Genomic DNA, 243,793 nt, shown 5'->3' on the forward strand with positions numbered 1-243,793 from the left:
GATTGTTGGGGGCAATAGGCTGACTCTGTAAACCGTTTAGAGAGGGTTATAAAACACTGTGAAGTGATATATAAGTCTAAGTGCTATTGCTGTGTTGAGGACACACATCTGCATCTTTGAAGATGCACAGAGGAACAGGTAAGAGACCAAGGGGGGAGGGAGAATCTATAGAGCAGGATTTGCCTGAGTGAGAAGATCGCTCATGGCCAGGAGAATCCACCAGCTCTGGGAAGCAGGAAAATATTTTAATAGGTGGAATTGGGCCTCGAGGGGAAGAGTGCAGCAAAGAAGGGCCTGATTTTGGAGGGTTTCCTTCATCTGGGGGAGGCCTAAACCTCTACTGAGCACCTGCTTCTCCTTTCCCAGATTTCTCCACAAGGGATGAGATACTCTTCACAAAAAGGAACAAGGTGTGTAGAAAACTGAAGATGGTGAACCCCATCCTCATGAAACCTCTCTCTTGGCAGAAAAGGGCAGGGAGGCAGGGTTTCTTGTTCCTTTTGATCCTCTTGGTGGTGGAATCCCTGGATAGGATGTCTTGCTCCTAAGACTTGGGTCGATGGGCCAAGGGAGGATGGGGAGTGACCCTGCAAGACATTTGCCAACAGGACAATGGAATTCTTTCTGTCTCTTCCAGGACGCTGAAGTCCAGAAATCTCCTCTTAAATTGGGGCCGCCTGAAAATCAGGATTTTGTTAATGAAGGTAACCTTATTTCTGATAAAGTAATAAATGAAGGTAGTTATGACTGATCATCACAAGTTAAATTCAAACTGCCAGAGCACTCTGAAGGCCTATGGTCGCCTCGGCTTCCTATTTGCCACCTCCTTTCCTTCATTTCTCTCATCTTTTTTCCCCACGCAGGCGACCTAACTTTGGAGGAGCTGTGACTTCCTGTTGGATGCATCCTCCGTGATCAAAGCAAAGATTCTAGCTCAACCTTGGGAAGCGCAGAAAATATCTTTTCCCCAGACAACATTTGGATGTTTTTCCTTTGCAAGTGTTGCTTTTACTGAGAATGCAACGCTCTTTTCTATGGCGATGCTCACATATTATTGGATGCTTTAATTCCCGTGATGTAACTGGATGGATGACTATGTCTAAATCCATCAACTTTTGCTTTGAAGTTCTTTGTTGTGTTACTCTAAAAGTTAATGTAAATAATTTTAGCCAAGTTCTCCCTTTTCATAGAGAAATCCCCTCCCCCCCTTTATCAATGTACTCTAATAAAATGGTTTTCAATCATTTGCTGAATTATTTGCTTATTGGAAAAGGTTGTAGAACGGGGCAGAACCTAAAGCCAGATATGGCCAACAGCTTGAGGTGGGGAAAAATGGGGGGGAAAATGATGCACCATCCAACCCTCCACCCTCAGGAGTCTTCCACGTACAACGCTTTGTTTAGTGACCACTTGAACTTATGACAGCACCAAGAAGAGTGGCTTATGACCGCTTTTCAGACTTACGACCATTGCACCATCTCCTTGGTCACGGGATCAAAATGCAGACAACTGGCTCATATTTTTGACAGTTGCACTGTCCCAGAGTTATGTGATCCGCTTTTGCAACCTTCCCAGCTGGCTTCTTAGAAGCAAAATCAGTGGAGGAAGCCAGATTTGCTTAACAACCACACTATTCGCTTAACAACTTCTGACTTATTAAAGAACTACAGCAAATGGGTCGTGAACTGGAGCATATCTCATTTAACCCCTGTCTTGTTTAGCAGCATGGAGCTCTATTGTTGTAAATCGATGAATGTGTTTAAAGCAATTTTTTAATATAGAACAGTGTGTATCTCGGAATCTGGAAGAAGCCAGCTGTGGGTCGTAAGCACAACATGAATTCTTTGTAGAGAGTTCTCAACTTATGACTGGTCACTTAGCGACCATTCAAAGGTACGACAGAGCCCCTACCAGAGAAAATTAGTAAAGAAAAAGTATATTTGATTATACATATAATAACTGCAGCAAGAATAGTATTTGCACAAATATGGAAAGCAGAGAAAATCCCTTTAGAAGGGGAAGTAATTAGAAAAATTTTGGACTGTGCAGAAATGAATAGATTAACTTTAATGATTAAAAAGAAAGACGATACGGAATATTTTAAGATATGGGGGAAATTTTATGATTGGATAGAAAAGAGATATGGATAAAGAATTTGATAAGCAAACAGGAGAAAGTTACATTAAATATATGTATTTTGGGGGAAATATTGAAATAGAGAGATGGGATTTATTAAGGAAGAAATAAGAAGAGGAGGAGTAATAAAAAGCAGAAGTCACCGAAGAAACACCGAGAGGACACAGGGAAGGACTGATGTATTATATGTTTGTTCGTCTTTAAAAAAAAAAAAAAATCTTTTTATTTAAAAAAAAAGGTATGACAGAGCCCAGAGGTACCTATGACCCAGATTCAAAGTTCTGATGGTTCCCCCCTCATGGTCACATGATGCACATTGGGCCCTGCACAACCAGCCCACATTTACAGCCGTTTGCAGCTTCCCATGGTCACATTACAGAGATTAATTTTTTTGCTGGAGGCAAACATTCACTTCCAGTTTCCTGCAAAAGAACACCACATAGCGAAGAAGGGATTTGCTTAAGGACCATGGCATTTGCTTTATGACCGCCACATTCACTTAATGACCACCACAACAAAAGTTGTAAAATTGGTCAAGGTCCATGACGACCCACTTAATGACCATCAGTATATACTTCTGTAATTGCAAGCTCAATAACGGTTGAAAGTGGAGAGCTACCTGCATTGATTCCTTTATTTCTGTCCTATCCTGACTTTCTGTCCAGAATTTCAGGCTGGGGTTTGTGACATTCCCTCCTCTCAGTTTCCCCCAATAGAGCAATTCTGAAAAGTAGATTGGAGTCGACAAATGAATTGGCCCAAAGTCACTTTGGATCATGCCAGACAAATCGCATTCTTTGACCCAGTGACTAACTTAGCCAACCAACCAAATGCTGCAGGCATCATATACTTGGACTTCAGTAAGGCATTTGACAAAGTAGACTACAACCTGCTTCTTGGCAGAACAGACAGTAACCACTGCCAGATGGATTCGCAATTGACTGACCTACCATACCCAGCCTGAAGTCCTCAATGGAACTACTATAGCAGAAAAATGCTATAGCTATATAGCTACTGGGTCTCTTCAGGGCTATACACTAACTATAGTAGCTATCTACATGTGTCTGAAGGGCTGTGATTTTGAAGATGGGGCAAAATTATTCAAAAGTATTCCAGAAGACGGGATGGACAAGAGGGGATTTAAATCACAAGAAGGTGGATTATAATTAAGACATCAAACAGAATTTCTAATGATGAAATATGTTCAACGGAAAAAAGAACATATGACAGTGGTGGTCTCATTCTCACTGGAAGTATTTAATTAGTCTGGAAAGCTGTCCATCAGTTATGCCGGACTAGTAGACTCCTACCTGTGAAACAAGATTGGACTAGATGATCTACAGTGTCTCTAAAGGTAAAGGCTCCCCTCGCACATATGTGCTAGTCGTTCCTAACTCTAGGGGGTGGTGCTCATCTCCATTTTAAAGTCGAAGAGCCAGTACTGTCCGAAAACTTCTCCGTGGTCATGTGGCCGACATAACTCAACGCCAAAGGCACACGGAAAGTTGTTACCTTCCCACCAAAGGCAGCCCCCATTTTTCTACTTGCATTTTTTACATGCTTTCGAACTGCTAGGTTGGCAGAAGCTGGGACAAGTAACGGGAGCTCACTCCATTATGCAGTACTAGGGATTCGAACCGCTGAACTGCCAACCTTTCGATCAACAAGCTCAGCATCTTAGCCACTGAGTCACCACATCCCTTCTCTATCCAATGTCTCTATCAACCGTTATATTCTATAATTCCCTGAAACTTATATTGGTTTTTATTTTATTTTTGTTAATTCTCAAATAATCTTAGGAATTGAAGCTTAGGAATGGTGCTAAAATCTATCTTTGGAGACATGCCAATGAAAATTCTCAGTCACCCAAGCAGAGTTGTCTGGAAGTTGAATCATAGCAACGGGACTTCTTTTCTGTTTGGTTTGAAACATTTTGCCGTCTACTGAAGAAGCTATGAAATGTTTCAAACCAAAAAGAATAGGAGTCCCGTCGCCATGACTCAACTTTCAGACTATCTTTGGAGACATTGCTTCCATATTTTTAGGTCTCATAATTCACTGCTATAAGAGAATAAAATGAATTTAAGTCAGTGGTGAAACCCAATTTTTTTTACTACTGGTTCTGTGGGCATGGTTTGGTGGGCGTGGTGTGGTGTGGTTTGGTGGGCATGGCTTGGTGGGCGTGGCAGGGGAAGGATACTGCAAAATCTCCATTCCCACCCCATTCCTGGGGGAAGGATATTGCAAAATCTCCATTTCCATCCCACTCCTGGGAGAAGGATATTGCAAAATCCCCATTCCCTCCCCACTCCCGGGAAAAGGATATTGCAAAATCTCCATTCCCATCCCACTCCTGAGGCCAGCCAGAGGTGGTATTTGCCAGTTCTCTGAACTACTCAAACTTTCCACTGCCGGTTCTCCGAACTGCTCAAAATTTCCACTACTGGTTCTCCAGAACCTGTCAGAACCTGCTGGATTTCACCCCTGATTTAAGTCCTTGTGGTATATATATCTAGTATTACATAATGTCAACGTGTGGCATGTGAGGGATTCTGCCATTTGCCAGAAATGGTGTAGGATCTCCTGCTTGGGCGGGGGTTGAACTAAACGACCTACAAGGTCCCTTCCAACTCTGTTAATTTTTTTAAAAAAAGAGGGTCAGAGAACAATTCTTACTCCACGTCCCAGATAATCATCCAAGATTTATGATTCCTACTCAATTTAAGCAGTGACGTCCAATAGGTTTCAGACTATAGAGTCTGTGCTTTCCTTTATCGTAAACCGTAGCGGCCTACTCAGAGTTGGGAATTGCAGTTGATTCATATTTTTGCTTACACTGGGGAGTAATATCACACACACACCCGCCTGACTACTTATCAGCATATTAAGGAGAGAAAAAGAATCTCTGGAAAAGTAATCTAACTTTCTCCTGGGTTCTGACTGAGTGGCTGCAAATGGTAGTAAGTTCTCAACCTCAGAAGTTGAGGGACTGTAAATATCCTGCCTCTCCCATAGAGTTGAAGGAAGAATAAATCCAATCATTGTGATGACTCACGAGTCATAAATGTCTAAACTCAATAATTTGTTGCATCCTATTCTCCCATGCAGTTTATTTCAAAGTAGCAGTTCCATCTTGTTACTATAGGAATACTTAAAGGAACATATTTAATAGAGTTGTGAAGGATGGTTTAGAGATCCTGTGTCTTATCAGCTATTTGCAGAAATGTCCCTGAAAGAAAGCAAGACCCAGAAATTCAAAAATCCCAAGAATTTAGAACAGGGGTCTGCAACCTTAAACACTCAAAGAGCCATTTGGATCTGTTTCCCACAGAAAAGAAAACACCGGGAGCCACAAAACCCTTCCCGTGCCTGACTATTTCTTGAGCGGCCACAAAACTAGCATATGTAGTTGAATTAAACATTCTGTTTTCTTCTGAAACTTTTCTTTTCTTGGATTTATCCATGGTTGGCCTACCGGAGGTTGAAAAGCTCAATAATCCGCATGCCGGTGGGTGTCGCACATTGGCGGTTGTGACACATATTTTGAGTGACAGGGAGCCGCAGCAGAGGGGTGAAAGAGCCACATGTGGCTCCAGAGCCACAGGTTGCTGACTTCTGATTTAGAAGAACGCTACTAAAAAGCTGAATGTGCTATGTATATAATCACTACAGTTGCCACCACTAAATCTGATAATTTATCAAACTACATGATTTGTACCATATGCCTGATTGATATCATTATGGCTTAGATCAGATGTTTATAAGGAGCAATATTTTGCATATTTTTGCACTACAAAAATAAATGGGTAACCAGTGCCTCCAAAAACAAATGAGTAGACCGGTACAGCTCTGTAAGCAGTTAAAAGCCTGGTAGACCAGTACCTCTGCTAAATCCTAAAGAACTGTCACATGACCATCAAGCCACGCTCACAAAATAAGCCATGCCCACAGAATCGGTAGTAAAAAAATTTAGAACCCAACCCTGCTTTAAGTGTCTGAGAAATGGCAGAATGTAAATCTAACAACATGTTAGAAGAAGGAAACAGCAGCAGCCAAAAAGAAAACAACACCGACAAAACATTAATAGGATATCAGAATGATTTGGCCCATAGGCAGGACACATTCTAGAAATCAAGAGAGATTTTCATTTACAAGCAAGTCAACCTAAGAAGATTCCGTTCGGATCTAATGTCTCTTTCCTGATTCCTAACTAGCCATTGTTAAGAATGGAGCCAACAATGTCAATCGGGCTTGTAATGCATTTGCTTTAACCCGAACTTTAAATCTTTCTGCTTCAAGATTAGAAAGTAGGAGCAACCCAAACCGAAAGAGCAAACATATAATCAGCATTATGATCACTAACATTATCTTACACAGCTGTTATGCTCCAACATCTTCACGGTGCTGGAAGAAATTCAGGGCACACCCCTTACAAGTGTCAGACTTCGTGATGCTGATTTTACTAATTCACCACATTAACTGGATCTGCTTTGGGACTGAGTTTCTTTTGTTGATATATTTGTTTTGGGTTCTTTTTTTTTTGATAGATTAGAAAAGCAGTGTTTTTCAGCCTTGGCAACTTAAAGATGGGTGGACTTCAACTCCCAGAATTCCCCAGTCAGGAGTCTGGTCTTCTGCCCAGCCCTTCTCATAAGACCAGAGTTTGACAACAGCAGTTGACTCCCTCCTATCCATTTTGGGCCTTGGGTGAAGATATTGCATCTCCGGGATTTCACTATCCATGAACTGTTCTCCTCTTTTACCAGAAGCTAACCGCTGCTCTGCACACTCATGTAACTTCACACTCCAGCTTTTCTCTCCAATTCACACAGGTTTTCTCTCTCTTCTCTCTCTTCTCTTTCTCCCTGCCTCCAAAGCAGCAGGTCCCCCAACAACTAAAAAGTTGGATGTCCCCCCGCCCCCCCCCCCAGGACTCTAGTCCCCAGCATCTATGATCAGTTTGGACCAGTGGGACTGCTGTTGCTACATCTCCCCACAACAGCGAGGGGTGGAATTCAGAAATTTTAGCAACCGGTTCTCTGCCTGGTTGCAGGGTGGGCATGGCCTACTCGGCCTCCTGCAACATGGGGCGGGGTTTGCCCTCCCCAGACTCCAGAGGCTTTCCTCGAGCCTCTGGGAGGGTGAAAACAGCCTCCCCCGGGCTCGGGAGCCTCTCCGGAGGCCGGAAACGGGCCCATTTTTGGACTTCCGGTACTTCCGCTAGGCCTGCTTTTCGCCCTCCCAGAGCCTCCGCGCGGGCCCTGCACTTACATGGCATCCAAAACGGGCTGCATGGAGACTCCTGGGAGGGGCAGGGTGGGTTGGGCGAGGTCAGCCAGTTCTTGCAACAACCGGTTTGGCTGTTGTGACTTAGGCTTACTGAGTCATTGTCGAGCCCGCTTTCAGTTACGTAGACGGGCCGCTCAGAGCTGACTTTATTTCATCTTTGTGAGCTCGGAGTTTGCTGGTGCCGGTTGGTGCGAATAAACCGTTGATTCTCCAAGCCGTGTTTCGTTTTGGTGCTTCAACATCACAACGCCCAGACGTGGACCTGACTGACCCAAGAGTCATTACAAGACACAATTAGTCCCAAACAAACCTATTTTATTGTAACAGCTGAGAATTACGTTCATTCCCAACTGAGTCCCAATTAGTAGCAAAACAAGTCCTTCGAAGAAGTCCTTCCGGATAATCACCAATCTTTGTCTTCTTTGACACCCTGCCAAAGGCTTTACTTGGCAAAGCCCCATGAAGTTCAGAAACAAACAAGAGACGCCAACTAGAAACAGAGTTAGCAATGTTGCTTTCTTGCAAAAAGGCCCAAATGCCTTCGTTTCTTTTTTAAGCCTTATGGAACGGGCCAATCATCTCCTGGCCTTACTCCTGAGTTGCCCCTTTTGCTTTAGCTGCTCTTGCCTACTGGCAGCTCTCACATGCATGCATTAGGAACAAGCTCCTCCTCTTCCTCTGCCTCTCTGCTGTCCAACTCTGGGGGCTCTGGATTCTGCAAATCACTCCTAGATGGCCCTGGCCCCATCTCTGCCTCTGACGCAGAGCTCTCATCCGGGCCTTTCCCAGCCTCCAGGACTGGCCCATGGTCCTCCCCAGCCTCCTCACTGTCTGACTCCGCTGCCAGCTCCACAGGCTGCTGGCAGACCATAACGTCGGCGAACCAGATTAAAATTAACATCCGGTTTATCTGAACCGGTCCTAACTGGCTGAATCCCACCCCTGACAACAGCCCTCTTAGCAGGCAAGTCAACTCATCAGTGCTGGCAACAGCCAGAAGGCCAGAATTGAGATTCTTCCTGTTTTTTTTCCCTCTATTTGCTAACTCATGCCAACAGAACAGCAGTTATGCCAGGCCACTAAAAACCATCCATCCCATACTGCATATGGATGTTTCTCCTGGAAAGTGTTTTTCCCCAACTCTCCAATCTAGCCATATGCCTCTTGCTGATTTCCTATTCAGGTCACAACCAGCATAAACCCTTTTGAGACTAGCCAAGGTCAGTAGGATGCCACCATGTAAGGTTACACCAAGAACCTTTTAGTTTACGCTTGGACAGACCCTGTGAGAGGAATGCTTCCTAAATGAAATCTTTGTCAATAATCTTGTTATGAAATCAGCTGGCTTCTGTAAATCTCTTGCTTCGGTAAATATTTTGACTGTCCCCAGGTTGTAATTTTCTGCTCTTAACGTTCGATTCTAGCTGGGTTATCTATCAGAATTCAGGCTGCATTGATTCGTGAACAAGGCAGATGGTTTATTAACTTCTGGCACACTCATTCTCAGCCGATAATAAAGCTTAGGAAACAAGAACACCATCCAGCATAATTAAACGCTTTTTTGTCATGCATAATGTGTCGACTCCGTCTGAGGGGATATTTTTATTTGGCATACAAGGGAATTGCTCGCCGACATACCTCTGAAGCACACATCCAGAGCCTATATTGTTACTGTATTAAAAGTATATGACAACATCGATACAAACAAGGAAGATCGAAAGTGTAAATTTTACGGATTGTGGCATTGCTAAAAAGCTTCAGTTTGAAACTCCAGAGATTCTAGTTTAATTGACTATTATTTATCTCTTGCCTTTCGTCTGGGAAATCAAAGATGCATGCATAAACATAATCTCTGGTATTTTTTCCACAACCACATAGTGGTGGGATTCAAAAAATTTTACGACCGTTTCTGTGGGCGTGGCGCAGCTTGGTGGGCATGGCTTGGTGGATGTGGCAGGGGGAGGATACTGTAAAATCTCCATTCCCACCCCATTCCAGGGGAAGGTTATGTTGTGGCTCCATTACCTGGAGAATCTTACTCCATTTTCTGGATGTAATCATTCAAGCTGCGTTTTTCTTCTTCCACAGTCTGCTTTACTTGTAGGAGTCCTCGACCACCCTCTGCTCTATGTAAAAATAATCAGTCAACATCACTTTTAGGGTGCAAGGCATGATTCATTGTCATAAGCTTCCTTGTTTTTCTGTCCAAATTGTCTAACTCAATCCGGGTTGTTGTTGTTGTTGTTGTTGTTGTTATCATTATCATTATTATTATTATTATTTACTTTATCCATTAAACATGAAACTCAGTCAACTGAACATTCAAAAATGCATCATAAATACCATTGACTGGTGCTAATGGTTGATACGGGTTACTGCCAGCGTCCTAGGTATCAACCAAGTACCTTCTTAAGATGTACGAAGTTCCAAGTAGTGCAGTTTTTTGCAGTTCCGCCAGTGTTATTGCAGGAAGCTGCAATTTGCTGATATATCTTATAAAATTCTTGGACATGGTACTAAGTGCCCCGATGACAACGGGTATCACGGTTACATGTTTCATCCATAGCCGTGTAGTTTTGATGGCCAAGTTGCGATATTTCATGATTTTTTCCAGTTCTTTTTCTTCGACTCTGGCATCTCCTGATACGGTGATGTCAATAAATTCTACGTTTCGGTTTTTGACAACTGTGATATCTGGCGTGTTGTGTTCCAAATGACGATCCGTCTGTGTTCGAAAGTCCCAGAAGATCTTCACCTTCTCATTTTCGATAATTTTTTCCACTTTATGTTCCCATGACTTCTTGGATACAGGTAAGTCATATTTTTTACATAATGACCAGTGGACTAATTTAGCAACACGGTCGTGTCTAGCTTTGTAATCAGTTTGTGCGATTTTGCTGCATTCACATATTAAATGTGAAACAGTTTCAACTTTGTTGTTGCAAAGTCGGCAGTTTGGATTGTCGGTGGATTTTTGTATCTTTGCTTTCATGGCATTAGTATATTTATTTATATTAGTATATTTATATTAGTATATTATATTTTAATATTTATTATTATTATTATTATTATTATTATTTGAATTATAGTTAATTCAAACTATAGTAAATAGTTTGAATGATTATGTGAACCAAAGTACAGAAAAATTGCTGCAGGCTGTGAAAACAGAGAGCATTATAAAAACAACAGAAACAAAAATAGAATATAAGGAAAAACAGCTGGATGACAGATTAAATAGATGGAAAACCAAAGCTTTGCATGGACAGCACTTGACAACTTGACATGGGCATGGCTTAAGAGGGGAACCATCAAGAAAGAAATGGAAGGTTTAATACTTGTCGCTCAAGAACAAGCACTACAAACTAATGCCATGAAAGTGAAGATACAAAAAACCACTGACAATCTGAATTGCTGACTTTGCAATGACAAAGTTGAAACTGTTTCAGACTTAATATGTGAGTGCAGCAAAATCGCGCAAACTGTTTACAAAGCTAGACATGTTCGAGTTGCTAAATTAATTCACTGGTCATTATGTAAAAAAATACGACTTACCTGTATCCAAAAAGTCATGGGAACATAAAGTGGAAAAAGTTATCGAAAATGAGAAGGTGAAGATCTTCAGGGACTTTCGAATACAGACGGATCGTCATTTGGAACACAACACACCAGATATCACAGTTGTCGAAAACCAAAATGTACAATTTATTGATATCGCTGTACCAAGAGACGCCAGAGTTGAAGAAAAAGAACTGGAAAAATCACAAAATATCGCGACCTGGTCATTGAAACTACGCGATTATGGATGAAACATGTAACAGTGATACCCATTGTCATCGGGACACTTGGTACCATGTCCAAGAATTTTACAAAACACATCAAGAAATTGCAGCTTCCTGCAATAACACCAGCAGAACTGCAAAAAACTGTGCTACTCGGAACATCATATATTTTAACAAGGTACTTGGTTGATACCTAGGATGCTGGCAGCAACCGGTATCAACCATTAGCACCAGTCAATGGTATTTATGATACATTTTTAAATGTTCAGTTGACTAAGTTTCATGTTTAATGAATAAAATAATAATAATAATAATAATGTGTTCTTAATTAGTATTTCACATTCACATTATTATATCAGAAGCCATCGGCGTAAATTCATTTATTGGCACTGGGCAAATTTTTCATTCACACTCACGATACTTTTGAAAAATGGTACCAAGTTATTGCCCTATTTAAAATGCTAGTTAGAAGAACAAATGAGATCTTTTGCAATTACATGCAGTATGTAATAAATATGACCGGAGAGAAACTGTAAAATAACATTTCCTCTTGCATAAACAATTTTACTGCTATTTAACTAATGAAGTGGAGTTCCGAGCCTCACAGTTGTTCTTGCTTGATAAAATTGTGACTAATTATTTGAAGCATAAGGCAATAAATACTTAGTAACTAATTAGTAGTCTGCTGGAATTTATTTTGGAAACTTTCAAGGCTGACTGATACAATGTTTTCACTTTTGATGAAAAACATCTCATTTGGATGCTTTTTTTCCCTTCTCTGATATCTGGCAACAAATCCTTCTGTCAGATTGTTTGATTCTTTGGTGCAAAAGACGCTTTTATAGTTCTGCCATTTATTTATTTTTTATCATCTGCAATATCCCCATGCTGGGAATTTCATGATCAAGAAGCAATAGTTTTCAATATTAATTTATATGGGCATTGCTTATTATGTGTAAGTAGAAACTAAGAATTATTGGTCTGGGGTTGTTGTTTTTTTGGTCTAAATGTTTATAGCACCATTAGTGTTTGCAATCAAAATTAATTATAAGAAGTCAGCCCCAGGAGTGAAATGTAAAATGTGCTATTACCGGTTCTGTGGGCGTGGCTTGTGGGGGGGTGGTAATGTGACTGGGTGGGCATGGCCAACTTTTTTTTTTTAACTTTTCAAAGCATTTTTTCTAATGCTTTGAAAAGCCTCTGGCGATCAGGCAACTCAGCTGGGATCATCAGAAGGCTTTTTAAAAAATGCCTCTCTGCCGATCAGGCAACTCAGCTGGGATCGTCAGAGACTTTTCAAAGCATTTTTTTTACCACCTCTTCAGCCAAGAGGTTGCAGAAAAAAATGCTTTGAAAAGCCTCTGAGGATCCCAGCTGAGCCGCACGATCATCAGAGGCTTTTTTTTACTTTTAAAAGCATTTTTTCGTCGGAAGAGGTTGTAGAAAAAATACTTTTAAAAGTAAAAAAAAAAAAGCCTCTGATGATTGTGAGACTCAGCTGAGCATGATGGGGGTCCACAGGGATTTTTGCTACAGGTTCTCCGAACCCCCCGCCACCATCGCTAGTGGATCGGGCGATCCGGTCCGAACCGGGAGCATTTCACTCCTGGTCAGCCCTGACTGCTAGCAAGAACTGGTCCTTTTACTGAAGTCATATCTGTCAGGGTTCCAAATAATACACCCATAGTGAACAAAACTCTAAGGCAGGAAGATTCCTCAAAGAATCAGGGGTGAAATCCAGCAGGTTCTCACAGGTTCTGGAGAACCGATAGCGGAAATTTTGAGTAGTTCGGAGAACCAGAAAATACCACCTCTGGCTGGCCCCAGAGTGGGGTGGGAATGGAGATTTTGCAGTATCCTTCCCCTGCATGCCCACCAAGCCACACCCACCAAGCCACACCACGCCCACCAAGTAACGCTCACAGAACCGGTATGTAAAAAAAAAAAATAGATTTCACCAGTGCAAAGAATAGCCTGGCTTCTTGAGGCTTCCGCTTGAGGTTGTTTTCCTATAACAGAAAGACTGGGTGTTGTGTATTGATACTTTTAAGCGGGAGTTTCAAACCTGCCTATGTTTCTGATTGGCTGACAGTCCCTCCAGGGTTGTATATAAGGAGGGCTGCAGCCTCTGAGTTTTTGCTGAAGTCTCACTGTAAATTAAAGAGCTGTTGTCACTTGCTTGGTTGTGCCTCTCGTTATTCCCGAACCACTTCACTGGGGCTCCTCTTTTTTTGCCTTTTTCTCCTCTTCTGCTTTAGGGGAAATAATCTATTCTGCCTCTTTTAATATTCTGTAGAATATTTTATTCTAGGGAGGGAGGGAGGGCCCTTCCCACACAACCCACAGATTAGCCCTTGGTAAAGCAGTCAGGAAGATCTTGGATAAAATATTCAAATGGCATTACGGGTTTATATCTATAAAGATCTAAAGAATGCAGGCAGGGTTGCCTGGTTCAGACCGGTTCGGGTGAACTGGTAGCTCCAACGATCAGCTGGGAGCGAACCGGTTCGTTCCAACAATCAGGTCGGCCCGTCCACCCACCCCTGCGCTTTACTCACCTTTATCTTCTCAGCTGATTGGCACGACAGAGCGGATTGTCGCGCCTCAGCTGTGTTACTCCCAAGAGGTAACACAGAAGATTAGTATTTGCAAAATTGTGCATATACGTGAACACGCGATCACCGAACCGGTTGTTAAACTGGCAGCATCCCACCACTGAATGCAGGTCATTGTGACATTCTATGGAAGCAAAAGTTGTACTTTAAGGTAGCAGGAAAGCTACTGGTGCCTTCAAATTTTGGTGTTAGAGAAGACTCCTGAGAATTCTGTGGACAGAATTCCAAGAAAGAGAAACAAATGGCTCACTGAACACATCATCCCAGAGTTCTCACTTAAGACACAAATGTCCAGTTTCAACTTAACTTTCTTCAAAGACATTATGTCCTCTGGAAAAGACGCTAATACTGGGAAAGGTGAAAGGAAAGAGAAGAAGACAGCCAGCAGCAAGGTGGATGGACTCAGTTGCAATGGCAATGGGGACACCTGTTCTGATCTAGGCTCCCTTAAAAAGCAGGAGGCAGAGTCTTGGTCCCGGCAAAACGCTTTTTATTTGCATGACTGTGAATTCTTTTCATTCACAGTCAGCAAGGCCTGTCCAAACAGTCTTTCAGAGGAATATTTATCAACACAGACCTTATCTTGCTTGGAAAGCTGCCAGGTAACTAGTTTCCAAACGTAGTACAAGGCAAAATGTGGCACAGAGTCACAGACAGATCTTCCCATGCTTGAAATGACCAAATGAATGAATTGTTTCCTGCAAAAGCCCACTCCCCGTTCGCTCCTCTTTTGTTTCCTATGGGAGGGGCCAATCATCTCCAAGGTGTGGCTTTACTCCTAAGTCGATCCTGCTTTCTTAGTTGTTCTTGTCTTCTGGCAGCTCTATGCACATTCACACTGGGAACAGGCTCCAGCTGCTCCTCTGCCTCACTGTTGTCTAGCTCCCTCTCTGCCTCTGACTCAAAGCCCTTATCCGAGTTTTCCCCAGCCCCCAGGACTGGCCCATATTCCTCCCCAACCTCCTCACTGTCCGACTCAGCTGCCAACTGTGCTGGCTGCCGGCGGGCCACAACAACACCTTTGGAAATGCTGAAGACCAGATTATGGATAGATCATTACGGGGAAAATCTAGGTGTCACTAAGAGTTGACAACTTGGTGGCAAGTAAGCATACAATTATTGAACAACTTGGAGAGTTAATTAGAAATGTCTATTTTTTCCTGGCTTAGTTCTCTATGGTATTCTCCCAAATGCAATCTGTTGTGACCCAGGCCCACGTAGTTAATATTAAATGCAAAACAGTTCCAAAAAACAAACAGATTTTATTAAAACAGATGAGAATTAACTCATTCTCAGCGTATTCTAAATGAAATGAAAACGAAGTCCTTAAAACACCAGTCTTTAGTTTATCTCTGACCTTGGGATAATTAGGCAAACTGCCAAAGGCTTTTCTTGGCAACAGTTTAGGAACAGAAGAAATAACTACAGCCAAACAAGAAGCAATTCTCTCAATGGTTGTTTTCCGGCAAAGAGGCCAAGAGCTGTTGCTGGTCTTTTAAGCCTTATGGATGGGGCCAATCATCTCTTGGCCTTACTCCTGAGTTGTCCTCTCTGCTTTAGCTGCTCTTGCCTTCTGGCAGCTCTTCTCAGACATGCACTAGGAACAGGCTCCTCCTGTTCCTCTGCCTCTCTACTGTCAGCCTCTGGAGGCTCCGAAGTCCGCACATCACTCCCCGATGGCCCTGGCCCCATCTCTGCCTCTGACACAGAGCCCTCATCCGGGCCTTCCCCAGCCTCCAGGACTGGCCCATGTTCTTCCTCAGCCTCCTCACTGTCCGACTCCTCTGCCAGCTCTGCAGGCTGCTGGAGGACCACAACACTATCTTTATTTACTATAAAACTCTTGACCTAACCTCCTTGCAATGAACCTATTGTTTTTAGCACTTTTGGCCTACTCAGATGAAATGCTGATCTAATTAAATGTAAATTATGCTAAATCTGCTGTTGTTGTTGTTTTTACCATCAATGTTCATTTCTGGTTTTTCTATCGAGCTGCAATAGGTTTCCCAGATTGAAACCTGAAAGAAATTTAACCTTAAGAATAGGAAGTATAAGCAAATCACAGACATTTCGTCTGTAAAATTGGTTTAAGAAGGATAATCAATTCAGATTACATCTAGCAAAGAAACTCCAGATGCTGTGCTGTGGTTTGGGGGTAAAACAGAGGAAATTGGTGTGCATAGCACAACTATCTGCGTTGCATGATTGTTGGTTCCTATTCTTGAGTTTGCGTGTTTTGATTTGCAACTTGGGTTGAGCTACTTTGAATATATTTTTCTGTATAAACATAAGGTACATAAATATAACATGAGCTACATTTTTTTACAGTAAGGTGGTTTCTATGGTATAGTTCTAACTAGGTGAAAAAAACCCTCACCTAAAATATGTTACTTGATGCAGAGTTGTGGGGGTGAGAAGTTTGTTCACTTACTGTACTTTTCGGAGTATAAGATACACCTTCCCCCCCCCTAAAAGGGGGTGAAAATTTAGGTGCGTCTTATATACCGAATGTAGCCTCCGCCCACCCACTGGCCCCCACCCTTTGGCCTCTGCCTCCCAGCAGTTTACCTCCTTGCAGCAAACAGCAAGAAAAAACAGCTCCTTTCAGCTTCAGCACAGCCACAAGTTGATTAGATCAGCCTCCCGACTCTCAGCTGTTTTGCTCTCAGCTGTTTTGCGCAGGCCTCTGCTGCTTGCTTCAAGGAGGTAAATTGCTGGAGCAGATTTTTTTTTTCCTCTTGTGCTAATCAAGCTATGCTGAAAACGAAAATGAAAGTAAAGCAGGCTGTTTGCTGTTTGCTGCAAGGAGGCAAAATTGCTCGGAGGCAGAGGCAGATTTCTTTTTTTTTCTTTTCCTCAACAAAAAAAGTAGGTGCATCTTATAGTCCGGTGTGTCTTATACTCCCAAAACTATGGTAGTTGCTTTTTTTTTCTTTTTTAAGATTGTCCTTTTAATATGTTTGAAAAAGCCAGAGCACCCACTACTGAAATGTCCCAAACCATACTAAGCTGAGCAAAATCAGGCTTTTCTTGTCTCCAAGCCAGGCCTCAGTGCCATAAATTATGCAAACTTCTGAAAAAAATGTGTGTCCAAATTAGACCCAAGTGATTCCTGCCTAAGAAGTAGAATATAATCCGGTTACAGCAGCTGTAAAATAAAAACAAAAAGGCAGTGAACGGGGAATTGATCTATATTTAAAACATTACTCTTGGTTATTTGTTATTTGTTTTAAAAATAAGCCCAACTAACATTCTTCAGACAGTTGCAAACTTGTATTGAATATATTGGCGGTGTTTGCGTATGCTTTTTTTTTTGAGCGATAGGAATAACATCTCCTGAAACATCAAGATAGGACGGTTACACCTCAGATGGGAGGAGGGGAAACTTCAGGGAGTGGTCAAGATCAAAGCCTTGTGTTGCCCATAAAAAAGAAGGGAGGCTTTGACTTCACAGATATTACAGATTAAGAGAGTTGGAAGGGACCTTATAGGTCATCTAGTCCAACCCCCTGCTCAAGCAGGAGACCCTACACCATTTCTGACAGATGTCAGTCCAGTCTCTTCTTGAAAGCTTCCAGTGATGAAGCTCCCACCACTTCTGAAGGCAACTTCTGTTCCATTGGTTGATTGCTCTCACTGTCAGAAAGTTCCTCCTTATTTCCAGGTTGAATCTCTCCTTCTTCAGTTTCCATCCATTTGTCACGCTTACGACCCTGCGGAACTGGGCCGCAGAAGTGGCAGACATATGCATGCACATCTCCACATGCATGAGTGGTGGGTGAGCATGTGTGCAGCTCCGTTTCTGGAAATGGCGGGCGCACGTGGCCACCGCTTGCGCAATTCGATTGCATGCGCGCACACACTCGCCTGTCGTTCATGCAGAAACACCCCCCCTCCACAATCTGCAAAGCCGGAAAGGTTGGGAAATGCTGAATTAGAATAAATAAAACAAGGGTTGCAGGCAGTGGTGAAATCTAAAATTTGTTACGGTTCTGTGGGCGTGGCTTGGGGGGAGTAATGTGACTGGGTGGGCGTGGCCAATATTTTTTTTTTACTTTTAAAACCTTTTTTTTTACAACTCTTCTTTGGCAAAGAGGTTGTAAAAAAATGCTTTCAAAAGGCTCTGACGATCCCAGCTGAGTTGCCTGATCGGCAGAGGCTTTTTTTTCTTTTAAATGCCTCTGACGATCCAAGCTGAGTTGCCTGATCAGCAGAGGCTTTTTTTCTTTTAAATGCCTCTGACGATCCCAGCTGAGTTGCCTGATCGGCAGAGGCTTTTTTTCTTTTAAATGCCTCTGCCGATCAGGCAACTCAGCTGGGCTCATCAGAGGCATTTAAAAGAAAAAAAAAGCCTCTGATGATTATGCAGCTCAGCTGGGCATTGGGGGGAGGCAGGGATTTTTGCTACTGGTTCCCTGAACCACCTGCCTCCATCGCTACCGGATCGGGCGATCCGGTCCGAACCGGGAGCATTTCACCCCTGGTTGCAGGAATTATTGTTTCTACCCTTCTCCACCTCTCTTTCAGGATTTTGTTGGCTCAGTGTTTTTCTTCCATGGCAACTTTTAACATATGTGGATTTCAGCTCTCAGAATTCCCCAGCCAGCTTGTGATAGCCAGAGCCAAACTCTGTGTTAGATCTAAAGGAGCTATGATCAAGCTGCCATTCTTGGCTGCTTTGTACTCCTGTCAATTTTTCTGACAAATCACTCTCGCGCGGAGAGATGCTTGGCATGCAAATGCCATATTTCAGGGACATCTGTTGCCTCTGACTGGATGTGTGACAATTTGCTTTGGGGTAGCCAATTGTCAATGGCTATTATCAAACACAACAGCTCCTTCTCTAGCTTTTCTGCCTCCCATCAGGGAGAGAAAAAGGGAGGGGAAAAGACCTGTAGTACCCTTTTCCTATGGCAGGAAATTATATACTCTCTTGTCTGGAGAAATAAAACCAGTCCAACTATTCAGATCAGAGCTGGATTCAATTCTGCAAAAAGAGTCCCGGTGTATAATTGCAAGAAGGAAGACAGGCAATCTGATCCCAGGAACAGACTCTAGTATCCAATTAAAATTTCCTTCAAGCTGAGCTTGTCTCTCACTGTTCATAATATAGAAGTGGCTCACAGAATATAGAATAATAGAGCTGGAAGGGACTTTGCAGGTCTTCTAATCCAATCCCCTGCTGAAACAGGAGGTCCTATTCAGGGGTTGGGTTCACTTACCTTCCCTAAAGGTAAAGGTTCTCCTCGCACATGTGTGTTAGTCGTTCCTGACTTTAGGGGGCGGTGCTCATCTCCGTTTCAAAGCTGAAGAGCCAACATTGTCCGAAGATGTATCCGTGGTCATGTGGCCGGCATAACTAAGAATTTTTTTCTTTTAAATGCCTCTGACGATCCAAGGTGAGTTGCCTGATCGGTAGAGCCTTTTTTTCTTTTAAATGCCTCTGCCGATCAAGCAACTCAGCTTGGATCATCAGAGGCATTTAAAAGAATAAAATCCTTTTTTTCTTTTAAAAGCCTTTGATGATCCCAGCTGAGCTGCGTAATCATCAGAGGCTTTTTTTTTTTTTTACTTTTAAAAGCATATTTTCGGCCGAAGACGTAGAAAAAATGCTTTTAAAAGTAAAAAAAAAAAGCCTCTGATGATTGTGTGGCTCAGCTGGGCATGGGGGGTGGGCAGAGATTTTTGCTACCAGTTCTCCGAACCACCCGCTTCCATCGCTACCGGATCAGGCGATCCGGTCCGAACTGGGAGCATTTCACCTCTGACGTTGTCCCATTGTAAGCCAATAGTTTTTCTGCTGTGTGAATGAAGAGACAAGGGAGGAAATCAGCAGAGGAGAGGCTCCATCAAACCCTAGAGCAGTGCCACCTCACCCCTTAGCCCAGTAGTGGGCTGCCCCCGGTCCGCACCGGTTCTATAGAACCAGTAATAAAATCGGCAAAGGGCTCCACCCACCGACCCCGACATCACTAACATGCTTCTGCACATGCGCAGAAGAGCACATGCGCGAGCAAAGCAAGCCCCGCTGCATAACGGTAGTAAGGGTAAATAGAACCCACCCCTGCCTTAGCCTGCCTTTAAGATGTGTGGACTTCAATCCCCAGAATTCCCCAAGCAACAGAATCCTGGGAATGGAAATCCACACATCTTAAAAGTTTCCCAAAGTGGGAAACTCTACTCTGAGATTCCTGCAAGAATCATTTATTTGTAGAACTGAAGTTGGCTGGCTGCGTGTTTATATATTGCTGGTGGCTGTTGTGGGGCGGGGGAGTAGGGGAGAGAAAAGGGAAGGGCCCAGGGGTGGGTTTCAAAAATTTTAGCGAGGGGTTCTCTGCCCGGTTGCTGGGTGGACGTAACCATGGTGGGCGTGGCCTAGTCGGCCTCCTGCACCATGGTGGGGAGGGGGGTGTTTCTGTCCTTCCCGGGTTCCAGAGGCTTTTGTCGAGCCTCCGGGAGGGCGAAAATGGCCTCCCCAGGCTCCAGAGGTCCTCTAGAGGCCCTTCCTGGAGTCCCTTCCTGAACTTCCAGTAGGCCCCAATTTTCACCCTCCCCAAGCCTCCGCGCGCAGCCTCCACTTACCTGCATCCAAAAAGGCCGCGTGGGGACTCCTGGGAGGGGTGGGGGGGGTGGGCAGTGCCACCAACAGTGGGATTTGGGGGTTCTCTGAACTGCACAGAATGTTAGCTAGAGATTCTCCCGAATCCATGTGAACCCCCAGCAGCCCACCCATTTATTTTGACAGTTTCCATTTCTTCTGAAATTTACTGGAACTAATTGGAAATATTATTCCACCATAAATTCCTGGCTGAGGCTTTTCTTGAGAACAGAAAAGTCCTTGCCCGAGCAGTTAAATTAGGATTTGTAACAAATTCGAGAGTCAGTCATATGTGGTTTTTTTCCAGTAATATTCTTCTTTTTAAGTTCTCCTTGGCATCAAAGAATAGCTAGTGAGAATGAAAACAGTAATTATTATCATCACAAATATTGATTCTAGTGATAATGTGAACCAGGACTGCTCCCAAGATTTAATGTTTCGGTAAACATATGTAGATGCTTCCTTTTTGTGAGACTAAAACAAAAAGAGGGAGTTGAGCTGAGGGAGGGAGGGGAAGAAAGAAAAGTCCAGAGTGAAGTTGTAGGAAGTTAGCACCCACCCCTCTCCTAGAAGAATGAAATATTCTAGGAAATATTTAAAAGGCAGAATATTATATTTCCCTAGATGAGAAATGGAGAAACATGTTTTTTTTAGGCAGGAAGCAGACTCACTCTTAATAGCCCCCACACTCTCAATAGCCCACAGCAGATGTCAGCACTTAAGAGATAAAGAGATAGCTAGGTGTATTCATAAGCAAATAGCCGCACCCAAGATCCAACAAAGGTAGGATTATCCCTCTACCAGGGGTGAAAAGCTCCCGGTTCGGACCGGATCGCCCAATCCGGTAGCAATGGCAGCGGGTGGTTCGGAGAACCGGTAGCAAAAATCTCTGCGTCCCCCACCCCCCATGCCCAGTTGAGCCGCACAATCATCAGAGGCTTTTTTTTTTACTTTTAAAAGCATTTTTTCTACAACCTCTTCCGACGAAAAAATGCTTTTAAAGTAAAAAAAAACGCCTCTGATGATTGTGCAGCTCAGCTGGGATCATCAGAGGCTTTTCAAAGCATTTTCTTCTGCAACCTCTTGGCCGAAGAGGTGGTAAAAAAAATGCTTTGAAAAGTCTCTGACGATCCCAGCTGAGTTGCCTGATTGGCAGAGGCTTTTCAAAACATTAGAAAAAATGCTTTGAAAAGTTAAAAAAAAAAAAGTTGGCCACGCCTACCCAGTCACATTACCACCACCACCACCAAGCCACGCCCACAGAACCGGTAGTAACAAATTTTACATTTCACCCCTGCCCTCTACCCATCTAGCAACAGAACTCACCACATGGCACCTGGGGAGATCGCATCACCCAGCAAGGCTCAACCAAGCTTGGGACTCAAAAGACAACCTACAAAGTTATCCCTGTATGGCCCCATGGGATTCTGACAACCAATCAGAATACAAGCTCAAATTCAAAGCCCAACAGAGGGTATAAATCTCTCTCTCTCTCTCACCCATGTGTCTTTTTGCCCAGGTTCTCAAACCCATGTGGTCCTGTCCATCATTAAACCATCTTTTCAAGCAGACTCCGTTTCCAGTGACTTTCTCGCCACTTAGAACTGAACCCAGAGGGACATTTCTTCCAATAGCATCATATAATTTAAAACATTTTAGAAAATATAATTTGAGAAGGAAAGAGAAAACATTCATGTCCCATGAGATAGCGTGCTTCAGATGTCTTTTGCAAACTTATGATTAGCTGTGTGTTGCCTTTTGAAAAATCGGATTAGTGATGAACATATTATTGCTAAGGTTGAAAAAACATTACTGAAACTGAATTTGGAAAGGGAATATGTAAAACATTGTATGTTTCAGTGGGCAAGGAACTTTGGATATAATGTGATGCTTGAAAAATGGGAAAATATGTGGATGAAAGGTTTAAAATGCACACTAAACTATAATTTAAAAGAAAATATTTATAAGATGATGCATCGCTGGCATTTAACACCAGAAAAGTTATCTAGAATGTATAAAGGTATTTCAACGGAATGTTGGAAATGTAAATATAAAGTAGGGACTTTTTATCATTTATGGTGGACATGTGATAAAGCAAAGAAATATTGGAGTAGGATTCGTATTTTAATACAGAAAATTCTTAAAGCGAAGATAAAGATGAAACCAGAAATTTTTCTTTTGGGCTTAATGGAAAAAGATTTGAGGGGGAAAAAATTGAAACTTTGATCTTATATATGTTGATGGCAGCAAGACTACTGTATGCACAAAAAGGACATTTCGATTCCCACCATGGATGAATGGCTACAGAAGATGATGGAGAAGTGGTATTCAGCAGGTTCTGACCAGTTCTGGAGAACTGGTAGCAGGAGGCAGAGAATAGATGGGGGTGGGGCCAGTCAGAGGTGGTATTTACCGGTTCTCCGAACTACTCAAAATTTCTGCTACCGGTTCTCCAGAACTGATCAGAACCTGCTGAAACCCACCTCTGTGGCAAGGTGACTTGGCGTCCCGCTCTTATTGCAAACAATGTTTGGGAAATGTAGCAAGGTCAACTGCAGCATCTTGGCCCATAATTGATAAATGCTCAAAGTCCCTCATGAATCACTCCAGTGGCACCATTTCTGAACATAATACGGTGCACTGCCTTTAAACAACCTCTAAAATCCTGCCTAGGGTTTCTTCCACCTTTCTCTACCCAAGACCATATAACTATTATATACCATATAACAAGAGCCTTGATAGTACAGTGGTTTAATGCACCCTGTTATTAACACAGCTGCCTGCAATTTCTGCTGGTTCGAATCTCTCCAAGGCTCAAGGTTGACTCAGCCTTCCATCCTTTCTAAGGTAGTTGAAATGAGGACCCAGTTTGTGGGGGCAATAAGCTGACTTTGTATAAATATACAAAAGGATGAAGGCTATTGCTTAGCGCATTGTAAGCCGCCCTGAGTCTCCGGAGAAGGGCGGCATATAAATCAAATTTTAAAAAAAATAAAAATAAAAAAAAGACCATATAACTAATGATATATGCCTGGTGCCTCTGTGGAGTTCAACAATATTTATTTATTTATATATATATGTGTGTGTGTGTATGTATGTATATGTATATGTATATGTATATGTATATGTATATGTATATGTATATGTATATGTATATGTATATGTATATTCTTACTCTTCATAGGTTTTATGTGTGTTTTTCTTTTAGCCAGATTTTTCCTACGTAACCAAGATTTTTCTACATGACATTCCACTGAGATTCCACTGAGCTAGGGCTGGAGAAAAATCTTGGTCACATAGGAAAAACCTGGCTAAAAGAAAAACACATATACACATACACACACACACACACACACACACACACACACACACACACTGGGCCTCTGCGGTTTTATTGATGATCAGGAATACCGTTCCGAGGATTTTATATATTAAAAAACAGTTTTTTTCTTTCCTAATTTTATTCCCCACAACAACTCTTGGGAGGTAGATGAGCTTGGATAGCCCAAAGTCACCTGCCGAGCTTCACGCTTGGATGGGCAAATGGGTAATGTGTGAAATGGCTCTAATTTTCTGAGATGGTTAATATTTTACCAACATCTGCATTTGCAGAAATCTGGGGTTAGCTCAAATGAAACAGAACATGAAAAAGAAAAGCCAGAGCAGAGGAAGCCAGAGCATCCTTAAATAGGAGTGTCCAGTATGTGTCTCTGTGTGAAAATGTGCAAGATTTAACATCCCAACGCAGATAAAGCCTAGCATTCCTAAACCTTGCTTCAATTCTGAATTTCATAAGGTCTGTATAAGAAGTCAGACCAGACACTATCTATGTGTAAGTTCAGTATACAGTTTGTTCTCTGAAGAGAGCCAATAAAAGTTTAATGACTGTAAAATAAACATGATTGCTTACTTTATAAAAACCTTTCTCCAAAGATATGACGTAGGGAGAACTGGCATTTAAGAAACCAAGCTACGTCTAAAAGTGAGAGTGGAGGTTTGCATGGGCAGGGATTTCTCTGGGATACAGATGATATTTCGACTAAAAGTACATTCCACGACCTGCTTTTTTATGTGCTAAAAAGTAAAAAAAAATCTTACTTTAGGAATTATGGGGGCTCAGTGGTTAGATTGCAGTATTTTAGGCTAACTCTGCCCACAGCCAGATGTTTGATCCTGACCCACTCAAGATTGACTCAGCCTTCCATCCTTCCGAGGTTGGTAAAATTGTTGGGGGCAAGATGTTGACATTTGTAAACTGCTCAGAAAGTGCGATAAAGCACTATGGAGCGATATATACAGGAACTGGGCATGGCTAGTCTAGTGAAGAGAAGGACCAGGGGAGACAGGATAGCAGTCTTCCAATATTTGAGGGGTTGCCACAGAGGGGAAGGGGGTCAAGCTTTTTTCCAAAGCACCTGAAGGCCAGACAAGAAATAATGGATGGAAACTGATCAAGGAGAGATTCAACCTAGAAATGAGGAGGAACTTTCTGACAGAACAACCAACCAATGGAACAGAAGTTGCCTTCGGAAGTTGTGGGGGCTTCATCACTTGAGACTTTCAAGAAGAGATTGGACTGCCATTTGTCAGAAATGGTGTAGGGTCTCCTGCTTGAGCGGGGGGTTGGACTAGATGACCTATAAGGTCCCTTCCAACTCTGTTAATCTGTTAATATAAGTCTAAGTGCAATTGAGCATGCAAGAAGGGATAGGAAAGGAGAAAGGGAAAGAGGAAAGAGGAAAGAAAAAGAAGGGAAGATGGGAAGAGAGCAAGGAAGGAAAAATAAGGAAAGAGGGGAAGGAAGAATAAAGGAGAATGAAGAGGGAAGGAAAAAGAAGAAAAGGAAGGAAGGAAGGAAGGTTGGTTATAATGAGAGGGAGAGGATCTGAGGGAAGTCCTGCCTTAGCACTTGGCCACCCCAGGTGCCCCCAACATGAGTGACATCAAGCAGGCCATGCCCACAATGGCCATGCCCACCGCCCCTCCGACGTCAAACACAACCCTGATGTGGCCCTCGATGAAATTGAGTTTGACACCCCTGGCTTACCCCATTCTCTCTGTTCATACTTCCGTGCATTGCTCAAAGTGTGAAAGGGAGGATTATGTTGATCAAGATTCTGATAACTCTGATAGTTGGTCAGAAGGTTTTTGTATTGAAATGATGGAAATAAAATCCGAGCCTTAAGAGACCTGGATATTTTGATAAGAAACCACTAGCCCGGGTGAAAAACAAGTGGGTGTGAGCACAAGTATTTTGGTAACATCTTTATCATCTCTAGTATGACCATATTCCTATTATGTCACCACCGAATAAACATATTATCTAGATCAGGGGTCTCCAACCTTGGCCACTTTAAGACTTGTGGACTTCAACTCCCAGAATTCCTCAGCCGGCTGAGGAATTCTGGGAGTTGAAGTCCACAAGTCTTAAAGTGGCCAAGGTTGGAGACCCCTGATCTAGAGAGAGAATCTAGACTCTGCCTTTTCACTCGCGCAGAGCCATACCTATTACCTGCTTGACAATGCTGCAGCCTTGCCCAAGGATAAGTTCTGACGTCAGTCTTACTTTTCTTGATCTCCTTTAAAACATTTTGTGGCCATCTTTTCAGTCGCTAAGAACCACAATGGTGAGGAACTGAGTTAAAGATGTGAGTAATGGTTGAATGACTCTTCTGTTGGTCAACTGGAGAGAGGAAAAGAGAAACCTGGCTGGCTGGCTGCTGGCATTCCCTTATAGTATGAAGACAACAGAAGTATAATCACTGTGGAACTTGGCTACCAACTTGCTTTGACGGGTAGCAGTATGGAAACGCTGGAATGGAGAAGTGTCTGTTGTTTTGACTTCATTTCTGTTTACCACACAATTGTGTATGTTTCACATGAGCTTTAGGACACCAACTCAAGTCCAAAGGACCATTTCTCACACTGCTGCATAGGAAAGATGATAGCTGAAGTCCTTAAACTCAAAAAATGAGATGTAATCTCACCACTACATCTGCAGACAGTTAGAAGGAAGATCAAGGAATCTCAGCTTGAACTCACCTGAGATACAGTACTAGAGAAAAATATGCAATTACCAAGACTTTCTGTAGCTACCACACACACACATCCTTTACCTTCCAATCAATCTGTTTAACAAGGCTCTGGGGGACTCTTCCTTCCTTGGGGGTACGTGCCTGCAAGAAGGATTTGGCGTCCATCCAGGTTTTCTGCTGTTTCTGGGAACAAATGTTTGGAAACTGTAGTAAGGTCATCGTGGAGCATCTTGGCTGCTGACTGACACATGCTGGAGATCCTTTATTTTTATCTATTGTGAATCAGCTTCACTGGCAGCAGAAGCATCCACAGAGGAGGTCCAAGAAAGTGGTCATAATTGCATGATTGAATTCCCACCTCAAAACACTTTCTTTCTTTCTTTTTTTACTTATGATCCAAGAAGGAGGCTGGTCCTTCAGAGAAGGGGTGGTAGATTCCTGATGGATATCCAATGGGATAACTGTGAGGACAGTTCTCCTACCTGCCCAATGACAGAGGCTCAACTCAACAATCTGTTGCGTCACAGATGTTGCTATTGGATTTGCTGTTGACTTTCTTTTTGACAAGATTTTGACAGGGGATGCAGTGGCTCAGACACTGAGCTTGTCAATCAGAAAGTTCAGCAGTTCAGCAGTTAGAATCCCTAGTGCCGCATAATGGAGTGAACTCCCGTTACTTGTCCCAGCTTCTGCCAACCTAGCAGTTCGAAAGCATGTAAAAAATGCAAGTAGAAAAATAGGGACCACCTTTGGTGGGAAGGTAATAGCGTTCTGTGCGCCTTTGGCGTTTAGTCATGCCAGCCACATGACCATGGAGACGTCTTCGGACAGCGCTGGCTCTTCGGCTTAGAAACAGAGATGAGCACCGCCCCCTAGAGTCGGGAACAACTAGCACGTATGTGCGAGGGGAACCTTTACCTTTACTTAGAGATCTCCTTTTGGAACTTTTTTTAACAAATTGACACTCTGATTTGAGATGGCATCGTAACAAATAAAATAGCTAGTAATTGGACCCTGGTTGATTTCCTGAAGCTCAGACAAGCAGATGGCATTTTGCTAATAATAATAATAATAAAAAAAAATCTTATGGAATTGGCAGGAATTCACCACGGGCTTCCACTCTCCATAACAAATGACACTGCAGAATGTTACACGTGGATTATGAGAAATGTGGAATCTGATGCCCGGTGAAGAAATGCTGTTGGAAATGCTGTTGTTGTTTTGTTTCTCAAGGCTAGAATGTGTAAGTAATCCTTTCCCCCTTGCTCTAAGTAAGCTTTGTCTGTGGATTCATCTGATCTTTCTGTGCGTGACTAAGTTGTTTCCATGGCAATTCTAATATTGGATTAAGGAAAGTTGCATTATCCTGGTTACCGCTTCCTTTCTGGAGTTGCCTGAAAAAGCTGTGCATGATTTTGTAGATAGAAATTGGGAAACAAAGAATCGGGAGGAAAAACAAGACTGAGCAGAAACGTGAAGCTAACTCACAATCACAAATGTTACCTCAGGATGGAATTGTTTGTTGGGGGTGGTTGTTTTTATCCTGTGTAAAAAATATTAGAAAAGTATTGTATAGAGCAGGGGTCACCAACCTTTCGGACCTGAGGGACCACTAAATTCATAATTTTAAATCCCACGGACCACTAATATGATCTGACTAATAACTGGCTGGATGGGTGTGACTAGATGGTCATGTGACTGGATGGGTGTGGTCAATTCAATGTCACTCACATCGAGGGCAGCCTCGACGGTCTCTACTTGCCCCTCCCCTCCCAGCCACTCCTCCCCTCCCCACCCAGGCTCTGTAGGGCCCCAACAGGAAGCAGTTGTTGGAGCTAAGCAGCCACCATGAGAAAGAGTTGGCAAAACAGCTCAGTTCAGATTGGATCTGACCGAGAAGGAGGCTCAGCTGAAGCACCTCACTGAGGACTACAAGCATAGGCTTTCCAAGCAGAGGGAAGACCTGCAGGAGTGCAAGGCCAGGTACCAGCGCCTGGAGGCTCAGCGGGCTGAGATGGTCAGCCAGTTCCAGGCCATGAAGCAGTCCCACTGGAACAAGGCCCTCCGGCTCTTCGCCACCAGCAGCACTTCCTCCAGCCTTCGCCCAAAGCCCCATACCAGGAGGCTGAAGCAGACCCCAAGTCAGAATTTCTGCCCCCCTCTGAACCACACAAGAAGACCCCGAAGGGGGAGACTCTCTGCAGCAATACCAACATTCATTGCATGTATTCAGCCCAGGGGCCGTAGTTTGAGGACCCCTGATTTAGTGCAATATAAAAAATGCAAATAATTTTTCTGCGGACCACCAAAATTTTCTCACAGACCACCAGTGATCCGCCACAGACCACCACAGTTGGTGACCGCTGGTATAGAGGACTTAAAACCAAGTACAGGTAGTCCTCGACTTACAACAGTTCATTTAGTGACTGTTCAAAGTTACAACAGCACTGAAAAGAGTGACTTATGACCATTTTTCACACTTTCAACCATGGTCACATGATCAAAATTCAGATTTTTGGCTACTGGTTCATATTTATGACGGTTGCTGTGATCCCACCTTTGCGACTTACTGACAAGCAAAGTCAATGGGGAAGCCAGGTTCACTTAATAAGCGTGTTACTCACTTAAGAAATGCAATGATTCACTTAACAACTATGGCAAGGAAAGTCATAAAATGGGGGCAAAGTCACTTAACAAATGTTGCACTTAGCAACACAAATTTTGGGCTCAATTGTGGTCGTAACATGAGGACTACCTGTATGACAATGGTTTGTCTTATGGCATATTTAGGAAATATTTAGGAGTGGTGTGGTGGCCTAGAGGTGGAGTTCTCGCCTCGCAATCAGGAGGCTGTGAGTTCGATCCTAGGCAGAGGTAGATATTTCTCTCTCTGGGCACGTTGGGATTATATCTGCTGAATATTATTCTGCATTGGCAACAGGAAGGGCATCTGGCCAATAAACACTCAGCTCCATTCAATTGCCCAGACTCTACCCCGCAAGGGATTATGGGATGATTAAAAGGAGATTATGCTATTTAGGAAATATTCAGGAAACAAGAAAAGTGCAAACAATGTCATCATTTCTTTTTATTCATCATAGGTTTTCCATGGTCAGATGGTGGCCATCCATGGAGCTTGGGCAGCTGACTTAGAAAAATGATGAGGTTAGGGAAAAGGAACGGTTCTGAGCTAGGGACACATTGCAGGTTTGAGAATATGCAGTGGCCGCACTCACAAAATGGTTGCCATTGGAGATACTCCCAGAACAGCTGCCATGAAGAATATCTCTTATTACCCAACGCCTGAAGATGCACTGAGCCCCCTTTCTGGATGGTCTGTGGTATTATTGCAAATAAGACATGCAAACCGACCTCCGTGCCTTCCGTCGCACTCTGAAGACCGTATTATTCCAGCAAGCTGGACTGACAGGATAAAGGTTTTTTAAATTGGGTTTTGATAGGGGTTTTAAAATGATCTTAGTTGGATGTTTTAAATTTGGCCGAATGGTTGAATTATTTTAATAAGCTTTTAATTTTTGTTGTACATTGTTTTTACCATGGCTGTTCACCACCCTGAGTCCCTCGGGAGAAGGGCGGTATACAAATATAATAAACTAAACTAAACTAAACTAAACAGGCAAGAGCAGTGATTAAAGCTCACACATTTAAAAAAGGAAAAAGGGTCATGTCTGCCATCTTGACATTTTTCACCCCTATTGTAGACAACCCTGTGTTGTAGCCTGTCGGCCACCAGCCCCTCCAGCAGCTGAATCAGAGGAGGAGGAGGAGGAGTGGGAGTCAGGATCAGCATCAGGGCAACCTGAGAGCTCCGAGGGGGTAGGGGGAATGGAGCTGTCAGAGAGAGACACAGAGGCGGAGCCTGGGCCATCCGTCAGCCCTCAGATGAAGAGTCAACAGCCCCCAGGTCTGGAGGTGGCTGATGAGGAAGAGGAGGAACAGCTGGGTCCAGTGCCTGATGCGCGGATGCACAGAAGGCAGAGGAGAGGAGAGCAATGGAAATCTATGGGCTGGTCCTTGGGACGGAAGAGCCACCGCTGCTAGCGAAGCCCCACCCTAGCTCTGGGGATAAAAGGCAGGGGGCAGAGATGAATAGATGTGACAGACAACTATTCATCTTCCGGCTGGACGGACTTGTTAGCCTGCATTGAGAGAGAAACTTTTTGCCGGGGTTGCTGGCGCTCCTAATAAAGGAATCTTTGAGTTAACTTCAGAGGGTTGGTCGTGTTTGGGGAGCAGGCTCAGAACATGCTGTTTCTGGTCTTCAGATGAGCGGGAAATATTTCAGGGGAATATAAATCTCAGTTGCCAGAGGGTGACCTGTATTCAGTGCAAGAGTCAGATATAGACGGGGATGTCCAATTGTACAGTTGAGCCATTTCTTCACTTGAAAATTGTTCACTTAAAAATTTCTTGCACGGATGTTACAACTTTGTTTCAGCCTCCTGCTTGGTTTCTGTGCCACTAATTCATTCTTCATCTTCCAGTAATCTCTCTGCTCTTCACTGTTTTAACTGACAAACTGCAATGTCAGGTTTTATAACAAATGTAACAAAACATTAGATGGATTCTTTTTTCAGTCGACCATGAATATTCAGCAGTGGAACATGCAGAAATGTATTTCGAAAGAATCACAGCAAGCAGATTTAATAACTACAACCTTACGTGCCCTTTGGTGGCATCGGGACTAACTCAGCTTCACATTGCGCTGGGACACAAAGTCAAATCTAAACATCTGCATGGTAGCTATTATTATAAACCCCAGCAATTATTGCCTATAAAAGCAAAACTGTTCATCACTCTGTCTTTTTGTGGGGATTCAGATGACTCTATATGTTTTTAAAATGTCATGATTTTACTAAAGAGAATTTAATTAGAAAACAATGCTTTATTATTTATTTATTTTTTTACAAAGTTTATTTTCATTTTTAAAAATACAATACTTTACATATATACATACAAGGTTATTGCAACTAATGTACACAAATCTGTGCCTATATCACTAATACAATCTATTTCATTTCCCTCTCTTTTCTTTCACCCAATTTATTATTATTTATTTATTTATTTTTAAAATTTTTATACCGCCCCCTCTCCCGAAGGACTCGGGGCGGTGAACAGCCAAAATTAAAAACACACAATACAAATATTAAAATACTTTAAAACAAAATTAAATCTATGGCTTCCCCACTTTAAGACCCCTTAACCATAAAATTCCCCAATTAAAAGATTTTTAACCCAGCCCGGCTTGCAGTCTTCAGGGCCCGGCGGAAGGTACAGAGGTCCGGGATCAGTCGTATCCCTGGGGGTATCTCATTCCAGAGGGCGGGTGCCCCGACAGAGAAGGCTCTTCCCCGGTGGGTCGCAAGCCGACATTGCCTGACCGACGGCACCCTGAGAAGGCCCTCTCTGTGGGAGCGTATTGGCCGGTGGGAGGTTATTGGTGGCAGAAGGTGGTCTCGTAAATAACCGGGCCCTAAGCCATGGAGCGCTTTGAAGATGAGAACCAATACCTTGAAGCGCACCCAGAAGACCACTGGAAGCCAATGCAGCTCGCGCAGGAGAGGTGTCACGTGGGAGAGCCATGTCGCCCCTATAAGCACCCGCGCGGCCGCATTCTGCACCAGTTGGAGCCTCCGAATGCTCCTCAAGGGGAGCCCCATACCATAAATTCCAACATTTGTAATAATCAGAATCTTTTTGGTTTCTAAGTAATTTCGTTAACCGGTCTGCCTCTGCGCATTCTGTAATTTTCCAAATCAATTTATTTTTTGTGGGTATTAATTCATTTTTCCATTCTTGCGCGTATAGTATCCTAGCTGCAGTAGTGATGTGGAGGATCAAGTACCATTTTTCCTTAGTTATTTAGTCTGGTTTCATTCCTAATAAAAAAATCTCTGGTTTCAGCTCTATGTTATATCCTGTAATTTCCACTATCCAGTTCTGGACCTTGGACCAATATTTGCCTGCTTTGGGGCACGTCCACCATTGGTGGTAGTATGTCCCACAACCATTCCCACACTTCCAGAATGCCGGAGAAACTCCCGGGAACATTTTTGCGATTCTTGCCGGGGAGAGATGCCAATGATAGACCATTTTATAAATATTTTCCTTGTAGGAATGCTTTATTATTAAATGAATTTTATTATTGAATGACACTCTGTCCCAACTCTGGGTGGTCTCCAGTGTAAAACAACACAGAGCCAAAACAAATCCAGAGGAAATAACACTATCAGACATCTCACAAAGGGTCTACCCCAGGGATGAAATCCAGCAGGTTCTGACAGGTTCTGGAGAACCGGTAGCAGAAATTTTGAGTAGTTCGGAGAACCGGCAAATATCCCCTCTGGCTGACCCCAGAGTGGGGTGGGAATGGAGATTTTGCAATATCCTTCCCCCAGGAGTGTGGAGGGAATGGGGATTTTGCAGTATCCTTCCCCTGCCACCCCCATCAAGCCACACCACGCCCACCAAGTCACGCCCACAGAACTGGTAGTAAAAAAAAATTGGATTTCACCACTGGTCTACCTGGGAGGACATATAAATCTTTGAGGGCACATTATAATGCTGCGATAAGAGGAGAGCAGCTTCCTGGGTTGCATCAAAGAACATTGTGTAGTGAAAGCTTGCCAAATCTGCCAGATCTTTTGGGATAGACAGAAATTATGGAAAACAGGTGGTCCCACATTTAACAAGAGCCAATACTCTTGTTAATTGATTTGTACCCAGAAACCAACTTGGTAACCAGTGTAACTCAAAAAGAAGTATTTCATGGGCATACAGTGACATGCCCATAACTGCCCATTTTACTACATCCTGGGAAGTACCAAGTGGTCTTAGCAGGGGTGGGCTTCAAAAATTTTAACAAGGTGTTCTCTGCCCTGTTGCTGGGTGGGCGTGGCCATGGCGGGCGTGGCCTAGTCAGCCTCCTGCACCACTGCAGGGAGGATGTTTTTGCCCTTCCTGGGCTGCGGAGGCTTTCCTTGAGCCTCCGGGAAGGCGAAAATGGCCACCCCAGGCTCCGGAGGCCCTCTGCAGGCTGGAAAGGGCCCCGTTTTTGGGTATCCCAAACTTCTGGTAGGCCCAGTTTTTGCCCTCTCCAAGCCTCCGCACTTGCCCTGCACTTACCTGCATTCAAAACAGGCCGCGTGGGGACTCCTGGGAGGGGAATGGCATGGTGAGGTGGGAAGGGCCAGACAGGAGTGGGATTTGGGGGTTCTCCGAATTGCACAGAATCTTAGCTAGAGGTTCTCCCAAAATTCCCAAGCCAGCACAGCTGGAAGTTGATGTTCTGTCACGTAAAATGTCTAACTTACATATGCCCCTATTGCTCCATGGTCTATCAAGAGTTAACACTACTACACAACCCATCACTCCCACAATCCCACCTTACTTTGACTCCTCCCCCTGGGTACAAAAGGACCGTCCACATGGGTACCAGAGCAGTTCCAGCCATATACCTGAGAAGAAAGGACATAGGTCAGTTACTAGCGTATACTTAGGCCTGTAATATATTTATAACTACAAATAAATAAACTGCAGCAATTACTACTTTGTATTGAGAGTTATTGGGCTAGATCCTCCCAATTAACAAGTTCACACCTCTTCAAGTTTCCAAGGTTGAGAAACACTTCTATAGGTCGCCTAAAGATACCATGGAAGATACCAAGGTCAATTAATGAACAATTAATGAGTGGAAGAACAATTAATCAATGGAACAATTTGCCTCCAGAAGTTGTGAATGCTCCAACACTGGAAGTTTTTAAGAAGAGATTGGACAATGATTTGTCTGAAATGGTACAGGGTTTCCTGCCTAAGCAGGGGGTTGGATTAGAAGACCTCCAAGCTCCCTTCCAACTCTCTTCTATCAAATAGATCCAGGATTATTCTGGACATTATCCCAATTTTATCTAAGGCCATTAGGAAATGCAATCAACCCATCATGATTCCACTCCCAGTGAGATCAGGAATGCCATCTTCGAGTTTGTGGGAAAATATTACTAGCCCCTATCCTGAACTATTCTGTTTACTACTTTATCTGTAGAGATTCCTGTACAATAAAACATACTCGGTTAATGCCTCTACTCTTTCTAATCTGAGCAATTTAAGGTGCATGAATAAAGCACACATTTAACTCCTGCCCATGAAGTGACCTACAGAGTTTCATTGACTTCACAGCCTCGCTTACTCTGATATTTGGGGAATTAGCTCAGGTAGCTTTCTACAATGATTGCTTGATCTACATAATGGCTTACTTGAAGAAACAGGTTCTAAATTAGATAGCAAGATTCAGGTAATCATTCTACAAACCAATTGTGTCAGCAAGGCAAGGTCAAAAAAGTCAGGATGGGATCTAAGTTTTGTTTTGTTGGAGAAGTGCAGTTTAGCCCGTGTTGTGTTTTTAAAATGTTGTCAAATGTATAGGATAGGATAGGATAGGATAGGATAGGATAGGATAGGATAGGATAGGATAGGATAGGATAGGATAGGATAGAAATAGGGTAGAGTAGAGTAGAGTAGAGTAGGATAGGATAGGGTAGGGTAGAGTAGAGTAGAGTAGAGTAGAGTAGAGTAGAGTAGAGTAGAGTAGAGTAGAGTAGAGTAGAGTAGAGTAGAGTGTTTGGGGATTGTTATGTGTGTTGGACCTGGTCTTTGGGTGTTAAGTGAATTTCGTTGTATGAGTATACTGTGTATACACGTACAATGACAATAAAGTTGTTGTTGTTGTTGTTATTATTATTATTATTAGAGTAGAGCAGAGTAGAACAGGACTATGTATTCTATAGAATAGAATACACTATGTACATTCTATAATGTATACTAATCAGCATACATTAAAATGAAATTTCATTGCATTCAGCTTTCAAAAGATAACCATTATGCATATACCCACATACACACACATCTATGACACAGAGAAACATCACACTAGTTCAAATGTATACATATATATGGTGAGAAAAAAGAATCCTGAGAGTTCACAAGACAGATGGCATAAGGAACAAAGCTGTTACAGAATCTGGTAGTCCTATTATAGATACTTGGAAACCTCCTCCCAGAGGGGAGCAAAGAGAAACAGACCATAAAGTGGGTGTGTGTTGGGTCTCTGACAATTCTTCGAGCTCTAAGCACATAGCGCTTATAAGCAATATCCTGAATAGCGGGAAGTGAGCTTCCTACAACCTTCTCGGCTGTCCTCACCACTCTCTGTATGGACTTTCTATCTGAGGCACTGCTACCACCAAACCAAACGGTGATGCAGTTTGTTAAAACACTCAATTGTGCCTCTGTAAAAAGTGGCCAGGACAGAAGGAGAAAGATATGCTCTCCTCACCCGAGGCAACAAATGCAGATGTTAGTTTGCATGCTTCACTAACGTATGAAGAGACCAAGTCTGATTGTTAGTTATCTGCAGCCCCAGATACTTAATACTATTAACCACCTCTAAAGCTGCAGCCTTGGAATGCTGCAAACAGTTTAGTTTCCAATAAATGGAGCTTTACTACAATTGTGGCCTTCATTTTGTCTCTTGGTAAGGCCGGCATTTTATAAATGGGCCAACCACTAATTCTCAGACATTCTATCCCAAAGGGCTTCTTCTCCTGAGCATTGTGTGCAACGTGTCAGACCTGGAAGCCTTCTTTTACAGTTGGGCCTTCAGGCGTGTCACATTTTTCTACTGTGGAAAAATGGGAGGGGGGATTGCATGGTGTATGGGTGATATGTAGTCAAAATAACATTCCTTTCTCAGAGAGTCAAGGATGCATTGCCCTGGCACTTGGAGTCGGATGACTGGGAGGTGTCTCCAGTTTAGACGGTGGATGATTGGACCATGTGATGGACATGTGGGTGCTGGGCAGGGACTTGAACTTTCACTTGGGTGGGGAAAACCTGGAAACTTTCAGATTCGGGTTTTCCCAGATGTGCCAATATGACATCTCTAATAAACTGTAACTTTGAGGAAATTCAAACCCTCTGAGTTTTCTTTTGTTGGGGGTGTTACTTGGAACCCTGACACAACGTGTACAAAGGAGAGTGGGTTTCTATAGCTACCATTTTGACTTTTTTGACCACCTGCCCAAATCTAACACACCACCACAGAATGACATTTCCAGTTTTTGGGCTAGGAATGGGCGGTTTCCTTTCTGTACCTCTGCATCCTGTCCCAGCTTTGCATTCGGAGCAACAGTAGGCCTTTCCTTGTAGCTGAGCCAGAGGGACGGATGAGGAAAACCCAAGATTTTCCCATTTTGCTTCTTTGTGAACTGTGCTTTGGTTGCCATAGTGATCAATGAGCAAAAGACACAGTTACCTGGATACAAAACTGTTTCTAGCCAGAGAAAGAGTTTTCCTTTATTTGTTGATTGATTATAGATCAAAGGCAAGGCCTCCCTTGCGCTAGACTTAACACAGCTGCTCCTAATGGAGGGCACAAAAAAGGCAGTTTCTAGGCTTTTGCCAAACAAACAGCAGCCCACCTTTATGGCCACCAATGCCAACAATTTTAGCATGGCCAGAGTTTTTTAGTGTTGTAGAAACCAACATCTGGGGACAGGAGGTGGTAGGGAATTCTGAGAGCTTATAGTCAGCACACGTACAAGATGGCTGCTCTGCCAGGTGCCCGTTGACCCCCATGATTGCACTGGTGTGGCACAAAATTCTCCATTAACAGAAGTTAAGACATCCCCTTGGATTCCTCATTTGCAACAAAGGTGTTCCTACAAGTAAGTCTGACGGTAGAGGTTAGAACAATATGTGTCAGATCTGCCATTTTCCACTTGACACCTTGCTGGCATTCTCCATCAGTTGTAGGGGGGAGGGAGGAGAGGAAATGCAGTGGTGAAATCCAAATTTTTTTACTACCAGTTCTGGGGCGTAGCTTGGTGAGCTTGATGTGGCTTGGTGGGCATGGCTTGGTGGGCATGGCAGGGGAAGGATACTGCAAAATCCCCATCCCCTCTCAACTCCTGGGGAAAGGATATTGCAAAATCTCAATTCCCACCCCACTCTGGGGCCAGCCAGAGGTGGTATTTGTCGGTTCTCTGAACTACTCAAAATTTCCGCTACCGGTTCTCCAGAACCTGCTGGATTTCACCCCTGGGTAATTGGCACCAAAAGGGAGACAGGCTTGATGGAAACCAGAGGTGTGAGAACCAGCTTGTTCTGGTCTTTAAGGACGCGGAGACTGAGAAAAGAATGTGAATTGCACCAAACATCAGAGCTGTTCCCAAAACACTTATGCAATGCGCCATTGGACAAAGATAAGCCGGTCAAGGAGGAAAGGGGAACGTTTATAACCTTTTGTGCGGGAACTTTAGTTCTAGCCTGCTTTTGTCACAACCACTGATTCTTAGTAAAAAGAACCTTTCACTTCAACCATATGGAGTCGAGGGTCACTCTTTCCTAGGAATCTAGCTGGGGCAAGCCTGACATTATGTCTCAAACTTGACAACTTTAAGGCATTCAATTCCCACTTCCGTGCTGGCTGAGGAATTCTGGGAGTTGAAGTCCACATGTCTTAAAGCTGCCAAGTTTGAGAAATGCTGGCTTAGAATCTTAACTGGCCAAACAGCTTTTTGCTAAACTAAGCAAAATCAAATGAAGATATGCTGGAAAACAACAGTCACCATCTGCAGCCAGGAATATAAATGGTGTAGGGGCAGGGAGAGGAGGAGATGGTAGCCACAATGGTGCAGTCAAAGCCATGCCTTCTTTGTCGCACCCTTAAAAAAAAGGCTGGACCCCAAATCTGTGAGCACAGAGGATCTCTTAACTCTGTCAAACCCCCGCTTCCTCCCCACTCCTGCCCTTAAATAGCTTTCGGCTGCAACTATGATGTTGGAGTTTGCTGGGCCCACCTAGGCAAGTATCAGCTACAAGACGAGCAAACCATGAATTTTGTTGTTGTTGTTAGTTGCGAAGTCGTGTCCGACCCCATTGTGTCCCCCATGGACAACGTTCTTCCAGGCCTTCCTGTCCTCAACCATCCTCTGGAGTCCATTTAAGCTCACGCCGACTGCTTCAGTGACTCCATCCAGCCACCTCGTTCTCTGTCGTCCGCTTCTTCTTTTGCCCTCAATCGTTCCCAGCATTAGGCTCTTCTCCAGTGAGTCCATCCTTCTCATTAGGTAGCCAAAGTATTTGAGCTTCATCTTCAGGATCTGGCCTTCTAAAGAGTAGTCAGGGTTGATCTCCTTTAGGACTGACCGGTTTGATCGCCTTGCAGTCCAAGGGACTCGCAGGAGTCTTCTCCAGCACCAGAGTTCAAAGGCCTCAATTCTTTGGCGCTCAGCCTTCCTTATGGTCCAACTTTCACAGCCATACATTGCAACTGGGAACCATGAATAAAATCACTATATTTCAGCTACCTCTCTCCCAAATTTGAGATGTACAAATTTTTACAAATTTGCATTATAATCTTCTGCAGGATTTCCCAAGGAAATCCTAAAGGAAGCTAATCCCCTTTAGCCAAGCTGTTTAACATGAGGTTCCAAAAAATAATTACATGCACTCAGAAGATGCCATGCATCCATTATCTTGAGTAGCAGCTGATCCTGACATAATCCAGATACAGGCTACATGAATGAATTCAGATGCACAATTACAAACAGAGATAAGGCGAGGAAAAAAATCCAGGATTGGAAGAGGAATCCAGCATTGTGAAAACACTGAGCTCCAATTTCCATTCCTGTTTTGTTTTTTTCTTTTAATACTGTGAAGCCACTAAGAGTCATGGGAAATGGATGGGCATAAGAAACTAAAATAAAAATAAATTCAGGCTGTGTCTAAACAGAGGGTCCTACTGTCACCAAGCCACAGGAACTGAGCAACGGATTTATTCAATGCTTCAACGGATTTATTTCTAGCAAAAAGAGAAAGAACGGTCGGAAAAATGCCTCAAATGGAAGATCTGAGATGTTCTTTGTCCAGATTCTGCTGGAATAGGGTCCTTGGATGGTCCCCAGGCCTGCTGGTGTGTCCAAGCAGAGTGGGAGGAAAATCTGACCATGATCCAGAATAAATTCCAGGCTTTTGTTCCTTCTTTGCCTGCAAAGCTGGCTACCAGTTTGTCTAATCAAAGCAAGGAAAATACTCTCAATGTGGTTAAACAGGGTTCCAAATTTGTATATCCAAGCCGGATGCAGATTCTGAACATGTTCTGTTGTCTGCCTGCAGTTTCTCAAACTTCAGCAGACCCATTTTAACCATCAATTTTTAAGACCTAAAGAGGCCCTTTGGTGGAGTGGTGAAGGGCACCTTGAGTTCTAGCCTGCCTTGAACATAAGACGAGGTGGGTGACCACTCAGCCACAAGGAAGCAAGGAGACGCCTCTTCCAAAAACCTGTTCCGTTCCTGATTTATAGGCAAAACAGTGGCTGGACAAAGTTAGGCCATGTTGGAATGAAATTGGCCTTATTAGTCACCCTAAAAGCTCAGACAAGCCATTAAAAATGTCATAACATGTAACCACCAGCACACATCACATGTGGTGGACATGTCCCAAAGCAAGAGACTACTGGTTAAAAATTAAAAAGTGGTTGGAGAAAATTACTGATCTAAAAATTGACATGAAACCAGAGTTATTTCTTTTGGGGATTATAAAAGGAAAGATGAGTAAAGAAATTCAATATCTCATGCTCCATATCATCACCGCTGCCAGAATCTCATTTGCCCAAAATTGGAAACAACAACATGTTCCATCAAACACAATGATTATAAAAAAGGTGCTAGAATGTTCAGAATTAGACAAGTTAACGATGGAATTAAAGGACGGAGAGAAAACAGTATATTATGAGATGTGGAATAGGTGGTATAATTGGCTGGATAAGAAGTCTAAAATTAATGTGTAGTGAATGTTAAGAGAAGATAATATAGCGAAAAAATATATATTTAATGTGTAGTAGATAGATAGATAGTGTATATATTATATAAATAAGTACTTAAGTAATAAGAATGCATATGTACACAATTTGCCAAGGGACAATGTTGAAATTACGAAAAATTCCAATAACAGAAAGCTGTAAAAGTGTAATTATGATTTTAAAGGTGAAAAATGTTGAATAATTTTTTTAAAAAAAATAATAAAAATGTCATATTTAATTGGAAAAAAAGCTGAGATAAAGTAATGCACAAAAATGAGCATTTAGGGAAGTCCAATGAAACTTCCAAAGTCAGCTCTTTTTGAGAGACATCTGACCTTGACTTCTTTGATGTCTTCTAAAAGCTCAGGGAGTGAGATCACTCCTTCACCCTCCCAATCTTCTTCTTGTAGTACCTCTCCTCAACCTAGATTCCCGGTAGCAAAACAATAGGTTACAAAACTTGGCCAAATGCACTCCCAGGAATCCCTGGGACAGTGTCCTTCTTCTTCAGGTGGCAGGCAAAAGATTCTTTCCCAGGGCATCTGCCAGGGGAAGTCAAAAAAAAAAAAAAGTCAAGATGGCAGCCACAACCACAACAAAGCTCCATCATTCTTTGCAAAACACAATTAAAGAGGGGAGTTGGATCATTTATTTATTTATTTATTTATTGGTTGGTTTGATTTATATGCCGCCCTTCTCCAGAGACTCAGGGTGGCTTGCAATGCGTTAAGCAATAGCCTTCATACTTTTGTATATACCTGCTTAGTAGGGCTTTCGGTCCCCGTTAAGCGGTGTTCTTTTTTATACAAAGTCAGCTTATTGCCCCCACAATCCGGGTCCTCATTTTACCTACCTTGAAAGGATGGAAGGCTGAGTCAACCTTGAGCCTGGTGAGATTTGAACTTGCAGTAATTGTAGGGAGCTGGTGTTACTTAACAGCACTTTAGTCTGCTGCATCACCAAGGCTCTATGTAGTCATAACCACCAATAACTGCATGAATTTTACACATGCATCCTTGCAGATCTCCCTGAGTGGTGTAACCAGTGGTGGGATTCAGCCAGTTCTGTCCGATTCGGGCAAACTGGTAGTGGTGACTCCAGTAGGCTCTGCCCACATGCCTGGACATAATGCCGTCCTATTTTGTCGCATTTGGAGGCCGTGCACATGCACAGAAGGCGCACACACGAGCAAAGAGCTATTGTGGTCCGCCAACAGCCCGCGGAGCTAGCAGTGGAGTCGGACAGTGAGGAGGCTGGAGAGGACCATGGGCCAGTCCTGGAGGCTGGGGAAGGCCCAGACGAAGGCTCTGCGTCGGAGGCAGAGATGGGGCCAGGGCCATCTGGGAGTGATGTGCCCCCAGAATCAGACAGCAGAGAGGCAGAGGAACAGGAGGAGCCTGTTTCTAGTGCACGCATGCGCAGAGCTGCCAATAGGCAAGAGCAGTTAAAGCAAAAAGGACGACTCGGGAGTAAGGCCAGGAGATTATTGGCCCCTGCCATAAGGCTTAAAAGAACAGGAAAGGGTCTTGGGCTCTTTGTAGGAAAGCAATGTTGCTAAATCTGTTTTCCAGTTGGCATCTCTTGTTTCTGAACTTCATGGGGCTTTGCCAAGAAAGGCCTTTGGCAGGGTGCCAAAGAAGATAAAGAGTTTGTAATAAGCCGAAGGACTTTTTCTGAAAGACTTGTTTTAGAATTAATTTGGATTAAGATGGGAATGACGAAATCCTCAGCTGTTATGATAAAATAGTTTTGTTTGAGACTAATTGTGTCCTGTAATGACTAAGTGAGCCTAGGTCACAACAAGAGCATATGTGGAGGGCCAAGCATGTGTGGAAGGTGGTGCATACTCACATTTGCGAACCAGTAGGGAAGATAAGTGAATCCTATCTCTGGGTCTAACACTCCAGTTTTGCCAAGAGATTGTTATCCAACAATAAGAGTCATCATCTTATGAGCCATGGTGGCACAGTGGGTAGAATGCAGTACTGCAGGCTACTTCTGCTGACTGCCAGCTGCCTGCAATTTGGCCATTTGAATCTCACCAGGCTCAAGGTAGACTCAGCCTTCCATCCTTCCAAGGTGGGAAAAATGAGGAGCCAGATTGTTGGGGACAATAGGCTGACTCTGTAAACTGCTTAGAGAGGGCTGTAAAAGCACTGTGAAGTGCTATATAAGTCTTAAGTGCTACTGTCTATGGAGATTCTCAGTCATCCACATCATAGTTGTCCCAATGGTGCTTTCTTTTCCTCCAGGAGGCAAGTGGATTAGTTCTTGGTTTTCTTTGAAGACGTTTCTCTTCTCATCCAAGAAACTTCTTCAGAGCTGAAGAAGCTTCTTGGATGAGAAGCGAAAGCTCTTCAAAGAAAAACAAGAACTAATCCACTTGCCTCTTGAAAAATAAGGGGGAGGGAAGCACCTTTGGATCTAAGTCAGTGGTGGGTTTCAAAAATTTTTACTACCAGCTCTGTGGGTGTGGCTTGATGGGCATGGCTTAGTGAGCATGGCAGGGGAAGGATACTGTAAAATCTCCATTCCCACCCAACTCCAGGGGAAGGATACTGTAAAATCTCCATTCCCTCCCCAATCCAAGGGAAGGTTACTGCAAAATCCCTATTTCCTCCTGATCAGCTGGGACTTGGGAGCCAGAGAATAGATGAGGGTGGGGCCAGTCAGAATTTTTACTACCGGTTCTCCGAACTACACAAAATTTCCGCTACCGGTTCTCCAGAACTGGTCAGAACCTGCTGAAACCCACCTCTGGCCTAAGTGCTAGTGCTATCTTTGGCCTGAATTAGAATTTTCAGTGCAAGAGAAGTTGGCACATAAACAGAATCCTGGTTTCTTTGGAGCAATATACATAAATAAGCCAACTCAGAAGAAGCTTGTCAGGTTTGACAAGAGCCATGGCAGAGCTCATGTTCAGTGTGTAATTCTCCAATTACCGTGTTGTCAAAGCGCACCGATGGGCTTCCTGCAGGTATTCCCACCTCATTAGTGTCACTCAGGTCCCTCAAAGCCATGCACCAGCGCATTGCAAGGGCTGCAGGGAGGAAATTACCAGTTTTAAGGCAAAGAGGCTCAGACACAACAGCTGGTCCCAATCTTAACATCCTGGTATCTTGGAAAATTGCATTTTATTTATTTATTTGTTTGTTTTAATTTGTGTACCACCTTTCTCGAGCAGGACTCAGTGCGGTGAACAGCCAGAATAAAACAGAACATACAAAATTTAAAAACAGTTTAAAAATAATTAAATATTTTTGGCCGCAATTTAAAACAATTAAAATCAATTAAATTTAACCAAAACAGTGGGATCAAGCCAGCCCGACTAGGTGAAATAAATAAGTTTTCAGGGCCCGACGAAAAGTCCGGAGGTCTGGTATTGTACGTATCTCTGGGGGGAGGTTGTTCCAGAGGGCGGGCGCCGCCACAGAGAAGGCTCTCCCCCTGGGGGTCGCCAGCCGACACTATCTGGTGGACGGCACCCTGAGGAGGCCCTCTCTGTGTGAGCGTACTGGCCAGTGGGAGGCTATTGGTGGCAGAAGGCGGTCTCGTAAATACCCTGGCCCTAAGCCATGGAGCACTTCAAAGGTGGTCACCAACACCTTGAAGCGCACCCAGAAGACCACCAGGAGCCAGTGCAGCTGGTGCAGGAGAGGTGTCACATGGGAGTGCCCCGTTGCTCCCATAATCCCCCGCGTTCTGGACCAGCTGGAGCCTCCGGGTGCACCCCAGGGGAAAACCCATGTAGAGAGCATTGCAGTACTCCAGGCAGGAGGACTACTATCCTGATAGTAGAGCCTTCCCTATCATTTTTGGTGATAGGGAAGGCTCTCAGTTTCTGAAACAACAGGAGCACAACACACAAATAATATCTGTGAGCTTAGCTTCCAGAAGCAAAAAGGATTCTCGCCAACTCCTGGGAAGTGATAAGACTGAAGAGCACTTCAATTTCTTCTCCCAAAAATGCTTCAGAAGATGTGAAGGTGGACCTCAATAAAGTAGCTGGCCTGGGATACCAGAATAACAGAGTTGGAAGGGATCTTGGAGATCTTCTAGTCCAACCTTCTGCTCAGGCAGGAAACCCTATACCATTGCAGACAAATAGTTGTCCAATGTCTTCTTGAAAACTTCCAGTATTGAAGCATCCACAACTTCTGGAGGCCAGTTGTTCCACTGATTAATTGTTCTAACTGTCAGGAAATTTCTCCTTAGTTCTAAGTTGCTTCTCTCCTTGATTGGTTTCCATCTGTTGCTTCTTCTCCTGCCTTCAGGTGCTTTGAAGAATAGCTTGACTCCCTCTTGTTTGGGGCAGCCCCTGAGATATTGGAACACTGCTATCATGTCTCTCCTAGTCCTTTTTTTCATTAAACTAGACATACCCAATTCCATATCCGTACCCATACCCAAGCGTACCCAATTCCATACCCAACCGTTCTTTATATGTTTTAGCCTCCAGATCAGGGGTGCTATTCAGCAGGTTCTGACAGGTTCTGAAGAACCAGTAGCGGAAATTTTGAGTAGTTTAGAGAACTGGCAAATGCCACCTCTGGCTGGCCCCAGAGTGGGGTGGGAATGGAGATTTTGCAATATTCTTCCCCCAGGAGTGGGGAGGGAATGGAGATTTTGCAGTATCCTTCTCCTGCTATGCCCACCAAGCCACGCCCACCAAGCCACACCATGCCCATAGAACCAGTAGTAAAACATTTGAATTCCACCGCTGCTCCAGATGTGTAACTGTAATCCTGCAAAGTCCATCCTGGAAGCTGAATCTAAGATGAAACCATCCAGTAGTGAAATCCAATTTTTTTTACTACCGGTTCTGTGGGCGTGGCTTGGTGGGCGTAGTGTGGCTTGGTGGCTTGGTGGGCATGGCAGGAGAAGGATACTGCAAAAACTCCATTCCCACCCCACTCTAGGGGAAGGATATTGCAAAATCCCCATTCTCTCCCCACTCTGGGGCCAGCCAGAGGTGGCATTTGCCGGTTCTCCGAACTGCTCAAAATTTCCGCTACCGGTTCTCCAGAACCTGTCAGAACCTGCTGGATTTCATCCATGCAATCAGCCCATGAAAGAAGGAAGGGAATCTAATCACTGGGTTAGAAAGGGGTGTCTCCCAGGACATCGAATGGGTATGGGTAGCTAAAACTACTCCCCTCTTTAGGGTATTGAAGGGAGCATTAAAAAAAAAAAACCAAGATGGCGCCTGTATCCCTGAGAACAAAGCCCCACCCCTTTTTATGTAAATTGACCAGGTTGGGTTTTGATTGGAGGGGAGTCTTCATAACTCCTCCCCTGCTCTGAATCAATTTATTTGCTTCTTATCTGCCTAAGCACATCCTAAGCAAGATCTGTTGAGCTGTGTTCTCTTCAGATGAGGGACTGAAAGAACAAAAACGTTTGTGAAGTGTGGGGTTTAAAGTCAAACTGCTGTGTTTTAAATGACACTTTGATTACCCCACTCTGGACTTAATGGATTTTAGCTAAGCTTCAGCAACTTGCATTAAATCCAATCTCACCTACCTGTTGTTGTTGTTGTTGTTTTTTAGATTAAATGGAACAGTTCCGCAATAGCAATCAGTTATAGGCATTTAATTTCCCCAGCCCGTTCTTGCAAAGAGTTGTTAATCAGAAATAGTAGGAGTAGCTGTTACCAGGAACGTGTACCTTCCCTGTGGTTTAAAGTAAAAATTTCAGATGGAAATTAAAGCTTTTAAATGGCATTTTTATAGAGTACGATCGCGGTTGACAAATATTATTTGTCAAAATGAAAAAAAACGGATTCGTGTGGCAATCAAATGAACACAGTGAAGGAATTAGAATACCAGTAAGTGGTGGAGTTTTCTTCTCTTGCACCTCACTGCAGCATCTTTTAACGACCCTAATTTAGTGCTGCAACTGACGATTTCTTCAGATTGGCAGGTCATGACTGCTCCGTGTTGCAAGATGTTCTTAACCGAATGCTCCAAGCAAGCAAGTAGCATCTCTCCCCTTCACCGCAAGAATTCAGAAAGCATCTGGAGGGAAAGATAACACTAGGAATCTTTGGGACTCATAATTCAACAATTCCCCTTCGCCCACGCTATCTGATTTGAGATAAAAGCACAATTTTAGAAGGGAATTTTGTTTTATTTTAGTTCCAGAAAGAAGAAGATAACTTATATCCATTTCATTGCCAAGAACCTCACAACTGACAACTTGATTAATTCTATGCCTGGTTCTTTCCCTGGTGGAGCTTTTTGCTGCCATGTTGGCCCGGTGCCAGCAGCCCAAAGGTTAGAAGCATGGTTCTCCATCCCAAAACCTTCCAAGAAACAGTACCAGGCCAGAGAACAAGTGCTATTCTGCAAGCCTCCTGTTTGGATTGGGCATTCTCACAAAACACCGTTCCATAGCTATTACCAGAGATGGGATTCAGCCGGTTCGGACTGGTTCGGACGAATTGGATGTTAATTTTAATCTGGTTCGCCAAACTGGTTGTTGCAAGGACTCGCTGACCCTGCTCACCCCACCCTTCCCCTCCCAGGAGTCTCCATGCAGCCCATTTTAGATGCCAGGTAAGGAGGCTCTGGGAAGATGAAAAACAGACCTACCGGAAGTTCCAGAAGTCCGAAAATGGGCCCGTTTCCAGCCTCCAGAGGGCCTCCAGAGCCTGGAGGAGGCCGTTTTCACCCTTCTGGAGGCTTAGGAGCCTGGGGAGGGCAAAAATTGGGCCTACTGAAAGTACCAGAAGCCCGAAAATGGGCACGTTTCTGGCCTCTGGAGGGTCTCCGGAGCCCGGGGGAGGCCGTTTTCACCCTCCGGAAGGGTCTGGAGAGGGTAAAAATACCCCCTCCCCATGGTGCAGGAGGCCGAGTAGGCTTAAGAGGCCTTAAGAGGTTGCAGAAAAAAATGCTTTTAGAAGCCTTTGATGATCAGGCAACTCAGCTGGGATCGCCAGAGGCTTTTAAAGGCATTTTTTTTCTACAACCTCTTCAGCTGATCCTTTTAAAAGCCTCTGATGATCCCAGCTGAGCCACACGATCATCAGAGCTTTTTTTTAACTTTTAAAAGCATTTTTTTCAGCCAAAGAGGTTGAAGAAAAAAATGCTTTTAAAAGTAAAAGAAACAGCCTCTGATGATTGCGCGGCTCAGCTGGGCATGGGGGGTGGGAGACAGAGATTTTTACTACTAGTTCTCCGAATCATCCGCCACCATCACTACCGGATCAGGCGATCCAGTCCGAACTGGGAGCATTTCACCCCTGGTTTCTACCCATTGCTTCTAGTCTTGCTTTCTGGTGCTTTCAAACATAGGTTGACACCCTCTTCTGTGTGGCAGTCCTTCAAAATGATGATGAAATTATCAAATGATGATAGGACTTTCTCTTCCTTCCATACTTAAAGGGAAAATTATTTCAAAAATATGTTGTAACCTTGGGATTCCCCCCCCCCGCTCTCTTTCCATATTAAGACTGTAGCAGTGGTGAAATCTAAAATTTGTTACTACCGGTTCTGTGGGTGTGGCTTGGTTGGGGTGGGTAATGTGACTGGGTGGGCGTGGCCAACTTCTTTTTTACTTTTAAAACCATTTTTTACATGTAAAACCATGTAAAGAAATGCTTTCAAAAGGCTCTGACGATCCCAGCTGAGTTGCCTGATCGTCAGAGGCTTTTTAAAAAACCCTCTGCCAATCAGGCAACTCAGCTAGGATCGTCAGAGCTTGGATTGTCAGAGCCATTTAAAAGAAAAAACTTTTTTTCTTTTAAATGGCTCTGATGATCCAAGCTGAGTTGCCTGATTAGCAGGGAATTCAGCTGGGATCGTCAGAGTTTGGATCATCAGAGCCATTTAAAAGAAAAAACTTTTTTTCTTTTAAATGGCTCTGATGATCCAAGCTGAGTTGCCTGATCAGCAGGCAACTCAGCTGGGATCGTCAGAGCTTGGCTCGTCAGAGGCATTTAAAAGAAAAAAAGCCTCTGATGATTGCGCGACTCAGCTGGGCATGGGGGGTGGGGGCAGGGATTTTTCCTACCTGTTCTCCGAACTGCCCGCCACCATTGCTACCTACTCGCCCGAGCCGGTCCGAACCGGGAGCATTTCACCCCTGGACTGTAGCCTCTAAACTCAATTCTAAAACTCTTTTGGACTAAGAAATGCAATAAATAGCTTTTTCTACTTCCAGGGCAAACATCTTGTTTCTTGTCAAAGCTTTTTTGTTTTCTTTCTCTTTTTTCCCCCCCCATTTCTCCTCTCTCATTCTCCTGTTTCATCTGGTTCATTTGGTCTGTCTGATTAGATTTATCCCTGGAGTGTGTTGTGCTTCCTTGGCATTCCATAGCATTATCTTGATACATTTGAAGTCAAACTTGCATGATGAAGAAAGGGATGAATTTTAGCATCAGAACTCAGGTGGAGGCTCCTGATTACAAAAACGTTTCAAGTGCTAACCAACCTTGACTGAAAGGGTATTTAAAATTATAACAATCTTAACATGAATGGCACCATCGGTGCTTTATTCCTTTATAGTAGAAACACAGAGTGGGCAATTTATTCCTATTCATTTGAGTCTATTAACACTATTAATACACACAACAGACAATTTCATAGGAGTTATAAAGGTTAATGAATAAAATGCAAAACTTAGCTTGTCAACAGTGTGAATTTGCTTTGACTCCTAACCTCCACATCTATGCCAGTTACAAAGAGAAGAGAAAATTTGCTGGATTGTTTATATTAAATAATTCCCTCAACACTGTCAAACTGTTTACTAAGTCTGCACTACTATTAATCTTCTCATCGTCCCCACCATCCATCTCCTTCCACTTATGACTGTATGACTGTAACTTTGTTGCTTGTATCCTTACGATTTATATTGATATTGTTTCCTGATTGCTTATTTGTACCCTATGGCTATCATTAAGTGTTGTACTTTATGATTCTTGACAAATGTATCTTTTCTTTTATGTACACTGAGAGCATATGAACCAAGACAAATTCCTTGTGTGTCCAATCACAATTGGCCAACAAAAAAATTCTATTCTATTCTATTCTATTCTATTCTATTCTATTCTATTCTATTCTATTCTATTCTATTCTATTCTATTCTATTCTATTCTATTCTATTCTTTTTCTACCAAATCCTTAGTACTTTGAAAAACTATATGGCAAGCAGAAATTCAACACATGAAGCTTTTTATAGTACGAAATTAGAAATCCTTGCACCAATGTGCTGGAATCTGGCTGGGAAGGAGGAGGCGGAATTTTATAATAATATGCAAATAATAATACAATACATAATTTTTGTGTTTTGTGAAAATAGGCCACCAGGCATATGATGGAAGCAAACAGAATCAACACTTTGCCTTCATGCAGTGAATTAGATTGCCATTGTGGAATGTAGCTTCTGATTAAGGCAGGTAGAACTGCTTTATACAATTTAGAAAATAAAGAACGTAAGAACAGCCATCCTGAGTTAGGCCATATGATTGACAAGCAGACCAATACAGGTGACAAGGTTAAATAGAAGCAATACCATCCAGCCATAACATTAAGGCCAGTGGTGGGTTCCAAATTTTTTTACGACCGGTTCTGTGGGTGTGGCTGGGTGGGTGTGGCATGGTTTGGTGGGAGTGGTTTGGTGGGAGTGGCAGGGGAAAGATACTGTAAAATCTCCATTCCTTTCCCACTCCAGGGGAAGGTTACTGCGAAATCCCCATTTCCTCCTGATCAGCTGGGATTTGGGAGGCACAAAATAGATGGGGGCGGGGCCAGTCAGAATTTTTACTACAGGTTCTCCAAACTACTCAAAATTTCTGCTACCGGTTCTCCAGAACTGGTCAGAACCCGCTGAAACCCACCTCTGATTAAGGCCCAGCAGCATATACTGTATGTCTGTCAGAAGAAACATTTTCTTTTATTAAGTTTTCATCTAAACATGCTAACATTTAATTTACACATTTAATTTAATTGAAATTTGAGACCAAAGGCTTTAACTAAACTATGTTTATCCAAGATAGAACTTCTGATATTTCATTTTTGCCCTATTTCACAGGGTTGGTATCCTGTGCTACTACCACCCTTCCAAAGGTACCCTTGGCTAGGAAGGAACATCTCATCTGTTCTAACCAGATGCCACTTCTGTATAGCACATTTTGTACATGTCCACAGGACCATATTATCAACCTGGAGCACCCAGAGGCTCCAGCTGGTCCAGAATGTAGCCGCGCGGGTGATTATGGGCGCAGCTCATTGCGCCCATGTAACACCTCTTCTACGCGAGCTGCACTGGCTCCCGGTGGTCTTCCGGGTGCGATTCAAGGTGTTAGTCATCACCTTTAAAGCACTCCATGGCTTAGGACCTGGTTACCTACGAGACCGTCTTTTGCCACCAATAGCCTCCCACCGACCAGTTCGTTCTCACAGGGAGGGACTACTCAGGGTACCGTCAGTCAAATTATGCTGACTGGCGACTCCCAGGGGGAGGGCCTTCTCTGTGAGGGCTCCAACCCTTTGGAATGAACTGCCCCCTGAGATACGAAATATCCCTGATCTCCGTGCTTTCCGCCGTGCCCTCAAAACCCTGATGTTCCAACAAGCGGGGCTAAACATATGAACATGTGAATGATTTTTTAAAATGTTATCTAATTCTGGTTTTTTTTTAATTGGCCAAACTAAGTAATAATTTTAATTAGCAATTTTATGATGTTTGTGTGTCTATATTTTTCTTGGCTGTACACCGCCTTGAGTCCCATGGGAGAAAGGCGGTATAGAAATATAATAAATAAATAAATAAATAAATAAATAAATAAATAAATAAATAAATAAATAAATAAACCGCTCTGTATTCTCAGATGTCCATATAGACATCTATATGTCTTTCAAACTTGGCAACTTTAAGATGGTTGGGTGGGGAAACCTTACATGCAGGCTGGGAAATTCCAGGAATTGAGGTCCACACATCCTAAAGTTGCCAAGTTTGAAAGACATTGATCTATATGGACAACTGAGAACATCACAATACCAATATATATATGCATATTCTTTCTAGCCAGGTTTTACCTACGTAAACTAAGTTGTTCTGCAGCACTGGTTCTGTGAAATCTCATTCACAAGCTTCTGGGCTTTTTTTCTTTTGACAAACTGCAACTCTGTGTTGCTCTCTGGGAGAGAGTTGCAGAGTTGCAACACAGAGTTGCAGTTTGTCAACAGAAAAAAAGCCCAGAAGCTTGTGAATGAGATTTCACAGAACCAGGGCTGCAGAACAACTTAGTTTACGTAGGTAAAACCTGGCTAGAAAGAAGAGACCCTAAAAAGAATACAGAGAACAAGAAATATTATAAGGGGTCTGGAGGCTAAACCATATGATTAAGGGAACTGGCTATGTCTAGTCCAGGGGTCAACAATCTTAAACACTCAAAGAGCCATTTGGGCCCGTTTCCCACAGAAAAGAAAACACCAGGAGCCACAAAATCCTTCCCGCGCCTGACTATTTTCTGAGCGGCCACAGAACTAGCATATGTAATTGAATTAAATGTTCTGTTTTCTTCTGATTTTTTTTTTCTTTCTTGGATTTATCCATGGTTGGTCTACCGGGTGTCAAAAAGCTCAATAAATCATTTGCCGGTAGGTATCACACATTGGCAGTTGTGACGCATCTTTTGAGTGACAGGGAGCTGCAGCAGAGGGATGAAAGAGCCACACGCGGCTCCAGAGCTGCAGGTTGCTGATCCTTGGTCTAGTCTAACAAACAGAAGAACTGAGGGAGATATGATAGCAGCCTTCCAGTTTTTGAGGGACTGTCACAGAGGAAAGAAATTTGACTTGTTCTCCAAAGCAGCTGAGGACAGACAAGAAGTAAAAGGGTGGAAGATCATTGCAGGCATTGGATATGTCTATTCTAGTGAAAAGAAGGACTAGGGATGACTTGATAGCCGTGTTCCAATATTTGAGGGCTGCTACAAGGAAGAGGGTCGACCTATTTTCCAAAGCACCAGAAGAAACCATGGATGGAAACTAATCAAGAAGAGAAGCAACCTAGAACTAAGGAGAAATTTCCTAACACTGAAAACAATTAACCAGTGGAACAGCTTGCTTTCAGAAGCTGTGGGTGCTCCCTCATTGGAGGCTTTTAAGAAGAGACTGAACAGCCACTTTTCTACAATGGTATAGGGTCTCCTGCTTGAATAGGGAGCTGGACTAGAAGACCTCCAAGGTCCCTCCAACTCTGTTATTCAGTTGTCAACTTGCAAAGCTTTCAAGTTGCCATGAGCAGGAGGGAGGGAGAACTGATAGAGCTGATTGATTTCCCTAACTGAAGTGCATTCCATATATTCTTCCTGACCGCAATCAGAAGGAGGGTGTTGGATTTCATAGCCAGCCAAAGTGGTTAATTGGAGAATGTGATTTATGACATGGCCAGAGAGGAGAGGAGAGACAGGGTCATAGGGGAATGTAAATCTACGTGGGATTAGTTCTAACTGCATCCGAATATTGCCGAAATGGTGCTCCTAATAAATGACTGTATTTCTTTTGAAGCTCGGCTCATGGCTCATGAATTAATTAGGGCACCTTTCGGAAACTTCACATCGGTTATCATTAAAGAGAGGTCCCAACTGTAATTAAGGAGAAATTTCTTGATAGCAATCAGTGGAACGGCTTATCTCCAGAAATTGTGAGTTCTCCATCACTAAAAATTTTCAAGAAGAGACTGTACAGCTATTTGTCAGGAATAGTTTGGAGTCTCCTGCTTGAGCAAGGATTGGACTAGAAGACCTCCAGGGTACTTTCCAATCATATTATTCTATTTTTTTGTGAATTATATTGATATGGTATAGATCAGGGGTGTCAAACTCAAGGCCCAGAGGCAGGATCTGGCCCACTGGGTGCTTAAATCTGGCCTGTGAGGCCACCCTGGAAACAATGAAGGACCAGCCCTCAGTGCCTCTGCCAGCGAAAATGGAGCTCATGAGCCCGTTTTTGCTGGCTGAGTGCTCCGGCCATCACAGGTGCCCCAACCTGAGTGATGTCAAGCTGACCACATACCCCTGGCCACGTCCCCCCCAGCCCCCCTCAAGGTCAAACACAAACCTGATGCGACACGCATTGAAATTGAGTTTGACACCTCTACTATAGACCATCTGAAAATATATGTAAATATGTTGACACCTTCAAGTTGACACTTGCAGTCAGGTTTTCAAGCTTAGTTTATAGTACCAGAATTTCCTTGAGATCACTTGTCCAATATATACCGTATTTTTTGGAGTATAAAATGCACCTTTCCCCCTCCCCTAAAAGGGGGTGAAAATTTGGGTGCGTCTTATACACCAAATGTAGCCCCTCCCACCCACTGGCCCTCACCCTTTGACCTCTGCCTCCCAGCAGTTTACCTCCTTGCAGCAAGCAGCAAGAAGAAACAGCCCATTTCAGCTTCAGCACATCCTAATTAGCACAAATTGATTGTCCCTGATTCTCAGCTGTTTCAGGCTGCAGGGATTGCCATTGCCTATTGCTGCGTGGGCCTCTGCTGCTTGCTGCAAGGAGTAAATTGCTGGGAGCAGATTTTTTTTTCTTGTGCTAATCAAGCTATGCTGAAAACGAAAATGAAAGTAAAGCAGGCTGTTTGCTGTTTGCTGCAAGGAGGCAAAACTGCTGGGAGGCAGAGGCAGATTTCTTTTTCTTGTTTTCCTCACCAAAAAAGGTAGGTGCATCTTATAGTCCGGAGCGTCTTATACTCCGAAAAATATGGTATCCCATGTCCAACCCTCATTGACTTTGTAAGATCAGCCATGGTTGGCTAGTTGTTACAACCAACTATATAATGTTTGATACTGATTTTAATTGATATGTTTTAAATTAGGGGCCAAATTTCATTTAATTAGTTTTAATAATTATTTTAACTTTTGTGTACAAATGTTTTTATTTTGGCTGTTCACTGCCCTGAGTCCGAAAGGAGAAGGGCGGTATACAAATTTAATAAATAATAATAATAATAATAACATAAGCAAAAATGAAGTTTTTCTGGGCAGCAATTAAGAAAGGGATTTACCAATGTCTTCTTCCTACTGTATAGCATATAGCAGTGGAATTTTCTTTCCTGGGAGTCAAAACAGCCAAATCAACTCATTTCTGCTACTTATGTTATCATCTCTCCTAACTAAGATGTTTAAAAATAACCTTTTTGGGAAAACAACCTTTTGGTGTCTTGGAGACTCCTAAGACTTTTCAACATTTTCCTTCATGATTCTGGCTCGCAGTTTAGTTCACTGGACACTTGTACTGTTTAAGGATGTCTTCCAGGTCAGTGGCTGAAACAACATTTGATCCTAAAAAAAATAATCACGACAGCATTTAAATAGAAGAACCAGGACGTGCTAACATCAAAAGTCTGCAAAGAAATGCAGAATTTGCACAAGAACAAAATAAATCACAGAGGTTGTAATGCGCTAAGAGCAAATGTTGTTTATTATTTATTTCAAGGAGAATTAAAATAAGTAGGAGGCAGTTTAAAGGCTGGTGAAAGATTGCAAGGCATACAATTCTTTAGCAGGGAAACACTCATGGGACATCCCTAAAGAGTTTACCCTTATCTTACCCTTACCTTGGTTTACCCTTACCTCTATCACGAGAAATGCATGTCTCACACTAAAATGTACTTCGTTTTCGCTGCACTTGTGAGATTAAAAGACAGGTGCTAGAGAGACGTTCCCTGAAGATGGGCTCCCGCACGAGTCTGAAAACTCGGAAGACAAAAGCACTGACAGAGTTTCTTGCAAAAATCAAATCCAGAAGCACACACAGATAAACTGATTCAGCAGGATTCATTAACTTCTTTATATACATAAAACAGATGAAGTAAATTTCACAACACCAATATAGATTCTTCTTACAAGCAAAACACAAGGCAGGAGAGAACAGTTAGTTTCATTTCAGCAGAGCAGACAAGTTCACACTGGTTTCCGTTTCGTTTCTCAGCACAGACTCAGAAGCTGCAGACTAAGACGTGCCCTGGCTCCAGTCTGTCTCAGCTCTCATTAGCTGACTTAATTGCTATGCCTATTCATTGGCTGACCTTGTTACCATATCTCTGTCAGTTCATGAATAATCTGACAACCACTGGGTCCCCGTGACTGACCCAGATTGGATCCTTCAATGTTATCCTGAGACACATATATTTGCCTTCTTTCGTGATTAAAAGACAGCCTGCAACAGTTTTGTATTATTCATCTCTTTTCTTTTTTGACCTTTGAATTTTTTAGCTGTGCAATGAAGCAGCATGGGCCTCCTGAACGGAGGTCAAAAGCCTTTAAGATTCTCCCAAAATCTTATCACTCAGAACTATACAATATGTCAAGCGAGTGTTTATGTGGGATAATACAATAGATGCAAGAAGCATAAGGAAATACATCAAACTAAACAGATGAAAAAGAAAGAAATAGGATATGTTTTCACTTTGTGCCAAATCAGGTCCCAACACAATATAATTTCAAACAAGGAATATCTACACCATACATGCGGTTCCTTTACCGCAAGATGCTATAATGGCATTTGGCATCACAATACCTTAAGCTATCAGAAAAGCTTCTAGTGCTATAAGAAAAAAGGGAAGACTTAAATGATGGACATACTTCAATTTTTATTGAATTGCAAACCACCCAGAGCCACTCTGGATAGCAAGATGGCCGCCATATAAATAAAATGAATAAACAAAATCAAAAAGTATAAAGGAAATGTAGGAAGTTAGCACCCACCCATCTCCTAGAAGAATGAAATATTCTAGGAAATATTAAAAAGGCAGAATATTATATTTCCCTGGATGAGAAATGGAGAAACATGTTTTTTAGGCAGGAAGCAGACTCACTCTCAATAGCCCACAGCAGATGTCAGCACAGCAGATGTCACTTGACTTGGTGGGTCAATGGCTAAGGCACTGAGGTTGTCGATCAGAAAGGTCGGCAGTTCAGCGGTTTGAATCCCTGGTATAGGTCTCCTGCATGAGCAGGGGGTTGGACTAGATGACCTCCACGGTCCCTTCCAACTATGTTACTGTTACTGCACTTAAGAGATAAAAAGATAGCTAGGTCTATTCATAAGCAAATGCCCTCACCCAAGATCCAACAAAGATAGGATTAGCCCTCTACCCATCTAGCAACAGAACTCACCACATAGCACCTGGAGAGATTGCATCACCCAGCAAGGCTCAACCAAGCCTAGGACTCAAAAGACAACTTACAAAGTTACCCATGCATGGCCCCATGGGAGTCTGACAACCAATCAGAATACAAATTCAAAGCCCAACAGAGGACATAAATCTCTCTCTCTTTTCTCTCTCATCTGTGTGCTTTTTTGCCCAGGACCTCAAAACCATGTGGTCCTGTATCCACCATTAAACCATCTTTTCAAGCAGTCTCCATGTTTCCAGTGTCTTTCTCTTCACTTGGAATTGAATCCAGATGGACATTTCTTCCAACAGAAGTTCTGTACTTTACTTTTAATCTCTGTCACATGTCGATTTTTTTTTAAAAAAAATTATACCCTGCAGAGATCGCTGAGGGGAGGGAATATGTCTCGGGTAATGTTTATATGGATGCTCCTATTATAATGCCCCATAGAGTAGATGCATCTTTGGAGGGATTCAAGAAAGTCCAGAGAGAGACCATAACAGTGCAGTCAAAGCAGGGATGAAATGCTCCCGGTTCGGACTGGTTCGGACTGGTTCAGACGAACCGGTAGCGATGGTGGCCGGTGGTTCGGCGAAACGGTAGCGATGGCGGCCGGTGGTTCGGAGAAACGGTAGTGATGGCGGCCAGTGGTTCGAAGAAATGGTAGCAATGGTGGCCGGTGGTTTGGAGAACTGGTAACGATGGCGGTCGGTGGTTTGGAGAACCGGTAACGATGGCGGCCGGTGGTTCGGAGAACCAGTAGCAATGGCGGCGTGAGGCTCCGCCCACCTGCCCGGTCATCGTTACTTCCTGGTTTGAACCAGGAAATAACCTGTTTTTTACCCTCTACGTATGTGCAACACACATGTAAAAAAGGAAAGGGGTTTGATTGCACTGCCATTTACTTTTTTTTATTCTGTCTAGAAAAAAGCAACTGCTAAAGCACTAAAATCTGTCGAATTGGAGAGTTATCAACCACATTGTGATGTACCTTTAAGGTGATACACAAAACTTCTGTAATTTTTTTACAGAAGAAAAAAATCCAGCTGGTTTTTCTGAACACAGAGACCACACACTAATACACAACATTGTCTTAAATTCTCCTCTCTTTCCATTTGAACTGAAACAGCACTGGGCATTTATACTCCTTCTTACTGCGATTAAATATTTTAGTATTGTGTACATTTGTTAACACACAAAAAAGAAGTCAAAGATCATGTACAGGGTTTTGTTTTGTTTTTCCTAAAGAGAGTGGGCAATCTCTTAGTATCTCAAAATAATCAGATTTTGCTGGCCAAACTGTTCGAAGTGTTCAGAAATATCTTCTACCAAGAGTTTGCAGTTGACTTCTTTACTGTTAGGTCTTCTGCTGCCATCTTGTGGTAAATGCTAGCATATTTTGGAAAGCAAGAGACGGAGACAGAGACAGAGACAGAGACAGAGACAGAGAGACAGAGAGAGAAAGAGAGAGAGAGAGAGAGAGAGACAGACAGACAGACAGACAGACAGACAGACAGACAGATTAATTACTCCTTTTCTTGGCCCAGATTGACATTGATTCCTTTCTGTTAATCATCTCAAAAGAGAAGGATCCTTGGTGCTCTCTGAGCTTGTTTGAAGATTTCTAGGTAACATCATCACATTGATTTAAAGTGGTCCACAAGCAGCAAAGAGCCAGAGATATAGGGAAGAAAATTAGTTTTAAAAAAATAGTAAAAAGCTATAGAATCTTTTGTACGGTCAATATTGTTTCATCATTCATCATCATCATTCTCTTAAAACAGAAGATCAGATCTGGGCTGTTAAAATCTAGATGTGGTAAATTAGTTCTGGAAAGACGAAGGTACCTCTTTTCATACAGCCGAAATCTGGTGGTCTGGGATGATGAAAATTCAGTGATAAAGCCAGAGGTGGAATTCACTTACATTCCCTAAAAAGGTAAAGATAAAGGTTCCCCTCACACATATGTGCTAGTCGTTCCCGACTCTAGGGGGCGGTGCTCATATCCATTTCGAAGCCGAAGAGCCAGCACTGTCCGAAGACGTCTCCGTGGTCATGTGGCCGGCATGACTAAATGCCAAAGGCATACGGAACGCTGTTACCTTCTCACCAAAGGTGGACCCTATTTTTCTACTTGCATTTTTTTACGTGCTTTCGAACTGCTAGGTTGGTAGAAGCTGGGACAAGTAACGGGAGCTCACCCCGTTAGGCGGCACTAGGGATTCAAACTGCTGAACTGCCTATCTTTCTTTCTTTTTTTTTTTTTGCTTTAATTTATATGCCACCCTTCTCCGGAGACTCAGGGCGGCATACAATGCGTTAAGCAATAGCCTTCATACTTTTGTATATTTATACAAAGTCAGCTTATTGCCCCCACAATCTGGGTCCTCATTGCACCTACCTTTGAAAGGATGGAAGGCTGAGTCAACCTCGAGCCTGGTGAGATTTGAACTTGCAGTAATTGCAAGCAGCAGATGTTAATAACAGTGCTTTAGTCCACTGTACTACAGGCTCTTTCTGATCGACAAGCTCAGCAAATGTGAGCGCGCACACCTTCCACGCATGCTCAGCCTTCCGTGCATGCTCTTTGCTTGCGCATGTACCTCCCACCCATGTGCACCGCCTCCAAAATATGGTTAAATAGGATGGCATTATGTCCAGGCGGGGAGGCGTGGCCTACCGCAGTCGGCGCTATCAGTTCACCCGAACCGGACAGAACCAGCTGAACCCCACCACTGGATAAAGCTCACCTACAACTTGCAGTGAAGATGCAAAATAAAACACAACAACATACACTGGAATTTTTAACTCTTTGGGGGAAAGGGATGGGATAATAATAATAATAATAATAATTTTATTTCTATACCGCCCTTCTCCCGAAGGACTCAGGGCGGTGTACAGCCTATTTAAAAACACAGACAAAACAACAATATAAAATTTAAAATAATTAAATAAAGTGGCTCAGATTTAAAACCCCAATAAATTTAAATACCCCAATTTAAGACTATTGTGTTGATAGTCCAGCCTGGCGGAACAACAGGGTCTTCAATGCACAGCAAAACACCCGGAGGTCGGAGATCTTACGAATTTCCGGGGGCAGTTCGTTCCACAGGGCTGGGGCTCCCACAGAGAAGGCCCTCCCCCTGGGCGTCGCCAGCCGACATAACTTGGCTGATGGCACCCTGAGGAGACCCTCTCTGTGGGAACGGACTGGATAAATGGCATATAAAAGTCAAGAAGGCCATGGAGGGGTCGAGCTTCAATCACTTGATCACAGTCAACTTGACCTTATGAGACTCCTGTAGATGTCCAGATGGTTGGTCTTCAACAACCATTTGCTATCTCAAAACAGTAGAAAAACAGAAATACGATACCTCCTGTCTTTGGGATTCTTCAGCGCCGATCTGCCTGATCTGGGTAGAGTAAAGAGAGTATTGTACAGTAGGTGCAGGGAGCCTGGGTCACCATCAGTGGTGGGTTGCTCCCGGTTCTGTCCAGTTCTTGCGAACCGGTAGTAAAAGTAGCCACCCGCCCGGACATCATAATGGATGATCTGCGCATGTGCAGAAACTTCTGTGAATGCACAGAAGTGCGCACGCAAGAGAGAGCAAAGTGAGCAAGTACGCATGCTCCCATTGCGAACCAGTAGTAAAGGTAAGTAGAACCCACCCCTGGTCACCATTATTCAAAGAGAACAGAAACATTGGTAGGCTTCAAGTTTTGCAGGATGGGACTTTTTTGCTTTGTCTTGCAAACGGTTGCAGACCTTGCAAATGGTTACATGACCTTCCAAATACAGCAGACATCTAAATACTTCACAGACTTCTTTCCCTGGAGTCCAAGCTCATGAAATATGAAACGTGCTGAAAGGTTAGAGCTACTGGCAGCTGTCAAGTAAATGTCAAGACCGATGAATGAACTACCTTTTCACTGATAAGCAGGGAATGGGAAAGAAAAGGGGAAGGGGAAAATAGAATAGTAACACCCATTAGTAGAGCAATGAATGGTTGTGGTATCAACATACTTGCACTGATTAGTGGGTTAACCTTCATAGTGTATCATCGTAATCAACAACAACAACAACAACTGGGTGAAATCAATCCTTTGGATGAGAATGTGATTAGGAAAATATTAGAATGTGCAGAAATGAATAGGTTAACACTTGCAATCAAAGAGAAGGAACAAACTGAATATTATATTATATGGGAACTATTCTACCGATGGCTAGAGAATAAATATGAAAGTTGGAAATAAAAGTAGATTGGTGAAATATAGAAAACATATCAATAGAATTAAATAAGTTAAGAAGAGGATTGGCACAGTATTAGATATGCTATGTGTATCGGTATTAAGTTAAGAGTAGACAAATAATGAATATGGCGGTAAATTTTAATTGTTATTGCACAAGGCATTTGTACCTAGACGACACACTGTTTAATGAAAGATGGATTGTTTGTATTAAAATAAAATAAAAAATTTAAAAAATAAACAACAACAACAGCATGATCATCATCTTCCCTTGGTCCCTATGGAATTATTAAAACCATTTATTTATTTATTTATTTATTTATTTATTTATTTATTTATTTATTTATTTATTTTTAAAATTTTTATACTGCCCCCTCTCCCGAAGGACTCGGGGCGGTGAACAGCCAAAATTAAAAACACACAATACAAACATTAAAATACTATAAAAACGAAATTAAATTTATCTTTGGCTTCCCCAATTTAAAACCCCTACCCATAAAATTCCCCAATTAAAAGATTTTTAACCCAGCCTGGCTTGCTGAAATAAAAAAGTCTTCAGGGCCCGGCGGAAGGTCCGGAGGTCCGGGATCAGTCGTATTCCTGGGGGTATCTCATTCCAGAGGGCGGGTGCTCTGACAGAGAAGGCTCTTCCCCGGGGGGTCGCCAGCCGACATTGCCTGACCGACGGCACCCTGAGGAGGCCCTCTCTGTGGGAGCGTATTGGCCGGTGGGAGGTTATCGATGGCAGAAAGTGGTCTCGTAAATAACCAGGCCCTAAGCCATGGAGCGCTTTAAAGATGAGAACCAATACCTTGAATACCAAGAGGATATGATCCAGGGTGAAATCCAACAGGTTCTGATGGGTTCTGGAGAACTGGTAGCGGAAATTTTGAGCAGTTCGGAGAACTGGCAAATACCACTTCTGGCTGGCCCTAGAGTGGGGTGGAAATGGAGATTTTGCAATAACCTTCCCCCAGGAGTGGGGAGGGAATGGGGATCTTGCAGTATCCTTCCCTTGCCACGCCCACCAAGCCACACCATGCCCACCAAGCCACGCCCACAGAACCGGTAGTAAAAAAAATTGGATTTCACCACAGATATGATCAGAAGTAAACTTGATTAAAAGTTTTTTAATATGAGGAAAAGAAAAGTGTGGGATGGGGTCCTCAAGTATCTGGTGGAAGCAAAATACAGTTCAAATCTCACCAGGCTCAAGGTTGACTCAGCCTTCCATCCTTTCGAGGTAGGTAAAATGAGGACCTGGATTGTGGGGGCAATAAGCTGACTTTGTATAAGGGGGGGGCGGGCGAAAGCCCTACTAAGCAGGTATATACCAAAGTATGAAAGCTATTGCTTAACGCATTGTAAGCCGCCCTGAGTCTCCAGAGAAGGGCTGCATATAAATCGAACCAATAAATAAATAAATAAATTTGAAATCTCAGATCGGAGGAAATTTGCCCTCATGTTAGCATTCAGTCATGCAGCCAACGATATCACTGATCTTAAAGGCATTCAAAAGGATGGATCAAATGTTACTTGCCTCCAATTCTCTTTTCCCTGATATTGTTTGACTGTTTGTTTGATTCTGTATTAAGTTCTGTCTTTGGTTGAATGTGACAGGGATAGGCACTCGCCTATCCCTGTCAAGATCACAATGACTTCAAGTTATCAATGTGCACTAGCATTTAGGAAAAGTATTCGATTCTCCCACTTGGCGCAGAGTTTGTCTCTCTGTTGATGTCAGGGTAAATAAAGTCCTCAGTTACTACAGTGATGTGTTTCCTGCAAACTCTTGTAACCGATTAGTAATATTCATCTATTTCCTCTCGTTGATTAGGTGCAGCAGTGAAATCCGGCCGGATCTATCCAGCTCGCGCAAACTGGTAGCACCGGTGGCGGGAGGCTCCGCCCACCCACCAGGACATCATTACGTCCCATTTTTTACCCTCTGTGCATGTGCAAAAGAGGCTGCACATAGCACGCACATACTCCCGTATGCTTCCGCATGCTCCCGTTCCCGAATCAGTAGCAAAGGTAAGTGGATTTCACTGCTGGTTGGGTGGTCTGTATTAACTGGAGTTCCCAAATACTTTTCCAGAGTCAAGGAAGCTGAGGTAACCTAGAACTAAGGAGAAATTTCCTGACAGTGAGACCCATTAACCAGTGAACGGCTTCCCTCCAGAAGTTGTGGGTGCTCCATCACTGGAGATTTTTAAGATTAGATTGGACAGCCATTTGTCCAGAACGCTATATGGTTTCCTGCTTGTGTAAGGGGTTGGACTAGAGATCCCTTCCAACTTGGTTATTCTGATGTTATAATTTATAACCGAGTTTTTCCAGCTTTGTAGATTGGCAGCAGGGAGGGAGAGGGGGGGCAGCTCCATTTGCTCATGCAAGTGGGGATACGCATGTGCTCGCCCGCCAATTCCACGGCCCGGTTCCGTACACCTCAAGGTACCCCTGGCTTATAGCAAAATCTCTTCTTTTCCCTCTAATATTTACCCAAATACTTCCAAGAAGGCTTCCATCCAGGGGTGGAATCCAGCAGGTTCTAACAGGTTCTGGAGAACCGGTAGAGGAAATTTTGAGTAGTTCGGAGAACCGGCAAATACCATCTCTGGCTGGCCCCAGAGTGGGGTGGGAATGGAGATTTTGCAATATCCTTCCCCTGGAGTGGGGTGGGAATGGAGATTTTGCAGTATCCTTCCCCTGCTACACCCACCAAGCCACGCCCACAGAATCAGTAGGGAAAAAAATTGGATTTCACCCCTGCTTCCATCCAATCCAAACAAAATAAATTACTACACTAAAAAGTGATCTTGATGAAATCACAAATCCTGTGCAGTTTCGTGTTTTTTTTTAACCTCAGATTCAGCTGACTTTAATAGGTATTGTGGCATGAATGCCTTATAAGGGAAAAAGCCACATGAAAATTGTAGGCGAACAAGACCTTTACAATATCCAGACATTCAATTGCTTACTATGTTATGTGTCTTAGGAAACGTGGTCAGACAACTGGAATACCAAAATAAAGAAACTAAATAATTCTGATTGAAATCACTGCCTTCATATCAACAGGGCAGAATGGACATTGTATATACCAGCGTTGGCAAACCTTTTCGGCACCAACTGCAAAAATGGGAGCGTGCGTGCATGTGGGGGAGCACCAGAAATCGGAAGAGCAGTTCCTGAGCTGAGCTTCTAATTCCCAGCACGCGCATGTGCGCCGGTCACCTGGTCTTCCGGTTTGCAAGCTCAGCTTCCCAGTGCGCACATGTGTGCCAGGGAGCTGCTCTTCCGGTTTCCGGCATTTCCACGTACGCGAAGACCAGATGGCCAGAACCCAGAAGCGCAGCGGGTAATGGCTGGTGTGCCCGGAAATATGGCTCTGTGTGCCACTTCCGGCATGCATGCCATAGGTTCACCATAACGGGTATATACTTTAGAAGACATTTGGGGCAAAAGCAGTGTCGCTGCAATATCCACAAGAAAAAAATTGGTTGCAGAATTATAGATGTCAACTGGTGCCAATTTTTTGGGGCTATGTATAACAATTTTTGGAAAAATACATTTACTCAAATACTTATCGGCTCTCCACTCATGTAAATTAGAGAGTGACCCTAACGGTTTGAGATCATGTATTTTCATAACAGGGATGTTATTATTCACGATTAAAGTCAGTATTATTTTTAATTTATTGTATGTCTATTGCTGGTTGATGACCGTAATAAAGTTTACATTCTGTGGGGCAAAAGCAATTTATTCTGTTTTGGAATAAGTGTTGCATTTCCTCCAGATACCATCATTTACACGGATGACTGAAAGTACTGGGTTTGTTTTCCATCTCTTGTCAATGGCCAAGTGTTTACCGTATAAACCGTAGCATGTGCATTCCAGACACGTTAGCTCCAGTCTTGAACCAACCATTTTTGGGATAATATCTGGCTTTGGGAATGAATGAGGGAAGAAATGAACAAGTCATTAAGGAGAAACTTTTCATTATATGATTCTTTTGTTCAAAGAAAGACAAAATCACGAAAAAAAAAATTCTAAATAATTCCACCTTAATTCTGGGAGTTGAAGCCCACATGTCTTAAAGTTGCTAAGGTCCAGAAGCTTTGCTCTAAATGGATTTTCACTTCACTTTGGCTTTTTGTTAAAAAAATAAATAATAACCTGGTTCAGCCATCATTCTGGTGTGAATGTATTTCTTTTTCTCTTTAAATTGTGCATTGCTTTGATAGACACTTATCACCTGTGGCACACAGAGCTGTTTTTAAAACTACAAGCAATATCCTAGTTATTTTATTCCTTTTTCCAATCAGACCAGTTCCATCATGTCAAAGCCACCCAGGGCAGAGGTGATATTCAGCAGGTTCTGACCAGTTCTGGAGAACCGGTAGCAGAAATTTTGAGTAGTTTGGAGAACCGGTAAATACCACCTCTGACTGGCCCCACCCCCATCTATTCTCTGCCTCCCGAGTCCCAGCTGATCGGGAGGAAATGGGGATTTTGCAGTAACTTTCCCCTGGAGTGGGGAGGGAATGGAGATTTTACAGTATCCTTCCCCTGCCACGCCCACCAAACCACACCCACTAAGTCATGCCACACCCACCAAGCCACGCCCATAGAACTGGTAGTAAAAAATTTTGACTCCCACCACTGACCCAGGCCCTGTAAAATTGAAGTTTACAATTGCCCACTTCTGGGCAAATGGTGTAAACTGACCTAAGCCTCTGTTATGGAGAAGTAAAACCCAAATATTAAACATGAACAGCTGCTCTATTGTTCTCAGATTTGAGGAAACTCTATTAACCTGTTGAACTGCCAGATATTAGCAGGCACCTGTAATAAATCTTTGTTAAAACAGATGGTGGAAACTGAGTCAGTTTTGCTTAGCATTCTGGTATCCAGTGACTAATGCTTTTGTGTCTTAGGCCTAGACACCAGAAAGGAAATGGGTAATGGAGAGGAAAATGAGAGCTTAGGTACACATTTATAAATCCAATTAATTTACATTATGTCTGTACCAAACAGATGCAATCTATCTGACAAGGTCTTCATGTTGTTCCCTTCTCAAGGCATTAAAAAAAAAAATGGGGAATACCTTGCATCCGTCCAATTCCAGCTCTGGAAATTATCCAAAATGCTTTTGAACATAAAGTAAGATGGATGAGTAAGATGTCAGAATGAAATAAACTTTTAAGGGCACTTGTAGGAAGAAAGTCCAGATGGCAAGGCTGTGTGACTAGGGGTGACATGATAGCAGTGTTCCAATTTCTCAGGGGCTGCCACAAAGAAGAGGGTGTCGAGCTATTCTCCAAAGCACCTGAGGGCAGGACAAGAAGTAATAGGTGGAAACTAGCAACGTAGAACTACGGAGAAATTTCTTGACAGTTAGAACAATTAATCAGTGGAACAACTTGCCTCCAGAAGTTGTAAATGTTCCAACACTGGAAGTTTTTAAGAAGAAATTGGATAGCCATTAGGTAGGGTTTCCTACCTAAGCAGGAGGTTGGACTAGAAGACCTCTAAGGTACCTTCCAACTCTATTCTATTCTATTCTATTCTATTCTATTCTACTCTACTCTACTCTACTCTACTCTACTCTACTCTACTCTACTCTACTCTACTCTACTCTACACTAATCCAGGCTCCATCCTTGTTTACATCACATATAAAAAAGAAATGTGGCTTTGATTAAACAATTGTAGTCATCATCTTGACTTTTTTTTTTACATCTCCCCAGTTCCCCTTCAATGGACTCCTTTTCTCAAAGCACGGTTAAAGCAAATCACCCCTAAACTTCTGTAAGTCCAGATTTCTACCAGTCATGATGATAAATCTTCCATACTTCTTCATAATACCAAATTGGAATTCAAAAGACTCTCCCCACCCAATGTTATTTGAAAAAAAAAAGCAAACAAACCATCAGTTGCACGCTGTAACCCAAATTCGACCTAGACGGACCTATCTCAATTAAATTGATTTTTAAGAATGTAAATATAAATATTTGGCCAGGACTTATAGGATAAATTGATTCTATCTCACATCACCAAGATCTGTTTCTTAATAGATCTCAGTCAAACCAGTTTAGAATCCCTGCGGTTGGCTGGGGAATTCTGGGAATTGCAGTCCACACATCTTCAAGTTGCCAAGGTGGAGAAACACCGGGTTAGTCAATCACAAGTCCTTGTGTTCACTGCTGTAAAGTTGAAGACTAACTTGAGAGAACTATCTTAAGATGAGAAGCAGGAATGCAGAGAATGTAAACATGCAACCATCTGCGGCAGATGATATGAGAGGAAAAAAGCCAATCCAGGATTACTTTTTGCAGCTGTGAAGGATATGGAGGAGAACGGGGAGCCATTTTGTATTATCTCTCTTGCCCACCTGTCAGTTATCTGCGTTGTGACCCAGGCCCAAGTAGTTGATATTAAATGCAAAACAGTTCCAGAAAACGAACAGATTTTATTAAAACAGATGAGAATTAACTCATTCTCAGCGTATTCTAAATGAAATGAAAGCAAAGTCCTTAAAACACCAGTCTTTAGTTGATCTCTGACCTTGGGATAATTAGGTAAACTGCCAAAGGCTTTTCTTGACAACAGTTCAGGAACAGAAAAAATAACTACAGCCAAACAAGAAGCAATTCTCTCAATGGTTGTTTTCCGGCAAAGAGGCCAAGAGCTGTTGCTGGTCTTTTAAGCCTTATGGGAGGGGCCAATCATCTTCTGGCCTTACTCCTGAGTCGTCCTCTCTGCTTTAGCTGCTCCTGCCTTCTGGCAGCTCTTCTCATATGTGCACTAGGAACAGGCTCCTCCTGTTCCTCTGCCTCTCTACTCTCAGTCTCTGGAGGCTCCAAAGTCCGCACATCACTCCCCGATGGTCCTGGCCCCATCTCTGCCTCCGACGCAGAGCCCTCATCCGGGCCTTCCCCAGCCTCCAGGACTGTCCCATGTTCTTCCTCAGCCTCATCATTGTCCGACTCCGCTGCCAGCTCCGCAGGCTGCTGGCGGACCACAACAATCTGATATGGCTGCACTTTCTAGAATATGATAAAGAAATGTGTCTTTTTTGAGCAGTCTTACCTTCTGGGAAAGGCTGGCAAATGAGGCTTTGTTTGGAAAACAAAATGTTAGGGAGGAAACTTGATTTAGAATGGACTTCCTGCCCTAATAATGTTTGCACACAAATCAAAATGCAGATGTCTGCAAAACATCTGTACTTTGAACTGCGGCAACGGCAGGCGACCTCAGCTAAAATTTTGCTTGCTGTTCATGTAGCCCTCAATTTACAACGGTAAATCATTTAGTAACCGTTTAAAGTTACAACGGCACTGGAAAAAAAAAGACTTATCACTGTGGTAGCATTCCTGAGGCCATGCGATCAAAATTCAGGCACTTGGCAATTAGTTCACATTGATGAAGGTTGCAGTGTCCTGAAGTCACATGATCCTCCTTTGCGACCTTCTGACAAAGCAAAGTCAATGGGGAAGCCAGATTCATTTAACAACTGTGCCACTACAACGGCAGTGATTCGTTTAACAACTGGGGCGAGAAAAGTCATAAACTGGGGCAAAATTCACTTCACAAATGTCTCACTTAACAACAGAAATGTTCGGCTCAATTGTGATCCTATATCGAGGACTGTCTGTACAACAGGAACTTTAAAAAAAGAGGGTATGGTTTCAATTATGTAATCACAGCAACAAGTAGTCTAGTGCCAAAAAAGTGACAAAATGGGTGCACCCTTCAATTGATGAGTACACACACCTCCTCCAAATTAGTAAAGACGCTGAGAAAGGTCGGCAGTTCAGCGGTTCGAATCCCTATGCCATGTAACGGAGTGAGCTCCCATTACTTGTCCCAGCTTCTGCCAACCTAGCAGTTCGAAAGCACGTAAAAAATGCAAGTAGAAAAATAGGGACCACCTTTGGTGGGAAAGTAACAGCGTTCCATGCGCCTTTGGCATTTAGTCATGCCGGCCACATGACCACGGAGACGTCTCCGGACAGCGCTGGCTCTTCGGCTTTGAAACGGAGATGAGCACCGCCCCCTAGAGTCGGGAACAACTAGCACATATGTGCGAGGGGAACCTTTACCTTTTTATCCTAAATCTGTTTATTTATTTATATATTTATTTGTATTTCACACTTACAAACTGCCCACCTCCTTCCTAAAGCTACGTTCCTAATCTATCCTGTCTTTGGTGCTATTAAAAAAAAAAAAAGGAGGGATTGGGAGTTTAGCAATACAGTACAGGGAATGGCAAAGACATCAAAACACCATCCTTTATTCCAGGGATGAATTTTAACTTTTCAAAGCATTTTTTCAAATGCTTTGAAAAGCCTCTGCCGATCAGGCAACTCAGCTGGGATCGTCAGAGAGGCTTTTTAAAAAATGCCTCTCTGACAATCAGGCAACTCAGCTGGGATCGTCAGAGAGGCTTTTTTAAAAACACTTTGAAAAGCCTCTGATGATCCCAGCTGAGCCGTGCGATCATCAGAGGCTTTTTTTTTTTTACTTTTAAAAGCATTTTTTCGTCGAAAGAGGTTGTAAAAAAAATGCTTTTAAAAGTTTTTTTAAAAAGCCTCTGATGATCGTGTGGCTCAGCTGGGCTTGGGGGGGGTGAGCAGGGATTTTTGCTACCGGTTCCCCGAACCACCCGTCGCCATCGCTACCGGATCAGGCGATCCAATCCGAACCGGGAGCATTTCACCCTGCTTTATTCAATGTAAAACAATGAAGATGTTATTTTGGGTAGCTTCCCTTGTAGGAAGAGGGAAAATTGCACATCAGGTAGGATGAAGTAGGAAAATAGTCCCATCTATAAATTTGTCCTTAAATTCTGGAGTTTCCTTGGAAACTGACTACAGGACAATTGTCGAGTGTATCAGTTCAAATAGACCCCTACTGTAATGGGTCTCATGGGGCTGAATTGATCATTGACTAAGATTTTACTTAGATGAGGAAATAGAAGGGGAGCTCATCAAATCTGCAGATGACACTAAGCAGGCAGGAATAGCCAACACCTCAGAAAACAAGCTCAGGATCCAGTAAGATCATGATAGACTTGAATAATCGGCTCTATCCAGGGGTGGGCTTCAAAAATTTTAGCAAGAGGTTCTTGTTCTGTCCCCGTCCCACACACGCACACAAACAGACAGCCGGGGGTTAAATAAACTGGCAGACAACCAATTCTTCCAATAAGATGCTTGGCAGCAACCCAGTGGCTGCTTGCCAAGAACTTTTACTCAATAAACAAAATACACACAGTCAAGGATTGTCCAGTTCGTAAAATAAATCCAAGGCCGATAATGTTGTTTCCAAAGATGCAATGTGACTCGATAGTAGTTAGTTTTGTCCGTCACAGAGTCTGAATGGCCACCTCACCCCCTTTTATACCCTGTGGGGTGTGGTCCAGTGACTCAGCCTAATCTCTGGCACGCCTCTTCTTCTGTTGCGCGCGCTTATTTCTGCGACGCTGCCGAGGATCCAGCCAAGACTCATTACCCTCCTCACTGTCCACCTGTGGCTGCGTGGACGTGCTTGGCCCCGGCCCTAACTCTTGCCCTTCGGCGGACACCGAAGGCATTGCCAGAGAGGAGGGTCCTGGAGAGGGAGGCCTTGCCAACTCCTCTCCTTCACTCTCAGAGTCCTCTCCTGCCGATGACACAGGCTCAGGTAACGGAGCCACAACAGTTCTCTGTCCAGTTGCTGGGTGGGCGTGGCCATGTTAGGCATGGCCTAGATGGCCTCCTGCACCAGGCGGGGGGGGTCTTTTTGCCATCCCTGGGCTCTGGAGGCTTTCCTCAAGCCTCCACGAGGGCAAAAATGGCCTCCCCAGGCTCCGGAGGCCCTCTGGAGGCCAGAAATGGGCTTCCCAAACTTCTGGTAGACCTGTTTTTCATCTTCCCTGAGCTTCCGCACGTGCCCTGCACTTACCTGCATCCAAAACGGGCCACGTAGGGACTCCAGGGAGGAGAGGAGAGGAGAGGGGTCGGCGGGGCCAGCCAGGAGTGGGATTTGGGGGTTCTCTTCAGAATCTTAGCTAGAGGTTTTCCTGAACCCCTGCGAATCCCCAGCAGCCCACCCCTGGCTCTATCCAACAAAATGAAATTTAATGTGGAGAAATGCAAGGTTTTACACTTAGGCAAAAAAACACAAAGGTACAGATTAGGCAAAACCTGGCTCAAAAACAATAAGATGGTCCTAGGAGTATTGTTGGACAATCAATTAAATATGAGCCAGCAGTATGCAACAGCAACCAAAAAAGCTAATACAATCCTTGGTTGTGTTCTGTCCCCGTCTCACAACGCACACAAACAGACAGCCGGGGGTTAAATAAACTGGCAGACAACCAATTCTTCCGATAAGAAGCTTGGCAGCAACCCAGTAGCTGCTTGCCAAGAACTTTACTCACAAAAAAATACACACAGTCAAGAATTGTCCAGTTCGTAAAATAAATCCAAGGCCGATAATGTTGTTTCCAAAGATGCAATGTGACTCGATAGTAGTTAGTTTTGTCCATCACAGAGTCTGAATGGCCACCTCACCCCCTTTTATACCCTGTGGGGTGTGGTCCAGTGACTCAGCTTAATCTCTGGCACGCCTTTTCTTCTGTTGCGCGCGCTTATCTCTGCGACGCTGCCGAGAATCCAGCCAAGACTCATTTCCCTCATCACTGTCCACCTGTGGCTGTGTGGACGTGCTTGGCCCCGGCCCTATCTCTTGCCCTTCGGTGGACACCGGAGGCATTGCCAGAGAGGAGGGTCCTGGAGAGGGAGGCCTTGCCAACTCCTCTCCTTCACTCTCGGAGTCCTCTCCTGCCGATGACACAGGCTCAGGTAACGGAGCCACAACAGGTTGTATAAACAGAGGCATATAATCAAAATCACATGAAATATTAGTACTGCTTTATAAAGCCTGAGTACCACACCTGGAATACTGTATCGAGATTTGGTGACCAAGTTACAAAAAAAGATGTTGAGATTTTGGAAAGAATGCAGAGAAAAGCAACTAAGATGATTAAGGGCCTGGAGACTAAAACATATGAAGAACAGTTGCAGGATTTGAGTTTAGCTAGTCTAGAGAAAAGAAGGACTAGGGGGGATATGATAACATTATCCCAGTATTTGAGAGGCTGCCACAAAGAGGAGGGGGCCAACCCAGTGGTGGGATTCAGCCAGTTCGCACCTATCCGGTTGTTAACTTTCTAAGCAGTTTGGAGAAACGGTTGTTGAAAGAAATCTCCTTTTGTTTTTTTCCACTTTACAGGGCTAATCCTGTAAGGAAGGCAGGAAGGAAACATTCTGGTGTTGTTTCTAGCCTAATCTTTATTACCCTGCTTACAGAAACTGCCTCTCTGGTTAACCTCTATTACATTGTAACAGCTAAGGCGAAGCGCCCATCGATCTGAGTGATGTTGAGTTGGCCATGCCCACACAGTCACATGACCACCGAGCCACACCTACCCAACTGGTCATTAGGGCAGAGAACCGGTTGTTAAATTATCTGAATCCCAGCACTGGGCCAACCTATTTTCCAAAGCACCAGAGGGCAAGACAAGAAACAACGGATGGAAACTAATCAAGGAGAGAAGCAACCTGGAATTAAGGAGAAACTTCCTAACAATGAGGACAATTAATCAGTGGAACAGGTTGCCATCAGAGGTGATGGGTGCTTCGTCACTGGAGGTTTTTAAGAAGAGGCTGGACAGTCACTTGTCTGAAATGGTGCATGGTCTTTTCCTTGAGCAGGGAGGTTGGACTAGAAGACCTCCAAGGTCCCTTCCAGCTTTATTCTGATTGATTGAGTGATTGATTGATTGAATGAATGAATGAATGAATGAATGAATGAATCTTTCTCATACAGATGTTCAGTTTGCACAGCCATTGGGGAAAAACCTCCCTTATAGGTGATCAGATGGTACAATGGCAAGGGTGCTGTTTCCTTGATGTCCTTCTTGTTGGTCACTTACTTCCAAGAAGCATGGAATGGCCTCCTTTTAGCTTCCATTGATGTTCAGCTGGCTGCCAAAGCTCTCCATTTCCCATAGTTTGAAAATACCATGAATGGTTCCTTCCAACACTTGTTTATCTCTGTATAAGCTCCCTGGACAGCTGTTTTCTAGCAACTGTTGGGTCCGTTCTCCTCCCTTCAGGAGGATGAAGGCCTGGGGGAAGTGGGCGGGGGGGGATGGCTGCCTATAGGTCTGCCAAGCCTAATTTGTTCATCAGTTTAGCGTTCTCAGCCTTTTTCTCTTCGGTTCTTGAAGGTGACTTTGAAAGAAGAAATATTTAGGTTCTTAAGATATCGCCACTGGGGTATTGAATGCTTAAATATTCCCAGACTCAAACAAAAGTATTTCATGGAGATATGAAAGGCTTTGGTAGGGATTGCTATTGGAAAAGAGATGGCAAGGGATTACATCAGAAAGCGGCAATGGTGTAACAACAGATTTCAAAAGGCAGGCATTTAAAAGATAGCTACCTCAGGTACAGCTGTCCATACAAAGCCCTTGCGGTAACATTATCTACACAGAGGAATGTTTTTTTTTCAATCATATCACAGTCTGCTTTTTTTCCTTCATGCCTGAACAGGCCTCAGGTCCTCTGTGAATGCACGGAAATTGCAAACAGAGCCACAAAAATACATTTTATATCCGTGTTGTTGTTGTTGTTTTTTCAAAGGTGGCTACCTTGAGATATGTGGATTTCAACCCCACAGTTCCCCAGCCAGCCTCTTAAAGTTGCCACATCTGAAAAACACAGTTTTATGTAATGCAGAGTTAAACTACGGCATCCTGCTGGGTCCCAATTTAGAAATGAAAATTAAAAATGTGCGCAAAAGCTTTTTTTTAAAAAAAAATCTGGATGCACCAGGGACAAGTCAGCCAGGGTTTCTGAAGTGATCTCCTTAACTCAGTGGTGAAATCTAAAATTTGTTACTACCGGTTCTGTGGGCGTGGCTTGGTGGTGGTGGGGGGTAATGTGACTCGGTAGGCGTGGCCAACTGTTTTTTTTTTTTACTTTTAAAACCATTTTTTCTACAACCTCTTCGGCCGAAGAGGTTGTAAAAAAATGCTTTTAAAAGCCTCTGACAATCCCAGCTGAGTTGCCTGATCAGCAGAGGCTTTTTTTCTTTTAAAAGTCTCTGACAATCCCAGCTGAGCTGCGCGAACATCAGAGGCTTTTTTTTTACTTTTAAAAACATTTTTTCCGCCAAAGAGGTTGTAGAAAAAATGCTTTAAAAAAAAAGGCCTCTGATGATCGCACAGCTCAGCTGGGCATGGGGGGGGGCAGGGATTTTTGCTACCGGTTCTCTGAACCACCCGCCTCCATTGCTACCGGATCAGGTGATCCGGTCCAAACCGGGAGCATTTCACCCCTGCCTTAACCACCGAACATTTGGGATTTTCTGGCGATGCTAATACTGCAGGCCAATTTCAGAGCTGGTTATTCTTTTCACAGAGTGCATTCAAGCTGCTGCATTCTTGGTTTTTGGTCTTTGGTTCTTGGTTCTTGGAGGAATTGGGACAATTACTCTCTCCTCTTGAAAGGACATGCGGTCCTTACTTTTGATAGGCATATCATTCCTACACACCATCCGGAAGAAAAACAAGCCTTGAGTTATCAAACCGCTAAAATAATTTTATGGCTCATATGGCCTGGATGTGTTATCATGGGACTCACACGCTGAGAGACCATAGCATTCTGGGAGTTGAAATCCACACATCTTAACGTTGCTAAGACTGATAAACACCGTCATCAAGCTTCTTTTGCTGTATACCCAAGAGGTGGAATTCAGCCGGTTCAGACTGGTTTGAGCGAACCGGTAGTGCTGACAATCAGTTGGCCCCGCCCACCCACCTCCGCTCTATCCTGTCCTTTATTTCCTGCTTGGTAGCTCATCTCAATCACGCGGCACAGCTGACTTGCCCCCCCTTTCTCGCTGTTCTACTTACCGTTGCTGACTTGGAAGGTAAGCAGCTGAGCTTCTAAATGCTCCATTTTCAGCGCTGCACGCAAGCACATTAGGCACATGCAAGCACAAAACTCGCGCTCACCGAATTCGTTGTTAAACTGGCAGCATCCCACCACTGTGTATAACCAGTGGTGGGTTGCTCCCGGTTTGGTATGGTTCTATAGAACTGGTAGTAAAACTGGAGGGAGATTCCACCCACCCACCCGACGTCATCATGGGTAATCTGCCCATGCGCAGACGCTCCTGCGCATGCACAGAAGCACACACACGCAAGCGCTCCCATTGCGCTCCCATTGCAAACCAGTAGTAAAGATAAGTAGAACCCACCCCTATGTATAACCCCCTGTCAATTCACACACTGCAAAAGTGACATAAGTTTCTGGCCATCCTCAAAAACAAGACTTAATTTTTCCCTCTCATTAGAGTCAGATGGAATCCATGTTTTCATTGGAACCTCTTTGCTACATTCTCTTGAACTGGGACCTTCATCTCCTAACCTCAAAGTTCTTGGTGGTTGTTTGGACACAAAAACAAGTAACAAAATTGCTCACTCCAGTCTCCTGGAGTGATTAAAAAAAAAATCAAATTAATTTAATCACACTAAATGTTCTGTTTTGCTGAACTCTCCCTTCTGATAGCAGTAGCTTTTTCATGGGGTGGGGTCAGGGGTGGGATTCAAAAATCTGCCCGGTTGCTGGGTGGGTGTGGCCATGGTGGATGTGGCCTACTCAGCCTCCTGCACCATGGTGGGAGGGCATTTTCGCCCTCCCCAAGCTCTGGACGCTTTCCTCAAGCCTCCAGGAGGATGAAAACGGCCTCCCCAGGCTCTGGAGGCCCTCCGGAGGCCAGAAACAGGCCCATTTCCAGATTTCCAGAACTTCTGGGAGGACTGCTTTTCGCCCTCCCAGAGCCTCCACGCGGGCGCTGCACTTACCTGGCATCCAAAACGGGCCATGTGGAGACTCCTGGGAGGGGAGGAGTTGGGTGGGCAGGGCCAGTCAATCCTTACAACTACCTATTCAGCAAACCAGATGTAAAATTAGCATCTAGTTCTCCCGAACTGGTCCGAACTGGCTGAATCCCACTCCTGGGTGGGATTCAGTGGGGTGGGGATGAAAAAGATCAAGATGGCATTCAGTCAAAGTCCTGTGATGGCCATCTTGACTGTCTTGACCCCCTCCATAAACACCCCTACTCGTATGGCTTCAATCTTTCAGTCCTAGCTGCCATCATGATCTTTTTCATCACCTTAAATTGGGATTAAGTTCATTACTTATTTCAGTTACTGCTGAATGGTTTCCTACCTAGTGGAGAAGTTCCTTGATTCCTGACCAAGGAGAAGTCATTTCATGGGACAGTTTGATAGCAAGAGCTGTTTGAGCTGTGTTCCTGACAATGGTCCTTTTCTATCCTCTTGCTCACAGACGATGGATGGACGGGTCCAACTCCCACATTAGAAAAAGAAAACATTTGTTCTTCAGCCTGAAATAAATGACAGGAGTGAGAGGTCAGGATGCATTTGTGAATTTGCAATTGGCTTCATGATATGTGGACTACAAGAAGAGATGGAGACCAACAAATACGTTTTGAGATTAAGGGGCATTTCTTGCTTTCCTGCTCTCCATGGTATTCTCAGGAGTCTTCTCCAACACCAAATATCAAAAGCATCCAATCACCCACCAAAAATAAATCCTTGGAACTTCAGCAGTTCACCAACACATTGAAAAGGCTAATTCTCTTGAGTCAAACACAACATCTGGTGCTTCCTTAGACAGACCCATGCTGTTGTCTTAGCAACAATGTGGAAGGAATTTGCCATGGTTTCCTTCTAGGATGTTGCTATACTTCCCAGCCTAGATATCTCTGACTTTCCCAGCAGCTTATGTAGGAAAAACGGAGCTTGCTTTCTTTGTGCATTTATCCCAGACGTTTGATAAATTACTTATTATGATCTGTCATATATGGTTTGATTCTATCAATCCAAAGATAATTATGGGGACCATCTGGAAGTTCTGTTCCATCTGCAGAGGCCATAAGGAGATACAAACCACTCTGTAATCCACATTAAGCTATCGGCATGGAAATACAATTTATAGTTTGGAACTGCCAGTCTTTCAAATCCTATAAACTCTTGCATTTAATCCTTGCTCTCTACTGGACTGTATGTTGATAAATCTGAAGCTGCAAAGATAAGAATTACAGTAAGACCATGGGATGTAAGATGCATGAACACAGGAAAGTTCAACACGGGTAAAGATTAAATGAAATGACTACAAATTGACATTTCAGGCATCCACAATTTGAGATGGACTGTGATCGGATACCCTCAGTCAGAAGATCATAGGACATGAAAATTCAAGAAGAAATGGTGTTGCTTTTATAGTTAGAAAAGGTGTAGCAAGAGCAATACTTAGCTACAATGCAAACAATAAGCATATAATATTTATTAGGTTTTGTGTAATCCCTTTAATATAGCTACTATTCAAGTTTTTCCTCTAACCACCAACACAAAAAAAATTGTTAGTGACTTTTCTAAAAGAAAAGGTTGTAATTGCAGATTGATAGATTAGATTAGAATAGAATAGAATAGAATAGAATAGAATAGAATAGAATAGAATAGAATAGAATAGAATAGAATAGAATAGAACAGAACAGAACTCTTTATTGGCCAAGTGTAATTGGACACACAAGGAATTTGTCTTTGGTGCATATGCTCTCAGTGTACATACAAAGAAAAGATACATTCGTCAAGAATCATAAGGTACAACACTTAATGATAGTCATAGGGTACAAATAAGCAATCAAATCATACTAGGAAACAATATAAATCATAAGGATACAGCAACAAGTTACAGTCATACAGTCATAAGTGGAAGGAGATGGATGATAGGAACGATGAGAAGATTAATAGTAATAGTAATGCAGACTTAGTGAATAGTTTGACAATGTTGAGGGAATTATTTGTTTAGCAGAGTGATGGCGTTCAGGAAAAAACTGTTCTTGTGTCTAGTTGTTCAATGCTCTATAGCTTCGTTTTGAGTGTAGGAGTTGAAACAATTTATGTCCAGGATGCGAGGGGTCTGTAAATATTTTCACAGCCCTCTTTTTGACTCGTGCAGTATACAGGTCCTCAATGGAAGGCAGGTTGGTAGCCATTGTTTTTTCTGCAGTTCTAATTATCCATTGAAGTCTGTGTCTGTCTTGTTGGGTTACAGAACCAAACCAGACAGTTATGGAGGTGCGGATGACAGACTCAATAATTCCTCTGTAGAACTGGATCAGCAGCTCCTTGGGCAGTTTGAGCTTCCTGAGTTGGCGCAAAAAGAACATTCTTTGTTGTGCTTTTGTGATGACATTTTTTTGGAATGCCAAAGTTGGAAACATGAAAGAAAAAAAAATGTAGTTGGATGGTGTGACTTAGGAAACCAAAATGGATCAGGAGACGAGCTTATCAATTTCTTCCACTTCATAACTAATGCTGTCTTCAAACAACCAAAACAATGCCTTTATATGGACATGGTCATCACCAGATAGACTATATAGATATCAGATTGACCATATTATTATTAAAAGGAGGTGGAAGAGCAAAGATGTAGCATCAAAGACAGAAAAAGCTTATGAACTGCTCATGTACGAGCTCAGGGGTGAAACGGTACCAGTTTGCACCGGTTCAGGAGAACTGGTAGTAATAAAAGCTACCGGTTCGGGCAAACAGGTAGTAAAAAAATGCTACTGATTCATCCAAAACAGTATTTTCGACAATCAGCTATGCTGCACAATTTATATTCTGCTACATATCATATTATATTCTGCTATATATCATATATAAATCCTGTTTTCTAGCGAATCTAAATTGCATGGCACAGCTGTTCCCCCACTTGCTGTTCTACGTACCTTCTTAAACATCCTTTTTCCATGCGCAGTGTGTGTTTGGTGCGCACTGCTCATGCACACAGCATGCATTTGGTGCGCACTGTGCTTATTTTTATTTATCTTCTTGATAGATTCAAAATACATTTAATGTTGTCTCTTATATATACATTAGAAAGTTTGCTGTATTCATTTGGTTTAAAAATCATTTTCTTTGCAAATATTGCTGTGAAAAATCTATAATCTACATTCACTAAACAAATAGATCTGTATGACAGGAAAAGTTGGATTTTTTTTCTCCTTCTTTATAAATCAAAGCGATAAAGGCTTCTTCACATGACAAAGCAAGTACTTCATGTTCCTGAGTCTCATTTGTTATTTGAGTTAAATGTTTAACAAGAACTTCTAGGAAGGTCTTACAATATCCTGGAACTTTATTCATTAATGTTATGGAATTTTAGAAGAAGCTCTTTAGTTCCTGACTTGTTCATTTAGTTTCCAGCTTTTTAATCTAGAAGTTCTGCTACAGGACTAGGACATCTCCCTCTGCAGTTTCAAGAAGTACAGGTAATCTTTGATTTACGACCAGTTGCTTAATGACAGTTCGAAGTTATAGCAATAGCAATAGCACTTAGACTTATATACCGCTTTACAGTGCTTTTCCAGCCCTCTCTAAGCGGTTTACAGAGTCAGCATATTGCCCCCAACAATCTAGGTCCTCATTTTACTGACCTCGGAAGGATGGAAGGCTGAGTCAACCTTGAGCCTGGTGGGATTTAAATTGCCAAATTGTAGTCAGCCGGCAGTCAGCAGAAGTAGCCTGCAGTACTGTACTCTAACCACTGCGCCACCAAGCCTCTTATGATAGACTTCCTTCTCTTAACATTATTGATAAGAGTACACAAAGGTTTTATTCTCAGCCAAAAATATCTCCACACAAAACGGAGAGGGCGATTTGTATCTAGCTGTCCTAACAGACAGTTTTCAAAAATGTCACATTTTTCTTCTTCTCGAATATATTTGGAAATGCACCTGATAACATCTCAGTTAGTCTACCTCACAGCTTCAAAAGAGTTTTACTTCCTTTTAGTTCCAGTGTAGTATTGCTTCTTAAAAAACAACAAAAAACAGTGCATATTGCAAATAGATTGTGTCACAATTTTCTCCATCATGCTATCCAAGAATTTCATCAGTAAACTTCCTAAATTTTCCAAGGTTTCATCACTATTCAGGTCGAGGCAGAGGTGGGATTCAGCTGGTTCAGACTGGTTTGAGGGAATTGGTAGTGGCGACGTGCAGGTGTCCACCCCCCCACCCCCCGCCTGGGCGCAATCCCATCCTATATCGCTGTCCTATATCGGATGGCGCACACAAACGAATTGCTGTGTTGATTGGCATCGTGCACATGTGCAGATGGTGTGCATGAGCGAATTGCTGTGTTGTTTGACATCGCACGCATGGGTGGATAGCGCATGTGTGAGCGAAGCAAGCAAGTGCATGCACCCGCTCACATTTGCAGTGGTGGGCAAACCGGTTGTAACAGTATGTAAATCCCACCTCTGGGTCAAGGTAAAACTTAAATAAAATGTCCATTTCTCTTTCTAAGTCCTCTTTACCCAAATCCTACTTCTGAACTCTAGGTAGTTTTTGCAAAAACTAGAATCATTAATTTGTCACATGGCAGCCTTGAGAGAATCCCATTTTGCTTCTAGATCTTGTTGCATTTGCAGATGTGATTTAGAAAGATTAATAAGGAAAGATAACATTCCTTATGTTGGAGCTCCCTCTTGGGGTTCAAGCAAAACCTAAGGGATTTAAAAGACAAGGAAGGTAAAAAGCGGGGAAATGGAACCAGTTCAAACTGGTTGAAACAAATTGCGTAGCATGTATCTGGCTGAAACCAAAAAGTAATGAAAATATTATCCAGAGACAACTATGTCAAATCAAATAAAATGTCCAAATGAGTAAAGGTTCTTGACTGGACAATTGTATTGGGAAAGAGTTTCATATCAAAACAAATTAATATTTTTCTCAGAAAAGGAAAGAAGCATGAAAAAGACCCCTTACTTTATAAACCAAATTCATTGTTTTTGTCAATAGTTGAAATATGCAGTTCTATGTTTTATTAAAATGAAGACAACGAACCAACGAGCCAACAAGAGGACAATAGTCAGTGTAGAAAATTAATGTGTTTAAATAGGAGTAGGAAAAGGAATCTCAACCAGAAAAGTGTTGACAGCGGTTCAGAAACAAACAATTCAAAGGTTGAGAAAGTTGGAGAAATATGATGAAAAGGAGGAGGAGGAGGAGGAGGAGGAGGAGGAGCAAGAGGAGGAGGGGGAGGAGGAGGGGAAGGAGAAGGAGAGGAGGAGGAGGAGAGGAGGAGAAGGAGGAGAAGGAGAAGGAGAGAAGGAGGAGAAGAGCAGGAGGGGGAGGAGAGGAGGAGGAGGAGAGAGAGGTGGAGGAGAGGAAGAGGAAGAGAGGGAGGAGGAGGAGGAGGAGGAGGAGGAGGAGGAGGAGGAGGAGGAGGAGGAGGAGAAGTTGTGGGTGCTCCATCACTAGATGTTTTCAAGAAACAACAGGACATCTATTTGCCTGGGATGGTATAAGGTCTCTTGTCTTGGGCAGGGGGTTAAACTAGAAGACCTCCAAGTTCCCTTCCAGTCCTATGATTCTATGTTTCAAGGAGGAGGAAGAGGAGGAGAGCTCTTTACTGTCATATCGCATTATTGTCAGGGTATGAAGATGTAATAGCTGTAAGCTGATGAGAGGTTGTAAGCGGAGGCAACCAGAAGCTGATGCAATGGGAATGAGGCAGCAGGCTACTGCCACTTTAAGAAGCTGGGCAGAAGCTGCCTATATAAGGGAAGCCATTAGGGGGTGTCTCCCTTCTCCACATGTTCTCTCCTGTCATATATCTCATTGCTCTCCTTGTGTCAGTAGCTGTATGATAAGGTATTTAACCACGTAGAAGTCTGTAAATATTTAGCTATATATAAACCACTGTTATTTATCTAAAGGCTCTGTGTGCTGTGTTTTGCTCCTGGGTTTATCTCATAATACTAGTTACACTGCCTAAACTCTGACAATTATTGTCTGGTTTGGAAGCATTCAGACAGGAAGGTGGCGCAAAGAGTGGTGAGGATGGCAGAAAAGATCATTGGCAGTTCACTTCCTTCTATCCAGGAAGTAGCACATAAATGATGCTTGCTCGCAGTATTGTCTGGGACACTACACATCCTCTTCACAACCTGTTTTCCTTGCTATCTTCTGGAAAGAGTCTTTGTGGTATCTGAAGCAGACATCCAGATTTGGTCACAATTCGCCAAAGGAGCAATTTTGCAGGTTGTAGAGATCACTCCCCTCTGGCCACTGTGGGTACCCCTGGGAGACAGCCTTGAGAGAGATATGCCTGAAATGTGTTTTTGTTTTTGGCTGTCGTGCTGCTTTGCCATTTTCCCATCCCCCTTACCTATGGCAACTCGAGAGCAGGCCAGGGATGCTTTGCGAGTTGATATTTGTTCCATATAACATCAACCTTGTGAACTCTCAATCTTCCTCTTTCCATGTTCAAAATGGACAGTGATTAATATATATATGTATGGTGCAATATATATTTATGTATGTATATAGCATGTGTATATGTGTGTTATGTATGTGTTTGGGTAGACATCCACTTTCTCTTGAGAGCAGGCAACAGAATTTCATTTTTAATGGGGGCCTGTGTGATCAGAGTAAAAAAAAAAAGACATTAAAGTTATCTTATACTGTATATCTTATATTTATTGACCCTCATATATGCTATCTTGAAGATTATTAATTTGCAGGGTTGCACACACACACCCCAGAAGAAAAATTGCTGCCATATTACCAGCCAAAAATATTTCTTTCTGCAATTAGACAGAATGGGAATAGAATAGTTTTTCCAGTACCGTATAGAAAAATTGTCCCTGACGAGTCACCATCTTGTACTCTTAAATAAATACCATTTCATCAGTCCTACTTTATGGTCTTTCTAATGGTTTTTCATTATTTTAGGTACTTCAAGGGGCAAAGGAAATGTTACTACTATTTTAACCTAAGCTGATTGTGAAAGACCAGGCAAGGTTGAATTTGCTTAGTGTTTGGATTACTGATTATTATTATGAAATGCTGAGACTGTTAGGTTGTCAAAAAAATAAAATAAAGCAAAAAACATTCTGGAGGAAAAAGCAAACAACTTCCATTTTTGGACAAAAAACTACATAGACATGTTTTTGGTGCAACAAGAGTCAAGTTCAGCCAAGGGAGAGTTTATCTTTCTTACCCTTTTTGTAAAGTCTTTGTTTTTATTTTAGAAACATTTTCAAAGGTCACATACAATTTTGCTGCCAATTTTGTTGCACTTGGACGAATTGTGTTTTTTATTATCACTGATCGTATTATATGTGTTGGCTTTTTAGAATCTCTACTACATGACTGTTTTAATCATTTTATACTATTTTATTTTATATCAGTTTTACTGATTTATACATTCTAGGTAACAATAAATGTTGAAAAGTCCAGAAATGAAAAAAAGAATTCACCCAGAACTTTTATTTTTAGGGATAAGTACATTATTTGGATTTTTATCATGGATACACAGATTTCTCTCCATCATGGAATAAGATGAGACTGCCTTATCATTATCTTTTAAACATTAACTCAGACAACATAGCTTGTGGTAAAATAAGCCATCAAAAATAAAAATGGGAAGTAAAACTGTGTTTGTCTAATTTATCAAACCCAGCAAGCTGCAAGCAAAACATGAATTTCTGATAAGAATTTGATGGATGCATTAATTACTCTTGTATTACTCTTCTATTAATAGTATTTTTTTTCACTTTCTACCCTCTTTCCTGTCTCCCTTTGGTCCAGCGGCAACAAACTAAACAGTTCAGTAGAGCAGAAACAATAATCACCCAACACTTGATCTCTGGGACAGATTTTTAGAAACAGCCATGAGCCACAGAAAAACCTGCTCCTACATGAAAAATATAATTCTTTTACAATAGAATAAAAGAGTTGGACGGGACCTTGGAGGTCTTCTAGTCCAACCCCCTGCCCAGGTAGGAAACCCTGCACCACTTCAGACAAATGGTTATCCAATATCTTCTTAAAAACTTCCAGTGTTGGAGCATTCACAACTTCTGGTGGCAAGTTGTTCCACTGGTTAATTGTTCTGTCAGGAAATTTTCCTTAGTTCTAAGTTGCTTCTCTCCTTGATTAGTTTCCACCTATTAACCAAGTATACTCCTTTCTCTTCTGTTCCTGAAGATTATGTAGTGTTTTATTATTTTTTTTAAAAAAAATACTGCAATAAACCCCCTCGGTCATCCTGCCCTTGTTCTTCCCTACTGACAAGCCGTCCCAGGCCCGAGGGACCCCGGGCTGCCTCATCCCGCTCCTCCCCGTATTCCTCCAGAGCCAATGAGGCCACCTACTTGACCTCCATTGGCCCCAGCTCCGGCTCATTCTCTGTGGACGGGGCCATGACAGGAGCCCTCTGATTGTCAAATAAATCAAAATGGCCACTGAGATCACGTTATAGGGATTTAATTGAAAATTGTGCCTACCATACCATCTTGACTTTCCCTCATGCCCCCATTCTTATATTTCTAGGCCTGCAGGTATTTTTCCAAGATTTCCAGGCTTGCCTGCCTGCCTGCCTGCCTGCCTGCCTTTCTTTTCTTTTCTTTCTTTCTTATCAGCTTCTTTTCCTTCTCTCTATGACCCTTTTAAAGAAGAGACCTTATATACATGATCGTGTATTAGTACCGCTTTATAAAGCCTTAGTAAAGACCACATTTAGAATACTGCATCCAGTTTTGGTCACTATTTTATTAAAAAAAAGATGTCGAGACTCTGGAAGGAGTTTTACGACTTTTTTTTTAACGACTTTTCTTGCCACATTTGTTAAATGAATCATTTGTTAAACGAATCACTGTAGTTGTTAAATTAGTAACATGGCTGCTAAATGAATCTGGCTTCCCTGTTGTCTTTGCTTGTCAGAAAGTCGCAAAAGGGGATCACGAAACTCTGGGACACTGCAACCGTCATCAATGTGAGTCAGTTGCCAAGCATCCAAATTTAGAAGCTCCAAATGTAAATCACGTGACCACGGGGATCCTGCAATGGTCATTTAAGTGTAAAAAAATGGCCCTAAGTCACTTTTTTCAGTGCCGTTGTAATCAGAGGTGGAATTCAGCCAGTTCGGGAGAACTGGTAGCGCCGACGATCAGTTGGCCACGCCCACCTGCCCCCGCTCTATCCTGTCCTTTATTTCTGCTTTGTAGCTCATCTCAATCACGCGGCACAGCTTATTTCCCACCCCCTCACTGTTCTACTTACCGTTGCTGACTTGGAAGCAAAGTAGCTGAGCTTCTAAATGCTCCATTTTTAGCGCTGCACACAAACACATTAGATGTGAGCATGCGCGCGCAAAGTGCACGATCATCAAACCAGTTGTTAAACCAGCAGCATTCCACCACTGGTTGTAATGTTGAATGGTCACTAAATGAACTGTTGTAAGTCGAGGACACCTGTATATGTTTTACTGAATGCCAGAATGGAAGTATTTAAAACACTTGATTCTCCCTCATTCAAATGTCGGCTGCTGGTGTTTTATTTCCACACAGCAGAATCAATCTATCATTTCTTTCTTTTGGTTTAACAGCCCTCCTGTTTTCCTTTCTGTGGTTGAGGCCGAATAAAGGTGGATTGTTAATCTCACAGGCATTCCTGCTCTGGAAAATGCAATTCCCTACCTATCTTCCACAATACAAGTTTAAAACATGGTTCTGACACCTATGCTTTGCAAACTTTTGAAGAAGTCTTTTTTTTTTTTTTTTTGGTTTGTAACGTTTTTGTTTTATGATGTACTGACTGCTCCGCCTTTCTTTACTCCTTTTCTTCTTTGAATTTGGCACGAAATGATACCAGACAAATGTGTAAATACATGATTCCTCTGTGATGAAAAAAAGTAACATTTCTTAAGTGTTAAGTGATATTTAAAAATTCTAACCAAGAAAAATCAGAAAATAAACATGGATTACCAGATCACATGTGCTTTTTGTTCTTGTCGTTATTTCGCTTGCTCCATTCTTGCTTACAGCTAGTAAATTTAAACATTGCTGAATGGATATAGGTTGACATTCAAAAAGTTTGAACCATTCCAAAGGTGCTTTATCAGGAGGCAACTGAAGTTTCTTGTTTTTTTCTTTCGAAGACGTTTCGTTTCTCGTGCAAGAAGCTTCTTCAGCTCTTCTGACCGGATGGTGGGGAATGGAAGGATTTATATTCGTTGCAGACAGTTGGTAATCCGCATCCTTTTATAAATCCTTCGATTCTTCTTCAGCCTCCTCCCTGTCCGACTCGAGCGCCGGCTGCACAGGCTGCTGGCGCGACCCCACACCAGCCTCTTCATCGTCGGGATCAGCAACAATCCGCGTAGGCCGCTGGTGGGCCCCAACAGGCGTCTCTGTTGACTTTGCTTATCAGAAGGCTGCAAAAGATGATCATAAGACCCAGGAACACAACTGTCATAAATATGAGTCAGTTGCCAAGTGTCTGAATTTTGATCACATGACCATGGGGACCATGCAATGGTCATACGTGAGAAAAATGGTCATAAGTCACAGTGCTGCTGTAACTTTGGTCACTGAACGAACAGTTGTAGTCGAGGACTACCTGTACTTTTATATAAATGAGTCCCATATTTCATTTTATTTATCCATACAAAATTTACGTCTACATGCAACTGCTCATCAGTAGCAATGTAATCAGATTTTCAATCCCCTGAATAAATGGGGCCATGCATTTATCTTTCCAATGTTGAAATATCAGTCTTTCAGCTGTAATGTGGGCGCGGAGAATCCATTTATGTTGTCGAGTCATCAAGTTCCATGTACTAGGTATCTAATTCAAGAGAATATTATCTTCTGAAATTTTTAACTTTTGTTGCCGTCACATTGATACAGTCCACTGCTTTCTACCAAAACAAACTTAGCATAGTACATTGTAAAAACATGTTTTAAGAAAATATTGCCTCTTACTTCTGCAATAAAATGCTGTCTTAGACAATATGTTTTTACACATATTTATTTTATTTATTTATTTATTTAGTCGAGTACATATTAGGTAATATATATAAGTATAATACCTATATTGACAACAAATACCTTTAAAAATTAATTGTAGTTTTTTTCGAATAGAACAGAACAGAACAGAATTCTTTATTGACCAACTGTGATTGGACACACAAGGAATTTGTCTTTGGTGCATATGCTCTCAGTGTACATAAAGAAAAAAATAAAATATATTAATCAAGAATCATAAGATACAACACTTAGTGATAGTCTTTGGATACTAATAAGCAATCAAATCATACTAGGAAATAATAAAACAATATAAATTGTAAAGATACAAGCAACATGGTTATAGCCATAAGTGGGAAGAGATAGGTACTAGGAAGGATGAGAATAATAATAGTAATACAGTCTTAGTAAATTATTTGACAGTGTTGAGGGAATTAGTTGTTAAGCAGAGTGATGGCATTCAGGAAAAAACTGTCCTTGTATTTAGTTGTTCTGGTGTGCAGTGCCTTGTAACGTCATTTTGAGGGTAGGAGTTGAAACAATTTATGTCCAGGATGCGAGGGGTCTGTAAATATTTTCACGCCCTCTTTTTGACTCGTGCAGTATACAGGTCCTCAATGGAAGGCAGGTTGGTAGCCATTGTTTTTTCTGCAGTTCTAATTATCCGTTGAAGTCTGTGTTGTTCCAGTATTTCGGGTATTTCAAAAGCTGAAAATGTTGTTGCTCCAAACAATGCCATTTACAGATGTTGTAGCTGTAAATATTGCCTTTGAGTTACATCTGATAGATATTTGTCTCTTGGCACGGCACATCTTAAAAAGCTAGGTACATTTTTCTTTCTAATCTAAGGTGATATCAAAAAGGGTTTAATCTATTTGTCTCTTGCTTTTAAATGTTAATAGCTACTTCAGAACAGGTGAGCCAATTATTGCAGAAGAAAAGCATCTGTCTATTTATTTTGATTTATGGAAATGAGAGCTCCGCATGTTGAAAGGGAGTTGTACTCAGTGGAAATAAGGTACATTAGAAATTGGGTCCCCCCCGCAAAAAAAACCCCTAGGATGAAGAACACATGGCTAATTTGAATGCAAAAGCGAGTGGCTCCAACGAGAGAGGAAGTTCAGGTGGTTTGTCCATGTAGGAAGAATAAAAGAAGCTCAAACTGCAACATAAAGATATGGAGGAAGAGGAAATGGGCTGAGAGGAAGTGGGGGGGGAAAGGAGAAAGAATGTGGCTGGAAATAGTTAGAGAGCCTCAAAGAGAAAAAAAGAGACTTTTTTTTTAAAAAAAAAGTAGAAACATGAAAAGGCCGTGCCCGAAGCAGGGTAGTGGATGAATGGGAGGAAGCAGGGAAGATTTGTAAACATATACAACATCATGTATATGTTGGGGGGGGGGGGGTAAGTGAGATGTAGTTTCCTTCCCACTTTTCTTCTTCTAATTTCTTTTGCTCACAATCTCTTGCTGTTTTGTCTATGCTTTGCACAACATACCCCAAAAGGAAAAAGCATGAAACTTCTGTTGAGAATAGGTAGCTAGCCACTCGCAGAGGCAAATATAGATAGATAGATAGATAGATAGATAGATAGATAGATAGATAGATAGAGAGGGAGGGAGGGAGAGAGAGAGAGAGAGAGAGAGAGAGAGAGAGAGAGAGAGAGAGAGAGAGAGAGAATGGTATGATTCTTTAATAAATATCAGTATATATAGCCTTTTGTTTTATGTTTCAACTCCTACCCTCAAAATGACGCTATAGAGCACTGCACACCACTGCACACAACTAGACACAAGAACAGTTTTTTCCCGAACACCATCACTCTGCTAAACAAATAATTCCCTCAACACTGTCAAACTATTCACTAAGTCTGTATTACTATTAATCTTCTCATCGTTCCTATCACCCATCTCCTCCCACTTATGACCACATGACTGTAACCTTGTTGCTGGTATCCTTAAGATTTATATTGACTGTTTCCTAATATGATTCGATTGTTTATTTGTACCCTATGACTATCATTAAGTGTTGTACCTTATGATTCTTGACGAATGTATCTTTTCTTTTATGTACGCTGAGAGCGTATGCACTGAAGACAAATTCCTTGTGTGTCCAATCACACTTGGCCAATAAAGAATTCTGTTCTGTTCTGTTCTGTTCCGTTCCGTTCCGTTCTGTTCTATTCTGACTGCTTTTGTGATTTTTCTTCCTCATTTGCCTTTTTATACTCGGCACAATCCTGTACTGGTTTTATTCCTCACCACAGGGAAATTTTGCCCTTCTCAAATCTCATGTTAGAAGTAGACCTTCATATATTCCTACCATTTTAATATGCCTGCAAACATACTTTTTTTCTTTCTGTCCTGTAACTACAGTCCTCTGCCAGCTCTACAGTAGTGTCATAAAGCATCCTGAAAACAGATCACTATTTTGGGATGGGAGGGAAAGAGAAAGGTGCCCCCTAGATGTTGCTGAATTAACAAGCCCAATGTCCCTTCCTACTGGACAGGTCAGAACCAGAAATCTGCAACCAAGGCGATCACAATTTGGTGGTCACCCTTCCAAGCCCTAACCAGATCCAACCCTGCTTATCTTTTTGAGGTTAGCCAAGGTTATGCTAAAAGACAATATAAATCAGGAAAGAGCCAAACAGGTGAGAAATGCAATTTTTACAAGGTAAAAATGGATCTTGACAGCCTTGAACACTGGGCCCTATCTAACAAAACGAAATTCAACAGAGAGAAAAGTAAAGTTTTACACTTAGGCAACAAAAACCAAAAGTACATGTACAGATTAGGTGAAACCTAGCTTAATATCATTAACTGGGATTTTGGAGTCCTACTGGACAATCAATTAAATATAGCTAGTTCTCGACTTACAACAGTTCGCTTAGGGACCATTCAAAGTTACAAAGGCACTGAAAAAAGTAACTTATGACAATTTTTCACAATTATGACCATTGCAGAATTGCAGCATTGCCCTGCTTACAGAAACTGCCTCTCTGGTTAACCCTTATTACATTGTAACAGCTAAGGCGAAGCGCCCATCCATGTGAGTAATGTTGAGTTGGCCACGCCCACACGGTCATATGACCAGCAAGCCACACCTACCCAGCTGGTCATTAGGGCAGAGAACCGGTTGTCAAATTATTTGAATCCCACCACTGGGCCAGGGTCTCCTGCTTGAACAGGGGGTTGGACTAGATGACCTCCATGGTCCCTTCCAACTCTGTAATTTTGTCTGCAGCAAAAGCCCCATTTTTGCAACCAAAAGCCAACCAGCACTTTTTTCAAAGTCTTAACAAATCAACTCTCCGGGGCTCGCAAAGCACGGCCAGAGTTGCAGGAAACCCCCCAACCCACCCATTCTCTTCTCCGGTCAGCCTCTCAGGCCGGGCGAGGCGAGAGACAAACACCCCCGGCCCCTCCCTCGGCCGGCTTTCTTGCACCTGCTCCGTCGTAGAGCGAGGAGTGGCGGAAATCGCCGAGGCCCGCTTGGTGACCTTGAGGGAGCCCGAAGCGGGGTCCGCGCGCGCTAACGGGAGGAGGCGACTGGCGGCGTTCCCCGCCCGCCTCCTCCGGACCGGCACATCTCGGCCGGCAGGAAGGAAGGAAGGAAGAAAGAAGAGAGCGCTGCCCCGCCGCCCTTTGGCGCTCCGCCCTCGGGCAAAGCACCCCCGCGGCCGGAGGGAGGGAGGGAGTGAGGGAGGGGTGCAAAATGGCAGCGGAAGATAGCAGGGGGGCCAACGGCGGAGTCCGCTTGCGCAGCGCCTGAGTCCCGTTTCCATCTCCATCTCTCCCGCTGCGGCTGCCGTCGCCTCGCCGAGGGATTCTCCCCCCCGCCGGGCTGCAAATGCGGCTGCTCGCCTCAGCGCCCGCCGGATTTCCCACGGGCCCCCGGCCGGGAAAGGAGTCTGGGGGTGCCTCGCTTCCCGCGGCGAGGCCGGCCGGTGAGGAGGAGAGCGGCGAGAGAAGGAGCCCCGAGGGTCGCCCGCGCAGTCGCTGCTGCCGCGCGAGGGAACCCGGGGGGGTGGTCGCGGCCGCCCGTCGCCCAAGGTGAGCGGGAGGAGGCTGGAGGTGGGGTGGGGGGGACGGAGGAGCGGAGAGCCGGGTTTCGGGGAGGGGGCGGGTCTCGGCTTCCTTCGGCTGCTTTCTCTGCGGATCTAAGCCGGCCAGTTCCAGCGGTTGCCGGCGATGGAGCGGCGCCGGTTCTCCCCCTCTTCTCCTTCCCGGAGGGCTGCAGTCCGGCTTTAGCTCAACGCGCGGGAGGGGAGGGGAGGGGATGTGCTGGGCTGACTGGGATTTGGAGGGGAGACCCCGAGGAAATCCAGGTACGGAACGCGCGAGTGTCAGAACAGACAGAAGGTCCGGACAAATTCTCTCCACACACACACACACACACACACACACACACACACACACACACACACACACACACACACGGCAAACCCCACCCCCGCCTCCTTGGGGGGGGGGATCCCGCAGAGGGGAGGGTGTGGGGGGGGAGAGGAAGGTATGAGGGGAGCTTTGGCACCAAGCTCTGGCTGCCTTTCCAGAAAGAGCTTGCCTTGGAACAGCTGGCCTTCAGAAGTAACAGTAACAGAGTTGGAAGGGACTTGAGAGGTCATCTAGTCCAACCCCCTGCTCACAAGCGGGGCAGCTGTACTAGGGATTCGAACCACCGGAACAGTAGGTGGTAGGTGCTCCATCCCTGAAGATTTGAAAGAAGAGACTGGATTTATACCATTTGTCTGAAATGGTATAGAACCAGGGTGGATAAAAATCAATGATTTTTTTAAAAAAAATCAAAAAAATCTGATTTTTTGATTTAAATTGGATTTTTTTTATTTAAATCGGATTTTTTTTAATTTAAATCGGATTTTTTTGATTTTTATTGAATTTATTTTAATAAAAAACTTTTGGGATAAAAAGCTATCGTAAGATAGTTTTCTATTTAAGATACATAAATAATTTAATTTATTCAGCATGAAATGGAGCTTAGTTATGTAGCATGAGGCTGTATATTCTGCAACACTGGGACTATCGGTGAGTCAACAGTGGGTCAAAGGAGTAGCAGAGATGACAGCTGCTCTTTAAAAATTATGATTTAAATCGAGTTGATTTAAATCCAGGCTTTTTACTAGTGATTTAAATCATGATTTAAACTGTGATTTAAATCAATTCGATTTAAATCAAATCCACCCTGTATTACAGCAATCACCATTTGGTGGTCCGTGAGAAAATTTTGGTGGTCCGCAGAAAAATGATTTGCATTGTTTATATTGCGCTAAATCAGGGGTCCTCAAATTACGGCCCCTGGGATGGATATGTGCAATGAACATTTGTGTTGTTGCATAGTCTCCCCCTTTGGGGTCTTTTTGTGTGGGTTGGAGGGGGGCAGAAATTCCAACTTTGGGGCAGGGCTTTGGGCAAAGGCTGAGCCTCCAGACGCCGGTACCTGGCCTTGCTCTCCCGCAGGTCTTCCCTCTGCTTGGAAAGCCTATGCTTGTAGTCCTCAGTGAGGTGCTTCTGATGAACCTTCTTCTCAGTCAGATCCAATTTGAACTGAGCCAGCTGTTTTGCTAACTCTTTTTCGTAGTGCCTGCCTAGCTCCAACAACTGCTTCCTGCTGGGGCCCTAAGGAGCCCAGTGGGCAGGCAAGGAGTGGCTGGGAGGGGTGGAGCGAGTAGAGGCCGGCGAGGCGCCTCTCAATGTAAGTGACATCGAGTTGACCACGCCCACCCAGTCACATGACCGCCTAGCCACGCCCACCCACCCAGTCATTAGGCAGATCATATTAGTGGTCTGCGGGATTTCAAATTTTGAATTTAGTGGTCCTTGAGGTCTGAAAGGTTGGTGACCCCTGGTATAGAAAGATAGTCTCCTGCCTGAGCAGGGGGTTGGACTAGGAGACCTCCAAAGGTCCCTTCCAGCTCTATTCCAGGTGCAGAAGTAGGCGACTGATGTGTCTGCAACAGGGCAATCCTAAGGAAAGGATGCGGTTGCTTTGTAAAGTCTGGGTGAAGCCTGGTTGGAGTCTTGGCTGCTTGGAGGCTCCTTTAAGAATTGGAACTAGGGCCCCACAGGGCCAGATTGCTTAGGATTTGGATGGGTTTTGGAGTGGATAAACCTCCTGGAATGAAGCACGTCCAGTTGGGAAGATTATACAGGCCCATTGAGCTGGATGGTAGAGAAGACTTTCTGAACTGACCACTTTCTCTGGTTTACGTTCTACACTGAATCCTGAATTAATGAGCGAAATACAGTGGTATGGAGGGGAAGAATTACTAAACCTGGGTTCAAAGTCTATTGTCAGATCCGTAAATTAGCTGGACGATTTGCAACCAGTTGCAAATCTCTTTCAGCCCAGCCTATCTTACAGAGTTGTTGAGTTGATGACCGAAAGGGAAATCCTCATCTAAGCTTCTTCTTCTTCTGGAGAAAAGAAGTGCCATATAAATTTAATGGACATATTAAATGGATAACCCAGTGCACCGGGTTTGTAGAATATGGTTAGACATAGAAGTTCATGCAGGCAGCTTTCAAGCAGGATATGGAGCCTTCCTTCAGTTGTGTCTCTCCCTGGATCAGGTTGCCAACCAGGGTGGACTTGATTTAAATCGAGTTGATTTAAATCACAATTTAAATCATGATTTAAATCACTAGTGAAAAGGCTTGATTTAAATCAACTCGATTTAAATCATAATTTTTAAAGAGCAACTGTCATCTCTGCTACTCCTTTGACCCATTGTTGACTCACCGATAGTCCCAGTGTTGCAGAATATACAGCCTCATGCTACATAACTAAGCTCCATTTCATGCTGAGTAAACTAAATTATTTATGTATCTTAAATAGAAAACTATATTACGATAGATTTTTACCCCAAAAGTTTTTTTATTAAAATAAATTCGATAAAAATCAAAAAAATCCGATTTAAATCAAAAAAATCCGATTTAAATAAAAAAAATCTGATTTATTTTTATTTTTTTTAAAAAATCATTGATTTTTATCCACCCTGTTGCCAACTCCTGAGCATACTCTCCTACAAGGTATAACAGATGGGGCTAGCTGGGCAACCCAAAGGTGCTTTTTCAAGAGGCAACTGGACTTTCTGGGTTTTTGTTTTTGTTTTTTCAAGAAGTTTCCCTTCTCATCCAAGAAGCTTCTTCAGCTTTGATTCTTTCACTGAGAAGTTGGAGCTGTGCTTTCTCCAGGATGTTTTTTGCTCTGTGTCCCTTCACTGTTGAGCAAAGGCACAGGCTGTTGGGGATGAGCCTGACTTGTCTGCATCTCAAACCGAAGCATAAATGGTTCCTGTGGTCTGCAATTTTTCTGGAAATCCGTTTTCTTTTTTTTTTAAATTTGATTTATATGCCGCCCTTCTCCGGAGACTCAGGGCGGCTTACAGTGCGTTAAGCAATAGCCTTCATACTTTTGTATATTTTATACAAAGTCAGCTTATTGCCCCCACAAACTGGGTCCTCAATTTACCTACCTTAGAAAGGATAGAAGGCTGAGTCAACCGTGAGCCTGGCAAGATTCAAACTTACTAATTGCAGGCAGCTGGAGTTAAATTATAATGCATTAGTCTGCTGAGCTATCCAGGCTCAGTTCATATTCCCTCACCCATTCGAAGGTGTATTGCTAAATGTCTATGGAGATTCTCTGCCATCCAGGTCATGGTTGTCCCAAAGGTGCGATTTTTCAATGCGATTCACTTCTCATCCAAGAAGCTTAGACATCTAGCTGGAAAAGAAACATTTTCATTGTTTCTTGCAGGCAAAGGTAAAAAAGATGAGCCTCAAATGGGTCTCTAGAGTTAGGGATGATCTTTTAGAGGAAACTTTGATTGTCATTGTTTCTGTACATACAGAACTTTTGCAGATCAGGGTGTCTGTTGGCTGATCAAAGAAGTGGCCACAATTGTGGAAGTCCCACCTTCAGCCACACAGTCACACCATCCTGACACCCCACTTGTTTGCTTGACCCTTTCGCTCCCCGCTAATTAAATTGACCTTGATTGGCAACCGCCATATCTGATTAAAAGCCATAATATTTCTTGAGCATGGAATGTATTCTTACTTGCTTAAGGAGCCAGTGATAAGACCTCTAATGAAAACTCTCAGAAGTTCTTTGCAATTCTAGGTCAAGAAAATTCTATTTTGGGGTTGGGGTAATTGAGCAAATGCTGGCCTTGCAGTTCTAGAAGCTGATTATCTGAGTTCGTTCTAATCAGGGTTTCTTCTGGGATATGGTAATTGGGTGACTTGGATGGATGATCTGTGTTAAAACTGGGTGAGGGAAGCGAAGCCCTACAATTTTCTCCAGGATGTCTCATCAGCTTTTGATACCATCAAATATGGTGTATTTCTGTGAAGACACTGAACAGAATAACAGAGATGGAAGGAACCTTGGAGGTCTTCTAGTCCAACTCCCTGCTTGAAAAATTGATAAGATGCCACCAATGACAGAGGAATGTGTGTGTGTGAGTGAGAAGGAGAGGGGGAGGGAGAGAGAGAGAGAGAGAGTGTGTGTCCAGGATAAATAACAAAACAAGAGAGTTGGAAGGGACCTTGGAAGTTTTCTAGTCCGATCCCCTGCTCAGATAGGAAACCCTATACCATTTCAGAAAGATAATGTTGTCTAATCTTTTCTTTAAAATTTCCAGTGTTGGAGCATTCACAACTTCTGCTGGCAAGTTGTTCCACTGATTAATTGTTCTAACTATCAGGAAATTTCTTCTTAGTTCTAAGTTGCTTCTCTCCTTGAATAATTTCCATCCATTGCTTCTTGCCCTGCCTTCAGGTGTTTTGGAGAATAGCTTGATTTCCTCTTCTTTGTGGCAACCCCTGAGATATTGGAACACTGATATCATGTGACTCCTAGTGTTTTTTTTCCATTAAACTGGACAAATGGGCTATAAACATGCATGGGGATGTGATGGGAAATAGGAAAAGGGGAATGACTGCTTGACAAGGAGCAGGGAAGCACAGAACCAGTTTGTGTCCGTACTCAAGGCCACGCACCCTGAGAACGGAATGTGGATTGCCCCATACATCTCAGTGATTCTCAAAACACCTATGCGGCTCTTCATTGGCTGAAGATGAACTGGTCATAGGGAGAGGGCTGGGATGAGGAGAAAAATTTGTAAACTTTCGTGTGGGAAACTTAGTTCTAGCCTGACTTTACTGCAACCAATAACCTTTAGTAAAATAACCTATCATTTCAGTCAAATGAAGTCGATGGTCTTTCTTTCGTAAGGGATCTGACTGAGGCAGGTCTGACAAGGGGTACATTTCCCCTTTCCCTGTTTAGAAAAATGGCAAAAATACATCTACCAATGTTTTAACTGTTCATTGATTTCATGAAATTGATTTTAATCTTCTTTTTAATTTATCTTGATTGATTAACTTTACTGGTAGATTTGAAGCAGAAGGGTAGGGCATATACTCCAATATAAAATAAATAATAAAATAAAAATGAAATCAGATGTCTTCTGAGATGCTCTTTTCTTGTCCCAAATTTGCTTTTGGCCTCCGGATTTCACAATGTCTCTAATCCAACTCTTATTCAGGGTCTACTCTGCTTGATTCTTTTCAAGATCTATAAACATCAACCAGGAAGTCAAGGACTTTAATCAAATTCATGTGCTGTGTACTTTCTCTCACTCTTTGACTTAAGATAAAAAAATTTAATATGCCTTACATTTCTGAATTGCTAGAATGAATATAGGAGAGTGGCACCCCTTGTAACATGGAATTAAGTGCCCCTTGTGCATGGAATCACATAGCATGATTCGAAAGGAGCACGGCTCAGGAGGAACCTGGGCTTTGACATCTGCTCAGAAAGCCCCAGATGTCAAGGACGCCGCTAGCTCCTGAATTTCCGACTAGTGTTCGCATCACGCAGCATTGATTTGCAGTCAACAAGGATCTATGATTAAGCCTTGTGTGGCCTCCTGAGGCTACTTTGTTCCAGTATTTTAGGAAAATACAAAGACCTGAAAAAGTGTTTACTAGAAACATGAGTACACAAAGAGAGAGAGAAAAAAGCAGTCACCCATCGCGGTCTTTTATTATTTGCAAGGCATGAATGGTTCCAAAGAAATTGCAATTCTGTAAGCTACCTGGCTCAGTGGCTTGGGGAAACAGTTTATTTGCCACAGATGGATGAGCAGCAATTCATTTTCAGTGTGCAACTGAAACTACACAGCATTGGCAAATCATGGCTGTGAAGAGAGACTGACCCTTTTGGGTGTTTCCGTGCTCCAGAGAAGCAAAGTAGTCTTTCTTGAGTCAAAATGGACTCCTTGTGTTGGTGTTCATGCAGTGTTCTTAGCAGAATATGGAATAACAGAGTAGGAAGGGACCTTGGAGGTCTTCTAGTCCAACCCCCTGCCTAGGCAGGAAACCCTACACCACTGCAGACAAATGGTTATCCAATATCTTCTTAAAAACTTCCAGTGTTGGAGGATTCACAACTTCTGGAGGCAAGTTATTCCACTGATTAATTGTTCTGTCAGGAAATTTCTCTTTAGTTCTAGGTTGCTTTTCTCCTTGATTAGTTTCCACCCATTGCTTCTTGTCCTGCCCTCAGGTGCTTTGGAGAATAGCTTGACTCCCTCTTCTTCGTGGCAGCCCCTGAGATATTGGAAGACTGCTATCATGTCTCCCCTAGTCCTTCTTTTCATTAAACTAGACATACCCAGTCCCTGCAACCGTTCTTCATATGTTTTAGCCTCCAGTCCCCTAATCATCTTTGTTGCTCTTCTCTGCACTCTTTCTAGAGTCTCCACATCTTTTTTTACATTGTGGTGGCCAAAACTGGATGCAGCATTTCAAGTGTGGCCTTACCAAGGCATTATAAATTAGTATTAACACCTGACGTGATCTTGATTCTAGCCCTCTTATTTATGCAGCCTAGTTAAGGCAGTTCCTCCCTAGCAATTCTCAAAATATATCTTTAATGATGTAAGTACCGGTAATCTGCTTTACTTTGGCAAGATTTCTATCTATAGGTGGGAAACTGTAAAGGAAATTGTTGAAGTAAGCCAGTGTGACTTACTTGGTTGTTGGGGCCTGACATCAACCTATGTGCAAAGCCTTTACAGACCAAATCACTCATCTCTAAAGATGTAGTTGGTACTACCACACTGTGGCTGGTGTTGTATGCCATGTGAACTACAGCTAATCCAAATCCTTCTTACCTTTATGGTAGTAAACAAGCCCTAATGGTAGAGGAACCTGCAAACCAGGATATAATGAAAGATCCTTGGGGGCATGCAAATCAGCTGAGGTTTTGTTTTTATTTGAGACCTGTCTCAATCAGACAGATTGTCCAACTGGCCTTTCCAGATGTTCATTTTGACTTTTCAGCCTACCACCCAACTTCCCATTTAAGTACTGCCTTGTTCAGATGTTTGGTATTAGCCAAGAGTTTGCTTCCTGCTGAGAAGCAGGACTCTAGAGCAAGTGGAATGGATAAAAGTAGCTTTTGGAGAAAAGCTTTGATTCCTTGGCATCTTTTTAACTGCTTGTTTGCTTGTTTTAGCCAGACATTGAAATGCCATGATTATAGCATCCTCCCAGAGGAAGGTAGGACTGGGATGGTCAGGTGGATAGTGGAGAGCAAGGGGGTAGACCTTGCAGAAGAACCCCAGGCGTTCTTCAGCTGCCACTTGACCAGCCACCTTCCTTGATCTTCTATTGGGCCCTCAAGGCCTGAGAAGAGCTGGGGCCAAGCCTTGTGGAGGAAAGAGCCTTGGTAGTATAGTGGTCTAAAGCACCCTGTTATTAAGACCAGCTGCCTGCAATTACTGCAGGTTCGAATCTCGCCAGGCTCAAGGTTGACTCAGCCTTCCATCCTTTCTAAGGTAGGTAAATTGAGGACCCAGTTGTGGGGGCAATAAGCTGACTTTGTATAAATATACAAAAGGATGAAGGCTATTGCTTAGCGCATTGTACTTAGTGCATTACTTGCTTGCTTCTCTTGAGTGGGGGGGAGGCAGGGGTGGGTTGCTGGGGGTTCGCAGGGGTTCGGAAGAACCTCTAGCTAAGATTCTGTGCAGTTTGGAGAACTGGCCCCACCCACCCCACCCCTCCCACTCCTGGCTGGCACCACATGCTTCCAGATGCTGAGGAAGGACAATTTATATATTTTGTCCCTGTGGTGAAATTCAATTTTTTTTACTACCGGTTCTGTGGGCGTGGCTTGGTGGGCATGGTGTGGCTTGGTGGGCGTGGTGTGGCTTGGTGGGCGTGGCAGGGGAAGGATACTGCAAAATCCCCAATCCCTCCCCACTCCTGGGGGAAGGATATTGCAAAATTTCCATTCCCACCCCACTGTGGGGCCAGCCAGAGGTGTCATTTGCAGGTTCTCTGAACTACTCAAAATTTCCGCTACCGGTTCTCCAGAATCTGTCAGAACCTGCTGGATTTCACCCCTGTTTTGTCCCTGCTGCCCTATAGTGGCTAACAAATTACTAGACTTAGATTTATACTCACTCTCTAGGGAGACTGGTTCCTGACTGAGGTAGTGATGAAGCTGGCTACCATCCAGAGTCTGATGTTGCAAGAGGTTTGTAAAAGGCTTCAGTCTTGGGGTTGCAGTTGCCATCTTGATTTGGTTTTATTCCTTCTCCGTCTTTTTAGCTCCCACTCCAGCCTGTTGTCAGCCCCCTTGGAAGTTACCAGGTTAAAGTCTTTCTTTTAAAACCAGTGTCTTCCAACCTCAGCAACTTTGAAGATGGTGGACTTCAAGTCCCAGAATTTCTCAACCTACTTTAAGAAAATAATGGCTTCCAAATAATAAGGCATGAAAAAAGAATAGCATTAAGAAGAGATGGGAAAGTTTAGCACAGGAACCAGGAGAGGTCCTCAGCAAAAACAGACTGTTGGGGTGCTGATATCCAATGCAAAATCAACGAGGAAAGGGTGAAGTTTCTGTTGTGTGGTTACCATCTTGACCTTTTTCCCCCCAAGTTTTTTATTTTATTTTACATATACATATCAATGCATGAACAGTGTGGTGTCATACATTCTAATAAAAATAAAACTAGTATAATTATCATAGTTATTACATTCAACCAACTTATATGTTTCTAATAATAATACACATTTATATTAAGTTATAGTCTATTGTTATTTAATTATTCCATGTTTTAATATATTGCTCTAATGCCAGTCACCATATTATTTGATCATACATAATAATACCACCATTCATTTTCTAAGCTTCCCTCTTGTTATTGCTTTTATTTTATTATGTAAAAAAGCATACACTAATATTCCCCCTTTCTCTTATTTCTATCTCTATTCTGACTTTTAATCATGTCACCCTTTTATTAAAATATGTTTTCTATCCAACATTTCTCTCCCACTTTGGTGCTTTAAATACTGTTCATTTTTAACTTACCTCCCATATTTCACTCTTTGCATCTATTTGTATTAAGATACAATCATTCATTATTTCATTATTCGAGGTTTCAATACACAATTCTAATACCAATCACAATATTATTTACATATACAAAACTAATCTAATATTCTTACAGTCCGATCAAATCTATATAATTCTGATAGTAATACACATGTTTATATTAAAGTATGTTCTTTCATTATTTAATTGCTCAATATTTCAATGTATTATTCCAATGCCAATAACAATATTATTAAAACGTACTTATTTACACCATCATTCAATCTCTGGTTTTCCCATTTTATTATTACTCTTATTCTATTATATAAAGTTATGTATATACAAATGTTTCCCCTTCTCTTATTTCTACCTAGCTTCTAATCATGCCACCATTCTTTAAAAAAGGGAAAGAAAGAGAGAAAGGAAAGCAAATCAAAACAACAACAAAAAAAGAAACCCTTTCCTTTCTATCCATCATCTCTTGCCCGCTTCAGTACTTTAGTTGCTATGCTTTTTTTGACCTGCCTCCCATATTCTCTCTTGGATCTTTATCTCCGTCTAACATCTACTTCTTGACTATTCAATCTAAGTTTTTTAATGTGCAGGCCTGCAGGTACCCTTGTGTGTCAAATGTATTTGGGGTGATTGGGTGATTGAGGCAGAGATTTCTTTTAAGTTTTGCAGATGTTCAGTGGGTGTTTGTGTTAGAAATTGTTTTGGTTCCATTTGAGTCATTGTGTATGTGAAAAATCGTGTGTCATCCAGACTGGAAACGGACACCCACATACTTAAAATGAACACTCTATTTTACTTATCTTGTATATTCAAGCAGAAGTAATTTGGAGACCTTTGTTTCCTGTTTTAATTTGTCAAAAGTGTGTGGTTTGAGGGGGAGGGGGTTTAATTTATCAAATATGATTGTCTGTGAAAGAAATATGAACGGTGCCCCCTAACTGCTAAGTTAATAAAAAGAATTATTTACTCAGTTCTACAAGACTCGAGCTACAATGCAATTGAAGTCAAGTTGTGTATGCTATTGGGAAATCAAATACACAGAAAAGTCTGATTGGCTGGAAAATTTCAGATTGTTCTATAAATTACATCGGTGACCTTCAGAAGTTAATTCTGTCCAGCTGAATAATTTTACTTTTATAAAACATGCACTCTTGTATAAATGCAGTCCATTTCCATTGTTCCCTCTGGGTTGGTTAAGAATGAAGCAATTGTATTCTGCAGGATCATAAACTCTGATCACAACTGCGGAAAACTGCCCATTCTACTTTTCGCTTCGCAAGATTCGATTGGACAGAAAAGCTAGAAATAAAACCTCCCCTTTTGGAAGCTGAATCTGGCTCCTAGTCTTATAATTTTGTGGCAGTGCTATATGAACATACGTCCTTAAACCTGTAGTAGAAATGCACCGAAATAGAACAGTCTGAGCTTTGTGCATTTTCAGACATCTCATTAACTGATATTAGATTGCACTGCATTGTAAACTCTGTTGTGATCTTGATAAGCAATCTAAAAATTAAATACATTGTAGTACCGTCATTCAAGGGATGCGGTGGCTCAGTTGCTAATATGCTGAGCTTGTCGATCGAAAGGTTGGCAGTTCAGTTTGAATCCCTAGTGCCGCGTAACGAGGTGAGCTCCCGTTACTTGTCCCAGCTTCTGCCAACCTAGCAGTTCAAAAGCACGTAAAAAATGCAAGTAGGAAAATAGGGACCACCTTTGGTGGGAAGGTAACAGCGTTCCGTGCGCCTTTGGTGTTTAGTCATGCCGGTCACATGACCACGCAGACGTCTTCGGACAGTGCTGGCTTTTCGGCTTTGAAACGGAGATGAGCACCGCCCCCTAGAGTCAGGAACGACTAGCACAAATGTGCGAGGGGAACCTTTACCGTCGTTCAAATCAACAGTTTAGTGGAAACCTCTACCACGGGCTCCCGGGTTGGTTCAAACTAGTCAAGATAGAACTGCATCCATGTAATAAAAGCTTTAGCCTTGGATCACATGGTCAAATAAGACTTTTTGACTCTTCCTTGCAAATTCCCCTCTGATTCCACCACATATAAAGGAAAATTTAAGCCTAAACTGTATATAATAGCTTTCTAGTGAGAGATATACAAATTAATCCGGAGGTATTCCTAAATCCCTTAAAATTCAGCACAGGAGCCAATTCTTTTAGCATTTAATTTTGGTTTTTCTTTTACCCTAAGAGAAAGAGCCAAGGAACAGTCAAGAAATCTGTGCCTGCTAATTTAGCTACTGCAGCCATTTATCTTGAAATGTTGTGACATTCCAACGCAATGGAATGTCATTACAGCATATATTATTATAATAAAATTTAATGGTGTTTTTCGAGGGTTCCTCTAATTATCTTTAAAACAGTACGGCGTTTAGTTTGGCATGTTTTGTGGGTCTGTGTGTGTGTGTGCACCAGGGTGGATTTGATTTAAATCGAGTTGATTTAAATTACAATTTAAATAATGATTTAAATCACTAGTAAAAAGGCTTGATTTAAATCAACTCGATTTAAATCATAATTTTTAAAGAGCAACAGTCATCTCTGCTACTCCTTTGACCCACTGTTGACTCACCGATAGTCCCAGTGTTGCAGAATATACAGCCTCATGCTACATAACTAAGTTCCATTTCATGCTGAATAAACTAAATTATTTCTGTATCTTAAATAGAAAACTATCTTACGGTAGATATTTACTCCAAAAGTTTTTTATTAAAATAAATTCGATAAAAATCAAAAAAATCCTATTTAAATTTTAAAAAATTGATTTTTTTGATTTTTTTTTTAAAAAAATGATTAATTTTTATCCACCCTGGTGTGCACGCAATTCCAGGTGGACCATTCTGGGTTTCAGTGGAATTAAACATTGGCCATCTCAAGTTCTGAAATGGATGGATGGATGGATGGATGGATGGATGGATGGATGGATGGACGGACGGACAAACTAAACAGAAGTTGTTGCCAATATTAAAACAAACATTATCATGTACTTTTTGTTGATTAATTTTTAATGTATTTATTTATATCCCACCTTTATTATTTTTTATAAATAATTCAAGGCAGTGACCATACCTTCTCTTTCTCCTATTTTCCCCACAACAACAACAACCCTATGAGGTGAATTGGGCTGAGAGAGAGTGACAGGCCCAAAGTCACCTAGTCAGCTTTCATGCCTATAGCAGTACTAGAACTCACCATTTCCTGGTTTCTAGGCCAGCATGTTTACCACTAGACCAAACTATGATATTGAAATGTGTTTGAATATTAGTAGCTCGGGTTGATAGTCAGGCTGTTGGTTTGAGCTCCGAGCTTGGCAGTTTGGTTGCAAACGTTTCGTCACCATTCGAGGAGACATCGTCAGTGCGTTTTGACGAGCACAATTCAAAACACACTGACGATGTCTCCTCGAAAGGTGATGAAACGTTTGCAACCAAACTGCCAAGCTTGGAGCTCAAACTATCAGCCTGACTATGATATGATGTTCATACTTCTGTTGTAAAATGCATAGATCTTATCACACAGGAGCTTGGCCCATGAAAGGTTAAAACTTCTATCTTACAAATCAAGGTACAGACCTCAGTTTCAAAGTCATCATTAAACCTTTGGTTTTTCTTTCCATCCAGTCATTTTTCATTCTGAGAAAGTGCCTAGATAAATCCCTGTAGTTTTCTTGGCAGGGTATTTCAAAAACGGTTGGCCCTTGCCTCCTTCCTAGGGCTGAGAAAAGGTGACTGGCCCAAGATCACCCTGCTGGCTTTCTGCTTACGGTGGGACTAGAATTCATGGTATCCAAGTTTCTAGTGTGATGCTTCAATCACTACACCAAACTCGGTTTCTAAACCATAGTTAATACGGTCTTAATAAAAAGGGAAATTTTCCTCTGTCAGTCATCATGTTTCTGCTTCCTTCTGTTTTTGCTTCTGCGTTATAGGGTGTTTTATTACAAAAGAGTGAAAACTTTCCAATGAGGGTTATTATGCTTGGCCCCAAACCAAAAGAATTTATGTCACTACTGCCAGCAACATGGTTATTTTTTTTCATTATGGAAATGAAGTTTTTCTATTGTGTCTACTGCTTGTTGACATTCAAATTGTTTGTGAATTAAAACATTGTGTTATGCTTATTTTGGGAAAAGGGGGAAAAAACGGGATGATTTGGGGGAATAGAAGAATGGTTTTAGATGTATAAAGCACAGATCAAACATGTGTAATGAAATCAGGACTTATTTTCCCAGGGGCATCTTTGGAATTAACCAGATTACCCCACAGACCGTTGCAAAAATCAAATGCTTAGGTTTAAATCGTTGCTCTTTTGTTTTAGATAGCTAGATGGATAGGATAGGATAGGATAGGATAGGATAGGATAGGATAGGATAGGATAGGATAGGATTCTTTATTGGCCAAGTGTGATTGGACACACAAGGAATTTGTCTTTGTGCATAGGCTCTCAGTGTACATAAAAAGACAAGATACATTCATTAGCAGAGTGATGGCATTTGGGAAAAAACTGTTCTTGTGTCTAGTTGTTCTGGTGTGCAGTGCTCTATAGCACTGATGGCAAACCTTTTAGAGACCGAGTGCCCAAACTGCAGCCCAAAAATCACTTATTTATCACAAAGTGCCAACACGGCAATTTAACCTGGATAATGTTTTACTACCTAAAATAATGATAAGCAATGCAGAGTTCAGAGTTCTAAGAGAAACGTGATCAATGCACTTTTATGCCCCTTCATTTTTTTTCAGCTTTTGGAAATATTACGTTTAACAATGATATATTTTCTCTTTCCTTTCCTCTCTTTCTCTCTCCCCCTCTCTCTTCTCCCTTCTCTTTCTCTCTCTCTCTTTTTCCCTCCATCCTCTCCCTTTCCCCCTCTCTTTCTCTCTCTCTTTCGCTCCACCCTCTCTCTTTCCCCATGTCTTTCTCTCTCTCTCTTTCCTATTCTCTTCCTCTTTCTCTCTCTCTTTCTCTTTCTCTTTCCCTCCCTCCCTCTCTCTCTCTCTCTGCCCGCTGTGGGAGAAACACAATGGAGCTGGGCTGGGGCAACAGTGCACGTGCCCATAGAGAGGGCTCGTGAGTGCCACCTCTGGCACTTGTGCCATAGGTTTGCCATCACTGCTCTATAGCGTTATTTTGACGGTAGGAGTTGAAACAATTTATATCCAGGATGTGAGGGGTCTGTAAATATTTTCACAGCCCTCTTTTTGACTCGTGCAGTATACGGGTCCTCAATAGAAGGCATGTTGGTAGCAATTGTTTTTTCTGCAGTTCTAATTATGCTCTGAAGTCTGTGTCTGTCTTGTTGGGTTGCAGAACTTATAGAGGTGCAGATGACAGACTCAATAATTTGTCTGTAATTTTGTAGTGCTGTGTTTCATTTTCTCCCTAAAACATAACATGGCTGGGGAATTCTGGGAGTTGAAGGTCATATGTCTTAAAGTTGCCAAGGTTGGGAAACCTTGCCCTAGTAGAAGGTCTCTGTTGTTGATCAGTTGGGTGAGCTGGTAAAAAGGGAGGATGTGAGAGTTAGATTAGACCCAAGCAAGGAGTGTCAAGAATTGGAGAGGTAAATTACTGATTGAGTATTTATCTGTTTTTCTGGTAGAGAAAGCTCGTTTGCTAGGATCATCAACATAAATGTGCTCTCATCCAGATAAGATTAAAAAGGTAAAGGTTCCCCTCGCACATATGTGCTACTCGTTCCCGACTCTTAAGGGGCAGTGCTCATCTCCGTTTCAAAGCCGAAGAGCCAGCACTGACCGAAGACATCTCCGTGGTCATGTGGCCAGCATGACTAAATGCCAAAAGCGCACAGAACACTGTTACCTTCCCACCAAAGGTGGTCCCTATTTTTTCTACTTGCATTTTTTACATGCTTTCGAACTGCTAGGTTGGCAGAAGCTGGGACAAGGAACGGGAGTTTACCATTTAATCCATCCGCATTTAAACCGCATCCCCATTTAATTCAGATCAGATTAAGCAATAGCACTTAGATTTATATACTGCTTTACAGTGCTTTACCACCCTCTCTAAGTAGTTTACAGAATCAGCCTACTGCCCCCAACAATCTGTGTCCTCATTTTACCGACCTCAGAAGGTTGGAAGGCTGAATCAACCTTGAGCCGGTCAGGATTGAAAGAATCGAACTCCTGACAGTGAGAGCAGAATTAGCCTGCAATACTGCATTCTAACCATTGCGCCACCACGGCTCTTCCAATTGAAAGTTTCATAAAAGATCACATGAAGTCCAAATTCAGCCAAGCCAACTACATTTTGGCATGTTGTTTGACTTACTCCAACATTGAAACTTATTCAGTAAACCATGTTTAAACCTAGGCTAGGGAAAAGTATGAACCCAGCTACTATCTAAATTGATTGGATCATAAGACCGCTATTATGTAGTTCACTTTGGGATGAGCCTGATGGAAAAGAGCAAATGTTTGAGCAGGCAAGAATAGGATTGATTAAAGTCAATGGCGAGCTCTCATTGTAGCTAACAAAATTTAAAAACCACATGCAAAAAAGTTAAAAATGCGGAGTAAAACTATCTAAAAACCCTATTTTATATGGCTATAAACAGCATCTTAATCAGGATTTGTCCCATTCAGATTAAGGCTTTATGAGTTCTAGAGTATGTAAAATAAAATGTTAAGAAGTTATTTTTGAACAAATAAAATAAATATTTTGAACAAATACAATAAATAATAATAAATTCTTCTCCCAGTTAGGCTTGTTAAAACCACAGGCTCTAGACACAATGACAGTAGGATATTCTTTGATATTTTATTAAATATTGTTACTGCATTGCTGTTAGTTGGATTTATATGGTAAATCTCTGTAGACACGTTTGCAATGAGACTGACAGCTATATAGATGTAAACATATACAATGACTCATAGAGATCATGGGAATTTCCCCATAGTGGACCCCTATTTTCCTCCTGGTTTTTAATGGATGCAAATTCCCTTTTTTGTTGAGGTGTTTTTTTTTCCTGACTGTGGTTTTGATGAGGCAAACAGGGATTCAGTTTTCCAATTCAGCTCTAGAGAAGAAAGATTGAAAAGATGTTTAGATTTCCTAAACCTCAAAAAGGTTACCAACTATTTCAAGTTATCCTAGGAAGACAAAGGACTGTACCAAGATGTCACTAAGCAAATCACACCAGTGATGTAGCATCATGATTTCCACCATAGGCTCTAATGTAGATTTAGAAAATGATCCTCAAGTAACATTTTTCTAAGCCAGTAAAACCAAATACCAGAATGCATAATTCTATTACAGTGGATATAAATATTGCTTCATTTTGTTGTGAAGTTTTTAATATCATTTTATATTTATAACAATTCATATATTTTGGATGAATAGTTTAGGTGGGAAAAGGTTTTAGGCTGGGAGAAAGCACTAGGACAGTGGATCTCATGAAATAGAAACAGACTTCATGGTTATATTTTATCTGAATGCAGTCTTTACATTTGAAGCATTTATACTCGTTCATTCATTCATCACATTTCTACATTGCCCATCTCACCTACGTCACTCTGGATGCTTTCCAATAAAAAATAATATATATAATAATATAACAAGCATACTGGCAGGATCCAAGCTTTGTATTAAGTTATAATGTTGTTTGGTTGGTTTTAGTTTAAAAAAAAATTATGAACTTGGTCCATTAGGGTTTACTCAAACTATTTTTTAGCATGTAGTGCAAAGCAGCCGAGTTGGGTTTTACTTCAAAAAAGATAAAATTAACTCGGAAATATTCACAGGGGGATATGTGTATGTCAGAAAATGCAAGTTAAAAAGGGGCAATCGTGGCTTTTTGACACCACCCCCCCAAACAAGCTATGATCTAGTATAATATATGAAATATATAATAATATGGATAACCATTTGTCTGAAGTGGTGTAGGGTTTCCTGCCTAAGCAGGGGGTTGGACTAGAAGACCTCCAAGGTCCCTTCCAACTCTGTTATTCTATTCTATTCTATTCTATTCTATTCTATTCTATTCTATTCTATTCTATTCTATTCTATTCCATTCCATTCCATTCCATTCCATTCCATTCCATTCTATTCTATTCTATTCTATTCTAAATGATAGCCTCCGTTTTGATATTTAAGGATATTCAAAGAGACAAAGAAAATGAAGGAAAGGATGCCCCATATTTTTATGGAGATCTTACTATATACCAGTAATTTGTTCCCATGCTGGCAAAACAGGAGTTCTGATGCATGGAATCTAGCCAGTCTCAAATTTATTTAGAGGGCCGTCCCACTTTCTTCTGATTATTAATTTCCACTACAGAACAGATTGCCACTTTTGAGCAGATGGTTTACTGTGAAAAATAAGGGAATATGTTGTTTTAAAAGACAGATACCTACCTACTGCAGCTGGAGATTTGTGAGCTGCAAAGGATGGGTTTGTTTTTAAACCATCTGGCCTTTGTTTCTTTTGGGGAATTTTTGGTTTGTAGGTGGAAAGGTGGGTGTAGCTTGGTTTGAAAGGCAGAATTGTGGCTAGAAGGATCTCAGACGGCAACTTATAAACAGGGAATCTAAATTAATCTGCACTTGCATTTTCAGGCCTGCCAAACAGCTAGGACCAGCAATGAATGCTAACTGCATGCTGACAGCTAAATTGAACAGTATATATCGCATGGCAATCCAGACTAGAAGAATTAGATAAATTCCAGTTCCTCGCCTCCTCTGAGATTTTACACGATATAAATATACCTCTGATTAAAAGGGATTTTTCTTCCTGATAATTTATGTTTTAAAATTCCGTGCAGACTGCCTCATTTGGCATACCCTTTTATTTTAAACATTATGCCTTACTTCAGAATACTGTTTCTCCACCTTGGCAACTTGAAGATGCATGTACTTCATTTCCCAGAATTCCCCCTCCAGCATGGAACTTGATGGCCATCTTATTCTGGGGGGTGTCTACCGGTGGGGTGGGGGTGGGGGAAAACAATCAAGAAAACAAAATAGAGTGCATGTAGAAGGGGACGTGGTGGCTCAGTGGCTAAGACGCTGAGCTTGTCAATCGAAAGATTGGCAGTTTAGCGGTTCGAATCCCTAATGCCGTATAACGGGGTGAGCTCCCGTTACTTGTCCCAGCTTCTGCCAACCTAGCAGTTCGAAAGCATGTAAAAAATGCAAGTAGAAAAATAGGGACCACCTTTGGTGGGAAGATAACAGCGTTCCGTGCGCCTTTGGAGTTGAGTCATGCCGGCCACATGACCACGGAGATGTCTTCGGACAGCGCTGGCTCTTTGGCTTTGAAATGGAGATGAGCATCACCCCCTAGAGTCGGGAACGACTAGCACATATGTGCGAGGGGAACCTTTACCTTGTAAAAGGGGGCAGGGGATTACAGTCCAAGTTTAAATTTTATTGACCCTCTGCAGACCTTTCTGCTTTATATTCACTGTAATCCTAATAAAACCAATGTAATTTTGCAACAGATTTAAAGCATGCTGTCCCATTCCCCCCTACCTATGGAAAGAGTTCTACAAGAGTTTATTCAAACTCCCCAAACAGGTCCTCAGAAAGCACCCCTATTTCACAGGTCCGGATTCCAAGCTCAGAATCACTGGGTAACCAAGTCCAATGGGCACACATGAAGTCCAGGAAAGCAGCCCATGATTCAAACAGGCCAGTATACATGGCATGAGCACACAAGGCATGGAATTGGACACGTTGCTCCAGCAACACTCAACTCCTCAGGGCGGGGTTAAGTAGGCAATGTGTCAGCACTTCAAGCTGCATTTACTCTAGTGCTGACATAAGGAGAAGCGGAGGCGTCTGGAAAGGGATGTTTGACTTTTCACCTACTTATTTTCCCTGGAGATAATATCCCCTAGGAGATGGGATGGGAGGGGGGAAATTCCTTTGAGCTGGAGCAGTAGATTAGGGGTAGAGTGGCCATTGGAAGATGGCCAATGAGTGCAGGGGAGTGGGGAACGGAAAGGGAGGGTTTTGGGTCTGGAAGTCAGTGTTGGCTACGATGGAGTCGGATTTAGAATGTCGTGCTTAATAAATGGGAGTTTTCTTCAAAGACTTTGTTTGAAATGCAATTTATTTGAGTTGACCTCGAAACCTGACACAATGCAGTGCAGCCCCTCATGAGGGGGGAGGTTGCCTCCTCATGATTAGTCTAGCTGACCGACGTTATGCCTGTATCCTCTCTGCTCTACGTATCCTCGGATCAGGAGGAGGTGTGGACTCCACCTCCTCCTCATTGCTAACAGGTGGCAGCTGCTCGCGGTCCTGTCTGGAGCCTCCTGGTCAACTTTCTGCAGCTCGCCTCCTTCAGCCTCAATCTGTTGCTGGTCCGATCAACCCAGCTGAGGCTGTTCCAACAGACTAGCATTCTCTGTGCCCCAGTCCTGATCAATATTTGGCTCCATGTTTTCCTCTGCAGACTCAATCTCTTCCTCTCTGAACTCGCATCTGGAGAGGATCCATGATATAAAGGTGGAAGTAATCTAAAATTTCCTGATTACAATACCTTAAACCAGGATTGGGCAAGAAAGGGGTAAACTCACTTGTCAATTACTGTCTTGTTCAGAGGTGGTATTCAGCCGGTTCGGACCTGTTCAGGTGAACCAGTATCTCCGACGATCAATTGCCCCCCCCACTCTATCCTGTCCTTTATTTCCTGCTTTATAGCTCATCTCAATCGCACGGCACAGCTGATTCCCCCCACCCTCACTGTTCTACTTACCGTTGCTGACTCGGAAGCAGTGGTGAGTTGTCCCCAGTTCGGACCGGTTCGCAAGAACTGGTAGTAAAACCGGTGGGAGGCTCCGCCCATTGACCCACATGTCATCAGGAAGCTTCTGCGCATGTGCAGAAGAGCATGCACAAGCGGCCCCATTGCGAACCGGTAGTAAAGGTAAGTAGAACCCACCCCTGCTCAGAAGGTAAGCAGCTGAGCTTCTAAATGCTCCATTTTCAGCACTGTGCACAAGCGCCTTAGGCAGGCGCTCACCGAGCCGGTTGTTAAGTCGGCAGCATTCCACCACTGGTCTTGTTGAACTATACAGTTCAGAGCAAATTGAGTTAGAAGGAGATGAGTTGGAGGAGATCCCCACATTTTTACTGAAAGCAGGAGTTGACCACTACAAGGCATGATGACATCATGGGTCAAACTGTGTGAAATACCCTGTTTTCCCCCAAAATAAGACATCCCCTGTGTTGTGGCCCGTACGCAGCCTGTGCAGCTAGTAGCTGATTCCGACAGCGAGGAGGCTAGTGTGGTGCTTCACCAGCAGCCTGTGCAGCTGGCACTCGAGTCAGACAATGAGGAGGCTGGAGAAGATGTGGTGCCAGAGACGGGGATTCAGCCAGGGCCTTCAGAACCTCCAGAAGCTTCCATGGATGAAGAGGAAGAAGAGGAGTAGCCTCTTCTCGATGCACAGGTGCGCAGAGCTGCCAAAAGGCAGGAGTGGCTCCTCAGGAGGAGGTCTCCTCAAGAGTAAGGCTTGGGGCTAATTGGCCACTCCCTTAGCCTATTTAAGGACGGATGACGACTGAGGCAATTTGCAGGAAACAACTTAGTTCACTCTCCTTTGCGTCTGGATCTTAGTTCTTTTATCAGTGTCCTGCAAATTGCTTCTGGGCTTTCTGCCAATCCTAGTAAGATTACAATTATTTATTCTTTGGATTCTTGTAGGCTGTTAAGAAAGTTAATTAACAGCCTTTGTTTGAAAAAGACTGGTTTAATTTAGTAAACTAAGGTTGGTACAGACTTTGTGTGTGCTGCGTTCTTTGGGTCCGTAGATGGGGCTGAACACCCTGATAATAAACCCAATTGGGCTTTTGAGCGCATGGCAATAAGGTCAAACGTTTATTTCAGGGTTCAAAAAAATATAAGACATGGTCTTGTTTTCGGGGAAACATGGTATGTAATGGCGTCATTCGTATAATGACCTCACGAGCTGTGTGACATCACTCTCCTTGTCCTTAAGAGAAGAAAGTTGCTTTGAGTTTATGGATTCATCACCTTTCCTTCTCGGGATGATGGGAAAAAGATGACACTGCATTTGAGGGTCTCATGGAAACAAGGATAAGTCTGGCTGTTGTTTGGACTTTGATACCAATTCTGGTCTAATGTCTGCAGTTGTTTGGTCTGACATCAATTGATGTAACCAAGAGTTGGTTTTCCATTGCTGGCCATAACCATAACTAATCTGGGAATGTCTCCCCCATGCAAGCACCTGCGCTCAGGTGTTATAAGAGGCACTTTGCACTGATGGTATCTGATTTCACTGAGTCACTGTTTAACTGAGTAGCTTTTCCAAAAGCTATTTAAAAAACCACTTTCTTAAGCAGCCAGCATGCAAAATCATCCTCATTTTGTTCCAGTGACTTTGACCAAAGGCAGTATTGTATTTCAGGAGACGGGTGGGAGAATGAATTCAAATCTGTCTCTTCACAGCCTTTGTAGCTGTACAGCCTTGGTAATTATTGCCTGTCTCCAGCTCAGAATTTCAGTTCTTAGTCACTCAAGCCCTGTAGTTGAGTTGAAGTCCTGAAGTATCTTCATGGATTTGGTGACGATACAGAAGTGATTTGTATTTTCTCGTGGTTTCTTCCAACGTGCATTTTGACGTCCCATTATAACCGTGGCATTTTCTGGTGGGCTTCCATTCTGAAAGCTATCTTGTTCTTCTTTCTCAAGAGCAGCCAAAGGCATCCAGTTTTTGCCGCCTGCTGGGATTTCTCGTGATTGCATATGTGTGTGTGTCTGTGTCTGTGTAAAAGTAATCAGGGCTGGCCTGCTGGGGGTTCGGGAGAACCTCTAGCTAAGATTCTGTGCAGTTCGGAGACCCCCCAAATCCCACTCGTGGCTGGCCTCACCCACCTCACCCCTCCCAGGAGTCCCCACACGGCCCATTTTGGATGCAAGTAAGTGCAGGGTGCGCACGGATGCTCGGGGAGGGTAAAAAACGAGCCTACTGGAAGCTTGGGAAGGCCAAAAACTGGGCCATTTCTGGCCTCCACAGGGCCTCTGGAGTCTGGGGAGGCTGTTTTCACCCTCCCGGAGGCTCAAGAAAAGCCTCTGGAGCCTGGGGAGGACAAAAACGCCCCCCCCCATGGTGCAGGAGGCCGGCTAGGCCACGACCACCATGGCCATGTCCTCCCAGCAACCCATGGCCCATGGCCATGCCCTCCCAGCAGAGAACCCCTTGCTAAAATTTTTGAAGCCCACCCTTGAAAGTAATGTAGGCATAAATATTCATAATTAACAAATCTCAACGCCCTTCTCTTGCTAGTACCCTCAAGAATGAATTACTGTCTTAATAGAAAGAAAGGTTATGGGTTACATTGCCATTGAAATGTTGATAAGATTTACCGAGAACCAGGCATTTCAATGTTGCCCTTTTTATGTGCCAGTTAGCACTCATTCCTTCCATGCTTCTATTTTGCTAACACGCTCCCACTCATCCAAGAATTTATTTTGCTCATAGGAGCTCTGCCTGTCATGTGCAACACATACACACACAAAAAATAGCAGTGGAAGAATTCAACTCAATATCTTTGATTTGGAATTCTGGAAGTTGAAGTTCACACATCTTTAAAGTTGCCAAGGTTGAAAAACACTAGCTTAGAGCAATGTTTGGGAAAAAGTTTCATCAACTTGCTGTGTTTAATTGTAACTTATTATACTAATGGAAGGCAAAATGGCAACGAGCATGATATATTTTGTCCCTGCTGCACCTATAGCAGCTAACAAATTTCAAGATTTAGATATATACCGTATTTTTCGGCATATAAGACGCACCGGAGTGTAAGACACACCTTAGTTTTTGGGGAGGAAAATAAGAAAAAAACTGATTGGTGGGTGGATCGGCCTCCTGAATACCCCCAATCACCTGTTTCCAGAGGGGAATTTTAGCAACAGGTTCCTTGGTTGTGAGCTCTGTGCCTTGCTTTTTTTTTTTTTTTTTCCCCTGCCTCTGGAACTTCTGAAACTCTGTTTCAGAAAAAACTTTTTTTCCTGCTCTGAAAGCCTCCAAAAAAGAGCTTCAGAAAAAAAGCCTCTGCAACTCTGTTTGGGGGCTTCTTTTCTGAAGCTCTGTTTGGAGGCTTTTTTTTCTGAAGCTCTGTTTCTGATGCTTTTTTCAGACTCTGAAACCTGGGTTTGAGAAGCTGGGCAGAGCTACATTCGGAGTATAAGAAGCACCCAGATTTTCACCCTCTTTTTTGGGGGGAAAAAGATGCGTCTTATATTCTGAAAAATACGGTACTCAATTTGGGGACTCTTCCTGTTCCTGGTCTTTGCCCTTCTGCTTTTGCAGACTTTGGAAATCGGCATTTTCCAGACCGAGTGCAGTTCTGCACCAGCTACAGATCCCAAAGAACACAGCACACACAAAGTTTGTACAAAACTTAATTTACTAAAATAACTCAGTCTTCTTCAAAACAAAGGCTGTTAATAAACTTTCTTAACAGCCTACAAGAAACCAAATATAAGGTAATCACAATCTTACTAAGGTTGTCAGAAAGCCCAGAAGCAATTTGCAGAGAATCCAGACATGAAGTAGAGTGAACTAAAGTTGTTCCCTATAACTTGCTTCAATCGGTGTTCCTCCTTAAATAGGCTAAGGGAGTGGCCAATTAGCCCCAAGCCTTACTCTCGAGGAGACCTCCTCCTGAGGAGCCACTCCTGCCTTTTGGCAGCTCTGCGCACCTGTGCATCGAGAAGAGGCTACTCCTCTTCTTCCTCTTCACCCATGGAAGCTTCTGGAGGTTCTGAAGGCCCTGGCTGAATCCCCGCCTCTGGCACCACATTTTCTCCAGCCTCCTCATTGTCTGACTTGAGTGCCAGCTGCACAGGCTGCTGGCGCAGCACTACACCAGCCTCCTCGCTATCAGAATCAGCTACAATCCGCACAGGCCGCTGACGGGCCACAACATGCATGCACGGTCCCACGCATGTGCCCTGCTCATGCACCCATGTCCCTGCATGGCCGTGCAGCCCCCCACATGTGCTCCAACCCCCCCACATGCACAGCAGATCCGAAGACCAGCTGGCCGGCGGGAGGTGTGCGCGCATGCACAGCGGAGCTGAACTGGGGCAACGACTTGCGTGCCCACAGAGAGGGCACTACGTGCCATCTCTAGCACACATGCCATAGGTTCTGTTGTGGCCCATCAACAAAATTACAGTTTGTTTCAGAGGTGGGCTTCACATAATTTAACAACTGGTTTGCCCAGAATCGAAAATGTGAGTGCATGTGTGTGCACGCTTGCTTTGCTCACATGTGCGCCTTGCATCAAAAACATGGTGATTGTATAGGACGGGATAGCTTTGCTCGTGCATGCACCTTGCACATGTGTGCTACGTCAAAAACATGGCAATTGTATAAGACGGGATAGCGCCTGGGCGGGCCCAGCCGCTGGCCATAACTACCGGTTCGCTTGAACCGGCTGAATCCCATTCCTGGTTTGTTCGCAATCAATTTTTTTTTCTCTTGCTTTGAAGCAATGCTTAACACAGAGAGATACTTTTTTCATCATCTTTTTGGGATCATCTTGAAAGCTCTTTATTTTGCAGGCAGCTGCTCTGGTTTATCTTTAGTTTCCACTCTATCTTCCCATTGTTCTCTTTGCTTCCCTCCCTTCTTCAGTTCAGACTCCCTTTGTTGCATGCAGTTGTGTGACTCACGACCAGCCTTCCCACAGAGAGGCCCTCTCCAGCCCTAATGGAATTGCTGTCCAAGATGAGCAGCAAAGTAGCTGAAAGTTTTCATTGTGTGTAGAAGGAGCTCCCTCTTCAGATGCAACAGGAAAATCCACTAATATTGAAAAATGGAAGTGCCCCCCACTCCCCAAAGCCCCAACTAACATTTTGTGTTCTCTAGAAGGAAAGACTCGACATTAAGAAAACTAAAATCATGGCATCCGGCTCTCTCAATTCCTAGCAAATTGATGCAGAAGAAATGGAGGTAGTGACAGATTTTATTTTCCTGGGTTCCAAGATCACCGTAGATGGGGACTACAGCGAGGAAATTAAAAGGTGCTTGCTCCTGGGGAGGAAAGCTGTGGCAAATCTAGACAGCATACTAAAAAGCAGAGACATCACCCTGCCAACAAAAGTGTGTATAGTCAAGGCTGGTTTTCCCAGTTGCAATGTATGGCTGTGAAAGTTGGACCATAAGAAAGGCTGAGCGCCAAAGAACTTTGAACTCTAGTGCTGGAGAAGACTCCTGTGAGTCCCTTGGACTGCAAGGTGATCAAATTGGTCAGTCCTAGAGGAGATCAACCCTGACTGCTCTTTAGGAGGCCAGAACCTGAAGATGAAACTCAAATACTTTGGCCACCTAATGAGAAGGAAAGACTCACTGGAGAAGAGCCTAATGCTGGGAAAGATTGAGGGCAAAAGAAGAAAGGGACGACAGTGGCTGGATGGAGTCACTAAAGCAGTAGGCATGAACTTAAATGGACTCCAGAGGATGGTAGAGAATAGAAAGGCCTGGAGGAATGTTGTCCATGGGGTCGCAATTGGTTGACTTCGATAGACTGCTTAGATAGACTTCGCAACTAACAATAAAAGAAGGAAAGAATGACACCCATTCATTTGTATTTTTAAAATTGCACTTTGAGACATAAGATACTTTATTCCTTGAGGCTGGAAATTCCATCCTCTGGGGAATTCTGTCTGAAGTTTTAGTTTTGGGTGTTCATTCAAATAGCCCCATGATAAGAGATTTTATTTACTTGTAAGTGACACACGCACACACACACACACACACACACACACACACACACACACACACAAACTCAAGTCTTCTCACACTCTAAGGCAAGATACTGAAGGCAATATACAATAAAGGCAATTAACAGGAAATTATTTTCAAGGCAAAATAAAGTGCAAAGCCATCAGACAGCATTGGATTCACAGTTGGTTGATCTTCAATTAAATTTTTTAATTGTAAACCTAAAAAGAACAAAAGGGAAAAATAATAGCAGTGTACATTTCTCACCAAACTACTCTTCCATATATTCATCTGTTGTTCTACAATTACAGAATAGAAAGAGCAACAGAGTTGGAAAGGACTTTTGAGGTCATCTAGTCTAATCCCCTGATCAAGCAGGAGACCCCATAAGATTTTGGACAAATGGCTGTCCAATCTCTTTTTAAAAATTTCCAATGATTGAACATCTTCAACTTCTGAAGGCAAGCCGTCTCACTGGGGTGCCCTCTTGTCCACTGTTCTCACTGACAGGAAACTTCTCCTTAATTCTAGGTTGGATTTCTCTTCGTTAAGCTTCCATCCGTTACTTCTTCTTTTGCCCTCAAGTTCTTTGAGAAGTACCATTTCTTAGTACAGTAGTGGCCAAAATTGTGGAAACCTTTTCGGAAAAGTGTATTTTTGAGGTTTGATGGCTAATAACACCTCTTTTTTTGGAGTTTCAAGATAATCCTATTCCACTGCTGGAATGGCCTGGGAATAGCCCAGAACTTCACCCAATTGAAAATCTATGGAGCCGACTAAAGAAACTTGTTAGTCAGAAGCGACCCAGCAATAAAACCCAGTTAATAGAAACCATCATTCAACCTCGGTTTCACATTATAACAGCTGCAGAACTAAAAGACTTGGTTCACTCCATGGGAAGACATTGTAAGGCCATAATTCATGCTTAAAGGTTACCCAGCTAAGTATTAACTGACATGGTGATAATTTTTGTATATCTCATTAGTTGCCCTGAGTCTCCGGAGAAAGGCGGCATATAAATTGAACTAATAAATTGAACTAATACATTTTTTCTATGGTGATAATTTTTGTATATCTCGTTTTTTCTACGTGTTTCACTTTTCTTCTCTCTACTGTAACTGCTATTCTAATAGCAAATCCTTCATAAAAGGTATTGCATTACATTCTTGATTAAATTATCTTTCCATTGATATATAATTTTATGGTACTACCCACCCACCCCCAAAAAAAGTGGTGTTATTAACTAGTTTTAGAAAATAAAAAAAGTTCCACAATTTTGGCCACTACTGTAGGCATAGATGTCTTAGTAGATGTCTTTGTTCTGATTTGGGTCATACTGAATATGATGTAATATTGGGGACTGTCTTCCCTAAAGGGCCTCCCTGTAATTCAGGATCAAGTACTGTTTTTCTCCTGAATGTTTTTCTGACTTTTCAGTTAGCTGAAGGGAGCCGTGGTGGCTCAGTGGTTAGAATGCAATACTGCAGGGCTGACTCACTGCTTACTCCAGGAGTTCGATTCTGAGCAGCTCAAGGTTGACTCAGCCTTCCGTCCTTCCAAGGTGGGTAAAATGAGGACCCAGATTGTTGGGGTCAATAGGCTGATTCTGTAAACCGCTTAGAGAGGGCTGTAAAGCACTGTGAAGCGGTATGTAAGTCTAAGCATTAGTGCTATTGTTAGTCATCCATAGTGGACCAACCCTTGCTGGTTGGTTTAAAATCTAGCAGCCTGCCACCATGAAAAGGGCTGTGTGTTGAAAACTTCCGTCTGCCCTGTTTGAGCCCAGTTGTCGCTGTTAATGCACAAAGGTCTTAGGAAGAATTTCATTAACTCTTTTGCACCCGTTGAATCCCAAGGATTCTAAAACGTGGAGGGGAGAAAGACGATAGGACCATTTGCTTCCAAATAGAACCAAGCAACTGTTCCGTTAATTATAGACTTGAGAAGAAGCTCTGGAAGATCAAAGTCAATATCTCTTGCTCAGAGAAGGTGCCAGTTAGGAAGGAGAAATGAAACGGTAGAAAATATTTCCATAATGCCATTTCCGTCCTTTGGTGATCTTCAAAGGTTGGGCATCATCAAGCTTGGCAATCAGGCTTATAGAAGCATGTTTTGCATGAGAGAGTGTACAAAAACGTGGATACCAGGACCATTGCAAATGATCTTACGGAGAAAGCTTCAGGATTCGTTGAAGTGTATAAGGTAACTATTTTAGAATTTTGCATCTTCCTTAGCTGGGTGAAACCAGGCTTAATAGCAGTAACTGTGAGAGGGATCTTGGACTCTTAGTGGACAATCAGCTAAATAGGAGCCAGCAGTGTGAGGCGGCAATCCTAAACTTCATTAACAGAGGGATACAATCAAGATCAAGGGAGGTACTAACACCACTCTATAAAGCCTTAGTAAGACCACACCTAGAATAGTGCATCCAGTTTTGGTCACCACACTATAAAAAAGATGTGGAGACTCTAGAAAAAGTGCAGAGAAGAGCAACCAGGATGATGAGGGGACTGGAGGCTAAAACATCCAATGAACGGTTGCAGGAACTGGGCATGGCTACTCTAGTGAAGAGAAGGACCAGGGGAGACATGATAGCAGTCTTCCAATATTTGAGGGGCTGCCACAGAGAGGAGAGGGGTCAAGCTATTTTCCAAGGCACCTGAAGGCCAGACAAGGAACAATGGATGGAAACTGATCAAGGAGAGATAAATAAGGATAATTTTTCTGACAGTGAGAACAATCAACCAATGGAACAGAAGTTGCCTTCGTAAGTTGTGGGAACTTCATCACTGGAGGCTTTCAGGAAAAGATTGGACTGCCATTTGTCGGAAATGGTGTAGGTTCTCCTGCTTGGGCAGGAGGTTGGACTAGATGACCTATGAGGTCCCTTCCAACTCTGTTAATCTAATCCTAACCTTTCCCAAGGAGAGAATAATATGGAGAAAAAAAGTTTTAAGAAGCTTTGGGATAAAATACAGGATAGGATCTTTCCCCACCTCCCTTCCCTTCCCTTCCAGAATTCTTAGAAGCTAAGGCATCCCTCGAGATCATTGAATTCTGTTTCGTTAATTATGCTGTGGTTAATGCTGGGCTCTAAAAAATTGTGTGTCAGTGCAAATACAAACTCTTATTTTGTGTCAGTGGTGAAATGTAAAATTTGTTACTACCGGTTCTGTGGGCGTGGCTTGGTAGGGTGGTAATGTGACTGGGTGGGCGTGGCCAACTTTTTTTAAAAAAACTTTTTGAAAGCACTTTTTTTACAACCTATTCGGGCGAATAGGTTGTAAAAAAAATGCTTTTAAAAGGTAAAAAAAAGGCTCTGATGATCACAGCTGTGGCGTGTGATCGTCAGAGACTTTTTTTTTTATCTTTTAAATGCAGGAAGTGACGACACCTGCGTGGGTGGGCGGAGCCTTGCGCCGCCATCGCTACTGGTTCTCCGAATCACCTGCCACAATCGCTACCGGATCGCCTGATCTGGTCCGAACTGGGAGCATTTCACCCCTGCTTTGTGTGAACTGCACTTAAGTGATTTCTCTAGTCTCAGAAGCTAAGTAGGGTTGGGTTGGGCTAGCATTTGAATCAAGCTCAGCTGAAAGGAGACTTCATAATTTTATGTATTTTTTTTTTTTTTAATCTGCAGAGCTCTTTCTCCAACATCACTTGTGCGGTTTTCATCAACGGCCAGGACCCTCCATTTCTGACCCACAGAAAAGGAAAGAGAGCAGGCACATGAGAGAAAAACCCACATTATTTCGCCCACTTCTACTCCACTTCTACCGCAACCCTCAGCAGGTATGTTCCTTCTCAGTCTTCGGAGGCTGTTTGCTGTATCGTATAATTTTGGTGGATGCTTTTCTTTTCTTTGTGTTTTTTTAAAATTTTTATTGGATTTTTAAAAAAATATACATCAATATGAATATATGAACAGTGTGTCCTCTGGGTATAATTCATTTTGATAGAAACAGCAATAATAGTAATAGTTGTTGCATTAATCAAGCTTATGTAATCCTAGTACTGATATACATGATTGTTTTCTAGAGTAGTTATTCAATATTTCAATGTTCCATTTTAATGCCAATAATATTATTAAGCATACAGTAGTGGCCAAAATTGTGGAAACCTTTTGGGAAAAGTGTATTTTTGAGGTTGATGGCTAATAACACCACTATTTTTTTTATTTTATTTTTTTTTGAGTTTCAAGATAATCCTATTCCACTGCTGGAATGGCCTGGGAATAGCCCAGAACTTCACCCAATTGAAAATCTATGGAGCCGACTAAAGAAACTTGTTAATCAGAAGCAATCCAGCAATAAAACTCAGTTAATAGAAGCAACCATTCAACCTTGGTTTCACATTATAACAGCTGCAGAACTAAAATACTTGGTTCACTCCATGGGAAGACGTTATAATGCCGTAATTTATGCTAAAGGATACCCAACTAAGTATTAACTGACATTAACTGATAATTTTTGCATATCTCGTTTTTTCTATGGTGATCATTTTTGTATATCTTATTTTTTCTACGTGTTTCACTTTTGTTCTTTCTACTGTAACTGCTATTCTAATACCAAATCCTTCATAAAAGTTATTGCATTACATTATCGATTAAATTAACTTTCCACTGATATATAATTTTATGGTATTACTCCAAAAAAAAAGTGGTGTTATTAGCTAGTTTTAGAAAATACACTTTTCCCAAAAGGTTTCCACAATTTTGGCCACTACTGTACATAGTGATACCATTGGTGGATGCTTTTCCAGGGCCCATCCCTGCCCCCACCCTCGAGAAACTAGGACTGTTTGTGCAGCCATTGGAGAAGAAACACAATTCCATGTCTCTTCCGCATCCTTCAGAAAACGAACTTCGACGTGGTACAGATAATCTTCAATTTACGATCACAATTGAGCCCCAAATTTCTGTTGTTCAATGAGGAAATTTGTTACGTGAATTTTGCCCCATTTTACAAATGTTCTTGCCGCATTTGTTAAGTGAACCACTGCAGCTCTTAATTTAGTACCCCGGTTGTTAAGTGAATCTGGCTTCCCCATCGACTTCGCTTGTCAGGGCACTGAAATTGTCATAAATACGAACCAGCTCTCCAGCATCTAAATGTAAATCACGTGACCATGGGGATGCTGCAAAGGTTGTTAAGTGTGGAAAATGGTCATAAGTCACTTTTTTCCAGTACCGCTGTAACTTCAAACAGTCACTAAATGAATTGTTGTAAGTTGAGGACTACCTGTACTAGCTGTAACCCTCCCTTTTTTATTTTTCCAAATCTTCAGTTTGACTGAAAGCAGCTCCTAGTAGAAGGTAATTCTTCAGGATAAGAAATATATTATAATCTCAGAGACAGACTCTGTTTGCTTGAAGCAATTGCATGATTCCTTGTTGATTTGACAAATACAGGAAATTTTTTTTTAAATGTCCTATTTTGGTTTCCATAGTTATATGCCATTGTTGTGGCCAGAATCTGACTTTGATTAGGGTCCCATTCTTTGCGGGAGGCTTGTGTGGGTGAAGAAATTGGCCTCCTTCCCTTCTGCCATGAAATTATGATTATTTGGACAATAATATCTATTTGTATCATCTATGCTCTTTTCCCCGGTAGGAGACAAGGATGTGAGGGGAATAATCCTCTATTTTTCCTTCCATGTTTTTAAGGAAGACATATGAGCATATCCTTACATATCTTTACATATGAGCATATATGTAAAACATAGCTTTGCATATGAGCAGTAAAGCTAAGGCTCGGCTGGAACATCAACTAGGAGGAAATTCACAAGTGTGATTCACACACCATCTGTGTCCTGATGATCAGATGGTCTGCTGACCGTTTCCGAAGATGGAGCCTCCATCTTGACAGTAGTTAAAGCCAGATTCAAATGGTTCAGAAAGTGAGGGAAAGTGCAGTTTCCCATAGGAATCTGCAATATTGATTTGCACGGAGGCGGAGTCTGAAGGAGGTCCCACTGGCCTGCTGTAGGACCACTTCCCATTCATCTGGCCACAAGCTCTGAGCCACCGTGGCCATTTCTGCTGGGGCTGATAGAGAACAGAAGCTCTCAGGCCATCTCAACAAGTACAAGGAAACAAGTATCAGTATAGACATAGACATGGACAGATGAAAAAAAATTGGCACAAATAAAAGGATATAAATAAGCAAACATAGCCATAAACACATAAAATGAGTACATATAAATGGGAACAGTAGGACAGGGACGGTAGGCACGCTGGTGTGCTTATGCACGCCCCCCTTAGGGACCTCTTAAGAAACATGAAAGGTCCACGGTAGACAGTTTAAGGTAAAAGGTATGGGGGGATTAGAGAAACTAACAACAGGTTCAGGTAGAGTGTTCCAGACATTTACTACTCTATTGCAGAAGTCATATTTCCTACAATCAAGATTAGAGCAAATTACATTGAGTTTGAATCCAATGATAGCCCTTGTGTTATTACGGTTGAAGTTAAAGTACTCATTAACAGGTAGGACATTATGGTATAGTAAATAATCTTGTGTACTAAGCTTAGGTCAGAACGTAGAAGGCGTAGTTCAAGGCTATCCAGGCCTAAAATTTCAAGCCTGGTGGTATAGGGAATTTTATTTTGAGCAGAAGATTTGAGTACCCTTCTAGTAAAATATCTCTGGACCCTCCCTGATGTAGTGGGTTGTGAGAATAACCTTGAGGAACAGGAAGAAACTGGCCATAAACTTGGAACCACCGTGGCCATTTCTGCTTGGGCTGATAGAGAACAGAAGCTCTCAGGCCATGTAGTGGGTTGTGAGAATAACCTTGAGGAATGGGAAGAAAAGCAACAACCAAGACAATGGTCCAGTAAAAGAAACCTGAGCCCAGAGCAGAAATGTAGTTTGAGAAAGCATCTCAGTCTTGACACTTCCAAGTTCTCTTGAAGATAAAGGCAGAAGCGGGGAGGAAAAGCTTTCAAGATTTTGTTAGTCTAACCCTACAATAAAAGTAGTTTTACTATTCATAACTTTGGTTTTCTGCTCTGGGCTACCTGGAAGGGCTGACAAGAAATCAAGACTTTTTTTTTGTTCTTTTCTGCCTTCTCTTCCCTTGTAACTTCAGGAGTGGATTCCCAAGAGGTTCTTATCCTACTAGGAATCTCAGCTGCCGTCTCTCACAGAGGTGGTAAATAAAATGTCATGATGGCAGCTGTGATTTCACCATCAAAGTCTCACTTCCTTTTTAGTGTATTGACACAAGAGGAAACGGAACAATTGTGGACACCACTTGGATTATTTTTTTTTCCCACTCCTGCAGTTGTTCCAAGAGATTTGCTAGAGAGGAGACAGGAATTCTTCACCTTCTCTGCTTCTAAACCCTTTGCTGGAGAATAAAGCTATTTAGTTGCTTGCACATACCATGTTTTCCTGAAAATAAGACCCTGTCTTATATTTTTTTGAATGCCAAAATAAGCATTTGGCCTTATTTTCGAGGAGGTATTATTTTGGGATGCGTGGAGCAAGACGGGGCTCCTCTTGCCGTCTTACCTAATTTCCAGCTCTGTCTCCCTAACCAGAGGAAATGGCGGCTACCGGCTGTGCATACATTTAAGTATTTGGGAGGCTTATTTTGGGGGGAGGGGTTATTTTAGTGCAGGGTGGATTTGATTTAAATCGAGTTGATTTAAATCACAATTTAAATCATGATTTAAATCACTAGTAAAAAGGCTTGATTTAAATCAACTCGATTTAAATCATAATTTTTAAAGAGCAACTGTCATCTCTGCTACTCCTTTGACCCACTGTTGACTCACCGATAGTCCCAGTGTTGCAGAATATACAGCCTCATGCTACATAACTAAGCTCCATTTCATGCTGAATAAACTAAATTATTTCTGTATCTTAAATAGAAAACTATCTTACGATAGATTTTACCCCAAAAGTTTTTTATTAAAATAAATTCGATTTAAATAAAAAAAAATCCGATTTAAATCAAAAAAATCCGATTTAAATAAAAAAAATCTGATTTTTTTGATTTTTTTTAAAAAAATCATTGATTTTTATCCACCCTGTTTTAGTGCATGCGCTCAAAAGCCCGATTGGGCTTATTATCTGGGGAGGTCTTATTTTCAGGGAAACACGGTAGTAGTTCCTCAATTTTATCTCTCTACTCCTCTCCCCCAATGTCAAGCTTAATCGTTTGGTGTTTTTCTAGTGATGTTCACCCGTCATGCAGTCAGGTTCTTCTTATCAGTGATAATCCCCAAGTATCCATATTTCCATTATGGATATCATCAACAGCATCATCTATTTTCTTTAGAATCCTAAAATGGTTTATGTGGAGATCTTCCTGCATGTTATCCCTACCATGACCTTGTGGGGCACGTTGGTTTAATAGTGGTGGCCCAAAGTCCCCCTTTGACCTTCTGTGGTTGAGGTTAAATTATTAAATGATCTCTTCATAATTGTTGAGCATTCCATTTTAGAAATGGAGGGACACTCAGTGGCTAAGACGCTGAGCTTGTCGATCAAAAGGTCGGCAGTGCAGCGGTTCGAATCCGTAATGCCGCGTAACGGGGTGAGCTCCCGTTACTTGTCCCAGCTTCTGCCAACGTAGCAATTTGAAAGCACGTAAAAAATCCAAGTAGAAAAATAGGGGCCACCTTTGGTGGGAAGGTAACAGTGTTCCGTGTGCCTTTGGCGTTTAGTCATGCCAGCCACATGACCACTGAGACGTCTTCAGACACCGCTGGCTCTTTGGCTTTGAAACGGAAATGAGCACCGCCCCCTAGAGTCGGGAACGACTAGCACATATGTGCGAGGGGTACCTTTACCTTTATCACTTTAGAAGCTTTGGATACTTAGAGCTCAAATTGTACTTGAAGCTATATTTTTCACGGAGGAATCATCTTCTCCTCGGTCATGAGAATTGATATGACCTCAGAAGATATTTGAGTGCAACTGAAGTTGGGATTTTGCAGGCTTCGTAGCCACAGTAAGGATTAATGGCTTTCATTTGACTTGACTAGGCTTTAAGATTTCAGAAATGAATTTTGTAATTCAGAATTTTTATTTCAATGGCCACAGAAGGTCAAAAAAGGCAAGAAAGTGGGCATGACATTGCCATCAAAATCCTACCTTTTTTGTATTAAGGTCCTACATAACATATTGTTTATCTTATGGTGAAATTTTAACTGCTATTGTGTATCAGCAAAAAAGACCACAACGATAGATAGATAGATAGATAGATAGATAGATAGATAGGTAGATAGGTAGATAGGTAGATAGGTAGATAGGTAGATAGGTAGATAGGTAGATAGATGATAGATAGATGATAGATAGATAGATAGATAGACAGACAATGATAGATATAGATAGACAGACAGACAGACAGATGATAGATATAGATAAATAGATAAATAGATATAGATATATTGCAGTCATATGGTGATAAAGTATTTAGCATGTTAAGAACATGCACTAAATCACTATATTCCCATACTGAAAATATGAGAATTTGGATATGTGTGACATATTTTTAAGATAAACCTTTCTCAGTGGCCTATGATGGCATCTTTGGCTACCAGCCAGTAGAGGGAGCCATTTTCAAGGAGTTAAGATGGATATCTGATTACTATTGGTGTTACTAATAACCTAGGGTATAATACTCAGCGGACTGAGTTTAGATAACAAATTGCATGGGTTTTGGAAGGAAAAGGAATAGGATGATACAGGAAGGGAATGTCCTTTTTAAACTGATTTGCAAGTCCTTGTTTCGCTTTGTATTTCAATGAAGCTGTTGTCAGGCATCAGATCTGAGCCATAAAACCACAGGTGAACACCAGAGGGCAGTAACAATTTACTCATCTCAGGTTGAGATGCCCTTTGCTGCCCTCTAATGGTGATGTAGATTTTGATGGGAGGTCTGACAATCTTCCTGCATTTTAGTTGAGACTAGGGACATAACCAGGCATTGCATTACATTACACAGACCCACGATGGCACAGTGGTTAGTCTGCAGTATTGCAGGCTACTTCTGCTGACTACCTGAAATTTGGCAGTTCAAATCTCACCAGGCTCAACGTTGACTCAGCCTTCCATCCTTCCGAGGTGGGTAAAATGAGGACCCAAATTGTTGATGGCAATAGGCTGATTCTGTAAACCGCATAGAGCGGGCTATAAAGCACTGTGAAGCGGTATATAAGTCTAAGTGCTATTGCTACATTGGAGTAACCTTTGCTTTAGGTTTCCAAGTAGGTATGTGAGGGATTTTCCCTCCATTTAGTTAGTGCTAGTCATCCTTTGCATATCTTGGCTTCATAGCCTGAAGGAAAAAGAAAGATAATCAGGGACAAAAGCTGAATATTTAGATAGGTGTAAATATGACATTGGGCATCGCTATAAGTTTATAACTGAGTTCTGTAGCAAGTAGCCTTGGCTTGTCTGGTAAGCTAAGCAGGATCTTTGGAAAGAAATATTAACAAATATCTACAGCACAGCACCATCACGTGCCATGCCATCCCTCAAGATAAGGTGATCAAAATTTGCGAGGTGGTGGATACATTTTCATGAATTTAGGCCTATTCCTGTGCGTGTTCCTCACGCTCTTTTTCAATTTCCAAGTTCATAGTCTCTGCAGGATTCATGGCTTTGCACCGTAACTCTACCCAATCACTTCTTTCATACATGCACATAAATCCTTGAGTATGTACAATTAATGCAAAACTTACATTGTCTCAGTACTACACTGTCAGTGAATTAAGCTGTCCTTTGATGTCATTTAAACTTATTTTCACTGACTTTGTATAAATATACAAAAGTATGAAGGCTGTTGCTTAACGCATTGTAAGCCGCCCTGAGTCTCCGGAGAAGGGCGGCATATAAATCAAATTTAAAAAAAAAAAAATCAGTATCGGTGACCTGGAATAAATTATGAACGATGTAGAAATACTTGGCTTTTTATTTTTATTTTTTAAAAAAAAAGCAAACTGGAGGAAGTCCAGAGCACCAACTGTGATGGAGAGAAATAAGCCTGCACATATTCCCTTTGGAAGCCATATTGTGGGAGAGAGTCAGCACCAAGAAGAAGTCAGAACCAGAGGAAAGAAAAGAAGTTTAAATGACATCAAAGGACAGCTTAAGATAGGAAGGAGCCCCTCCATGTTCAGGGATTTTGTTCCTCACATGAGGCTGAACTGGAATAAGAAGCCCTGTGTGATTCAGGAAGATGGGATTAGATCTGGGCTGAGGACATTTACTCCAAAGCTACTACACATTCGATCTTCACTTAGCAGCTCTCCAGAGCCTTGGCCTGGAGGATCTGTTATACCATGTTTCTCCCAAAAGAAGGCCGGGTCTTATTTTCTTTTGACCCCCCCAAAAAATGGCTAGGCCTTCTTGTTGGAGGGTTCTAATTGTTGACTCACCTCGCGGCAGTGGCACCGACAGCCCCACCCAGCAGGAGTCCGCTGCTGGCGCACTTTTTCTGTGGCCACTTGCCGCCACTCGAACGCATCATCCCGGCCTCCGTTTCGCTTTCAGATGCCTGCGTGCGAGTGGTGTCAAGTGGCCGCAGAAGAAGGTGAGGCAGGTGTCGGGGTGTGCTAGGCCTGGTAAGTAGGGTAGCTCCACCCCCCATCCCCCCCAGCTTATTTTTTATTTGTGTGCCTCGCCCCACCCCCTGCACCCCGGAGTGGGCGTGGTCTTAATTAGGGCTAATTTTATGGGTGGGGCTTAATTTGATCGCATGAGCTCAAAAGCGTGATAGGGCTTCTTTTCAAGGTGGGTCGTCTTTTTGGAGAAATTCGGTGCTTTACAACATTTAAAAGAGCTCTGAATTAAAATTAAGGGCAACTGTGGAAAAATCCAGAGAACGATGAATTTTACAGAATCTTTAATGACAGAAAGAAGGCAAACTTGGTGTCTTGGCTGAGATAAGGACATGACCATGAGAAATATCTCATTGATTCTGCATCCTCATAGACAGCATTAGATTGTTTAGAAGACTGTATGGCAGTAGGTCAAAATGACCTAAACAAAATCTGCCAGATTGGGAGCCTAAATTTTGTTTACGCAAGATTGGGCAATCTCCATTCAACAGATGAAATGACATTTCATGCCATTCAAGTTCATATCACCAGCCCTTTTCAAGCCAAGATGAAGCATAGCTAACCTAAGCATAGCTCATAAAATTATCTACTACAATGTCCTACCTGTCAATGACTACTTCAGCTTCAACCACAACAATACATGAGCACACAACAGATACAAACTTAAAGTGAACCGCTCCAAACTCAATTGCAGAAAATACGACTTCAGCAACAGAGTGGTCAATGCCTGGAATGCACTACCTGACTCTGTGGTTTCATCCCAAAACCCCCAAAACTTTAACCTTAGACTGTCTACTGTTGACCTCACCCCTTTCCTAAGAGGTCTGTAAGGGGCGTGCATAAGAGCACCAGCCTGCCTACCATCCCTGTCCTAATGTTTTCTCTATTCCAGTGGTGGGTTCCTCCCGGTTTGGTCCGGTTTGGCCGAGCCGGTAGTGGTGACGATATGACATCACCGAACCGGTTCTCCCCCCCCCCCACCCCCCACCCCCCCCACGTTATTCTTACCTTTTATTTGGTCCCACCCCCAATCTATTGCTGCCTCCTGAGTCCCAGCTGATGACTAGAGGGAAAAAAACTGTTTAAACTCTTGCCGCGGGGCTTCAAAGGGCCGTCCTACAGCTGATCAGTGTTAAAAGCAAACAAATGAGTAGGGTCGTAAGTGCGAGGACTGATTGTAAGTGCGAGGACCTTCCAGAAATAACTCTGACCAGCTAACCACGCCCACCTAGTCACATGACTTCCACGCCACACCCACAAAATAAGCCACGCCCACAGAACCAGTAGTAAAAAAAATTTAAAACCCACCCCTGCTCTATTCGTATCTATTTTATGTATTCAATTCATGCTTATACTTATATATATTACCTAATACGTTCTTGACAAAATAAAAAAATAAAATGATCTGAGGATTTATGTCCCACAGCGGATTGGGCTAGATGACCTTCAGAATCCCTTCTGATCTAGGATTCTATGATTTTGGTAGCAAAAATACTCGGTGTAGGTTTTAGGCAGAAATGTGAAGTGATGAGGCACATCCAGGGCATTAATGCCTCTATTTCTTTCTTAAAAGTGAGGAAGAACACTCTTAAAATATCAATCCTGCCTCTTCCCGATGATCTCATTGTAGAAGCTAAAAACAATGGCCATGCCTCTTCCCCAAAATGTTTGCTATCTCCAATTAGATGACTAATTTGTCTTTGTGCTTTCTTGTTCATGCAGATTTGATTTTTAAAAAATAGAGTAAATCTTCTTTCAATCTAATTGTGTTAAATCTATTGTTGCTGCTTTTAATCACTACAGCAGTTATCACTCAGCTTCCTCCCCCTCAACTGAATATTTCTGCTCGCTTTTTCTCAAGAACTTAGTTGTGTCTTTGGTTAAGCACGAGAATCCTGGCTCATAGGCTCTTTAAAATTATATAGACAACAACAAATAGATTCAAATCTTTGGTAAGATAAGAAATTTGAAGAGGGGGATTTAAATGTATTAATTACCAATTAATCCATTTAGCAACAGTTACAGACCATTTTTATGTCATTCTTATTATTTTGTGTTTTCTTTCATTCACATTTTCTTAATAGTAATTTTGTTAGGGCTCAAGGTCCTTATTCTATAAAGGAAGCTGGCTTTATTATCAGGCACCTCTTTATTGTTGCAATTATATGTCACCTTTGGTCTTAAGATACAGAAACTTTTTTGTTATCTGCTTGCCAAGAACCCAGCAAAAGACAGAAAACCAAGAGGAAGAGCATGGCCTCCCTTCTTTCGTCCAAGTTCAACATCGCCACCGCCTTTTTTAAAGATGCAAAAATGAACTTGAGATAAAACGCTGACACATTCCTGGAGGAAAATCTGACTTGCTGGACTTGAAATGAGAAAGTATTTATTGCGAGATAAATGAATGTTGAATCTCAGTACTGAATGTAGAGAAGAACATTTTTTTTTTGAATGAAATTTTCAGTGGCTGGGATCAGAGGTGGGTTTCAGCAGGTTCTGTCCAGTTCTGGAGAACCGGTAGCAGAAATTCTGAGTAGTTCAGAGAACCGGTAGTAAAAATTCTGACTGGCCCCGCCCCCATCTATTCTCTGCCTCCTGAGTCCCAGTTGATTGGGAGGAAATGGGGATTTTGCAGTATCCTTCCCCTGCCACGCCCACCAAGCCATGCCACGTCCACCAAGGCACATCCACAGAACTGGTAGAAAAAAAATTGAAACCCAGCACTGGCTGGGATGTGTCTTCAGCAAACTCTTCGAGCAGACAAGGGACTCGAGCAGACAAGGGATTCGAGCAGACAAGGGAGAATAAAAGGAGAGAGAAACTCCTTGGAAATGCCAAAAAGGAAGTAACCAATGCAAATGTGAAACAATTCCCTTTAATGGTGCTCTAGGATGACCCATACCTGGGTCTCTCTCCATCTGGTTTTCTCCATGTGATGGTTTTGAAAAGCCAAGCAGGAGATAGGAGACCAGGAAACCTCCAGACTGTAGGCTAGGAGAAGTGTTTGTCCACCCAATCACCAAACATCACGCTCAGTTCAGCTTATTGTACTCACCCCTTTGCTTTCTTTCCATTGGGCAAATTACATTATCCAATCATTTCCTGCATCAATGGGTCAAAGTGAAGGATTGCATCAAAGAGGAATTTCCTGGTTTGGGTAGGAGGAGAGTCATGTTACGACTGTTTTAATATAAGGCATTTGAATTGGCCCTTCACTTCAGGAAAGTTTTGATAGTGGAGGAGAAGGAGTTGCCTTAGGACAAGGGTCTGCAACCTTACACTCAAGGAGCCATTTGGACCTGTTTCCCACAGAAAAGAAAACACCGGGAGCCACAAAACCCTTCCCGTGCCTGACTATTTCTTGAGCAGCCACAAAACTAGCATATGTAGTTGAATTAAACATTCTGTTTTCTTCTGAAACTTTTCTTTTCTTGGATTTATCCATGGTTGGCCTACTGGGGGTTTGAAAAGCTCAATAAATCTCGTGTCGGCAAGTGTCGCACATTGGCGATTGTGATGCATATTTTGAGTGACAGGGAGCCGCAGCAGAGGGGTGAAAGACACATGCGGCTCCAGAGCCGCAGGTTGCTGACCCCTGCCTTAGGACATTTTGATTGACCAAGAAGATGGTGTTTCTTTGCCATTTCTCCAAAGCCTCACTTCTCATAAACTCATGGATCATAACAGTTCGAAGGAACCACTGAGATTTATTGTTTCTTTGTTTGTTTGTTATGCCACCTGATTCCCAATGATTCTGGGTGGCTCGCAGCAATTGAAACAAGACAAAATATAACTACATTGCATTACATGTTTATAATAAATATTACAATATTTAACATATTAAATGCAAGTAGCAAATGATGGTAAAAACAACAAACTGGATAGAAACAAAGCAAAGGGGCTTCATTTTCCCTAGCCAAAGGGCTGCCTGAGATCATCTAGTCCTGTGATGGCGAACCTATGGCACGCGTGCCAGAGGTGACCATTTAATACATCAGTCATTCCTTCCATGTGACATCTTGGTGTTGTCTCCAAAAATTCTTCTTTTTGTTGTTTCTTCTATCTTCATTCTAATCCATTACAATTCATCACTAACACAATATTCTAATCATAGCACTTTTTATACATAACTATTAATTTAGTTATTTGTATCTCTTTTCTAACCAGTGGAAAAATTGATTCCATATCTTAAAGTATTCTGAATCTTCTCTTTCTTTAGTCATCAAAGTCAATCTATTCATTTCTGCACAGTCTAAAATTTTTTTTAAATTATTTCTCCTTCCAAAGGTATTTTCTCTGCTTTCCAGTTTTGTGCATAAACAATCCTTGCAGCTGTTATTACATGTATAATCAAATAAATATTTTCTTTTACTATTTTTTTCTGGGAGGATACCCAGTAGGAACAGCTCTGACACACAGAGCCTTCTCTGTGGGTATGTGCGCCATCGCCAGCTTCTCTTCCAAGTTCCGTTGCGCGCATGTGCGCCAGCCAGTTGGTCCTTGCGCAAAGACCAGCTGTCCGACACGCATGAATGCACCAGAACCCGGAAAAGAGCAGCTGAGTGGTGCGCATACGCGTGATGGAACCCAGAAGAGCAGCTGGCCGCCATGTGCATGTGCACCGGCCAGCTGCTCTCTTCCAGATTCTGGTGCTCCCTCCAGTTTCGGCATTTGGTGCTGAAAAGGTTAGTTGTCTAGTCTATGATAGTCTATAACAGGGGTGTCCAACTCGCATTGTCACGGCATTGTCACATGACGTATTGTGACCTTTTCCCCCCTTCGCTAAACCGGGCATGGGTGTGGCCAGTGCGTGGCGTATCCAGGCCGCGAGTTTGACAATCCTGGTTTATAACCACAGCAGTTTTGACAAATGGCCATCTGGCCTCTCCAATATTCTGCTTCCGGAAGGAGCCTCTTCTGTTATCGGACAGCTCTTCCAACCAAAAAGTCACAGCTCAGATTGTGTAAAAAACGAACAGAGGGCAAAGGGCCATTCCCAGCCATTTAACAAAATACCATTAGGCTAGTAATGGTATTTGACTAGAATCAAATAGTGACTAGAGTCCCCAACGACTGGCTGCCCTCTCTTACTAACATGTCGACCCACAAAAGACGTTTGTGTGCTGGTCTTCCCGCTGAACAAAGCAGTAATTTCTGAAGGAATTCAGTCCTTCTGCAGTAAAGTAATGGTAGCGCCTGAAGCTAGAAAAGACATGGAATATCCTTTGGATTTTCTGGAAAGCGGACAGTTTCTGTTATGACCTGCAAAGAACCAGGGCTGCCTTTGAAATTGTGCCAACGTTAAGGCTGCACCTGGAGCTGTGTATATGCATGTTGTGCATGTCGGCTGTTCTTTTTCAGCGTGCACATTTTGTTTGATCCTGAAACTCCGGTTGCTTCCTTGTGGTGCCTTATCAAATGACTAGCTCATATTCGATAATGCTGCTGATTAAGAACTTTAGGTCCATTCTATAGAAACATTATAGAGGAGGCCCTGTATGTTTCTTGCTCCTCCACCTTCCTGTTTACATGAACATGGAAAGTTTCAGGAATTCCTGCTGCATCCTTTATTTCCAGCTTTGCATAACAAAGAAAGTGAATTACCTAGAACAATGATGGCGAACCTTTTCGGCACCAAGTGCCCAAACCAGAATGCGTGTGCATGCACATGCATGTGTGAGCGCCAGAGTGCTGGAAACCCAAAGATCAGCTGGCGGGCACACGTGTGCACCAGCCAAATCGTTTTCCGGTTTTTGGCACACGCATATGCATCAGCCAGCTGGTCTTCTTGCGTGCCAGAGCACCAGAAACCTGAAGACTAGCAGGCCGCTGCATGCATGCCTGTTTTTGGGCTGTTTTTCAGGCCATTTTCAGACTGTTTTTTGGGCCATTTTCTGGGCAAAATGCCCTGAAAACGCCCCCCAAAATGCCCTGAAAAAGCTCCAAAAAACATCCTGAAAACGCCCTGAAAAATGGCCTTTTTTTGGGCCACTTTTCAGGCCATTTTCTGGCACTCCAGCACCCGTGAGGACCAGCTGGCCAGTGCACATGTGCACGCCAATAACCAGAGCAGCTGGCGACAGCGTACGTGCCCACAGAGAGGGCTCTGGGTGCCACCTCTGACACGCATGCAATAGGTTTACCATCACAGACCTAGAAAATACCTGGAGTTCCAAATCAGACGATAATCATGCGCAGAGCACCCTTTGTGATTTAAATGCTCCGGCTTGCAAGTGTGTCTCTTGACATATTTAGATAGGACCCTTACTGTAAATCTGCATCCCATCTTAGGAAGCCTGGAAGAATGTGAGCCCCTGTGCCCGTAGGACAGCTTCTGAATAGCTTTGCAAAAAATGAGGTCTCTGTCTCTTTAAACAGGTGAGTGAAGATGAGGCTTGTTCACCCTTTCAGCTCAGGGATCTAACAGCTGAGTTGTTCTTTGCCCCCCCCCAATGGAAAAGAATGGTGTGTTGTAATGTGGCAAAGTTTCAGCGGTTGTGAAACTTTGCTGTGAAATTTCCATACGTCATATTTTGTGGGTAGCTCCCCCCCCTCCTCCCCAGAGCAGCTCCGTCTCCTGTTACAAAAGGAGAAGGAGGAGGAGGAGCCCATCTGCGCATTCAGTGAAAGAAATGTTTACTATGGCAGGTGGAACATTTGGGCTGAATGAATCTCCATCTGTTGAGGGCCAGGAGAGAGAGAGAGAAACGTGGTGAGAGGTTCCTTGGCTGGGACAAGAAAGGCCTGATAGAAGAAGAGGATGAAGAAAGCAACAGCAACCAATTGCAATGATTAACCGGGCTGTGGAATGTCAGAATTGCTCTGATTAAAGGATTTGCTTTCTTGCTGGCAGAGGACTGTTCCGTAGAGACTGGTTCTCTTTTCTTTGTTTTGTTTTTCTTTCCTGTTGGTTTTCCTTTTTTTTTTTTTTTCTTTTAAGTTTCGCTTTTGAACAGCCGACGGAGAACTTGCCCCCATTGGCTCAGCTGCGTGTGTCTGTGTGTGGTAAAGAGGATGGTGTTTCTTTAGCCGCCGCGCACAATTACCACCATTGACCATGAGGACTCTTCGCAGGTTGAAGTTCATGAGTTCGCCCAGCCTCAGCGATCTGGGCAAGAGAGAGACCGCTGCCTTGGACGAGCGGGGGACTCAGCACCAGCGGGCCTGCTCCAATGCCACCTGGAACAGGTAGGGCTTGGCTTTTCCCCTTGTCTTCACCCTTTCCCCTTCCCCTCCCCAGGAATTTTCCCAGCAGAGCCCTCTCAAGAAACGTATTGCCACCCAAATTGGTGGCTTTTGCTTCTGGTTGATTGATTCCTTTTCTTTCCCCCAAAGCTTCAGCCGAGTTTGCCCATTCTTTTTTTTAAAAAAAAGATGCCTGTCAGGATATTTATTTATTTATTTATTTATTTATTTATTTATTTATTTATTTATTTATTTATTTATTTTGATTTATATGCCGCCCTTCTCCGGAGACTCAGGGCTGCTTACAATGCATTAAGCAATAGCCTTCATACTTTTTGTATATTTTATACAAAGTCAGCTTATTGCCCCCACAAACAGGGTCCTCATTTTACCTACCTTAGAAAGGATGGAAGGCTGAGTCGAACTTGAGCCTGGTGAGATTCGAACTCGCAGTAATTGCAGGCAGCTGGAACCTAAATACTACGTTTAACAGTAGCATTAGTCTGCTGCGCCACTCAGACCCCTATGTACTCCTTTCTGCATTCCATTGATCTTGGTGGACATGAGTAGGAAAATAGCTTGCATTTTGGAATGAGGAACATTGCCGGAGTCTTGGGGATTATATCGGTAATAAATGCTGCCAGGGTGAACAAATTCAACATTTTGTGATCTCTCCCAAGTGTTTTGAAGCGCAGAAGTAGCATCTGCCTGCGAGACTTTTTCCAGAATTGCTTTGTGGTGGTGAGATACCGAGAAGAGGCATGTCGTGTGGCTTTAAGGAATTACAGGCAGGTGCTCTCTTTGCTGACCCTTTGAAGCTTTTTTTGGAGACCGGATCGAAGTGTTGCACCGCACTATTAAGGACACGGGGTAGCTAGAAAGCAAAAGTAGTAGCTGGAAAGAAATTGTATGGAAGGAGTTGTGCTTCCCTTCCCATCCCCCTTTTTCTTTCCTCATGCTGTAATTAAGACTTGCTTATTGCATAGGGACATCTATGGGGTGGGAGGTCAAAACACTGAAGAAAATAGCATGGCTGTGCAGCCAAAGCCTTGGCTCTTTGTATGTGCATTGCACGTGGCACGTGGAAAAGGGGTAGAACCTGACTATTATCTTATTTTGATACACAAACAATAGACACCCTTGGTTATTTCCGAGACATCGATGCCTGCTTTGTCTCTTTCTTATCTTATTATCCTTTCTCGTTTTGTTTACTCAACACTTAGTTTTTGACTTTTTATTTATTTATTGTAACACAATAAAACAATACAAGACATACAACATTTATGTACAAATACTCTCTCTACAGCTCTTTCATAGTGGTCCTTCCTTATTATTTACTATTTGTACAAATTTTATTTTATCTTGTTCCATATTGCTCTCTGTCCCCATCATTTCATTTGCAGTCTAATTCTCCTTTACATTTCATTTGCTATGTCGTATTTTACCAAGTTTTCCCATTATTTTTAACATTTCTTTCTCTCCCCTTTATTCTTCTTCATCATTTTTCCTTTCCTCCAACCACTCATACCATCTATACCAAATTTTATAGTATTCTGTATCCTCTTTGTATCCTGACAAAGTTCTTTTGTCAGTTTATCCATCTCTGCGCATTCTAAAAATTTTTTAATCAACTCCTCCTCTGTTGGTGCGTTTTCTTTTTTCCAGACTATACGGGCAGCTGTTAAAATGTGTAGTATTAAATATTTTATTTCCTTTGTATAGTTTTCCAAGAAGATCCCTAGCAAGAATGTCTCTGGTTCTCCCTTTATTGATTGTTGCGTTTTGACTTTTTATTTTATTATTTCTGAATCGGAGGTAGATTCTGTCTTGCATGTACTATTAGAATGTCCATTGTATACCCAATGGGGATCAAGTTTAATACTTCCAATTTTTAATAACTCTAATGATCATTGATCACTCTTCAGAAGCCAAAGAAGGTTGTAGAATTTTTATCAATAGCTATTAGGAATTGTCTGGTATTTATTTATTGATTGATTGATTGATTGATTGGTTCGATTTATATGCCGCCCTTCTCCGGAGACTCAGGGCGGTTTACAATGCGTTTAGCAATAACCTTCATACTTTTGTATATACCTGCTTAGTAGGGCTTTCGGGGCCCCCTTAGTGGTGTTCTTTTTTATACAAAGTCAGCTTATTGCCCCCACAATCAGGGTCCTCATTTTACCTACCTCGGAAGAATGGAAGGCTGAGTCAACCTTGAGCCTGGTGAGATTTGAACTTGCAGTACTTGCAGGCAGCTGGCAGCTAAGTGCTACTTAACAGCTCTTTAGTCCGCTGCGCCACCAAGGCTTCCCTTCATGCTGTGAATTAGCATGTTAGCTGCTCATGGCTGTAGGATTTTCTCACAAGTTTAAAATTTCTTGGTATATTTAGTGTATTGCATGCTGGCCTTTTACTGGGTTTGGTCTTGTATCATAAATAAATTTTGAAACAGTTGACATTTTAATGTTTTGTTGTTCTTTTCAATATTACCTAATTTATACGTTTCACCAAGCCATGTTTTGATTTGATTAATCTGCGTGTAGCATGTTCTGTGAACCAGAACCTGTGGTTTGAAAATTGGGATTATTACCACAGACTTTACTGCAGTGTTGAAGTATTCTATGAAATGTGGCTAAATGAAATAAGGCTAAAGGTAGTTGCTCTTCGAGGTATTTATTTTTATGTCTATGGGGCACCCTACCATATCCATGTCTTTGGTTGGTCATAAGGGCAAGTGACCACAGGGGCACCGCAACATTGTAATTTTGAAACAGTTGCATATAATTTTGGATCGTCTGTCGTAACTTTGAACCTTCATTAAGGAACCTGTCATATCTTGAGGACTACCTGTAGTGTTTTAAAAGCCTAGACAAGTTTCTTTGCAGCATTAAGCATTACTGAGAGCATCTACAGAGAAGTTACAATTCTCCTATAGCCAGATTGAAATGGACTCTGAAAATCAGGCCAATCCAGGATCTAATCAAAGATCCTAAATTTCCTCCAGAAAATGAAATTTGCAAATTGTTGGCTGCAAGCTAAGCTATAAGGGATCAGGGAATAATTCTGAAGGAGGCTCTCTTAAAGGAAGGTGAATTAGATTTTATGATTCACCAAGATTAAGGGTAAATCATTTTCTTTTCATCCTCTTGACTGAAAGAACTGAAATTCCTTTTAAGGAATCCAGAGAGCTCTTGGCCAATGGCCATGCTGCCTGAGAATTCTGGGAGTTGAAGTCCACATATCTTGAAGCTCTTGAGATTCAGAGACACTGCTTTGGAATGTTACTTTTGAACTAAGTTTTTAAAACTAAGCATTTTGTGGTTCAGGATCACAGTGGGCTTTCAAGAGCTAAGTAAAATCCATTGAAAAGCTCCATTGAATTGTATAGAAATGATGATGGCTGAGGAATTTTATTCAACGCTCAGTTGACTTTCTCACAGTCTGTTGCCAGTGTTCTGCAGGATTTATTTTTTTTTCAGTTGCTTTCCTTCTGAATGCTTCTTCCCACCATTTTATGAAAAAATGGAGAATCAGTTTGGCCTAGTGGTTAAGGCACCAAGCGGGAGAATGTGAATTCAAGTCCCATGTTAGTCTTGAAAGCCAGCTGGTGACTTTGAGCCACTCACTCACTCTCAGCCCAACTCAGTTTTCAGGGTTGTTCTGGTGGTGGTAGTGGTGAAAATAGGAGGAAGAAAATGTGCTGGATATGTTTGCCACCTTGAGTTATTTAGGAAGGAAGGAAGGAAGGAAGGAAGGAAGGAAGGAAGGAAGGAAGGAAGGAAGGAAGGAAGGAAGGAAGGACCAACCATGTCAGCCTAGAAATTCCACTTTCCCAGGATCATCATCAAAAAAAAAAAATTCAAGTTACATCATTTTTTCAATAAACATTACGAATATCTGAATGCAACAAAACTATGTGCATTTAGAACTGTTAGTCCTTTTATGAGGTTGAACCATATAAATCAAGTCTCTCTTTCATTATAAACATTGTGCATTTCTTCCAGCAAACATATGTTTGTTTCAGTCAACCTCTTAACTCAGGACTTACTTGCATGATGCAAGATCTTAATCGGTATCTAAGTGAACATAGATGTTAAGGAAATCTTAACCTTTATCCTGTGCCATTTATCCTTTGTTTTTGACGGCATTCATAAGTAGTGATAATTCCCTCCATGTTATGACAGTTGTTGTGTAATGGCCACACCCAAAGGTGTAGCTTCAAATCTTCCCCATAATTTTGAGAGAGTAAACCACTCAGCCTATGAGTTCATCATACATTGGAGGGCTATAAAAGTAACTATAAACTTTATTGGCTTTTAATGTTAGATTTATAAATGTGAAAGTCCTTCGCCACTCAGTACTTAAAGCATCTTGTCATCACAAAATAGATAGCTTTTTTTTCCCTTCACAATTCTATGAATTGTGGCCAAATTCTTTTTTTGAATATTTGTCCTTCTCTGAAGTTTCATTGGTGCAGTACAGTGATGTTTCATTTCATCATGTCCAGGTTCACCATAGCATAAGTCATAGCATAATAAATCTGTTCATATTCAAGGTGCCACATCACTCAGTGAAGTAATATATCATTGCTAGTTAGCTCTTCCAAACATTGTACTTCTGTAGTAATATTGGTTATTTTGTAATGAGCTTATGATGGCCTCACAAAGGTTGTATGTGATGCTGAATAATAGAAAGCTTATTATTAAATATTAATGTGATTAGGAAACTTATAATCCTCCATAAATTATTATTCTCATTAACATTAAACCAATAAACTTTATAGTTTCTTTTATAGCCCTCCTTAATATGGTGACCTGGTGGCTCGGTGGCTAAGATGTTGAACTTGTCGATTGAAAGGTTGGCAGTTCAGCGGTTCAAATCCCTAGTGCCACATAACAGGGTGAGCTCCCATTACTTGTCCCAGCTCCTGCCAACCTAGCAGTTCGAAAGCATGTAAAAAATGCAAGTAGAAAAATAGGGACCACCTTTGGTGGGAAGGTAACAGCGTTCTGTGCCCCTTTGGCGTTGTGTCATGCTGGCCACATGATCACGGCGACATCTTTGGACAGCGCTGACTCTTTGGCTTTAAAACAGAGATGAGCACCGCCCCCTAGAGTTAGGAACAACTAGCACTTATGTGCAAGAGGAACCTTTACCTTTACCTTAACATGGTGAATTGTTCATTTATGGGAGATGTAGCCCTGCTTCCTATAAAGAGTTAGGCTACAGTATTTGCTGGGAAGATGAGGAAATTATGATTAAGCCAACCACGAATGAGAACTTGCATTTACATAAATTACACAATTTAAGACTTTTTCTTTTTACCTCAGAAGGAGTTTGGTAACACCCTTTCTGGCTATGACTTTTAATAAAATGTGTTAGATCAGGAGTGTTAAACTTAAGGCCCGTGGGCTGGATTTGGCCTACAAGGTGCTTAAATCCGGCCCATGGGGCTGGCCTGAAAATAGCAAAGGACCAGCCCACGGTGCTCCTGGTAGCCAAAATGGGGCACCGGGGGGCGGGTCCATCCCATTTTCCCCCCTCCCCCGGTCCGGTCCGCAGAGAAGTACAATGCTGATTTGGCCCTCGAAGAAATCCAGTTTGACACCTTTGTGTTAGTTGAACAAGGTCCCGACAAACGCCTGATCCTTTGTCACCTCCGGTGACATTTGTTCTTGGTTTCAATGAAGGCAAACAAGGAATCCTTGGCTGATTGAACGTTTAAATTGCATGTGACTGTATTGAGATTTGAGTTCTGTACAAATGCTTTCCTGGCTAATTTTAGTGCTTATGCATGGGTGTGGTGGACATGCCTCTGCCAGTTGTGTGGGAGAGAGTGAGTTAACATGCCTCTGAAGCATTAGAAAGTGAATCGAAAGTCATTCTGGGTGAGGCTGATCACAGAAGGCCTTTTGAAAAACAGGTAGCCAGAATTACACATTTCCACAAACATAAGCCTTGTTCCTGTTGATGGCCTAAAATTGCACCTGGAGCTTGTATCATTTAAGAACCACAAGTCTGGATGTTTGTCTTTACCTCCTTCCACATCTGTCAAAACAGCTCTTCATGGAAGGATTAGACTTCAGCATGGTTTCTTAATATCTCTGTCCATATTCGACTTGGGATTGGACCTGGCTAATGGTTGAATAGGAGACCACCAGAAAATTCCCAAAAGCAGATGGTAGCAAACCATCTCTATCATGTTGCCAAGAAAACATGTCCATGCAGCTGAGCTCAGTTTAAGGGTGTCTTTAGCTTTTTCTAATTCCAGAGACTCATTCCATTTTCTGCCATTTTCAAGAAGAATATACTGTACTAGTTGGACGCCCGTACTTCGCTACAAAACTATGTGATTGGGCATGATAAATTGACACTTAAGGCCTGAAACTTAATGTAGAATGTGTAACTCCGTAGCATCAGAGTGTGTTAATATAAGGCAACTGGCAGTTGGAACAGGGGGGGGGAGTAGAATGTCCCAGCCCGTAAGCCGGATGGGTCATGCACTGGCCATGCCCAAGCCCGATTTAGCAAAGGGGTAGCATCAGAGCATGTTAATATAAGGCAACTGGCAGTTGGGACAGGGTTTTTTTCAGGTGGGGAGGGGGAGTAGAACGTCTAACTCCTTAGCATCAGAGCATGTGAATATAATACTGCATATGAAATACTAATGATCTGATGGTCATTTTGAAAAATCCTTTCTTAGCGAGCACCTAGAAGCCAAGAGGAACATACGTGCCAAATTCCAAGTTTGTAGGCTTTACCGTTCTGGAGATTTCGTGATGAGTGAGTGGTATTTGGCTTTTTTATAGATAGATTCAGTATTCAGTTTCACTTAAAATTTCCTTTACGTTTGTGAGAAAGCAGCACAGGTGAGGCACAATAACTGTATTGTGACCCATAAGATTATCTGTGAACACAAATTAATGTGTAACAAATCTTCTTTAAAGAAATGTGTTCCACCGAATCATGTGAAAGGTACCCAGATGCGGGTTTAACATCCCAGAGAGAAAAAAAAATTTGCGCTCCAAATTAGATTTCTTTGGATTACTTTCACAACCATTGTGCACTGAAAAAGGCATCTGCAGTCTAAATGGTTTGGCCATGGTTTCCGGTTACCAGGAAGACATTAAAACCATTGTTCTCAGGTGGCCTGAAAAAGGATAGTACTTACCTGAATTTTCATTACTTCACCAAATTGCAATCTTTGAGATTGGGAGTAAGAGACCATAGAAGCTATTATATTGAAGCAAGACTAAACCAATATACTGTACATCTATAATATATTATACACTTATGGTTATTCTAAAGCCCTGCCTTTTCCATGGTTGTGAGGGGGTTGTCATAATTGGCTTTTTATTTTGACCTAACTAATCTTTATAAGGGATGTGGTGGCTCAGTGGCTAAGACGCTGAGCTTGTTGATCGAAAGGTTGGCAGTTCAGTGGTTCGAATCCCTAGTGCCACATAACGGGGTGAGTTCCTGTTACTTGTCCCAGCTTCTGCCAACCTAGCAGTTTGAAAGCACGTAAAAAATGCAAGTAGAAAAATAGGGATCATCTTTGGTGGGAAGGTAACAGCGTTCCGTGCGCCTTTGGCGTTGAGTCATGCCATCCACATGACCATGGAGACATCTTCGGACAGCACTGGCTCTTCAGCTTTGAAACGGAGATGAGCACATATGTGTGAGGGGAACCTTTACCTTTACCTTAATCTTTAGTTGTGACAATATGGAACTTGCATCCAACTCTTATCAAGTTCCCCTAAGTCCACTTTTCTCCAGGATAAATATGCACAGATTACCCTCTGCTCATAGGTACATGAATACCTAAAGGATCTTGGTCACTTCTCAAAGTCACCAAGAGACTTGAAGGCTACATAGTTGAAGGGAAAGTTGATGACATCCAAGAAACCAGATGGGGAGATAGCTTGGAGCCCCGAAGAGCTTTTTCAACCCAGACCCCAGCCTGGTGTCTTCCCGATGTGTTGGAACTCCCCAAATTATGGGAAGTTGGACCTGGCATCGGACCTGGGTATTTGCGGGACCGCCTTCTGCCGCCAATAGCCTCCCACCGGCCAGTATGCTCCCACAGAGAGGGACTCCTCAGAGTGCTGTCAGCTAGGCAGTGTCGGCTGGTGACCCCCAGTGGGAGGGCCTTCTCTGTGGCAGCACCTGCTCTCTGGAACGATTTGCCCCCGGAGATACGGAGGATATCAGATCTCTGGGCTTTTCGCCGTGCCCTAAAAACTTTTCTCTTCCATCAAGCAGGGCTGGCGTGAACCCCCCCCCCCCGTTTTTGAGATATTAGGTTTTTAATTGTTTAATGGGTTTTAGTCGTAAGGTTCTTAAATTTTTGGCCAAAGGGTATAATTCTTGTACATTTTTAAATTTTGTATTGGATGTTTTTTACTTGGCTGTGCACCGCCCTGAGTCCACTAGGAGAAGGGCGGTATACAAATTTAAATAAAATAAAAATAAAAAAAATAAAGTGTTGGGGATTGACATGTAAAGGCCCTCGGATCTGTGGTTCCATTTTTATCATTGGAATGTGCTTTTCTCCATCTCTCTGTTTCCCTGCTTCTTTCTTTGCTGCTCAGTTTTGCAAAAGTAATTATATCCAACAGCCGGCAGAATTCCAAACCGAGGTGGGGGATGGGTGCAGGGGTGAAATCCAACAGGTTCTGACAGGTTCTAGAGAACCGATAGCGGTCATTTTGAGTAGTTTGGAGAACCGGCAAATGCCACCTCTGGCTGTCCCCAGAGTAGGGTGGGAATGGAAATTTGGCAATATCCTTCCCCCTGGAGTGGGTTGGGAATGGAGATTTTGCAGTATCCTTCCCTTGCCATGCCCACTAAACCATGCCCACCAAGCCGTGCCACGCCCACCAAGCCAAACCCACAGAACCGGTAGTAAAAAAATTTGAATTTCACCACTGGGTGGGTGGATGGGAATAAAGCCAGAAGTATGTCCCATCCCTGTCTTACTACAAACTCTCATTTCAGTGCTTTGAAACTGAAGCAACCAAGCTCCATTAGCCACCAAAGACAATTTTTTTTTTTAAATTTGATTTATATGCCGCCCTTCTCCGGAGACTCAGGGCGGCTTACAATGCGTTAAGCAATAGCCTTCATTCTTTTGTATATTCTTTTGTATATTTTATACAAAGTCAGCTTATTGCCCCCACAAACTGGGTCCTCATTTCACCTACCTTAGAAAGGATGGAAGGCTGAGTCAACCTTGAGCCTTGGAGAGATTCGAACCAGCAGAAATTGCAGGCAGCTGTGTTAATAACAGGGTGCACTAAACCACTGTACTATCAATGCCAAGGAAGAAAAGGGGTATAATTTATTCTAATGAAACTGGAAGGTTAAAACCTGAGTTTGGCTCAATCGTGCAGTTAGTTTGGTTTTCCTGCATTGGCTGACGTAAATCGTTAAGGGGGAGAAATTTGGTGACAGATTATTTGGTGACAGAAATTTGGTGAGACCTGACAATTTTCTCTTAGTTTTGGAAGATAAGGAGAACCTCCTAGTAAGGGAGAGCAGGAACTGCGTGCTAGGGATTCAACATTTAAATATTAGGAAAGGAACAGAGAATTCATTTCCTCATCAGAGACCCGGAGATTACAAACTTGCTTTGCCTGTTTCCCTCCATTATTAAGCCTTTTGTTGAGTAGCCAAGTTGTTAGGAGGACTTGCAAGTATTGAACCTCTGGGTCTGCTTGCTAATTTGTCACTGTTTTCCAGGCCTTTCACTGCTCACCTAAAAAACAAAACTTATCTTTGCTTCCACTCACTGGCTGGATTACTGGTAAAATTTCAGGCCTGCATACTAAAAAGCAGAGACATCGCCCTGCCAACAAAAGTGCGTATAGTCAAGGCTATGGTTTTCCCAGTTGCAATGTATGGCTGTGAAAGTTGGACCATAAGGAAGGCTGAGCGCCAAAGAATCGAGGCCTTTGAACGATGGTGCTGGAGAAGACTCCTGCGAGTCCCTTGGACTGCAAGGCGATCAGACCGGTCAGTCCTAGAGGAGATCAACCCTGACTGCTCTTTAGAAGGCCAGATCCTGAAGATGAAACTCAAATACTTTGGCCACCTAATGAGAAGGAAGGACTCACTGGAGAAGAGCCTAATGCTGGGAAAGATTGAGGGCAAAAGAAGAAAGGGATGATAGAGAACGAGGTGGCTGGATGGAGTCACTGAAGCAGTTGGCGTGAGTTTAAATGGACTCCAGAGGATGGTAGAGGACAGGAAGGCCTAGAGGAACGTTCTCCATGGACTCACGATGGGTCGGACACAACTTCTCAACTAACAAATTCCCAAGTGCAATCCCAACTTTTCTTACAATAGCAATAGCATTTAGACTTAAATACTGCTTCACAGTGCTTTATAGACATCTCTAAGCGGTTTACAGAGTCAACATATTGCCCCCAACAATCTGGGTCCTCATTTTTACCGACCTCAGAAGGATAGAGTCAACCTTGAGCTGGTGATAATCAAACTGCTGGCAGTCGGCAGAATTCGCCTGCAATACTGCTCCACCACAGCAATCCTAGAAGGATTTCTCCTCTTCCAGCTTTTTTTATCTTCTGGCTCACACAGATAATCCTTGATTTATGTCCCATTCATTTAACAATTGTTTTGAATTTACAATGGGGCTGGAAAAAAATGACTTATGATCTGTCCAACGTACTTAGACCGTTGTGGCATCCGCATGATCACATGATCAGAATCTAGGTGTTTGACAACCAGCGTGTATTCAGAAACCTGGATTTTCTTAACGACTGTGTGATTCACTTAACAACCACAACGAAAAAGGTAGCAAAATCAGAGTGACTCACTTAATGACTGCATCACCTAGTGATGGACATTCCAGTCCCAATTACAGTCGTAAGTCAAGGACTAAGTCTAATAGGAAATGGAGGAATTGCAACTAGAAAATTGTATTGTGAAGGGAAGATGGTCACCAGGACTGTTTCAAGTAAAAACCTTTGCAGGACCATAGGAAAATTGGAAGCTGTTGAAAACACACTAGTTTTAAAGACAGGAAAGGAGATTTTTTTTGATAATTGGGGGCCACAGCTTGTTCAGTTAAGGTATCATACGGGAGATTACAAGAAAGAGAAAACATGGAGCTGGTTGTTTTGCCCTGTTTGGGGAAACAGCTTGGGAACCAAAGTACCTTGGATACAACCGTTCCCATCTGTAATAAACCTAACGCTCCCCAGGCAGCCCTTTTCCCCAATCGCCAAATTTCAGTTTGCCGTGTCGAGCCCTTGGAATAGAAAGCAATAGTTCGCTTCCCAGATGTCTCCTGCTCTCAATTCCTCCTTATTTTGCAGGAAAACAAAATAAAAATGTGCTCCTGAAAAGTAGCCATTTTGTCACTGAGCAACAAGCTAAAAAACTGGAAGACTGCGCTGAACCTACAAGTTGCCCCCCTCCCCCCCTATTTAAGGCCTATGATTATCAAGCTGGCTGGATTAAATCTAAAGGTCTCTATCCTGGTTAGTCTTCAATCTGAATAGAGCTGGAAGGAACCTCGGAGGTCTTCTAGTCCAACCCCCTGCTCAAGCAGGAGACCCTATACCCATGGTGGTGGCACGCGTAGCCATATCGGTGGGCACACGAGCTCAGCTCCGCCGCGCGGGCCTTCTGGGCCTACCTGCAATAGGGAAACAGGCTGTTTCCTACCTCTGGAGGGCTTGGGGGTGGGGAAGGCCTATTTTTTGCTCTCCTCATGCTCCAGAGCCTTTCTGGGAGCCTTTCTAGGAGCCTCTAGAAAGGCTCTGGGGGGGCAAAACGGCCTCCCCCCCCCCGGAGGCCCTCCAAAGGCCGAAAACAGTTCATTTGCCAATTTCCGGTCAATCCCAAATTGGCAAACGGGCCATTTTCGGCCTCTGGAGGGCCTCAGGGGGGGGTGGGGAAGGCTGTTTTCGCCCCCTCGGGCTCCTAGAAAGGCTCTGAAGCCTGGTGAGAGCAAGAAAACAGGCCTACCGGGCCCACCGGGCCAAAAGCTGGGGTAGCGCTGGGGGTGTCACATGGTCATAGAAATATGGGAGTGGCCACGCGCGCGATCCCTCCCTGCACTCCTCCTGCTTTTGGCACGCTTTGGCAAAAAGGTTTGCCATCACTGCCCTATACCATTTCAGACAGATAGCTGTCCAGTATTTTCTTAAAAACCTCCAGTGAAGATGCACCCACAACTTCTGCAGGCAAGCTGTTCCACTGGTTGATTGTCCTCACTGTTAGGAAGTTTCTCCTTGATTCCAGGTTGCTTCTCTCCTTGATTGGTTTCCATCCATTGTTCCTTGTCTTGCCTTTGGGTGCTTTGGAAAATAAGTGGACCCCTTCTTTGTGGCAGCCCCACAAATACTGGAATACTGCTATCATGTCACCCCCTAGTCCCGTGATGGCGAACCTATGGCACGCATGCCACAGGTGGCACATGTAGCCATATCAGTGGGCCCACCAGCTCAGCTCTGGTGCTCATGTGAGTGCCGGCCAGCTGATTTTCGGGCCCTCTGGGCCCACCAGAAGTAGAGAAACAGGATGTTTCCTGCCTCCGGAGGGCCTGGGGGTGGGTGGGGAAGGCCCATTTTTCTTTCTTACCTGGCTCCAGATCCTCTCTATGCATCTGGGGAGGGTGAAAACAGCCTTTGGCCTCCGAAGAGGCGGGGAAGGCTGTTTTCACCCTTCCCAGATGGATAGAGAGGATCTGGAGCCAGGTGAGAGAGAAAAACGGGCCTACTGGGCCATCATGTGCCAGGAGCGGGATGGGGGGGGTCATGCATGCATGCGTGGGGCGGGCCGCATAGAATTATGGGTGTGGGCACGTGCACGAACCTCCCCTGCACCCCCTGGCACACGATGGCAAAAAGGTTAGCCATCACTGCCCTAGTCCTTCTTTTCTCTAGACTAGCCATACTTTATCTCTGAGAGCAGCATATTTCAGTGCAGCAACAGCACTAGAGGCTATTCATTTCTCACACAACAGGACCTTCTGCAAAATTTCTTTTGATGTTCCTGCAGAGCAGGCTGAATAATTTTCAGTAAGGTATATCCTTGAGTGTAATCTGGTACTGTGCCATATATGGTTTCATAGGTACAGTCAGTGGTGGGATTCAGCCGGTTCGGGCAAACCAGTAATTAAATTGCTGACTGGCCGCTCCCGTCCCCACCCCTTCCAGGAGTCCCCATGCGCCTCATTTTGGTTCCCAGATAAGTGCAGGGAGGCCTACTAGGCCCAAAATGGGGCGTGAAAAGAGGTGTGTCCTGCCCCTGCGGCCTGTTTTCACTCCCAGGAGGCTGCAGGGAGGCCTACTAGACCCAAAATGGGGCGTGGGGGGGTGGCGTGTCATGCCCCCGCGGCCCATTTTTGCTCCTAGGGGTGTGCAGGAGGCCGAGTGTTGCCTGTCACATATCCTGGCCACGCCTACCATGGCCACCCCCACCCAGCCAGTCATTAGGGCAGAGAACCAGTTGTTAAATTATTTGAATCCCCCCACTGGGTACAGTATATAGTACATAGGTACTAGCACTTTCAATTGAGCCCGGAACCTGTTGGTAACCAGTTGCAAAATAAATGTTCTCACACAATGGCAGGTTTGCCATGCTAGAGTCTATACCAGTTGAAGCTTCTGCGGTAGATCCTGTTGCAGCCGTCAACAACATTCAAGGTGACAAATGGTATGAGTTTATAATCCCAAAGCTTCATGGACCAAGGAGGTCCATCACTGGTCACAGGCTATAGTGGCCAGAGCTACTACCAGATAATCTGCAAGGACTCTTGGGTCCGTAGGAATCTTTGTAACACAGACCCACTCTAGATAGTGACCATCTAGAGCCAACATTGGTTCCAATGCTTCAGAACTTCCTACGTATTTGGTACCTCCACCTTGTTAGGGTTTAGTTCTCCCTACAAGACCCACACAGCCCCAAATATTATCAACTGTCCCACTCAGTCATCTAGCAAAGAAAGACTCCTGGCTGTTTGTTTTTGCCAAGAGTAAATTTTACTGAAGCTTAGGTGGTTACCAAAGTAGCATAACCTGAATTTGAGGTTTTCCCACGCAAACAATACAAAGTAAATTCTCCTCTTTCCCTCCCCCCCACCTCTTCCAGCCATCCTTCGCTTATTTGTAAATGTCCAATTAGGTGCTTGTATATTGTTTAGGAAACAGGTTCTCCCTACCCAGCTCTGCACATGGATAGTTGATGTTGGCTGGCTGAGGCTCCTCACAAGGCTCAGCTGGGCTTCCATCCCTCCTCCTTCTTCCTTACAGTCCATTCCTTCCCTTCCCTGCCCCGTTGCTAATGTCAGGCTGTCCGCTTATGAAGCTTGGATAGGAGAGATGACAGACGTAAGTACAGGATTTTCACAGCATGTTTGTGTCTCCACTTGGGATGACATTGACCCAAAGTCAAGTATCATTGTGCGTTTGTGAGGTGCTCGTCCCAAACTTCTACATAAAAGTTAAAACCATAGGAGAAAGCATCACTCCCGCTCCTCCCATTCAGGCAGGAGTGGAATCATCACAACGGGTTCTCCCGATCTGTAACTCTTGCAGATGGTCCAGCAAGCTACAATGCTCAATGGTTTCAAAAACTGGAAAAGATTTCTTGGTTATAAACAAAATGTACTCTATGGCCGAGATTGATTTATCAGGAAATAGAAGGTTAGGGATTCCAGGAAAATTACTGTTTTGGCGGTGACATTTCTGGGAAACCACTGAAATGCACAGTGGAAATCATTCCTAACTGGTTAGAAAGCTTTGTCAGGTTTGGAACTATGCACTAACATAAGAATGGCCCAGAGATGCATCTCTTTGCCAAAGCATCGCCTACTCATTGTTTCCTAAGTTACGTTTGCTTCGTGCAAGCCCATCAGATGTTTTTAAATATGCACCGACTTTCCTTGGGCACAACCCTTCAGATGAATTCAGCCTCTATCTCCAGCCTTTCCTGAAGTAGCAGCCAAAAGCTTCTCTTTTTTTGACAGATTTTCAGTAGTCAAGTAAGAAGGGTTTTATTTATTGGAGTTACTTATTGCACATTTTTAACCTTGATACCACCTCTATTCTTCCAAGAATGTCCTGTTATGCAGACATGAAATACGGCAGGGTTTTTTTTCCCCCCCTTGGCTGCACAATCCTTGGCTGACTTGAGATGATGTCTGGCTGAATGATTTAGTTGTCCAGAATAAATTGCAGCAGCACTTGGACTCCGACATACCTCCTCTTTTTTTTTTTTTCTCCTTCAGCCCAGCTGCCGAATAGATCCAGGGATATGCTTTTGTCTTAGTGGTGGTGTTGTAATAGTTGAAGCTGGACAAACAGATGTTAATGTGAAGATGGGTTGTGAAGGCAGCCTTTCCCAAATTTAACAGTAAATCCTTTATAGACCTGGTAGCCACTGGTTCACACTTTGCCGGGCCAGAAGCTGCAAAATATTAGAAACTGCATTGTGGCAATTTGTTTACACAGAATTTATTCAAATCATATTTAACAGATAGCAGATAATGTTCTGTCCCCGTTCCACTCACGCACCCCCACAGACGGCCCGAAGTTAATAAGCCACACGACAAAATTCTTTGAAAATAAAGCTGGCAGCAACCCAGTGGCTAGCTGCCAATTCAGACTTTACTCACACAAAACAAAGATTAGACTGCCAGCATTCCGATAAAACAGGCAGAGTTTTCAACAATACAAGGATTAATCCAAATGCAGTCCGATAAAGCAGGCAAAGTCCTGTAACGCAGAGATCATGGATTATTTCTAGTTTTTGCTCGTCATAAACTGAACGGGCCACCACACCCACATTTATACCCTGTGGGGTGTGGTCCAGTGACTCAGCTAATCTCTGGCACGTCTTCCCCTCTGCTGCACACGCTTCTCCCTGTGCCTCTGGCGAGGGTTCAGACAGCATTTATCTCCTTCATCGCTGTCCACCTGTGGCTGCGGGGACGTGCTTGGCTCTGAGCCTATCTTTTGGCCTTTGGTGTCCTCCGGAGGCATTGCCAGAGAGGAGGGTCCTGGAGAGGGAGGCCTTGCCAACTCCTCTTCCTCACTCTCAGAGTCTGCATCTGTCGATAGCCCAGGCTCAGGCAACAGAGCCACAACAAATAACAGGAGTTACATACTTTAGAGGTCCTCTAATCTAACCCCTGCCCAAGCAGAAGACGGTATACCCATGATGGTGAACCTATGGCCCTCTCTGTGGGCACGCGAGCCATCGCCCCAGTTCAGTAGCTCATGTGGACAATGCCAATCTAACCATTTGGGAGGTGGCACAAGAATGAACCTTCCAGAACAGGAAAGGGTTAATGGTTTTTAACATGTTTTGACTCAAACCAGCCAGTTTTGGGTTTTCCCAGCTTGTGCTATGATTGGAGCGCTCTCAATCTCTTTCTGTCAACAAAAAGCCATTCTGGAATGACCTGATTGAGAAGAAAAATGAAACATTCTGGAATGGAATGGATATACCGTATTTTTCGGAGTATAAGATGCACATTCCCCCCCCAAAAGGGGGTGAAAATTTGGGTGCGTCTTATACACCAAATGTAGCCCCGCCCACCCACTGGCCCCCACCCTTTGGCCTCTTCCTCACAGAAGTTACCTCCTTGCAGCAAACAGCAAGAAAAAACAACTCCTTTCAGCTTCAGCACAGCCTAATTAGCACAAGTTGATTGGATCGGCCTCCCGACTCTCAGCTGTTTTGGTCTCAGCTGTTTTGTGCAGGGCTCTGCTGTTTGCAGCAAGGAGGTAAATTGCTGGAGCAGATTTTTTTTTTTCTCCTTGTGCTAATCAAGCTATGCTGAAAACGAAAATGAAAGTAAAGCAGGCTGCTGTTTGCTGCAACGAGGCAAAATTGCTCACAGGTAAAAGCAGAGGCAGATTTCTTTTTCTTCTTTTCCTCACCAAAAAAAGTAGGTACGTTTTATAGTCTGGTGCGTCTTATACTCCGAAAAATACGCTATGTATATATATACTTGCATACGCAGATCACCTAAATCAGCGTTTCCCAATCTTGGCAATTTTAAGACACATGGAGTTTGTCTCCCGAAATTCCCCAGCCAACCATGTGTCTTCAAGTTGCCAAGATTGGGAAGCCCTAACTAAAGCTAGGCAGAAGCCCACAAACTTCAATGACACATTTTCTGAGTGTCAAAATTCACCGCTGCAGGGTAGCTGTTGCCTGGAAAGAACAGGTACATAAAATTATCTACTCCCTGGGCATTGAATCTGTGCTGGAGTATTCAAAGTCAATTCTAGAAGGCTGGGTCAGTGAGGTTATGGTTGATTGAATCAGTCTTCATCAGAGAAAGAAAGTTGGCCTGGTGATGATGTATAACTCCAGGGTTTATGAAATTATTTAATGCCCTGCTTAATCATGAACAATAAATGGAAGCTGAATGCTGGATGGGGAAGTCTGGGAATTGAAGTCCACACTTCTTAAGAGTGGCTAAAGTTGAGAAATGCTATTTTATTGCTTCATTTGCTACGGTACAGTAATTGCACATCCTCTTTGAAGCAGATGCTTGATTGCTTCAGGGTAACTTGGTTGTTGTTGGTATTCGGTAGCGACTTAAATCAGAGACTTTTAATTTTATTTATTTACTACCTTGTTTTCCCCAAAATAAGACATCCCCTGATAATAAGCCCAATCAGGCTTTTGCGCGCATGGCAATAAGACCAAGCGCTTATTTCAGGGTTCAAAAAAATATAAGATAGGGTCTTATTTTCGGGGAAACACGGTAGCTGATAACCTGGCGTTGCCCGGGTATTTATTCATCTCAATCCTGTATTAGACAGGAAGAGCAACTTAACCCTGAGCCCTGATTTCGGCGAGAAATTAGTTAAAAATGTTTTCCCTGTGGCCCCCAGAAGCGTTAAATAAAATGATACCACCTTGTTGTTTTGCTAGCTAATCCATGATCATTTGGTATGCTTTTTTCTGATCTTGATTTAGAAGTGGCTTCTTGTCCGCGATATATGCACTAAACTGTTCAGTGTTGTAGTTCTTTTCTCATATGTAATCTGCGTGAAGTACGTCATGTCGGTCTCATAGTGGTGCAGGCAGGCAGGCTGAGTTGCAGTAATGTTTTATTGATCATGGCCATACATTTGTCCTCAAGAATAATCAAAGTCTTGTTGAAAATGTCCGGACCAAACGTAATTTCTAATGTTGGATTTTTCCCCTTACCAGAGGGAGTCCCCTTGTGGAGTACTGTGAAGCCATTACCATGGCAACTCCACTGTGCTGTACAGTAGAAGCCATTTTTAGGCAGTCCAGTAGAAGCCATTTTAAGGCACAACAGGCTGTATCTTAACAGAACACAAACACCCCAGGAGGTGTTAGATGTGTCTTACCACCACATTATTTTTTTCCAGAGAGTAAGTCATCTGTTTGGTTGAAATTGCTCAAGGCATTCCAGAGTTATACACAGACACAGACACACAGACACACAAACACACACAGTCATTTATATAGAGAAGATTAAAATAGTAACCCATGCCATATCAAAAACTCATAGGGTTGAATGCAGTCAGCAAAATTAGCATAAACCTGGAATAGATAAAAGTCCATCAGCAAGTAAAGGACAACTTTTTTATGTAATCAAAGCTTAAATAAACAATCAAATCTTAGCTGATACATGTAAAAAAGACACACAATTGTGGTTGCCATATTGACTTTTTTGCCTCCTCCAACATCCTGGTATTTATTACCCAAATAGTTGTCCCGAAGGTGCTTTTTCAAGAGGCACCTGGACTGTCTGGTTTTTCTTTGAAGACATTTTTGCTTCTTATCCAGCTCTTCAGAGCTGAAGAAGCTTTAGATGAGATGCGAAACGTCTTCAAAGAAAAACAAGCCAGCCTGGCTAGGTGACTCAGTGGCTAAGACGCTGACCTTGTCGATCAGAAAAGTCGGCAGTTCGAATCCCTAGTATAGATCTCCTTCGTGAGCAGGGGGTGGGACTAGATGACCTCCAAGGTCCCTTCGAACTCTGTTACTGTTACAGTCCAGTTGCCTCTTGAAAAAAGCATCTTTGGGACAACTATGACCTGAATGACTGAGAATCTCCATAGACATATTACCCAAAAAGTACCTGTGTTGGTTTTTTGTTGTTGTTAGTTGCGAAGTTGTGTCCGACCCATCGCGATCCCATGGACAACGTTCCTCCAGAAATGTTGGGCTCCATCATGGTCATAAATCAAGGACAATCTGTGTTAAGCTTGCTCCTAAAGTACCTTAAGGAAGACTAGAGTTAACACCAGTGGCAAAGTTGTTCCAAACGAGAGGCGGTGTTATGAGTTTGATACTACTTCTTCATGCCCTTTGAAAGTGGGGAGAATGGAGGACCAATGTGATTTCCCCATGCTGTTATTTAACAGAATAACAGAGTTGGAAGGGACTTTGGAGATCTTCTAGTCCAGGCCAACCCCTTGCTCAGGCAAGAAACCCTATAGCATTTCAGACAAATAGTTGCCCAATTTCTTCTTAAAAACTACCAGTGTTGGAGCATTTACAACTTCTGGAGGCAAGTCGTTCCACTGATTAATTGTTCTAACTGTCAGGAAATTTCTCCTTAGTTCTAGATCAGGGGCCTCCAACCTTGGCAACTTTAAGACTTGTGGACTTCAACTTCCAGAGTTCCTCAGCCAGCTTTGACCAAAGTTACCAAGGTTGGAGACCCCTGTTCTAGATTGCTTCTCTCCTTGATTGGTTTCCACCCATTGCTTCCTGTCCTGCCTTCAGGTGCTTTGGAGAATAGCTTGACTCCCTCTTCTTTGTGGCAGCCCCTGAGATATTGGAACACTGCAATCATGTCACCCCATTTGAGTCAGACAACTTAACAGATGACTGAAAGATGGTAGTTAATGTAGTTACCAGGAACTTAAAGGAAACTGAGTTTGGTTTTAGCTTAGTGGGAAATTTGAAGCTGGCCTGAAGATTCTACTCCAGAGTCTTGTATCTTTTCTTTTGACAGTCTAATTTAACATCTGCAGCAGCTGGGGCAGTGGTGGGATTTAAATTTTTTTTACTACTGGTTCTGTGGCTGTGGCTTGGTGGGCGTGGCATGGTTTGGTGGGCATGGCAGAGGAAAGATACTGTAAAATCTCCATTCCCACCCCACTCCAGGAGAAGATTACTGCAAAATCCCCATTTCCTCCCGATCAGCTGGGACTCGGGAGGCAGAGAATAGATGGGGGCAGAGCCTGTCAGAGGTGGTATTTACCGGTTCTCCGAATTACTCAAAATTTCCACTACCGGTTCTCCAGAACTGGTCAGAACCTGCTGAAACCCACCTCTGAGCTGGGGGTTCTTGCCTCCCAAAATAAACCGTGCTTACTGGAGTATTATTATTAGGAATTCAGTCTATATTTCTTCACCTTTCTCTTGCAGTATCCAAAATGGAGTCATAGCTGTGTTTCAGAGAAAGGGCCTTGCGGACCACGATCTTTACAATCTCAATGAAGGAGTCAGGTGAGTAAGTCAACATTTTCTATCCCTGCTGCTAGATAAATTTCTCACTGCTTTCTAAGCATTTTCAACAACTAATTGGACCGAATGGATTAATACTCAGCAGTAGTTTTAAATACCGTATTTTTTGAAGTATAAGACGTTCCGGAGTATAAAACACACCTTAGTTTTGGGGGAGGAAAATAAGAAAAAAATAAATTCTGCCTCTGCCTACCAGCATCCATCAGTATTCATCTGGCTAGCGTCCTGTCAGTGTTTGAGACTGTTTGGAAACAGAAACAGTATTTGCTGTGTGAGCAACAAGAAAGGAGACAGCAAGGAGCCTTGATAGTACAGTGGTCTAAGCACCCTGTTATTAACACAGCTGCCTGCAATTTACTGCTGGTTCGAATCTCTCCAAGGCTCAAGGTCGACTCAGCCTTCCATCCTTTCTAAGATAGGTGAAATGAGGACCCAGTTTGTGGGGGCAATAAGCTGACTTTGTATAAATATACAAAAGTATGAAGTGCTATTGTTAACACATTGTAAGCCGCCCTGAGTCTCCGGAGAAGGGCGGCATATAAATCAAATTTAAAAAAAAAAAAAAAGGAGCCTGGGCGTGGCTTAGGTCAATTGTTCTAAAGCTGCATGCTGTGCTGATCTCTGAAACTGAAACTCCTCTCCTCTGCTCCTCTCCTTTTGCTTGCTGCTGCAAACTCTGACACGTCTTTGCAGCAAATAGTGAACAACCAGGTCAGCTTCAGTACATTATTGCAGCCTGATTCAGCATGAGCAGCTGATTGGCGGGTGGATCGGCCTCCCGGAATACCCTCAATCAGCTGTTCCAGGCTGCAGGGATTGCCATAGACCATCGCCTCCTCTGTGCCTCATCTTATACATTTGGTGTATAAGACGTACCCAAATTTTCACACTCTTTTGGGGGAGGAAGTGTGTCTTATACTCCGAAAAATACGCTAATTTATGCAAGACGATGCACGTGTCACAGTCCAATGTACCTGAAAGTCACTGGGGTGAAAAAGAATAGGTCAGGAAAGAAAAGATCTATATCCAATCATTCAAACAACAAAGGGTTCTGACTGATGCCCTAATTAAATCATTGAGAATGAAGATGAATATAACATGTCCCAGGATAATGCTGCAGGCTCCAATCTGGGTCAGTCACCGGAACCAGAGGTTTTGTCTTCTGAGCTTTCGGACTCGCGCTGAAGCCCATCTTCAGGGAACTTTTCTCTAGCTCTAAAGCTAGAGAAAATACTCTATGTGGTATTTACAGTGCCTGTTGTATGTGGCTTTTTAGATGCTGGTTGGGGTGTGATGATGTCTGGCTTTTAAGTCGTTGGCTGCAGTTTGCTTGTGCTGCCCAGCCTTCACTTCTAAGTATTTGATCGGCTGGTGGTAAATCGGCACAAGTGATTTGCCTTTGATGGGTTGTGTTAGTTAGCAATAGCACTTATATACCGCTTCACAGTGCTTTTCAGCCCTCTCTAAGCGGTTTACAGGGTCAGCATATTGCCCCCAACAATCTGGGTCCTCATTTTACCCACCTCGGAAGGATGGAAGTCTGAGTCAACCTTGAGCCTGGTGAGATTTGAACTGCCAAATTACAGGCAGCCGGCAGGCAGCAGAAGTAGCCTGCAGTACTGCACTCTAACCACTGTGCCACCGTGGCTTATAGATGCAGGCTTGCCATCTGCAGATCGGGTCAAAAAGTCAAGATGGCAGCTTCAGTAACAGGGTGGTGAGCGCCATCTTGGTTTTTGGCCCTCACTTGTAAGGTGTTGTTCCCATAGGGGTCAATAGGAGCCATATGATATGATGTCTATATGGCAACTTTGCACAGGTTACAGAATCCATGCTATTTGTGCAATGAGATGGGGACTAATCCATGCCATTTGTGCAATGCGATGGGGATGCTCTAATATCAGTAAAATCCATGCATGGACCCAGTGATGGGTAGAGTCAGTTATTGCAAATCCTTAAGGCCAAGTAGGGAGGCAGAAATGCATAATGTTCTGTGCTGCACCCAGCCAGGTCTTGCTGCCAGTACAGATTTCATTTCCCACGGAGAGAATCCTCATAGCAAATCGTCAAACATTTGGGCTTTAAATTTGCTTGGAGAACCAATCAGGCCATCATTTCATTTCAGTCATTGACCAACAAAACAAAAGAGTTCACATTGAATTAGTGTAAAACAAGCTCTAAAATCATATAACAAATGCAAGTGAAATTCTAATTGAAAGTTTAAGAATAAAATTAATAGGGTAAAAAAGTATGATGCGGTTTATATAAGGGAACTAAAGGATGATTGAGAATAAGGGTAGTAAAATTACCAATCTATATATATAAAAATGGCTCTGTGTGTGTTCCAGCATAACTCTGGAATGCCACGAGCAATTTCAATCAAACTTGGTACACAGATGCCTTAACTCTCTGGAAACCAGTACTGTGGGGGTAAGAGTTCTGGGAGTTGAAGTCCACAAGTCTTAAAGTTGCCAAGTTGGAGACCCCTGCCCCAGGGGTGAAATGCTCCCGGTTCAGACCGGATCGCCCGATCCACTAGCGATGGCGGTGGGTGGTTCGGAGAACCGGTAGCAAAAATCCCTGCCCTCCCCCCCGCCCAGCTGAGCCATGCGATCATCAGAGGCTTTTTTTTTTTACTTTTAAAAGCATTTTTTCTACCACCTCTTCCGACGAAAAAATGCTTTTAAAAGTAAAAAAAAAAGCCTCTGATGATCGCGCTGCTCAGCTGGGATCATCAGAGGCTTTTCAAAGCATTTTTTTCTGCAACCTTTTGGCCGAAGAGGTGGTAAAAAAGTGCTTTGAAAAGTCTCTGATGATCCCAGCTGAGTTGCCTGATCGGCAGAGAGGTATTTTTTAAAAAGCCTCTCTGACTATCCCAGCTGAGTTGCCTGATCGGCAGAGGCTTTTCAAAGCATTAGAAAAAATGCTTTGAAAAGTTAAAAAAAAAAAAAAAAGTTGGCCAGCCCACCCAGTCACATTACACCAGTGGTGGGTTCCTCCCGGTTCGGTCCAATTCGGCCGAGCCGGTAGCGGTGACGAGATGACGTCACCGAACCGGTTCTCCTCCCCCCGCCCTCCCATGTTATTCTTACCTTTTATTTGGTCCCACCCCCAATCTATTGCTGCCTCCTGAGTCCCAGCTGATGGCTAGAGGGAAAAAAACTGTTTAAACTCTTGCCGTGGGGCTTCAAAGGGCCGTCCTACAGCTGATCAGTGTTAAAAGCAAACAAATGAGTCGGGTCGTAAGTGCGAGGACTGGTCGTAAGTGCGAGGACCTTCCAGAAATGACTCTGACCAGCTAGCCACGCCCACCTAGTCACATGACCTCCAAGCCACACCCACAAAATAAGCCATGCCCACAGAACCGGTAGTAAAAAAAATTAGAACCCACCCCTGCATTACACCCCCCCCCACCAAGCCATGCCCACAGAACCAGTAGTAACAAATTTTACATTTCACCCCTGCCCTGCTCTAACCTAAGAGTGAACTCCATGCCTTCAGGAAAATGAACAGGAAACTGAGCAAGCAACTGCTGTCCCTTCTTAAGCCTGTGCAAATGCTTAGGAAGTCCCACCAACAAGTCTGAACCGGTTTTCGGAGCTTCCCACCCACTTTTTTCTCCTTTGAAATGCAAGCTCCCTTTTGCTTAACAGAACTTAGCTGATCAGAATGGAATTTGGTGGTGGTGGTATTGGGCTTCCAAGAAACTTCAAGATGCTTTTTCACATGGCACTGACTCATAGTGCTCTTCTTTGAAGGAGTCACACAGTATAGTAAAAAGTTAAGGTGAATAGTTGAAAAAGCAGTCTGGGCAGAATTGCTAAGTGCCGGTAGTCCTTGACTTACGACCATAGTTGAGCCCAGAATTTATGCTGCTGAGTGAGGGATTTGTTAAGTGGGTTTTGTCCCATTTTGCGACTTTTCCTGCCACGTTTGTTAAGTGAATCACTGCAGTTGTTAAATCAGTAACACGTTTGTCAAATGAATCTGGCTCCAACATTGACTTCGCTTGTCCGAAGTTCGCAAAAGGTGATCACATGACCCCGGGACAATGCAACCGTCATAAATGTGAATCATTGTCAAGCATCCGAATGTAAATCACGTGACCATGGGGATGCTGCAAAGGTCATAAGGGTGAAAAACGGTCACAAGTCGCTTTTTTCAGTGCCATTGTAACTTCGAACGGTCACTAAACAAACCGTTATAAGTCAAGGACTACTTGTAGTTTCAGGATATAAAGTACTCAATGTTAACCAGCAGTTAAGAGAGACTAGGTTCGAATCCCTAGTGCTGCGTAATGGGGTGAGCTCCCGTTACTTGTTCCAGCTCCTGCCAACCTAGCAGTTCGATAGCATGTAAAAAATGCAAGTAGAAAAATAGGGACCACCTTTGGTGGGAAGGTAACAGCGTTCTGTGCGCCTTTGGCGTTTAGTCATGCCAGCCACATGACCACGGAGACGTCTTTGGACAGCGCTGGCTCTTCAGCTTTGAAACGGAGATGAGCACCGCCCCCTAGAGTCAGGAACGATTAGCACATATTGCAAGGGGAACCTTTACATTTTAAGACTAAGGTCAACAAGAAAGCAGGTTCCCTGATCAGACAAGTTTTGAAGCTAAGAGGTGCTTCCTTGGTCGTTGTCACAAGTATTTGCAGACTATCAAGGAGGAGCACAATTCTTGGAAAGTCCTGGCTTGCACTCAGAGGGTAGTGAGTATTGATCATAACTAGTTAAGACTCTAAGCCAGGTAGTCCTTGACTTAGGACCACAATTGAGCCCCAAAGTTCTGTTGTTAAGTGAGACATTTGTTAAGTGACTTTTCCCCCCGTTTTACGACCTTCTTGCCATAGTTGTTAGACAAATCACTGCAGTTGATGAGTTAGTAACACCGTGGTTAAGGGAATCTGGTTTCCCCATTGATTTTGCTTTACAAGAGGGGAATCACATGACCTTGGGACACAGCGACGTCATAAGTGTGAACCAGTTGCCAAGCATCTGAATTTTGATCGCATGAGGATGAGGATGCTGCAAAAGTTGTAAGTGTGAAAAATGGTCATAGGTCACTTTTTAAAGTGCCATTGTAACTTTGAACTAAATGAACTGTTGTAAGTCGAGGACTACCTGTAGCTTCTTCTTGAGTAGATCACTCCTACCGTGAGAGGTAGGATTCCTGTACCCCTCTGGCTTTGATCTCTGAACCTCAGCAGTTACACTAAGCCAGCGGTGTCAAACTCGATTTCATTGAGGGCCGCATCAGGGTTGTGTTCGACCTTGGGGGAGCCAGGGGGAGCGTGGCCAACTCGACATCACTTGTGTTGGGGTGCCTGTGGTGGCCCAAGAGCTCTGCCAATGAAAACAGCCCCTGAGCTCTGTTTTTGGCTGCGACGGCCTCCTGCAACCTTCTGCCAGCGAAAACGGAAGTCCTTCCGAACTCTGTTTTCGCTGGCAGAGGCACTGCAGGCCGATCCTTCGCTGTTTCCAGGGCTGCCCACGGGTCAAATCTAAGTACCCCGCGGGCCAAATCCGGCCCCCAGACTTGAGTTTGACACCTCTTCACTAAACAGTATCTGATTTGGTGGCCAGATATTTATCAGAATATCGGGAGTAAAATGGAGTTGTCCTGTTTTTTGTTTTGGCCCTGTTCTTCTTCCTCAAATGAAAGTCATTGACCCAGAGAAAAGCTTACGATTAATGTTTTTTGCTTATTTCTAATAAAAAAAATATTTCCTTATATCTTTTTTTTTAAAAAAAACTCATTCGAATTAACAGCTTTCATTTTTGAGCGTCTTCATTGATCTTTGAGTATACCCTTAAAAATACATTGAGCTATGAAGAGAAAATCCTGATTATCCTTAGTTAGAACGCCCATGCTTAACGTATACAAATTTGCAAGAAAGTAGAATCTTCAATTTGGGGAACTGGGTAGAATTTCTGCCCCTAGAAAGATGCATTTCCTGTTCTAAAACCAAGGAAGTCGGTGACACCACCCATTTCCTGAGGCTGATTTGAGACTACATTTGTTAACTACCTCATCCTGGCTCAAATTTTAAAAGGCCAAGAAAATGATAACACCAAGTTCTAAGACCAAAGTCTTAACCGCTGTGTTTCCTGATCCCGATTCTTCTTTCCCATTTGGCTGTAAGAAATAAGGAAATGTATGGCTGCCTGCAGGACAAGTAGCAAAGGAGCACAACTGATGAAATTGCATTAGATCATGATAGATCAGGGATGAGTAACCTTTTCCGGACTGAGTGCCCTTTACTTTTACTTTTACTTTTATTTGATTTATATACCGCCCTACTCCCGAAGGACTCAGGGCGGTGAACAGCCAACAATAAAATGCATACATGCAAAATTTAAAAAGCAGAAATAAAATCGAATTAAATAGTTTGGCCCAGACAAATTAAAACCCCAGTGAATTTAAAACAAATTTAAACTTTGAATATTAAAATATTAAATATTAAAATATTAAAATTGTTTAAAAAGAGGGAGAAAGTTAGGCCAGGCCCGCCTGGTGAAATAAAAAGGTCTTTAGAGCGCGGCGGAAGGTGCGCAGATCCGGAATCCTCCGTATCTCCGGGGGAGCTCATTCCAGATAGTAGGTGCCCCCACAGAGAAGGCTCTCCCCCTGGGGGCTGCCAGTCGCCATTGTTTGGCCGACGGCACCCAGAGGAGCCCCTCTCTATGAGTAGCGTACTGGCCGGTGGGAGGCTATTGGTGGTAGTAGGCGGTCCCGCAAGTACCCAGGTCCTGAGCCATGGAGCGCTTTAAAGGTGGTAACCAAAACCTTGAAGCGCACCCGGAAGACCACCGGGAGCCAGTGCAACTCGCGCAGGAGGGGTGTTACATGGGAACGCCATGTCGCTCCCATTACCACCTGCCCAAAGCGTGTGTGTGCATGAATGTGCGTGCGTGGCCGAACCCCCAAAATGCAATGTGCACACAGCCCCCTACATGCACCCTGCCTCCCTGCGCATGCATGCACACACCCACATGCATGCACGCACAGGGCCCCTCACACACACCCTGCACATGCGCCCCTCCCCACATGTGGCCACCCATGCATGTGCAGCAGAGACCCGAAGACCAGCTGACCAGTGGGAGGCGTGCGTGCATGTACAGCACTGAGCTGGGGCAACGGCTCGTGTGCCCACAGAGAGGGCGCTGTGTGCCACCTCTGCACGCGTGCCATAGGTTCGCCATCACGGTGATAGATTATAACATGGCCATTTTCTCAGGTTAGTGAACCACCAGCCAATGTCAGCCTTAATTCTATTCTCAAACTTGGGAGAAGCTAGTTTGAGAGTCTTACAGCAGGACCACGGAGAGCCAAGTTCAATCCAGGAAACTTTAATATACTTTGGTCCATCACTATTGTGTAATCATTAATTTTGCTATGAAAAGAGTTCTGAGAAATCAACCTTTGCCTATCGCTCACAAGTTATTTTTCTTCTATTCACTCATGTCCGATTCTTGGAGACTGTCTGGATGAGCCCCTGTAGTTTTCTTGGCAAGGTTTCTCAGATGTGGGTTGCCAATGCCCCCTTCGTAGGGCTGACAGAACATGACTGGCCTAAGGTCACCCAGTCCCACCTTTGTGGCTAAGGTGGGACTAGAACTCACAATCTCCCGGTTTCTAGCTTAATGCCTTCACCACTACATCAAACTGGCTGTCAGGGTTTCAAGTAACATACCCATAGCAATCAAAACTACTGAGGCAGGTAGATTCCTCAAAGAATAGATTTATTGGACATGTCATATTGGCACGACCTAGTGAAAACCGACTCGCTGACGTCCAGGGGTCCTCCTCCACTTGAGGATCATGGTCCTCTGCTCCCTTGTCGAGGTGACCGGGTGTTCTCTCATCGGCTTCTGGAGCGCAGACTGGTAGCTGAAGTCCTCCTCCACCTGGTAGAGCTCCTGGGTAGCCAGCCACTTGGCGTTAGCTTTGCACCACACGCCCAAGTGGTGCTCGACATCCATCGCCGTTGCCTGTTGGAGTAAAGGGGGGAACTGTAGGCTTTTGGCAACTTCTCCATAGGCTCCACCAGCACCCGCCGTCTCCTCGTTTTGTTTTTTTATTTTTTTTTTTATTTTTAAACATAACAAAACATAAAAACAACCATCATTCAAATACAATCACAGAAGGTGTGTTGATCGGTTAAAATTCTTTTGTGCTTAATCCCATATCCAAGATTACAAATAATTTAATTTCTCTTATTTGACAATTTTATATATCCCTTTATATTATTATTCTCATTTAACGATTATTTGACAAAGGCTTATCTCCCATAAAAAAAAAAACCACTTCATATATTTTGTCATTACGTTAATTTCATAATTCATACTTCATCTCCATGCTTTATTATCTAGCCATTGATAAAACAAATCCCATATCAAATAGTATTGTTTGTCTTCCTGTTCTCTAATTTCAAATGTCAATTTACTCATTTCAGCACATTCCATAGCTTTCTTAATAACTTCATCATCAGTGGGTATTTTCTCTTTTTTCCCATTTTTAGCAAATACAATTCTAGCCGCTGTTAAAACATTCACAATTAAATATCTCAGTTCTTTATTATACATTTCTGGTAAAATCCCTAATAAAAATATCTCTGGTTTAAAGTTAATGTGTTTCAAGAACAGGATGCATGCATAACTCTATTATCCACCCTCAGAATAAGATCCCATTGGGGCCTTGAGCAGAGGTGTGCTTCAAAAATTTTAGAATAGAATAGAATTTTTTATTGGCCAAGTGTGATTGGACACACAAGAAATTTGTCTTGGTGCATAAGCTCTCAGTGTACATAAAGGAAAAGATACGTTCATCAAGAATCATAAGGTACAACACTTAATGACAGTCATAGGATACAAATAAGAAATTGAATCCTACTCGGAAACAGTCAATATAAATCGTAAGGATACAAGCAACAAAGTTACAGCCATATAGTCATAAGTGGGAGAAGATGGGTGATGGGAACAATGAGAAGATTAATAGTAGTGCAGATTTAGTAAATAGTTTGACAGTGTTGAGAGAATTATTTGTTTAGCAGAGTGATGGTGTTCAGGGAAAAAACTGTTCTTGTGTCTAGTTGTTCTGGTGTGCAGTGCTCTATAGCGTCGTTTTGAGGGTAGGAGTTGAAATAGTTTATGTCCAGGATGCAAGGAGTCTGTAAATATTTTCACAGCCCTCTTTTTGACTCATGCAGTATACAGGTCCTCAATGGAAGGCAGGTTGGTAGCAATTTTAGTAAGGGGTTCTCTGCCTGGTTGCTGGGTGGTTGTGGCCTAGTCGGCCTCCTGCACCACAGCCAGGAGGGTTGCCCTCCCCAGGCTCCGGAGCCATCCCTTGAGCCTCTGGGAGGGCGAAAACAGGCTCCAGAGGCCCTCCGGAGGCCCTTCCTGAACTTCCAGTAGGCTTGTTTTTCTCCCTTGTGAGCCTCCGCGCATGCCCTGCAATTACCCACATCCAAAACGGGCCACATGGGGACTTCTGGGAGGGGAGGGGCCAGCCAGGAGTGGGATTTGGGGGTTCTCCGAACTACACAGAATTTTAGCTAGAGGTTCTCCCAAACCCCTGCAAACCCCCAAGACCTTCACACCCTTTTGGAAGGCCAAAAATGTGGGTGTGGATCTCAATTTGGAGGGCATGATGTGCCAGAGGATGGGAGCCACGGGAGAAAAGGGGCTCCACCAGCTGAATTTCCTTAAAAGATGGGGTCTGCAGCATGCCCCTTCTGCCGGCGTGAGTGGGGTGGGCCAATCCCAATGAGGTGAGGTGATTCTTCAGATAACCAGGACCCATGCCATGCAGGGCATTAAAGGTAAGGACTGATACCTTGAATTGGATCCGGAAGCAAACTGGCAACCAGTGCAGCTCGTGGAACTACCAGCTACCAGTTCTCCAGAACTGTTCAGAACCTGCTGAATACCACCTCTGCTCAGCACCTATTAGTAGAATTAGGTTTGATTGCTATTTAGGTAGGAAACAAAAGTACATACAAAGAATGTGGCTTATTTGTGTAGTTGTCAGGACTCAAATTAGAGAATTCCAGTAAAGCATCGTCTTCTCTCATCATGTTTTCTGACAATCTGTGCATTTGTACTGCAACAACCATGAGTAACATAAAATTCAATAAATGTATACTAAAATACCATGACCTTTTTCATTTATTACGATTTTTTTTTTTCTTTTTGGAACAGGCAGCTTCTGAAAACTGAGTTGGGATCTTTTTTTACTGAATATTTACAGGTTTGTATAATCTTCTGTTTTGGTGTTATTTCTCTTTCAGTGTTTTAGTGAAAGTTTTATTATTAGCTGAAGCAAGTTACCAAATAAATTACTGATAGCTGCTTTTGCCCTTCTAAGAAATTTAAACACCAAAATTTTCTGTTTGGTTATTTGCACTGTGCTTCATCTTAAGATGCTTCAGGTTCAAAGAACCATATCCAGAAAGAGTACTGTAACTTGGACGAAAAACACAATGCTTGCTTCGTGTCTGGATCCCACTAGAAGTGCATATAAGTGTTCTCAGGCAGCAAAGATTCCTTCCATTGTAAGCCAGTTAGTCCAGTAAGAAGATGATTTGGTGTCATGGTAATTTGCAAAATAATTGCAAAACGGTCCTATGTGGGTACAAAAAATTGGCATGTATGGATTAGCATATAAAACTTGTATATCATATTTGAAAAGAGTATATATACTTTCAAGAAGGATCTTTTAAAGATGATAGCTTTCCAAAATACTGTTAACATAATCAGTGCAAGTGGTTCATGTAAGACACGGGTGTTAAACTCGCCTCGTCACGTTGCTGTCACGTGACATATCGCGACGTTTTTTCCCTTCACGGACTTGGGGTGGCCATTGCCTGCGTGTGACGCATCCAGCCCACGGGTCGCCAGTTTGACACCCCTGAGGTAAAATATCAACTGCCCGAGAGTAAAAATCAAGATGGCAGCTGTAACTGTGGGATCAAAGCCCTGCTTCTTTTCATGTGCATTGAAACACATATAAGGGATGGTACAGCTTTGATTGTATGGTTTTAATCACAATCTTGATATGGTGCCCTGGATATAAATTTGTTCTCCTTGATAAGTACTATGTTTGGTATGAAGTACGTCTGGCCAATTAGAACCTTTGCTCTAAAGCAACCTCCAAATTATTTGTTTGTTTAATAGATTTTTACTCTTCCCCCCCCTACTCAGATGAGAACGAAAAGGAGTTAACAAAATCTACAGATACTTAAATCCTAAAGTTAATGCAATTGTTGGCAGAGATGCACCCTTATTGATTTTCTAAAAGCTGAGAGAGGGGGGTCAAACACAACCCCCAAGGAAGTGCATACAGGGCATAGGGCTAATGTAGGTGCTAAAATTCCCAAAATATCAGATGATGATGATGATGATGATGATGATGATGATGATAATGATAATAATAATAATAACAACAACAACAACAACACTCCTGACATAACAATAGTTGAAAAGAAAAAAGTATGGTTCATTGACATTGCAATACCTGGTGATGCACAGATTGAAGATAAGCAGCAAGAAAAAATCACAAAGTACCGGGATTTGCAAATTCAAGTTGAGCGACTGTGGAAAAAGAAATCGTGTGTTGTCCCGATTGTAATTGGAGTCCTTGGAGCAATACCCAAAGGGCTACCCCGCTATTTAGAAATTCTAAATTTGCCGGACTTGAACATTTTGACTCTACAAAAAACCACCTTACTCGGAACAGCTTACATCCTCCGACGATACCTTAACAGTTCCTAGGTCCTTGGTTAGGACTCGAGCTGCTGAGCTATTAAACAGCCTCAAAGGCTGTGAATCTCACTAAAGATTAAATAATAATAATAATAATAATAATAATAATAATAATAATAATAATAATAATAATAATAAATACTTCTGATAATAGGGCATCTTCAGAATGGGTTATTTAGCACATCTTGATAGCTGGACTAAAGAAAGCAGTCCATATCTTCAGCAAGAATTACAAGCTGGTAGGTCTTCCTAGAATGCAAAATAATTGAAAGGCAAATACCAAGTTTTAAATACCAAGATTTAAAGGACATATTAAATCCCTGCCTTTCCTTGGCCTCATCTAAAAACTACATGCAAACACTGTTAGGCTGTATAATTCTACCCTCTCTGTCCCATTTCAAAGGGATGAAGACTAGTGGTGGGATTCAAATTTTTTTACTATCAGTTCTATGGGCGTGGCTTGGCTTGGCATGGCTTGGTGGGCGTGGCAGGGGAAGGATACTGCAAAATTCCTATTTCCTCCCGATCAGCTGGGACTTGGGAGGCAGAGAATAGATGGGGGCGGGGCCAGTCAGAGGTGGTATTTACCGGTTCTCCGAACTACTCAAAATTTCCGCTACCGGTTCTCCGGAACTGGTCAGAACCTGCTGAATGCCACCTCTGATGAAGACCTTTTGAAGGTTTTATCATTTTTCTGCCATGATATGATAAGATGGGAAATCCCACACAGTGTAATATTATGTATGGGGCCAAACAATTAAAGGCTGTGAACGTTTCTTTTTCTAGTGAGCTGTCATTAAAAAAAAAAACCCTCTGCAGTTAAAATACAGTGTGTAATGAAAATTGACACTATTTTGTGTTCTCTTTTCAGAATCAGCTGCTCACAAAAGGCATGGTGATCCTGAGGGATAAGATCCGATTTTACGAAGGTGATTAAAGGGCTGTGTATGTTTCAAAATACTACCAAGAGCCTTGGTAGTACAGTGGTCTAAGACACCCTGTTATTAAGCTGGTTATTAAGACCAGCTACCTGCAATTACTGCAGGTTCGAATCTCGCCAAGGCTCAAGGTTGACTCAACTTTCCATCCTTTCTAAGGTAGGTAAATTGAGGACCCAGTTGTGGGGGCAATAAGCTGACTTTGTATAAATATACAAAAGGATGAAAGCTACTGCTGAGCACATTGTAAGCCCCCCTGAGTCTCCGGAGAAGGGCGGCATATAAATCAAAATTAAAAAAAAAAAAAGATTCCAGAGAGGTGCTAAGAAGACACAGGAATGCAAGCACTATATTTCTTTAAAGCAGCAGTATCCTTTTTTTTCAGACTCCTGTACACACAGCCTGAGAGTGGATACAACTGCTTTAAGAAGTCATATGGAAACAGCCACGCGGTTGCTTTAAGGAGATGATTCTTTAAAGCAGCTGGGTCTTTACATGCAAACCTGAAAAATGACGTGGCTGCTTTAAAGAGGCACCGCATCTGGAAGTATGAACTACCTTGAAACAATAATATTATGTGCAAGAGTCAGGGTCAATTTTCTCTTGTGGTCTGACGATCAAGCACATGGTTTAGGCACAAAAGAATTGAGAGGAAGAAAAGGAAAGGGGAAAAAATGTTTCAACTTCTTAAAATCCCCTGCAAGCTGCCTGGTAGGTTTTGAAAGAAAGAAGCATACCGATAGTCCTCAACTTACGACCAGAACTGAGCCCAAAATGAATGTGGTCAAGTGAGAAATTGGTTAAGTGAATTTTGCCCCATTTTACGACTTTCCTTGCCACATTTGTTAAGTGAATCACTGCAATTCTTTAATTAGTAACATGGTTGTAAAGTGAATCTCGCTTCCGCATTGACTTTGCTTGTCAGAAGGTCACAAAAGGGAATCACACATGACTCCGGGACACCGCAACCATCATAAATGTGAGTTCATATAAATGTGAGGTCAAGCAAGATCATATGACCATGGAGTAAATCACATGACCACGGGGATGCTGCAATGGTTATAAGTGTGAAAAAGGATCATCAGTCACTTTTTTCAGTGCCATTGTAATTTTTTTTTGAACGGTCACTAAATGAACTGTTGTAACTCGAGGACTACCTGTAAAAGGTGCCAGGGCTGGTAGGCAGAAGCTGGGGATCATCTACTTCAGGCAGAAGATGCTGCTGGAGTGAAAGGAGAAGATGAAATATATGGCAAGAGAGGGCAGAAGGAAATCAGACAGACATACCAGATGATGCTGGCTTTGGAGAACAGGAGAAGGGTGAGTTCAGAAGAAGTGAGAAAAATAAACTTAGTCTTAGTTATGGAGAGGCAGGCAGGAGAGGAGATTAGCATTCCTAAACCTGTGGATAAGATGGTGCAGGAGAAGGGTTTTGCATGCTAACTTAAAAAAATAGAGTTCAAACCATTCAGTTAAAAACTCTTCTAAGCAGGGGTGAAATGTAAAATGTGTTACTACCGGTTCTGTGGGTGTGGCTTGGTGGGGGGGGGTTAATGTGACTGGGTAGGCGTGGCCAACTTTTTTTTTTTAACTTTTCAAAGCATTTTTTCTAATGCTTTGAAAAGCCTCTGGCGATCAGGCAACTCATCTGGGATCGTCAGAGAGGTTTTTTTAAAAAATGCCTCTCTGGCGATCAGGCAACGCAGCTGGGATCGTCAGAGACTTTTCAAAGCATTTTTTTTACCACCTCTTCGGCCAAGAGGTTGCAGAAAAAAAATGCTTTGAAAAGCCTCTGAGGATCCCAGCTGAGCCGCACGATCATCAGAGGCTTTTTTTTTTTACTTTTAAAAGCATTTTTTTCGTCAGAAGAGGTAGAAAAAATGCTTTTAAAAGTAAAGGGGAAAAAAGCCTTTGATGATCATGTGACTCAGCTGAGCATGGGGGGGGGCGGCGCAGGGATTTTTGCTACCGGTTCTCCGAACCACCCGCTGCTATCACTACCGGATCGGACGGTCCGGTCCAAACCGGGAGCATTTCACTCCTGCTTCTAAGTATACTTGTAGGTTTTATTAGTGTGTGTACTTGCTAATATGATTGGTCCCTCTACCCAAACATAAACACCTATCGTTGAAATATTATAATATGCTTTGCAATTAAGCTTGTATCTAAAACTGCCTTGTATTCACCCGATAGCTCTGTGCTGGGGAGGCAAGGCAGGGGCTTCACTCCCATTCATACTCGCCCTTCCACACCACAATTGGTGCTCCTGCATATGTCCTCTGAAGCACCCCTTTCCAACTCCTTTTCATGCTTGAACAGCCCTCACTAAACATCCTGTTGGTCTCCTTCACACATGTCAACCCTCCTGCCTTTCCTTCCAGCCCGACCACAAACCAGTGATTTGCCTGGCCAACAAGGAAATGAAATTTGCCTAACAAATCGGCTTAGCAAACAGTAGCCTCAGAAAGGCACTTCATCTTTTCTTTTCTTTTTTTTCTTTCAAATTATCAGCCTCTTGAAACATAAATGAGAAGAAGGACTAGGGGAGACATGATAACAGTGTTCCAATATCTCAGGGGCTGCCACAAAGAAGAGGGAGTCAAGCTATTCTCCAAAGCACCTGAAGGCAGGACAAGAAACAATGGGTGGAAACTAATCAAGGAGAGAAGCAACCTAGAACTAAGGAGAAATTTCCTGATGGTTAGAACAATTAACCGGTGGAACAACTTGCCACCAGAAGTTGTGAATGCTCCAATACTGGAAGTTTTTAAGAAGATGTTGGATAATCATTTGTCTGAAGTGGTGTAGGGTTTCCTGCCTAAGCAGGGGGTTGGACTAGAAGACCTCCAAGGTCCCTTCCAATTCTGTTATTCTATTCTAAAGAGGCCTGATGAAGAGTCCCCAGCTAAATTGCTGAAAATAGGGTCTGGCTGAGATTTGGTTCCCCCTTAGGAGCAGGTGAGACTATTTTCTGGCTCTTTAAAGAAGCCCCCCCCCCCAGTTGGCAGGAGAAGCACGCTGCTTCTTCAAGGCCTTGATTTTACTTGACTGTAAACTTTGCACCCTGGTTGGAGTGTCCATTTTTCTATGGGCTGTGCAACACAGCATTGCCACCTTTATTGTGTTATTGCTATGATGAGGAAGAGGATGGATTCATTACAGCTGCCTATTCCTGTAGACGTAAGTGGCTTACCAATGCAAAAAACAAGTAAAGCAATTAAAAACGCACAATGTCACACACAGCCCAGACCCTGGCAGGACTCAAGACGATGAAAAAGTTGGTTGCGTCATGTATACACATATGAAAAGGGGTTAAACCTGAAGCCCGACATCCAGAAACGTTTGACAAAAACATTCTAGAGCACCGTTCCTCAACCATGGCAACTTTGGGTGGACTTCAACTCCCAGGATTCCTCAGTCAGCATGGCAGTCCACCCATCTTAAAGTTGCCATGGTTGAAAAACACTCTTCTCGAGAGGTAGGCAAAAGCTGTAACTCCAGGGGTGGTATTCACTTTTTCGGAGTATAAGGCGCACCTTAGTTTTTGGGGAGAAAAAATAAGAAAAAAGCTGATTGGTGGGTGGATCGGCCTCCTGGAATACCCCCAATCAGCTGTTCCCAGAGGTGAATTTTAGCAACAGGTTGGTTGTGAGCTCTGTGCCTTGCTTTTTTTTCAGCCTCTGAAACTTCTGAAACTCCGTTTCAGAAAAAACTCTTTTTTTCTGCCTCTGAAAGCCTCCGAAACAGAGCTTCAGAGGTTTTTTTTCTGAAGCTTCATTTCTGAGGCTTTTTTTCTGAAGCTCTGTTTGGAGGCTTTTTTTCTGAAGCTTCGTTTCTGAGGCTTTTTTTCTGAAGCTCTGTTTGGAGGCTTTTTTTCTGAAGCTTCGTTTCTGAGGCTTTTTTTCTGAAGCTCTGTTTGGAGGCTTTTTTTCTGAAGCTTCGTTTCTGAGGCTTTTTTTCTGAAGCTCTGTTTGGAGGCTTTTTTCTGAAGCTTCGTTTCTGAGGCTTTTTTTCTGAAGCTCTGTTTGGAGGCTTTTTTTCTGAAGCTTCGTTTCTGAGGCTTTTTTTCTGAAGCTCTGTTTGGAGGCTTTTTTTCTGAAGCTTCATTTCTGAGGCTTTTTTCAGCCTCTGAAACCTCCATTTAACAGGCTGGGCGGGGTACATTCAGAGTATAAGACGCATCTAGATTTTCACCCTCTTTTAGGGGAAAAAGGTGCATCTTATACTCCGAAAAATACAGTACCTTCACTACCGGTTCGCAAACGGGACCGCACGCACCACCTTCGTGCATGCACAGAGCATCAAAAACGGGACGTGATGACATCTGTGCAGGTGGGTGGAGCCTCCCACTGCCGTTTCGCCCAAACTGGATAGAACCAGCTGAATAGCACCACTGTGTAACTCCCAACGCTTCTAAAACAGTTTGTTCTGGCTTCCATTTCCAAGCAATGTTATTCCCAAGAAGTTGGGAATGGGATGTTTGATCCGAAAATATTTTGCATGCTTCAGTTTGCAGCTCTGTGAAAGCATGCAATAGGCTATTATCTGAAAAATACACGTTTCTAATTCTACACATTAATTCGTTGTTTATGCATTAAGCTGTGCAGGCTTAGAAAGTAATTGCTTTGGACTTTGCCCAAATGTGAATCTGGCATTTTTTCTGTTATTCATTAAAGTTATTCATTTTTCAGTTATTCATTAAACTTGTTTTCCGAGCTTCTGTAAAATTCTGAGGAATCCTTAGAGCAGGTTTAAGGAAGCTACTCGTTAAAGACAAGATAACAGATGCCTGGAAAAAAAAAAACCACAGGCTGCTTTAACAGATAGCAAGAAAATGTCAGGCTCACACCTGAAGACACTGTGTGGCTTATTATCTACCCTATAATTGTTTAGGAACCACTTATGGGTCTCAAGTAGAAAATGCAGTTCTAGAGATCTGTGGAAGAGAACTTTTACCTTCCATCTATCTTTTGAAAGGGAACAAAATAAAGAATTTCCTTTCCTTCCTGGATTTTATGAAATATAGGTAGTCCTTGACTTGCAACAGTTCGCTTAAGAGACCATTCAAAGCAGTGGTGGGTTTCAAAATTTTTTATTACCGGTTCTGTGGGTGTGGCTTGGTGGGCGTGTCATGGCTTGGTGGGCGTGGTGTGGCTTGGTGGGTGTGGCTTGGTGGGCGTGGCAGAGGAAGGATACTGTAAAATCTCCATTCCTTCCCCAGTCCAGGGGAAGGATACTGCAAAATCCCCATCTCCTCCCGACCAGCTAGGACTCGGGAGGCAGAGAATAGATGGGGGCAGGGCCAGTCAGAGGTGGCATTTACCGGTTCTCTGAACTACTCAAAATTTCCGCTACCTGTTCTCCAGAACTGGTCAGAACCTGCTGAATACAACCTCTGGTTCAAAGTTACAGCAACTGTAACTTTGTCATGTGACTTATGATCGTTTTTCACACTTACGACCACTGCAACGTCCCCATGTTCATGTGATCAAAATTCAGGCACTTGGCAACTTACTCATATTAATAATAATAATAATAATAATAATAATAATAATAATAATAATAATAATAATAATAATTTTATTTCTATACCGTCCTTCTCCCGAAGGATTCAGGGCGGTGTACAGCCAATTTAAAAACACAGGACACAACAATGATTAAAAATTAAAATAATTAAATAAATTTGGCCAATTTAAAACCCCAAAAATTTAAAATATCCCAATTTAAAATTACTATGTTGATAGCCCTGCCTGGCGGAACAACAGGGTCTTCAGTGCGCAGCGAAACGCCCGGAGGTCGGAGATCTTACGTATTTCCGGGGGCAGTTCATTCCACAGGGCTGGGGCTCCCACAGAGAAGGCCCTCCCCCTCGGTGTCGCCAGCCGACATAACTTGGCTGATGGCACCCTGAGGAGACCCTCTCTGTGGGAATGAACTGGTCTTATGACTGCCGCAATGTCCCGGGGAGGGTCACGTGATCTCCTTTTGCGACCTTCTGACAATCCAAGTCAATGGAGAAGCCAGATTCTCTTGACCACCGTGTTGCTAATTTAACAACTGCAGTGTGATTCACTTAACAACTGTGGCAAGAAAGGTCATAAAACGGAGCAAAATTCACTTGGCAAATGTCTCGTTTAGCAACAGGAATTTGGGGCTCAATTGTGGTCTTAAATCAAGGAATATCTGTAGGTGGCTTTCAGTACCCCCCCCCCGCCCCAAAGGTACTTATGATCCAACAGCCTCCCCCCCAGCATAGTCACATGACTTTCAAGCACTCAGCAACCATATATAACCATTTGCAGCAACCCACAGTCATGTGACTATGATTTATATTGTTTTTGCCGAAAACCAGTGTTTACTTCTAGTTTTCAGCAAAAACAGACCATAGCGCACAATGGATTCGACTTTGCTTAACAACCACAGTTATCATTTAACGACCGCCACGAAAATGTTCCTAAAAGCGGGTCTGGTTACAAGGTTTTTTTTTAAATAATTTTTTTATTTTCTTTTAATACAAAACATTCCGTCATCCGTTAAACAGTGTGTTGTCTGGGTACAAATTTTTTGTATCAAAACAGTTAAAGCTTACCACCATATTCATTATTTATATCTACTCTTAGTTTAATATTAATACTTAACATATCTATTATCATAACGTTTCTCTCAACTTATTTTACTTTACTATACATTACTTTCATATTTATTCTCTAACCCTTTATAAAATAAATCCCATATATTATAATAATCAGATTCTTCCTTCTCTCTAATTGCAAGTGTTAATCTATTTATTTATTTATTTATTTATTTTATTGGTTCGATTTATATGCTGCCCTTTTCTGGAGACTCAGGGCGGCTTACAATGCGTTAAGCAATAGCCTTCATACTTTTGTATATACCTGCTTAGTAGGGTTTTCGGGGGGGGGGCCTAAGCGGTGTTCTTTTTTATACAAAGTCAGCTTATTGCCCCCAAAAACCGGGTCCTCATTTTACCTACCTCGAAAGGATGGAAAGCTGAGTCAACCTTGAGCCTGGTGAGATTTGAACTTGCAATAATTGCAGGCAGCTGGTGTTACTTAACAGTGCTTTAGTCTGCTGCGCCACCAAGGCATTTCTGCACATTCCAATAATTTCTTAAATCACATTTTCATCTGCAGGAATCTCTTCACCTTTCCAATTCTGGGCAAATACAATTCTAGTCACATGGTGACTGCTTTACGGCCATAATGGACAGCCTCCATTACGGTCCTAGGTCGAGAATTTCCTGTCCTTCCACACGATTACTTACATTGTAGACGTTCATCTGTTTAATTTCACTTGTTGTTTTTAACTTACAGGACAGAAGCTTTTGGATACGTTGGCTGAAACCTGGGATTTCTTTTTCAGCGATGTCCTGCCCATGCTGCAGGCCATATTCTATCCTGTGCAGGTAAAATGCAATTGTGGTGCTTTAGAATCCGGATAAACCAGTAAATGGAATCCCAGTGATTGATGAAGAGAGCTGCAGGTCATTCGCTTGGCAGTCTAGCAAAACACCATGCAGGAAAAACATTTAAAATAAAACTTGTTTTTTCTCTGCTGTGCTATTCGGGTTATTTCCCTCGGCTGCCCCTTAAGTTGAACAGCATTTCAGATAGGAAGGCAAAAAAGCCTTTGGTGCAAACATACTCTCTGAATTTTTTTTTTTTTTTTAAAGAGCCCAATCTTTTTCCAGTGTCCCACAGCTGGCTTTTGCAGCTCCAGTGTATTTCAAGAAAGGCTTGTTTGGTGTTTCGTCCATTTGGAATCTCTCTGCTCCTTGTGGAAATAGATCCAAGGTAGAGACAGAAGAGTTAAAAACATATATTTAATTTTGATTTATATGCCGCCCTTCTCCGGAGACTCAGGGCGGCTTACAATGCGCTAAGCAATAGCCTTCATCCTTTTGTATATTTTTATACAAAGTCAGCTTATTGCCCCCACAAACTGGGTCCTCAATTTACCTACCTTAGAAAGGATGGAAGGCTGAGTCAACCTTGAGCCTGGCGAGATTCGAACCTGCAGTAATTGCAAGCAGCTGGTCTTAATAACAGGGTGCTTTAGACCACTGTACTACCAAGGCTCTTTGAAAAAGAAATTAAAATTACTAGAGTTCTTAACTAACTCTTTTTCCTATTTCTCTACAGAATAAGCTATTCTGTAATGTGTATTCTCAAAAGTAAATTCTGATTCCCCCCACCCCCACCCCAACCTGAAACTCTTGATTTTGACTTAAATTTCATAGAACTTTGTACTTCCATAACATTAACCTCCAATTTCACCCTGGCCTTGCCATGGAATTCATAATTAGAACTGCTATTAGAAGGTGCAAAGGACAATCTTGAGTTGAGTCTGACTTATTAACTTCGTAGACACATTTGTGCATTTTTTTGGCAACAATACACATTGCCTAGTATGTGTTTTTTTTTCCAACTTTCCAGTCCATCATTCTCCAGTGCTGGGATTTCTCAATATGTTTCAGAAACATATTCCAACTCTGCTAATCTCTCTATATTCTGAAAAACGCAGGTTTCACTTTAATGTGCTATGTATGATGAAGGACATTGTTTTTCAAACTCAAAAATTTATAAGCTGTGAGGACTTCAACTCCCAGAATTCCTCAGCCAGCATGCTGAGAGTTGAAGTCCATACATTTAAAATTGCTGAGGTTTAGAAACACTGACACGAGTCACCCATCAGATTAAACGCTGTTACTTTTGTTCAAGAATGTGTTGTTCAGGCTTTTACATTATATTCAGGATTTTTGGCTGTCCATTTTGTAAGAATCCAATGTATTGGTAACAAGGACAGCAGATAGAATACTAAGAAATTCCCTTAAGAGGGGATAATAAACCAATACAATTTATTACAGTATCCGTACACTTCAAATCTATAAAAACTTTTCAGCAAAAACTTTGCAGCAAATCTATAAAAAAAAAAATTTCGGGCCGTTTTCAGGCTGTTTTTCAGGCCATTTTTGGAGCACCTTTGGGTTTCCAGTGCTCCGGCACGGGCACATGCATTCCGGTTTGGGCACTCTGTGCCGAAAAGGTTCGCCATCACTGCCATAGTGAATTCACCAGTCCTGAATCCAGGGGTGAAATGCTCCCGGTTCGGACCGGATCGCCCGATCCGGTAGCGATGGTGGCGGGTGGTTCGGAGAACCGGTAGCAAAAATCTCTGCCCACCCCCCCATGCCCAGCTGAGCCATATGATCATCAGAGGCTTTTTTTTTTTTTTACTTTTAAAAGCATTTTTTCTACAACCTCTTCCGATGAAAAAATGCTTTTAAAAGTAAAAAAAAAGCCTCTGATGATCGCGCGGCTCAGCTGGGATCATCAGAGGCTTTTCAAAGCATTTTTTCCTGCAACCTCTTGCTGAAGAGGTGGTAAAAAAAATGCTTTGAAAAGTCTCTGACGATCCCAGCTGAGTTGTCTGATCGGCAGAGGCTTTTCAAAGCATTAGAAAAAATGCTTTGAAAAGTTTTTTTTTTAAAAAAAATTGGCCACGCCCACGCAGTCACATTAACCCCCACACACACCAAGCCACGCCCACAGAACCAGTAGTAACAAATTTTACATTTCACCCCTGCCTGAATCCCAATACAGGTAGTCCTCGACTTACGACCACAATTGAGCCCCAAATTTCTGTTGCTAAGTGGGGACATTTGTTAAGTGAGTTTTGCCCCATTTTACGACCTTTCTTGCCACAGTCGTTAAGTGAATCATTGCAGCCGATAAATTAGCAACACGGTTGTTAAGTGAATCTGGCTTCCCCCCATTGATTTTGTTTGTCGGAAGGTCGCAAAAGGTGATCATATGACCTTGGGACGCAAGCAACGGTCATAAGTATGAACCAATTGCCAAGCGTCTGAGTTTTGATCACGTGACCATGGGATTGCTACGAAGGTCGTAAGTGTGAAAAACGGTCATAAGTCACTTATTTTGAACTTTCCGCTGTAATTCTTTGTACCGGGAGAAACGCTTCTCAGAAAGATCAATTAATATTAATATGGGTTTTTCTAACGTTTTCAGTGTCGTTGTAACTTTGAACGGTCACTAAATGAACTGTTGCAAGGCGAAGACTAACCTGTATTTTTATTCAGACTAAATGTTCACGGAACAGCCTCTAGTTCAGGGGTCTCCAACCTTGGCAACTTTAAGCCTGGAGGACTTCAACTCCCAGAATTCCCCAGCCAGCAAAGCTGTAGGGGATGCGGTGGCTCAGTGGCTAAGACGCTGAACTTGTCAATCGAAAGGTCGGCAGTTCAGTGGTTCGAATCCCTACTGCCGCGTAACGGGGTGAGCTCCCGTTACTTGTCCCAGCTTCTGCCAACCTAGCAGTTTGAAAGCACGTAAAAAATGAAGTAGAAAAATAGGGACCACCTTTGGTGGGAAGGTAACAGTGTTCCGTGAGCCTTTGGCGTTTAGTCATGCCGGCCACATGACCACGGAGACGTCTTCGGACAGCGCTGGCTCTTCGGCTTTGAAACAGAGATGAGCACCACCTTCTAGAGTCAGGAATGACTAGCACATCTTTGCGAGGGTACCTTTACTTTTTATTTTTTTATTTATTTTATTTTTGATTTAAATGTCTTCTCTGGAGACTCAGGGCGGCTTACAATGCGCTAAGCAATAGCCTTCATCCTTTTGTATATTTATACAAAGTCAGTTTATTGCCTCCACAACTGGGTCCTCAATTTACCTACCTTAGAAAGGATGGAAGGCTGAGTCAACCTTGAGCCTTGGCGAGATTCGAACCTGCAGTAATTGCAGGTATCTGGTCTTAATAACCAGCTTAATAACAGGGTGCCTTAGACCACTGTACTACCAAGGCTCTTTTAGGCTTAAAGTTGCCAAGGTTGGAGACCCCTGCTGTAGTTCACTCCGTGGCAATCAAGGAATAGGCTTCTTGAATTTCAAATCTACAAGAGTCTACAAATAATTAAAAACATTTGTTTTGTTTCCTGCAGGGGAAGGAGCCCCCTGTCCGTCAGCTGGCCCTGTTGCACTTCAGAAATATTATAACTCTCAATATAAAACTGGAAGACTCTTTGTCCCGTTCCCGCGCGAGGATTCCGCCTTCAATTGTCCAAATGTTACTCATCCTACAGGTATGGATTTTTCTGGCGCACCCTCGGTGCGCACTTACTGAATTGTAAACTTTCGAGTGGTAGATGCACTAGGCGGGCTGGAAAACTAAGATGACCCCCACGGATGCAAATTGTGGCCTCTCTTTTACATGCAATCCAGGGTACAGGAAATCCTTGACTTATGATTGTTCACTTAGTGACCATTTGAAGCTACAACATATCCCAAAAATGGTACTTACGATCCAGATTTGAAGTTCCGATGGGAATTCACACACGCACACCGCAGTCATGTGACAGCATTTTGGACGCTTTCCTTAGCTGTTCCCTTCTCCTGGCAGCTCTGCGCATGCGCACACTGGGAACAGGATCCAGCTGTTCTTCTGTCTCACTGATGTCCGATGCCGAAGGCAGCTGACAACTGCCAGACGGCCCTGGCCCCCTCTCTGTCTCCGATGCAGAGCCCTCGTCAGAGCTTTCCCCAGACACCAGGACTGGCCCATGTTCCTCCCCAACCTCCTCACTGTCCGAATCTGCTGCCAGATCTGCTGGCGGGCCACAACAGATGGTTCCACATCCATTTGCACTATTCAGGTGACCCTGGGGGCATAGATAAATCTCAAAGACTCTAAGAAAGAATGCTAATGACCAGATGACCGCAAATAATATAAATCATATAAATCCTTCCATCCTCCACCATTCAGTCAGAACTGAAGAAGCTTCTTGGATGAGTCGCAGGGGTGAAATGCTCCTGGTTTGGACCGGATCATCCGATCCGGTAGCGATGGCGGTGGGTGGTTCGGACAACCGGTAGCAAAAATCCCTGCACCCCCCCACCACCACCACCATGCCCAGCTGAGCCGCACGATCATCAGAGGCTTTTTTTTTTTTTTACTTTTAAAAGCATTTTTTCTACAACCTCTTCTGACGAAAAAATTCTTTTAAAAGTAAAAAAAAAGCCTCTGATGATCGCGCGGCTCTGGGATCGTCAGTGGCTTTTCAAAGCATTTTTTCTGCAACCTATTGGCCGAAGAGGTGGTAAAAAAAATGCTTTGAAAATGCTTTGCGTACCTTTTGCCGCGCCCTGAAGACCCTTTTGTTCCAACAAGCCAGGCTAGCCTAATATGAATTTTATAAGGGGTGTATGTTAGTTGTTTAATTTTGTGGGCCAAATTTTTATATATTGGATTTTACATTGTTTTTAAATTTTGTAAATTTATATGTGTTTTAATATGGCTGTACACCGCTCTGAGTCCTTCGAGAGAAGGGCGGTATAGAAATCTAATAAATCTAATCTAATCTAATCTAAAAGTCTCTGACGATCCCAGCTGAGTTGCCTGATCAGTAGAGGCTTTTCAAAGCATTAGAAAAAATACTTTGAAAAGTTTTTTTTAAAAAAAGTTGGCCACGCCCACCCAGTCACATTACCCCACCACCACCAAGCCACACCCACAGAACTGGTAGTAACGAATTTTACATTTCACCCCTGATGAGAAGCAAAAAATCTTTAAGGAAAATCAAAGTTCACTTGCATTTTGAAAAAGCACCTTTGGGATAACCATAACCTGGATCTCCGCAGAGACATCAAAAGGGCCTTGCTTTCCAAACCATTTTTTCTTTTCTTTTTTTTTTTTTTGCATGGATGACACAAAAGGCACCTGAACGTGGGCCTCCATTCCACTTGGTCTTTGTCCTCTTAAATAGCAGATCTGATCAGATTCATGGTTTTCAGTCCTTCTGCCATCTGCCTATTAACGCCTACCCCAAGGAATGGCATTCCCGGGTGGAGAACTTTTGACTTGTTCATAAATTCAGATTTACAGGCACCAGCCTGGCTGGGGAAGCTTTTCAATTATCTTGTAGGAAGTGGGTGAGGCATCCAAAGTAGATTACACAGCATTTGAGACAACATGATGTAAGATGATGCTTCTCTATAAGCCATGGCTGTTAAACATTGCTGGGAAGCCCAAACAAATTTGTGTGTATGCAAAGAAATAAATGTTTGGTATTTATTATCTTTATTGCAATTTAAAATTTGTATCACATTTTATAGCAGTCAAAAATTCCCAGAATATTTGATAGAACTTTTCCCGATGAAACAAAACTATGACAAATTCCTGAATATATTTATTTATTTATTGGTTCGATTTATATGCCGCCCTTCTCCGGAGACTCAGGGCAGCTTACAATGCGTTAAGCAATAGCCTTCATACTTTTGTATATACCTGCTTAGTAGGGCTTTGCCCCCCCACCCCAAGCAGTGTTCTTTTTTATACAAAGTCAGTTTATTGCCCCCACAATCCGGGTCCTCATTTTACCTACCTCGGAAGGATGGAAGGCTGAATCAACCTTCAGCCTGGTGAGATTTGAACTTTAAAGTACTTTAACAGCACTTTAGTCCGCTGCTCCACCAAGGCTCCATATAGTGATGAATGAATAGAATAACAGAATCGGAAGGGACCTTGGAGGTCTTCTAGTCCAACCCCCTGTTCAGGCAGGAAACCCTACACCACTTCAGACAAATGGTTATCCAACATCTTCTTAAAAACTTCCGGTGTTGGAGGATTCACAACTTCTGGAGGCAAGTTATTCCACTGATTAATTGTTCTCACTGTCAGGAAATTTCTCCTTAGTTCTAAGTTGCTTCTCTCCTTGATTAGTTTCCACCCATTGCTTCTTGTCCTGCCTTCTGGTGCTTTGGTGAATAGCTTGACTCCCTCTTCTTTGGGGCAGCCCCTGAGATATCGGAACACGGCTATCATGTCTCCCCTAGTCCTTCTTTCCATTATTGAAATAGATTGAAAGCTTAGGCTGAAAAACTCACCTAAAATATCTGACACAAGAGAGCGAAGTATGTGGAGGTTTTATTTTTTGATAGTGTGTCTTTCAACTCGCCCCTTCAAGATTGTTTCTTTAAAAGTGTCGCTTAAATTTGGCCTCTTCAGCCTGAGAGTTTTCCACAATCCTATAAAAATTGCCAGTAGTGATCAATATAGAGTTAGAAGAAAGCAAATCATAGCACCAAAAATATATATTTTTAAAATTCACGGAGCGTCATGGGACAATTAGAAAAAAAGGTTTTTAAAATTCCTCTCTTTTGTTCTCCCTAAGGCAAAAAGGGCCAAAGCACATGAGGGAAGTTCAGAGGGTCATAAAATGTCAAAATATATGTTAAAAAGGGGTGTTTGGAACTAGGCTTCCCCAGCAGAACGAAGCCGAGTCCTTGTCCCAATAAACTCCTTTTACTTAATTTACAGTGAATTCCTCTCCAGCAAAGCCTTTCCTCTCCCACAGTCTTTCAAGATAGTTCACAATTACCGACCTTTATCAGGCTTGGAGAGTGGCCAGGCCAATATCTTTCAGACACCATAATACTTGGCAAGAATGCAGAAATGAATTAATTATCTCCTGCAAACTCCACTCCCCTTTTGCTCCTCTTTTATTCCTTCTGGGAGGGGCCCTTCATCGTCCACCTGTGGCCTTACTCCCAAGTCGACCCTTGTTCTTTAGCTGGTCCCTTCGTCTGGCAACTCTGCGCATGCGCATACTGGGAACAGGCTCCAGCTGTTCGTCTGCCTCACTGATGTCCAACTCCAAAGGCAGCTGATAACTGTCGGATGGCCGTGGCCCCCTCTCTGCCTCGGACGCAGAGCCTTCGTCAGAGCCTTCCCCAGTCTCCAGGACTGGCCCATGTTCCTCCCCAACCTCATCACTGTCCAAATCTGCTGCCAGATCCGCTGGCCGCTGGTGGGCCACAACAAGGGGAAGGGAGCTTCCATCACATGATCACAGCTGCCATTGGGCCTTTTTTAATTCCTCCGAGGACACCCACATCCACACCCCCGGGGGAGGTTGATTTGAGGGCCTCTCCATTTGGGGAGTGGAGAGGGATGCAGGGCATGTCCTGGGGACGCAGGAGAACAAGAGTCCCCATGCTGGTTTCTGCTTGAGATGCAAGAAGGAAAAAGCTCTCGCTGCAGAACGTGGGAGTCATTCCAAGCCAGACCCCCCGTCTCTGCTTTGTACTGCTCACAAATAGTAATGAACTCTTAAGCTTGGTGCAGCATCGTGCAGGGAATATTTCTGACCTGTAACTTGTCGTACTTATACTTAAATTGCTTTCTCTGACAGCAGTCCCTCTGGATAGATGAGCAAAGAATTCGCCTCACTGGATTGTTTTTTAACTGGGCCGGTGCCATTTCCTTCTCCTGTTTCTTCTTTTCAGGGTTACCACTTTCCATCTCGGTCCTCTTCAAATTGGCTCAGTTTGGGCTGCTTTAATCCCACCCTTCCTGCCCCCCCTGCCTTTTTCTTCTTTAATGATTTTGTCCTCCCCTGTTCCGATCATAGGTTACAAAAAAGGAAACGGCAGAAGAAGGGAACAGTCTGAAAATGAAAGCACCATTCTGTTAAATCTCTGGCTTTCGGAATTCTTGGCTCCTTTTCAAGCAGCTTGACAATTTCCTGCTTTTCTGTTCAGGAGACTCTCTACTAACAGGGACATCCTAGTAGGGGAGAAAAAAATCAAGATGCCAGCAGCATGAAACCCCCTCCCTTTTCCCCCCCAAACATGTGTTATATCATTCGTGAAGTTGCTATTTTAATTTGCTGCTCAATTAGTCCCCATTGCAGCTTGTTAATCACTCACAAATCTGTACACCAGAACAACTAGACACAAGGACAGTTTTTTCCCGAATTCCCTCACTCTGCTAAGCAAATAATTCCCTCAACACTGTCAAACTATTCACTAAGGTTGCATTACTATTACTATTAATCTTGTCATCGTTCCTATCACCCATCTCCTCCCACTTACGACTGTATGACTCTAACTTGTTGCTGTATCCTTACGATTTATATTGTTTCCTAGTATGATTTGATTGCTTATTTGTACTCTATGACTATCAATAAGTGTTGTACCTTATGATTCTTGACAAATGTATCTTGTTTTTTTATGTACACTGAAAGCATATGCACCAAAGACAAATTCCTTGTGTGTCCAATCACACTTGGCCAATAAAGAATTCTATCTATCTATCTATCTATCTATCTATCTATCTATCTATCTATCTATCTATCATCTATCATCTACTGTATCTATCATCTATCTATCTATGTATGTATCTATCAATCAATCAATCTAATCTAATCTAATCTAACTCCAACCCTGCACTTCTCATTCATGTCAATCCAACAGGTTATACTGATTGCGGTTTTAAAAAAATTGAAGCCGTGTTCTCCTTTTGGTTTTTCAGGGTGTTCATGAATCAAAAGGAGTTACTGAAGATTACTTGAAGTTGGAAACTCTCTTACAGAAGGTTGTTTCCCCTTACTTGGGGACATACGGTTTGTACTCCAGTGATGGCGCTCTCACTCACTCTTCCTGCATTTTAGGTAATACTTCCAGAGCTTGGCCAATGGTAGCATATCCTCTTTATCTGTGTGACTCCTCGCCACCAGTGGTAGATTCCTCTACAGCTGAAAATAAGGACCATCAAAATTAAACAGTACAGTGATAAATGTACAGAAAATAATTTATGAATTCTGTGTAATAGTAATCTGACAGCCTGTATATATGACACCCAATTCTTAACCAGGGTCGTCTCCCAAGGCTTGTTACGGAATTAATAGGTCAACCGGCTTTCGAGTTAGTAGCTTTTGTCAGGGTTCCAAGTAACACCCCAAACGAAATCATATATATTTAACATATATCAGAAAATATCCTGAAATCTACTTCCTGATTCCATACGCTTGCTTCTTCTTTACATTTCAAAGCTGTGAAGCGTGTGAAAATCACTCCGCAATGCCTGGAGTGTAGAAGTTCTGTTCAGGAAGGGCTGTGGATTGTAGAATTGACCAAGTAGGCTTTCCAAGTGGAAGAGGGATACTCCATAGTGGTGAAAGTGTTGGATTACGAGCAAGGAGATCAAAGTCACACAGAAATTTCACATGGCTGAAGGAGGATTGAACTTAGATCTCCTTGCTCCAATCCTCTTTTCAGCCCTGTAAAATTTCTGTGTGGCTTTAATCCAGGGTCTCTCTCTCTCTCTCCCAGCCCAAGATCCAGTGGTAAAGCTACTGAACTAGGAGCAGGAAAACCCAGGTTCTCATCCCTACTTAGGCACTGTTCCCTGGCAGGGGTGGGCTTCAAAAATTTTAGCAAGGGGTTCTCTGCCCAATTGCTGGGTGGACATGGCCATGGTGGACGTGGCCTAGTCGGCCTCCTCACCTCGGTGGAAGGGCCATTTTTGCCCTCCCCAGGCTCCGGAGGCTTTCCCTGAGGCTTCAGGAGGCAAAAACGGCCTCCCCAGGCTCCAGAGGCCCTCTGGAGGCCGGAAACGGGCCCAAACTCCCAGTAGGCTCATTTTTTTGCCCTCCCCAAGCCTCCAAGCACACCCTGCACTTACCTGCATCCAAAACGGGCTGTGTGGCGACTCCTGGGAGGCGTGAGGTGGGCGGGGCCACCCAGGAGTGGGATTTGGGAGTTCTCCGAACTGCACAGAATCTTAGCTAGAGGTTCTCCTGAACCCATGCAAACCCCTAGCAGCCCACCCCTGCTCCCTGGTGATTTTGGATTAATCTTTCCCTCTCAGTCCAAGAATCAGAGTGGGGCAGAGAAAGTATGGACTAGAAATAGGGAAACTCAGATTCTAATCAGCAGCAGCAGCCACAAAAAATCCCTGTACGATTTTCGGTTAGTCACTCTCTTTTAGATCAACCTGTCTCACAGAACTGTTGTTTAAGGAAAAGACAGGAAGAGAGAGTATGGAATAAAAGAAGGGGCAAAAAAAATTAATAAATGAATACCCATCTCTTTCCTGGAGTAATTTTATCTTCTTTCTCAGGGATTCTCAAAGGAGATAGACAAATAGACAAATACAAATCTACACATTTATATAAACTTCTTATGTAGTTTGCATGAGGTAGGGAGAAAAAGGCGGCTACAAGGGAGAACATAAAAGAGAAGAAAGCCAAAATGCCTCTCCATTAAATCTTTAGCTGCATGGTCTGTTGTTACATCCTTTTGCAAACATCTCAGCTGCCAAAGCTCTAACTTTGTTCCAGGAAAAGTACAGTATTAAGCTAGTGCCATCTCGTGGCCAACCTGAAAGAATTCCTGACACGGTGTGGTTGCACACCACCAGTTTCTGGATTGGAAGTTACCCAAAACGATGTGTTCCTTCATGGAAGAATAGGATAAAATATACAAGTGAACTAATACCCTGTTTCCCCGAAAATAAGACCCAACCGGAAAATAAGTCCTAGCATGATTTTTCAGGATGCTCGTAATATAAGCCCTACCCCCAAAATAAGCCCCAGTTAAGATTGTCAGCCAGATGGATGCATTTAGTACCGTATTTCCCCCAAAATAAGACCTAACCAGAAAATAAGCCCTAATGCATCTTTTGGAGCAAAAATTAATATAAGACCCAGTCTTATTTTCAAGGAAACACAGTAAGAAAGTGAATTCAATTATTCCTGTTCTAATAGACAGCAACACTGAGCTTCTATTTGAAGAGGCCAAAAGTTATGAAGTTTGGAATGTAAACAGTACTGATCTACAGAGGTTCTGGGAAGCAAAGATAAGAGGGCACATCCTTTCAATTAGGCTCTTTTGATTCATGTCCAAGGAAGACAGTCGTACAAACACAGGGGAGTTGAATGATCAGGAAAAAAAATAAGAGACAAATGTAAGAAAAGGAAGTTTTCTTAGCCTTGGTAGCACTGAGCCTTGGTAGCACAGTGGACTAATGCACTGTTATTAACATCTGCTGCTTGCAATTACTGCAAGTTCAAATCCCACCAGGCTCAAGGTTGACTCAGCCTTCCATCCTTTCAAAGGTAGGTAAAATGAGGACCCAGATTGTGGGGGCAATAAGCTGACTTTGTATAAAATATACAAAAGAATGAAGATACCTGGGCACAGACCTTCTGTGGTGGGTTGGTTCTCACGGTAGGGACAGTGTGAAGATTTTAATTGTTCTCTGTGTTTGTTAACAGAAAAACGCTTCTTTCGGCGCTCTAAATCGGGGGATATTCTTGCTAAGAATCCGGTGGTGAGATCCAAAAGTTACAACAATCCTTTGTTGACTCCCGTAGCCGAGTATGAGACAGAAGGCGCCACTGCCAACAGCTCGAGCATCCGACGACACTCGGTTTCGGAAATGACCTCCTGCGGTGAGATGCCGGGCTACTCCAATCTCACAACCATCACAGACAATGGATCCAAGAGCTCCATGCTCACCATGAAGATCCCGCCGGCAGGAGAACAGGAGAGGATTTCGGCCAGTTCGATGCAATGCGTGTCTGATCAATCCAAAGGACTCTTCTATCCCACAGAGAACCTGACCAGGGGATTTGAGTTAGGCCAGGATTCGGACTTGCTCGCCATTGCTCCCACAGCCAGCCCTGAGAACATAGTGGACCAGATTTTAGAATCGATTGATTCCGATTCAGAGGGGATTTTCATTGATTTTGGCCAAAACTGCTCCGGCTCCCCGGGATACAATATGGATGTGAGCAGACAAAGCGTGGTCTGAAGGAGTTGTGCTTTGCAAGTCCACCAGCTTTGTGTGGGTTGGAGTAAGAGCTTTGCCTACTCTTCCAAGTCAGATAAAGGGGATGACCTCACCCCAGAGAAATGTGGATAATCCGGGCTTGGGAAAATGGTGGTGGTGGCCACTGAATCTTTGTGGTCAGGTTGCATCTGTTTAGGCTAAGTTCATAAAGTCACAACTGAGGTCCACCCATGACCAGGCTGAGCTATGGGTAACGATGGAGCTTAGGTTGTGCATCCAGGTTGAACTGAACCACAAAGGATAACAAGTCTGAAATACTGTCTTGACATTCAACCTCCCTTAATGTCCATCATAGGTGTCCCCCTCCTCCTCCTAGGGAATGTGATTTGCCCCCCATCGTCATCTTCTTTCCCAGTGTTTTTCCAGTTTGTAGGTTCGGCTCACTGCCTAGTATCTCCTTCCTCAGAATTCTCCTTTCCTGCAGGAGTCAGCCAACCAGAGCCAAGTAGAAGAAGCAGGAGATCAGTTGCCAGTTATTCTTTCAAAGGATGCTCTCTTCGTGTAGAGTAGAACATGGATAACTCCCCCCAAAATCCCAGTGTGATAGTTTAGGACAGAAATAGGCAGCTTTTGGCACTCAAGTGCAGCACAGGTGTTGGTGAGTGATGAATTTGGATTAGGTCAGGTGTGGTACATACCTATATGTACGCACATGTATGTGTCTTAGTCACTCACGTGCAAGTAAGGGTGGCATCATTAACTTTGCTGGAAAAAGAAATTGAAGTCCTCTCGTTCGCCTGTGCTTGGCCTTGGCCATTTTTCAGAATTGCCCTCTTGTTGTGCCGCCCTTGCCATGTTACACTTCTCTCAAAGGAGAAGGCAGCTGTTCTTGTTGGGTCATGTAGAAGAGTCACAGTAGTCATGGAGTCCCCTCTGTCATGTCTCGGTGGCTGGAAGATTCTAGTTTACCTTTATCGAAATGGTTGAGCAGGAATGCAAAGGATGTCAAACATCCGTGAGGACCAAGCGGACTAGAAATAAGAGGAAGCCCAATTCTCCTCTTGCTTGGATGGTATTGCAAGAGAGCGTGAGGGGTTTCATAGCTTCCTGGGTTAACTTCTGAACTTCTCCTTTCATTTACTCAAGAACTAATTGACAGTTGTCTTACATGGTTCCCCTTTCCAGGAATTAAGTAAGGACAGGATTTTGGGGTGTTTTTACTCTTATCTCATGGTGTCCTAGCCAGAGATCGAATGTACAAGAAGAGCTGAATCTTGGCAAGTTGGATCTGACCTATTTCAGAAAGAGCAGGATTTGGGAGCACAGGATACTGCCACTTTTAAGGTAGATAATTTCTTTTGGGCTCCAACCACTACAAAGGCGGAGGGAATCTCGGCTTGAACACTTGGAAAAGCAAATTCTGGGATATTACTAGGTCTCAGACAGTTGATCATATGAACTGACTTCACAGCAAGCTACCATGAAGGATGCAGATAAAATGAGTTACCTCACGACACAGTGAAAGCAATGAGATAAATGAAGCATGATAAACTCGAGTCTTGCTGGTTGAAATGTTATTTACGGATCTCCATTGTACTTAAAGTGTACAACTTTAAGCTTGAAAGTGGGTATTTGGGGACTTGAAAATAGTCTATGTGGTGCTTAATCAGCAATCATTCATATTTGCAAATCGGTGTTTCAGCCAGCATACATGCATGTGTGAAAAAGTCCCTAGCGTTCACGTTGGGGAAAAGTGTCATTTAAACACGCTCTTTCTGCCTCATTACTGCCTTGATAGATTTCTGAATTAGGAAACTGTCTTAATGGCAATTAATATTAGAAAATCCACCTTTCTCATCAAGCTAAAAACCATTTTCACGGCTTCCAAGCAATTCCTTAAAACGAAACCCTTCTCTTCAGAAGTTAAAATGTGTCAAGAAAGAAAGAAAGAAAGAAAGAAAGAAAGAAAGAAAGAAAGAAAGAAAGAAAGAAAGAAAGAGGTTTTAATTTTTTAAAAGTTGTTCCAAATATAATAGAATTTGATTGATTTATAACAGCTACTATTTTTTAATGATTCTCAGTACATCCACACATCTTTCACCAATCAAGTGAAATTTGTAAAACTAATTTAAATAAATAATGTGCTTGCTACTGATTGGTTGAGAGCCTGTGTCCAGAGTGGGTTTTTTTTTTTTTAAGTAAAAGAAACCAGAGAAAGTTTTTATGAACGTCATCTTAATTTATTTGTGTTACATATGATAGGGCATCCAGTGGCTAAAGTGGTTTGCAGTAGTGTAGTGTAAATAAAATGCACAGGCACGTTAACAAAAGAAAATGCCAAGACGCCCAAAACACAATATTTAATTCATAGCATTGAAACTATTGCCTAAATGGAATAGTCCAAACAAACAAACAAAAAAAGGTTTAAAAGCTACTACAAGCATCAAAACATCTGTCAGAACATGATAATAGAATGGTATAGAATAGAATTTTTTATTGGCCAAGTGTGATTGGACACACAAGGAATTTGTCTTGGTGCATACGTTCTCAGTGTACATAAAAGAAAAGATTTGGACTGTCTTTACAGAAGATCAGAAAACTTGGGTCAAGTAAACCTCACTCCATAGGTTGTTCACACTATTGAGGTCCCTAGTGAAAAAACTGCCTCTGTCCCAACTGCCCCTTTCAAATGGGAGTTGAAGTCCACAAGTCTTAAAGTTGCCAAGGTTGGAGACCCCGGTCTAAATGATTGTCACACAAAGAGGGAGGGTAATTAGATTGTATTGGCTGAAGCAGCTGGGCCTAGAACAAGGGGGTTGAAACTCCAAGAAAAGAGATTCAGCAGGATCCAATCTGGGTCGGTCACCAGGACCAGAGGTACAGAGAAGTTCCCTCCAGCACAAGTCCAGCAACTCAGAAGAGAAAACCTCGGTTCCCAGTGACCGACCCAGATTGCAACTTCATCCTGGGACACGTATATTCGCCTTCATTTGAAGAAGATTCAGATTACTTTTAAAAAGGGAACTTCCTGACTGTATGAGCAGGCAGCCAGTAGAACAATGAAGTGGTGCCACATGGTGAGTTCTCCGCCACTGGAGATCTTCAGATAAGATAGATAGTCATCTCAGACATGCTGTAGTAGATCCTGCAGTAAACAGATTTAAACTGGATGGCCTCTAAGGTTCTTTGTTCTGACATCTGCCCAGAGTTAATTTTAAAAAATGATGGTCCTTCAAAGAGACATGTTGGGTCATTGTTTTCAACACCTTATATTCTGAGGAAGCCCCAGAACAAGATGCTAAGCCAGTGTGAGCCTTTCCAGGGAACCATAGGGCAGGGGTGTATGCAGGTCATTCTGGGTGATGGGCTGGGCAAAGGTGGGCTGGGGGGCTTTGCTAGTTACAATCTGACAGCCCATTATTGCTTACCAATTGAATCAACTTGGTGCTCATCGTGATCTATTAATCCCAATGAATGGGCAGACCCAGGGGTGCTATTCAGCAGGTTCTGACAGGTTCTGGAGAACCGGTAGCGGAAATTTTGAGTAGTTCGGAGAACCGGCAAATACCACCTCTGGCTGGCCCCAGAGTGGGGTGGGAATGGAGATTTTGCAATATCCTTCCCCCAGGAGTAGGGAGGGAATGGGGATTTTGCAGTATCCTTCCCCCAGGAGTGGGGTGGGAATGGGAATTTTGCAATATCCTTCCCCCAGGAGTGGGGTGGGAATGGGGATTTTGCAATATCCTTCCTCCAGGAGTGGGGAGGGAATGGGGATTTTGCAGTATCCTTCCCCCAGGAGTGGGGAGGGAATGGAGATTTTGCAATATCCTTCCCCCAGGAGTGGGGAGGGAATGGGGATTTTGCAGTATCCTTCCCCCAGGAGTGGGGAGGGAATGGGGATTTTGCAGTATCCTTCCCCTGGAGTTGGGGGGGGAATGGAGATTTTGCAATATCCTTCCCCCAGGAGTGGGGAGGGAATGGGGATTTTGCAGTATCCTTCCCTGGAGTGGGGTGGGAATGGAGATCTTGTAATATCCTTCCTCCAGGAGTGGGGAGGGAATGGGGATTTTGCATTATTATTCCCCTGCCATGCCCACCAAGCCACACCATGCCCACAGAACCGGTAGTAAAAAAAATTGAATTCCACCACTGGCCATTCTAAAATAAACCTCACCTCCACTAGAGAATAGCTCCGTGGTGCCTTTTGGGTATTATTTATTTTATCCAACTTGAGGACTGCAAGATGGATTTACAGATGATGTTATCCAAGATTGTCCTACTTCTTGCTTACTTACTGCTTATCTCCACTTCAAATTTGTTAGCTGCACACTGAAAACCTTGAAAGCATGGAACGTCTTCTCATTCTCGGAACAGGACTGTTGCTTGTGTGTAAGAGAGAGAGACAAGACACCAGTTGCAATGTGCTTTGCAAGCATTGCAGAAACAGACAAAAATGTAATCAATTATTATTTTCCCCACCCATACATTTGCCTGCCAGGAAATCTGCATCTAAATACATGCATGCCAAACAGGCAGAACTCATGCCCAAAGCAAAGGGCGGCAGTTTTGATAGACATGGTTAGCTTTAATTATTCCATTATTCTCCCATTATTCTTGGTCTTTTACGGATTTGTATTTGGGCACGAAGATAGAAATTCAATGAGCTGCATTGCTGAGCTTAGCAGACGAGTCTCGGCTGGCTGCAAAGCTTCAATTGCAATTACAACAGCTTGCAATCTCTTGATCGTGCATCAGTCCATCATTTGCTTCTATTCACATCCAGGTGGGTTGGTTGTCCTCTTTTAATCCGCAGGTTGGTTCACCATCTGCTTTAGCACCGAACGCAGCTGGAGAACTTCCATTGATGTCCACAGGCCAAACTCTAGGCCGCCTTCCTCTATGACAGGTCTTCAAACTTGGCAGCTTTAAGACTTGTGGACTTCAGCTCCCAGAATTCTCCAGCCAGCATAGCATAGCTGGCTGGAGAATTCTGGGAGTTGAAGTCCACAAGTCTTAAAGCTGCCAAGTTTGAAGACCTCTGTTCTATGATCCTGATTCAACCTCAATTTTGGTTGAATGTAGGAAATGGTTAAAAAAAAAAAGTCATGACAGTGTGATCAAAGTCAAAAGAGGTCATGATAGATAGAGTGATCAGTTGTCTCCATTTTTATGTAAGTTGACTGAACGCCAAAGGTGCACGGAACGCTGTTACCTTCCCACCAAAGATGGCCCCTATTTTTCTACTTGCATTTTTTACATGCTTTCGAATTGCTAGGTTGGCAGAAGCTGGGAAAAAGTAATGGGAGCTCACCCATTTCACGGCACCAGGGATTCGAACTGCTGAACTGCCGACTTTTCGAACCTTTTTTTCACTTCTTCAACCCTACCCTACAGACGCCTCTGTTGAATGGTTCTCATGTCTTCCTAAACCATTCTTTCTCAACCTTAGCCATTTTAAGATATGTGGGCTTCAGTTGCCAGAATACGAATGCTGGCTGAGGAATTCTGGGATTTGAAGTCCACACATCTTAGAATGGCTAAAGTTTGGGAACACTGTTTTAAACCAAATCTCATTTTGGGGTTTAAGTTCCTGGGCCCAACCAACCCAGAAAGGAAAAGCAAACATCTGTTATGCTGTGACTAGAAATATTTGCCCCTCTGTATAAAATAGAGTTATTTTATATTATAAATAGCAAATTTATAATTTGCTATTTATATAATAATAATATATAATTATTATTACAAAATAGCAATAAAACATTGTGCACACGAAGTGACTGGCATTTAAGATACAGCTAAAAAATAACATTTATTTACATCATTCATGTAAATAAAAATGAGCAAAATGGTGACAGTTGGGGGCATAAATACCAATTAATAAAACACTTCCGCTGACCAATCTCCAATTCCACCATTAATACTCTACCTTCCTGATCTGCGAATACTTTCTTGGCCACCAAATGATGCTACACATAAATCACCACTCCTCATTTTGCTTTTTTTTTTTAAATACACATTTCACCCCACTCCTGTGATTGTCTCTGAAGAAATGATGCCACATAATAGTAAGAATTAAGGTAAATAATTGGCTATTTGATGGGTAAAGCATATGGAACTGTATCATTCCAGGGTGAATATTAATTTAGCTTATTGGTTTGATCTGTATAGCTGCCCATCTAGCAACTCTGGGTAGCTAACAAAATATAAAAATAAATCGAAATACAGGTAATCCTCAATTTACAACCATTTGTGAAGCGATCGTTCAAAGTTACAACAGCACTGAAAAAGTGACTTGAACCAGTCACAACTGCGTTGCTAAAATTGAGAAGCAGTGCTCTAAAACCATCGGTCCGACATGTCGTGGGGATTTACAACATTCTGGAAAACAAATATGCAGATTCAATGAAATGAACCATTGGACTGAAGCTACATCCCAACCATGAACTGATTCCTGGTTCCCCAGAATGTTTTAGTGATAGAATCTCGCATCCTGGGCAAAGTTTGGACTAGATGTTCTCTAAAGTCCTTTCAATCTCTTATACTCTATGATTCCATGGAAATCGTATCTCACCATCAATGTTTGACTCTAAGGCAATCTTGAAAGAGTTTTTCTGGTGCTCTTGACAAGCTAATCTTTGCCAATCCTCTCTGAGTAGCATAGGAATAAGATTAGATTAGATTAGATTAGATTAGATTAGATTAGATTAGATTAGATTAGATTAGATTAGATTAGATTTATTAAATTTGTATATCGGCCTTCTCCCGAAGGACTCAGGGCGGTGAACAGCCAAGATTAAAATACATACATAAAAATTAAAATAAATTAAAACAGAATTAGATCAGTTTGGCTTCCCCAAATTTTAAAACCCTTTGCCCATAAAATAACCCATTAAAATTTTAAGCCAGCCCGGCTTGCTGAAATAAGAAGGTCTTCAAAGCTCGGCGGAAAGTACGGAGGTCCGGGATCAGTCGTATTCCTGGGAGTAGCTCGTTCCAGAGGGCGGGTGCCCCCACAGAGAAGGCTCTCCCCCTGGGGGTCGTCAGTCGACATTGCTTGACCGACGGCACCCTGAGGAGATCCTCTCTGTGGGAGCGGATTGGCCGGTGGGAGGTTATCGGTGGCAGAAAGTGGTCTTGTAAATACCTGGGCCCTAAACCATGGAGCGCTTTAAAGATGAGAACCAATACCTTGAAGCGCACCCAGAAGACCACCGGGAGCCAGTGCAGCTTGCGCAGGAGAGGTGTTACATGGGAGCGCCATGTCGCCCCCATAATTACCTGCGCGGCTGCATTCTGGACCATCTGGAGCCTCCGGGTGCTCCTCAAGGGGAGCCCCATGTAGAGAGCATTGCAGAATAAGAAATGGATCTCAGCATCGTTCCAAAAAAAGATGAAGAAAAAAGATAAGTAATTTACGGCTCTATTTGTGCTTGGCAAACCCTTTTTCAACTTGCAAAGCATCCCTGGCCTGCTCTCAAGTTGCCATAGGCAAGGGGGATGGGAAAGCGATGAAGCAACATGGCAGCCAAAGACAGGAGTGCATTCCAGACATATCTTTCTCAAGGCTGTCTCCCAGGGTTACCCGCAGCGGCCAGAGGGGAATGATCTCTACAACCCGTGAAGTTGCTCCGTTGGTGAATGTGATTGATGACATACCCTGGGGGAGGGGGGAAACAGGGTCATGATTAGGGACATACATTACGTGAGGTCAGAGTTGGCTTCATTTGGGAACATGCCGACATGGAGCTCCTAATAAATGACTGGATTTCTTTTGAAGCTTGGCTCGAGGCTCATGATTTAATTAGGGCATCCGTTGAAACCCTGACACCCTTAGCAGTGGTACATCTGCCTAGCTTATTTCGGCACTGAAGCTAAGCAGACAAGCCTGCCCATAGTAATTGAATGGAAGACCATCAAGAAAGCCAAATGTTATAGATCAGATTGGGAAACACTGAGGATGACAACAGCAAAATCCATTCATTCTTGTCCAAGAATGGATGGCCCAGAAGTCACCCAGAGTTGAAATGGTCTCGGTTACTTTCCCCTTGTGCAATCGATCAAGCCACAAATTGTCAACCAGGTTTGCGAAGAGAAAGTTGCATATACAGGTAGTCCTTGATTTACATCCGTTCCTTTAATGACCGTTTGAAGTTACAACAGCACTGAAAAATGGGACTTATGACCCATTTTTCACTCTTTTTTTTATTATTATTATAAAATATAGTAATACAATTCAACGTTTTTCGGTTCCGTGGTGTTAATATATAAGTACATGTTACTTACATATTGTTTACATAGTATTGCATCTTTGCTTAGATCTAATTTAAAAGATATTACGAATAGTAGTGCACAATTCTTTATGATCATATAAACATATTATTTACTTGTTGCTTACTTAAATTGCATCCTTACTTAATTGCAATATAATAATGCAAGTAATAATACTCAACTCTTTATGATCATTATTAGTTAACTTTTATACTTCTCAAATTTCACTTTTTGTTTCTTTTCTCTATCCACTCATACCACAACTCCCACACATTATAATATTCCGTGTTCTCTCTTTCGTTAAGTTCTAATGTTAGCTTATTCATTTCAGCGCACTCTAGTATTTTCCTGATTACTTGTTCTTCGGGTGGTAGTTTTTTCTCTTTCCAATACTGAGCATACATTATTCTTGCCGCTGTCGTTATATGTATAATTAGATACTTTTTTTTTTTCGTATTCTGTTTTCAGGATTCCCAGGAGAAAGGGTTTTTGGTTCAAAATCGATATTGTCTTCTATTATTTCCGTAATCCATTTCCAAATCATTTTCCAAAATTTTTTCACTTGGGGGCAGGACCACCAACAATGGTAGAAGATGCCTTAGTGGTGGCCACATTTCCAACAATTGGGACTCATGTTGGGATAGATTTTGCCAATCCTGGCAGGGGCTAAGTGCCACCTGTACAGCATCTTATATTGATTTTCCTTATAAGCTACTGCCCTGGACCCATTTTTCACTCTTATGACCATTGCAACCTCCCCATGGTCACATGATCAAAAATTCAGATGCTTGGCAACTGGTTCCTATTGATGACGGTTGCAGTTATCCTAGGGTGATGCGATTCTGCTTTGCGACCTTCTGATAAGCAAAGTCAATGGAGAATCCAGATTCACCTAACAACTTTGGCAAGAAAGCTCGTAAAATGGGGCAAAACTCACTGAACAAAATAAAATTTGGGCTCAGTTGTGGTCGTAAATCGAGGACTGCCTGTATTACGAATCCAGGTCATCAGATTAAGGATCCAGCGTGCATGTAGGCCGAGAAAATCCAGTTGTATATGCCACAGGTAAGTTAATCATGGATGAGAAACATACCTGCAAAAGGCAGCCTGTGTATTGTTAATCCTATTGCTCAATCACCCCAATGCCTAAATTCCACCCTCCAGAACATCCCCCAAGTTTCTTCCTCCTCCTCCTCCCACCCCCCAAAACATAGGGACTGTTGTGCAAACAACAACCCCATTAAGACATTCTCAAGTCCAGGCAGCAGCAACTGTGTGATGTGTCCCAAAGTTTTAATCACACCATTATGACTCCTCTGATCACATCAACATCTCCTGGTGGCTTCTCTGGGCCCCAAATGATACCAATCTTGTCCCAGTGTGGTTTTTGGGTTGGCCAATGTAGCCTACCAGACATTGGTACAAATTTCGGGTCTTAGCATTCTACTCCACGCCCTCTACCCCCCCCCCCACACACACACAGTGCTCAAATCATTATGTAAAGAATCTATTCAGGATACTACGAAAAAGAAACAACATATTTAATTATACATATGATAACAGCAGCACAAATACTATACGCGCAACACTGGAAGAGTAGTGATATACCAACACCAGATAAAGTAATCAATAAAATTATGGAATGTGCGGAATTAGATAGACTCACAAAGGAATTACAAAATAGGGAAGAACATGACTTTTACTTAGTATGGGAAAAGTGGTATAGTTGGTTGAAAGATAGGAAAGAGATGAAGCAATAGGAAGTAAACAAAATGACCAAATATAGTATGATGGAAACAAAGAACAGACATAGGTCAACAAAGATCAATAGTAGATAGACAAAAGGGAATGACCAAATAAGGAAGAGTCAAAATACGAAGAGAAATGTATATTACAGTTGCGACCAACTGGACATGTATTGAAATGGATGTTTATATGTTTTTATGTTTTGTACGTTTCATTGTTCTGTTTAGTTTGTACTTATAAATAAAAATTGGAAGAAAAAAAAAGAATCTATTCATCCACTTTTGAATGTAAATTTAGAGATGTCACCGAGAATTGCATTACTGTTGCTGGTGGGAAAACGGGATATAAATGAAAAAAAAAAAAAAAAAGGAATCGATTGTAAATTTGATCATGGCAGCTCGATTAGTGATGGCTAAATATTGGGGACGAAATTGGGATATTCAAAGAAGTGAGTGGTATAATGAGATTTGGAGTACGGCAACAAATGATAAATGAACAGCAGAAATTAAATTTTAAAAAGGGATGATCAAAGCAAACAATTATAATGAAATATGGGTTTTTTTTTAATAAAATCAGTGTTGGTGGAAGGCAAAGGGAATAAACCTATTCAAGAATATATGTTGTTTTGGAGGGGATAAGGGCACAATTGAAATATATTGTATATCTTTTAGTTGTTATAGAAGAAGAAATATAAGAGGGAAAAAGTGGTCTCCGGGGGTGGGGGTGCATGTAATATTTGTATTCCCCCCCCCTCTCTCTTTTTGTATTTACATGTATATATACTATGTTTGTATTATTTGTATTTAAAATAAAAGAATATTTTTAAAAAAAGAATCTATTCATTCTATGGACAATCTCTTCTAAGAAATACAGGGGGGAAAATGACTCCCTTCCTCTATTCTACCTACATACATAAACACCTCTCGCTCTTGAAAAAAAAAAAAATTAGTGCAACCCACAGTACTTAAAGACAGCCCCAGCAGGATAATGGACAAGCTGCTCTTGAAATATATATTCTATACCAAGGATCTCCAACCTTGGCAACTTTTAAGACTTGTGGACTTCAACTCCCAGAATTCCTCAGTCAGCAAAGGAATTCTGGGAGTTGAAGTCCACAAGTCTTAAAAGTTGCCAAGGTTGGAGACCCTTGGTATAGAATGTATACCTATTATTTCCACCTGGTGCAGAAGAAAACAAGTAGGTAAAAGGGAAGCCTCCAGATTTGGCCCAGATTTATATCCACAACTCCAGACAACTCCACAAGGGTTTCCTTGTGGTCTCCCATTCCTCTCCCAGCCTGAGGGTTTCCTTGTGGTCTCCCATTCCTCTCCCAGCCTGAGGGTTTCCTTGTGGTCTCCCATTCCTCTCCCAGCCTGAGGGGTTCCTTGTGGTCTCCCATTCCTCTCCCAGCCTGAGGGTTTCCTTGTGGTCTCCCATTCCTCTCCCAGCCTGAGGGGTTCCTTGTGGTCTCCCATTCCTCTCCCAGCCTGAGGGGTTCCTTGTGGTCTCCCATTCCTCTCCCAGCCTGAGGGGTTCCTTGTGGTCTCCCATTCCTCTCCCAGCCTGAGGGGTTCCTTGTGGTCTCCCATTCCTCTCCCAGCCTGAGGGGTTCCTTGTGGTCTCCCATTCCTCTCCCAGCCTGAGGGTTTCCTTGTGGTCTCCCATTCCCCTCCCAGCCTGAGGGGTTCCTTGTGTTCTCCCATTCCTCTCCCAGCCTGAGGGGTTCCTTGTGGTCTCCCATTCCCCTCCCAGCCTGAGGGTTTCCTTGTGGTCTCCCATTCCTCTCCCAGCCTGAGGGTTTCCTTGTGGTCTCCCATTCCTCTCCCAGCCTGAGAGTTTCCTTGTGGTCTCCCATTCCTCTCCCAGCCTGAGGGTTTCCTTGTGGTCTCCCATTCCTCTCCCAGCCTGAGGGGTTCCTTGTGGTCTCCCATTCCCCTCCCAGCCTGAGGGTTTCCTTGTGGTCTCCCATTCCTCTCCCAGCCTGAGGGGTTCCTTGTTGTCTCCAATTCCTCTCCCAGCCTGAGGGGTTCCTTGTGGTCTCCCATTCCTCTCCCAGCCTGAGGGGTTCCTTGTGGTCTCCCATTCCTCTCCCAGCCTGAGGGTTTCCTTGTGGTCTCCCATTCCCCTCCCAGCCTGAGGGGTTCCTTGTGTTCTCCCATTCCTCTCCCAGCCTGAGGGTTTCCTTGTGGTCTCCCATTCCTCTCCCAGCCTGAGGGTTTCCTTGTGGTCTCCCATTCCTCTCCCAGCCTGAGGGTTTCCTTGTGGTCTCCCATTCCTCTCCCAGCCTGAGAGTTTCCTTGTGGTCTCCCATTCCTCTCCCAGCCTGAGGGTTTCCTTGTGGTCTCCCATTCCTCTCCCAGCCTGAGGGGTTCCTTGTGGTCTCCCATTCCCCTCCCAGCCTGAGGGTTTCCTTGTGGTCTCCCATTCTTCTCCCAGCCTGAGGGGTTCCTTGTGGTCTCCCATTCCTCTCCCAGCCTGAGGGGTTCCTTGTGGTCTCCCATTCCTCTCCCAGCCTGAGGGGTTCCTTGTGGTCTCCCATTCCCCTCCCAGCCTGAGGGGTTCCTTGTGGTCTCCCATTCCTCTCCCAGCCTGAGGGGTTCCTTGTTGTCTCCCATTCCTCTCCCAGCCTGAGGGTTTCCTTGTGGTCTCCCATTCCTCTCCCAGCCTGAGGGTTTCCTTGTGGTCTCCCATTCCCCTCCCAGCCTGAGGGGTTCCTTGTGGTCTCCCATTCCTCTCCCAGCCTGAGGGGTTCCTTGTGGTCTCCCATTCCTCTCCCAGCTTGAGGGGTTCCTTGTGGTCTCCCATTCCTCTCCCAGCCTGAGGGGTTCCTTGTGGTCTCCCATTCCCCTCCCAGCCTGAGGGGTTCCTTGTGGTCTCCCATTCCCTTCCCAGCCTGAGGGGTTCCTTGTGGTCTCCCATTCCCCTCCCAGCCTGAGGGGTTCCTTGTTGTCTCCCATTCCTCTCCCAGCCTGAGGGTTTCCTTGTGGTCTCCCATTCCTCTCCCAGCCTGAGGGTTTCCTTGTGGTCTCCCATTCCCCTCCCAGCCTGAGGGGTTCCTTGTGGTCTCCCATTCCTCTCCCAGCCTGAGGGGTTCCTTGTGGTCTCCCATTCCTCTCCCAGCTTGAGGGGTTCCTTGTGGTCTCCCATTCCTCTCCCAGCCTGAGGGGTTCCTTGTGGTCTCCCATTCCCCTCCCAGCCTGAGGGGTTCCTTGTGTTCTCCCATTCCCCTCCCAGCCTGAGGGGTTCCTTGTGGTCTCCCATTCCTCTCCCAGCCTGAGGGGTTCCTTGTGGTCTCCCATTCCCCTCCCAGCCTGAGGGGTTCCTTGTGGTCTCCCATTCCTCTCCCAGCCTGAGGGGTTCCTTGTGGTCTCCCATTCCTCTCCCAGCCTGAGGGGTTCCTTGTGGTCTCCCATTCCTCTCCCAGCTTGAGGGGTTCCTTGTGGTCTCCCATTCCTCTCCCAGCCTGAGGGGTTCCTTGTGGTCTCCCATTCCCCTCCCAGCCTGAGGGGTTCCTTGTGTTCTCCCATTCCCCTCCCAGCCTGAGGGGTTCCTTGTGGTCTCCCATTCCTCTCCCAGCCTGAGGGGTTCCTTGTGGTCTCCCATTCCCCTCCCAGCCTGAGGGGTTCCTTGTGGTCTCCCATTCCTCTCCCAGCCTGAGGGTTTCCTTGTGGTCTCCCATTCCCCTCCCAGCCTGAGGGGTTCCTTGTGTTCTCCCATTCCTCTCCCAGCCTGAGGGGTTCCTTGTGGTCTCCCATTCCCCTCCCAGCCTGAGGGGTTCCTTGTGTTCTCCCATTCCCCTCCCAGCCTGAGGGTTTCCTTGTGGTCTCCCATTCCCCTCCCAGCCTGAGGGGTTCCTTGCGGTCTCCCATTCCTCTCCCAGCCTGAGGGTTTCCTTGCGGTCTCCCATTCCTCTCCCAGCCTGAGGGTTTCCTTGTGGTCTCCCATTCCTCTCCCAGCCTGAGGGGTTCCTTGTGGTCTCCCATTCCTCTCCCAGCCTGAGGGTTTCCTTGTGGTCTCCCATTCCCCTCCCAGCCTGAGGGGTTCCTTGTGTTCTCCCATTCCTCTCCCAGCCTGAGGGGTTCCTTGTGGTCTCCCATTCCCCTCCCAGCCTGAGGGGTTCCTTGTGTTCTCCCATTCCCCTCCCAGCCTGAGGGTTTCCTTGTGGTCTCCCATTCCCCTCCCAGCCTGAGGGGTTCCTTGCGGTCTCCCATTCCTCTCCCAGCCTGAGGGTTTCCTTGTGGTCTCCCATTCCTCTCCCAGCCTGAGGGTTTCCTTGCGGTCTCCCATTCCTCTCCCAGCCTGAGGGTTTCCTTGTGGTCTCCCATTCCCCTCCCAGCCTGAGGGGTTCCTTGTGTTCTCCCATTCCTCTCCCAGCCTGAGGGGTTCCTTGTGGTCTCCCATTCCCCTCCCAGCCTGAGGGGTTCCTTGTGGTCTCCCATTCCTCTCCCAGCCTGAGGGGTTCCTTGTGGTCTCCCATTCCTCTCCCAGCCTGTGGGTTTCCTTCTGATCTCCCATTCCTCTCCCAGCCTGAGGGGTTCCTTGTGTTCTCCCATTCCTCTCCCAGCCTGAGGGTTTCCTTGTGGTCTCCCATTCCTCTCCCAGCCTGAGGGTTTCCTTGTGGTCTCCCATTCCTCTCCCAGCCTGAGGGGTTCCTTGTGGTCTCCCATTCCTCTCCCAGCCTGAGGGGTTCCTTGTGGTCTCCCATTCCTCTCCCAGCCTGAGGGGTTCCTTGTGGTCTCCCATTCCCCTCCCAGCCTGAGGGTTTCCTTGTGGTCTCCCATTCCTCTCCCAGCCTGAGGGTTTCCTTGTGGTCTCCCATTCCTCTCCCAGCCTGAGGGTTTCCTTGTGGTCTCCCATTCCTCTCCCAGCCTGAGGGTTTCCTTGTGGTCTCCCATTCCTCTCCCAGCCTGAGGGTTTCCTTGTGGTCTCCCATTCCTCTCCCAGCCTGAGGGTTTCCTTGTGGTCTCCCATTCCTCTCCCAGCCTGAGGGTTTCCTTGTGGTCTCCCATTCCTCTCCCAGCCTGAGGGTTTCCTTGTGGTCTCCCATTCCCCTCCCAGCCTGAGGGTTTCCTTGTGGTCTCCCATTCCTCTCCCAGCCTGAGGGTTTCCTTGTGGTCTCCCATTCCTCTCCCAGCCTGAGGGTTTCCTTGTGGTCTCCCATTCCTCTCCCAGCCTGAGGGTTTCCTTGTGGTCTCCCATTCCTCTCCCAGCCTGAGGGTTTCCTTGTGGTCTCCCATTCCTCTCCCAGCCTGAGGGTTTCCTTGTGGTCTCCCATTCCTCTCCCAGCCTGAGGGGTTCCTTGTGGTCTCCAATTCCTCTCCCAGCCTGAGGGTTTCCTTGTGGTCTCCCATTCCTCTCCCAGCCTGAGGGTTTCCTTGTGGTCTCCCATTCCCCTCCCAGCCTGAGGGGTTCCTTGTGGTCTCCCATTCCTCTCCCAGCCTGAGGGGTTCCTTGTGGTCTCCCATTCCTCTCCCAGCCTGAGGGTTTCCTTGTGGTCTCCCATTCCCCTCCCAGCCTGAGGGTTTCCTTGTGGTCTCCCATTCCTCTCCCAGCCTGAGGGTTTCCTTGTGGTCTCCCATTCCTCTCCCAGCCTGAGGGTTTCCTTGTGGTCTCCCATTCCTCTCCCAGCCTGAGGGGTTCCTTGTGGTCTCCAATTCCTCTCCCAGCCTGAGGGTTTCCTTGTGGTCTCCCATTCCTCTCCCAGCCTGAGGGTTTCCTTGTGGTCTCCCATTCCCCTCCCAGCCTGAGGGGTTCCTTGTGGTCTCCCATTCCTCTCCCAGCCTGAGGGTTTCCTTGTGGTCTCCCATTCCTCTCCCAGCCTGAGGGGTTCCTTGTGGTCTCCCATTCCTCTCCCAGCCTGAGGGGTTCCTTGTGGTCTCCCATTCCTCTCCCAGCCTGAGGGTTTCCTTGTGGTCTCCCATTCCCCTCCCAGCCTGAGGGTTTCCTTGTGGTCTCCCATTCCTCTCCCAGCCTGAGGGTTTCCTTGTGGTCTCCCATTCCCCTCCCAGCCTGAGGGTTTCCTTGTGGTCTCCCATTCCTCTCCCAGCCTGAGGGTTTCCTTGTGGTCTCCCATTCCTCTCCCAGCCTGAGGGTTTCCTTGTGGTCTCCCATTCCTCTCCCAGCCTGAGGGTTTCCTTGTGGTCTCCCATTCCTCTCCCAGCCTGAGGGGTTCCTTGTGGTCTCCCATTCCCCTCCCAGCCTGAGGGGTTCCTTGTGGTCTCCCATTCCCCTCCCAGCCTGAGGGGTTCCTTGTGGTCTCCCATTCCCTTCCCAGCCTGAGGGGTTCCTTGTGGTCTCCCATTCCCCTCCCAGCCTGAGGGGTTCCTTGTGGTCTCCCATTCCTCTCCCAGCCTGAGGGGTTCCTTGTGGTCTCCCATTCCTCTCCCAGCCTGAGGGGTTCCTTGTGGTCTCCCATTCCTCTCCCAGCCTGAGGGTTTCCTTGTGGTCTCCCATTCCTCTCCCAGCCTGAGGGGTTCCTTGTTGTCTCCAATTCCTCTCCCAGCCTGAGGGTTTCCTTGTGGTCTCCCATTCCTCTCCCAGCCTGAGGGTTTCCTTGTGGTCTCCCATTCCTCTCCCAGCCTGAGGGTTTCCTTGTGGTCTCCCATTCCTCTCCCAGCCTGAGGAGTTCCTTGTTGTCTCCCATTCCTCTCCCAGCCTGGGGGTTTCTTGTGGTTTCCCATTTCTCTCCCAGCCTGAGGGTTTCCTTGTGGTCTCCCATTCCTCTCCCAGTCTGAGGAGTTCCTTGTTGTCTCCCATTCCTCTCCCAGCCTGAGGGTTTCCTTGTGGTCTCCCATTCCTCTCCCAGCCTGTGGGTTTCCTTGTGGTCTCCCATCCCAGCCCTGATTGGGCTTTGATCCTGCTAAGCTTGCTTGAGCTAGGTGCTGTCACCTGAGCGGGAAGCTCAAGCTCACCTTTGGACCAGAGGAAGCTTTCCTTGGCAACCAAGCCCAGGAAGGCTGGTTGGTAATCCAGAGCAGCGTCTACCTACCGGGGCAAGGTGGGATCTCCAGGTGACACAGGTGGCCCTCACCTGGCCTGCCCTCAGCCTGTCCCGCCTTTCTCTCCACGCCAGCAGGGACTTCCCGCCACGCTCACCTGGCCAGGGTCCCTGCTTCCTCCTCCCACCCGGATGAACAGGTAAAACAGCGGACGGACGCGGCGCCTTACCTGGCCGGGGCGGCTTACCTGGTCTTGGGCGACGGGCAGATAAGGGAGGCTCGGCTTCGGGAAAGCGGCGGGGATCTGCGGGGCGAGCGCGGACAATGCCGGGGAGGGGCTTTCACGGCCTTTCTGGGGCTTTTGGGAAATGGGGAGGGGCTCCGTGCAAGATGGCGGGGTGGGGGGGTCGTTAAAGCCCCCCTTCCCTGCCTAGGAAGGTGCCTGGGCGGCGCAACCAAGAATGAAACCGAAGCGGAATCCGCAGGGCGCGGAGGGAGAAAGAAACTCGGGAGCGGCCAAGCTTTTGAGTCTCTCTGAGGCGATTGGGAATCTGCTGTGGGTAGCCTAAGAGTTCCTCTACGGGTAGTCCTCGACCTATAACTTTTTTCGTTTAGTGACCAAAGTTACAAGGGCCCTGAAAGAAAGAAAAAAGTGACTGCTGGCCGTTTTTTTTTTTTTTTTTCCCCACAGCCGCCACACTTTTGCAGCATCCCCAAGGTGAGTTGATCAGGGTTTCAGAGGCAGTAAACAGATTAACAGAGTTTGAAGGGACCTTGTAGGTCATCTAGTCCAACCCTCTGCCCAAACAGGAGACCCTACACCTAGGATCGAACTCACAACCTCCTGGTTGTGAGGCAAGAGCTCCACCTCTAGGCCACTCGGTTCTTGGCAACTGACTCAGACTTACGACTGAGTTTGCTGTGTCCCGAGGTTAGGCGATCCACTTTTTGCGACCTTCCGACGAGCCAAGGCCGTGGGAAAGCCTGATTCGCTTAACAACCATGTTGCCAACTTATCGACGATTCAGCTCAACCGCTGTGGCAAGAAAGGTCGCGACATGGGGCAGACGTCTCGCTTAACAACAGAAATGTTGGGGCTCAATTGTAGCCGTATGTCGGGGTAGCGCATCTTTCCTGACCTAGCCTACTTTGCAAGGGTTGTCCTCCAGATGTCCACATAAGTTACACGCACACACACACACACACACACACTTATACATGATTGCTTGGCGATTTGCCAAGTCCTTTCCTCCTCTGTAGCCACTGTACTACAGAACCTGTAGTACAGAGGGCTGTGAAAATATTTACAGACCTCTTGCATCCTGGACATTAACTGTTTCAACTCCTACCCTCAAAACGACGCTATAGAGCACTGCACACCAGAACAACTAGACACAAAAATAGCTTTTCCCCGAATGCCATCACTCTGCTAAACAAATAATTCCCTCAACGCTGTCAAACTATTTACTAAGTCTGCATTACTATTACTATTAGTTTTCTCATCGTTCCTATCCCCATCTCCTCCCACTTATGACTGTATGTCTGTAACTTTTTTGCTTGGATCCTTACGATTTATATTGATATTGTTTCCTGATTGCTTATTTGTACTCTATGACTATCATTCAGTGTTGTATCTTATGATTCTTGGCGAATATACTTTTTTTCTTTATGTACACTGAGAGCCCCAGGGGTAGGTTCTACTTACCTTTACCACCGGTTCGCAACGGGATCGTGCACACTCGCTCGCTTTGCACGTGCCTTGCTTCTGTGCATGTGCAGATCACTGATGATGACATCCGGAGCAGTGGGCGGGGCCTCCCGCTGGTTTTACTACCAGTTCATGCGAACCGGTCCGAACCGGGGGCAACCCACCACTGATATGCACCAAGACAAATTCCTTGTGTGTCCAATCACACTTGGCCAATAAAGAATTCTATTCTATTCTATTCTATTCTATTCTATTCTATTCTATTCTATTCTATTCTATTCTATTCTATTCTATTCTATTCTATTCTATTCTATTCTATTCCATTCCATTCCATTCCATTCCATTCCACTACAGAACCTCTGTAGTTGGTTCTTCTCTGGTTTTGCAACTAATAGGGAAACATTCCCCCTCCCTTAAGGGGATTGTGGATCACATGCTGGTTTCCCTATCCTTCTTCCCCCCACCCCGGGGTCAGAAAAGTCAAGATAATAGCCCCCCTTTTTATTTATGGAAATGCATACAAAACAGAACCCAGGATCTTCACATATTTTGGGATATTGCAGGGGGTTGCAAGTTGAGGTTTGAAAATATCTGAAGGCCCTCCAGTTAGTTGAAGGTTAAATTACACGTTTCTCCAGATTGGTCTGTAATTATTCTTTTTTTTAAAAAAAAAAAGGTACAATTTTTTTTGAAATTGTTTTAAAAATAATTTCAAACAAGAGTAAGGGTAAACAGTTAAAAACAAGAGTAAGAATTAACTCAAAGAGAATAAGAAGGAAAAAAAGAAGAAAGAAAAGAAAAGAGAAGGGGAAGTGTAAAAAGAAATGTATCCAATCTTGTTTACAGCAGTTATAGGAACAATTATAAATTTACCCCTTTCTCTAAAGTTACATTGTGACTCTATAATCGATCTTGTCTAATCATCAAAGCAATCAATTATAAATGCATTGATTTCCGTCTCATGCAAAAAGTCCATACAAAGAGTCCGTAAAGGTTTCCAATTCGCAATCAATGTCTGATTGTAGTTTGAACTACTGGCACACTTCCAAATCATGACACCGCATAAAAATTGGCTGCACTTAGGTCATGTGAAACCTAAAGACGTATTAAAAAAACATCAAAATGCAAACTCAAGAGTCGGAACTCACACCAAGAAGCTGAATTGGAAAGCCAGCATTTATTGTAAGAGCAAGCATGGGTTTATTCCACGTGCACAAGGATTCTTATCTGCTCTGAATGTACTTGCAAAAGGAGATTTTATCAGAATTATTACTAAGAAGAATGTACTGTTCTTGTAGGTTTTTTTTTCTTATCTGGACTTAGTAACCCCTGAAGGGCACCAAAGAGGTACACAGGTGTTGGGTTTTTTTTTTTAATGTTTTTCCTGCTTTCACTTTGAAGGACCATCTTGACTGTGTTTGTTTTATAATTTAAAATTAAATCTTGCAAAGGAATTCCTTTCACATAACTTACTGGGCAAAGATGAAGTTTGTGATGGAATCTAGGATTAAAAAACAGGCGTTTGTAAAAAAATAAAAAATAAAGCAGGGCAAGGAGTTAAGTCTACAAGTCTTAAAGTTGCCAAGGTTGGAAAACCCTGAAATAAAGAATAGAATAGAATAGAATAGAATAGAATAGAATAGAATAGAATAGAATAGAATAGAATAGAATAGAATAGAATAGAATAGAATAGAATAGAATAACAGAGTTGGAAGGGACCTTGGAGGTCTTCTAGTCCAACCCCCTGCTTAGGCAGGAAATACCACACCACTTCAGACAAATGGTTATGCAACATCTTCTTAGAAACTTCCAGCGTTGGACCATTCACAACTTCTGGAGGCAAGTTGTTCCACCGGTTAATTGTTCTGTCAGGAAATTCTCTCCTTAGTTTTAAGTTGCTTCTCTCCTTGATTAGTTTCCACCCATTGATTCTTGTCCTGCCCTCAGGTGTTTTGGAGAATAGCTTGACTCCCTCTTCTTTGTGGCAGCCCCTGAGATATTGGAAGACTGCTATCGTGTCTCCCCTAGTCTTTTTTTTTCCATTAAACTAGACATACCCAGTTCCTGCAACCGTTCTTCATATGTTTTAGCCTCCAGTCCTCCCCTAATCATCTTCCTTGCTCTTCTCTGCACTCTTTCTAGAGTCTCCACATCTTATTTTACATTGTGGCGACGATGTAAATAAAATAATAAAAATACCCCCCTCCTGATCAAGACACAGTTATCAAGAGGATCCTACTAAGGTTGTACAGGTAGTCCTCAACTTACAACAGTTCATTCAGTGACTGTTCAAAGTTAGAACAATATTGAAAAAAGTGACTTACGACCGTTTTTCACACAATCGTTGTAGTATCCCCATGGTCAAATGATCAAAATTGAGATGCTTGGGCAGTTGACTCATATTTATGACGGTGGCAGTGTCCCGGGGTCATGTGATCCCCTTTTGCGACTTTCTGACACACAAAGTTAATGGGGAAGCCAGATTCACTTAACAATCATGTGACTCAATTAACAACTGATGGAATGGGTCACTTAAAAGCTGTGGCAAGCAAGATAAAATGGAGCAAAAATCACTTAAGAAATGTCTCACTTAACAACAGAGGTGAGTGTCACATAATTTTACCACTGGTTTGCCGTGCACTGAAAATGTGCGTGCGTGCCTTCTGTGCATGCGCCCGGCCTTCCACGCATGTGCTTTGCTAGCAGGCGTGGCTTGCACGCATGCATGTGGCTTAGAAAACGTGGCTAAATAGGATGGCATAGCGCTGGGGCGGGTGGGCGAATCGCCACTACTGGTTTGACCAAATCGGTCTGAACCGGCTGAATACCACCATTAGAAATGGTGGTATTCAGAGAAATAAAAGAAATTTTGGGCTCAATTTTGGTCATAACTCGAGGACTACCTGTATCATAAGTACAATTAGCCTCCTCCTTGGATCCCATTGTAGAAGGGGTGAAATGCTACCGGTTCGGACCAGTTCGGCCGAACCGGTATTGATGGCGGCGGGTAGTTCGGAGAACCGGTAGCAACGGTAGCATGAGGCTCCGCCCACCCGCCCGGTCGTCGTTACTTCCTGGTTTTAACCAGGAAGTAACCTGTTTTTTACCCTCTGCACATGCGCAGAACGGTTTGCGCATGCGAAGAGAGTCTGTGCGTGCATGTGATGCATGTGTGCACAAGCGGAGCGAGTGTGCACATGCAGTGCATACACTTGTGAACCAGTAGGGAAGGTGAGTAGATTTCACCCCTGCACTGTAGGGGTAAAGTTTGATTCGTGCGTTCTCCAGTCTTGGTTGATTGTTCCAATGTGGACAGCACGTTAAGATCTGATTGCATTAAACAATTTGCGTGTTTAGATTAGTGTTTTTCAAACTTGGCAACTTTAAAGTAAGTGGACTTCAACTCCCAGCATTCCCTAGATGAGCATACTCAGGGAACTGAAGTCAATACATCTTAAAAGTTGCCAAGTTTGAAAAGCACTGATTTAGACAGTTCCTTTATGGTGGTTAGATGTGATCTTATTTGTCATCCCTCTCAAAAATAAACTCCATCAGGATAGTTTACAATTAGATACATGGCACATATTAACCTAATTTCTTTCCACAAGGAACTGCTTAACCTATGATTTGTAACATTGAGTTTGGCTGACAACCAGAATTAATTTTGTCAAGTAAATCTGCTGTCAGATCTTTTGCAATGAATGAAAGTTAAGTATATCTAATTGTGGGACTAATTAAATCCACAATTGTGCTGTCAGGTCTGTCTACCTTGTTATATCTTCCTGATGTGTTGCACATATACAGACACATAGCTCTAAATATTTCGTGTACTGTTTGCTAGAGCAATATTTCTCAACCTTGACAACTTTAAGACATACGGTAGACTTCTCCAGCAGGGGAATTCTGAGAACTGAAGTTCATTCATCTTAAAGTTACTGAAGGTGAGAAGGCTACACTAGAACTCCAGAAATGTGGAAAGTTGATGGAGTTTTGATTGGGGGGTGTTGTAGCTATACCTCCATCTCTCTCTTTCCATAGTTAATGTGAAATATATCAAGTTTCCTTCTCCACATATATCTACACCCATCTGCTGGATTCTTGCCGTTTCCAAGATCTCAAAACATAAAATTTTAAGGCTTGTTACGCTACAACTTCTTTCTGTCATATAGATAAAACATCCCCATCATAATGCAATTGTGAAAAATATCGACCAGTTCACCATGAAATATTGAGATGCATAATGTTAGTCTTTCATCTCCATGATACCTGTATTTTAGTAATCTTCTGGAGGTCTACCACTCATCTTCGGTTGTTTCTGCTGTTTTCTTTAGCTGTCCTTCCAAACCAGCTGTCAGTTGGCAATACAACCTAAAAGTTTTGAGGACAATCTTGACGTAGACACTGCTCGCTCTAAATTGTTTTTTCTTTTCCTTCTGGATAAACACACCATAATTTTTCCATGTCAGGGTGGCAATTAATCCCATTCTGCTTTTGGGTAATTGCACCTTGATTTAGAGAATGGATCGTAACCTTCCCTTGAAGTATACTTTAAGAAAATAAACCCGAAGATATATTTTCTAAGAAAAATTCATTTATTTGTTATAAAGAAAATAAAACATCTTACTGATCTAATTAGTTACATCTTGGCAAAGCTTTCCCGGCCACCTCTCCTGGCCAGAGAACAAAGGAAGATAGAAGAAAGTGATAGAATGTGGACATGCGCAGTTAGCTTAGAGATAAGAACTTGGCAAGCTACGGTAAGTCTGAAAGTCCAAAAATAAGAGCTCATCTGGTAAATACAAAAACGCAGTGACATTCCATCCCCTGTGTTTATCTTGAGGATAGCCAGCAATACACCTCAGGAGGAACCTGCTCTCCTTGGTGTCGCCCCTCTTCAAATTTCCCCCTTGAACTAAGCATCACACCATCTTTATCAGCTGAATTTGACCCTCACTGCTCTGTGGCCTCTGACCTTACGGATGCAAAAGTGAAGGTTTTATGGTTCCATACAAACCACTTCTGGATAGTGGATGTACCTGCATACGTAATGTTCTGTGAATTAACTTGCTTGTCAGGCCTGGAAGCCATCTTTTATGTTGGGCCTTCAAGCCTGCCACATTTTTCTACTGTGGGAAAATGGGAAGGAGGATTGTATGGAGTATGGGAGATATATACCCTGTTTCCCCCCAAATAAGACATTCCCTGATAATAAGCCCAATCGGGCTTTTGAGCGCATGGCAATAAGGCCAAGTGCTTATTTCAGGATTCAAAAAAATATAAGACAGGGTCTTATTTTCGGGGAAACACGGTAGTCATAATAACATTCCTTTCTCAAAGAGTCAAGGACATCTTGCCCTGGCACCTGGAGTTGGATGACTAGGAGGTGTTTCTAGTTTGGACGGTGGATGATTGGACCATGTGATGGACTTGTGGGTGCTGGGCAGGAACTTGAACTTTCACTTTGGTGGGGAAAACCTGGAAATATTCAGATTTGGGTTTTCCCAGATGTGCCAATACGATATCTCTAATAAAATGTAACTTTGAGGAAACTCAAGCCTCGGAGTTTTCTTTCGTTAGGGTTAGGGTTAGGGGTGTTACTTGGAACCCTGACATCGCTAGTGAAACTGGAAAGATGCTTTATTCACAGATCATAGAATATTAGCAGCCACCAAGGTGCCACTTCTTTCTGTTCCTTTAAGCTGTATTTCTGAAAAACCAGAATTCCACAAGGAATCTCTTAGCACAGCTGGAAAAGGAAAAAGCAGGGCATGATTCAAATAATGGCAAGAGACATTCTGAAATTTAGATACTCACTTTTGTCTGTATTTAGGTCTGATCGAGCATTATAGGAGCATCAGTCAAATACTAACCTGATAAACGGATTTTGTTCACCCGAAGGATGTCTGCAAGTGATTTTGAAAAGTTAGCAGAAATAGGTAAATATAGCAATATATCTATATATTTGGGGCCATCGAGTGGTAACTTCTGGGTGATTTGGAACATCAAAAAAAATAATTTGATGGGATTGTGTATTATATTTGAATTAACAAACTCGGCAGTGACCATATTATCAAAAGCTATTTGGGCTGAAATTTAGTTTGATGGGCAGAGTGTATATGAAATATTGGTATGCACGTCCTGTGAATTTGTAGGAAATAATATTGCTCTCATCCTAAATTGTGGTGCAAATGGAATAATTACTTTAAACAGGAACTCCAGCAAGCTGGAGATGCCACCTTCTCAATTACTTTGGGTGGCATTAGGGTGAATTTAGCATGCTGAATGGCCCATTATTTTGAAAAATTGCTGTTAGCGTGTAATGATGCAGACTTTTGACTTCTAAAAAAAGCGTTACTGAACATTTAAAAAGACATGCATGAAAAAATGAGTGAAGGTGAATTCCAATGGTTTAATGAGAAAAACAATTGCTTGTGGTACCCCAAAACTATTGGTATCTTTGATCCAGATTTTATCCAACAAAATCCTGTTCATGTTCTTAACATATGAGTAATTCAGCCAAATAATTAAGAAGGGATTTTATATTCTCCTTCATAAATGATGGCCAAACCAGTCTTAAAACAAATTGAAGTAGATTTTCTTCAACCTTAGCTTTTCCATTAAAACTTTACTCAGCAGTTATAAAACGTATTCCGACTTCAATAAGAATTTAATCTTTCTCATTATTAAAAATATGCTGTTCTGAATCTTTAAGCAGGGTATACCTTTAAGCTTTCCATACATTATATTTCTTATTTCTATTCAGGGGCATCTGGGAAGAGACTGGAAAAAAAAAAGGCAAAATGGATGCTCTGACTGCATGATTGAAGCCACCATATTGACTTTTTTGACCCTCCTGCAGAATCCCCTGTAGCTGCAATGTGATGTGTAACAAGGGAGATAGTTAAATAGCCCTGGAGCCAGAAAATAGTCTTTTTAATGTTTTCAGTACCCAAAATACTGTATTGGGGACCAAACCACATGAGATAGCTACCATATTTCACTTTTCTTGTCTGAGGGGGAAGGCCTGCTTTGGAGAACAAAAAAAGAGCAGGGGCTACAGGGGTGAAATACTACCGGTTCGGGCAAACTGTAGTAAAAAATGCTACCGGTTCGGGCAAACTGGTATTTCTGATCATCAGCTGGGTGACGATCAGCTGTGACATGTGACTTATATTAGATTTCCTGCTTTCCAGCTAATCTAAATCGCGTGGCGCAGTGGATTTCCCCCTCCTCGCTGTTCTATTTACCTTTGCAGACTCAAAAGGCTTCAAAATGTTTTTAGCGCTGCGCGGGCGTGCCTCAGATAAAGCGCGCGCTCGGTAGCAGACTCACAGAACCGGTAGCAGACTTCAGAGGATTTCACCCCTGAGGGGCTAAAAAAACTAACAGTTTGGTCTGCAAGATGAGAAGCAAAATAAAAGAAAGCAACAGTCAAGAAAACTACAAGCATCTACTGTGATGTCATCACGAGTCAAGGGAGTACAGGTAGTCCTCGATTTATGACCACCATTGAGCCCAAAATTTACGTTGCAAAGCAAGACATTTGTTAACTGGGTTTTGCCCTGCTTTACGACCTTTCTTGCCACAGCTGTTAAGTGAATCAATGCCGTTGTTAAGCTAGTAACATGGTTGTTAAAGGAATCTGGTTTCGCTCTTGGCTTTGCTTGTCAGAAAGTCACAAAAGGGGGGTCACGAGACCTGCCACCGTCATAAATATGAACCAGGTGCCAAGCATTTTAATTCTGATCCACTGACCATGGAGAGGCTGCAACATTCATAAAGTGTGAAACATGGTCATAAGTCGCTTTTTCAGTGCCGCTGTAACTTTGAACAATCACTAAATGAACTGTCATAAGTCGAGGACTACCTGTGTTGAGGGACTTTTCAATGTTTGATGTGCATCCTCTTTCCTCTGTGAAAACGAGTCTTATGTGGAGAGAAGAAAGAAGTTGAAAGGAAGCCTGGAATCCATCATGGATTGCTGACTTTTGCTTTTGGGAAAACCGATGTCCTGTCAGCCCTTTTAGGAAGGGGAATAGAGGTGGTATTCAGCCTGTTCGGACCGATTCAGACAAACCGGTAGCTCTGATGATCAGTTGGCCCCGCCCACCCGCCCCCCGCTCTATCCTGTCGTTTATTTCCTGCTTTGTAGCTCATCTCAATCATGCGGCACAGCTGATTCCCCCCCCCTCCTCGCTGTTCTATTTACCATTGCTGACTTGGAAGGTAAGCAGCTGAGCTTCTAAATACTCCATTTTCAGCGCTGTGCACAAGCAGCTTAGGTGCGCTCACCGAACCAGTTGTTAAACTGGCAGCATCCCACCACTGAATGGGAGGATGTAATAATCCAGTCTGGCCATTTCTCGTTTGACCTCAAGGTGGTGCTGTAACAGTAAACCAGATATTATATATATTTATATTTTTTTCATCTTTTAACAGGAGAAGGAGTTGAAATTGTGATTATTTTCTCACTGGAAAAGACAGTGGAGTAAGCTCATAATCTAAGCTAGTCAACAGCTGTAAGGAAGTAGACAAGTATGCTAAAATATTGTACTTAATGGACAGCTGCAGATTATTGGATTAACAGTCATTTTTGTCTTGTTCCCCCCCAAAAAATGAGTTTCAATTTCGGTTTGTTTCAGAACTGCAGAAAGATGAAACTGAAAATACAGCAATGGGAGAAATCAGGAGCTTTTCTGCAGCGCAGTCAAGCCGAGAATTTGGAATAAGCCTCACTCATCCATACTACGATGTGGCTCGGCATGGCATTATTCATTCTGCAGGTACATTTGTTGCAAACGTCACTGGCTTTCTTGTAGGTTTTTATATCCCTTTCTTACACCTTATTTTTCCAGCTCAGTGAGGAATGGGAGGCAGGAATCAAATCTGCAACATGGTAGGTGTGGTACCACGATTGAAGCCATGCCCTTTGGCATGTGCCAACTATTTATTGTTGATTCGATTTAATATATTTGCATAATGCTTCCAATGCTGAAGCATCTTGATATGCTTTGTCATAAAAACAACTGTAAAATAAAACCCATTCTTTAAAAAGATGAGAGGATATTAGGGTGGGGGTGGGAAACCTGTTTTTCTAATATTCATACCAGGAAAGTTCAGGATGAATATGTGAGTTTTAACACGTACCCAAGAGATGTTACAATATTTGTTTCCTAAATTTCAATGAGAAGAAATTTGAAGACTGTGGTTGCCAACTCACACTTGTAGGAAGACTTCTTGGATCACCTCAGGTGACCAACCAGTTCAATCAAATGCCTGAGTTTTCATTTTAGTTTTAGAACTGGGCAGATCACATTTACCTGCCTAGCATCTAAAACCAAAATGAAAATTCAGGTCCTTGGCTGAAATCTGAAGAGAACTCAGTTACATATACCATGGGTCGCCAACCTTTCAGACCTCAGGGACCACTAAATTCATAATTTTAAATCCCATGGACCACTAATATGATTTGCCAAATGACTGGTTGGGTGGGTGTGACTAGATGGTCATGTGACTGGGTGGGTGTGGTCAATTCAACGTCACTCACGTTGAGGGGCGCCTTGCCAGCCTCTACTTGCCCCTCCTCTCCCAGCCACTCCTCGCCTCCCCTCCCGGGCTCCTTAGGGCCCCAACAGGAAGCAGTTGTTGGAGCTAAGCAGCCACCATGAGAAAGAGTTGGCAAAACAGCTCAGTTCAAATTGGATCTGGCCGAGAAGGAGGCTCAGCAGAAGCACCTCACTGAGGACTACGAGCATAGGCTTTCCAAGCAGAGGGAAGACCTGCGGGAGTGCAAGGTCAGGTACCGGTGCTTGGAGGCTCAGTGGGCTGAGATGGTCAGTCAGTTCCAGGCCATGATGCAGTCCCACTGGAACAAGGCCCTCCGGCTCTTTGCCACCAGCAGCACTTCCTCCAGCCTTCACCCAAAGCCCCACACTAGGAGGCTGAAGCAGACCCCAAGTCGGAATTTCTGCCCCCCTCTGACCCATACAAGAAGACCCTGAAGGGGGAGACTCTGTGCAGCAACACCAACGTTCATTGCATGTATCCGGCTCAGGGGCCGTAGTTTGAGGACCCCTGATTTAATGCAATATAAAAAATGCAAATAATTTTTCTGCGGACCACCAAAATTTTCTTGCAGACCACCAGTAGTCCACAGACCACCAGTTGGTGACTGCTGACATATACCATAGTCGGCATGATCTTTGCAGTTGCATCCTTCATTTGAGGAATAAGGAACAAAGAACAGAACTAAATCGGCAGAAAATAAATGTCACATTCAAATCAATAGCACGGACTACCCTCCATAAACAATTTTTCTCTTTAATTATATTTTATTCTGATAAAAGTTCAGAGTTTGAAGACCTGCAAATGTTTCCATATCTGCAGGTATCCAGACATCTCATGGTTAAGGACTATTCAATGACACCTCCTGGCCATTGGTATAAAGATCTTTGTAAAATGTGTGATCGAAAGTTGACTGTGACACTTCCAGAACCATCAATATCCCCAACGTTTTGTGTTGTGTTCAGTTGCCTGAACTGAGAAACAATTAGGGCTGCTTAGAGAAGTTGACTGAAGCCCTTACATTCTCAAATTGTTTTGCTCCCAAAATGTGGAATCGAATAGTTGGTCACCCCAACTATTTTAGCGTCCAAAATATCAAGACTAGTGGCTGCAACGGCATAATCAAATCCCACCCTTTTTAATATTTTATCAAATAAAGGTAGTCCTTGACTTACGACTCATCGCTTAGCCGCAATTGAAGCTCCGCCCATTTATTATCTGCATTTAGGTGGAACTTGCCTGCTTGCGACCATCGTCTTGACTTTTTTGGACCGCATACGCAAACATCCCTGCTAATAGCAAGCACTACGTTAATAACTACCAGGAGCCTTGGTAGTACAGTGGTTTAATGCACCCTGTTATTAACACAGCTGCCTGCAATTTCTGCAGGTTCGAATCTTACCAGGCTCAAGGTTGACTCAGCCTTCCATCCTTTCTAAGGTAGGTAAAATGAGGACCCAGTTTGTGGGGGCAATAAGCTGATTTTGTATAAATATACAAAAAGTATGAAGGCTATTGCTTAACGCATTGTAAGCCGCCCTGAGTCTCTGGAGAAGGGCGGCATATAAATCAAATAAAAATAAATAAAAATAAATAAATAAGGTGTAAAGTTGACTTTGTGGGCTCTCTGTTTTGAACTCTGCAAAACTGAGGCTTTAAACCAACTTTTTTAATTTTGGCAACTTGAAGGTGGCTGGCTGGGGAATTCTGGGAGTTGTAGTCCACCCATCTTCAAGTTGCTAAGGTTGAAAAACACTGCTGTAGACTTAAGACTCAGCCCTCCTGAGCAGAAAACTTGAACTTCTGATCACAATTTCACCCGATTTCACCTAACCCTTGTTGACTCTGCAGGTGATGATTCTTTGGGGAGAAAAGTGATCGCCTTCAGTTCATGCCGCCTGCCTCCTTCGCACCAGATCAACCACCGCCAGTTATTGGAGTAGGTCCATTTATTCTTTGCTTTCTGGTCCTCTCTACTTTTTTCTTGCTGCACAACTCCAGTGTGCAGCTGGGTTTCCTAAGGTGACTTCTCTCTTTTATTTTTATCTATGTGTCGGTATCAGCTTCAAGTCAGCCAGAAATCACAGTAACATAAGGATGTACAGAACACGTCCCATCTGCTTTGTTGTCTGCAAATTTTTATATTTTTTAAAATAATGGTAACCTCCCCTCCAATGCCTTCATTTTTTGTTTATAGATACTGTATTTTTTGGAGTATAAAATGCACCTTTCTCCCCCAAAAAAGAGGGTGAAAATCTGGGTGCGTCTTATATTCCGAATGAAGCCCCACCCAACTTCTCAAATGGAGGTTTCAGAGGCTGAAAAAAGCATCAGAAATGAAGCTTCAGAAAAAAAGCCCCAAACAGAGCTTCAGAAAAAAAGCCCCCAAACAGCTTCAGAAAAGAAGCCTCCAAACAGAGCTTCAGGGGCTTTTTTTTTTTTTTTTTTGAAGCTCTGTTTAGGAGGCAGAAAAAAAAAAAAAAGCAAGGCACAGCACTCACAACCAAGGAACCTGTTGCTAAAATTCACCTCTGGGAATAATTGATTGGGAGTATTCCGGAGGCTGATCCACCTGCTGAATACCACTTCCGGTATCTCCTGAGGAAAGTCAACATCTGCAAGAAGGGTGTTAGATGGGGTGTCCTAATAAAAGGCCCATTTGAACATGCACCCCATCTCCTCCCACACAGAGGTCTCTGAATTGACTGTTCTCATATTCTCAAGAATGCCTTGAACTCTCCTCTGCTAAGAAGGTGTCCATGGCATTTGGCATTTACTGAAATTCACCTGTGGGAAAATGGTAAATATTCAGGATACTGATCAAGTCTCTTCCTTTCCTTTCTTAGATAAATTGTTTTTCTCCCACTATAAACCCAGAGTGCATCTATTAATGCTACATGTTGTTTTCTCTTCTTCCAAAATCCTCTTTTCTAGATATTTGAAGTACACGCTTGAACAGTATGTGGAAAGCGATTACACGCTTGTCTACTTTCACTATGGATTAAACAGTCAAAACAAGCCATCTCTGAGCTGGTTGCAAAGTGCCTACAAAGAATTTGACCGGAAGTACGTTTTTTTGGGGGGGGGGTTGCAAATGGGGTGCCTTAATTGTAAAAGCACAGTTCAGCCAAACTGAAATATTTCAATTTTTACTGAGTATTGAACTTTATCCTTGCTGCCCTCCAAATTGCTTAAGTCCAGGGGTGGGCTGCTGGGGGTGCTCAGGAATTCAGGAGAACCTCTAGCTAAGATTCTGTGCAGTTCGGAGAATCCCCAAATCCCATTCCTGGCTGCCATGCCAACTGGGGAATTCTGGGAATTGAACTCCACATATCTTCAAGTTGCTAAAGATTGAGAAACGTTGATGTAAGGCAGAGGTGGGTTTCAGCAGGTTCTGACCAGTTCTGGAGAACCAGTAGTAAAAATTTTGACTGGCCCCGCCCCCATCTAATCTCTGCCTCCCAAGTCCCAGCTGATCGGGAGGAAATGGGGATTTTGCAGTAACCTTCCCCTGCCACGCCCACCAAACCATGCCCACCATGCCCTGCCACACCCACCAAGCCACACCCACAGAACCGGTAGTAAAAATTTTTGAAACCCACCACTGATGTAAGGATATGATATAATAACTGCAGTAATATAAGTCATTATTTTAAACAAAGAGGCAAATTTCATAACTAGCTTTAGGGCCCCGCCAATTGCTGTCAAGCCGCAGAGCAGGATTTGACTAGACTCTAGAACCATGATGGCGAACTATGGCATGCGTGCCAGAAGCGGCACCTCTCCGGGCATGCTAGCCGTCACCCGTTGCTCTTCCTGGTTTGTCTTCATGCGCGCGGGAGCGCCAGAAACTGAAAGAGCAGCTCGCTGGCGTGCATGCATGTGCCGGGAAGCTGAGGTTCCGGTTTCCGTGCGTGCATGAGTGCCATCCAACTGGTCTTCACATGTGCAAGCATGCCAGAAACCAGAAGACCAGGTGACCGGCATACATGTGCTTGCAGAAAACTGCAAGCTCAGCTTCCTGGCGTGCGCATGCGTGCTGGGGAACTGCTTTCAGTTTCTGGCGCTCCCACATGCGCATGCCAGGGAGCTGCTCTTTCGGTTTCCGGTGCTCCCCCGTATGCGCACACTCCTGTTTCGGCACTCGGTGCTGAAAAGTTTCGCCAACACTGCTCTAGAACAATCTCCTTCCCCAAGCCAAAATGGACGTGCACTTCGCAAAGCTCAGGGAAGATGGAGTTATAGGGTGGAACCCGCTGTCCCATAATTCAGCACACTTCAGCAACCAGACTAAACTTTTAAAAAATTGATGAGGATTCTATGCCAAGTCATTGTTGACTCTTAGTGACCGTATAGATCAGGGGTCTCCAAACTTGGCAACTTTAAGATTTGTGGACTTCAACTCCCTGGGCATTAAAGTTGCCAAGTTTGGAGACCCCTGATATAGATAGATTTTCTTCAAAATATCTATCCCTAACTGACCCTTCAGCTCTTTCAACAGTCACCACTGTAACTGCAACTATCCATCTTGTTCCTCTTCTTTTCTTTCCTTCCATCTTTTTTTTTTTTTTAATTTGATTTATATGCCACCCTTCTCCGGAGACTCAGGGCGGCTTACAATGCATTAAGCAATAGCCTTCATTCTTTTGTATATTTATACAAAGTCAGTTTATTGCCCCCACAAACTGGCTCCTCAATTTACCTACCTTAGAAAGGATGGAAGGCTGAGTCAACCTTGAGCCTGGCGAGATTTGAATTTACAGTAATTGCAGACAGCTGGTGTTAATCACAATGCTATCAGTCTGCTGAGCCACCAGGTGCCATCTTCTGCCCACTAGGGCCTTCTCCAGATAAAAAGAGGAGGCAGCATTCACAGCAGGCTAGAAAAAGCAAAGTAGCAGATGTGCTTATCTCTATAGTGCAATGAGTAAAGGTTGAACCACATTCTGTTAAATTCCTCTCGGCTTCCAACACGGCGGTGGAGTTCAAATTCACCTTGAAGGCAGTAGAGCGATCGTGTTCGTTCAGCACAGCTGAAGATACTGAATCCTCGGACCTGCCCAATGGGGACACCTAAAACAAGTAAAGTTTTTGAAGTTGCAGGTTTGGCCTTTGAGCCATCCCAAAGCATCCTGCTTTCTGCAAATAAGTGCAGCCCCCCCCCCAAAACCACATGGGGTTTTGGGGGTCCTGCAGCCCAAAGATATGGGGTGAGTCTTCCAAGCAGATTTCTTTATTGTTCTACACCTATGGACAAAATGTTGCTGAACTGAAGCATCCTACTATCTACAAGAAGCATGTCCTCTGGGGACTATTAAGGAGGACAGTCTTCACCCTCTTTCTTCCACATAAACCAGAGAATGATGGCTGACTCAGGAATTCTGGGAGTTGAAGTCCACAAGTCATAAAAGGGCCATCGTTCCCCACCCCAGACATACACTGTTGAACTGAGATGCTTCATATTCTTCAGGAATTCCCTCCCTCCCTCCCTCCCTTCCTTCTGGGAATCCAGACTACCTTCCATCACAATGAGAGGGGACGAAACAGCAACTGGAAGTCAAAATTCTAACTTCAATGCCATTACAGCTACACTGGGAAGTAATTCCCAGTTACTCATCAGACTTTAGTAGTGCCAGCCACTAGCAAGAACGCAGTAAGTCATTTACCTGCAAGGATCCTGACTGGACTTGTCTACAAATACAGATACTGGAAAAAATAGAAATGTCATAGAAAAAACAGTTACACTTTGTTACTGCTGAACTGGCAATACAAACTTCTCATTGGTTTGTTGTTGTTGTTAGCTGCAAAGTCATGTCCAACCCATCGCGACCCCATGGACAATGTTCCTCCAGGCCTTCCTGTCCTCTACCATCCTCTGGAGTCCATTTAAGCTCATGCCAACTGCTTCAGTGACTCCATCCAGCCACCTCGTTCTCTGCCGTCCCCTTCTTCTTTTGCCCTCAATCTTTCCCAGCATTAGGCTCTTCTCCAGGGAGTCCTTCCTTCTCATTAGGTGGCCAAAGTATTTGAGTTTCCTCTTCAGGATCTGGCCTTCTAAAGAGCAGTCAGGGTTGATCTCCTCTAGGACTGACCGGTTTGATCGCCTTGCAGTCCAAGGGACTTGCAGGAGTCTTCTCCAGCACCATAGTTCAAAGGCCTCAATTCTTTGGTGCTCAGCCTTTCTTACGGTCCAACTTTCACAGCAAGACATTGGTTTACAAGGACGTATTTTTGGGACATGGGGGAGAGAGTTGATATCTGCATACCACATTGCCAGCTGTCTTGCAGATTTTGAGTCATCTTTCAGAAGCAAGAATGCTTGGAGATCGATTAATTTGTGCCAAGATGGTTAGTTTTCTCTTCCAGGTCTCTTTAGGAATTCAAAGCAGAAACACATCTGAAACATAAACATTACATCAAATGGTGTGTATGATTGTATGTGTGTGATTTTGTGTGTGTGTGTGTGAGCTGCATTTATAAAGATCTTTTCTGCTCTTACTTTTTTTTCTCTTTCTCCATTTCAGGCCCTTTGCTCGTATCATTTGGAGAGATTTATTTTTCCCTCTGTCTTCATTATTCGCCTCAAACAATTTAGGTAGTGGTTTGTAATGTAATAGCTGTATAATTTTCACCTACTTGAATTCCACCTAAAACTGACCATTTCCTCCCTTTATTTCGCATTCAATTCCCTTTAAATTAAATGTACTTGGAAGGCAAATGCATAATATCCCAGTAATGAAAACGTTTGCTTTCATTTGCTTGCAGCTGCTTTTGGAAGCCTTCTTACCATTTAATTTTCTTTTCTGCAGATACAAGAAAAACCTGAAAGCGCTCTACATTGTACATCCCACCAACTTCATCAGGATAATTTGGAACATTTTCAAACCTCTGATGAGGTACAGTCTGGATTCTTTTTAAAGCAGAAGGAAAGCTAAGTTCTTTCTCTTCCAACATTCTTCGGGGGAAACATCTGCATGATAGAAAACGAAGATTGAAATAGTTGGGGGCGTCAGTAATCTTTAAATGAGAGAGAGGTGGTTTCCCTTCCAAGTTTCCAACTAAACCTGTTCACATTAGATTTTTTTCCCCCGTTTGGATGGCCTGAGCCTCGATAGATCACACCAATTTCATTTGCTCTTTACTTCCTGCAGGGGTGGGCTTCAAAAATTTTAGCAAGGGGATCTCTGCCTGGTTACTGGGTGGGCATGGCCATGGTGGGCATGGCCTAGTTGGCCTCCTGCACCACGGGGTGTGTGTGTGTTTTCCCTCCCCAGGCTCCGGAGGCTTTCCTCGAGCCTCCAAGAGGGCGAAAACGGGCTCCCCAGGTTTTGGAGGCCCTCTGGAGGCCGGAAACAAACTTCTGCCCTCGCCAAGCTTCCATGCATGTCCTGCATTCAAAATGGGCCACATGGGGATTTCTGGGAGGGGAGGGACAGGGTGGGTGGGTGGGGCCAGCTAGGAATGGGATTTGGGGGTTCTCCGAACTGCACAGAGTCTTAACTAGAGGTTCTCCTGAACCCCTGTGAACCCCCAGCAGCCCACCCCTGGTTTCCTGGCAATCACTAATGGGATTATCCAACCAGAGCAGCCAGTTCTGGGGTTTTTTTTTTCCAGTATGGTGGCTCTGAGGTTCTGTAGTGGCTACTGAACTTCACCTGAAAAAAAAGTGTTGCAATTATGGAGGAAAAGAATACCAGCAAATGGGTTTAGGGCATTTGTGTTGCCACTATGAGGGCCACAAAGGGCATTGTTACTGCTGTTCTTCTGTAGCTTTTACATCAAGGGTTAAAATAAGGTGTCAGCCCTCAAGAATTCCCTTGGCTGGTTGTCCCACCAGGCATCTTTTACCTTCAATTCAGAAGAGTAGGAAGAAGAACCTCAAACATCTCAGATTTCTCCCATAATCGAAGCCACAATTTATGGTTGATGTCTGCAGAGCAATAGGACTAGAGGTCAAATCTTTGGTCGCCATGATTTTAAAAAGATGTGGAGTCTCTAGAAAGAGTGCAGAGAAGAGCAACCAAGATGATTAGGGGAGGACTGGAGGCTAAAACATATGAAGAACGGTTGCAGGAACTGGGTATGTCCAATGAAAAGAAGGACTAGGGGAGACCTGATAGCAATGTTCCAATATCTCAGGAGCTGCCACAAAGAAGAGGGAGTCAAGCTATTCTCCAAAGCACCTGAGGGTAGGACAAGAAACAATGGGTGGAAAGTAATCAAGGAGAGAAGCAACCTAGAACTAAGGAGAAGTTTCTTGGCAGTTAGAACAATTAATCAGTGGAACAACTTGCCTCCAGAAGTTGCGAATGCTCCAACACTGAAAGTTTTTAAGAAAATGTTGGATAACTATTTGTCTGAAGTGGTGTAGGGTTTCCTGCCTGAGCAGGATGTTGAACTAGAAGACCTCCAAGGTCCCTTCGAACTCAACTATTCTATTCTAATCAGGCTTCTTTCTCCTTACTTTTGAGTAAATCCATGGGCATGAACTACTCACATTCAGGGATGCTGAAAAAGTCAATATTAACCATGTTCAAGTCTCTATGTCATTTTTTAATTATCCTGTGAACCTTGTCTAACTTGTCCATCCTTAACTGGATATGCGTGTGAGATTTCCTAGGCATTAATGTATGGCAGAACCTAAAAGCACTTCCAAGATGAATAACAAATTATCTGCATCGTATTTGGTTGATTGGAGAGACATTTGTCTGGAATGATTTAGGGCCTCTTGATTCTGCAAAGGGTTGGACTAGAAGACCTTCAATGCCCCTTCCAACTCTGTTACTCTGATTAATGACACTTAGTAAGATCTCTAAGGATCAATTTGTTGGTAGAGAGAGCTAGTTGGTTAGAAATATGTATTGGACAGCCTACATAGAATTAAAGACATTGAAAATCAAGAATATGAATTCTACAAAGATGCTTCTTTCTAGCATAAACCTTCACTTTGGGTCAATTAATTCTCCCTCAAGAAAGAATTAATTTTATTTATTTCATGCTACCTACCAGTAGAGGGAGCTTGAATATACCAATTTTCTGCTCTACTCTTAAGTAATTATGAAATGCTTTTCTTCTTGATAAGCTTTTTGCAGAATCATTTCCAGAAAACTCAAAAATGCTTAAAATCCATTTTAATTCCAGTGTATGGCTTTTCTGATACGCCTGATATTGTAGGGCAAAATGGCTATGGTTTGTTTTAAATCAATTTTTAAAAGGTTACTTTGACTAGTAAAATTAATGAGATTGTTCTGAAAACGGGTATGTTAACTTGAAACAAGTAGAAGCTTTGTTTGCACATTCCTGACCAAATATTTGGGCATAGCTACTTATTCCCTCGATTTTATTTCTGGAACTCATAACAGTACTTTTTAAGGAGGAAAGAAGACACATTTTCAAAGGACTTTAGTCTGAACACTATATATGGGCTTTCTAAGCAAAGTGTTCTATGCTTCCAATATTGCTTTTTTTCTCAGTCCTATTTCTCGTTTCCTTTTCCCCCTCATAGATTTATGAGGGGAAAATTAATGCATCCAAGCACTTTGATCTTCAGAGAGGTTTGATGATGAGCTGTATTACAGCAGTTCCTTTAACTGTTCAAAGTTACAACAGCACTGAAAATAGTAACAGATATAACAGATTAACAGAGTTAGAAGGGATCTTATAGGTCATCTAGTCCAACCCCTCGCTCAAGCAGGAGATCCACCATTTCTGACAAATGGCAGTCCAATCTCTTCTTGAAAGTCTCAAGTGATGAAGTTCCCACAACTTCCAAAGGCAACTTCTGTTCCATTGGTTGATTGTTCTCACTGTCAGAACATTTCTCCTAATTTATAGGTTGAATCTCTCCATGGTCAGTTTCCATCCATTATTCCTTGTCTGGCCTTCAGGTGCTTTGGAAAACAACTTGACCCCCTCCTCTCTGTGGCAGCCCCTCAAATATTGGAAGACTGCTATCATGCCTTCCCTGGTCCTTCTCTTCACTAGACTAGCCATGCCCAGTTTCTGCAACCGTTCATCGTATGTTTTAGGTTCCAGTCCCCTAATCATCTTGGTTGCTCTTCTCTGCACTCTTTCTAGAGTCTCAACATCTTTTTTATAGTGTGGTGACCAAAACTGGATGCAGTACTCCAGGTGTGGTCTTACTAGGGCTTTATAGAGTGGTATTAGTACCTCACTTGATCTTGATTGTATCCCTCTGTAGTGACTTACAACCATTTTCCACGACTACAATCTTTGAATCATCCCCGTGATCATGTGATCAAACTTCAGATGCTTGGTAACTGGTTCATACTTATGACCGTTGCTGTGTCCCAAGGTCATGCGATCCCTTTTTACAACCTTCTGACAAGCAAAGTCAATGGGGAAGCCAGATTCACTTAAAAACCAGGTTACTAACTTATCAACTGCAGTGATTCACTTAACAACGGTGGCAAAAAAGATCATTAAATTGGCAAAGCTCACTTAACAGGTGTCTCACTTAACAACAAAAATTTGGGGCTCAGTTGTGATTGTAAGTCAAGGGCTACCTGTATTAATAAGGAAAGGGAGAGAAAATTTAACATTTTCTCAAAGAAAGGGAAGTGTCAGGTGTGCCTCGTTTCAGTACTCAAGAAAGAAAAACCCCGACTCCATTTTCATAGAGAAAGGTACTTCTACTGAGTATGAACTGAATGCAATCAAAGAAAAGCAAGGCTTTTTCCTTTTCCATATTTACTAGCCATTTCTTTAACAGGAAACTAATCTAAAACCCAAAATCAAAATTTCACTTTTTTTCTGTTTCAAGCATAAAATCCAGTAGCAGTGTACAAGTAGAAATAAAACTAGATCTATTCTTTTAATTAAAGAGTTAATTTTGCCATCTTTGCTATCTTCATCATTTTTACCATCCATTCTAGGAATTGTTCTATCTTTCCATTTGTGTGTGTGTATAAAAGTGTTACTGCAGTTGACATATATAATAACAGGCACAGTTTTGAGTTTTTGAAACGGCTATTTCTTCCCCATGGAAGCCCCTGGCCCCAGCTGGGCTATCTAGTTGGGGCATCACTGCAGGGGTGAAATCCAGCAGGTTCTAATAGGTTCTGGAGAACCAGTAGCGGAAATTTTGAGTAGTTCGGAGAACTGGCAAATGCCACCTCTGACTCGCCCCAGAGTGGGGTGGGAATGGAGATTTTGCAATATCCTTCCCCCAGGAGTGGGCAGGGAATGGGGATTTTGCAGTATCCTTCCCCTGGAGTGCGGTGGGAATGGAGATTTTGCAATATAGAGCCTTGGTAGTACAGTGGTCTAAAGCACCCTGTTATTAAAAACAGCTGCCTGCAATTACTGCAGGTTCGAATCTCGCCAAGGCTCAAGGTTGACTCAGCCTTCCATCCTTTCTAAGGTAGGTAAATTGAGGACCCAGTTGTGGGGGCAATAAGCTGACTTTGTATAAAATATACAAAAGTATGAAGGCTATTGCTTAGCGCATTGTAAGCCGCCCTGAGTCTCCGGAGAAGGGTGGCATATAAATCAAATTAAAAAAAATAAAAATAAAAAATATCCTTCCCTTGCCATGAACACCAAGCCATGCCCACAGAGCCGGTAGGGAAAGAATTTGGATTTCACCCCTGCATTACTGTCAACCAAAAATCTTCTAACAGCACATGCATTTTCCCTACGTTATTAAGATGAAGTTTTTGTCAGGTTCTTGAAAGAATATTTTCCAATCCATGCACTGGAAGACAATTCTGAAAGACAATTATTCTTGTCAGACCGATCACAAGCATAGTGTGCATACATCTGATCATATGAAAATGGCTACGTTTGCTGCTTTGTGCCCTTCTGGTTCTGTCTAATAATTAAATTGAGGTGTTCCTCCTGTTCCAGATTTTGATATTGATAGAAGTTCTTCTCTGTTTTCAGTCACAAATTTGGAAAAAAGGTGATCTATTTGAATTACTTAAGTGACTTGAGAGACCACCTGAAATACGAACACCTGAATATCCCTGAAGAAGTGATTCGGTAGGTGATTTTTTTTTACTTTAATATTTACAGATATTTTTATTTTTCTCAGATGCCTGCACAGATTGTGATACAACTGATTTAGATTAGCCCTAGCCAGTGGTGGGATTCAACCGGTGTAACAACCGGTTCGCACCGAGCACATGCGTGCCAAACGCTCACTCTGCACACACGCAGTGCGTTTCCAAATCGGTCTAAAACTGCAGCCCCAGTGAGTAAAACAGCTGATAGGTGGCAATCCGCTCTGCCGTGCCTCAGCTGGGCTTCAAAAAGAAAAAAGAAAGAAAAGAAAGGTCAGTATAGCAGGCCCACATGATAGTTGGAGCGAACCAGTTCGCTCTCAGTTAATTGTTGGAGCAACCAGCTCGCCCGAACCAATCTGAATAGGCTGAATCCCACCCCTGGCCCTTACCCTAACCCTCCTCCTTCTCTTCCTCTCTGCCTCCTCCTCCTCCTCCTTCTCTCTGCCTCCTCCTCTTCCTCTCTGCCTCCTCCTCTCCTCCTTCTTCTCCTCCTTCTCCTCCTCCCCTCTGCCTCCTCTTCCTCTTCCTCTCTACATCCTCCTCCTCTCTGCCTCTGCCGCCTTCTCCTTCTCTCTGCCTCCTCCTCTCCTCCTCCTCCTCCTCCTCCTCTCTGCCTCCTCCTCCTTCTCTCTGCCTCTTCCTCTCTGCCGCCTCCTCTCCTCCTTCTTCTCCTCCTCTCTGCCTCCTCTTCCTTCTCTCTGCCTCCTCCTCTCCTCCTCCTCTCTGCCTCCTCTTCCTTCTCTCTGCCTCCTCCTTCTCCTCCTCTCTGCCTCCTCTTCCTTCTCTCTGCCTCCTCCTTCTCCTCCTCTCTGCCTCCTCTTCCTTCTCTCTGTCTCCTCCTTCTCCTCCTCTCTGCCTCCTCTTCCTTCTCTCTGCCTCCTCCTCCTCTTTCTCTCTACCTCCTCCTCTCTGCCTCTGCCTCCTCTTCCTTCTCTCTGCCTCCTCTTCCTCTTCCTCTTCCTCTCTACCTCCTCCTCCTCTCTGCCTCTGCCGCCTTCTCCTTCTCTCTGCCTCCTCCTCTCCTCCTCCTCCTCCTCCTCTCTGCCTCCTCCTCCTTCTCTCTGCCTCCTCCTCTTCCTCTCTGCCGCCTCTCCTCCTTCTTCTCCTCTCTGCCTCCTCTTCCTTCTCTCTGCCTCCTCCTCTCCTCCTCCTCTCTGCCTCCTCTTCCTTCTCTCTGCCTCCTCCTTCTCCTCCTCTGCCTCCTCTTCCTTCTCTCTGCCTCCTCCTTCTCCTCCTCTCTGCCTCCTCTTCCTTCTCTCTGTCTCCTCCTTCTCCTCCTCTCTGCCTCCTCTTCCTTCTCTCTGCCTCCTCCTCCTCTTCCTCTCTACCTCCTCCTCTCTGCCTCTGCCTCCTCTTCCTTCTCTCTGCCTCCTCTTCCTCTTCCTCTCTACCTCCTTCTCCTCTCTGCCTCTGCCTCCTCCTCCTCTCTGCCTCCTCCTCCTCCTCTCTGCCTCCTCCTTCTCCTCTCTTCACCATTTTCTCCTCCACCAAGAGTTTGGTTTGAATGATATAAGTGAACCAAACATTTTATCTCTTGAATATTGAGATTGTGTTTCCCCACCAGACACGATGAAAATCTTCAGATGAAACAGAAGAGCAGATCCCTTCCTCCAGCAAAACTTCCTCCACCACGGCCTCCTCTTCCAACGCAGCAGTTTGGAGTCAGCCTTCAGTAGTAAGCTCCCTGCTTTATTTGACCATGTCGCTGACTGGAACCTGACCCCTTCCAAAGTTTAACTAGTCCTCCTTGGTGGCATCTCAGGCAGGCTACGTGTCTTGCTGCCAGGACCGTCAGCTCCCCATCTGGGCTTGTAAAGGAATGCACACTGGGGATAAGGTCGGAGTGAACAAACTATTGAGGGGACTTGCAAATAATATTAGATAATCCTGGGGGGAAAGGGACTCCTGCAAAGGAGCTCACACTAACCCCATCTTGATTTTGCTTGGGATAAGATGGAGTACTGTAGAGAGAAGCTCTGCCGAGTTTTCTCTTCTTCTACCCAGCAATGATAGAAACATTCCAGCAATAGAATAGAATAGAATAGAATAGAATAGAATAGAATAGAATAGAATAGAATAGAATAGAATAGAATAGAATAGAATAGAATAGAATAGAATAGAATAGAATAGAATTCTTTATTGGCCAAGTGTGATTGGACACACAAGGAATTTGTCTTTGGTGTAAATGCTCTCAGTGTACCTAAGGAGAATAAAATACATTCATCAAGAATAAAAAGATACAACACTTAGTGATAGTCAAGGCTACTAATAAGCTATCAAATCATACTAGGAAACAAATAAAAACAATATAAATTGAAAGATACATGCAACATGGTTATAGTAATAAGAGGGAAGAGATATATACTAGTAAGGAAGATTAATAGTAGTGCAGACTTAGTAAATAGTTTGACAGTGTTGAGGGAATTATTTGTTTAGCAGAGTGATGGTGTTTAGGGAAAAAACTGTCCTTGTGTCTAGTTGTTCTGGTGTGCAGTGCTCTATAGTGTCATTTTGAGGGTAGAAGTTGAAACAATTTATGTCCAGGATGTGAGGGGTCTGTAGATATTTTCACAGCCCTCTTTTTGACTTGTGCAGTATATAGGTCTTCAATGGAAGGCAGGTTGGTAGCCATTGTTTTTTCTGCAGTTCTAATTATCCTCTGAAGTCTGTGTCTGTCTTGTTGGGTTGCAGAGCCAAACCAGACAGTTACAGAGGTGCAGATGACAGACTCAATCCCTGTTGTTGACCTGCCCTACTTCACAGGACAGGACACTGAAAAATCATGAGCTTGCCTTTTTTTTTTTTTTCTGCCATTCCTTTATTTTAAAAAATCTGGGGCTGAAAGAAAGAGAATCCAAAGAATGCATGAAGGGATTCCTTGTCACACTTAGTCCAGAGAGGCTTCTTTCTTGCACACCAGCAAGAAAGTGTGCAAGATTTACTAATACAAGCTGACACTTTCTGCCTGTCCAAGTTATTAATAGCTACCGATGGTGTCATTCCTCCTTTGCTTAAGACAAATGCAATGAGCCATAATGGTGAAAGAATGATCAGAGAAGGAATAAATGTCCCGTGTTTTCTATCTGAAGCCAATTCAAAAGCTTTCCTTATATTGGAGCTTCTAAATATGATGTGAGGGTTCAACCACAGGGGTCATGGAACTAATCCTCAGTGGCCAGATTCATATTTCAGCCAAACTCAATTATGTCTCCCCGATATCGCTTCATATCTGTTTAGATAGATTTTTAACTTGTTTTAACAAATAGCGGGATTCCTTCACCTCATTTTAACCTGATAATAACCTTGAGGATTTGATTTGGCTGGGAGAAAAAGAATGGCCCAAAGTCAGCCAGAGGCCTTCTGCCTTTCAAGATCAACAAAAATCCCAATGAGTTGATGTTCAAGATGTTTTCTTGGCAGGAATATCATCATCATTTTTCTTGGGTTCATTTTAGATCCCAGCTTAGGTTAGGAAAGAGGGGACGCGGTGGCTCAGTGGCTAAGACGCTGAGCTTGTCGATCGAAAGGTCGGCAGTTCAGAGGTTTGAATCCCTAGTGCCGCGTAACAGGGTGAGCTCCTGTTACTTGTCCCAGCTTCTGCCAACCTACCAGTTCGAAAGCATGTAAAAAAAATGCAAGTAGAAAAATAGGGACCACTTTGGTGGGAAGGTAACAGGTTCCGTGTTTAAAAGTAAAAAAAAAAAGCCTCTGATAATGACGCGGCTCAGCTGGGCGTGTGGGGGGCATGGATTTTTGCTACAGGTTCTCCGAACCACCCGCCACCATCGCTACTGGATCGGGTGATCCGGTCCAAACCGGGAGCATTTCACCCCTGGTTTAGTCATGCTGGCCACATGACCATGGAGACGTCTTCGGACAGCGCTGGCTCTTTGGTTTTGAAACGGAGATGAGCACCGCCCCCTAGAGTCAGGAATGACTAGCACATATGTGCGAGGGGAACCTTTACCTTTACTTTAGGTTAGAAAATTGGGATTTAGGGATAGTGCCTCATGCACCATAGAGATTGCACGCTTCCTGATACTCTTTGGACTGTAGAAATCTTGTTAATAAAGAAATCCAAGAAGTCTAATCTGCTTGAATCTGCTTAGCCCAAGTTGGCCAAGTGCTGAGATAACCTTAAAGGAGATGAATCATCAAGCGTGACATCTTCTGGATAAAAGCTGGATGGTCCCTTGGTCAGAAAGCCTTGAAAAGTGCTCACTGTCCTTCTGAAAGTCTATTGGTGCTCATGCTGTCCACACCACTCCTGCTACTGTTAGTGGGACTTTCAGAATCACTGGTTGAGATGGGTGGCTATAGAAATGGATGGATGGATGGATGGATGGATGGATGGATGGATGGATGGATAGAACAAACAAACAAACAAACAAACAAATCATATTTCCTTGAACAAAGGTTCAAAAATTCTTTCTGTAAAGATACACATTTCATTTTTGCCCTGTTAAGGAATTCTTCTGAAGTTATGCTGAATGAGCTCCACAACTGATTTTCTTTTCACACTCGATGTTCCAAGTAACAACTTGCTATCAAATAATTTGTTTTTCTCTTTATGGGGGTATGTGTCAAAATCTACGAGATGGTAGGCACAGCATCAAAATCAATGCATTGTCTCCATTTTTTTTTTTTTGAGACTTCTATTTTCTTTTCTTTTTAAATGAAAGTCAGGTTAACAGATTAGAAGCAAGATAGCTTTGCCAATGCTGGGATTTTTGTTCAGGTCATGTTTCAACCTGTTTTCTTTTCTCCAACAGCCTCAGTGCTAAAAACAAAGGGGAATTAATACCACCTGTAATGAATCAAACAGTGGCTTACTTGAAAAAAAGAGGTAAGGATTCATTTCATAACTCCCTGTGGTTCCACACCTTAATGGAAGAGACAGATTCCTACAGACATACCATATTTTTCGGAGTATAAGACACTTTTTTCCCCTTAAAATAGAGTGAAAATTTGGGTGCATCTTATACACTGAATGTAGCCCCGCCCACCTGCCGCCCACCCAGAAAATGGGGCGCGCAGAGGCGGCAATAGGCTATGGCAATCCCTGCAGCCTGAAACAGTTGATCTTCGGGAGCTGCTTGTGCTAATCAGGCTGTGCTGAAGCTGAAGCTGAAATGGGCTGTTTGCTGCAAGGAGGCAAATTGCTGGGAGGCAGAGCCAGATTTTTTTTTTCTTGTGCTAATCAGGCTGTGCTGAAAATGAAAATGAAACAGGCTTTTACTGTTTGCTGCAAGGAGGCAAATTGCTGGGAGGCAGAGGCAGATTTTTTTTTTCTTGTGCTAATCAGGCTGTGCTGAAAATGAAAATGAAACAGGCTTTTACTGTTTGCTGCAAGGAGGCAAATTGCTGGGAGGCAGAGGCAGATTTTTTTGCTCTTGTTTTCCTCCCCAAAAAAGGTAGGTGTGTCTTATAGTCCGGAACGTCTTATACTCCGAAAAATTCACAGAAATGAATAATTTTCAAGAGACTATCCAAAATTAAGCAACTTGTTGAACGTTTGAGATAAATATAGGAAAATAATAAATCTAAACGTCTCCCCTCTTGCTTCCTCACTAAATGTATACTTTTATGATGAAGAAAACAGTAGGAAATTTAATCAGTGGAGAAAATTATTTTTTGGATTACAAGACTTTATTATGAAGGGGATAAAATTAAGGTCTCTTGAGACTTTTGTTACACCATGCTCTTCCACACTCAGTTGGTTCCCATATTCTCAGATAAGTAACACGTCAACAAAAGAATTTAAGAAACAAGGGAGGACAATGAAAAATCTTGTAATTTAGAATACTGAACATTTGCAGTATAACATGTACTCTATTAGTGAAATACAGTTCAAAACCTGAACAGATTTTTTTAAAAATTGAATGATTTATGAATGGATGCAAAATTTGAAGACAGTTATAGAAGTGAAATGTGGCAATTTGAACGGAAAAAGAATAATTAAGAGCCGCGGTGGCTTAGTGGTTAGAATGCAGTACTGCAGGCTACTTCAGCTGACTGCCTGTAATTCGGCAGTTGTATTACAATTTAACAAATAAATTGAAGGTGTATCGAGTTCATCTCCCTGGAATTCCACACATCTTCAAGCTGCCAAGGTTGAGGAATTTTACACTAACCCATAAAGTGGTGACCAATATTTTTCTCACTCTTTGAAACCGACTACCAAATGTCTTTGTGAGCCCTTGGCTTCTTCCATGCACCCAGCATCACATACAACCAGGCCAGTGGTGAAATCCAATTTTTTTTACGACCGGTTCTGTGGGTGTGGCTTGGTAGGCGTGGTGTGGTGGGCATGGCAGGGGAAGGATACTGCAGAATCTCCATTCCCACCCCACTCCAGGGGAAGGATACTACAAAATCTCCATTCCCACCGCACTCCAGGGGAAGGATACTGCAAAATCTCCATTCCCACCCCACTCTGGGGCCAGGCAGAGATGGTATTTGCCGGTTCTCTGAACTATTCAAAATTTCCGCTACTGGTTCTCCAGAACCTGTCAGAACCTGCTGGATTTCACCCCTGAACCAGGCAAAGCAATAGACTCATTTTTCAGTTCTTTCCAGCTCATAAAACAGGAGATGCAAATTGGAGCTTAGATGTCTACTCATGCCTACTTTGCTTGAGTAAACGTCTCTGCATAAATGCTTTTGTTATGCAAGAAAAGTGGCCTGGGATGATCACACTTTGCCCGCAGAGACTTTATAAAACACTTGTTGTGGTCCACCAGCAGCCTGCGGAGCTGTCAGCAGAGTTGGACAATGAGGAGGCTGAGGAAGAACATGGGCCAGTCCTGGAGGCTGGGGAGGGCTCTGTGTCAGAGGCAGAGATGGGGCCAGGGCCATCTGGGAGTGATGTGCGGACTCCGGAGCCTCCAGAGGCTCAGCAGAGAGGCAGAGGAACAGGAGGAGCCTGTTCCTAGTGCACGCATGAGAAGAGCTGCCAGAAGGCAGGAGCAGCTCAAGCAAAGAGGACAACTCAGGAGTAAGGCCAAGAGATGATTGGCCCCTCCCATAAGGCTTAAAAGACAAGCAACTGCTTCTGGGCTCTTTGTCGGAAAACAACGTTGATAGATTTGTTTCTTGTCTTGCTGCATTTATTTCTTGTCAGCGTCTTCTGCTTCTGAACTTTTGCCAAGAAAAGTCTTTGGCAGGTTGCCTAATTAGACCAAGGTTGGTGATAAGGCTGAAGAATTGTGTTATGAAGAATTTGTTTTGAATTAGTTTGGACTACGCTGAGAATGAGTTAATTCTCAGCTGTTCTAATAAAGTCTGTTTGTTTTCGAACTGATTGCGTCTGATAATACCTACTTGGGCCTGGGTCACAACAACACTATATAATCACAACAATGCAGCGGAAATGGAGAAAAATTTACTTTTAGCTGATTTTTGATGGGAAAAAAATGAAACAATTTGCTAATCGGAACCAGTATTGGAAAAATGACACTTATATTCACAAGCATGCTGAGTATTTAATCTGGAAGGTCAAATGAACAATAGTGGCAAAAAGTAACTGATTTAATCCTTCCCTCTTCAAAGGGCTGAAAACGGAAGGGCTGTTTCGAAGATCAGCGGGCATAAAAAGTATTCAAGAGATTCAAAAACTTTACAATCAAGGTAAGTGGCCCTTTTATTAGCAAGAAGTAAAACAAAAAAACCAAAAAAAAAAAAAGCACCTGGCATGCAAACATAAGATTCATTTTCATTAGTTGTTTGATTAATCCTTTAAAAAGTGAAATGCCATATTAGATAAGTGAGGAATAAGGGCCAGTGGTGGGTTGCCCCTGGTACGGACCGGTTCGCAAGAACCGGTAGTAAAACCGGCAGGAGGCTCTGCCCACTGACCCGGACGTCATCATAGGTGATCTGCGCATGCGCAGAAGCGGGCGTGATGCGAACCGGTAGTAAAGGTAAGTAGAACCCACCCCTGATAAGGGCATCTGTAAGTGAATGGGAAGGTGGTCAAATGTTCAAAGTGAAAAATTTGTGCACACCTGAGCAGGTGCAGCTATGAGAGGCAACTCGCTCCGGCCAACTCACCATGGCCAATTTGCCACAGGACAACTCTCCACAGAACAATTCAACAATTCAATTTAATTATTTAAAATAGTTTTAAAAATTATTTTAATTGTCACTCACATATCAATTTGTCCTTCCTTTGGCATCCTTTCTTTAATGATTATATTCCACCATTTCTTCGATATTAGTGTCACTCTTGTTCTGTGGCAAATTGTCCCACAGTGGGTTGGCTGTGGCGAGTTGGCCATGGTGAGTTGGGCGCAGCGAGTTGACTGTGATGAGTTAGGCTCCGGCGAGCTGTCCCAGAGGAGGGGTTATAAAGTCAAGATGACATCTGCAAAGCATAAGGAAAAACGTTTCACCTTCTAAAACTTATCCAGAGCATCAAAAATGCAACCAAGGCTCCCAATTTGGGCTTGTGAATATTTGGGGCTGGATTACAAAGGGAAGACTGGCTGTATTTTGTGGAGTATAAGACACACTCCCCCACCCCCTAAAAGAGGGTGAAAATTTGGGTGCGTCTTATACACCGAATGTAGCCATGTCCACAAGGCCAAAAATGTGAAGATGGTCTGTGGCAATCCCTGCAGCCTGGAACAGCTGATTGAGGGTATTCCGGGAGGCCGATCTACCCGCCAATCAGCTGCTCGGGCTGAATAAGGCTGCAATAATGTGCTGAAGCTGACCTGGCTGTTTGCTATTTGCTGCAAGGATGTGTCAGAGTTTGCAGCAGCAATCACATCCAGAAAGCACACACAAGTAACTGATTCAGCAGGATTCCATAACTTCTCTTTATATATAACGCATGAAGTAAATATACAATACCAAAAGCAGGTTTTCCAACATGGTAGTAAATACAAGCAAAACACAAGCAGAGGAGAGGAGTTTCATTTTCAGTTTTAGTTTCAGAGATCAGCACAGCATGCAGCTTTAGAACAGTTGAGCTAAGCCACGCCCAGGCTCCTTGCTGTCTCCTTCCTTGTTGCTCACACAGCAAATACCGTTTCAGTTTCCAAACAGCCCTCAACTCTCTCACACACTGACAGGACGCTAGCCAGATGAATACCGATGGATGCTGGTAGGCAGAGGCAGATTTTTTTATTATTATTTTCCTCCCCAAAAACTAAGGTGCATCTTATACTCCAGAGTGTCTTATACTCTGAAAAATACACATAAATGCCACCTCAAGAACACAATTTCTGCCCTCTTGATTGAAGCAGTCTCCCCTCCTTGATTTATTTACATTAGTCACTGATGAACATGGGTTTTTCGATCTCTCTTGTGCATGTTACTGGTCTCTCATAATAAAATATTAGATATATGATTTATTAAACCAGGGGTCTCCAAACTTGGCAACTTTAAGACTTGTGGACTTGAACTCCCAGAATTCCTCAGCTAGCAAAGATTCTGGGAGTTGAAGTCCACAAGTCTTAAAGTTGCCGAGTTTGAAGACCCCTGTATTAAACAAATGCCACCTTTTATTTTTATGAGGAAAAGATATCCTGAATGATTCCCCCCCCAGTTAATTAATATATGAATAATGCAGTTCCCAAAAATATATACTAGCAAGATACTTTTCTTTTTAATTTAACCAGTTCAAATTGGTCCCCACTCCATGCTAAGCCTTTAATGGATTGGAGAGATGCCATCTTAACCTTAAATCAAGAAGGAAGGAGCTAGGACCAGCATTTAAAACAGTTTGAACAAATGAGTCGTGACCAGCTTATATTGATGGTTTCATAACAGCTAAGAAATGACAAATTGTGAATCCTGCATAGCTTGATTTTCTCTAAACAGCAATATCACCTCCTCTGCTTTTTGCTTTGTTTTTTTACTGCTTTTTTCCTGTAGATACGATGTCAAAAGAAATCATTTGTGAAAAGCACTGGAGTCATTTTATGAAATGTTTTTATAGTGCAAATATCTCGCTGCTAGATAATAACATTCCATTGTTACCACAAAAAGGGAAAAAAGAATATGCAGGATAAGATTACTCTATCTCTTATCTGATATAAAATCGAATTACTTTGAAAAAAAAAATAAATACAGCTTTTGATAAACTTCACAAACTCTCTTATGAGGAAAAGATCTGCATTTGAGCCAGCTTAGAGCCAATGAAAATATGGAAATAATGTTCAAATTATAGCTGCAGCAAGAAGGGTCTTGAAGTTATGAAGTAGGTGGGTAGTTGGATAGGTAAGGAAAATGGAGTGCTGACCATCTCATTGCAGGGTGACTGTGGGAGACTTATAACATCAAAATAAGTAAGGTAGGTAGGTAGAAAGACAGACAGACAGACGATGATGGATAGATAGAAGATAGCTGGATGGATGGATGGATGGATGGATGGATGGATGGATGGATGGATGGATGGATAGGTGGATAGATAGATAATGGATGGATAGATTAGATAGATGGATAGAAAGATAGATGATGGATAGATAGTGGATGGATGATAGATAGATGATGGATGGATGGATGGATGGATAGATAGATGATGGATGGATAGATTAGATAGATAGATGGATAGATAGGTAGATGATGGATAGATAGATAGTGGATGGATGATAGATAGATGATGGATGGATGGATGGATGGATGGATGGATGGATAGATAGATAGATAGATAGATAGATAGATAGATAGATAGATAGATAGATAGATAGATAGATAGATAGATAATAGATTTATTTTGATGTTGACGGCTATATGTATATGTATGTTTATATTTATGAATGTATATGTATGTATGTTTGGGTGTATATATACACATGCACACACAAATGTGTAAAATCACAATAAAATCATAATAAAATACAAATTATAACTAAGATTAAAAGATGGAGAGGAAAAAACAGGGTGGGAGCTGCTGTTAGCTGACCTCCAGTATAATACTCCCCCGTTGGAACCCCAAACAAACTGGCAGAACCAAATCTTCAAGCTTTTGCAGAAGGTGGTCAGGAGATTGGGAGCCAATCTCACCTCAGGTAGCAAGATATTCCAAAGGCCATGCTGAAATCCCTTGGTTGACAGAATCTGCAGCATGATTTCTCTGTCGATACTAGTGGGGCGGGCCTGTCCCATAGGGGGAAGACAGGTTTCTAAAGTAACCCAGATCCATGCCATGCAGGGCTTCATAAGTAATAAACAACACCTGGAATTGCATTCAGGAGCAAACCAGCAATGAATGCAACTCATGGAAGAGTGATGTAACATGGGCCACTCTAGAGATCCCAAAGATTGTCTGTCTTGCCGCACTCCGCGTCAGTTGAAGCTTTCAAAGGCTCTTCAAGGGTAGCCCCATGTTAAGTGCATTGCACTAGTCCAGTGATGGCTAATCTTTTCCGGACCAAGTGCCCAACACGCATGCAGGCATGCGCCCAAACCCCCAAAATGCAATGAGCACATGAGCCCCATGCATGCACCCCATGCATGCATGCCCCGTACGCACCCTACGTATGCATGCTCCCCTCCCCCTGTGCATGCGTGCCCCCCCCACATGTGCCCCCCTCCCCACGCATGCACGGCAGAGGCACGAAGACCACCTGGCCAGCAGGAGGCAACAGCTCGTGTACCCATAGAGAGGGTGCCATAGATTCACCCTCACAGCACTAGTCCAAGGGTAAGATGACCAGGGCTTGAATGACTGAGTGCAGGGACTCCTGACCCAGGAAAGGGTATGAAGGGTGTTTGAATTAAATCCTCTTATTTGCGTTTTCTTATATGTATTCTTTGGCATTTTCTGTTGCAGGAAAAACTGTTGATTTTGATGACTATGGAGATATTCACATCCCTGGAGTCATCCTGAAGGCTTTTCTCCGAGAACTTCCTGAACCTTTACTGACCTTCCCAATGTATGATCAGATCATTCAAATCACTGGTGAGTCACTTCCCACAAATATATGGCTTTGACTCATCTGTACTTTCTAGTGGTAACCACATATTTTCTGAATAGCAAAACATGGTGAAGCTAGACAGTTCTGAGACGTAGATCCCTGCAAAGGAGATGAATGTGTCGTGATGCACCTTCTCTAACTGCGTGGGCTGGAAACTTGCTTTCACCTAAATATCAGATTTTTCAGGGTATTTATTGCAAGCTTACATGTATTCCTCTGAGCCCCATTGGACCTGTGCGAAGCCTACAAGATTTGATTGGCCAAGACACAGAGACATCTTTGGTCCTGCTTCTCTCTCACATCTTCTGGAATTTAAAAAAGGAATGTCTGAAATTGGGTTGGTTCAGGGGTGGGCTGCTAGGGGTTGGCCCGAGTTCGAGAGAACCCGTAGCTAACGTTATGGCCGGTTCAAAGAACCTCCAAATCCCACCCCTGGCTGTTACGCAGCACTAGGGATTTGAAACGCTGAACTGCCGACCTTTCGATCGACAAGCTCAGCATCTTAGCCACTGAGCCACCGTGTCCCTTATCCTCATCTTCCCTACTGTTTCACCAAATATTACTGTGTTTCCCCGAAAATAAGACCCTGTCTTATATTTTTTTGAACCCTGAAATAAGCGCTTCACTTTATTACTATGCGCTCAAAAGCCCAATTGGGCTTATTATTAGGGGATGTTTTATTTTGGGGGAAACAGGGTACATGGATATATTGTGGAGGAATCAAACTCAACACAAGGGAGCATTTAGTTTTACTTCATTGAATTAGGAAGCAGGTTTCATCCAAGCAGGCCACTTCAGGAGGAAGATTCAGCTAGAATGAAATGGTTGATCCCTTGTCTTTTCTCACAGGTGTGGAAAGTAGCTTGCGAGTGACTAGATGCAAAGAAATTGTACACCGACTTCCTGAGCACAATTATGTCGTGCTGAAGTTTCTGATGTGTTTTCTCCACATGGTTGGTACAAATTACTAAATCCCCAACTTTGTTGCTGTTTTTGAAGCTCTCTCGTAACTGATTCTTCTGGTACCAGATCCAAAGTGTGCCTGCAGAGTATGGTCGAAAAAGTCAAAATGGCTGACGCAATGGGGTGATTGACACTGCCTGGTTTTTTATGTTTATGATGAGGATCCCATCCTAGCAGCCATCAGGACTATTATTATTTTTTTTAACCATAACCTGCAGAAAACCTGGTACCCATAATGATACATAGGAATGACCTTTGGAAATAGGAAGAATAGCCACAGCCTAGACCAGGGCTGCCAAACTTACAGCCCGCGGGCCAGACGCGTCATGCGCTGGCCACGCCCACGCCCAGTTTAGCAAAGGGGGGTGGAAATGGAGGTGGTATTCAGCAGGTTCTGACCAGTTCTGGAGAACCGGTAGCGGAAATTTTGAGTAGTTCGGAGAACCAGCAAATACCACCTCTGACTGGCCCTGCCCCCATCTATTCTCTGCCTCCCGAGTCCCAGCTGATCTGCTGGGTCTTATTTTGTTGCTCTGCACAGGAGAACGAAGCTGGAAAGGAGGTTAGTGAGGTGGAGAGGGAACGGGGATTTTGCAGTAACCTTCCCCCAGGAGTGGGAGGGAATGGAGATTTTGCAGTATCCTTCTCCTGCCACACCCTCCAAGCCACATCCACAGAACTGGTAGTAAAAATATTGAATCCCGCTACTATTCTTGATACGTCATGTGATGCCGCCGTGATGACCTGAGTTTGACGCCCCTGGCCTAGAAAATAATCCAATAAACAAAATCTGAGTCCAAAGGAGGTACAGAAAGAGGATCTCAGAAGGGTCTCTCTCTAGTTTTGGGGAGAGGAAGGGAGGAAAATAAGGAAGGGGGGAAATAAGGAAGGGAGGAAAATAAGGAAGGGGGGAAAATAAGGAAGGGACAAGTTAAGATTCAGTTACTGAAAATTAGCCATAAAGCTTGGTGCTTCTTTAAATTACCTCAAAGGGCTGACAGTTCCAGATGAAACTTTTATTCTAAGTTGATCAATACTTTTGCCAATCCTTCCCAAAAACTAAGGTGCGTCTTATACTCCGGTGCATCTTATAATCCGAAAAATACGGTATATATATAACATTCAAAAAAGGGCTTAGATTTAAAAGAAGAGATCAACTTCACTCGTGCAATTATGGGCGTTATTTTGATTTATTTTTTTTTTATATTTTCTGCCCAGCACTTGTACCTTGCTAGATGTGTTGTATATGTTCTGAGTTCTATGTCTTCCTTTCTCCAGGTGTCGCAGGAAACCATTTTCAACAAAATGACCAGTTCTAATCTTGCTTGTGTCTTTGGCTTGAATTTAATCTGGCCACCCAACAGCGCGCCATCCTTCAGCGCATTGGTGCCTATAAATCTTTTTGCTGAGTTGTTGATCGATTTCTATCCCATCATCTTCAGTTCGCGAAAGGTGCCTGGTGAACGCTTGCCTTGAAAATCAAAAGACTGGGGACTGTAAGGAAATACATCCTTTCCACACTTTTCTATGCAAGGCAGCAGGACAAGAATTCCCATGTTACAAAGCAAGTGTCGGAGGAGGAAGAGAGCTGTGTGTTTATGGGAGCAAAAAAAAAAAAGAAAAAAAATCAGGAGTCTAGCAGCCCCTTTTCCAATTCATGTATTCTTATTAAACTGTAGCCACTTTCATGAATTCTGGGATTTTAAAAAAAAATTTTTTGCACTATCTACCACCCCGTCGTTTGCTTAGCTCAGCATCAGTGCTCAAACAATTCTCTTCCTTGGGGCCATCTTCCTTTGTAAGCCCTTTAAAAAAAATGCATGAAATCACCAAGCCGTCTGTTTTTCAGGGACATTAATGCCTGAGCTGTGAGTAGTGATTGAATGATAAACCCAGAATCCTTGGGAATAAAATGGGGATTTGAAAATGCATCTGTTGTGTGTCTCTTACCCCCACACCCCGAGTGTTAGTGGCTGGTTGGACTGATTCTAGGCACGACGAACAGACAGTATTACAAAAGTTTTGAATTGCCTTCAAAGAACATTCCGAAATGTAGTTTCTTGTGTTGCCCCTTTTGCTTCCAGACGGCTACACCTTAAGAGAATTCTGTTTTCTATGCAGCGCATGCCAGGAATTAAATGTGCTGTTAAATCAAGCCTCATGAATTATTCAGGAGAGTTTATAAGAAAATTTCTGGTGTGAGAAA

At 43.2% G+C, this 243,793-nt stretch overlaps 2 protein-coding genes and 3 long non-coding RNA genes across 19 annotated transcripts in view; 3 read left to right on the forward strand and 2 right to left on the reverse strand.

Moving 5' to 3' along the window:
- LOC117678914 (uncharacterized) overlaps positions 1-1,244 on the forward strand; it is a 1,706-nt gene extending 462 nt beyond the window's left edge. Inside the window, exons 2-3 of the long non-coding RNA XR_004595176.3 lie at positions 367-704; positions 864-1,244. This is a non-coding gene — a long non-coding RNA (uncharacterized LOC117678914). The remainder of the gene's footprint in view (positions 1-366; positions 705-863) is intronic.
- An 88,952-nt stretch (positions 1,245-90,196) lies between these two features.
- On the forward strand, positions 90,197-190,612 carry PRR5 (proline rich 5). Of its 14 annotated transcripts, none has more exons than XM_087874286.1 (10): positions 90,197-90,741; positions 120,494-120,645; positions 135,506-135,619; positions 156,026-156,106; positions 166,327-166,375; positions 168,761-168,818; positions 176,162-176,253; positions 179,815-179,955; positions 185,184-185,322; positions 187,930-190,612. In XM_087874286.1, exons 3-10 carry the CDS (start codon positions 135,516-135,518, stop codon positions 188,466-188,468), a joined length of 1,203 nt encoding a protein of 400 aa, XP_087730412.1. In that variant the 5' UTR covers positions 90,197-90,741; positions 120,494-120,645; positions 135,506-135,515; the 3' UTR covers positions 188,469-190,612. The 14 variants fall into 14 exon arrangements, with proteins under 14 accessions (XP_087730412.1, XP_087730416.1, XP_087730410.1 ...); XM_087874290.1 differs by having other exon boundaries at positions 185,184-185,274; XM_087874284.1 differs by having other exon boundaries at positions 90,251-90,741; positions 135,372-135,619.
- LOC132709694 (uncharacterized) lies at positions 163,850-205,712 on the reverse strand. The gene is made up of 4 exons (XR_015729013.1): positions 205,647-205,712; positions 168,032-168,138; positions 165,962-167,718; positions 163,850-164,115 (listed from the first exon to the last, which is right to left on the reverse strand). It is a non-coding gene; the product is annotated as an uncharacterized LOC132709694 (long non-coding RNA).
- On the reverse strand, positions 187,928-193,437 carry LOC148112944 (uncharacterized). The gene is made up of 2 exons (XR_015729014.1): positions 192,743-193,437; positions 187,928-191,592 (listed from the first exon to the last, which is right to left on the reverse strand). It is a non-coding gene; the product is annotated as an uncharacterized LOC148112944 (long non-coding RNA).
- Positions 205,382-243,518, forward strand: ARHGAP8 (Rho GTPase activating protein 8). Of its 2 annotated transcripts, none has more exons than XM_087874282.1 (13): positions 205,382-205,598; positions 212,938-213,043; positions 215,750-215,890; positions 218,523-218,610; positions 219,606-219,737; positions 223,481-223,567; positions 228,576-228,674; positions 230,262-230,372; positions 233,470-233,543; positions 236,249-236,326; positions 240,480-240,608; positions 241,474-241,577; positions 242,866-243,518. In XM_087874282.1, the coding sequence occupies exons 2-13, from the start codon at positions 213,007-213,009 to the stop codon at positions 243,061-243,063; spliced, it is 1,278 nt and encodes a 425-aa protein (XP_087730408.1). In that variant the 5' UTR covers positions 205,382-205,598; positions 212,938-213,006; the 3' UTR covers positions 243,064-243,518. The 2 variants fall into 2 exon arrangements, with proteins under 2 accessions (XP_087730408.1, XP_087730407.1); XM_087874281.1 differs by lacking the exon at positions 205,382-205,598 and adding an exon at positions 205,763-206,117.
- The last annotated feature ends 275 nt before the right edge of the window (positions 243,519-243,793 follow it).

Source organism: Pantherophis guttatus, chromosome 7 (genome assembly GCF_059756535.1).
Source record: "Pantherophis guttatus breed Tessera chromosome 7, ASM5975653v1, whole genome shotgun sequence".
Lineage (NCBI taxonomy): Eukaryota > Metazoa > Chordata > Lepidosauria > Squamata > Colubridae > Pantherophis > Pantherophis guttatus.

Bases quoted from the DNA above. Each gene is read 5' to 3' on its own strand.
- ARHGAP8 (XM_087874282.1), top strand. From the start codon at position 213,007: ATGTCTGCAAGTGATTTTGAAAAGTTAGCAGAAATAG. The intron at 219,738-223,480 runs GTACGTTTTTTT...TCTTTTCTGCAG, and splicing joins TACAAAGAATTTGACCGGAA to ATACAAGAAAAACCTGAAAG. The intron at 230,373-233,469 runs GTAAGCTCCCTG...TTTCTCCAACAG, and splicing joins TTTGGAGTCAGCCTTCAGTA to CCTCAGTGCTAAAAACAAAG.
- PRR5 (XM_087874284.1), top strand. From the start codon at position 135,489: ATGAGGACTCTTCGCAGGTTGAAGTTCATGAGTTCGCCCAGCCTCAGC. The intron at 176,254-179,814 runs GTAAAATGCAAT...TGTTTCCTGCAG, and splicing joins CCATATTCTATCCTGTGCAG to GGGAAGGAGCCCCCTGTCCG. The intron at 185,323-187,929 runs GTAATACTTCCA...GTTTGTTAACAG, and splicing joins TCACTCTTCCTGCATTTTAG to AAAAACGCTTCTTTCGGCGC.